The sequence below is a fragment of the Chiroxiphia lanceolata genome, chromosome 7, assembly GCF_009829145.1.
Source record: "Chiroxiphia lanceolata isolate bChiLan1 chromosome 7, bChiLan1.pri, whole genome shotgun sequence".
Classification (NCBI taxonomy): Eukaryota; Metazoa; Chordata; class Aves; order Passeriformes; family Pipridae; genus Chiroxiphia; species Chiroxiphia lanceolata.
In genome coordinates, this window is record NC_045643.1 from 11,225,784 (window position 1) to 11,514,141 (window position 288,358).

At 41.4% G+C, this 288,358-nt stretch overlaps 4 protein-coding genes across 8 annotated transcripts; 2 read left to right on the forward strand and 2 right to left on the reverse strand.

Moving 5' to 3' along the window:
* Positions 1 to 27,974: 27,974 nt before the first annotated feature.
* On the reverse strand, positions 27,975 to 218,415 carry SATB2 (SATB homeobox 2). 4 transcript variants are annotated; one of them, XM_032693580.1, is made up of 12 exons: positions 218,368 to 218,415; positions 160,980 to 161,058; positions 157,234 to 157,452; positions 137,417 to 137,593; positions 101,339 to 101,465; positions 99,110 to 99,233; positions 94,175 to 94,277; positions 81,378 to 81,850; positions 69,408 to 69,620; positions 64,696 to 64,851; positions 52,700 to 52,897; positions 27,975 to 31,102 (listed from the first exon to the last, which is right to left on the reverse strand). In XM_032693580.1, exons 3-12 carry the CDS (start codon positions 157,400 to 157,402, stop codon positions 30,647 to 30,649), a joined length of 2,196 nt encoding a protein of 731 aa, XP_032549471.1. In that variant the 5' UTR covers positions 157,403 to 157,452; positions 160,980 to 161,058; positions 218,368 to 218,415; the 3' UTR covers positions 27,975 to 30,646. The 4 variants fall into 4 exon arrangements, with proteins under 4 accessions (XP_032549471.1, XP_032549474.1, XP_032549472.1 ...); XM_032693583.1 differs by lacking the exons at positions 160,980 to 161,058; positions 218,368 to 218,415 and adding an exon at positions 159,580 to 159,633; XM_032693581.1 differs by lacking the exons at positions 157,234 to 157,452; positions 160,980 to 161,058; positions 218,368 to 218,415 and adding an exon at positions 156,642 to 156,873.
* A 39,086-nt stretch (positions 218,416 to 257,501) lies between these two features.
* On the forward strand, positions 257,502 to 260,357 carry C7H2orf69 (chromosome 7 C2orf69 homolog). The gene is given in 3 exon segments (XM_032693097.1): positions 257,502 to 257,805; positions 259,545 to 260,208; positions 260,211 to 260,357. Coding segments are annotated over 3 exon segments (930 nt in total). The 5' UTR covers positions 257,502 to 257,568; the 3' UTR covers positions 260,240 to 260,357.
* An 8,749-nt stretch (positions 260,358 to 269,106) lies between these two features.
* Positions 269,107 to 278,634, reverse strand: TYW5 (tRNA-yW synthesizing protein 5). 2 transcript variants are annotated; one of them, XM_032693095.1, is made up of 8 exons: positions 277,782 to 278,634; positions 276,787 to 276,941; positions 273,739 to 273,808; positions 272,849 to 272,893; positions 272,250 to 272,387; positions 271,225 to 271,312; positions 270,663 to 270,779; positions 269,107 to 269,490 (listed from the first exon to the last, which is right to left on the reverse strand). In XM_032693095.1, exons 1-8 carry the CDS (start codon positions 277,920 to 277,922, stop codon positions 269,234 to 269,236), a joined length of 1,011 nt encoding a protein of 336 aa, XP_032548986.1. In that variant the 5' UTR covers positions 277,923 to 278,634; the 3' UTR covers positions 269,107 to 269,233. The 2 variants fall into 2 exon arrangements, with proteins under 2 accessions (XP_032548986.1, XP_032548987.1); XM_032693096.1 differs by lacking the exon at positions 277,782 to 278,634 and adding an exon at positions 277,573 to 277,741.
* A 77-nt stretch (positions 278,635 to 278,711) lies between these two features.
* Positions 278,712 to 286,261, forward strand: MAIP1 (matrix AAA peptidase interacting protein 1). The gene is made up of 5 exons (XM_032693452.1): positions 278,712 to 279,031; positions 280,955 to 281,026; positions 282,782 to 282,908; positions 283,883 to 284,033; positions 285,832 to 286,261. Exons 1-5 carry the CDS (start codon positions 278,720 to 278,722, stop codon positions 285,908 to 285,910), a joined length of 741 nt encoding a protein of 246 aa, XP_032549343.1. The 5' UTR covers positions 278,712 to 278,719; the 3' UTR covers positions 285,911 to 286,261.
* Positions 286,262 to 288,358: the final 2,097 nt, after the last annotated feature.

The following is a 288,358-nucleotide window of genomic DNA, read 5'->3' on the forward strand; positions in this document are numbered from 1 at the left end:
ACACTGACCACAAAAAGATATTGCACCTTATTTTCCTTTCCATCTGCACTTCCTACTAATCATGGCAATCTACAAGGAAGCAAAGCTTAATGCTTATAATGTATCTTGCCTGACAGCTCTGTTGCTTGAATACAGTCTGTACTTATTACCTGGTTGCAGCCAGTCCACTCTCCCTGCTGGCACACAGCCTGTCGCTCTGCTCTGCTCCCTGCCAGCACCCATGACTGCAACCATGAGGTGCAATGGCAGGGATTTGAGGCAGTGAGTTACCACAGATGGCAGAAGGAGCACCTTAGGGTGCAACTCAGGTGCTGACATGACTTCACCCAGCACTCGCTGGGTGAATGGAGCTGCACTGCTTGGGCTTTTTCTTGTTCTTGTTCACCCCACAAAACAGCGCTTACTTTTGTTTTCCCCCAGGAAGGTGCATGCCACTGTTTGTGTAAGATGGGGCAAAGGCTTTTACACCCCTGTTCGGGGAGCCCACGCTGGCCCAACATGGTTATGAATTCCACACATCTGTTGTTACTGGTCCTCTATGGCTTTGACCTTATGGTTATACCTGTGCCATTGCAGTGAGCTGGCCTGAGCACAGGAGCAGAAAGAGTTCCTTAATATGGCAAATGAAAAAGGGAAGACTAAAAGGAGATGCTACTGATACTTCTACCAGCTCTCTGGACTGAAGATAGCAGAGAAAGCCATCAAGGGGCTTTGCACAGTTTGCAAGAACTTCTCTCTAGGAGCTCCAGTGCAGAGGGCTCAGCCTTCCAAAAGTAAAAAAAAAGGACAGGCAATGGCTCTATTCAGGTTAACCTGCTGCTGTCTGTGCTCCCACATGCTACCACTGTGTTAAGGGTCCTAAAAACTACTGATGATGAGGGTATGTACATCTATGCTCTTTCCTTCAGCTGCAGCATAGAAACACCCAGAGATGTCCTGCACCTCAGTTTATCTGTAAATATAACCTATTTGTAATAATTCTTCCCTACACTTTACTTACAACTGAAAGATGCTGAGATAGCAGAAAATGGAGGAGGGGGTGGATAGCAGTGCAGCGGTGACATGTTCTACACCTGACTCAGGAGCTCCAGAGTAAAGGTATGAACCACCACTGATTAACAGAATAGCTTATATGTTCAAACCTAATGAATTAGAGGGGAAAAAAAAAAGAGAGAGAATAGAACAATCTGACTTATAGAACAATCCTATTTTCTTGCACATTTTCCACTTCTACAGAAAGCTTTATCTAGCATTAATGTCAGCAATAGGGGAAACAGGTGTTCTTTCTAGGAAAGGCCCAGCAGCAAAGGCAAATTGTGCCTCTGACATTTAAATGACATGCTGTCTGTAGGAGAAGAGATGAGAGCTATCAGATGAACATTTATCTGCTGCATTTTTAAACTCTGGCACACTGCATCAGAAGACACCTCAGCCTACCTGGGCTGTCCTGTCAAGTATGCAGCCTCCTAGTTAATGAGTTACTTAATAGCTCATAAAGTATCCCCCAGGCTCCCCTCAAACTGCAACCATTCCCATGCAGCAAACCAAGCATTGATCACACACTTAGAGGCATTTTCCATATCAGATGTCAGAAAGCAGAAGAAAGGCAGTGCTAAAATCCAATAAATTCTTTATACTTTTTGTTGAGGGGTTAGAAAATGGGCATTTGTTCACATGCTAGGGGACAGGCCCTTCCAGACTGCTATTTCATTTGGTCACTAAAATGTGGAGAGACAATTAAACTGTGTGATCATCCCATAACACTTCAGCCGAAGCTTTATACCAGGATCCTAATACTGAGCTAGATCAAGACACAGTTTCTATTGTCCTGGACATTAAGCACAGCCATTGGTGACTCGCACAGACCACAGCAGGAGGCGAGTGTGGCAGAAGCAAAGCTTGGTTTCCTCCAGATCAAAGGGCACAATCCATTGGCACAATAACCCCAGCTAAAGTGTCTGGATGGACTTTGAAATATGCCAGAAAATGTGAAAGTTTGCAAATTAACTTTTATGTTCCATCCCATTCGGCTTGTGTAGAGTGCATTAAATGCTACCATGGAGTGTGTGCAAGAGGGTACTGGACAGAGGACATTTAATGTTAACAGTGGTACTTACAGGGTCACTGGCAATAACAAGTGGTTATCTAAGTGACTGACAACCCAAGCCTCTAGCTCAAAGGTTGCTATTTCCTTTGTATTTGCCCTACTACTAATACATGTGTTTCTTGCATCATACACAAATCCTTGTTAAGAAATCTATTAAGATCAGAGCATCTGATCAATAGTAGAATGTAGTGCAGTTATAAACTATAAAAAAAGTGAATAAGAATTTGAAACTATCTAGCATGTGCTCTTAGAGGACCCTAAAGGGTTTTATTTCAGGAGAGGTCTGGTCTAAATGAATATTCCACATGTAGTGACTTAGGGATACGCAATGCATGGTTAAGCTAGTATACCAAATAATGAATGAAATCTTAGCAGAAATCATAGTGCTTATTGGAAGAAGGTTTTTCCAGACAACTGTGATTTCAACAGTTACATTAGATTTATAAAATACTTCAAGAGTCAACTGTTCCTCACAGTGCATCCTTGCTACACTTCATAGGCTCAACGCTGCATGCAAAGCTTACACCACAAATGATATATGCTCACGAGCAAGGAGCTTATATGTAAACGTATGTTCTCTGAACACATGCACTATACCTGTGCTTGTGGGCACAGTTTGCAGTGTTCAATGTTCCTTAACTTTCTGAGAATCCGTGGGCTGTTTTAACAAGAGAATGAAATACCTTTTTCAGTAATAATCTCTCTTTCCCCACAGCCTTCTGGAGAATTTTGTTGATATTTTTTGATTAATTTTTCTACCAAGCCATAAAATGCACACAATTAAAGCAGTATTGAGGGAGCTTTGGTCTTCTTCCTTTACTTCCACAGAAACAAGCTTCATTGACCCAAAACCATTCAAAGCAGTACCACTTCACCCACATAAGTATGCATGGCTGTGCTGCTGGAGTTGCACAGAAGGCCTCCAGGGCTAGGCATTTCAGCATGATGCCAGCAATGACATCATCCCTCAGTGATCCCTTGGAAGAACTTCATAAGTTTGGATTGGGCTGAGCAGATCTGGACAAGTGCTGGTGTGTGGTCAGGCAGAGCTTTCCAAAAGCAAGCCAGAGTACTGTCCCACTATCGGCTTCACAGAGTACAGTGTCCCACGCCCCTGCAAATGTGGCCCTGGAGCCTGAGTGCACCCACTTGGAGAGGAACATGGCTCTGGTACAGCTCCTAGGAGCCACTTTTTGCTTCCTCTGCCTTCTGCATAGGATTGTTTTAACAGTCACATTTGTAAGTTCCTTTTACTCTTGTGTTGACAAGGATTGCCCCGAGGGAACTGGTTACTTACTGACCTCTGATCCCACACCTATAACCCCGGCCAAGCTGTGGCTGTGCAGGCCCGTGGGAGGCCCCATTCCCAGTCCTGCGTGGTTGCAGAGTGAAAGGGATAACTGAGCTGCAGGAGGTCTGCAGAACCTCACTGTGCAGGGGGGCATTTGCCAAGGAAAGAAACAGGTTGACTTTAAAAGCATTGTGATGTATTTGACCAAGCTGACAGAACAGGAAGAAAGAACAAGAAAACAAACTCAAGGCAGTTTACATTTTATCTGGAAATTATTAATATTTGAGACAATAAAGACTGAATACTATTTGCATAGAATCCCTCCTCAGAGTCAAACCACACTTTAAAGGACTTCATCTTGAAAGAGCACTGCCCAATTAAAACAGAAGTACTACCATGACTAGAGGGTTTTGGTGCCAAAAGATGTCAGATTGAACACGAAACAGAATTTTCATTCTTTTGTGTCCTCCATAAATATTAACAACTTGACACCCTATAATGAAAGCAAAAAGCACTTAAGCACGGGCAGAAAAACCAAACTAGCCAACCATTCTTCTTTTAGGATTACAATTGGAAATTAGTTGTAGAGGTCAGAGTTTTCCAGCACCACTGTACGTTGCAATTAACTCCCTGGATATCGAGTGCACAAGAGGAGAATTTGGCCTTGAGTGGGACAAGAGGCTTGCAAACTCCATGAAACAGCCATCTCATCCTTCCAGCCTTTTGCTGGATGGAAGCAGCTGCCAAATCCTTGTCCATCAAGTGGTCTCAGCCTACACTCATGCCCAGGAAGCAGAGAAGTGCAGCACAGGGCTACAGCACCTCGCCGGCTGCTGAGGAACCCTCCCGAACTGACCGAACACCCACTGTGGCCAACAGGCACAGCATCACTTCCTCACATCCATTGGATATACCAACAGGGAGTGAGCCCCACAACAAAAGAAACTTCAGTGGTTGGGCAAGAAGTGACAGGGAGAGCTTCTCTTAAAAATCAAACAAACATAAAATAAATTTCAGAAACCAAAGTGAGAATTAAAGGGGCAATGATGCATCAGACAATAAGAATACTCCCCAACCAATCACAGATATTTCAACTTTCCACTCTTTCAGGCTTTTCAAGTCTCCAGAGAGCCTTTTGAAAGCCTGCCCTGCTTACCACTTGCTGTGTTTGGGGCAGGAGCAAGCCAACCTCACTGAAGACTCTGGACACCAAAACTAATAACAGCGTTGCTCAAGGAAAGCTCCTTTCTGATAGTGAGGGTATGCATGAATGCTTTACCTTCAAAGTTGAGTTGCATGGACTGGGGCCTGCCTAAGCTCTGAGTTGTAATGTTTCCACATCCTCCAGTACAAGAGGAAGGCACTGCAGAGTCTGTAACTTAAACAGCTTCTTCATGATTTATTACTGTGTGGAACAGGGTAGCCTTAGGTACATTTCTGAACCTCAAGCTGTACGTTAGAAAGACAGTCCCAACCTTGAAGAAACACAGAAGACAAAGAATCCTGTTGTTTCAAGCATGAAATGGAGTCTGTTTAAAGTCTAGGGAACCCAACAAGTGGCTCTGCGGGGAGATATTTCTGCAGAGAGTTCCCTAAAAATTGTCTGGGATACCAGTTACTGCCATTGTCCTGGTTCTTTCTTTAGCATAACTTTGGAAACACTGACTTTGCCCATCAAACACAAATCTCAGACCCTTCTGAAGGGAATCCAGCCCTGCCTGGAAAGTCCTACCATCTCCTACTGAGACAAATTGTATTTTCATGCTGCAGTAAATACAAACTGTGGGTGTACTTCCCTCGAGGAAGGGTTACAGCTCTGCAATGTTCCTAATCTCTAAATTGTTTGGGAAATTTCATTTGACTTTGCTGATAGATCAGGAATGTATTTTGCAGAATCATTTACTGATTGCCCATTTCATTCCTTTTGAAGTATTTCCAGAAAGGTAAGGAAAGGACATGGACATTTTCTATATTGTCATTCCTACACATGCAACCATTACAATATTTGGCTTTAGGTCTTGTTCAAATATCCTCTCCAAGGAAAGATTACTCTCGCTCTCTGCCTCTTTCTGCCCACCACTGCCTTTCCTACTCCCCAGGCAGCTGCAGGACATGCAGGAGCAGCTGCTGTAGGAGCATACAGGGGAACCATCACCTCTGGCAGAGGTAACTCACACCAATGCTTCTAGAAAGGGCCACAAGCCAACTCTTACACCACCACCTTTTTAAAACTCTTGCCACAAAGATGCTCTGAGTTCCCTGTGTTGCCTGTACAACATAATTCCAGTGTTTGACCAATGCCAGAAAAGGCTTCACCAGGTCAACCTACACTTAAGAGCATTTTGACAAGGTTGTGCGGGTACTTTACTGCCCAGTCAACTACATGTTTAGGTTAGGAGCTTCTACCTTTAACCACAGCCACTGGACCCCAGCAGCCTGTCCTATGCAGCAGATGCTAGTACCCTTCCCAGGGCTCAGGATGATTTCATTCAGTTTTTATGCAAAAGTAAACAAGAGCAATATAAACACATTTATATAAGAGACAAATGTATGTTTTTAAATTAGTTCATTTCACAAACACAGGCTATTGAACAGCCCCATCTGCACACGGGGAAGGCAGCAACAGCCAGGTGCATGCGTAGGAGAAAGGAAGGATGAAGCAAGGAGGAAAAAACAGGAACAAGAGCTGAGTGCAATGTGAGTATGTACAAAGGAGGAAAGAAGACAGATTCTCAACATGGCTCAGCTACAGATGGGTCTGACCTGTGCCACTACTGCTAAATCTAGTGTGAAGTGGAAAGGCAATTCCAGTGCTGTGGGTTTGGATCCTCCAATCCCACCACCACCAAATTTCACTTCTCAAGGGCTTTCTGCAAGCTGCTGGGCCTGCAGCCTTGAATGCTGCAAGTCTGGCATTCACCTGAGTCTGTGTGGGATTGTTAAATCTGCTGTTTGCTTAGGTACAGACACTAAGGCACAGACTAGTCAAGCACTCCCTTGGAAAACCTATGGCATTACATACCCAAATATTTGAATTTAATGGGCATTGGTCACTTAAGTACCATCTCAAGAGTTTATGCTCAATTTCTATGCATCTCCACCCTTACTCATGTACTTAAAATGACCAAATAGCAGTGGGTTGCATTATGAGTGTCACTGAAAATGACATGTTAAATATGCTTCCTCTGAACTGGCCTTAGTCAGTCCCAGCTTTTTACCACAGAAAAAGTTGAGTAAATCAAATTTTTTAAAAATTACAAAACCTTTAAAACAGACATAGTCAGATTATTCTGTTAAAGTTTTTGACACGTATTAAAACCACCATATTAAAAAAAAAAAATCACAGTTTTGCTAATTTAATTTAAACCAGCCGTGAAAACAAAGGATTAAACTCGAGTGCAGTTAATGATTCCAATAAAAAAATCCCTAGCTGTTTACATGTTTTAAACAAAGACTTTTCCTGGCCCCTTTTAGCTGTCCATACAATATGTTGTTAAGTTAACACTTAATAACACCAGTTTAATATATAACAGAGGGAAGGTGTACTGCAGCCTCATTTGCTCTACTTAGCAAGTTCTATTAAATTCTGTTTTTCTCCCTTAGAAGATCGTAAATATACCAACGTTCACCTTTGAGAATGAAAGTCTAAAGTGCAACTTAATGTGGCCAAATTGCTTGACAAGTAATTTGTGACCCTCAATTTGAAACCACATTAAAAATACCTATTCTGCTAAATGGGAGATCTGAGGCCAACTGGAGCATGAAGGAGACGAGCATGTTAGTTGCACACTTCCCCTCTCTCCACAAATCTGTGAACCTAGCTGTGTGAACCCACACAATATCGCTGACCATGAAGAAACACTACCTGCAAGCTCTGGCTTTCAGGTGAATATTGCTGTGCTGGCTGGCACATTGGGGAATTTGTCTCTGGACAGCTAGTGAATGGTTATGTCTGGTGGTGTTAAAAAACTTCTGCACCAAGAAGCACTTCCTCTGACACTCTGAAACTGCTGTGAGTTCCTAAGGGCTACAGCACACAGATGCCAGACAATGGGCAATTCTAACATGGACAAACATATTAACAACTTCCTCCTTTTCCACGTGGGAAGTGCACAACAGAAAACTCCAAGATAGAGTTTGAAGCATGGATTTTGGAAAAGATCTGTAAAGGACATCACAGCTCAGGCTTCTGGGGACTACAAGAACCCTCAACACAGAAGGGAGGGACTTGCCTTGGTAACAGAACTGTCTTAGTTCAATAGCAGTCCAAAGGTCTGTGCAGGAAGCCAGGCACCCAGTGGGGGTTCTTACAGAGTGACTTGGGGGTATGTGCTGGAGAGTGCAGGACACATCCATCATCCACACACAGTGCTAGGCCACATCAGCAAGTCGGATATGGGGTTGTAGATTGGACCTCACCAAACTTTCCATTGTTTGTTACTGTCCTCTTAAACATCGTCTCAGGCTGTGTTGACTTCTCACATCCACTCCCCAAACCAGGAAGACCGAGGGGCTGAATACTGCCAGACCTGCACTGAGGGCTGCAGCACTGCAGGCAGTGGCTGCATCCTCCAGCCACTGTGCTTGCCCAGAAATATCACTGCAGTTCATTGGGACCCCCCTACAAGTGGAGCTGCATCCCTGGCTCAGTGCAAGATGTTTGCTAGAGAAACTTGAGAGCAGCTATGAATTCGGGTTCACAGCTTTGCAGGGGTCTGCAGGGGGAAGAGTAGTTTATGCTTTAGTACAGCCTAACCATTAGTTCTCCTGGCAACTCACTGATGTACTCAGTCCTTGAGATTTAAAGCCTGTGTTGCAGGAATAGAAAAGCCAAATCCCCAAAGAAACAAATGTAGGAGTAGAAAATACAGTCTGACTAGGACTTCAGCAGAGATATGGTTCTCTTGTCAATAGTTGGTAAAACACCCTCAAAAATATGAAAGAATTATAAGCAAAGTTACAAATATGTCTAGGTTTGAGTAGCAATAAGAAAGCAGAACTCCTGCTAGTGCATCACTGACAGCACTGACTGACACTCAGTCTTTGGTTTTGTGGGGGTCTTTTTGGAGGGTGGTGGTGATGCATATTAACTCCTTTGCTGGAGCCCAAACTCATTCAAAGGACTTTTTATTGCAAAGTACTTAGTGTCTCGAAGTCTTACCTGAACCACCATAGAACACAGGCACCCTCAGACACAAAGTTTCAGGTCCAGCTCTAACATGTATACATTTTTACCAGTTGTTCAAGGTATAATGTAATTAATTATAGCAATTCAGCAGCAATTGAGCATGCATTTTTATACAATATTATAATAAACACAAATGAAGAGATAATTTCTAGACACATCTTTTCTTTCTAAACCACACTTATTTGTGATACATTCTAAATGAGGTGAATTGATACAGTTGCAACATTACCAGAGCTCTCCTGCTTCTTACTGAGTTTTAGAGAGAAGAACCTGAAACTTCCCTGTGTTGGGAAGGCCATGGAAAGCCTCTGTGCCCTTTACTTCCAGGTAAATGCAAAGCAGAATCTACAGCTACCCCAAACAGAGAAATACAGAACATTTCTGGGTCTGATTATCTATCATCAAGTTGCACTTGGCAAAGATGGTGAATGTCTGAATTGTGCAATTCAGTTTAGGGCAGATACCCAAGATCACTGGGGACCTGAAGTGGTGCTGCCATACCAGCAGGGTGCTCTGCCCAGGCTAATTAGTTTGTGTAGAAAGCACTAAGCTCAGCTGCTGTCCCACTCACAGCTTGCTGCTCCATGCATCTGTTCAAATGCCAGGCCCCCAGCTTGCCTGCAGGTCATCTGGACTGTAACTAGCACACAAAGTAAAGCACAGAGAAGCCAAGCTTTTCATGACAACTGCAAGTTCTCCCTTCAGAGGGTTATACTGGTTTTGGCTGGGATAGGGTTAATTTTCATCGTAGCTTTATCATGCTATGTTTGAGATTCGTGATGAAAACACTGTTTCACTGCACCCATGACATCCCTGGTTACTCACTCCTCTAAAATACAGGTCTGCTGCAGATGAGCTGTCCCAGCTAGAACATCTCAAAGGATTTGTTTGCCTGAGAGATTCCCCTGTGTCCCCTGGTGAGGTTTAATCATTCCTCCCCTTTGTAGGTGCTACCAGTAGAAGTCACCTCCACTTCCCCCTACGTGCAGCACATACACTGTGATCCAGCTCTCTAGAAACTATTGCACACAGCATATAATTTAACAGGGATGCTGTGGATTTAATAAGACTGATTATACACAATTACAGAAGACATCCAACTGTAATATTGATATGGGGTGGATCACAGGGCTGAAAATTTGCAGAGACATTTCATAATCAATTGGCATCTAACATTACAACTTGCTGGCCTACAGAATCTCTGTCGAATGCATAATTGTGAGCTTTAATTAAAGGACTACCCACAGCTTTGTGAGAGCTAAATACCAAGAGCCTGCAACAACTGAAAAGAGATGATGTCTGTCACGTTCTTATTACCCTCAGATATGCTACCAGCAGTGGTCACGTGCTAATTACAGGTCTCTTGCAGCAACACACTGGGCAGTTTTCCAGACTGATATCTCCACTGCAATCAGAATCAAACTGCAGCTTATCAGACTCTGACTGTTAACTTTGTCCCTGCTGGAGATGTTTCAACACCTCACCCTTGGTTCTTGGGAATTATAATATTTTATATTTCAGGTACTTAACCTGATATAATATATCCATCTATAATGGATAAATTGATGAAGTTGTTGCTCCTTCTAGATGTTCGTGTTGAGGCACCACACCCAGAGCAAAACTTAGCTTGTATAGGTTAGATTAGAGAACCCACATGAGTAGTGCCAATAGACAACAGGTAAACACACTTTTCAGAGCACCTGCATTTGGGGCAGGGGGAGCTGAAACCCAGATGGGTCACCTCCCAGCTGCAGCAGCACTCATGCAACTTGTGGCTGCCAGCTTTGGGCATGGAAAGAGTTTGTGGAGAAGAGTCTGAAAGGCAGCAAAAGCTGGTACACCTGCAGAGTCTGGATACTGGATCATTTCCCACGTAGGTGGAAAATAAAGGAATCTCTTCTTTAGCCCTGAGCTCTGTCCCCTTCTTGGCTGACAATCCCATGAAAGAGCTCATTGCCAGCCACAGCATTAACTACTTGAAATACACACCTTGCTCATATGTTATTTGTCCCGATTAATTTTTTCTTCTGCAGCTATTCCCCATTCCATTGCCTAGGTACCCTCTAAGGTCATGTAAGAAAAGGAAGGTAGATATTTGTCCTATAAGAGTTTAGTGGATTTTTCCCTACCTCTCTGCTAATTCTTCTCTCCATATGTTCCCAAGGCTGGAAATGCTCTGTTATGCCTAGACTCTGTCCCTGATCTGTTCAGTCACCTCTTCTGTTCAACCCTGCCAATTAATTACCAGTTGCATTACGGGATGAATGACAAGGAGGGATTTCTTAGGCTTGTGCTGGGGAAAACATGGACTACAGTACACCACTCACTGGTAAGCCGCCCACAAAACACCCAATAGCAGCACAAGGGCATTGGACAAGGCACACAATTTGAGCTGAGCCCAGCTCAGGGGTAGCCAAAACACACTTCATGCCACAGCACCTTCAGGTTGGTGGCCAGCTGCAACAGCCCTGGATTGTGTTTCCCTTTCCTTAATTCTAAGGTGGCAGCACTGCTGGCACTGGGTACAAAAGGTCTTTCTGTGAGAGCAGAAAGCTTGCTGCACTTGGCAAGTTAGCTAGATGTCACACAAGGGAATGTGCAAAAGTCCCTGGTAATGGCTACTGAGCCTTCAGAACTTACACAAAGTAAAGGCTTTCAGGCTGCTTATTGCTCTCTGATACCCCAAAATATGTCTGGCTTTTGCTAACAGTGATAACTTACATTTAGAGAGGTGTTGGCACTTACTGTATTATTTCATATAAGCTTCAGGTGCTATTTACTGTGGACTCAGAAGGTGTCTCTGAAAACATTTTTGTTCAGCTGCCTTTCCAGATAGCAGAAATCCTAAATTTTCTGCATTTGGCACTGCACAATGTGTCAAAGAGACTGAATCCTAATGTACAAAGCAATGACTATACATTTATTTACCAGTGGAAATTACATATTAACAGCTGTTAATACACAAATATAGCTGAATAGCTAATCCTGAAGCTTCTCTATGTTTCCTTGATTTTCAGCTTGGTCCACAAACCCCTGCATCTTCACAAGCTGCTTCAGAAAGAATCCACAAGAGATTCTCTCAGAAAAACAAAACATGTCAAATTTCAGTCAGGATCCACAGCTCCCCATAAGAAAAAAGAGAAAAGCCATTGCTCCACATTAATAAAGAAGAGTGTCGAGTCTGTGTAATCAGAGCTCATATCATATATTACTATGCTAAACCTACTGTCTATAATATAGATTTATTGAGAGCCTGTAGTTCTGGCCACTGCATGTTTGCAGATATATAGGTTTAGAATTTAAGCATTTATAGAAAAAGATTAATCTCCCTTTGGAGCTAAAAAATTAATATAAGCAAAAGTCTTTCATATCAGAAATCCTTCACGTGTTTGTTATTATGTGAATGCTCCAGAATATTTTCTAGCAGAAATACTTGGCACGGCTAGAAAGTTCCAATGTATTTGTTAAGTTTAAAAAAAAAAAAAAAAATCAAGTTAAGATTGTAAGGCTAGTGATGCAGTCATATCCCTGAATATAACCTGAGACTCAGACAAACCAGTAGTGGGAGGACCATTTATACTTAGTGACTAGGTTGTCAGCATGAAAACCACAAGTGGGTTGTAAGTGTAGGGTTGACTGTCTTTGGCTGGTTTATATTTGCTGATTCAGCTCTGACAGTCAAGGGGTGGTGGTGTTCAATTCAACTAAGCAGACTAGTTCAACTGATTTCATTTTTATTTCAGTTTTGTTTGCCTTATCTCAATCCATTTGGCTGACACCTAGGCCTGGCAAGAAGCGCTGGCATTTTCTTTAGAGATTCTCTTCTCCAAATATGATCTTTCTTGTCTTCACCACCCTTGAAACCAGACATGCACAAAACCAGACACATGTGAAAAAAGATTCCAAGTACGTCCGTTAGAAGTTAAAAATGCTCTGTATGCCACACAAAGCCAGGACTAAAGACACTTGGTCTGCAGGAGGGACTTGTATGCCAGGGTAAATTACCAAATGCACTGTCAAATGGATCAATAATTTGAGGGTTTGTTTTGGAAGTTTTTTAAAGTGTTCATTAAATGCCAAAACACTTTACACCATGTTTTCCTTCAAGCCTGGTTATATACCACATGTTGACCTTGCCCACAGTTACTGGCCACTATCAATCAGAAACAGCTCCCCTCTTCCTATTCCTCTTCCTTAAGGAAGCCTTGCTCTTAAGCAGTTTTGGTGCCATTTTCAGAGAGCCAGTTCAAAAAACTAAGGACTAGAATTTTTTTTTTTCAAGTTCTAATGCTATGTTGAAAGTTTATAAGCAGTCAGAAGTGACATCACTTTTCTAACATATATTCTTATGCATAAGTGGTGGGAATTTCAAAGCACATTCAGCGTCAGTCTTTTTTATTTTCTCATTGAATCAATAGTCAAAGTTTTATTGACCTTAATGGGAACTGAATTTGGCAAGTACTGTGAAAGCCTCACTCAAAAGTAAAGCAATTAAGGAGTTCAATAAAACCAGCAGTCCTGGATTTCAGGATTAAAAGCAACACAGGACTCTTCATGTTGTCCTTCTTTCCCCATTCATGGCCAGCATCACCTGGTCTTCTCAGTGTGCACCTCCACACAGCAAACAGATACAGTCAGGGGCTACAGAAGTCAGATTGCCTGCCTGAGCCCTCCTGCTTTCCAAAGGCTCTCTCACCTTCCTACACAGTATGAAAAAATAATAATAATAAGGCACTGTTTTGATAGAGACAAAATGGTTGTTCAAATACTTCTGCTAATTTCACAAAGACACACGATAATGTTTCACATATGGCTCCATGCCTTTTAATAACAGAAATTGAACACACATTTCAAGATACAAATTTTGTTGATATGCTGCTGATAGTCCAGAGTAACTGTTTGCCTTGTGGTTTTAATTATTCTAAAGACAGCCCAGGGATCATTTACCCAGAGCTAATGGGTTTATGGACTCTTTAAGAAGCATGATAAGCCCACAGATGTGGCAGGGAATGGCATGGGGGCCTGTACTCTGGAGGACGAGAAGGTCATAGGGGAGGGTTTATCCAGCAGCCTCAGGCCTCTTAATTATCACATGGCCGTTAGGATAGCTGTGTTCTATGTAAACATCCCTGTTTTCTCTGGAGAGGACTCTGATCTTGAGAGCACAGTCCACAGCCTCGAGAGCCAGTTCCTGGCTTTGCAGCAGCATACCCAAGGATAGGGCTGGACCACTCATGCCAAAAAGCAGGCCCTGAGGTCAATTTCCCTGTTCCTTCCCAAAGGGTCTGGCATTTATCCACAGCAGTCACCCTCAGCTGTGCTTGCCGGTCTCCCATACAGCCAAAGTACATCAGGAGACCAGAGCTGTTCTGCTGTCTTCATGCAAGTGCCTACCTTGCCAGTACCTCATGCCAGTCCTGAGACAGTTTGAGCTGGAGTGGAAGCCGAGCAGCTCGAAAAGGACAGGCTGCAGCTAGTTACACTAGCTAAAATGACAAAATTTTAGCTGCATAAAGAGTTTTTGGTTGCCGTTAAGTTCCGCACCAACAAGTCACCAAGATGTTGTCACCATCTTGGTCATCAACTGCATTAGGGCATATGGGGAAAAGGATCTGTAGCTCACAGGGAACATGCCTAAGCCTCTCCACAGAAGGGAGGACCACCTCTCCCATGGCTGCAACTTGCTAGTTGCAGGGCTTTTACCTGGATAGCAAACTTAAAGGGTTTGAAAGTGCATCAGGGTATTTTAGGCACAACTCCCACTTAACACTGATCTAATACAAAGTCACTGGTGCTATTCCCGTATCACATCAACAAAAGGTGGGTAGGAATTTGGCCCCTTCTATGAAAGGTTGTGTTACATGATGTTAAGCATAATGTCTTTTAGAACACAACCTGTTAATCATTCTAGATAATGACTTGTATTTTAGGGATTAAACATAACAAACAAACTCATTGTATAAACTCTGGAAACACCTTGCAGGCAAAAGATTATATTATCCAGAATATGGAAAGTCCAGACACAGAATGCAGGAAGCCCTAGGAGGTAGAACCCAAGAGTATCTTAGGATTCGTTGTTAACAGCAGATGTAAAGTGCCTGAAAATGCAACAGATTGATTCCCCCTGAACTGAGAGAAAGTAGTAGGCCAGCAGCTTCACAGATACCAACACAATCACTCTTGCCAGGGGTAGAAGAACAGCCAGACGTGCCAGCTGCAAAGAAACCTTTGCAGTTCACGTGGATCTTAAGAAAGGGATCGGGCCTGCCACATTATAAGTTTCTCCTTCTTTGCAAGAGACCCTATCAATTTTGCAGAGGTTTTCAGCCCATTATCACATTACAGGTAGACAGTTGTCATAAAGCATTAGATCTAAGCAAGGCTGACAGCATAACTGCAGGCTAGCTCCAGGCTTGGCAGTCTGTGCAGCACCTGCAGGCACAGGACCAGAGTGTGCTCCATCAAGAGACAGGCTGGCATAATCTGCTGTGAATCACTTTGAATTGCTGCCCTTAATTGACAGTGCACTCAAGACCTGGCCCCTATGTAGACAAAACTCTGAGTACTAGTGCACACACACTCTTGCCAGAAACCTGTTTGCCATCAGGTGAGCAATGGCTAGAGACCCACCTTTTTCACTAGAGCAAGAGCTGTGTTTCACTCTGCTCCTTCATTCCTGCAGGCTCATTGTCATCACAAGAATAAGCAGGAACAGTGTTTCTCCTGAGAATCATTGGGGGTTTGTGGAGGAAGTGGGGAGTGGGGGTTGAGCCTTCAACATGCTGCTATCCTGGGGAAAGGGAGAGGACACACATACTTCAGATAGGACCAGACCTTGGAGAAATGCACAACCAGTATCAGAGTGCTATGTGACAAGGCTCTTGGGGTCAGATGGGAACTTCCCCTCCCTCTCTGGCATCCTGATGCATCATTCAGGTTTCTTGGCATCTTTTCTTATAGACCACGTAGGGGAAAACACACCCAGATGATACAGACAGCAGAGGACAGAATTTAGGATTGTCATCCTTGCACTCCACCATAAGCCTAATCCTGCTCCCTACAAGCCAGCAAGCATTTGCTAGAGATTTAAATAGGTAGGTGCTGAAATTTCCTTGGCCAGGTGAGAAGGATTCCTCTTTTATTACTGTTGTCTCAAGTCACCTCCTAAATAAACTCTCATCTCCTTATGTCCCAGCCTAGGCTGTAAGCTGGACACCTCCTTTGACTTCAAGGTTTGTTGGTCTTATTGATGTCAGAATTTTAATGGACTTTTAAACCCAAATTCTTATTTATGCTGTCCTGGAAGCATAAAAATATTGAAATTGAAAGTGCTTAAATGCTGAAGTCTCCATGCTGCCAATAGAGGATGTAAAGAGGCCAGAAAACAAAAGGGGATTCAGGCCTTAGAGGCCTCTTAGCAGTCCCATTTTTTTAATTAAAGTTCCAAAAACGTTTGCTGAAAAGATTAGGGGGCAACATTAAGAACATGCTCGGGGGGACATTCTGGTTGTTGAGCTGAGTCTCTTCTCTGCCACAGATGCAGTTGTTTGCTTCCTGGTGAAAAGCCAGCTGAAAGAAAAGCCATGAAGAGATCACACGGCTGAAGGAGCAGTTTCTATGACCAGACAAACCCTTTCCTTATTCTTTTAAAGTCTGCAGGGCCCAGACTACAGTACCCAACAAGACCAGCAGCAGCTTGCTCAGAGCTGCATGGTCTACCCAGGGCTGCATCCTGCACAGGCTCTGCCTCCCTCAGCATCCACAGGGACCAGTCCCATCTCCTTGGCGTTTGTTTAACCCCACGTGTTCATTTCAAGGGCTGATTTGTAAGAGGGACCACCAGCAACAAACATCAGATCTGGTTTAGGACTTGGTTTGAAGGCATTTAGATAGAAGAATAATTGCACAGGGATGTGGTTTACTCTGGAGAAATAAAGGCTGTGTTTAAATGTCTGAAATTCTTGGTGACTCTAATAATTGCAACCTCTGCCTCAATAAAATGCACAAATAATGTTATTGAAACATTTCCAATCAAAAGGTATTATTTTTGGTTTAAAACAGATGCAGTAGTCAGTATTTAAAAGGAAGACGTCTGGGCGGGCTCACCTCTATTTCAGGGGAAGAGAAAACTACTGGAACGTTGGTTTAGTCTCTCTTTCTCTGTTTTTATAGCCTTCTTATTACAACATTATAACTTCCATACAGTTCCTTTGTTGCTTTTTCTTACCAACCAGAGAGTAGCTCTACAGTCTTGCACTGAAGAAGTTTCTTTACGTGAAGGAACATTTCTTTACATTAAAGTTTCTTTACATTAAGGTACATTTCAGAGCTTGACCTGGTAAGCCACCACATCCTTGGAGCACCAGCTGAGCATTTTCAGTACAACACAGCCCAACAGGCACCAGCAGTGCTCCAAGCCTGGCTGTTGTGCCAGTCTAGCAGGCACCAACTGAATGTAGGTGCCTTAAGAACCTTAAGAGCCCCCTGCCAATTTTGACTTGGACAATCACAGGGCTACATAACAATGGCTTGTACAATCAAGATTTTATTTTCAGTGGCATCTTGACACTTCAAGATGTATCCAGGCACCTACAAATAAGTCGCTGAAGGTATAAGGCTGGTGAAGTGCCCACCTGCAACTTTAAGTTGTTAAGTTGTTAAATATCAAGCGCCTGTGTTTCTTCTGAAAAGAGACCTCAGGATCCCCAGCACTCTTGGAATTTTGCCTTGAGCTCTCTGCTGACCTGCATTGCTCACATGAACCACGTCAGATGCATCTCTCAGAAGCTGGCAGAAATTGGGCCAGTGTTTCATGATTCATGTGCCTATAGGATTAGCTATAATTAGCATCTTCAAGCAAGACAATAACCGTATCATGCTATTGCACTCCATGGATGCAGTATCAGCACATATGGAAGACATTTATTACTATAAATATTCGGGCACTTGATAGTTATCCAAAAATATAAAATCAGGTTAATCATTCTATCCTACAATCCCTGGCAAGAGATTTGAACTCAGGTTTTTCTGGCTCAGCTTAAGGTTTTACATATATGATCACTTCTGCCAGCTGGCAGCACTAAAATCTTAGGCTGAAGTCGTCCTCCAGCAGCCAAATCTATCTGCACAGTAACATTACAGAGCTTAGCTTTTTGCATGCCATACACTACCTAAACATATCTTGCTGTTGCATAGGGCTATGAAAGTTTATGTAGGACAGAAGAATTACTTTTCTTTTCGGAGTTAATCATTAACATCTCTCAGGGAAATAAACAACTGAGGCTATTGTCTTATTTCCAAAGGTTGCCCTGGGGCAAATGAAATACTAAACTAATTTGCCCCATAATACAAGGGTAGCTGTACTGTCCCCACATCCATACATGTAAAATTGTTTCCAAAAATAAGCTAGAGGAGGAAATCTCTGAAGAATGCATAGCTACCCATCAGAGCAAAGGCATGGGAGAATAAACAAACAAATTTGCCTTTTAAAAAAATCACTCAGCAACACCACCATCAGTGGTTATTTGACTTCCAGTAACACAGCATGCCATCCATGGATTCATCAAGTCTCCCACAAATGCAATAAAATTCAGTGGCCATTTTACAATCTATTAGGTGTCATAAAAGCTACAAGACCCATGTATTCCTCTCCAGTCCTGCTCTTCAAGAGAAACTGCTGGGGTTTCGGTGCACTCGGGTCCGTGATTTGCGAAGTTACAGAAAACGCAGGCCCACCCTCAGTACCCAGACCTGTCTGAGCCCACCTGCACCACCGCCCATGTGTATTAAATCAAGACAGTTCTCAGATACCAAATATCCAGAGGCCTGGCCATGGCTCATGAGCCCAGAGCACACAGGTCTGGGGCCAGGACAGCTACTTTCACAGGACACAGAGTCAGAGCCAAAATAAGGCACTGATGGATCAGTGCCAGCCCAGCACAGAGGCACCCCTGCAGTGAGCTTCTTGAACTGGGAGGCTGGCACAGAGCCAGGAGGACCCACACACAGCTAAAGCCGCCAGCAGGAGCCAAGCTGGCTCTTTGCAGAGGCTCTGTGACACATCTGTGCCCCATCCTTCAGTGCGTCCCAGAGTGGACGTACTACCTAGATTATTGCGTCACTCATCATCTTCTGGCCAACTGACAGGCACCAGAAAAGCTGTTGGGATTGTATTACAAAAGATTACAAAAAGAGAACGACAACTAGCAGCTGAACACAGAGATCCTGGTGTCTCTCTGGGATGGGGATTCCTCCCAATCACATATAGCTGCTCAAGTGTTTGCCTTTAAAACAATTTTTGTTTTTAATGAGTGGTGTCAACCTAATGTCCCTGAAGAACAAAACTTTCCTGTACCACCACAGTAACAAGATGCCAAGTAGATAAAACACCGCCTCTTTGAGCCATGTGCAAGAAGGTTGAAACAGGTAAAACACATACAAAGTTTTTGCAGTACATAACATAGGACCTCATGTTCTCTCCCTTCACTGGGAAACCTCAAGTAACTCAAATAACCTGTTCAAGAAGGTTCATGTTTCTCTTTCCCAGCCTTCATCTACTTTAGAGCTTAGGGACTTACCACCGGTATCTCGCATGCTTGCTCAGGAAGCACCCAGGCTCCTCCTCTTTACCCTGTCTGCTTCCAGGATTCTCCTCTTCTGTAGCCATTCCTGCTCCTCCATTAGAAGGCTGTAGATAGCCCACGCTCCCCTGCTTGCTGTGCCAGGTCAGCACATACCCACAGCCTGCAGAGTTCCTTGCCCACTTCTCTCTCTTGCCTGGCATAACTGTCCCCCACAGCCCTTCACCACCTGCTAACTAGAGGTGAACCGCCTCAAGCCCTGGCAGCAAGGCAGTGGCTGAGCCAGCCAAACTCCCTCACAAGCACACCTGAGGGCATTTAAATAAGTGGCCCCATCCCACACACCCACCTGGGTCGGGTCCTAGAGCTGAGTGAAGCCCAACCTGGACTGATGGCTGCTGCTCTAAAACACTTCTACCTCACAGTTCCAGTAATGTGCCTCTCCCTGCACGCTACTGTGCTTTGGGTAGTAGGGACAAAATAACCAGGGCAGCACATAGCAAGTTCCTTCACTCGGTTTGGAAGGCTGGATCACCAGATGGATATTGCAGTGATTGATATATTAATTTACACCATCATATGTGCAGTAGATACTACATTTTACCCCATATATACATTTGCCAGACAATGCATTCTATTTATCCATAGATCCTTAGCTCACATTGCATCATAAAAAAAAGGAAAAATTTGCAGAGGGTGAATGCCTGTTAATCATAAGCTGAAGGGGAAAGGAAAAATTTTAAGTGATATATAAAGGGAGGAAGTGACTCAGTGGGTGGGAGGGAGGGGACAAGCATTCCAGACAGATGGGACATGAATAACTTTTTCTCTCTTCTCTCCCAAGTCCTGCAGGAACTGCTGTGTTGAAATAGTCAGTCATTAACTATTTGATGAGGTTTTAAAATCTGAACTGAATTCTCTGGATGTAACCAACTATTATTACAGGGTCTGCATCGTAGCAATGCAAGTGTTGGAGCCCTTTGACAAGCCATAGCGGTGAGGGCAGGACTGAGCACTCTGTAGGAAAAGCCACTAAATGGCGTCAGCTGTTCAGCTCTGCACAGCCCCAGTAATGCTGAGGGAATCAGAGCAGTAGTGATTAGTGAGTTTGCAGACCAACTGTGACCAAGCAACAGGGCTTCCATCCGCACAGCCAGCAAAAAAGCTGATATCAGGCTCTGCTGGCATTGCTCATCCTGCAGGAGAGTCGGGCCCTTGTACACACTGGGTGAAGGTCACAGAAAATTACTGTGGCCCTCCCAAAATCCCCTGGCTTCTGCTGTCCTCTTGAATGCAGTCCCTGGGGCAAATTCTTCCACTTAACAGCATCCACCTTTTCAGAGGGCTGGGGTACAGGTAAAAATGCCCTTTTCGTGCCAGTTCAAGAGCAGGATTCATGAGTGCTCATAAGTTCCCCTGGTGCCCATGGGAAACCTCTCCTACTCAGTCCACCTTATGCTTCACAAACAGGCTCTGAGAAAACCTGAATGAAGCATTTCCCCTCCTGGATGCCAAAGGCTAATTGACCAGCACGAGACCTGCTGAACTTGGTGGAACCAGGGTGGATATAATCACTCAAGAGAGCCAATAACCAATTAACTGAATGGCTTCAGCAGTTTCAAGGTCTGCCTATTCATTCAAGAGAAAATCAAAGATCAATTTCCTAATAAGCTTTGTAATATCTGCTATTCCTTCTCATTATTATTATTAGTATTACAGCAGCGTTTTGTGCATATAATGAAAGAGTAAGACAAGAGCTGGGAGGGCCTGGGTGGTAGGAAGGGAGTGGGCAAAGTGTGAAGCCAAAAACTCATAGATACATACACACAAATATATAAACCAGGAATACTGTACAAGCCTTTCATAGCGCAGGCCAGGTCATGATTGGATTCTGACCACAAAGTAAGTGCCTACCCCTGCTGATCACTTTTACCATTTATCAGAGTTTTTGCATAAGGAAAAGCAAAAAACTTGATTACAGTCACCAAGTTCCAGTGTTGTGGCTTAGCCTGGCCTTCCCAGCACTGCCACGTTGGCCAGTTGCTGACAGTGGGCAGAAACCAGTGGGAGCCAGTTGGCAATTGCATGGCAGCCCAGAGTCCAGCTGCTCCTGGCCTTGCTGCGGTGACAGCACGTGGCAGGCAGGTCACAAGCACACACTTTCTTCTGCCACTGAGGACACAGACCTCTGACAGAGGGCTGGGGCAGGTAATACCTTCATCTGCCATCGTTTCATCCACCAGAGCCCCAAGAGATGTGCTCCTCAAAACCCATCATTGCTTTGCCCTGCAGTTCCCCTATGTGTTTTGCTTTTGAAATTGCAGGTTCCTGCTCTCTCTGCAGCTGTACCGTCCGCTGAAATGATGTGCTCTTTGTCAGTAAGCCTCCAGCACTCCTTGCAGTCTTCTCTCTTGCAGTAAGGGAAGAAACAGCAGTGCAATGTACAAATTCCTCCCTGCCTCCCAATCCCTCCTTTTCTCCTCCCCTGAAATCAGGGACCCTTAGAGATAATGATCTCACCCATGAAGATACAAACAGCATTGTCTACATCTTTCAACAAATATCACGTGTTACCAGGCAGCCTTCTGATGAGAGTGCAGGTTTCCCTTTCTGATGCTTGGCTCTGTGTGGCCCTGGCAAAGTCCCCTCCACATCAGCAGAGCAAGACTGCTTTCATTTCTCTCGTGCATTTTAGCTGAGAGTGTTTTACTAGACTGCACAACAAGCAAAACATTGCAAAAGAAGTCTCTAAAGGAGAAACTGAGAACTCAGAGGAAGGGGATGATGCTGAAGCCCTTTTTTAGAGGAGCTATAGCTGAATAATTGTCCAAGACAGACTGGCTTGTTGACTTTCTCACAGCAAAAGGCATGGGGCTGTTTAATTGATTTTAGCCTGTAACTAAACATATACTTCTTTCAATATAATGAACAACAGTGCTACAATACTGCTCTCCTAATGTAAATTGATCCATTACAGATGAGTGTTTAGATCAATGTGTGATGTCCTGATTGGAAATAAAACTGTTTGCTCAAGATCGCTATAAAGACAATGGGCACTGATAGATGATATTTATGTGACAAGGAATGGCTCTTAAAAAGGAGATTGCCAAGACCATGTCCATCAATTATGAAACCAGCATTCACCCAGCAGCAACACAAGCATTTTTAAAGACAATAAGAAAGAGGAAAAGATCCCAGTTACCTCTCTCAGCCCCACAGTCCTACACACTTTTCAGTATGGAAGCTCCTTAGCTCCAGGCTCGCTGGCGTGTGGGACAGAACTGCCTGGGCAGGGCACCCAGTGCCCGTGGTCATGGAGGGCTGAGTGATGCTGTTTATCTGCCCGCATTATACTGGAGCTCATTTCCTGCACAGAGCAGCTGGTTTTCACTGGGAAATTGTACCAAGGTCTGTGTTCTGAATGCTCATGTTTTGCCATCTCCCTGTATTTAGAAAGAAGCTAATGGCTCCAGCTACTTTCCCTGTCCATTGTGATCAATACGTGCGCCTCTTTTGCTGGTAGGTATTTGCTGTGGTCTTTCATTACCTCACTTACATGGGACATTTGTGTTTTCTCCCCTGTGTACCAAGGGGGTTGCTGGAGTATGGGCTTGCCTGGACTGTGTCCCAGCCATTCATTACTGGGGCAGCTGCAAGCACTTCCCTTTCTGGTGGGGCTGAGCGTCACCTTCAAAGGGCACTGCCAGTGCCCACCAGGGTGCTTGGTGGGATGGGACTGTGCCTGCACCAGGGCATGGAGCCTGGCAGCCTCCTGCCATGGTGATCCCCGGCTCCACAGGCAGGAAATCTGGGCAGGAGGGATCCAAGTTCCCCCTGGTACCCTGCACGGCAGGTGCTGGGCAGCCCAGCACCCAGCCCTCCCCGGGCACTGGCACCACTAAAATGGCCACTGAAGGGGGTAAAATGGCCACCCCAGGCGCCACCTCAGCATGAGCTCTCCCGAGCAGCTGCTGCTGCCCAGAGGGCAGCGCTGGGAGCACCAGGCGTGCCTGGCACTGTGGAACCAGGCAGCCACAGATGTCCATGCTGGGACAGGGCTGAGCTGGCTTGGCACAGGGACACCCAGCTCGCAGGGGGTGCAGTGGCTGTCTGTGAATAAATTGGGTGGTGGGTGGCCAGAGGTCAGGAAGGGACGCTGGGTGGGGGAAATTTAATGAAAGGACAATGTTGACACAGAACAAATGATGCTAAATGGCTTGTGAAAATAGATCCATTAAGGGAATGATATTCTGCAACAGCCTTTAAATACAAATAGAAGAGACAAATAGCCTTTAGATACAAACAGAGGGGACTTGGTTGGTTTGAGAAACCGATGGCTGGGCCCTGTGGTGAAGGACTGCATTTGCAGGTCATGTCCTGCTCCACTTTCCTTGCAAGAGTGCCCTTCATGTCCATGAGACCAATCTGCTGCATTTTGTTCTCCTGAGGGCTAACACATTCCAAACACTTCTCTGGTCATCTCTTGACGATAAATAGCTGAGACTGTGATGAGTCTCAGCATATACTTTCATCACATAGTAAAGATGCACTGAGGCTGTGCAGCAGGGAACATGTTGTTAAGGCAAGAAAGAGTGGTTCTCTCCTCTCAAAGCCAAAGGTGTGTGCTCCTACTGACCTGGTCTAACTTGGGACATGGAGAGGCCACCTCTCAAGTGTATTTGTAAGGAAGGTGTTAGGGGACATCATGGTGGTTGTTGCTACTCAGGTACCACTGCTCATGCTCATGTATTCAATCATTTCAACCCAGGAGCAGATGTCCCAAGGCCATGACAGAGGAACTCTGTTGCTCTCAGCATCATTCTGGCTCATGCAAGGTTCAGTGGTGTCCTTCCAGCAGCCTCTTTCTCCCTTTTTCATCCTTCTAAAGAAAAGCACGGTATCAAAGTAGGACAGAGGAGCTGCAGTCTCTCCACCACTATGGACAAAATGGCTCAGCTGACTTTTGGGTGTTTGAGGAGGGTGCAGCATAACCTCCAACACTGTTTCATGCTACCTTTATAGCCCTGCAGTGCACAGAGAACTGTGATATGAAACAGATGAGAACTGCAACAGAAAATAGCTTTTCTGTGAGTAGTTGTCCTTTGGGGTAGTGCCAGCATTTAACTTTGTACTTCACAGTCCTATCGTGTCATGAAGCACATCCATTTAAACATGAGATATAGAGACATGCAGCACATGGGTTAAGAAACAGGCAGGCACAGCCTGCTGACAACACCTCAATGAGGTTGAGACTAGTGTCTGTCTCTGGAGGGGTCCACACGGGTGTCATTATCTTTCTGTCCTAGAAGGGTTGTGGTCCATATATGTGCACTTTGTGTTTGGCTGGCACTTTCTACCATGAAAGAAGTCAGTCACTCAGAAAGCCCCAGGTTGAAAGTTGTGCCCAGAGTCACTCAGTGAGGAGACATTGGTTGGTGGCACATCTACTCTGGTGCTGCAACAAAAGCAGGTCTGGAAACTTCCACATGCCTACAGCATGGACCCTCCAAGCCACCTGCCGTGGTCTTCCACAGGTGCACTCTTTCCTCATGGTAGTTCAGATCAGGTTTATTCTCACTGGCTATTGCTCATTTCACCAAAGCTTTTGCCAGCAAATGACTTGAGACCAGCAAAGGTCTCAGCCAGGTAAATTCCTAGGAGGATGCACACCAGGCACTGGCAGCACCAGAAGGCATGAAGCACATTGCCTTCTTCTATTATAACAGTGACAGATACCAGCTGTGAACATTCCAGGTTCACAAGCAGCAAATAGCCTCTTTCTGTCATTATACTGATGGACTCTCAAAAGGAGTACAAGAGGGAACTCTGTCACTAGCCAAAGTAGATTTTTCCTTGAAACAGCCTCAGCTGAACACTAAGACCTCAATTCAAGAAAATTCATTTGATTATAACAGCTACTTCTAAGTAAAAAAATGTTCTTAATTACCTGGAACTTTCACTCAGATGAGAAAAGCCTAAGGAAAGACAAAATCAGGAAGGGAAAGCCAAATTCCCCTTAGAATATGGTACAGATTTAGTAGGGAAAGAAACCACCATTCAAACAAGCTACTGAGGGCAACAGTGATTTTCCAGCTCCTGAGGTCTTCAAATCAAGACCAGATCCCTCCCAAAGGGTAAACTACACCACTCCTCTTAGGAGGAACCAGCTGTAGCTCCTGAAACACTATCATGGGACAGAAGGGATGGTTTCCTTGAGCAAGTGCTGCCTTGCAGACAGAGGCAGCAGTTGCAGGGCTGGATGGAGCACGGTGTGCCAGGTATGTGTGGGACCCCTGGCAGGGTCGAGCTGCTCAGCAGCAGGACAGCCTTCCACACAGCCAGACCTTCTGGGGAACAGCAGCCACAAGTCACCAGCTCAGCAGGTGAGCCTCACTTTGCCTCCCACCACCTTTATTCCCTCTGGCTGTAGTGAACCACACCTGCCAGTCGAGCAAGACCAGCATTTGGCCATCAACAACCAAAAATTTTGGAAGGAGGGGAAAATCTGCAGAAATCTGCACTTGAACTGCTGCTGTCTCTCTCTCACCACTATCGTCTTTTCTCCTGAGGTAGGACTGACTCACCCTCAGCACGCTCCCCAGCTGGCAAAGCTCCCCACTGCCTGCACCACAGCCAAGGAGTGAGCCCACAGGTTTCCCGCCATCACAGAGAGATGGGGCTTTCACACTCCTGAGCTGTCTGTATGCGAGCAAAAATGAAAGGGGTCTTGGCAGGGATGCCAGAGCCACCTCTTTCCATCCTTGCTTCTGTGAACTTTTCCAAAGGTTTCCAGGGAGGCCTGCATTTGCTGTTCCCTGTTGGCTTTGTCACATTGCCTACTCCTCAAGTCTCAGGCTGCCAGTGTCTCTCCCCTGGATGACTTGGCTTGTGTTATTTTGTGTTAAAACCAGTATGTTTTTTTAATTGCTATAAATAAGTTAAAAGTGCATCTTTAATTAATCACTGCACTTTATATTGTAAGTAGAGATTTTTTGTAATTACTCGTTTATGATTTTAAGATGCCATTTGCTCACTGTCAAATGTATCCAGCCTTTATCCCTCCATGTTTAACGGGTTCAGGATAGAAATAAAATTTCATCAATGAGGATTCTAATCCCTTTAGTCTAAAACAAATAATTGGTTACTAAGTAAATGGGAAGAGATTGATGGATACTTTTATCAAAGCAATAATGAACTTGAGGCAATATTCAATACGTTCATAACCTTAAAACATTTTAAACTAATCTTAACATGTTTATTTTTCACTCACACAGGTTTGAAACTGGAAATACATATGTCTGGATGACTAAAACATGAACAACAAATAGGAGCAGCAGCATGTAAAGTATAGAGAAGTAGAAGCATTAATAGAAATATTTCTGCTTTAGCAGCTATTAAATGTTGGGGGTTTTTTACGGTTTGGAAGAAGAACCCATATGTTTATAGGATTTTTACCCCCCAATTAAAATATGTGTGTGTGTCTTTTTTTAAATCTTATTTAGCTTCACACACACAGAGTGCATGTATAAAATTCTCTACCAGCGAAGTTGAGAGCTGCTTCTCCTTTTGTTTCTTGTCCTACTGGCAGGCAGAAAGAACACCCAGTGCAACACCATCAGCACCTCCACAGCATCTGCCCGGGGTGCAGGTGTGGTTTTGAAGGCCAGTTCATGCCCTCTGTCACCTCCCACACCTGTGAAGACCAGTGGACCCCCAGGCTGGCCGGCCTGCCTCGTGCATCAGGACTGTGCCCAGCGGTCCGAGCAGAGGCAGCACCACAACCAGGCACCAGATGTGCCCGTGACAGTTGACTGTCCCCATGGAAGGGGCACAGGCAGCCCAGGATCCTCTCAGAGGTGAGTATAGGGAGAGCAGTTGTGCACCCCAGCAAACAGCACTCGACTAAACGCTGTTGTGCACAGCTTCCAGGTGCCCTGAGCAGACAGAAAGATGCTTGGTTTTATTTGGTCTCAAATCAAATACAAGTGGCAAGCAGGTGGCTGGGTACCCAAAGATGTGGTTATTCCCCCCTCTTCCTTATTTTTTTCTCAAGAGAGCACATAGATATTTTATATAGGATATAAATAAGCCACAAAAAAGGGAGGAACTATTGCGTTGGAACTACAGAAAAAATAATAAATGCTTTAAAAAATTGCTCTACCTCAATTCCTAGACAACTCAAGTCTGATGTGCAGTATGTGATTTGTCTGCTAGGATTGAATCCAGACACTTACCACTTTGTTAGCTTAAGAATTTTGAGCAATTTTTTCCATTTATCTGTATTCTCCCCAAAAACATTTCACACATTTCTCAGATACATCAATCCTTCCGGCATTCCTCTACACACTCAGTAGGATGCCCTGCTATAAATATAATAAAGCCTTTTATTATGTCCATTAACCATGGACATGTGTGCTCCAAAAGTTTCCTGACACGCAGTCATTTGTGGCTTTTTAATTATAAACAGAAAAAAACCTACGAGCAAAAGAAGACAGCAGACTGGAAGTGGATCTTTGTGTGTGTGTTTTGAGTATATTCTCCTAAGGGCTGATGGCACCCACACCCTCCTCCTGATCCCATCAGAGACTCTCTATGTGTGCACATACATGTACACAGAAAGCCAGTAACACAACAGATCAGTCCTGGGGGGTAGAGATTTGTCAGCTGTGCTGACCCCAGGGGCCTTATGCAGGTTTTCAAACCCCAATAACACTGATCAACTCTTATTTCAACAGGCAAATACGCCCCCTCCATTTTGCAGACCTTGCTCCACTTGAATTCGGCAGAAAAGAAAAAAGGCCCAGTAAATTACTTGACAAATTAAGTCATATTTATTGAATGCGTTTTATTTCAACAACCAAAAAATTCTAACAGCCTAACAATGCACATAAGTTAAAAATTAATTATCACTTAGTGATAACGAAGATAAAGTTGATTTACATGGAAAAAAGAACATTTACAATATGTTAATCCTTATTCACATTGTTGATACCGCAATAAAACACAATTTGTTTTTTTTATTTTTTATTTCACAAAAAAGGCGGAAAATTGTGCTTTGTTAAGAGGCACTACAAGAAAATTTTCTTTCTCCAAATAGATATTATATGATGGATATTGAATAAATAGACATATATGCATTGTAATTCGCAAAGTTCTGGCAAGACCACAGGCTAAAATGCCCACAGATTCACTTAGAACCACTGCAAAATTGGCAGTGAAATTAAAAATAAAAAGGCAAGACTCAGCATTGAAAAAATACCTAATAAAATTTTTGGTTGAAGTGTAAAAGATACCAAATGTTGATGCCATCATCAGATGAACAACCTTACTTAGCTTGGCAAAATTCAGTTTCCTTTCAAATGTATGGAGTGATTTCAGCTACAGGATAAGAAGACAGTTTTGAAAGCGTAGCTCTGAGAGAAACATAAAGCAGCAACCACTGAAATTCTGATTAAAGCTGCAGCATACTACAGAACTAAAGGATGAAGAGCGAAAGGGGCATTAAGTAAGCAACCCACCATAATTTGCAAAGGTATATGAAATTTATGCAGAGATACTCATGTTTCAAACATTAGCTCTGAAAAAATCTCATAAAAACTCCAGAGGTTACTGAGCAGCTAGAATTAGCTTGTATTGCAACGTCTTCTCCCTGTATATTGTCTGTTCTGAGTAAATATCTACACGTAGAGGTTTGTTTTTCGTTTTTAACTCCTACCTTTTATACCTTTCAAATATATAAATAGTATTAACAGTTATATTACATTGCCTGGTGTAGTAAACAGAAAGTAACTTTCAAAGGTATATTGCATGAGGTCTTTGTCAAGGTTACGTGAAAAGCCCATGTGAAAAAAAAAGGAAGAAAAAAGCCAGAAGCCTCGTTTGTAGTGTTACGGCTGCGGTTTGAACAGGCGTCTGAAATCAATCCAGCTGCAAGGTGAGGTCTCTGTCTCGGAAATCATTGCACGGAAGTGAAAAGTAAATGCTACTTGGTGTCTCTTTCGACACGATGCCTCAGAGCGGGTGGATGCTATAGTAGATTGCAGCTTTAGTGCTCACGCCACTGGAGAGTCAGTCAGTGTTAGCTCTGCTTTATGTAACGTGGCTGCTACCGGGTCACTGAGGGATCCTTCGCCCGGGAGGTGGGCGGGTGGGTGTGCAGGGCCTGGCGTGGCCGCGGCCCCGTGGCGGGAGGTTGGGAAGTGCCCGTGCCGTGGGGAGGTGGGACCTGCGGCTGAAAACACTTCATTTCACTGGCACAAAACACGTGACACAGAGGAAGCCCAGCTAAAACAGAAACACGGGGGAGGCTGGCGAGGAGGGCGAATGGGGTGTCAGCAATAGGGTGTCAGCACTGTAAACCCTCAGTCTGTCTGCAATTTACCTGGACAGGATTCTCGGGATTGTGGCATTTTGTGTCACAATGTAACTTAACGTGTGTGTGTGTTTTTCACTTCAGTATAAACAAAAAGCATCGACAAGAAGGAAGCTTATAAATTTCAAGATCTGAAACAAAGAACAGGTAAATAAAATCCGCTGTAAAATGTGGTTGATAGTATGAATTCCATACATCAAATCTCAACACATTTATCTCTTTTCTCTTTCTATAAAGACTTTGTTAATGGACAAGTCTTCTATGCACTGAATTTCAGTTTCAGCTATTCTGAATCCCATGAAAACTCATCTGTTCACTACAGAAAGGACTATCTGGAGAGTGGAACATGCTGTATCCTTTAAGTGTGCATTGTGTTCAAAGTACTTTTAACTTACTAGTTTTCTTTTTAAGGTGCCCTGATTTGTTTTTCCATTTTCTCTCTTTTTTTCCTCTTTTCTTTTTTTGGCAGTGTTGATTTACGTCTTTAAATACCTCAAAAATTACCCATCAAGTTGCCAGATAGGAAGCCATATAATAATGAAAAAAAAAAAATCAGGGATAAACATAGAAAATAAATAGGAATTCAAAAATAGTCACCACACCCTGAGAGCAGGCGGCAGTTTATCAAAAAGCCAAAGCAACTCATTGTGAAGTGGTTTTAATACATAAACAAGTCTCATCTTTAAAGAACTCATTTCACAGTCTATACTTTTAGGTTGTAAAGTTCCGTCCCATGCAATTTTAATATATATATATATTTTATGTAAATATATATATACACACACAAAGTTGTAAATTTTCCTTCATTAATTTCATAGGACTTTTTCTTCCCATTTACTTGCTAGATGTCCCTTTCATAAGTGCAAGATTGATGAAGGCATAATCCTATGTGACTACAACAATTGCTTCAGTCAAATGTAGGAAGTGTAACACTCGAGTGTCTGTGTCAAGGCAATGTCTGATCGGGCAATGCTGAATTCATTCGGTTTGCACATGGATCATGCGCAACAGAAACAAACAAACAAAAGGTAAAAAGAGAAAAAAAAATCAAAAATAAAACCAGAAAATCCTTGGATCAATGTATTGCTTTCTGCGCCCCTATCTCACATTATCTCTGGTCGATGTCCGCTGGAGCCGCCTTGCTTTTGTCGGGGTTCTCCTCCTCAGGCTCTACTTTGTACATTTCCTCAGAGCCTTCCTCACTGTCGTTCTCCTCTGACTCTGTCAGCAGCTCCTCATCCTTGTACTCTGCCACGTCAACCACTGTTCCCAAATGCTCTTTTAGCTTCCCGTGGTGCTTTACGTGGTAACGTTGGTTCTGGAAGAATTTGATGATGGTGTGTTTGGGGAGATCCAGCTGAGCAGAGAGGGTGTGGATGGCTTCCTGATCAGGGTAGAGACCCACGTCATGAATAAAGCTTTGAAGGATACCTAGAGCTTCCAAGGAGATCTTGGTGCGGGATCTTGGCTTTTTGGCACAACTGTCCTCGGCAGGTGGAGGAGGAGCCTCTTCTCTAGGTGGGGAATTCTCCTTCGCAGGCTGGGACTGCTGTCTGTGCAGCACCTATAAGATCAAACAGACACAGACTTCACGTACATGCTGACCCCCTTGGTGCTCGAGATAAGGACATTCTACAGGCCTTTACACAGGATCTATTTTGTTTTGGTGAGGAAAAGCACAATGAATATCCTTTCTCCACTACCTTTCTACCTTTGAAGACCGCTGCGCTGGTAACTATAGACTGAAAGGAGAAAGTGATGTAAAAGGCAAAAGATATCAAATAAATATAAAGCCACAAAATAAATAAGAAATACAAAATGAAAGTAATAAAAAGAAATATAAAATAGCCAAAATAAAAGTTAAGTCAAAAGGTGTTACAGTCTCATGGTCAGGACGACTGGCCAGTTGTCCCATCTCAGACAAGTCACTCTCCTGCTTTGTTCCTCTTCTCCCCCTCCTTGATTCCTCTTGTCTTTTTAGGCTAGAGACTCTGATCATTTCTTCAAAATGCCAAGTACCACAAAGGCCTAGACACACATGGGATTGTCAGGTGCTACTTTATCATGAATAATGATTTGGCATTAAAATCCATCACAGCTGCTTTATGGAAAAAAAAATAATAGAAGTGCAGGGATTTGTTAACATTTCCCATCTACGAAGAGTGACAGCATAGTAGCTTCATATAGGTGGCTTTAATGTGTCTCCTGAACAGATTTCTCTGTATTACATCTGTAGCAATTTCACCAGTTGAGGAGTTCTGAGTTCAAATAATTATAGCCCTCCATTCTGAGAAACCCTCTGGGCAAACACGCTTTGCAGTCTTGTAACAGATTTTCACCAGCAGTATCTCCTTTTCGGCAAGTTTAAAGAAAGCATATGTAGCTCTTAATCTTCCTAACAGCCACTTAAAATGACTAAAAAGGTCCTTGTGCAGCCCTTATTCCAAGGGAAAAAAATACCTGCTCTGAATTGTGCAAAACACAGAGGAGTTCCACATGCTTTCTTTAAAACCAAATCTATACAAGAGAGATTAACGGAAAAAATCCCCTACAGGATTGAGGGCTGGATTTGCCCAGGGGTTTCTTCAGACGCGGGGAAATAATTATTAGAACTCAACACTCAGAGCTAACAAAATCAATATGGATAACTATTTTCTTCCACAAATAAGAGGGAATTCTAGCTCTTCAACCAAGAAGAAAATGTCTTTGCTGCAAAGTGTAACATCCTGAAAATCAACCCTACATTAAAAAGCTCTCTAAAGGGAAAAAATAAGGATAAACAATGGAAACGTGCTGAGAACTTGCACTGAATTTTACACATGTACTGAGCCACCAGTAAAATGCTACACCAGTCAAGTTATTACTGCAAGAGGGAAGTCCGCTGTGGAATATCAGCCCGTTATGCAAATAAATAAATAGGCTCTATGGCAAAGAGCCCCTGATTAATTTCCTTCATCAAACGTTGGTGCCACAGTAATTTGTAACATCAGTGACCTCCAGGCATGGCTTCTGAAGAGCAGCTCGCAGTCCTCAGCCACTGTCCACCGCACACGTGGCCGGGGAGCTGACCCTGGAGGAGAGGCTGTGACAGCCTGGCCAGGGCACTGCCCTTCCCCTGCTGCACCTGGTGGCACTCGGCCAGCCCTCAGGGGCTGCAGCTCCACCGAGCACAGAGGCAGGACACAGCACCACGTCCCTCACTGGTGCCTCAATGAGCAGCTAAGAGCAGGTGTCCCACTGGTGACAGGCAGGGCTTGCCACACTGCGGGCAAGAGCCGCTCGTGGGCAGAAACACTGCAAACCTGTTTCAGTGCCAATACACACATTTTCCTCCCAAGCACGTAAATGCTCAGGGTGTCATAGAAATGGGGCTAACCAAGGAGCGGGGGAAAGGAGAAACTCAAATGGAAATGACAGATACTCTGGTTTATGTTTTATTACATCTCTTGTAATAAAAGAGCATAATGTTCCAATGCACGGAATCACTCAGCTGGCTCTTTGAGGATTTCTTTTTCGTCCATGGATTGTTTTCAAAGAGAAGGACTGACGTTCCCAAATAGACAAGGGTGGGATCCATACCTACGTCAGCAGGGAGCACTGAAAGCAGCACAGCCAGGATTGCTGACACTAGCCAAGGACCCAGCCTCATAAATTTGTCACACAGACCCTACCTACTTATCTCCCCTGTAGTGCCTTCTGGCCCTGGCCCCTGACACTGTAAGACCCAGAGCAGCCAAAATCAAAAGGATTTAGCACTACAAATAAACTGCCAGGGAACTTACAGACAGCGTCACATGAAAAGGCGCAAAGGAGCATTGCTAATCAGAAGCTGGATTCAAGTAGCAGTAACAGAGATAGAAACACATCCAGAAAGGGTGAGAATTACTCAGTTTGTTCTTGTTGGACTTGGAAGGGGGCTTTTTTCCCTTTTCAGTTGACAAATAGCATGAGAAACAATCCAGCTTGAAAAATGTTACAAGGCTTCCAATCAAATATAATGATGAAAAAATCCAACAATACAGGATCAGCAGCAGTAAAATGTTTAATTTGAAGGAGATGAAGAGATGCCTACAGCATCTATAAAGCAATCAACCAAAGAGAGGGCTGAGAGCGGGAGGAAAAGAATTATTTCAATTAACCCTTCCTTTTCTGGAGTGACCTCTCTACCCTCTCCAGAAGAGAAAACACATAACCCAGGGGTTATCAGTGCAAAATATTAGAAAACGGTTGGATTTTATTTCACTTACTGTTATCCTAAGTAATGAAAAAGCCTAAAGATGCTCGATGTTCTTGTAACAGATAAATCTCATTATTTTGCTAGCTTGTGGGGGCTTTGCTCTGGATTGCCAGTGGCATTAACAAAGGATTTCAGCCATGCTACATTTTTCAGTGACACAAGTTTACCCATACACAGAGAGGTGGATAAATGCACAGAATTTCCTTCAGGTTTAAGCTGTGATCAGTTTTGCAGTTCCTTCTGACAATATGGACTATTTAACACAAAAGAGAATGCTTTTCTATGCAAACCAGATCAGCTGCTGAGGCACACAGTACAATATGAAATCTAAATTACCTTTTTGTTAAATATTTGTTTTAAACTACATTTGTAAAGCATGCTGATCAATTTGGGTGATTTCCTTACTTCATGCCTGGTTCTGCACGTCACAGCCTTACTGAGGAAATGGACCATTTTTGGCAGTTCCAGATTTTCAGATCTTGGGTCATTATTGAGCTCTTAAACCCATAGGTAAAATTGCAACTGGCTTCATGCACTGCTGTGCACACCCTGCTGTAACACTTTGGTGTTTGGGTTGGTGCTGCTCTGAAGAAGGAACCATCACTGACCTTCTGTGACAAAGTACAGAGTGCAGCGCATTTTCCAGTGCAGGTAAACCCCCAACAGTGGTCTGACCTACCAACATGTATATGACGGGCTTCTGAGAGAAGGGACAAAAACAATGGCCATTCTCAGCTTTCCTTTTCCCAGGAAAGGAAATCCCCCATGCCCTTCCCTACCTCTCCCCAGCCACAAGTGGGGCAGCCTCCTCCTCCTCCACATCCACTACCATCTGGAGCCGACTTCCCTTCCCCATCTACTTTCAAATTTAATGTGAAGATACAGATTTCCTTCCATGCCCACAGGACTTATTTTTTCCATCCCTTCAACAGATTTGATTTTTAAATTCTACAGGTGCGGCTGCCAACTCAGCATTTCAGAACAGAGCAGCTTTGGAAGATGCTGCTTCATGAAGGTTCATTCAGGTAGACTTTCACCTCACACACAAACCCATTTTTTTCTAACAAATTAACCCGTCCTGGTAAAAAACTTGTAAGAAAATGACTGTGATGGAAGTTGACTTTAAATGATAAAGTGACTGGTCTTAGATCGCACTGCACTGAAATATGATTTGAAGGCCACAATGAAAACCAGCTGGAAGCCATGTGTAAAATATAATAGTACATGCCTACAGGGAAGGAAGTGAGATATTGAATGATTAAATTTAGGAGAGTATATAATGTAGTGTATCATTACGGGAGTGATCAGGATTATTTGTAATAAGCTAAGGGTTTGTGGTCTATCTAAAATCCAAAGCCAAGAATTATTTGGGGGAAGAGATCGCTGAACTGTTTTACACGAATCCATTCCCCATGTCTCAAGGATGCTTCTGCAGGAGAAACCTGACTTCAGCATTCCCACAGGAAAGAGAGGTGAGCAAACCCAAACTGAAAGATGAATGTCATGCAATTGCAGTCTGTGTCTGTACTGCATTTAATTTTGGCTGGATTCACTATGCCACTGATGTTTGTTTCCATTTCCACCCACTTTCTGGCTAGAACTAGACATGTAAAATTGGTGAGTTGCTAAGGGGAGCCAAGCAGGATATGCTTGAACGGGATACGCACACACACTCGGGCAACAACAGCAGCAAGGCACCAGCTGGCAACACTCACTCCATGACATGCCACCTTCCATTGCCTGAGCAGCCTTTGCAGCACATCGGAATCAGGAGCTGCATTTCTATGGGAAAAACCCTCGCTCTTCTGTTTCGTAGTGTGGTTCTGCCCCTCCCTTTGCAGATAGGATTACTCATGTGAGCTCCTTTCTGCTAGGATTTGCTGAGATGATGAGCTGCCCCTTACTAAGAGAACTACCAAAAACGTCACACTCTTGAAACACTGCATTTGCAACAGAGACTGCCCTTGTTGAACAGACACCACCTTCCTCTGTGCACAGAGCGAGCACCAACAGGTACCTCAAGGGGCATGTGTTGGCCAATATCAATTTTCATAACCCAAACCCACAAGGAGCAAAGTTGAATGGATTTGCCTTCTCTTTGCCAGAGAAAGTTTAAATAGGATGTTGGAAAAGATTTCTTCACCAAAAGGGTTGTCAAGCACTGGAACAGGCTACCAAGGGAAGTGGTGGAGTCACCATCCCTGGAGGTATTTAAAAGATGTACAGATGTGGCACTTAGGGACCTGGTTTAGTGGTGGGCTTGGCAGTGCTGGGTTAATGGTTGGACTCAATGATCTTAGAGGTCTTTTCCAAACGAAATGGTTCTATCAATCTATTCTGCATGGTGTAAAGGGGTCTTGCCTTTTACCTTTCCTTCACGTTTACTCTGCTCTCATAGCCAGCCATAACACTGTATCACACCAAGGATTTTTATGCCAAAGATGGCAAATTTTTAGCCTGCTTGAGGAGCCCAAAATAAAAGCCAGAGAGAACACGCACATGTTACAAACGTAGGTCCAGTACCTACACTTGGTACACCCAACACCAGTCCTCTGTTACATCCCTTAAAGCATTCATGGTTAGTCAGCAGGAGTCGCCACCAATTTGACTCCACACAAAAACGAGTCACTACATACCTCATGTAAAGGAGCCTGTTGGAAAAGTTCATTCCCAAAAGATAGCTGAAGTCAAAGGAGGGTGGAGGACAGGCCTAAACAAGGTGTTCAGCTGCACTTTACTGAGCAACATGTGACTTCTGGAAGCTGAGAGCCCACAGGCAGTGCCTAGCTATCATGTTAAAGAGTTTACTTAAGAGAGAAACTTTATCACCTTGCAACAAAATCTTATACCTAGAAGGAGGCACTGTCCTTCTTAGCAGATCTTATAAGAATAATCTGGAGAAGATAATCCATTCAAATAAACAGCCTTACACTACCTAGCCACGGTCTCACTTTCTTCACATACAGAAATGTGCAAGAAGAGAACAGAGCAAGCTGCTGCCATAAACAGGCTTGCACCCTGACAGCCTCCCAGGCCAGGGCTCGCAGGGGTAAGAACATTAATTAGACACAATCACTGTGCCAAGACTCTTTATAGGTTTTTAGGAATGTCTGTCCAAGAAACTGTAGCAGAAGTTACAATTTGCACCTGTGTTCGTTTCTTTCCTATTCAAAATGTGGCTCTTAGACTACTCTTTTTTTTTTTCCTCCTTGCAAAAATACATTCATTTGGGTAAACACTGCAGTACTAGTTGCAGTTCCAAAGGAAGTATTTTCTCTGGACTCATTCTCAGGGTGATTTCACACCTTGACACCATAAAGCTGTGTTAAAGACTGTGGTTTAGTTTCCTTGCTTTTCTTGGATTATACAGTATCCTAAGGTCAAAACTCAGGGAAATCCAAAACTGTTATTAAAAAAGAAAAAGTATCTATGAAGTGATGACAAATTGCAGACTACAGGTGTTAGATTACATTTTGACTCCAGGCAGGTTTAATATACTTTAGTTTCCTTTTACAATTGCCCTTAGCAGGTACTGTTATCGGTAAGGGATTTAAAAAAATATATGGTACTCAATAAAAGAAGACCGTGTCAAAAGAAATCAATATGAGCGTGCAAAATGGTAGGAAGTCTGACATGGATAAATATGTTCACTTTCATCTAACTTCAATCTGAGCTTCTTTTAATTTTGTAGCTCAAATGCTGGCGCACATCCTGTGCATTTTCCAATGCACCTTAGTAATTGCTTCACACGAGTAAACACCCTTATTAGAGAAATTATAATATATGTCTGTGATATGATGTGCCCCGTCTCATGCAAGCCAGACCAAACCAGCCAACCAGAACTGGTGGCTACAACAGCTTTTAAGGCAGCAGCCCTGGGTCCCATTCAGCTGCAAAGACAAAGCAGTCCCACAGTAAAAAAATCCCCCAAATACTCAGGCCTTTCCTATCAGCCTTCATCTGCTCCTGACCACCACTGGAGCCAGAATATTGGATCAGACAAGCCCTGTGTCCTAATCTCTCAGCTCTGAGGTACAAGTCACTCTCTGAGCCACACAAAAGGGGACTGAGAGAGAAATGTGTTCCATGAGGAACCTGAAGTCAAAGGCAAGTTTGGTTTTGAGGCCGGAATGCGAGCCAGTTGAAGTAATACATTTCAACATCTTTGGAGCACACTTGCCACATGCTTCCCTTTGCTTTACGGTGGTTGCCTTGCTTAAGGGCAGGAAACAGGCAGTGATCTGAAAGCATGGCAAGACACTGAACACTCAGCCTCTGAAATAGCAGCCCCATCCTGCAATTCTTCTCCAGAATGAAACTGTCAAAAATGGTCAAAAAGGTGACAAAAAACCCAACAAGAATTAAAAAAAAAACAACAAAACAATCAAACAAAAACCAACAACACCCCCCCCCCCCCAAAAATCAACAAAACTTTCAGTTGTACATTGCTTTTGCCATCCCATGCAAAATGATAAGTATAAGCAAAACACAATTAGTCTTGACTTGAAGGCAGGGGGAAGGTGTCTCCCCCCCTCCCTGGCACACACTGCTCCCATTAATGCTAACAGGAGCTTAGCATGCATCAAAGAGCAAATACACCACAAAACATTTTTAAGAGCTATCATCACTGGAGATAAAATATAAATTACAGCCTGATTACACTGCGCTGCAAAGAGGCCACATGTGCAGCATAGCTCTCAATGACAACTGCAGATGACCAGATAACTTTGGGACAGGTCTAAGGTTACTGTAAAACATCTGTGCAGTGGAATCTTTCCTTGTCTTTGCTTTCCTTTCAAGAAGCTGTGGCACTGCTGTCTGCACAGTTGTTTGAAGAATGTTTGCAAATCAGCTTGACAAAGAGAAAAAAAATTTCTGCCATCACTTGACCACAATCATGATCTTATTCTTCAGTAATGCGTGGTTTATTTCCCTTTCCTGATCTCTGTTAATAGACAGCACGTGCCTACACAATAGCCACTATTTTGTCTGTATAATGTTAAAAAAATAAATCACAAAACTCTGACAATGCAGAACAGTGCCCCGGTGTTTCCTGGGGTAACTGCTCCCCCTCGAATGCTAACTCAACTCTTCCCACAAAAGCACAGGCACAACTTTCATTGCTGTGCAAGTGCCTGAGAACTAGCTGATTTTATGGGGCAGCATAAATGAGCTCATGCTGACGAGCATTCATGTATTAGCTCTGAATTTCCCATCTTGGGCTGGTTTAAGCCAGATCCTTAGGTTTACTGCAGAGTAACTGTGGCCAGCAGCGGGTATCTCTCGAATACCTGGCTGCAGCCTGGGAGGGTTGTCAACAACTAGTCTTCAGCCCACAGGTGGAGCTGGCACATACCTACTGTGTAAATACACAACAGGCTGGATTCATTCCGGCTTCTGCTGGCACAAACCAGGGTGCTGGTGACAGAGCAGCCGATGCAGTCAGGAAGTGTTGCACAATGTCGCTGCAGACTCTCTCCTGAAGGCATCGGTGATGGATGGTTCCATTGTCTGGGGATGGGGCACAGCCAGCACAGCTGGCATGGGGGCCAGTTTGCTGCATCCCTGGCAGGCAGGCAGAACTCTGCCGCCCTTGAAGAAGCCAAGCGAGCCTCTCTTGCTTGTAACCTGCGGTGGCAAGGCAGCCTCCCCCACAGAGGAAAAAACGACAGCCCTATTAAGGTTCACGCTGCCCTTCTGCACGGTGATGCTAACTGGAGTCCCACTCAGGTGGGGCTTTCAACATCTGTGTAGGGACTGAGGGCCACAAACCTTCCAGTTAAAATTTACCTTCTTCAAAACAAGACCATGAGCTTTGTGGGCCTCTGACTTTTCTCTTCTGTGCTTTCTCTCACAGCCCTAGCAAGGCTCTCCAGGGTGCTATGGCATGCAGGCTCTGCTTAGCAGTTTCCAAATAGAGCCTGAACTTGGTTGTGGCTGGATGGAGGGTTTGTCAAAGATTTCAGGTCGATTCTGAGTTTCCCCATCCCAACTCTGTTATTCCTAATGAGGAGCTGGCAGAATGCCACAAGAACTAAGGAAGCAACAAAAGGCTTTTTTATTTGCTTTTCTGCAGACAAAATACTTCTGGTATCCTCTACACTTTTTTGTTTAATTAACACTACACATGTTTCTTTTGAAAATCAGAAGAGTATTTGTGGGCAGTGTGAGCAAGATCTTCCCTGACAAGCCCCAACCTAGAGGTCAAGCTCTAAACCCCTAACTATAGTGGCACAAATGGCGCCACTATAATCATGTTGTTTTCCCGTTACTCAGACCAGGAGTAGGCACTGCATTATTTCAGGAAGAATATGTTTGGATTAGACACTGGATTCTGGTGGGGGGTAATTATTTGTCCCATCAAACTGTTTTAGGTCCTTACAGTTGGCTATTTGGGGTTTCAGGAATACCCAACTGTACTGCTAATTTTTACAATGGGAGCAGTTAGAAGTCAGGAGAACCTGACTGTTATGGTTAGTGAAAATAGCAGATTTGTGCTGATAAAACACTACTCAGCATGTTTTATGGCTTTCAAGATGTAACCACCAATGCACTTAATAACAGGACTTGTGCAAACTATACTGTGTGAATCAAACACATAAAAGTATAAATATTCCCTTTTTTAGAAAGTAAGTCTTAAAAAGTGCATTATAATCAACTACCATGGTAAAAGCAAAATATCCAGCCTTACCACACATGCAACTGGCATAATGTGCTTTATTATACCCTTAGCTAGAAGCTGGGTAAATAAAAATCGAATGACCAAAGTACAGTCTCCTGCACAGATTAGGTCACTGAAGACAAGATGCCTTAGAGAATTAGATCTGAAATCCTTCGTCTTCCTAATTCAGCTCTAGGAAAGGTGGCCATGTCCAGAAGAGAAAGGACGAAGCTAGACTGGCATCTCACTCTCACGCTGTTGAGCTCCACGTCTCACTACTCTGACCTGTACCTATTTTACAGATTCTGGATGCTGGAAGAAAATGGCTTTACGGAAAGTAAACAGCATGTGCAGTTTATACTCAGAGGTTTTTGTTCATTTTTAATAAAATGGTTTATTATATGGCTAGTGAGGCAGCATTAGGACAAAGCAGAAGATGACACTGTTATGGCCCTGGGATCCATCCCTGGCTTTGCTGCTGGCTGCTGCGGGGAGCTCTGTGGACTGCTCAGCCCATGGCTGGCTACACACACATAATCGCAGGAGTAAAGCTCACTCTTAACACTAGCCTGCAACTACTGTAGGCCTGTGTGCAAGAAGCCCCAGGGTTTTGCTAGAAATGCAAAACACCATTCTTTGCTTCTGTAAGATTAGGATTGTGTGGCATTTTTCAGTCAAAAACGTCAACTGAGTGACATCAAAGTATTGCCTAAGTGAAGTCTATCTACTTTGCCAAGCTGTTTGTCTGGGGTGGCGGGGGTGGGGTGGTGGTGAATATTCTGACAAATTTCAAGCAGTTGTCTAGGCATTTTTCATGAAACAGCATATTCTGGTTGCTTTTATTCAGAGCAACTTTTGCTCTTCAAATTCTTCCTATTTTCCTTCAAAGCATTACGTTGCTTGTTGCTCTAAACTGCCGCAAACCTTTATTTTTTTTTATTTGAGCTGCAAATAATAATTTAGAAAGGACCAACATATTTTTTCTTTCAGTATTTCAGAAATGTCACCAACCCCTTAAACTCAGCTCCAGCATTTCTATAGCTCTAGGCTGTACCACCCAAGGAGCAGCAACTCATAGCCATCTCTCTACCCACCTACCTCCTTCACCGTTGTATTTACAAAGGATTGTACTGATGGAAGCTCTGAAAGCATGAAATGTAATGTGGTTTATAAAACAAGATAGATGTGAATCTTTTCTATCTCAAAATCCAATAAAGCTTATGATTTTTATTGCATGTGGGAGTCCTTTGGTCAATGTAATACTGATTAGCAGCTTGGCCAGTAAGTCTGATAAAACCAGAAAGTACTTTCGAATATATTCTGGCCAGAGACACCTGGGAGTGAAGCGTATGTGTTGCTGCTGATGGCCCCAGGCTTACATACATACCTTGGGATTTCTTCCTTGGTTCTGTTCTGTCTCACCGTGGTTTCGTTCTATTCCCTCCAGAAAGAACTACTCCAAGCCTCTCTTACCCTCAAATCTTCACAGAAAGGGGGCATCATCTTAAAGCTATTCCCTCTCATCTTTCCAACATGCATGAAGCCAAAAAATTTACAACCTGATTCAGCCAGGGCTCTGGGTTGGACTTTAATGGATCCCAAACAGAGTAATGCAGCATTCTTACTCCTGATCTCATTTGAACAAGGAAACATCAGAATAACATTACTCCAAGTCAGCAATGCTTCCCTGGTGCTAATCAGGCCATTAAAAAGGCATAAGCAGTTTGTGTGATGCAAAGGGACAAAGAGAACCACAGAAATGAATCAAAACCAGGGAAAAATTAGAGATTAAAAGTAATAATACTCCTTTCAGCAAACCACAGTCTGAACGCATGATAAGTGGCTAAAAGACATAATCACTGCAAGATCTAGAGACAAAAAAATGTCTCCTGACTGCATGAAATGTAAATTAAACTCGCCCTGGTACAGAAGCATTTCCCTCACAGAGCCGTTACTCACTGGATTTGCCATTGGGAAATCCAGAGCTGGTGCTGCAAAGGAGAGCTGCAACAGCTCACCCTCCCTGATCTCACCTATGGAAAACACACATGCTCAAAGTCAACAGCTGGAGGGAAAGGAAGAGAAACCCAAATACAGCACAGTTGTTAGAAGAGATTTCCATGGAGGTTCCCCCCCCAGATAAGCAGATGGCTTCCAGTTAGTCAGGGTTAGGGACTGCCCATGTGGTTTCCTGCCTGCTTGCCTTTTTAGCTTATCTAGACCTCATCAAGATATGCAGTCCAAAAAAATTAGAATGGCTAAGTACAGGAATTAGGGAAACTAAATACAAATGAGCCCTGGTCTGCCCTTGTGCAGAGGAGTAGGGGAATCTGTGCCTATGGGTGGGATGGAGGCAGCAGTGCCGACCCTTTTGCCAGGGCAGCCACGTTGGGCTGCGGCACATCACATCTGCAAAGGCTGGGTCAGGTCTCCTTAATGCCACGGTGCCTTCTCCAGGCACCAAAGCCATGCCTAACTCCATCCAAAACACCCTAGGCAACAGCCCATCTGCTTTGAAAATCTCCCCTGATGTCACAGTTTACAACCCTGCCTGCTTTATCCGTGGTGCCGGTGCCCGCCAGCAGCCCAGCTCTGTGGCACATTCCCAGCCCCACTGGCAGCCCAGCGTACGGCTACAAGATTTGCAAAGCTCTGGGCAGACACTGGCTTCTGCAATGCTGTGCATGGGAGCAAAGCAAAAATCCACCAGGAACGTATGCACGAGCTGCCATATGGAAAGGGCATTCTCAAATTAAACCCTGAAACCCAGATGAGATCTGAGCGAAGGACAGTTTCACTTAAAGGAAATGTCTGAGGTCAACCAGCAATTAACTGAAAGGTTCTGATTGAATACGCTATTGACTGCGCTCACATCAGACAGCTTCCTGTTTATTATACCTTATGGGCTGTCTAGGTGCCAAGACATTAAGCTGTCAATAATCTATTAATACTAAACAGCTCCTCCCTCCTTACTCCCCCCATGCAAATACTCTTAGGCTAAGAAACTGCACTAAAAAGATGGAAATTTTTGAAGTGAGATGGAAATGAGCTTTTTAGGGTATTTCTTTGCTTGCTTCCAGCTGCAAGTACAGCAACATTCTTAAACAATATAACACGCAGCCTATAACTACATGGAAAAAATTGTGTTAAAAAAAAATCAGCCATGATTGAGACCATATCCTGAAATCTGGCTTTCTTTTCCAAGCCATCTTTAAACAGTCTAAGTTAAATTTAATTAACAATTTACAACAAGGAGAGAGAAGTTATTTAAAGAGAGGCCTACAGGTCCTTAACATTCAGTGTCTGGGAAACAGTTGTATATAAAAAAAAGTTTTAATGAATTTAATAGAGAAAAGCACTTTAATTAAATGCTGTCAAAGAGGATTGTATTAATGACTGCACACAAAGGAATTTAAAGCAAGCCAAGTATATTTAGCAAATAGGAAGTAGGCTTTCAGAGGCTGCAACTATTTATGTTTCTGCCATTGCAATGCATCTAGGAGATCGCGTTGCCAATTGAAAGCAGTTATGTTATTAGATATGATTTTATTTATTATGGATTATTAAAATTTCAAATGCTGCAGGGAATACATTTATTTCACTTCTAAAATGAAAGAACAAAGATATTTCCTGCTTGTTCAGTAAGAGGAAAAATAGAAGAGGAAATAAATAATAAATAATAATAATAACTTAGCACTTAACTAGTGAAGCGCTGTCCAGACAGATCTTTTTATGGGGCTTGCTGAGTCCTGGAATTTTAGTTTGTCTCTTTCTTTCTGCTACAACTGGATGGATTCGCAGTTGCTACCCAGCTTCCCTCAACAGAGCATGGAAAGAGGAGGTAGCTCTTACTCCTTGAGGATACAAGGGACTTCTGTGATACTCTGCATGTTTCAACTCTAAAAACTAACAAAATCTGACAAAAAGAAACCTTGGTTGCCAAGCCTTTTGCAAGCAAGATTGAGAACACCCAGGTTTTCCAGATCTAACCATGAGACTTAGCCACAGAACTCTCTTAAAAGCCCAGAACAATTTTAGGTCTGCATTAAGCCTTTTTGTAGAATGTGCTCACCTTCTTCAATATCCATATGATAGGACTTGTACCAGGAAGGAAAGAGGCTCTTCACAACTCTCCCTGCTCACGTGCCTTGGATTCAAGTGTGGCACATTAAATGAGCATGGCCTAATAAGTGCATAATGTAGAGGTCCAAACCATAAATTTGAAAAAAAGCAACTAGAAAATTGAAGGGTGTCAACATTGTCTTGTACTATGATGGCACAAATAGCATAAAACTAAATTTAGCCCCAATGGGAAACCAAGGAATGTTTTTTGACACAAAGTTAATGAGATGGCTGGGTCTGTAATATCCAGGATGCGTTCTGTGATTTACCACATCCTTTTTGCCATATGCAACGCTAAGTGGTTAATAATGATTTTAGATGTTTCAAAGTTCTGAATGTTCCACCAGGGGCACCTTAGGCATGCTTGTATTCCTTGGTTTCTGAACACCAAGTCTTTTTTAAGTTAGGCACCACAATGGGAGTTAGTCCCAAATTATTTGGTTTAAAATGTTTTTGTTTGTACTGAAGATTTTCACCTTCTAATTTGAAACATGAAGAAATGAGTAGAAATGGGGAAAAAATCATTGGAAAAGAGGCACAAGGGGATACCTACTTCCTTTCACAATGTGAGTAGCATCGTAAATGGCGAAGTTCAATTTTCTAAATACATTATCTGATTTTTTTTTGTTTAAGACTTTAATAAAAGTCATGTGTGATGTGTGTTGAGAATGTAGCCTTTGTTGTTCCACAGCTAGGGATCTTGCAAACAGCTTCGCTTTGTCTGTGCCAAGATATTTTGGAATATTCTTTGAAACACTGTAAGCATAGATGACTGTGAGAAAAAATATGTGCTACTGTACTTCTGGATACTTGATGCGTGAGAATACTGCATACACAAAAAACACTTCCCCTTTCAATCTGCAATGCCTGTAGAAGTCCATACAAACATGGAACAACATACTAATCCTGAAAAAAACCCCCATATCCCCACACATGTTACAGTCTCTGAGTGTTTCCAGCTCTTGGAGGGAGGGGGGGAAAGAAAAAATAGAAAAATAAGGAAAAGAAAAGAAAAAAATAAAAAAGAGCAAAAAAGGAAACTGCACACCAAAGAATCTCAAAAAACAAAGACTGGCCCTGGGCAAGGAGACTGACCATCTACATCCTGCTTTGTCATAGCCTAACTCCCAGCACTGCCTAGAAGCTGCACCATTTCCTTGGGGGACACTGTGCAACATGGGAGGAAGAACAGCACCCTTGGTCTCATAGATCTTCAGGGAAAAAACAGTGCAATGTGCTCTAGTAGCACAATACACAATGGTTTTCCTCCCCCTGTAATTTTTACAATTGTCTATCTGCAGAGAAAGGCCAGCTGCAATGATCCAGGGCTCTGACTTTATCCTAAGATTTCTGTAAGGAGCCTGAGAATAAAATGCTGCATACAACCAATAGCCTATAAACATTTACACATCTCTAAAGCCTGATATTATAATTTATGAACAAGTGTGAGGGACACAGAGTATTTAGGGAGCATTAAAATGAAATTAAAAAGAGCAATATTTTTAACTGCAAAGATTCTCAAACATAAATGGAACTCATCTAGTGGTGTTTCGGTCTTCAAGGTTTGCCTACTGCTGGCAAGCTTCAAAGGTTGTGTGAATTTAAAGAGCTTTATTTAGTGATCTTGCTCTAGATGTTTGCTCATCCTCAACCTACTATGACTTCTTACAACACTGGCAGCTTAGCATTTACAACAGGGCCAGGGCTGTAAGAAATGTGGGCTAAATCTGGTCAAATTGTGTGTGAAAGGCAAAAGGGTGAGACAACAGGGGCCAGAGCTACAGTGATGTCATTTGCTAAAATGACAACTTGTCAGAGCAACACAAACCACCACCCTGCTGCTTATTGCCAAGTCTCCACAGCGCTAAATCTACACATTCAGATTTTAAGGGAAGTTTCTGCCTGGAGCATCCTACCATGAGAGCCACAGCAGCCCAAACAGAGCTGCTCTGGGGCAGCCTCACGCAAGATGTAGCCTCAGAGACATCTTTGTTGTAAGAAGCTGCAGAAGAAAAACATCAGCCATGCTCACAGGGCTCCCTCACTTCAGAGTCCCACCTCATCCCTGCCCTGTCCTCACTTGATCCTGGATCAAAGGAAATCTGTCCAGGAGCAGGTGGCACTGAGGTGGCCTCACAGTTTCAGGAGTCTGAACAAATACAGAAAGGGTATTCTACTCTGACAAGACTAAACTTGCCACCACAGAAAACCCCAAAACTATGCAGTTTACTTGATCTCCCATTTCTAGGGTTAAATGGAACAATACTAAACCTAAACTAATTTCAGAACAGAAGCAATTTGGTTTTAATTGCAAGTACACTCCCCACTATCATTCAAGGGGAATAGCAGGCCTACTGTTAAAAAAAATCAGCAGCACTTTTCAGCCACATTAGATATCCACACTAAACAGAAACAGCTGAGATAGCACAGTCACAGGTTTGGCTATAGCAGTCAGAGCTCAGTGACTTTCCACTGCAATTGTGGTAGCTATCAATCACCAGAAGATCTATTGGACACCTCAGAGTCAAATGTAAGGGGTTCATTGTCTGAGATGCGCTCCTATTACCTTTGTCAAACTTGTGCAAGGCTCCTGAGCTACTGTGATGCATCAGAAAAATGGTGTGCACCAAAAGGATGGAAAACCAGAGCACACAGACACAGCTTGTATTTCAAAATGCAGCTTCTCTGACTACAGGGCACAGGTAATGGAGCAGCATGAGAAAGCAGCTCAGAAGTAGAAGCTTTCTGAGGATTTTGCCTGTACTACTTGCTTTGAAGAGAATCCCTTACCCCCACCCAAAAGCAGTCACACACACAATAGAGATAAATGCAGAGTAAGTGGCATTTGTAATACATATTGCCTTAAGCTTTCACACTGCACAGAAACAGCAGTTTCATAGTTTGAGATTTTTTTCAGTGGTTTTTCAAGTTTAGACTGAAAGGAGATACCGAACTTGACTGTTATTATCTAATTTTGATGAGAATGAAACTCCAGATAACATAGCAACTAGGAAGACAGATATTCTCCACTTACAAAATTCATAGACCTCGTTCTGACATGCATTTCCCTCTGTAGTTCTAAATCAAAGAAAAAAAATACTCCAGCTGCAGCCCTCTCAAACCAAAGCACTGAGCTTTTTGAGTGGAATGAATAAATCTGCAATACAAATATCTCTTAAAGTCCATCTGGGTTTGCTGAGTACAAATTGTCTGACCAGTCTTGACCATTCCTGTTTGAGCGGACACCACACTCAGCCACGGATTAAGGAGCTCAGAAAGTCAAAAAGAAGTGGATATGCATCTACAATCTGTTTGTTGAGTGCAGACAAATGATCAAAAAAAAAGCAAAACCATCAGGGTGTAACCATTAAGAATGAATCACAGGGCACAAAAATCCCCACAAAAAATTGCCTTAATAAAACAGTAAGCACCACCGTCAGAGAGCTAGCATAGTTTGGGAAAGTAATTTTTGCCCAGTCTCAGGGACAACTCAGTCCTAGTTTCCAGTATGCAAAATCCTCAGCTGTAACTCACACAAACATGGCAAAACCTCACTGTGCACATCATCCTAGAGATCATTAAGCACATCGTGTTCCCCTATGGAATAACACAGTTTTGCTTCACTCATCATCTATGATTGCCTAAATATTATTAACTAATATTATTTTTTAAGAAAAGAAAATTTAAGTCTCACTGTTTGTTCCATCTGCATGCTATGCATTGTGTGACCCATGAACTCCAAGACATTGTTTAGAATCAGATATTTCATTAGAAAGCACTACTGTGGTGTTCATTCCCCTTTTATTACTTCTAGAAAGAGAATATGAAATTAGTTTCATTGGACTGCCATTGCCACTTGCCTTGACCCATTTTTATGAGGGCTCCATGTTCTGCTCTTTTGTATTTCACTGTCATTTCTAAAATACTTGTTTCCTTCCATCTCTCACAAAATGACAAAATTAGTATTTAATTTACTTCTGTGGTATGTTATTTTCTGCATAGTTAAAGAGAGACCACAATGTTTGCAGTGAACTCCAATACAAAAGAGCTTTCCTAGAGCTTTCTACTATGCCTTCTTTTATTTACTAATGTTCCCCCATGATTTATGATCTGAACTATTATAAATTGCCAGATTTGTCTAAACTAAAGCTTCTGACAAAAAAAAAGGGTGGGTGGAGGGATGTTATTTTTAAAAAGTGACAAAAGTAACAGTGTATGAGAAAGCAACATTTGATTGATCTTAAAACAGTATGTACCTACCAGCTTCAGCAGACCTATCTGTCAACTCATGCAGGAAATGAAAGGTGAGGTTTCCCTGTTCTCTGAAAAGTAGGTACTTTGCTGCAGTGGTGGCTCATTACTCCAAAGAACTGGCTTATACACCCCGACACTCCAGAGACAACTGTCTGATTCATACTCTTCCCAACGGAGTCAGGTTTCTCTGCCCCAGCAATTAACAATGAATTAGCACTACATTAAAGTGCCAGGCAAGATGGTTACTCTCTGGAGTGGTCACCTTGGACACAGCAGACGAATAGTGGGAGAAGGAGAGAAATTAGATTTACTGTGTCCCAGCATGTCTGTAACAAACACAGAATCCCTGGTTGGCAACGAGAAGCAGCTGTAGGCACTTGTCAGCATTAACACCCCAGAAAGGTCCAATGCCAGCAAACAGCCCAGGATCGGTGGGATTTAGCAAGGGATAGAAAGTAAGACAGGGTACCCTCACCTCTGCAGAGCAGGGAGCTAAACACAGAAGCATGAGGACTGCTTGCTGCAAAGAGAGTACTTTGCACACACTTATAAGCCAGGCCAAGCCAGATCAAAGGTCCAGCCAGGATCCCACACCTGGTGGTGAGGGAAGAGGATAAGAACAGGGCAAAAATACAGTAATGCTTTCCAGCGTGCCCTCCCACCCCCCAGGAAATTGTGGCTCAGGCACTCCATAAATGAGAGGTGGTGTCCTTGTGGTAGCCCAGCTAGCACAACCTCACAGGTCTTCTCCTTGGTCCTACAGCAGCACTTTGCAGTTACACCGCATTGAAACGGAGGGAGAGCCACTCAGCACACCTGAATTTCCTTAAAGACCAAGTGAGAGAGTGTGGTGAGCTCAGCCTGCATGCACAGCAACATGTAGGTGTAGCATGAATGCTCTGCAACCAGCATGTGAAGGAAAATCCACACTCTGGCACATCCATATGGTCCCACCCAGTGCTGCCAGAGAACACAGCCATGTCACAGAGCTCCACAGGGCTCACATTTTATGACTCCTCAGCACAATAACAAATAAATCAAGTGTGCAGGGAGGAATTTCTTGTGCACTAAGCTTCCACTGTAGACATTTTGCATTTTAGAAACAGGAAAATAATTGATTAAATGGATTAATATATGGCTGATGGGAAAAATCTAATGGAAGAGAGAAAAAATAAAAATATTTCTTTTTTAAAACCCTGAACTTAAAGCTAAACAGCGAGGTGCAGGCTAGTAATACCAAACAGAGGGCAAGAACCTCTCACAGAAAAAACAACTATCCCTTAAACATCAAGAGCCAACTTGTGTGCAGCTGATTTTCTAGAGCACTACAACAACTGCCCCACTGCGCACATCCCGCCTTTAGAGGACAGAAACCATACCAGGCCTTGGGGTGATTCCCTCACTGAACTGTCCTTAACCCTGTAATCAGCAAGTGAACTACACAAAACCCATCACAATGAATTCTTCACCATTTCCAAGAAGCCATACCAAGGAAAAGGCTGAAATCTATCCATTATCTTTTGCCTAGTCATGTCTCTTGTGATGATAGCCAGGATCTTCTTCCAAGTCTGACAGAGGGACATGCCCAGAATGTCTGAGCCCAGAGAGGGCTCAGTCATAGTGGCAGGGAGCTCTGGCAGCAGTGTGGGGCAGCTCATTCTCAGGCTTTCCCAGTCTCACAGCTGCAGGAGCAGGAGGCTCAAGCACCAGACAGAAGTTAGTGTATGCACGTCAAATCCATCAGAGCAAAGAGAAAGATGGGGTGGACAGAGAGAGAGCAGAGGTAAGAGCATCCTGCCTGCTTCAGTGCTACAGTACTGCACCTGCTGTTATTCACAGTGCTGCTGTTGTCTCTTCTTCAAAGGACTGTTGTTTTGACATCAAGGCTGCAGGTAAGGGCTCAACTTACAGCACACTTTTCACTAGCAAAGCCTGCAAAGCAAAGTAGGTCGGTGACTGCAGCTCTTGGATGTTTCCACCTGCTGCTAGAGTGTAGCCAGGCACTGAGGCAGACATTCTGCACTCGCCACTGCTTTGAGAAGGAAATGAGGGTTGCTTTCCCACTTGACTCTACAGGGGGAATTTCAGATAGGCAGAATGTAATTACTCGGCCTGGACTTTGGCCAGGAGCGGGGCCCAAGACCCCTACCCTTATGTAAAGTGTCACAAAATCTCCAGTGACTGCAAGTGCGAGGACCTCAGCTTTACATCTCTGGCTGCTGTCATTGATTCTTCATGGCTAATTACCTAATAGTGACCCTTGCAGTAAAGCCAAAAAAACAAACCTTGCTGCTTGAAACAATTCAAGTCTCAGAGACCGAAAACTACACAAAAAAATTGCTTGGTGCTGGGTATCTTTTGAGTAGGGAGCAGGTGGGCAGCAAGCCTCCTGTGCCTGGCACTGCTAGTGTGTCACTCAGAAACCTACTGGGGTTTTTGGATGGGCAAGCATAGCTTTAAAATGCAGCACCCCCAAAACACAAGCCTACTGTATCAACTGCCTACCAGGGTCTCCAGAGTTTTGTTGTATGTAGTTGCCAGCTGGTTCCATTTATTTTTCTTCATTTTTCATATTTTGACTGTAATAAAAAATTAATCCATGGCTTTGTAACTTGCTGACAAATACAAATGCACAGCATTCCAACACAGTGTAACATGTCACTCACTAGAGCTGACCTGCTCGATGCAGAAAAGTGATGTGCAGAAGGCTTTAGAAAGTAGGCTAATCAACAAGGTCACGCACGAGAGTCCAGGGAAACTTTTTCTTTTAACTTCCCTTAGAGGATATTCCCACTTGCTGTGAGCATCAGAACTGGGCTAATAAGTTCAAATCTATGCAGGTCTAGTTGTCTTCCCACCTTAGTTTGGCTCTTTACCCTTTGTAGCTCCTTACATCCAAGATCCCACAAACATTTTGCAACGTTAATTACTTAGAATGCTTCCCCTGCTTTATAGCTCTGAGAATCCAAACCCCAGGACACAGATTTTCTTCTTCCAGGCAAAGACCAAAATGAAAGCAAGGAGGAAGTTGTTAGCAGAAGAGACAAAGCACTAACTAGGCAATAATTAATCTGAGTGAGACCTACATGCTTCAGGTGGGGCAGGACAACAGGACAGAAAAACCTCTTGCCTTGAAAAAGAGGTGACTAGATGGCTGGCAGCAGTGGTAGCAGCAGCAGCACATGAGCAACAACAAAGAATAGAGGCTGAATGCCAAGGTTCACAGCAAGAGTAGTGAAGCAGTGCAATCCACCATCAAACAACATTGAGGAGAGTGAAGGTGGGAGGAGGAACTGAGATGATCAGAGAAGAGCAGTACGGATGATACTCAGAGTGGTCACACAATGGGATCAGATGAATGGGACCAAGCATCAGTGGCAATTCAAAGTGGAAGGTCTGATGTTGGAGGTGTCACCTCAGCTTTTTAGATTGAAAAAAAATCTTCTGAGCCTCCCTTGACCATCTGTAGATGTTTGGTTTTGTAGCATGTGCTACCAGTTATTAGGAATACACATAAGGCTGATTTTCTCTTCTGACTGAAGCTGGAACTGCAAAGATGAGAAGTCTTGCAGTATTTTCATTGTATTTTCTCTACGTATATTTGTACCTATTTATTTCTCATTCTATTAACACCTGAGACAAAGATAGGACAAGGGTGTACAAACCAAAAATTCATACTAGTCACAAATATTGTATAGAGGAGCACAACAGTCCTAACGAGGCTGTGAAATGAAGGCCCATTTCCCACAAAATGCTCACCATGGTCATTTTAGAAGTACTTTTAAGATTCAGTCAATACATAAAAAGTACTTCTCCATGTTACACTCTTCAAACCCCCTGTGTTACCTCCCACACAGACACCCTGAGGAGGCAGTTGTTGCTCTGACCTGCACAGGCTCAGGAGTGAGCTGGACAACATGCTGCATACGCTCGCTGTGGTGATGTCTGGATTCTTCCTCATAGATCACATCCCTCTCGTGTTGGGGAAGGTTCAGGAAGCGGCGAATGGTGCAGAGGTTCTCCCAAAGGGTGCGGTTTTCCGGACTTGGGTTTTCTTTCCAGCGAAGCAGCTCACACAGCCAGCCCTGCAACGGTAGGGTCAGCGCAGTCAGTTCACTGAACACCAAGGAACCAGGTGTGAGTGGAAGGGCACCTACATTCTACCAATCTGTGGTGCAAGTTTTACTGGTCTCATCTCACACATAAAATCCCCCCCCCCAGTCCTCAGCTGCCCTTTGGTCCTGACAAATCCTTGATATATTCTATTTCCTGTAGGTTGGAGAAACTGAAACAAGTAGCAGTGCTTAGCAGGAGCCAGGCAGCACAGCATCTTGCACCCATTGTATTCACACCATGTTTAAAATGCTTGGATATAAATATTTTTCCTATAGAAACCAGAGTTGAAACAAATATGCATCTTCACTTTGGTTTCAGAGCCCCTTTATTCCTTCATTTAAGCAAGAGAAAAGGAGATATATCTCCTGAGACTTGCTAACAGCCCTCAATGCAACCTGCAGCTGCAGAACCAGAAATTCAACCACTACAGAATATGTTTAGTAGAAGATACTATCAAGTAAAGACTTCTGATTTGCTGTCACTCTGTTGCATTGCCTACCCCAGCTCTGAACCCCATTGAAATTTGAAAGCTTTAAATAATCAAATCTTAGAGAAGACATAGTCTCACAGAAAGGGAATCCTCTGGTATTTAGCACAAAAGCAGCAAACAGAGTCCTGCAGAAGTTACTACAGAAATGAAGATACTAGGCGGAGGTAATTCTAAACCCAACTACAGATCATCATAATAGTAGATTTTAATCCTGCTGAATTGTTTTAAGGTTAGTTTGAAATGCCCTTAAAAGGTTTCTGCTGTATGTAAGGAGCTGTAGGACCTCTCCACAGGGACTGACTGCTCAGACCCCTGAGGGGAAAGCCCCAGTGCTCCAGGAAGAAGAAACCACCCTGAATGCCAAAGGCAATGAGACAGCCCAATGGCAAGAGCTGTTCAGGTGAGAGCAGCGGTGACCCGGTGTCTCCAGAAGCTTACCCAGGGATAGTGGCTGCTGCTGCACCTGCCCAGAGTGGGGGTACAGCCAGCCTGTCCTGCCTGCCAGCAGCCAGCCCACTTGGGGCTGGAGACAGTGACTCCCCTCCTGTGCCTGTGCAGGAGATGTGATGCAAACGACAGAAGATGAGAAGATAATGCCGAGGATGCTGTCAACGCGCCTTACTGACTCCTGTCAAAATATTTTACCTAGTAGCTTTATAACCCATCATTTTCGAGCTACAGCTCAGCATATTGACACCATTTTGACAGGCACCTTACAGTACCTACAAGATAGCTTGATCAATGTTAAAAATGTTTGGTACAGGAAGTAGCCAAAACTGTGTTTTTCTGAACAGCGACCGGAGCAAGCTGAACAGCCAGGTTCATTACCAACCCATGGGGGGGCTTTTTGGTATTGCTTTTTTGTGTAACAACTTGTAAGCCATTGAAAACTTCTACCGTGCACTCTAAACCCCATGTATAATATCATAAGCCCTTGTTTGTCTTACTCTCCACTGTGTCTTCTGCCTTCACCCCCCCAAAAAAGGCAAGATTTGATTATCTCCGCTGCATCAGCCAAGACAGCAACACCAGCTGTTCTCATTGTGCAGCCTCTTCCTCACGGCCTACATGTTAATAACCTGATCATTCCATTTTCTCCTTCAACTGCCGGCTGCAGCACAGCGAAGAGACAAAAACCCAGGCCCATCTGCAGCAGCTGTAGGCACTGAACTGTGAAGCCACCAGGGATTTATAAACTAATCTGTAACACAACACTGCCTTGTTTTTACAAGTGAGAGGCCACATTTGTGCAGACCTGATCTTTTCTTGCAATAAACTAGGAGGGCTGGGGGGGGGCAAGGATGAAAACAAGATATCTAGTCATTTACTTAGGGAAAGAAAACCTGTATATTTTCAAAGTGTTTTGATTGGTATTTGGGCAATCTTTTGGCCAGGTGAAGTCTGCATTTTAATGTGATATGACCATAACCCCTAGCCTCAGCTCTTCTCTGTCCCCTTCCACTGCTCAAAAATCCACCAAAAACTTTCTCTCTTTTAGAGAAAAGATGGGAACACAGACTCCCAACTCCACAGTGGTTTCTCAGGGGTTCCTCCATACAAAGGAAATAATTGTTGAAATGGAAAATAAACCATCTGTGGAAAAAAATAAGCTCCCATTTCTCCCTGTTTTCAGTGAGCTGAATAAGTCTCCAACTGAATTCTTTCAAATGTCTCAAGCAGGTATGTCTAACATCTCCTGGGGGATGCTGCAGCATGAAGACCCATTGTGTAACAGAAAATACACACAAAACCCTGCACCTGGTGGAGCAGGAGCCCATGCCAGGCAGGCCCTGGGGAAGGACAGCTCCTGGGGCTCCCCGAGGGCTGCAAGGCACTGCACAGTGCCTGGCTCTGGCAGAGCCCAGGGACGGCTCAGCAGGGCCACCTCCCCTTCCCGGGGCTGGACCGGGTAGCCCGATGGCAACTGCTGCACTTTGATTTATCTGTCCCGTTATAATCAGCACTCATTACAATCACTTAGAGCAACACTACAGGCATCATTATGGACTAGGCACTCTCTGCCATTAGTCTTCAAGAAGGATAGCGCTCAATTTGCCTGGCAACATTTGAGGTCCTGACCTTGGAGCTATTAGGGAAAAGATTAGACCGCAGTGTGACCATGTGTGCAGACATGAGCAAACCAAATTAATTTCTGGCAAAGGGAGGCACCAGGCAAAGACCCCGCCATCCTGAGGACACCTGAGAACTTCTCCATTCCCCAAAGGAGATAAGCTAATGGCACGTTTAAAGGAGCCTGGTTCTGAAGGTGAAGCACATCCGTGGTATTTAGAGAGATATTAATCCAGTTTCCCCACAAAGTATTTGCTTGGCTGATCAGATTAAGGGATCTAGCCTTCAACAGCACACCCCCACCACAGCAGGCCCCAAGAAATCTGTGATACTTCACAGCCTCAGACATATTGCACCATGTGTACCCAGCTGCTACAATAATTAGCTTATGAATGTATCAGCTGGTTCTGTGATTTTTATAAATAATAACTAACCTACAGAGCAGAAAGATTTCCATGAGCCTAATATTAGCAAGAAATTGCAAGGTGCACCTAACTGAATTGTCATTGTGCTAAATGCCCTGTCTTCTCTCACGTTGTGTGGGACTGGATCTCCCCCAACACCCATTTATAAATATTTATTTTTGCACCAGCGGCGGCGATGTATTTGTGGCAGCTTTCCTCACAACAGCCATTATTCGCTCACCCCCGCACATACACACGCGTACCCGCTGCGTGCATGCGTACACTTATCTGCATCAAATCTGGCCTTTCATTGCTCTTTTTCTACCCTTCCCTTTCTTTATTCGGGCACTCATTCAAGACCCTATCTATCCATCTATAGGGCTGTTTATTAGGCAATAGCTTTGACTAATACGTGAGAAAACACAGCGCCCGCAGCTTACTCACACGTTCCTTATGATTGCAAGTAACCGCCTTCCCCATGCACAGATGAAAAGTCTGTATGGGCTTTTTTTAATTATTTATTTAAATAATCTTAGCACGCCATCCAAGAAAGTTTTGCAGTACCAGGCAAAAAAAAAAAAAAAAAAAGTGTAAATGTCAAATAAAACAGTGACAGATGACAGTATTCTCTATTGAATAGCACCGTTTCTTCGTGCATGTTCAATGAGAACTCATGAATTATTAATACACAAAATCTCCTTTTACTGTTAAAAATCTCAACTTGGGGTTTTTTGGTTACAATTTTTTTATTTTCTTTTATTTATTTCTTTGGGGTCTGTGTATGTTACACAGAGCTTTCCAGGAGAATTATTTCATTTAAGAAATGCTAACATACAGAAGTTCTTGGCGCTACAGCCATTCACAGTGAATTTTCATCTATATCTACATTTATTGGCATGAAGAATGAAAAGTGAAGGAGACACTATCTCACCACCTTTTCTCCCACTCATCCACAGTATCTGACTCACTGCATTACAAGTAAATACAACTTCTGTGAACGTATTCTGAAAATCTAAGAAATAACACACCCTTCCTCAGACCCATAATATGCCGTGTTTTTGATCCTGCCTCCCCTGCACATGACAGGTCTTGCTCCACCGCACAAATAGCCCCCTTGGCTGTTACCAGGAGAGTTTGATACACACTGGTGTCAATATGGGTGGCAGAATCCAGCCCTTAATGTCAGCTTCTAAGGTTCTCAAATGGGAATGTCTTCCATTAAAAATAAGAGGAGGAAAAACAGCACAATTAAAGGATGCTTTTGGCTCTACATTCAGGCACACCCAGTGCTTGTGGTTACAAGGAATTCTGCTCAGAACTTCCTTCATTTCACCCCAAAACTTCTAGAGGCATCGAGAATGCAGCCCAATTTAGCTCATTAAAGAGAGCTGCAGAGAAGTGCTAGCCTCTATTTTTGTTGTTCTCATGAGACAAGATAAACATTTTCTAAGCATTTTATTTGATAAAACAAATAATATCATATTAATGTCCTATTTTTAACCTCTCTCTCTGTCTTCTAATCAAATACATTTCCACATAGCTAAGCAAACAACAACAAAAATCTGCAGGAAGCCAGTCATTCACATTGTGCTTTTATGCTGTTAAAGAAACAGCATGCTTACTACACCAAAGCGTGAGCCTTGGCGCACTCGAACCCCCCCGAGGACAGCTAGCTGGTGCAGCAATCCCAAACCATATTCTCTGTCACTTATCCCCGAGCCCTTTCTAGCAGCTTGACCCTTTCACTTTAGCTAGGCTTACTCTGGAGCAGGGGAGGCTGCTCCGGCAGCCGGAGGTACCAGGCTACAATAAGGTCAGTTTTTCCAGCGCTCAATGAAGGTATGCGCAAATATACCGGCCCCAAAAACTGCCTCCTGCAGATCTGCTGACCTGCAGTCTGCCAAGGACCAAATTTCTGATTAAGGACAAGAAGGCACATGGGAAGGGTTGAGGCTCACAGCTGTGCTGGGGTGCAGGCCAGTGCTTGAGCTTTGAGCAGCATCTCTGCCAAAAGCCACCGCAGGAGGCGGCAGTTGGGTGTCCACAGTGAGTTAGTCACAGGCAGCCGTTCTGCTTTGAGCATGGAGAACACTGCAGCTAAACTGACCTTGTGCTTCCCTGCATTTACATTAAAATTAATAGCACTATTAATAATAGCAATAATACAGTTAGTTTTCTGTGTTGACATTTTCTAGGGTCTCCAGTGAAAGCATGAGTAGGCAAATGAAGAGTTTTTAGTAAGAGTGATTCAGGAATAAATCTCAAAAATAAATGTAAAAGGCCATTTCCTCACCCACATCATCAGTGCAGAAAATGTCAACATATGTGACAAAAGGAAAAAAAACAGCAATGATTGACGCAAGTCTTGAAAGATTAGTAAAGTAATGCTGCATTCCCTAGAGAAGTCTCCCTTTCTACATGGGATCACAGGAGTCCTCTGGACAAACTTCCTCAGCCTCTCTTCCCTCTGCTCAGTTTGGGACTCTGCAGTGCAAAATGAGCCAGATAATATTCAGCTCTTGTTTCTCAGTCGCCAAACTCTCTTTCCATGAATCCAATAAGTGTCTATTAAAATAAATAAACCCCCTAATGATTCAAGATAACCTAATCAAGAGAGCTGGAATGGATAAAAGACTAACTGTAATGGAGAGTTCTGTCATGGCTTCAATGAATTCTTGATGAGGGCCGGGGGAGGGGGACTGAACCTGAGAAGCTTTACTTGGAGCATTTCGATACAGTTCAAGGTTAATCACTCAATAGCCTGGATTTTTGAAACACTTGGTACTTTTCCTCTCCCAAAAATTCAAGGCAAAATGCAAAGCATTTTCATGAGGGCCAGTTTCTCACTAGCTTTATAAAACATGAATATACCAAAGAAAAGAATGAGATACATGAGCCCTGGTGTACCTTAGATTCATGGGAACACCAAGTTTGCTTACAGCTCTTGGCCTCAGAGGGAAGGATGCTGTGCACTGAGGGTATTTCCAGCATGCCAAGTTCAAACTAGCTTCTCCCCATGCTAGAGAGGAAGTGTGGGTTTGTGGTTAGGGCAAGCATCCCACCATCAGCTCCCAGGTCTGCCAAGGACTTCCTGAGCAAAGCCCCAGATCCACAACTGTCCCTTATTCACTCAGCTGCAGAGGCAAATGCACTGCTGCAGATGCTGTCACAGAATCACAGAATGGTTTAGATTGGAAGATACCTTTAAAGGTCTCTCATCCAACCCCTCTTCAATAAGCAGGGACATCTCCAATAGATGAGACTGCTCAGAGCCCCGTCCAACCTGACCTTTAATGTTCCAAGGGATGGGGCATCTGCCCTCTCTGTGGGCTGCCTGTTCCAGTGTTTCACCAACAGTGTTTCTTCCTTATATCTTGTCTGAATCTACCCTATTTTAGTTTAAAACCATTACCTCTTGCCCTATCACAAGAGGCCCTGCTAAAAAGTTCGTTCCCATCTTTCTTATAAGCCCTATTTTAAAGTACTGAAAGACTGCAATGAGGTCTCCCTGGAGCCTGCTCTTCTCCAGGATGAATAGCCCTAATTCTCTCTTCCTGTCTTCGCAGGAAAGGTGCTCCAGCCCTCTGATCATTTTTGTGGGCCTCCTCTGGACCCACTCCATCAGGTCCATAAGTGTTGGGGACCCCAGAGCTGGATGCTGTACTCCAGGTGGGGTCTCACCACAGTGAAGTAGAGGGTCAGAATCACCTCCCTCGACCTGCTGCCCATGCTGCTGCTTTTGATGCAGCTCAGGATAGAGTTGGCCTTTTGGGCTGTGAGCACACTTTCATCACTCTTGTCCAGCTTTTCATCCACCAGCACCCCCAAGGCCTTCTTGGCATGGCTGCTCTCAATCCCTTCATCCCACAGCCTGAGTTGACAGTGGGGGTTGACCTGACTCAGATACTAGACCCTGCATTTGGCCTTGTTGAACCTCATGAGGTTCACAGGAGCCCAGTTCTCGAGCTTGTCATGGATGAGGGTCACACTGTGACTTCATATAGAAGTTTGTACAGGAGCAGCTCAAGTCTAAAGGTACTTCAAAGAAATTCCAAGTTCAGTCAAGGAGAGAAATGTCTTTCTGTATTTCCTCAGTATGTAACAAGAACATCAAAATATCAGCACAAAAGATATACCCCAGCTGTAGAGATTCACAGCATCATAAAGGCAGTGAGATGCTACAGCAGTAGGAAGTGCCCTATACACACACACTAGGATACACTACACATCTTCATCACCAGCTGCTTTTTCTAGCTGCTATTCATCATCACTAGAAGCTAATCAGTTTAAGGGCACAGAAAATACCTGTTATAACCTAGAAAGAGGAGAGAAGGCATCCCATCACATCAAATGAATACAAGGGAATCTAAGTTGGGAAGGAAGGAGGGGGAAGGATGAAATAAAGCGTTTCTAGAGTTAACACTTCTTCCAAGTGACGCTGCTCATTCCTCTCACAGTACCTGCACTTTCTTCTTGTAGGACTGGTGGAAGGTAAGGACATGGGAAGGTGGCTATGGTGCTGAGTCCCATCTAGCATGGGGCCCTACTGTGGGCTAACACCCTCCTGGGCCAGAGAAGAGGCTCCCAGATAATCCTGGCAATGAGACAGGGATCTCAACATGAAAAGGCGAGGAACTGTCACAGTGGTTTCCATCCATAGGCCTAGGTTTCTCTTTACCTGAAGGGTCTCAAATGAAGGGCTTTTCTACTCCCAGCTTCCAACCCTCAGTCGAGTTTATTCTGTGTTTGCCCACATTTAAACAGGGCAAAGATACAAACCAGAGACTGAGCTTTGCCAGCTTAATGTTTTTTCAAATGTTGCTCCATGGAGTCTCTCTTGCTTTACTGTGGTATAACTGGAACAAATTCCAGTCCCTTGCAAAAAATTTCAGTTCCAAGGCTATAGTTTTTGTTTCACCGGACTGGTGAAGGCTCCATTTGCCCTGCCCAGGGTAGATACTCAGCAGCATGCACCCCACTTCCCCATGCTGCCCCAGCCTGATTAAGAAGAGTCTCTTGCCGTGGTAGAACTGTGGGGAGTTTGGTCTCCACGTTCATACCAGCTCTTCCCTCACTCAGACTGTCAACAAGCACTCCAGCCAACTGTGCCCACTATTTATTTTGATAGTGACTGTTTATTATGAACAGAACTACATTCCTAAACTCATTTTGCACAGACTAAGAAACAAATGTCTGCTGAGCACAGCACAGCCTCTGATGTAGCCTCTCACTAGCAGAAGTCAAAGGGGTGGTGCTGCTGCACAGTACAGAAGGGCTGGTACATGGTCATGGGGGAAATGGTTTTCCTGAGGTTGTGCTATTGAGCAGTTGTAGAGCTGAATGCAGAAGCCAGCTTTGACAACCAACAGTCCAAATGTGCAGCAATCCAAGTCTCTGACTGTCCCACTGCACAGCTCTGCAGACACACAGGCCTCCCAAACCTCTCTGAAATGGCACACCAAAAACCCATCTTCTTGTGAATTAAATATAACCAGGAGAGCCCAAAGCGTAGACTGGAAACCAAATCCTGTTGTTCCGGCCACACTCAGAAACACTCCCAATGTGCTGATACAGGTTCCAGGTTTAGCCACTAAAAGGACAAAGGGCACAGGCAGGCAGCAACCCCAGAGAAGCATGCTATCCAGCGAGTACATCCTAATAGCTGGCAACTATAATAGCAGGACAGCTTTGGTTGCTGTCCTGTGGCACTGAGCTCTCAGCTCCTGCTGGCTTCAAAAATACAAAGGGACACACATCACTTCAAAAACAAGGCTAAAAATGTCTATATATAAGTTGTAAGGAATAAAATGCATATTAAGGTAAATATGTGATGATTGAATAAGTCAACGTCTAAAATGAATGGCTTGAAATCTTTATGAAGGTGGATTCCCTTAAAGAATTCTCCCTATACTTCCTTGGTACCTCCATGAGGCCCTGACATGTTGACTTGTGAGCTCTGTGATTTGCAGCCTCAGTTTGTAGAAGCTGCCCTTCTCTTTAGTTGCTAAACTGAGACTCCACCATGACTTAAGAATGAAGATGGTTGCTTGTTAAATTAGAGGTCAATTAACTCCACCAGTAGATGATGCCACTTGCAATAACTGCTCTCAGTGGGTACCACTCTTCCTGTACGGAGACAGAAGACGAAATGAGGCCTCCATTGCCTCTGGATGTTCTCTGGGGTACATGACATACAGCCCTGTGTATAAAATGTCAAAACAGCCCTGTTGGAGCCTCACTGCCTGCTAAAACTGTGAAGATCTCACAGCACCGTGGATTGTTGTTGACAGAACAGCAGCGCCCAACATAACACATGCCTTGTTAGCAAACTGGAAGCCTCTCAGTAGTCTGGGGTGAGGGAATAATAGAGGAAGCCAATGCAACACAAGCCAGGCCTGTGGAGAATAGCAAGTGAACGAACCTTGGCGGAGAGTCCAAGCAAAGCCTCAGACTCGCTCTTTTTTTCCCTCTCTTTCAAACTTTCTCTTCTGCAAACATGGGCAGTTTTCAATGAGTGCTTCCCACCACGTAACTCAGCTGCTGAAATCAGCAGCATCTTCACCAGCAGTAGTCATGACTGGCACAACTGGACTGTGCAAACACTGGGAACAACCAACTGCTATTTTTCAGACAAGCTAGACCTAAGGAGCCATGCTGACCATGACACCATGGCTCTGCCCTACACAAGCAGATGAGTCCTTGCTTTTGGCATTTCTGTGGGCCACAGAGCACCCCGTTCTGCAGCAGGGACACCAAGCCACCCAGAGAAGGCACACAGGTGGGCTTTGGGGCAGGGGGAGGCCCCACACCACTATGGTTCTTGGCTATGGCTTCCCTTCCCTGCCTTCCAGTGCCCCCATAAACCACTTTCATGCTCCAGCAGAGTGCTATGACATCTCAGCATGGCAAATGCTGGGTCATCCCAGGGAGCCTGTATTGCTTTGGCAGGGCTGTGAAACAAAAGAAACATCAGCCCCAAAAACACTTCTTTATTTGCTGCTGCTGAAGAAACAAAACCTTTATGTGCAGTAACTTTGCTTTAAACAATAACATTTGTGGATCCTGTTCTTAACCTTTTGCATCTGGTGTTCAAAATCTGCCCTGTTCTTTTTCCATGTGAAAGACTACAAATCTTATTTTTGTTTTGGCGCTGGTGTGCAATACTGCCAGAGCGCACTCAAGCTGGCACAGACCAAAGCTGGTGAGCCACCCAAATTATTGTTGGGTGGTTCAGTCCCTCTCTATTTCAAGAAGCCTCTGGGTATAATGACAGGAAGCTTGCAGGCAATTTTAAGCCAAACCTCAGAGAGGCTGGCATTCGGTCTATGTTAAACACTCCTTATTAAAAGCTGTCCAGTCCAGATTCTGGGTGGAACTTTGATATCTGCATGGAGTAAAGAATAAGGGGCACGTTTGCAAAATCAATTGTGCAGTTTTTATATTTACTGCACGTTTACCACATATGTCATTTATTACACAGTGGAAAACCGTTAAATGCACAGTAGTTGTGCCAAGTGGCATTATGCTTTTAACAGCTTTATTCGTTTAACAGCTCCAGTTCTCATTATATTTTGCCATGTGGTACATGAGATTTTTATGCATTTAACAGTTTAAGAGGGTTCCATGGTATTTTCCTTTTATATATTTCATACTGAGCCCAGGATTTTGTTGGGGGTAGAGGGATTGTAACCCCTGTACCCTGACAAGAGAAAGCAAAAGGCAAAGAAAATTAATGATTAAATGAGGAAGGAAAAATTAATCAGATCTCCATGTGTTAGGGCACAAATACCTGTAACAAGGACAAAGCTCCGCCATGTGCTTTGATAGCCTTTGACGCTTTGTTTATAAGCCTTTCAACCACTTATTTTATATCTACTTTAATTACTACAATGTTGTTTTCCTGCACAGAGGAAAAGAATGTATCTTTCAGAGTGCATGCACCTAGATACTTCTATCCCACTCTCTCATTGTCATATACACATTTGTGCATTTCTGTGTGCATATTGATGCCCTCTCCTAGCACAACTCAGTAATTTCATCCAGGATCAGAACCAGCTCTTTTCACTGAGTAAACAATTCCTTCCAACAATCCACTTGCTGCCCTTCAAAAAAATCTGCCTGCCCGCCTTTCCATAAAATCCCTTCTGGTGCATTATATTTTTTTAAAGAGTTGGATGAAATTTTTAAATTAATGGATTCTCTTAAAGAATTTCACCCAGACCTAGGTTTGCCCGCATGTATTTTTTACACCCAAGGTAGAAATTAATCCAGGAGAACTTACTGCAATGTCTCCTCATGCCTTTTCATAAAAATGATTGGATCTGATGTGAATTATTCACATGGCAATACTGTATGCAGCACATACAACATGCAAAAAAGGAAACACCTGCCTAATATGCCGTTTCCCATTGCCTTCCCTCAGTTAATAACTTGAGAAAACAATTTAATTACCCACCAAATGAGTAGGATACCAGCATTTTAAAAGTTCCTTGTCCTGCTAGCAGAAGTGTAAATTATATACCACACATGGGAAAAGACATACATGTTTGTACCAAAGGGGAGAAAAAGCTCGGTTGTGAGCTGACCCTTCCCTCAGCCTCTTTTAAAAGGGAAAAAGAAACCACTTAAGCAGGCAAAAGCCAAACACGACAGGTTCCCCAGAGATGAAGATTATTATTATTGTAGGAACAGATGTAATTTTATTGATGGGAGGAGGAGGTGGGCCTAGTCTCAACCCCAGAGTTTGCTTTAAAAACAAAACCCCAAAAAGCCCCGTGACAATGAAATCCTCTATATCACTCACCTGACTTTTATTGGCAGCCACTTTGGCAAACAGAGCTTGAGATACCTTGGCCCTTTTCATCTCCTGTTGGATCTCGTCATAAATGGCAGCTGTGATGTTGACGTTGGCACTGTCCGCCTTAATGGGGAGGTCTGTTGTTGGTGTCGAGGTTTTGGCCTACCAAGAGACCATGAAAATAATAATTAAAAAAGTGCTGCTTTCAGCCCAGCCATCTGTGCAGAAATTATCAAAGGATTTCAGTCAGCTGATGCCAAACTGCATTAGCTACAGAGGGACACTTCCTGTCCATTATTCTAATCAGGTTAATTGTGATTGGAAATAATTGCAGTGCATTCCTATAGGAAATGCAAGGCCCTGTCAACTCTCCCCCTCTCCCTCTCCCAGCGTGTTTATTGAGCAGCTCAACAACAGGATAGGTAGCCAGGGCGCTCGGCTGCAGGCAGTCGCTGAAGTTGGCTTTGCCAGTGAGCTACTGCAGCCCAGCCGCCAGGCTCTACCTTCTCCCCCCTCTCTAAAAGTGGCCTACACCTTGGAGGAAGAGCCAATTCTCCCAGAAAAAATGAGTAAATGGGTAGAGGTCTCTAAATAATAAATTATTACTCAATTTAATGCACTCCCTCAAGTCTCCCTCATCCTTTATTAAAACTATATGTATGTCACTTGAGTATGTATGGTTTCCCAGCCTTATCATCATTATGCTAGCCAGACAGTCACCTAATTTCACCTAGGAAATCAGTGAAAATGAAAAAAAAAATCATTTCATAAAGCTGGGCTTTGGCATGCCTTTGATGTGCTGCCCTCATTCTCCTAAACTCATATTGAGATTTTGCGTATTCCGCTGCACTCCTTTTAATTGAATGATTTCCCATCAGCTTCTGTGACAAATGAAGGACAATAACGGACACTGCCAGAACTTTCCCTGGGCTGGACTACCCCTACAAGGCTTCTATCAACACAGTTCAGCAGACTGCTACAAGACATTGATTTTAAAGCCCCTCGGTCGTGGGGGTCCCCAGAACACACCAGCAGGTGAGGCAGCGAGGGCAGTGCGATGCTCACTGAGAGCTCCTGGCACCAGCAGCCCCATGGAGACAGATTTCTTTTGCTTTCCTGAGCTCAAAGAGGAGAGATACCAGGGCTGATCACTGCACCCCTTACACATTTTAAAGGAAACGTGATTTACTGATATAAAATCTCTGCTTTCTCCTGAGATGTAAAGGTCTTAAGAAACAACACAACCTATGTGGCAAAGCTCACACTTCCCAATAGATCCAACCCACACGTACACCCTGGTGACACTCATATTTGGGCCCATTATGAACATTTTCAGCTGGTTCCTGTTTCTGTGTCACAGTTGAAGCCTACTAGGGTACATCCAATGTTCATTTTTAACTAAGCAGACATGCCCAAATACTGGGAAAGTTAACTAGGAAAAACCAAACCTTCTGAACTTCTCTTTCTATTTTATTGTCCTCCAAATCTTCCTCTCCCTAACATCTTTTTTGTACCAAAGGCCACATAAATAACAGAGCCAAAATTCAATCAAGGCAACAAGCTAGACTAATCATTCCCCCTTACTGCTTCCAGAAAAAGCTTTAACAAACCTGTATCTTCTCCCTGTCCTACTCCCCAGGCTCAGAAAGCACTGCTCTGGGCTGGTTCCCTGTCTGTCGTAGGCAGGACACACATAGAAAGGGCATAGGAATATCCTGCTCCCACTAGGTCCACCCCCCTGTGTTCGGGCAGGGGCAGCTGGGGCAGCTCACAGCCACCGGTGCCCCGGGAGCCCAGAGCTAAACTCGCTGCCATCCACAGGCCATAAGCACATGTCGGATACGGACCGATGGATGGACTGACAGGGACACCACACTCTGAAATTCAATGTTTACAGATACATGAGAGTTAGGGCAATTGTGGGAAACATAAGAAAACAACAAAGGGATCATGGGAAGGAAGAGGACTGTCCAAGTCTGTCAGGACTCATTTAATGGAGCTTTGTCGGGTATAAAAAAAACCTTCCCAGGCGCTGGAGCCTTTGGCTAGCGCAGCAGCCGAGGTCACCACGGCCTCAAAGGCCATTACAGAGGTCTGAGATCCTGAGAAGAACAAAATTAGCATGTAAAAGAAAGATTTAAAATATAGCTCCATCTTGCATGGGTCTCCTAAGCTTCTAGCTCCACTCTGAAAAACACAATCTCCCTGCACACCCTGAGAGCTGCACCATTTTTTATTTAACCACTGAAGTAGGCAGGGCAAGTACCAAACCAAAGTATCACAGTCACTAAAATAAAGTATTTTATGTTAGAGGTCTAGATTCAAAATTGGCCTTGATATTAAGGAGTTTGCCACTATCGAAACATCTTGTTGCAAACAGCTGGGGAAAAAGAAAGAGAAGTGTTTGCAGCCACAGCACCATAGCACTGAAATTCAGCCCTCAGTGCTTGGTGTTCCACATGGACACAACAACCCCTAACAGCTTGGAGCCTCTTCCCCATGGCACTCGTACCCATTTGCTGGATCAATCTGCTGTTCTCACCTTGAGGCAGGTCCTGAGCCAGAGACATCCCATGAGGGTGGCCTGGGGCTGGCTCAGAGTCAGGGAGAGCTGAGCCAGGTTACTCTGTGTACCCTTACACCTTCTGCATGACTTCCCCAGCACCACCACTTCCACAGGTATCTGCCATTGCTCTCCTCCTACCCAGCACACTCGATCCCAAAAGCACTGCTGCAGGAGATCAGTATCTATGGAAACCATGTTTCCAAATGCCATTCCATCACCTTCTCCAGCTCCCTAACACAGTTCCTGAAAGGATTGTACTGCTCCAGGGTAGCTTCCTGGGGAGGCGACGCTGCCGGGAATCGCTGTGCTGCCGGCGAGGATGGCATTTGTATCACAGAACTAATACCGGGCATATGGGGAAGCACCGTAGCCGTGCTGCCTGCCCGGGATCTGGGAAGCAGCCTCATTTGCAGAGGTGTCCAAATTGTCAAAACAGCACCTGTGCTGATGGGTGCTGGCCCTCTGAGGGCTGGGGAAATGTTATCCAGCGGGCACAAGGCGATCATTGGGTACGCAAACCTTTGTGTGTTGCTTCTGCTGATTAAAAACCTCACAATATTCTGTGGGATTCTTCAAGCTGAAATAAGGCAAGGATGGGCTGTTTTATACATTTAGAGTATGGTTTCTTGCAAAACTCAGCTCTTACAAATGCAGGCAAGATTTCCATTATTTTAAATTACATTCTAGCTGTGACTACAGCATGGGAAAATGGCATATTTCAACACAGGGATGAGATGGGGTAACAGAACCAATTTTTATTCTCACTGGATTGCATCTAAACGCTGAATTTTGTTTCGGTACTTGATTCTAGTTGCAAAACCTATTGCAATAAATATAACTAGAAGTAAGCTAATTCTTAATTGAATAAACACATGCAGAAAGTGGGTACATTATTTAAATAATAAAATAGTTCCCTGTATATTTTTATTTTCACTTAAAGGTAATTAAAAAAGATAAGGAGTATGCAATGAGTTTCCCATGTAATAAAAATTCAGCGTCAAATTTGGGTTGGCAGGATATGCTTGCTTTCAGTGAGAACAGTTCTTTACATCATGTACTGATGATGTACTACTGATGGTGGTGAAGTGCACCCAAATGCCTGGGTTAAAATGAACAAGTTCAACAGTTTCTACAGAATCAACACATCTTTCTTAGGGATGATCAGTTTGCATGTGAAACCTGGCTCTCTCCACATTGCTTACTTACTTCTGGCAGCTGTGGCTACAGAATTCAAGTCCTCAGTGATACTATTTATAAGGGTTATACAGGCCCATTTACTAAAGAACAGAGAAGTGCTAGAACTGAGCCGTCATGTCTGCACTGTTAGAAAGTTCAAACTCAAGTTAGGCAAAATGTCATGACAGGGATTAATCATCACCCTTGTGCAACCACTCTCACTTTCCAGAGTATATGTCTGGGACCACAAGCAGCCTGGTACAAGGGGGGATGACTATTACAGCGTAGTATGTGGATGCTCTTTCTTAGTGCAAAGGAATAACCTACCCAGGGAAGAGTGGGCAGGAACAGCACGTTAATAAACATGTGCAATGAGATGACAGCTGGAGCCCTAAAGCATCATCTTCCTTCCCAGCACCCTGCCCATCTCCACTTTCTGTACTTCAAATAATTACTCATGAAAACCTCTAACTCAAAGACTGTGACTTCCTATGCAGAATACGGAGCACTCTGATTTCTAACAATTTCTATCTAATCCACTATCGACCTCTGTTCCCTACACAGTTTTTATTGCAACATATATGAATCCCTCCACAAGCCCAGAAATTTTCCATGTATTCTGAAAAATGTAAAAGACACAGGTAAAAAGCTACATACACTGTTTTTCTATAATATATTCTATAATAGTCATTTAATGGACATATATCAAGAGTCTGTATGTAATGCTCATATGTACTCTTTCAGGCACTAATGTTACATACTCTTTTGCATTTATGGCATTGATTAAAGCTTGAATGATCATCACAGTCTCTTGCTGCAATCCACTAAATGTCTCTTAACAGGCATTCCAAAACCTTACAAAAATTTTCCACAACTCATCTGGGCGAGGGGAATGACAGACAGGGGAAGGGTGGAGAGAAACTCCTTCCCTGGAGTAGTCCACACAACAAACAGGTAACAAGGGATTGCATCTTACCTGGGGGGTTCTGGAGGAGCTTGGGCTGCTGGCAGCTGAAGACACCATGCTCACATTTGGGTTCATACTTCTCTCTCTCTCATCCTGATAGATACGATCCCGCTCCGAGTCAGGCAAGTTGAGGAAATTCTGCATTGCCCTCAAGTTTACCAGAAGGGACTGGGAAGCTGTCCTAGGGTCTTCTTCTTTACGCAGGATCTCTGACAACAAGCCCTGTTTTAAAAAAAAAAAAATTTAAAAAAAAAAAAAAGCCAGTCATGTGTTGGTGGGTTTCTTTGGTTTTTTTAAAATTTGTTTAGTGTAACCAGCTGGGTTGCAATACTGAGAACCTACATCAGAATCTCATGGGCTCTCCCTGAGGGGATATTTTGTAGGAAAATGTTTGTCTTCTGGGGGCTGAGGTTTATTTTGGGACTGTCCTATTCTGGCACTGTAATAAGCTTCTGAGTATGGAGATGCTGGATAGGAAGGTAGGTGCATTGGGTAGAAGAAATTGCAGTTATCACCAGGTGCTTGCTGCAAATATTTTAGGAGCTGTTAGATATCTCTCTCTCTTTTTACTTGAAGCTGGGAACACTTGGCAATCCTGTTCATCTTTGACAAATCTGCCAAGGTTGGTAAATTTAGTTTCGACATTTAAACAGTACAGGAGGTTTATAAAGAAAAATGTTCGGCTGGGTTTTGATGTTACAGTCCGTTCATTTCTGTTTGGACAGTCATTTCTGAAAGGAGAAAAATGGAGCAATAATAAAACCTTAGAATCTATCTTTAGGGATTTAACCCATTCTTTCATTCCTCATTTTAAAATACCACAGGCTTCACATTGCAATCATGAATGAACATACTAATCTAGTTTTTACAAAAGCCATTACACAACATTTCCAAAAAATAAGGAGAAAAAAAAAAGAGTTGGAGAGATGAAAATATCATTAAATGAGGCTTAAACATAATGATAGGATTAAATTTATGCATAACTGTATGCACTCAACAGTCACACAGATTACCTAGACATTAAAGGCACGGCACACAAGTCTGGATCAGGGCCTACAGAAAGTAGGGGGGGGACAGAGTGTGTGCCACCAGCTTCCCCCAGGCACCCCCTCATATCAGACACTTAAAAGGCTATTCTGTCAATATGTTTCCCTGAGCAATCCCACACCCTTCCTGCTTCCCTCCTGTCAAAACCCAGAGGCTGTCTGCACCACTGCTCCCAGGAATGCTGGCCACAGAAGCCCTGTGAAATCCCAGTGAGAGCTTGGAGGGCTCACCTTGCCCTGCTGCTGGGAGAGGAGCAGCGTTCAGCAGTCGTGTGCACAGGGACCCCACAGTACCCCGGACACGACTTCGCTGTCGCTGTTGACACGAGCATTTTGCACTTACTTTACAGCCTCAACCAAGGCAAGCTGCCTCGCAAGTGAAGTCAAGGCTTACTCCTCTCTTGTAAGAAAAATGTTACTAGAAAACAACTGCACACTCAGAGCCCTGTAACATTTGTTTATTTTCTTAGTTTATTTTCTTCCATGTCTGAGAGTCTTCTCCAAAAACCCTTACTAAAACACTTTCACTGCAGCTGGCCCGTTAAACAAATGCCAACATGTTTAGTATGTATTGATCTTATTTACCAGGCTTCCTGACAAAACCATCTGACCAGCAAACGATATATCTGTATCTGCATTTATCTGTTTTCTGCTATTAAACACTTACACTAAAATACATCCATGAAAGCTCTACCTCAGCAGTGTTTACACCAGCAGTGCTCAAAACAAGCTCCATGCACAACCTGAAGGTAGGCTGCACACAGCTCCATCTTTTCAGCTCCTTATCTACATAATCAAGCTAAGACACTCCCAATTACATTCTTCTGCAATTATCAGAGTGGGCACCAGAAGGACTGGAGCTGGGAATAGAACCATGGTGAGCTCCACTCAGAAATGGGATGGGAGAGAGAACCTGGCTGTTGAAAAAGGTCTGCACTGGAAAAAGTCTGAAGAAATTGCAGTGCTGGGCTGCTCTCTGGTATTCTGTGTGACCTCAACATAACTGCATGTTCATACTTGGCTTCTTCCTCAGGGTCTACCAGCCCTCAGAAAAGCTAAGGACATTTTGAAAACCTTTCTAGCATTTGACAGGCTTACAGGCTGGGGGAGATTAAGCAAAATAAGGACATACAGGAGATTGAAGCCACGACCTGCATGATTCCAAGATCGATACAGCAAGTCCCTATTAAAATTTTCCCTTAAAGGCATTGAAAAGTTCTCCAAATGGAATAAATAAATGAAACATCGGTCCAACCAATTCTCTAAATTCCTGATTCCCTGTGTCTTTTAAAGGATATAAAACTTTTTTTTTTAAGATAATATCAACTTAAAAAAATCATGAGTTTAGGTTGAAAGAAAGGGTACTGACAGTTACTGGAGCTGACTCTAAGACAGCTTTTTCTCCCTCCCATCTTAGCCTGGCTAAATTTATGGTCCAATTTCAAAAATGGAGAGCAGAAACATATGTGAAAGCATGCCAGCAATTACTTTTCTGTGCAGTCATTGACTCTGTATGTAAATCAGAGGCTCACAGGTACAAGAGGCTTGGTCATGGCACTAAGAGGTATCTCACTGCCTGAGATACCAACTCTTATGCTTGAAGGCTCTGATTCATCACTAGAAACATCCTATCATGGAGTTCACTCGGTGCCTGTGCCTCTTGCTTCTATGAGGGTCTCATCTTGACCTGCTACAAGGATGTAGCAACATTTTTCAGTGCTGCTGTTCAACCAGCAGGCTGAGGGAGCCTCATGTCCTAATGCAGGCACCTGCTCCAGGGACAGGGACTCGCTGCTCGCTCCAGTTTCCCATGCCCTGCTCCCTATGCCCTGCTCCAGGTAGGAAAACCTGCTTCCGAAGAGGGTTTTTCTGCAGCTCCTCTAAGTGCTTTGGCAGCTTAGGAACCATGTAAACAGCAGGAGAGCTAATAAGAAAACTGATTCACAGGGGAAAAATCTCATGTCCTCCTGCAACTGGAGATAAACAACGCCAGTAAACAGAAGCAGCTAGATAGCTAAGTGATAGGCTAGGACGATAAAATAAAGTATCTTGAGAGCCATAACATTTACAATAATATAATTCTGAGCTACTGAAGTATATGCAAACTAACCAGTGAGCAACATTATAAAAAATAAAGTGATATTAAATAATCTGTTCAGCCTTTTTGTCACCTGCAACAAATTAGGCTTTCAATATGCAAAACATCTTCCTTCCAGAAAAACAAATGATCATGATTTCATTTAATTGTAATTTAATGAGGCATAATGTATTTTTTAAAGTGATATACTCCAGGTGTGTGGTGAGGAAACTGGCCCAGCCAGACAAACTCTAGTGTTTCTATTTTTGAGAAAACCCTAAAGCCAGCCAGAGACTGTTTTCATTTCTGCAAATTATGTTTCTGCTGGAGGGGGTGAGGGAGGGAAACCCGCAGCATTCATACATTTGTTATAAAATTCCATTGGCTAAATTAGCTCATTCTGACTTACTTACATCTTGCATATTAAAAAATAAAAATAAAAAATTGGCAGTTTGCAGAGTAACCAACTCCGCAAACCTAAAAGAAGATCTTCAGGGACTAGAAAGTCTCAATATGATTTTAAATAGCCAAACAGATCTTCTACACTGAACACAGCTCCCAGGATACATTTTAGGACATGTAGCTTGATAATATCTTTGCTTTTCCACTCCTCTGAATCATTTTTAAACAGGCTGCTGAAGAGGCAACTGATGAAGCTTAATGTTCACACAGGCTGTGCTTGCAAACGAGGTGTGTGCTCACCCCGAGACAAGGGCTCTGCACAGTCTGGTTTACCCTTGGAACTTGCACAATTTTTAAAATTACACACTGGATCCATAATTGACTTTAAGAAAATAATACCTGTGGTGGAGAAAGAAGCACATGTCCAATCAAAATAAAAAAGTTACTGAATCTATTTAAGGTAGGAGTAATTTTGACAGTGTTTTTTCAAACTAGCTGAAATGTAGTCCCTTCAAGACAGCAAAGTCACAGTCATGGGGGTTTGCTTTGCATTAATTCTATGAAACCCCATTTGTGAACTTCTTTTATTTTTCTGAACTACGGGATTTCCAGGACAAACAACCCACACCTCATTGGTAAAAAAAAAAAAATTTTAAGCAAATTCTGAAAGATGATGCAGCACAACATAGAGAGAATGTTATTCAAACTAACTCCGACATCCAGTGGACCAACTGACAAGCCCTTGAGGCAAACAAAAGCTTGACCAAAGCCCATAGAAGGTGTGAATGAAGCCTTTCTGCCCTTCTACCAAAGCACTCCTGCTCAGGCTTGGAAAGGGTGTAAACGAGATCTCAGTGGGGCAGCAGACTGTGCTACCAGAGACTGAACACAGGACAATTTTGCAACCAGAACTTTTGAAAAGCAATCCGGATGCAGGCAAGGCAGCGATGCTGGAGTGCAGCCCAGACACCAGTGTCATGGGGACAGAGGAGGATGAGGGCCATCAGGTATCAGGAGACTCCCAAGCACTGGCCAAGACCTCACACGCATCAGGTCCGACGACTTGGATAGGAGCTGTGCTCCCTCTTCTGCAGACCTAACCCATTTGACTACAAAAACAGGCACTGGGGTTAAAGAGGTTCAGAACAGACTATGGACAACCAAAACACTGGCCAAGACAAAAACTTAAATAAACCCAACTAATGTGCTAAACCTCAGTTTTTATGTTCTGTATAAGGAGATTATATATATGAAGGACTAAAAAAGCATAAACACTTTTTTCAGACTTTTGGTTTGTTTGTGCCTCTCCATACTTCAGCTATGGCCAAAAGCAACAGAGAAAATGCTGAAATACTAGAAAAACGTTGTTTCTGTAGTACTTAAAGTTCCAAGTATTTCCAAGTACTGTACTTTAACTGACAGTTTCAATAGAAAAGCTATTCTGCTTTCTATCAGGGAGAGATGCTACTCTGAGCAGGATCAGAAAATGTAGGGATTTATTCAAATTCAGCATCTGAATCTTAAAGGTCAGTAATGTCAAACTGTCCCCCCTCAGCACACAAGGCCTATTCCCAGCATGGAAGGCAGCACTCAGGGAATCCTTTGGTGGCTACTCATTGCTACTGAACTACACTGAACCTTCAGCATACAACAACAAACTTGATTTTGCCCAGCTAAAAGGACCACTTATATTTACAGTTGTCTGCTACTTGCAACTGAAAGCTGGAGGCAGCAGGTCAGCCCAGGAAGCTCTGCAGCAGAAACACCAATTTCTCATAACCCTTCAAGGAATAAAGCACCTGCTGTGTTTTTCTCACATCAAGACAGGCTTTTACCATGACATCTCTGACTCTCTGCATTTACTCCAGGTCCCACCTTCAATATTGTCTTCTGGGCTGAACAAGATACATTTAACAACCCTGAAAATACTTCTCTTTGCCTTTAAGTATACAGCACTCAACAAGAAGCTCTATATGAAGTACTTCAGTAGGCTTTTTAGGACTCAAGCTCATTTTCAAATGCTCACTGCTTTGTTTCCATTCCCTTGCATCTCTTTCTAATTCCAACTAGGATATGAAGCAGAAGTGCTGGAAGTCTCTCAGAAATGCTTATCCTGGCAATGTGTCCAGTCCAATTTTGCTGAGCAAAATTGCTTTAGATAATCAGTGGAAATTTTCAAGTGGTTAGCCAAACCAAGCACCTTCATATCCATTCTGTCACAGTTTCCATCAGGCAAAACTATGTTTATACCCTGTTCCCTGACCAACTCTTCTGTCTCAATGGGCAAAATGTGTGGTGCCACATTTGTGTCAGTTCATATGAACTTCAGAACTTAAAGGACTCTGACTGACTCCACAAATGGGAGACCAGCAGTCTCCCAGTACCCTTCAGTGTAGCTGAACACATCATATCAGTCCTTCATTCCTTCATTTAGAAGAAATCTCCTGATCTCTAGATTCACTGCCTACAGCCTGAGTATGAGCCTTGTTCTTAAACTCATTTAACTAATGCTAAAATACATACATCTCAGGAGAGAGCTGCTTAGGCACAAAGCATTTAGAGCCTGATTTGAATAAAACTTATACAGGGTGCAACAATGACAATTTGATTTTTATTATTAAAAATGAAGTGTTTAAATCCTCAAAGAAAACGCCTTTATTGCATTAGTTTAATAAAGCCTCTTTTTTATTATTGTATCTCTTTTTATGAGGGAAGACAGGATGTGCATGTGGAGCTGAATAGGGATGCATGGGGAAAAGGAGGCAGAGAAAAACCGACCAACTGCAGCCACAAAGTGCCACCGTTTATATGACGCACATGTCAGACCTTTATACTGAAATATGCTGGAAAATGAGCAAAGACACACAGCTCGTGCACACTCTCTATATCTGTGCCTTTGCTTCCAAGGCTCAGGACTCCTGTGCATCCATCAGCTGAGCAGGCAGCAGCCGTCTCCTACAAGCACACATTCTGAAAGCCTGACTCACATGCTACTTAAGATTTTTCATTCAGCCTATTGAATACAATTAAGTTAATTGAAACTGAAATTTTGGGCAGTGCAAAACCCACTGTTGGAACAAATATCCCATGTACCAAAAATCTGCAATTTATTAAATTAAGCACTTCCCTTAGAGACTGCCTTCTTTCCTGTGAGTACAACAGAAACGCTGCTTGTGCCACATTACACCCAAGAATAAAACAAGCAGGCAGCATGAAAGGGTTTCATGCAATAAGAGAGAGTTCTCTACGAGGGTAAAAACCAACAAAAAATTCTCCCCCCAAACCAAACCAGAAGCCTTGCTAATTGAAAATCTGTGCACAATGGGGCAGACACCATAGCGATGAATGCAGCATGACTGTCTCACTAGATACCAGGCAGAGAATTAAAGCTGCTTGTGTTCCTCTCATGTGAGTTAAAGAGAAAATTACTTGCAAAAGGAATTCTGTCCAGGATTTGGCTCACAAGCAAATAGAGGTGGAAGAGTTAGCTATTTCAACAAACCATATTTCTGATCTTAATGCCTCTTAGAGAACTCTTTTCTGAACCCACTTCAGTTTGGGGAATTTTGCCAAAGAAAGCAGAATTAGACATAAATGAGGAGTCACCGCCCACCTCTCTCCTTGCCTGCCTCCATAGCCTTTATTTGGAGCTTCCTTACTAGCCACATTCCTGCTCTGAGAGCCCTCAGCCCTTCTTTAGGTGACTTGTGACACCTTTGCATGCCACAGAAGTGTTATTTCCCTCTTTCTTATTGCAGAATCCTGGACTTGTTTGCAGTTGCACCACAAGTTGGGGCCTCATCCAGCATCAATCTTATGTTTCCCTATGCTTCAACTCACTTCTGCAGCCAAGGTGCAACCAAATCCCTTGAAAAAGAAGGATCAGTTTAGTTCATTTCTTCATAAATTTCACTACATCTGAGGCTGGTGGAGTTTTCTCCTCCTTGGGCTGTTACTTCCTTTAATCCAAAAGGACACGGTTGGCACCAGCCGAGCTGGGTAAGCGCTGCTTTCCCATCTGTGGGCTGGGAAGCCAATGCCCTCACACAGAGCTACTCAGGGCAGGAGGAAGGGAGCAGTGCTCTTTGGGAGGAAAGTTACAAGCAGCCTGAACATGCCGGGTGTTTTTACCCAGCTCTCTCTTTTTATCTGGCACCACAATGGTTTCATTTACAACGCCTCAGGTTCAGGGATATTTCCAGTTTTGGAGGCTGTTCAGGGAAACAAGCACTGGCCACTCGCCCAAACATTTTACTAGTTTTGGCTATTATGTCAAAACATTGGCAAAAAAGGATACTTTAAAAAAAAGAGGAAGATATAAACAGAAATACTCCTTCAGTCTACAGGGTTTGCAGTCCACTGGGCACTCCCAAAGAGGGAAGTGCCCATTGATCCAGTGATTGAGACTGTCTGGACTCTTACAAAGAGCCTCATAAACTGTCCTGACTGCAACTCCATGAGCCTGCAGCAAAGAGGGATGCTGAACAAGTGGGGAGAGGAGGAAGAGTATGCTGATTTTCCTTATGCAGAACAGGATTCAAATGACCTATTTTTCAGCTTGGATTTTTGAAAAGCACAGATCACTTCAGCAACTCCAGATTTGCTAAAAAAACTTTTCAGAGGAGTACAAGGTAAATCCAAGAGAGCATTTTCATGCATTTCCTTTAAAATACTTCTCTTAGTCCTATTTTTTCTATAACCACCCCTACCTACCCATTTATCAAAACACTACAACCTGTAATAAGTAAGCTCTGGTTCTTAAAACTTTTTGGTTGCAATCTGAACACTGTATTAGTAGACATCATACTACAAGAGGGAGATAGTACAAGGACACTGCCCTGAGGATGGCCAAAATCCATGAATGTATTCTCCTCCAGGAAGAAGTCCATAGCCTTGGCAACAGCTTTGGCCTGCCTCCCATTTCACAGTATCTTGACTGGCCAACCCAAAGGGTGCTCATATTTTTAGAGGTCATTAGTCACCTAGATTTTATCCTGACATAAAGATGATGGATGCTTCAGACAGGTAGGCATTTTTTGAGAACTCCAGCCTGCATTGGAGCAGTACTGTACTGTACTGACAGTGTCATTGACTTCACTACACTTTGTTGGAGACCAGTGAGGGACATCAGCCCCCTCTGTGCATTGAAATCTTCTCACCCTCTGCAGCCTGTATATTGCAGGCATTTCCTTCACTCGAGAGCTTTGACTGCTTTTAAAAATGTGCACAGGGCAATTCCAAGTGCAAGGTGCATCTGCTCTGCCTCGGACAGTTGTACTTTGCCTGTGGATTTCAGTATTAATCAGACTTCATTACATAAGCAAGAAACTGAACCTCCTGCTCCAGTAATACTGCTACATGCCTTAGCCATGGCAAGCTCTCTCCATGCCACAGGGGCAAGGAAGGCTGCAGAGAGCCTAAGAGGGTGTTATTCCAACAGATACCATTCTTATCATTGCTGAGCAGGTTGTAGGTAACACCATCTCAGACAAACATGGTAGTGTGCACCACCATTTCAAATATTTTGAAGGTTGTGCAGGAATTTCTTACTCATTGGAAAGTGTCATTAAAACCACCTTCAATAACTATATTGTCTCTGTGGGTGTGCTTCTACCTGTCCCCTATGCTGAATAAATAGGCATTTAGATTCCACAGTAGCATGAGTCAAAATTATGACACTGAATCTCTAAAGACAAAATAAGAAGAGGCAGAGATTAGCCCTGGGCGCTTACTAAAAATAAGGTGTATACACTTTGAGAGTCCTTCATACCCAGTTTCAAATAAATAGGAAAATGTTCACTTTGGAACTTTCTGTTTGAAAGAAACCCTCTTCATGGCTAACATGGCCTGGGCCAGCTCCTAGCCAAGCACCCCATGCAGCTCTCCTGTGCACACAGCAGGTACTAAACTGCCTGATGTTCAGTCCCCATCTCAGAGTGGGACCTCAGTGGGACCTCACTGTGCCCCAGGAAATGCACAGAACTTGTCACAGGAGCCTGAAGTGCTTTGTTTCCTTGTGTGCAGAGCACCTGGCCACAGGTATAAGCCGATATGTGGTGTAGTCTTCAGTTATATACTTCCATCTTGAAGAGAAAGATTTGGATGTTCCACGAACCATACAATTGGCTCTCTCTTTCTTCTGATCCTCCTCACATTCTCCTTCCCACACACATGTGCATACATACAAGTGTCAGCCATTTGTTCCGATGGATTTAGCCTAGTTTGGATCAAAGCCTCCTCTACTTCATTTAACAGATTTGCTCAGATGGAAGGTCTCAGGGGAGAAATAATGTTAGTAAGAGGGGGCTTTTCAGCATTGAGTATGTAGGTCATTGGACTTTAAAATAAATTAGAGAATAGTTTATCTATTAAACAAGCCTTATAGTACATATTTCATGAAGCTATACTTAATTATAGGCTAATGTGCACCACAGAGCTACCACGAAGAGAGATTAAGCAGTGGCCCATAATGTGGTGATTAATACAATTATTAGCTGGCTGGCATACAGCATCTATTATTTGGTACCATCACGAGAAACAACAGACCTCCAGTTCCTAATGCTGGCACTTCTGTGAAATGCAACAAACCCAAACATTTCCAGGGAGAAACACACACCTCCCCGTACCTTGCAGGTAGCAAGAGGGATGCAGGAAGGTGAGAGCAGACTTGAACTTCCACTTCAATTGCATTTTACAGAGTTTGCTTCTCCACCATGGATGCGTGGGAATATCCCACACCTTCTATGCTGCAGTGCAACACTGATTGTCTGAGCACCTCTTCTTAATACCCTGAACAGCCCCTGATGTGAGGGGAGCTTGTTCTGAGTTAGAATTAAAAGCTGTGGACAAGGAAACATAAGCTAGTATCTATACTCTCTTGCTACAGTGGTGGCTGCTAAGGACATGATGCACTCACTGTATGTAAGATCATTGGTCTTCTATATTAAAGCCCTGTAGACTCACGAAACACAGTTGTGAGATGACCAAATCTTTTATGGATGCTGTAAGACTTGCCTGCTCTGGAATCAGTGTCATGAACCGTTCAGTACAACATATTACTTACGACTGAGGGCTAAGAAGCAGGTAATTTCTTTCTTGTTGGGGAATGAGCTTTTGGTTTAATAGCAGACTTGGGCATTACCAACCTGGCTCTCCCAGTCTGAGTGAAGGAGAGCTTCATGTTCAGTGACAGTGGCAAAACCCTCAATGGCAATGTTACTGTTGACCTCTCACTCAAGTTCAGAATATGTCATTCTGTCAATACCATCTACCTTGATTATACCAGGCTTTATATACAACGGGTTATGATCCCTGAGGGATGAAAAGCTTTTCCAAATTAAAAGCAGCATTTTAAAGAGGAAATACTCATGCATTCCTATGTAGTTTTCATTTGATATCCTCAAGGCTAACCCCAGAACTCAAAGTCACGTTGATTGGAAGTGAATGTTTTTTCTGACTGCAGCCATCTTATGAATTTAATGGAAGAAGGGAAGTCATAAAATGTGCTCCATACTTTAATTAGTTCCCTCATAACATGGCATTTCCAAAATGGCAGTGCCAAGGAAAATCATTAATCTAGCAGAACAGACAAAGGCACTGTATGGGGCAAGGGACAGACCTCCAAGAGACACACACACACTTTTTTTTTCTTGCTGGTAATTCTTACCTCAAAGAACAGCTCCAACTAAACAAAAGGAATTTGTACCAACATTAAATATTAAGCCACTTTCCATTTCTTAAGCCTTGCTATAGAGTATCACAACTGAGAGATCATGTGTTGTATGCCTTGAACAGCAGCAGGATAAATGTAAATGGCCTGTCTTTCTGAACACACACCCTGGGTACTCCAGATGCCAGGCTTAAGCTCGTGTTATCATGCAATCACTTCAACATCTGCATTTCACTAGGCAAGTGAGAAAACCTGTGTCAGATGCATGGAAGCAAACACAGTCTGCTACAAATGGCAGACACCTTTCCCAGCAGTCAGTCTTTAGGCCTGTGTACACTTGCCTTACACGCTTCTTATGGGAGCAGCCTCTGGCACTAGTTGTGGCACCAGTTGTACCACAGGAGGGAATTGAGGAAGTGACAGAAGCCCAAAGACACCCCTGACTCTCAGTCTCTTGTTACCTCTTCCTGACCATCAGGCAGGGGCAGATGTGGAAGTTTATAATCGCAGAGAGGAACTCAGGGAAGAACTCACATGAGCGGAATGACTGCTAGAGAACAAAGCTCAGGTAACAGCACAGGAGTGGCCAAACGCAAACAAACAGCTGTTCCAGGAAGAAACAGCCTTGTTCGATACCGACAAAGAGATTGGGGGAAAAAAAGGAGAGTGGTTTGACCTGTTTCTATGGCACAACCCCTGCCTTGATCTGCAACAACCATACAGCCCCACAAGAGCCACAATTTTGCCCCTTCAGCACTTCTTGGTTATAGAATAGAAATTGATACCTGTGTGCGGTTGAATGCTACTCTTGCAAAGACAGCTTGAGACACACTGGCTCTCTTCAGCTCATCTCTGACTTGCTGGTAAATATCTGGAGAGACTTCCACCGATGAATTTGATGGCTCTGGTTTGACAGCTCTAGGGATGGGCGGATGATTCAAGAACTGCTGGTTGATAGCCTGTGGGTGCTGGTGAGCCAACAGCCGGCTGACAGCAATCTGTTGGTTTATCAGATGGGCCATTGCTATCTGCTGCCTCACCAGTTGTGGACTGAGCTGAGGAGACAGGAGCCCAGGATTTATCATTGTTTGCATCGTTGGCACTTGGTTTCGTATTGGAGTACTGTGGTGAATTTGGCCATGAGGAGACTGTTCGTTAGTTTTTCCCAAAGTTGCCAGCTGGTTGATATTTGGTAAGTGCATGGGACGTTGACCAAGAACACAATAGTCTGAAAGGTTTTCTCTTTCCACTCTTTCCACTGTTAAAAGAGAAAAATTTGCTTGCTGTCATTTCAGTTTGCACTTAGGGCAAGGATTATTGCAGGTGACTACACAACAGCACCTGCTTTACTTTGTAAGTCTACACTTGCATAGAAGTTTCACAGAAACATAAGCAAAAGCAACACAAAGTAAAAGTCACAACATTAATTAACATTCTTTTGGACTTCTCAGGCTTCATCCACTCCTCAGGAAGCCTCCTTATAAATCAGTAGCAGGTATCCTCTCCAGCCTCATTTCCTAAACAAACAAGCTCGGACACTTCCACTGATACTGTCACTAACATTTGAATCTGTCACAGAAAATTGAGTAACTTTTAAAAGTGATCAATGTTTCAGAATCACTGGCATCTAGGTAAAGGAAAGAAACTCAAATTAGTATCCACTCACACAAACCCCACGGAAACTGGACCATCCCCTGTGCAGATCCTGGAACAGCTTCTCATTATAAACTCTGCAACTATTATCTTTTCCAACAAAAACTTGACCTTGCACTGTGTGTGCATAAAGCTACCTGGTAGCCTCAGTTCACCCAGGTGGACTACATCAGACTCATGTTGGTTAGGTGAAAGCATATTACAAAACCGTGCAATTCACACATGAGAAATATCTAAAGCAATGGTTCCTAGAGCCAAAGCTTCATCACTGTGAGTCTGTCCAGAAACCTTAAAGCACCTCTGCATGAATGCCCACTTAAGAGGAAGTGGCTTCACTCTCTTCAAAAAAACTTTGTTTAGCACAACAGAGACCTGCGATCCCTAAGTGGCACTATGATACAAAAAATGAAACAGTACCCACAAAATGCATATACTGTAATTTTATATACTGATACGTATTGTCTCTGTTAAATGTGTTATGTCCGCAATATCACAGTATCTTTTCATGTTACTGCAAAACTAAATGTACATATGACAAACACAAATTTCCTCTAGAAGCACTATTTAAAATAGGAAACGAAGATTATAAAGTACATAAATATAACTCCTACTTAGATAATTTTAAGTAATCAGAAGTCATTTTACAGTTGGTTGCAGATTCCATGAGCCTCACTACATGCAACTGGATAGGCACTTATACACTGATGTGATATAAAAGTGTTCAGGGATGTATATCATACAACTAGAAAACCACTACCTCATCCCTGTATTGCTCTCAGCAAATAATAAGATAAGATTTTCTTTCATAAATGCCATGATACTATTATGACTTGTGTAATTATTAACAACTGTACCAAGCTTTGAACCCTTTTAAAAAACTTAATCTGTATAAAGCTTCGAAGCTTTACACAGTTAACACTGAGAACAACAGTTTACTGATGACTTGCTCTGTTTCCTTCTAAATAGAAAGACAGCTCTTTTCACCATCCAGAGTTAATCTGAGACAGAGAGGGAGTAATGCCTTGAACACACACAAACACACAGTTACTATCTTTAGAACTGTCACTCCGGAACATCACAAGTACTGAATTTTACAACTAGGTGAATTATGCCCAGGATTTCCTTGTAAGAAATTTTAGCTCGCTCGTCTCATTCTGTTAAAGGAAAACCCCATAACATCTTTAATCTTTTATAAAATAATTGCTTTTAAAAAATTTCTAAAATAAAAATTAATTTGTAAGAAAACTATTAATTCAATTTTTTCACAAAAGCCAATGCTTCAAGCTGACTAAATTTTTAAGTAAGCGCTTACTTGTGCAGTGTATTTCAACTATGAAATGCGATGCAATACATGTGATACACAAACACTATAGTCAGCAAATGACTGTTTTGCTGTGTTACTCACAGGCTGTCAGATACATAATGCAGTATTTCAGACTGAAAATACTGAAAATCCCTATTCAGAAGCTGCTCCTCTTGATATTCTGTAGGCATCCCTGAAATCAGGTACAGAAAGCTCTATACCTCTAGTCTCTGGCATCAGGAACAGACATGAACTCAATGTGAAGTATGAAATACAAGCAGTGCTAATTCATTGACCTGGCGTCGATACAGAGATGTCACGTGTGGGCAGGGGAGTGGGGAAGAGGGCTGCTTTTTCACAGCCCCAGACCACGTTCTGTGACACAGACAACTCAGAACCCACATGGCCATACTATTGCCTCCTCAGCCTCTCTGTAGTAAGCCTGCACCTGAGTAATTACATGCATTACATACACACAGTTGCCAGCAAAACCAAATGTAACTATTCCAAAGGTGTACTTGGCAGGTGTAAGTACAATAAAGATGTTGCTCAGTGTACATGAAATATTTGGAGCATCATGCTATATCATTTACACCTCTAGAAATCTAGAGTCCTTCCGCTAGGAGTTTTAGAAGAGCTGAAATAAATTCTGAACTATTTGTAGTTTAAGAAGTACACAGAGGACAAGTTACCAAAACCAACAAATTACTACTTGTTAGAACACAAAAACAGTAACCAAATGTTTTTGAAAACTTGGTGAGAAATAAATATAAATAACATTCACTTTCTGGGCTGAACCATATTTGCCAAGTTTCCACCCACTCCTGACTTCAGTGCCAAGTTATAAACCCCTAAAAAATAAAGTTTAAGATGAAAAGGCTGCCAGGCTGTTAATCTCTGAAGTGCTACTTGGAATTACACAGAGACATCACCTGACTCGCTTCCATTTTTCCCTTATTATCAGTTTCCTTTTTCGATCACATTAGACTATGCAGCCATGCATGTACTCCCTATAAACAAACCAGATTCTAGTCACTCCAACCACTTCAATAATAAAAGGTTACCATTAGCAGTTACGCTGGACGGAAAAAATGTGCATTACTCAACTCCTCAAGACTCTTTCCTTCTCTAACGCATTGCCCATATCTGATTCCCTGTTGTTCTTTGGTAACTATGGATTGGTAGGGTTCTACAGAGCTGAACAGGAGCAAGACTGAGACAACCTCAAGATGGAGATTGGCACTGTCCTGTGAGACAGGCCAGCTTGACAGCAATGCTCTAAGAAAAAAGGGATGTAGGAGCAGCAAAGCTGCTGTGACACCAACATTCTGCCTCAGATCTTCCTGAGACAGGACTTTTCCATTTGCATCCTCCATTTTCCAATTCATACCTGATTAGAGCCTTTCCCTTTTCCTTCCCTTGTTTACTGTTGTTCCACTCAAACTAGGGATATATTTATAGCTCTTGTAGTCCTGCATGAACTGGCTGGTACTTGAATATATTGATTGGAATATAAAGCAGTGAGAACAGACCAGAAGAACCTTAAACTGGGAAGGAAGGGGTTCCATGGATGCCTACATTCAAGTAGCGCTGATAAACTACTTCTGCTAGTGATGCCTGTGCTAGTTAAACAAAAGCTGGTTCAGGAGGCTGTTACCTACCTCCATCTGTGGTGTGACCACAGCAAAAGACATTGCAGTGTTTTCTCATTGCATCGCATGCTTGGTATACAGTTCTGCAGTTCTTTGCTTGAAGAGCTCATGTACACCAAGTACAACAGTACTGTCATATTGCAGAGCCCCCCACCCTTCTGAAGCAAATCACTAGGTAGGCAGAGACCTGTGTCTGAATAACAGGTACTGTGCTAAGCTCAGCAATCAGCTCCCAGAGCACCCCAGGATAGCATCTGCCCTTCATTTTCCTATACCTCCCTACAACGTCACTACCTCTACAAGACAGTCAGAAACCAACATAATCCCCAGAATGGGAGCAGCAAATTGTTGTATTTCAATGTTCCGTTCTGGTCCTGTAATGATTACCATGTGCGTCAATGTATTTCAACTCCATACTGAGTTAAAACTTCCTGAATACAGCACAAAAGGAATTCAGTGCACCCTTCCCCTGTGTGATGCTCTTAACCTCTACCCCAATCTTCCTTGCACAGTCAAGCAGCTGACGCAGTCCACAGCACAATAGCTTGGGGTGGTCTGCATGCAACTTTCCATTTAAAATAAAACCAGCTCAAAAGATTTAAAATAAGATTTATTTCTCCACCTTCCCTTCCCCTCACACTTTATTTGCACTGAGTTGTTAATAGGAACATTCTGACAAACAGCCCGTGGGGCATTTAGGGCTTAAGAGTGGCACTGAATTGACTGACAGCACTGGAAACCAAATTCCTGTGCACAATAAGGGATGCAGCAGGGAAAGCAAGAGCGTAACGTGTCTCCCAGCACTGCACTGCAGCGGGGACACAGAGGACCCGCCAGTGTCCATGACCCAGCGCGGCCGGAACTTTTCAGTCCTGCAGGCATACGGGCACTTTGCCCCAGAGTAGGAAGAAGCTGGTAAAGAAACGTTTTGTAATAAGTTACTAGCCGGCAGAATTGCCATGCCTCAATTGTGACAGGATGTCACCACCCAGGGCTGTTCTCCAGTGCTTCAGAGTTTGCTTCTTTGTTTTATTTATTATTTAAAACCTGGTGATCATAAAAGCCATTTCTAGCAGTGGTCACGGCTGAGCTGGGAGAGCTCTGTGAACTCTGGTATACCCTACTAAGTCTGAGACAAAAAGGTTCTCACAATTTCTTCTGGTTTAGCATCATCCTGCTCACTGGAGCAAGACCTGGACTTTGGAGCCGTGCTTGGGGGCGAAGCGTTCTCCAGCACAGTACCACCCTCTGCCTTGGAGAGACAGGGCTGTGCACTATACCCAGAGGGTGCCCTCTTGCTTAAGCTACACAAAAATGAACTACCACTTTGTAAATAACAGAAACACTCCAGAGCACAGGAGGTGCTTTTAAAGTCGTAATTCTGTATCTTTTCATCTATAATTAGGATAATTACTTATTTCTTTTAATCACAGCTCACTTAACCACTTCAGTGCAGAGGGCTGGTCTGAGGAGTCTCATTTTCATTCAACATCTAATCTTCATATTTACCCGAAGTCATTCACTGACTACACTGCCTGATCCCTGCCTTGGCCATTTGTTCCTGCAGTCAAAACTGGAGAAAAAGCAGGTTGACAGGAGAGGCAGACTTGACAAGAAGTTGTAACTTTTAAAACCTTTCCCTTCCTCTACTCCTGAGGGATAGCACATAACCTTAAAATAGCTATAGAGTACATATAGAAATTGTTTGGCTGCTGGCTGTGGGTAGCAAAGGCCTTTATCCAAGCCTAATGGAAAACAGACAGGAAAGGCCATTGTCTGTTCTTTGTTCTGTTGCAAATTGTTCAGTTCCCACCAAAGCACAAATCACTATTTTTTTACTTAGAACTATCATTAAAAGTGGGCCTTTAACTAGCACCAGTCTCAGGTGAATGGAGCAGAGCATGCTAACATTGCTGACTCTCTCTTTGCAGCTGACCTTCTCATTCCTTTATCCTCAAGTCACCCTTTGGGACATAGAGATGCTAAGATGTCTTCCGTCATTTATGCTTAAACATAATAAGTCATACTCTTCCCATGGGCTGTCCCTGGACTGCACTGCTTCCAAAGATGCTTGTCAGAAGACAAGCATCATCATCTTATTTTTAGATTTATTTGGGGGTTACTGTGCAGGCTCAAGAGGGCACACAGAAGTATGAACTTCTTCATAATTCTTCATACTCATGTTAACATTGTTTGTCAATAGGACATGCCAGATCCATCTAGCAGAGAAAAGCATTACATTGAAGGTGCTTTAGTGACCACCGAGTCTAATGCAAGAATATTGGTCAGGTGAAATGGAAAATGAGAAGCAGGGAAAACATTACTTAGAGCTGTCTGACAGAAACACAGGGAGTACTGGTTTACATGGATTGAAGTTCTCATCTGATATAAAAATATCTCCTTTCCTGTTAAACTACTGCAACAGAAGTACTAACCTTTTGTGGGCACCTCAAAAGGGAGGTGCAAACCTCCTAGAATACCCAGTCATTTGTGCAATCCCTATGGGAAATACATATACATGTCTTCCTGACTCATAATATCAGAGATTGTGAAAGGAAGGAGACAGAAGGCAAACGTCATTAAGGCACAGATATAAACTCTTCAGATACTTCAAGTGAAGAGAATGCAATTCTGCTCTCAGTATTATATACGCTATGAAATCCATGGGAACATAGACAGCCACACTGCAGCTTTCCCACAAGGAAAGCTTATGCCTGTACCTAAACTTCAAGTTATCTTCCTGTTTCAAACTAATCTCCACTAAAGCTTACTTTGTAAAAATTTCTTTACCTTTGAGTTACCATGTCACTGTTTGGAAGCACACAAATAATTTTTTTTTAAATACAAAATAAAATGAATTTTGAGGTTCTGCAGATTAAAACCAAAACATGTTTGCTTTTCAGACCATTCTTTACTTAGCTGTGGGCAGGAGTCCCAGGCTCTGCACACAACTGGTCCTCACTGAGAAAATCACTGTACTGGCAACAGGAGACATTTTAAAAACATAAAGTTGAGTGACATTTTTTGAGCAGGTTTGGTCAGCATGGCATGGACAAGACACAGGACAAGTGGCTAGGCAGTTTCTCCACAGAAGGGTTTCCAACCTTTATTGCCTCACCTATGTTCCCTAAAGCAGCACTGGCTGAGGCTCCAGCCACATACAGGCAAAGGAGAAGGCATTCAGTTAACTGCACATATCCCTCTGCCACAGCACAGACACTGCTCCAAAACAGCCAGAAGCCATGAAAGACATTCTGCAAAGCTGAAATTCATGTATGCATTTACTTTAGATAAAAGTTATGCCTAAGTAAAAAAATAAACCCAAAGGGTGTGTTTTAATTCTCTTTACAGAGAGGAATAGCCAAGAGGGCCACAACTCACACACCCCTGGAATGCACCACAGCGGGTAAATTGTTTCTTAACAATGCACATGCACAAATCCCCTAGACTGGCACTTAACATCAGGGACACTGCTGAAGTCCAAAATGCTCATGTGGGTGGGGAAAACAGCAGTCAAGGGGTCTGTAATTCTTGCTGAATCTTGACACTGTTAACTTATATTTAAAGACAGATGCCACTTTTTCCTCATCATCAGTGCTAACTGATGAACTATTCTCCTTATAAAATAGCACAGCAGGCCACAGACTAAGAGGATGCCTCTGAGTCAGAAATGATCCTCAGGTCATGTGTGTTACCTAGATGCTGACAACCTTGCCTGTGATTGATGTTATTTTCCTCCTTTTTATTTAAGAAAGTGTGGAAAGTCCTATTTTTAGTGAAGTGAATACACAGACAGAAGTTTAAAAGTAAGCAAAGGAAAAATTACAGTAATGTCAAGAGCCTCACAGCTGACCTGAATGACTCTAACAGGTTTAGTGCCAGAGCCACAGCTAATATCCAAACAAGTAAAGAAATGTATTCTCTTAAAAAACTCAACATTTTTCCAAAAGGTCAAGATCTATATATGCATGCATATATATATATATATATATATATATATATATCTCATACATATAAACCACTCTGTATATACACAGAGAGAAAGAAATAAATGCACATGTATCAATAAAGAGGATCTTTTAAAAAGTCAAAACTACTGTTTGGGAAAGATCTGGTGTGTCTTTTCATGAAGCTTCCACAACATCTGCTTCAGAGGAACAATTAAAAACTATTCCTCAAAGCACATAATGACAGTTTTCCCCAGACTCACATTGGCATTATCACTGTGCCACAATCCTCAGTTCCTTCAGCCTGGAAATAAGAAAGCTGGGAGCCCTTCTGAATCCTGTTTCTAACCTCTCTCAACCCACAATGGCCTCTAGGAACACATTAAAAGAGAAACAGATTGCTCTGTCTATCCATTATGGGAAGAAAGCAAACATACTTTCAAGAATAAAACAGCACACAAACAACAAATCAGTATTGGAAAAATCAAAGAGCAGCCAAAGCAGATTCTCAATTTAAGGAAGCTATGAAAGCTTTTTCTTAAGTTCTTGGTCTGTTGGATAGAAATAATTGAGCCCTCCTCCTTCAAACTGAAAAGCCTCATCATTCCACAAAAATTTTGAGACATCCACAGTCTCAAAACTCACATCCACAGAAAGCTATATTTTGACAGACATTGATGGTAGGAGCAAAGATGAAATGATCTTCAAATGCAGACAAAAAAAATATGTCTTTTTAAGTTCACAATGTATTTATTTCTTCCTGCTGCCTTCCTAACTTCCTCCCACCAAGCTAAGTTGTGTCATCAGGCAAAAACAAAATATTCACACCAGTTAAGATTTTCAGTTGTGAAAAAAATCTGATACAGTGATAGTCCTTCTGATAAAAATAGAAAGCATGACACTTAAAAGTGAAATATCTATTGAGAAATACAGCTAAAAAATATTCTAAATGCTACAGACCCAAAACACCAGGCAACAAGTAGGGTAACTGGTACAAGTTTGATCCCTTGACAAGCATCTGAATTGCACAGCTAAGTTCTGCAAATCTTCTTTTCATACATACATATATATACATGTATATAGCTACTTACAAAGTGTTATTTTTATTTCTGTATCTATCTGTTAATCAAACTTAGAAGCAATGTAAGCCTTTTAAGCAGTTACTAAAATCATGCATTTCTAGGTTTAAACATACTTAAAACCTGTCATATATGTACAACTCTGTACTAAAAGGCCTTGTATTCCACAAAAAGAAGAATTAAATAAAAAGAGTTTTAAAAAGGCTTCACATAGTAATATTAAATTAATACACGGTGCATATTCTGAACAAAATTACAATACAAACTAGATAGCTTAATTACCACCTCAAGTGATTACAGACATCCATGAGGGAAAGAGAAAATCCACAGAAGCTTTTTGATTCCCACCTACTGTCCACATTCCATTAGAACCGCTCTTAATATAAGCTCTCCTTCAAATATATATGTGTATTCCAAGGAGATTAGAAAGAGTGGACATCCTGTTATAAACTCCAACATGTCCTCACACATATCCCAAGTGGTAGACTCAGAGCCAGGAGGAGACAAAAAGCCTCCATCCTCATACCAGCCAATTCCCAAGTGTGTCTGTGCACTAACTCTTGTGCCGCTGAGTAAACTGTGAATGTCTTAAAACCTTAAGGGGCTGGGGTAGGGTGGGACAAAAATATTCCAGCAGAATTTTGTTCTAGCATCATCCTGACACAAAACAAAATTGCCATGCTGAGCTGAACTAACTGAAAACCTTTTTAAAATTACAAGCATAAATAGTTTAGCTGTCTTTTTGGTGAGTTCAATGGAATGCACACTGAGAATGTTTACTTGAGATTTGATACAATTACATTTGTGTACAGTTTTTACATCTGTTGCTAATGATATCAAATTATTGATTATTCACTTTCTTATATTTATTTAAATGTTAACTATACACTCAGCAACTTGATGCTTTTCTTTTTTTTCTTTTTTTTTTTTTCTTTTTTTCCGTAGAACTTTTTATTTTTGCCTGGCTTCGATTGTAATTACTTTGATCTTCCAGAGAGTATAATTAATTTACTGTTTATTTATTTCTATGAGAAAGGAAAAAAGTTTGACCTAGGAGATCTATATGTGGCAATTTGTAACAGAATCACATAGCTTATGTTTAGGAAATCATGGTTTTGATTAAGAAGCAACCATTTAGTTCCCACTGTTTTATTAAAACAGACATTAGCAGATAATAGGAAACACATTTAACACTGTAGGCTGCATTTAGTTTGCAAAGTCAATAATGTTATTTTGAAGCCCCTTCCTATTTTGTATTTACCACAGCTCATGTGAATTGTTTTTTGTTTTTACTTTCTAATAACCAGCTCTAGAGTTACACAAGGATATGGTTGCTGGTTCCAAAGACACCAAATTATAGTTTTACCCAATCTATCCAGATACAACCCAAAAAACGGACTGCTGCATCATCCATTCACCTTCACGGAAGTCCTTTTTAAAAATTATTATTAAAGGAATATATGATGACTGAAGCATGTCAACTCAAGTCACTGATTTTGCACACTTACTGAGCTGTCCTGCAGGAATATCTGGCTACAGAAAAGAAACAAAACATCATGAAAACAGAGATCATGAGAAATTGAAACCACCCGAAGAAGTGCAGAAGTCTTCCTGTTTGCAAGGTGTTTAGATTACTGTTCTGAAGTTGCATGACTGTTTATTCTCCGTGCACCACTGTACCTGCCACAGACTCTTTGTTTTCTCTCCCACTCATATGGTTGATGAATCAACACTACTTGAACTGCTTTATAGCAGCTTGTGTTTACTTCACACATACCTTAACCTTCCTTTTTCTCCTCCTACTAACACACACATACACTTCCAAACAGCAACGCCTGGCTGTGTCTCTGAATAGCACAGATACAGAGTTATCTCGAAAACTCTTCAGGTTTGGATCCTTGACCTTTTGATTGAGGTTTCATTCTGCTTTTACTGCACTTAACAATTTAACTGTGCACTTACTAAGTAAAAAAAAAGTAAGAGCATAAAGAATTCAATGCTCTAAGAATGAAAGAAAGTGGAAGACAGCACCGTGCTAGAAACACTCAGAAGCTGTAGTAGCATCTCTGCAGTTAAGAACACTACAGTTAAGGGCTTCCAGTGCCTTTGCAACTGGTACCCTTGCCCAGTTTTGAAAAAAAAAAAAAAAAAAAAAGAAAAAAGGGGAAGAAAAGCCCATTTCTGTTCTTCCAGCACAGCAAGTAAAAGTGAATGGTGATGACCTCGAAGTTGTTTGATTCCTTTGACTGTTTTTTAACCAAGAGGATATGTTAAAACACTTTGAATAAATTATTTTATTAAGAGACACCATTTAGAGAAAAGAAACACTTCTGAGTCACACAATGGCAATTTAGAGAGAAAAGAAACTATCCAGTTTATTTGGCATGAGGGTAACCACATACTGAAATATCCAATCAACATTTTTACTTCTAGTCTAAACCTTTTAGGAGGTGAAAAACAACATCTCCATTTCCTTGCCTGTATTGTTACTCCACTTCTGCCTGAACAAACTTCCTTCTAGACACAAATAATTTTTCCATAGAACATTCCTTTTTTTTTTCCCTCTAGTGAAAATCTAATCACTGCACAGCCCAGGCATGAGCATCTTACAGGTATGCTCTGCACAAGCCAGATGTGCAGAGGAAAACCAGATGCCTCAGAACTTGTTCTGATGTTTTATGCAATTTTGTTTCATGTGTTCCTAACTCAAGCAGCAGACTCTTTATGGTATTATTATGCAGATTTCTAGTCTGTCCTAAGGAAACTAAACAAGTAACCCTTCATAGCTCATGTATGCCAGCCTTTTAAGAGAAAAGAGAGCAGATTCTTTTTGAAAGATGCTAATCTTCATGCAACTAAAAATACAATGGTTTCTCAAGAAGGACATGACATTACCCCGTTTCTGCATAATGTTTGTGAATTCTGTTATGATTTTCCTGGCTACTGAAAGCATCACAGACAGAAACAACAATAATAGTCTATGCCTTCTTTCAGACAATGAATCTTCCCTTCAGTGGTGTAACAGAGAGAAAAACTGTGAAAAAACCTATCACAAGATACAGCTAATTTCCAAGGCTGATGGACACTTAGGGAGAGAGGAGCCAGTTGGAATTATGGAAAAGCTTCTGATTATCCTCAAACTCCTGCTCAAAGCACATGAGTGTTTAGAAAAAATCCTACTAAAATAAATGGTCCAGTGCACATCTAAGTCCCTTCCCAAAGGAAAGAAAGAATAAAGGAATGAACTACACATGACAGAAACCTGTCACATCATTTCGTACACTATTAGAAGGTGATCAGACAGTTCAGTGGTGAGAATGGGATGAACTTAGAGTAATTTTGCTGCCCGGGCATTTTCTGCTAAACAATTAATACAATCTCACTGTAGAAAAAAAACAAACAATGGGCTATTTTTATCTTAACTTCAGTGGGTGCAGCACCTTGTTATTTAGAGGTGTCTCCTAACAATCAGGTATTAAATCCTCCACTGGTAATCCAGATTCCACATGACAAAACACAGCAGGAATACCAATATACTTTGTGGTATGGAAAACAGAGAACAAGGGCACACGTACCTTAGAAAGTCAGGTTTTTAACTTTCAGGAATAACACACAATTAAGGTAACTTACATCGCAATTTAACTTTTAAATCCTGAGATACTAGAACTTTTGTTTTTGCTAAAATGTTTTAGCTTAATTCAAAACACAGTTTGTCTTTCAGCACAGCTAAATAGGATATTTTAAGCGTGTTTTAAGTGGCCTGTGTTTTCACGCCAGGCTTGTTTGTAAACTATCAGATTTAATTTCAAATGTGCTGTGACTGTGCCCGCTTTGTAGACAAATTCACTAATATTATTATAGCTTATTATCACTTTCACTTAAAGCACATAATCTCAAACTGTCAGAAGAAGTTCAAGAACTTGGAAAGTATCAAAAAATTCAATTTACCTTTAATCTTCTTGTACTTTTTGTACCATCTTCCAAACTCCTGGCACTTGGTTGCTGACACATTGGCATAGTATGTACTATTTACAATGGATGAAATCATACTCTGGAAGTACAGAAAGAAAAACAAAAAGTGATTTAAAATATCTTCCACAATTAGAAATCTTTTCCAGGGAAAGTGAATGACATGAAAGTGCACAATGATCATCCATTTGTGACTTCAAAACCAAAATAACAGTTTGGTAAGTAAAAAAAAATTGGTTTTATTCTCTATTCTATATTCCAAGCCATAAATAAAATTACAAAATAATAGTTATTATTTTGCATTATGTAAAAATTAGTACGGACCTAGACTGAGACCTGCAGCTCAGGCTGGGGGAGGGAAGTTCTATTTTACTTTGTACTTGTGATATTAGAATATCTAAACTTTAGTTGCATAATAACAGGCAGTGCCATGCTGGGGAACACATGCTCACTGCACCCGGGTGAGAACAAGCGTGATTTAGGAACCAGATCCTAAAGGTAAGATTAGATGCTCCAGCATGCATAATCCAAATAATGCTTTTCAGATGTCTCTGTTCTGCTTCCAAATGCAGCAAGACCACATAGCCAAGAACTGGAGAACATCCGTGCTACTCGCTGCAGAACAACAGTTAGGCAAATAAGTTAAATTAATATAATTTATAGAAACGTGTGATTAGCCCTCATGTGAAAAATCACCCAGAAGAGAAATTAGCAGTGCCATTCAGAGTGAAGGGAATTACACATATTACAACACAGAGCAGTCAAAACCCACAAAAAAGTTCAACAAAATTTAAGTATCACTTGCCTAACCAGCACTCCTCCCTCCTCTGCAAATTCCCCCAAGCGACTCAGTACAAGCAATGGAAGCAGAGAGGTGCAGACTGGTTTTGCAGAAGCCAGTACCAATAAAAAGCATATTTTATATCTGGGATGCTTCTGCCCATCAGTGGCAAACAGCCTGATGACTAGTAATTCTTCCTTTCTCTTTTTTTCCTCCCTTCGTCCATGCTATAGAGGAGGTATCTTTTTGACAACATTTTGCTCTCCTTTTCCCCCCTCTGAACTCTTCCAGGGTTAAATCATTCCCAGAACAAGTATGCTGCCAGCAATCTAACACCACTAACACACAGCAGCCAATGCACCTTCCCCAGAAAACACATTTTCCTTATGCCCTCCTTCCTCACTTACATCAAAGCTCAGAAAAAGCCCTGGCACATTGCATGACCTTTCTGCTTGGAGATGAAAGAGCAAGGATGATCTCACAGCTCCAACAAGCTATTTACCATAGGTTCAACCTCTGGTCCATGGGCTGCTGGAGGCTCCTGTGCAAAATGGGATCTTGGCCATCTCTGGAAAGCTACAAGGCTTACACATTGGTTCACTCAATTTTAACAATGCTCTAAAAGCAAAAACATCCCTGCCCTCTTCCAGATTTATCCAGCCTTCTGCCCAATTCACTGCAATATCACAGGACTCTGGCTCTTCCTAACTCCTGAGTTTTAAGGACTTAAAAATGTAAACAAAATTAAGAGACTGTAGATAACTGGGTAATACAGATTACTTTCAGTCTTCAACAGGTAATTTCGCTTTCAGTAAAGAGGCTCTTTCGGCTTTTCACTTTTAACTTTTCCACTCAAAGAGTGCTATGGTGCACTGCAGTAAAGTCTGAAGGCTATGAAGTAAGAGCCTTGTTAAGTAGCAGCTTCAATTTCTAAAACTGAGGCTCAATTTTCTAATTAAAATCAATATTTTGAGACATAAACCTAGCATTGTGGCAGTCAGTAGCAATTCCGTGCCCATAAATCCTCCCTTGCTCTACAGCATTTTAACAAGCAGTAGAATTCTGAAAGCCTGACATGGTGATAGCCTCTGCTGAGGAAGGATTTTGAACAAAGTCGAGCTTGAGATAATGTGGGCATTTTTAACAACACTTTAGTTAAATTTCCAGTCACTAAGGAAGGGTGAGGAAATTGTTTAACTCTGTCTACATATCAGTTTGGGGTTTCCTGGTTTTTTTTCTCTCCCTCAAATCCTCTGGTTCTACAAGAAATCAACATTCCTGACATAGTGGGCCTATTAAATATCACAGATTATATTAACCCATTAACCTTTATTTGAGAAAGCAAAGCTTAAACTAAATAGTAAAATCAAACAGTAAATCAACCATTGGTGAAAAATCTCAGAACAGATTCTCTTCAACTACTTGAAAGCAGAGCAGGCAAAAGAACCATAACAACTTTCAAACCACATATCCTCAGTATTAAATGCAAAGCAACCCTAGGGGTATTTCTGCTAGGAATCTTGATAAGTCTGCATAAAGGAAATATCCATTTAGAAGAGAATGGCAAAAACCACCACTGACTAATTGCAAATTTCTAAATAATGCACATTATACCTGGGAAAATCCTTAAGGAAGAACCCGATTCTATTAAACAGCAGATACAGTAGGTATGTGTGTGGCCATGACAGCCATGTGGAATGAAAACTGCTTAGACCAGGAGCTAAGAAATATCCACACAAAGAAAATCCAGTGCAGTAAGTTCAAGGAGAAAAATACGGGATGTGCTCACATCCCAAGAAAGCTCGCTCCAGCAGAGACAAAATGCATGGTCAGTGCTGAAATGAGTTATATGATACACAGGAAAGACAGAAATCTCTATGAAAAGATGGAAATGCTGAAATAATTGGATTTCTTTCTGCCACACGCACTCCCCCCACCGAACCCTCCTTCCCCCCAGCTTGGTTAACTGGGATTTATTTGTTTGAACAGGAGCTGTATGCTACGGGTAGCTAAACTGCAGACATGTAATACACCTATCAGAAAAAACCAGAACAATTTTAAATCAAAGTGAATGATTACATTTCCCATTAGCAGCAATCAGAATCCCCATCTGGGCTTCATGGGGAGCTTGGGCACCGAGAACCAGAGACGGAGAACCATCGCTGGTGGGAGTGGGGGCTCCCCGTGCTGCCCCTCTCCACTTCTGTACCTGAGACACTGTGAACACATTAATAAACAGCAGCATTTACTCTGCAGTTTGACTCCTAAGAGACCACTCTGCAATTTGCTGCTGTCAATAATATATTAACCACAAGGGGGTTGTAATGACATTTCACATTTGGCATGATATTTTTTTAAAACTGATTTGGGAGAAGTAATTGTATTAGAGGCATATTCAGATGATGGTAATAGACAGATCCTATACAACCTTCCATTGTATATTCCACATTTTGTGAGCCAAACCAAAAGAGACTGAAACTTCTTATGGCAATAATAATAATAATAATAATAATAATAATAATAGTAATAATATTAGCTGCATTCTGCAGTCTCAGTTCAAGGGTTAGTCACTACCCAAGGTCACTTAGATCTGTGCTTAAAAGAAAGCAAGCTCAATTTTCTACAGAAGGATCTCCTTTTAGTTTTGTCAGCTAAATAAATAATTGGGCAAGGATTTTTGCTGCTACAGTTCTGCCATCAGTAATTCTGTAAATACCTTTCAGATTGAGGCTATAGAAGGAGTAAACCAACTGCAGCATTTCCACCTGGTAGGTTTTGAAACTGAAGTGGGAGGAAAAGGACCCAGACAACAAATGAATTCTGCATATGAAATGATGCATAGTTTAGTTATATGGGATACTCAGGAAGACTGGGCAGAGACAACCATATGCTGCAATCATCATTAGCTCACCAGATTCCACAGATAATTCTATTTCAAGAAATTAAACTTAAACTATGTGAAAAAAGACCCCTTTCATATTCAATGAGTATTCAATGGTCTGTGCATATCTGGAGTCAGTTACTCCTTTGGTAAATAAGGCAAGTTACATGGCTTTTCCTTATACAGCCTTTCCATCCCTGTCAGTTCTGCAGATCCCACAGGGCTAAGGAAGATACGGAACATAATTCCTGTCAATTGCAGAGATCTAAATTCTGCTCCGTATCTCACCTCTACACTTTCCCTGAAGTTGTAACCATAACATAGCAAGGCAAATTTGTGGTGAATAAAAGGAATTCTCTTGGTTCATGCAGACTTTGAATCATGAATCACAGGATGAACACAGAGTGCAATGAAAGACAGGCAACCACGGGAGAAAAAATGTTGGATGCAGTTTAGCAAAGCAACGGATTTTTAGCAAGCAGGGATTACTGATGTTTTGACTTTTGAAAGATACAATCAACAGATTAACCTATGATTCTAAGACCGTTTTTAGAAGGCAATGTATTTTTCACGCCTAGCAAAGTTACCTGGTCTGGGTGCTGAAGTGTTATTCTGTTTTTTCTGAGAGGCAAGGAGGACTCGGTCATGAAAATTTTATGAATCTCTCATTATGACAATCTGAAGTACAAATAGAGCTCACAACATCTGTAAGAACCTGTGTCTTAGTGTCTTAGACATGACATCACTGCCGATTATAAAGCAGTCATGGAGAATGAGACTGAGTTTTTGTTCTTTTTTTAACATAATTACATATACATCTTTTTGTTGCTGTTTCCTAGAAATTGGGGCACAACTGTTAAAACTGCATACTTTTTGTTGTGGTTGGAGGCTGATGAGAGCTACCTATGGGTTAGTGGGGAAGGCAAGCCTGTGCTAGTGGGAAGAAGCCACTCAAATCTTGCACTTGAGGATCATTAGCCCTATTACAAAAGGTTCAGATAAAAATCTAAATAAAGAATTTACATCTCTCTGAAAACCAACCAATTCATTCACAATTTTCACCTGGCAACCCACTGAGAAAACATGGTATAAAGATTCTCTTTATCATATTAATTAGAATTTCTCCTTTCTAAAAAACACAAGGAATTTATTTGGTATTTATGAAACTGTTTAGTCTAGGCTCTTTACTGAACAAATATGAGCTTCAGTTCTTGCAAATCTTTCTTTTCCTAAGCCTGTTAAAAGCACTGACCTGTGAGAGAGGGCATTCTTTGGCTAATGTGCTCTGATTCATCTCTTTGAGCAGTTCCTTTAAGGCATTGCGAACTGTGGCATGGTTCCACTGCTCTGCTGGCAAGTCTTCCAACTTTGAACAACTGTTAAAACAGAAAGCAAAAGTAGACAGAGACATCACCTTCACAGACGCTTACTTTTTGCATACAAGTGCTATAGAACTTTAAGCAACAAGCACAACCTTGGAATTTCCTGCTTGGTCAGCTCATCAAGGTGTTTCTCCCCTCTATCACCTTCCTATCAAGCATGGCTACCAGAAGATGTGCAGTTCAACATATAGCAGCTAATCCTCCTATGGTATTATATGTGTGTATAAGCATTCCCTCCGGGGCCTGACGGAGAGCAAAGCAAGCCCCAGAAATGGCTGGATAAAGCCATACTGTCCAGACAAAGGTACTCTTGCTGGGATAGAAAAATAAACATATACGCTGCGCTGCCACTAACAAAATCCCTAAACAGTAAGGGCCCTCATTGTATTGAAGAAAGACTTCGAAAAATTAGTTTAATTTCATACAGGTTCTTATACTGCCCTTATCACTGAAGTATCCAAGAGCCTTTCAGAAACACATAAACCATATGTCCAACATCTGTCACGTGTAGTTGATTCTCACTTTCATTCTACAAGAACTGCATATGTAGTGAAGCTTTTGTCTTCGTGCGACTTGTGCCTCTTTTAATTTAACAAGCTTATGGTTCGTGTCTACATGCACAGGGACAGACTCGAGAAGTACATCAAAAAGCTGGCAGAAGGTTGTCACTGCCATTTCTACCAAAGAGAATTAATGGATATTCTCCAATCACCCTCTGAGGGGGTTCTGCCTTCTGCCCTTACAGCCTGTTTGTCCCTCAGAGCTGGATGTTCAGTTGTACTTGAGGAGTTCAAGTAGTCAGTGATCATCTTTATCTCAAAGTCATGGGCTATCTTTTACTTACATTGCATCCAGGCATTCAGGCACTTTGAAGAAAAAGAATGAGACCCTAATCTTGGATTGATACCCTTTGCTAATACAGATGTGACAATAGGCTAGATGGACTCCTGGTAGCTCACACTTCTGATGAAATGCGTTACTGCACTCCAGTTTCATAGCAGCTAAAGAGTCTAGATGCTCTTTTACAACTATGTAGCAGAGATGCAGTCTAGCTGAAAAATGACAACAGTATATAAAACTGAGGAAAGACCTGTTCATGGGAATTGGAAACCTCAAGCACCATCAGAGATATAACAGGAAAGAAATGTTCTTGTCTGGAAGTTTAATGTCAGTGAGGCACCAACTGCTTGCAAATTCTAAATTGAATTGAACAGTTGGAGGGTATGTACCTGCCACCAAAAGGACACACACATGTCCCTGTGGACCCCTCTTCCGTTCAAGCCAGACCTTCAAAGAACTGTTGGCAATTTATTCCAGATTTATTTTTTACTCTTTCCTCTGGCATGTCCTGGCCATACAGCTACAGCAGGCTGTACAACGTAGGCTTACCAGCATGACCAGAGTACACCATGCACTGCAAGGGACCTGTCACACCTCCTTACATTAGTAACTATTTGAGAACTCTTCTGAAGGCCAACAGAAAGAAAGGGGAAGAAGAAAGGCGGGAGGGGGGAAAGCAGGAGGAAGGGAGGGCAAATAAGTGTAAAAGTGGAGTGAGCTTTTGCTTTGCTAATCAGCACTAGTATTCAGGGAAGGAAAATGTTTGCCAAATGCCAAATGCAGCTGCAGTGACATTTTCCTTCTTTGTGTTCTTTTTGCTGGGAAGACCACTGGAGAAAAAAAAGAAAAGTCAAAAAAGCTCCCTCCTCCCCATCTCAGCAACTGGCAGTAGGAGACTTGGATTCTCACAATGTAGCCCCTAGAAAAAGGCAAGGAGTTTATTATTTGATACAATTAGACCTTAAGAATCCATTAAATTAGGGACTGTCGAAAGGTCTGCCTTTAAAAGCCCCATAAACTTGATTGAGTTTCTGCCCTTCCCCTCTCTGCTACCATATTGCTACTTCAGAAAACATAAAATATCAGTTGGAACATGCACCAAAAAGCTGCCAGGTGACCCACCCTTCTCTTCATTTTCTTTTCATTTCATCAAAAGACCTGAAATTAATGAAGACAGGATGTGCTAATCTCTGTAGTAATGCTGTAACCGACAGAGCAGCTCAGAGAATAGAGAAGGACAGATGTTCAGAAACACCCACCTTTGTAATTGGATTTTCAATGTCACAACATGATAGACATCTTGTAGCATGTCGGCTACTGTCGCATCTGGTGCATCAGTCACATAACTGAGAGGCAGGGGATTCCACCTACCAAGCTTGATTATTCCTGAAAAGAAAACAAAAAATTCATACTTTAAATTTTACCAGCCATTTACTAAACCCTTTGATAACATTGCTTGCTCCCAAGATTCAAGATCTGCCTTGAGGTTTATTGCACTCTTGCCCAGAAAGATGTGTTCTGCTGAATCCTGAAACAAACAATGGAGAAGAGCAGGAATAGATTTTAAATTCTTAACAGACAGTGGCTAACATGGTCCTGGTTCTTAAATTACTTCAAAGAAGCACACGAGACTTCCTCCCTTCACATCTTCCATCATCCCACTAGAGCCTAGTTCTCTAATTTAGAATAAGCTTTAAATACTCTCTAGCCCTGATTTTTCAGTCTACAAAAACCTTTCAGTAAATACATGCATTACTTTTGACTTGGACAGGAAAATTCCTATGTGTGGGCTTTCAGCACACAGTTACAATCTAAGCAAGGCACAATTCCCAGTGGATGGATGCCACTGCAAACCCACCAAGTAGGAAGAGTTCACTCAAAGATACAAGTTGCACTATGCAGACAGTTGCTTTTCTTTGTGAAAAAAAAAACCACCCAAAACCAAATGACTGCGAGCTGCTGACCGCAGATCCAAAATAGAATTTTGGGGGCGAGGGAGAATGCTGTAAGTTCTATTTCTACTTCTGCTCATTCTTTAATAGGGATCATCACCTCTTTTGGATGAGCTTGTCACAAAGACTGTAAACTTGGATGGTAAACCATTTGGTGCAGAGGTATTATTTCTGTTTAGACAATTGCAGAGGGCCCACCCACACCAAAAACAATGACTAACACCCAGGAATTACTTCCAGGAAGACACCAAACAAAGAAAGCCACAGTGCCATTTTACATGACAGCAAAGCAGTTCAACCTTGTTCTGCACTATTGCCACTACTGTTTTTATTCCCTCCTTCATCGTGTTCCCATTGCCCTGCCGTTCTGCTCACTTAATTTTCCTCAGCTCAGCCCTACAAGACACCATTCTCCCACTTAGACTGATACCTCTTGAGGTTTCCTTATATACTGTTGGATTTTGGAAAAGACATCCATAAACTCAACTGCCCGAAAGACACTAACACACTAATACAGGAGAAAACTACTTCTTCTGCAACAACAGGTGCACCAAGAGCTCTTCTTGAGTATCTGGAAGGATGCTGTGATGCCAAGAAACTTCAGCTTTCTCTTCCTCACTTTCTACTCCCAGTTCTTCACCATCTCTGGAACTATCAAACCGAAATAAATGACAACAGCTTTTTTTTCCTGATCTCCCAAACACGATCATAAAATAAATACCACACTGAAACAATGAAACAAAGCTTCTTGCACAGAGACAATAACAGAACAAAATGAGCCCGTGAAGTACCTGCAGTGGAATATTTTTTCCCCATTCCTACGCAGATCGAAGATGGAATAATTTTAGTACAACTCCTTTTCCATAGCACTTAAATCTCTGCATTTACCACTGATGTACTGCTTTGCAAGGCATTCTGTCAGCACATACTGAAAGAAGCTGGAAGTGACCTAGTTCATCCTCAGTGGTACAAAGTTTCACTGTAACATATTGGTACAGACAGGCTAATATTTTGAGAGCAGATTAGAAAGCTTTTGTCAAGGAGAGATATTGTCCAAATGAAACAAAAAGTTACTAAATGTTGCTTGATATCCAATGCTTGAAAATGGGACATAAACAGAACAAAAACATTTAAATGATGCACTGTTTCAGTATTAAGATTTAACAATCTGGTGCTGAATATGCTGCAGTATAAATAGTGCCTGGACTCAGATCCAGTAGAGTAACACACAGCACTCATTCACAGCACCGTATGTCTCCAGTGCTGGTTCCTTGAGTCATATTCCACTTGCCAAGAAAAGCTGTTTTTCTTAAGGGGATAGTTTACTTAATGTTATCTCTGGTGACAACAAGAAATGCATATAGTACAGCATATATTAGTCATGAAATGAGCATCAAGGGTCCACTGAGTGAAATACATGCTGGGAAAACACAGTTTAGCTGCTGACTTCCTTCACCCCCTTCTGCTATATAATAATTTAAAGCAAAATCACCTAAAAATCCAGAAATCTATACTGGCTTCACAGAACACTTGGCTTCCTATGTTTAACCACGCCAAGTTTTCATGTAATTGAAAAAATAAGCATCATATGTGCCCCATAAGTCACATCTAAATTGTTAATATTTTACAAGAGGCTTTATTTTTCATTCAATTAAGGAAAGCACTCAGAGAGCACACCATCTGCAACTGCTCAGGCCTGGCAACGCTGGCAAGGGACAAAGAGATGGCTGGGGGGGCACTGAAGCAACTAAAGGTGTCCCCAGACTAAAAAAGTTCAAAGAGAAAAACCCCAGCGCATCCCGAGCGCATCACGGGAAATACTATGCAAATTGCTTTACAGGAATGTCTGCTACTACTGGAAGGTAGGTAGTTTTTGTTTCTTTTTTTTTTCTTAATCCTCCTCTACAACTGGAGAGGAAATTGTTTTGGCTGGATTTAAACAAACACAGGTGTTACCATAATGCTCGGTGCCTCTGCACGTTAACACCTGCTGCGAGTCCTTTACTCTGTGTTACAGCGCTGCTGATGTCCGCTGTTTTTTCAGCCGGTGTGATGTGACGTGTGAAATATTTTTTCCAGAGCACATTAAGCTGGTCCAAACCATAGCCAGAAGCCATGGTTTCCATTCAGCTCCTCAGCAGACTTCACAGGTGCATATTTCATGGCACCAACACTGTATTTAAGGAAACTCTTGGGCTGTGATTGGGAAGATGATGCCAGCTTGTTGAGTAAATGTCTTCTCTGCATGCTAGAACACATCTCTGAATGACTCCTCAGCAAAAACTGAGTGGACCAAAATTTGCTCCCTAAAAAGGTCCCTTTTCATCCAGGACTGAGTATTTTCAGTATAACAGCAACTCCAGAATGAAAACAGCCTGGTAGCAAGATGTTACTTTGACATACACATTTTTTATTGTTCCTCACATTGACTCCAAACGGTACAGCTCAGGACTTTAAAGAAACCACTTTAACTGGCCTGGTTGAGCTTTTGTCCTACCACAACTGAGACTCGGGAGTGGGGACAGGAATGAGCAAAGGTCACTGTGTTATTAATGAATATACTACTGCTCTGGGAGTATCACTCTCCTGTCAGCTCCAGACCTTCTCAAAATTATGTGTGGATAACACAGAGCAGATCAGACTGCTCAGGAAATCCAAAAACACATCTTCCCCGAGTTTCCAAAACTTGTCTGTTAATGAATTTCATTCTCTTTCCTGTATGAGTAGGGACTTTTTCCTGTGAGAGTTTTTTGAAGGGAAAGTTCAACAGATTTCAATGCTTGCACACACTCAAAAAATGGCCCTACACTAGAACAGCTCCCAAGAACTCATCTAGAAGTGGCTCAATGCAGCCCAGGCCAGTTAGGCAATTAGAGACAATAAAGAGACCAGTTTTTTCAATAGAATTTTTTCAAAACTATTTTAGAAGAAATTTTTTATTGACACTGGCTGTTGGTTCTTGAACAGTATGTACTTCTGTAGTTAGGTCTTTTATTAAGTTTAAGCCTCAGTTTCATTAAAATGGAGACAGGGAAAAAGGGCAGAGTAACTTAGTTTGAAATTTGCATAACTTCCTTTACCTGCAAGAAGAGCAGTGGGCAAACTTCTACAAGTTCGAGTTTGCATGTAACAACCACTGCAATTCACTGCTGTCATTACACTTAGGCCAGTTATGTGGCACCCTGACAGGGTGCTTTTAATTTAGTTTCATTTAAAATGCAGCTCCTTTGGAGAAGAAAGTGATAACTATGCAAGTGAGAGCAGAATAACACATTGAACAGAAGCCTTGACCTGCTACATCATGGTTGATCTCTCTACTGAGCAGCACTCAGAGCTTTTTTACAGTATCACCTGAAAGAGTGATGCATCTAAAGCATTGGGATTATTCCTGAAACTTCATCCTAGTGAGATGGGAACTGAATGGATGCAAGGCTGAGGCTAAAGAAGACTTCCAGAATAACTACTTTCAGCAGGAGCATAAACATCAAAAGACAAAAAGTTGCTTTCTAGAAAAATACAGCTAAGCTGGCAATCCCTTTTCATTATTATGTAGCTTATACTGTCCCACAAAAATTATTTATCTATCTGGGCTAGAAGCCTCATTTGTCTTTGCAAACAGAAAGATAGCCACACAGTACACTCATTCTAAGAATGCCACATTTGGAGTTTAGAACATATCATAGTCTAGCTATGACACTTGGTCATAAACACAATGAGGCCCGGGTCCTGCATCTCCCAGTCACCTGCACAGGTAATTTTTAATCTGATAGCCCCATGGTAATTACTGAGGCACCTCAGGTATCCTTCAGCACATCACTGCTGTGAAATCAAACTGTTAAAATGGGGCATTTTCCAAATTCCTTTTTGTGGCTACACAGAACAAACAGGACGAGAACGTGCCTCATCCTGTCACTGGCTCCCTTCAAACTATTCCCTGCTCCCACCATGACTATACTCCTGATTTTACCTTTCACAAGTTATGAGCCTACCTGAGTTACATCTTAAATGGATACTTGTAGTATTAATGCAAATGCATACACAGGATTAATGCAATTTATTTAAAATGCTAATCTGCCAGGGTTAAAATTAAGTCATGGGATCAAATGAAGGACATTTTGGAAGTTCCTATTAGCATCACCACGCCTTCCTCAACATTTTTTCTGGAGACAGAAAATGAATCATGAGTAATACATGCTCAAATACATATAGAGAGGGAAAAAGAAGGAATCTTGTGTTCTTTGGCTAAAGGGGAAAAAAGAAGGATAGCAGAGAATACTGATTCCTTACCAAATATTGTTAAGAAAAACACTTATTAACACTAAACAGGCAGACTATTTGAATCCCTGATGCACCACACCAAAACCTCCCATTTTCTACAGCCTAAGCGAATATAACCTGCTGAGACTCATATAGGGTGAGGTGTTCAAGCAGGTGATTGCTCTCCTTGTGGACTGACGGACACGGTCAGGCTGGAAACTGGGGAAGTGCAAATCCTGCTTCTTACATTACAGCTGCACATTCACTAACGTTGCAGGCTGTAACAGAACTGCTACATCCAGCTCAGACAAGAACATGTGCCTGTACGGTCAGACTCGGCACAGCACGGCGTCTGTGTGATCTTCGGAAAGGCAGAGGGAGTAGGCAGTGCCCAACCCGGCATGAGATCTCCTGGGCTATATTTACTACTCCAAAATATACTGAGCAAGTTTGAATCTCAAGTGTTATACCAGATCATAGCCATGGCTCACGTTGCTGTGGCGTTCCAGAGCTGTACTAGGTATCCTAGAATTCGCTTCCTTGCATTCCAGGGACTCCAGGATCACAGCCCAAGAGGGCTGGACTGCAAACACAGGGCTGGATGAAGAACACAAGCAACATTTGCTGCTTCCTTGTGAATTCAATCAAGTAGTTTTGATCACATCTTACTTTTTAACAGCTCTTATCAAATCAACACAAGAGACATTCAAAAGAAACTGCAGATTAACATTAGCACCCAAATACTTTTGGTTCCTTTTACAACTCCAAATGAAAGACCTCAATGAGACATACAATAAAAGCTCCACTTCTGGGACCATCAAGCCATTTCTCTATCAGCCACTACTGCAGGGTTTCCTACAAGATGGGAAAGCTCTTGTGACATTGATTGCATCTGGTTATCCTCTTCAGAGGCATCTTGTCCCTATGCTTTAGCATGTAATTTTCCTTTTTTCAGCTGTGCTTTGTTACAGAAATTAAAAGCTGGCTGTCCCATGTAACAAGTACATAGAATTATTTATCCATAAATCAGTTTGCAGGAAATCACTACCCTGCAGTACATAATAACTCAGCCTGTGTTTCTAACCTCTACCCTGGTTGTAGTATATCATCAAACTGTAACAACATAAAGCCATAATTTGTAGTTATTATTGTTAATCCAGCAAAGGGAATGACTTTTCAAGCAGAAAGGATAAAAAAGCAACAGGAAAAATGAAAAAAAAAAAAACCTGACCATATTAATTTTTGTATTATATTATTGAGCTGCCTTTTCCATCTCTTTGGGAAATTTTAAAAAATATTATGCTGCCTTTGCCCATCATTATAAGGGTGCCCATATTATCATACTGAATTTCAGTCAGTGATATATGGGGGCAATAGATGGGAAAAATAATCAGCATAACCCTCCCCTGTACTTCTAAAGCGCCTCACATCAAAGGGTCCCAACACACTTTAAAAACATTAATTAATTGAACTTTGCACATCCCTGTGAGGTAGACTGTATTATGTCAATTGACATATTGGTGATTTAGTGATTGAAAGCACACAATGCACATAATCCTATGTTTACATCAATACAAAAGAATCCCCCTCCTTCCTCGTTTCAGTCCATAATAAATAATTCAGTGAGAGAACAGGAATAAAGTATGTGATTACACTGTGATGTACACATCCACAAATCAACAGGAACACCCACACTCCCTGAATGACGAACACTCCACCCCAGCTCATGAGGCTTGTGCAACTTCAGGGCTCTGCACAAAAGGGTGACTTTCACCCAAGGGGAAAGCAGAGCCAAGCTACACAAAGCTCTGGTAGCACAAAGCCCCTTGTACTGTTGTTGCTAGAAGTCTTCACTTTTGCTGTTTTAAAATGCTGTCACAAACCCTGTGTACCATATTCTACAGAACGAAATTTTGTGCTGCAACAACATGTCCAAGAGCCGGGCAATTTAAACACTCATATCTAGCCTTTTTGGCTTGCACAGCTGTATCAATACACAGACTTGAACACAGACATTTTCATTATTATGTATGATATTTGTATGATTATATATCAAAATGTTTATAGAAACATGGGTGTGACTATCAAGAGAAAGAATGTTAGTGTTACAAGGTTTATGTACTTCAGAGTACATTCACAGATGAAAATCTCTTTGATACACGAAGCTTGGTTTGAGTTTTCAATTTTTTGAATGCTAGTATTGCCCTTTCCTTTCCTCCAGCATGACTGTACTCAAGTATTTCACTTAAACAACATACACTAAACAGTTTGATGCCTTGTAATTCTACATATCGAGTTTACATTTTACAGTGAAAAGATTGTGCCTCATGTAATAGATGCTGCTTCACATTTGGGAAATGTTATGTGAGGACCCTGACTTTTATTAGATTAATTTAATATAAGCACTAAGTTACTAGACTAAATTAATAAAGATCTTCTTAAAAAAAAAAAGAGGGGGAGAGAGCGAGAGCGAACAGAATGAACCCACAAATTAAATAAAATTTTCTGGAGCTTGTTATTTTGGAAGTCTTTATTTAATTTTCCAACCCCCTATTCTGTTTGAAAAAAAAGTAAATAATTAGTAAGGAAACAGGAAAAAAAAGGTTGATGTTATTTACTTCAGGAGATTATTTTTAAAATATGATAGAACAGGAATACCACAAATAAATAGAAGGGCGAGGAAGCAAAGGAAGTACTAACTATTAAAAAAAACCAAAACAACAGGCCATTCATTTCAGGGTAGGACTCGATGATCCTTGTGAGTCCCTTCCAACTAGGAAAATATCCTGTGATTCTGAAGGTTTTTTTACATTTTCTATGTTACTTTTAAAACTATCGCCTCCATTGAAGAAAACCACATTTAGTCCAGCATAACATCTCTCTTTTGTCATTTTTGGGATAAGTCTGCACTTACCTTGGACAGTAAGAATATGAATAAAGAGAGAAAAGTCCTCTTCTTCTTTCTTTTGTCTGAGAAAGAGAACCACTCCCCTGAACATCACTTCCACGGCACGGCACGAATACAAAGTCTTTTCAGTCATGACAACTCATGACAGAAAGGCTACTGGATCCAGGATATTAAGCAGCTCTTAGGAGGTGTCTTTCATAACTCTGTAAGCTTGGACCTCAGCCTCACCCTCCACCAGGGTGCCCTCTCCTGAGAGGCACTGTCACAATGGAGCTACTTTTCTCAGCAGTATTATTCAGTAGCCCCAGTGCCTGTAGGATTGCAGCACCCGCTCCATCACTAACATCAGCCCCACATAACACCCAAAGCATAGCACTCTCCCAGTTTTGCATGAAATTACTGTCTTTTGGACAACCTTTACTCTCATATTAAGATCATTCCAAGCTCAGTCCTGGGACGCCTGAGCTTGCTCAGCTGCACAGGAGCACAGGCTGTGTCTTCTCCCAGGGAGCAGTAGCTGCTGAATGCCTTTGAAATCCAGACCAGGAGCGTCACAACTCAGCTTATTCCCTGATCAAAGAGTTTCCTTAGCTGCTACCATGCCTGGAGGTTTGCTTTGTTATCTTAAAACCATGAATGTTCCTTTTCCTTTGGACAACAGCTGTCTCTCCTCCAGTCTCAGGCTCCCTGTCAAAACATGTGGCTTCTCTGCCATCCCAGCCTGGCACCAGGACTTGTCTACAATTTAGAGCCTCCCAGAGAGCCAACATAGGCAGATACTCCTAGTGGAGACCTGTAACGTGCTTCCACCTCAGCCTTACAGACCGAGAATTGGGGCTTCAGTGTATTTGCCTCAGTTGCTAAGGAACATGAATGCAAGTGTACTCAACAGGTGGTGCTTTTCTCCACTGCACATGCTCTTCAACAGCCACAAACAATGCCCAAATCACCTTGTCCCAAATTTTGGACCCAGTGACCATATTGCCACCTCACTACTTACAAGGGGCTGCACAGGAGTAAAAGGATCAGAACTTTACACCAACATTTGCTGTCCAACCTTTTTTGTCAGCTTTCTGCCAGCCCAATGTCACCAACACAACCTGCTCCACAACACCTCCAGCAGGAAAAGGGCATTTGGGCAGACAGCCTTTGGTCCCCACCCTCCAGAAGCCTTTATCAGATTTTATAAGATGTTTTTGAACGGATAAGAGGAGAGGTAGAAGATGTTTTCCTTCTCTGTTTTAACAAAGATGCCAGTGCCCCAAACTCCTTCAAATCACTCAGCTTCAGTGCTTGCCTATAAGCTTCACATGGAAAGACAGTCCACTGAGCAGGAAAAACAGCACAATAACATGGAATTGCAGATGAATACATAAAACACATTTTAAAGGTTATAAAAGAGCACTGCTAACAGGACATTGTGGAGGATAATAGGCTTAGAATTAAGCCTACAGACATTGTTTGGCCTTGTATGAATCTGAATATCCTGCCTACTCACAGCAACAGTTACAGTGAGCACAGAAAGTCTGGCTCAGGCTGCAGACATACAGTAGCCAACTATCTTTGTGTTGAGTCAACTACAAGTAGATTTGAAAATTCATGGGTCTCAAGTCCAAAGAAAAATAAGGGCACACAGCATGCTGTGCTGCACAAACAAACCCCTAAACTGAATGCAGATTCGGATTCTGGCCTATGTAGTTTAACAGCTTAATCTCTTTAGTTTAAGATTTGTGTCTTGGGGCTTTCCTTATGCTGTATAAAGACTAGCAGAATGTTTTTTTCACTAAATTACTACTTTTGGCTTGCCTTCTGTCTTTTCTTTCCTCCCACCAGACATTCAGTTCTTGACTTCCATGAGAAAAAAACAACATGAACAACTGAAAAGCTAGTAGGACAGCATCTAACTAGCAGGATAGAAAAGCATGTATTGCTGAAGAAACAGAGGGATTGAAGACTTTGCTGATAACCTCAAACAACTGCTTCCACTAATTCAACATGAATACAGCATGTGAAGATCCAGTTGCTGCTACCTTTGCAATTTGACTCAGTAGTCCTGTGTTCTCTGTAGCTGCATTTCTATAAGAATATGTCCAGATCCCTACAGTGTCCGTAGGCTTGATCACAGTATCTTTAATTACATTCAATTAAGAACTAGATCCACCATGAAGCAGTGAACAAGGGAAGCAACACTTGCATTCTAGTATTTTTATATTAAAAAATTTTATGGAAGCAAAATTATCCATGTAAATGTGTATGCACACATATATTTAAGAATCTGCAGTAGACCTAAGATTGAGGGTTTGTTGATACTTGGGCTCAGGTCTCACTCATAGCTCACAAACAGGTGAAAGGTAAGGGATTAAACCTTAACCTTCCCTTATAAATTGACAGACTCAAGAGAGACAGGGAATAGTATCTTTAAGGTTTCAGTATTTCTTTTCAAAATACATTTTAATAACCCTAGTTCCTAATTTTGACAGCATTGCAAATTCAGATACATTCGATTAAATTAAATGAGAAATTCTCCTTCACTGACACATTTTTCAGTTGATAATCTGATCTCAAATTCCCCATCTCCCTCTTTTCTTCCCAGGAAGAGCAAAAAAATTCTGCATTTCTGACAAGTCTAAATAAAGCTTTGCTGGTTACTGAACTATGCTACATTTCCTATCAAGAGAAAACAAAAGCGGGAAAAAAAAAAGGCTAGTTCACCACTAGAGGAGATGACTCAGAGCAAGCAGGAACTGTTACCAGATTCAGAAAAAATAGTTTTCCCTTGTACTGTTGAGCCCACACTAATGCTGAGATGAACCTAGATTTGCTTTCTTAGCCCACATCTTCCTAGAACTGCACCTATTTTCTTACAAAGCCACCAGATCCTTTTTGGATCCTGCCAGCATTTTCGACTTCACGTTAGTCACTTTGTGAACAAGGGATCGAAAGACAGAAAGAACTATTTTTTTAATTTAAATGATAAATTTCTGTGAACATGGCAAAGACTGGAAAGAGTTATTCGTGTTTTGGATCTGGAGGTTTGCAGCACACTCACATAATGCTTTGAAGCCTTTCCAGTTTACCGCTTCTTTAGTAGCAGCTGAAAGATTCCCACGTAATCACAGCATATAGAAATTGTGGAGCTGCTACAAAGGAAAAGAAATCTATCCCAGCCAAAACCAGCAAGAGAGTTTAAGGGACAGCCTCAGAGACTACAAGACTCAATAGCCTTAAGCACTGGTAGCACTGCAAACACCCTTGTGAGATGGGGGAGAGCTCTAGGACATCCTGAGATTCATCCTCCAGAAAGCAGCTCACACTGCTTCACCACCCACCAAGCTGGAAGACAGCACACCAGCACTCTCAGGCCTCTTTTCTTTTTTTGGGTTGTGGCACTGCAGATACCTTAAGAGATAGGTTATCGCTCAGTGCTCTCACCACTTCTTTCTCTTTCCTAAACTCTACCTCATGTTCAAATCAAAGAGATCAAAAATGCTGTATGGTGGTATTTCAAGAAAAAAAGGGAGGACAGACTGTCATTTCTAATCATCTCTCAAGCCCCGGGTGTCTTGGGCCCACTAGTGCATGGCTTCTACACATGTGTAAGCAGAAAAGGAAGCCAGAGGCCAATTCACAGTTCCGGGAAATATAATTAAATAAAGATACACTGGGATGATGCCTTACTCAGAACATGGCACCAATACTGGAAAATCTCTGGAATCTACCAGAGATGCCGTTTCACCGTAAGGTACAACCTATACTGCTGCCAGCATTCTCTTCAGTATCACAAATATATAATACCTGACTGCGGATTTCAACTAATGATACTGTGATAAAGGAGAAAATAAGATATAAATAACTACTTCACAAAGTGTTATGTTAGGAAGACAAAGACCCTGCATGCACGTGTATTCCTGAAAGAATAGGCCAAATGACCACCCAATAAATCCAGATGTATTTTCTTATCCTTACTTGCACAGTGAACCAGAGCAGACCTCAACACTGAGAGAGCATTACTAGCACAACACAGCAAGGCAGCTTTGGGAAGTTTATCGTTTTCACAATCTGATTGATTTCAAAGGTCACCCTGGAGGAAAAGCCTCAATCTGGTTTCTGCCGACACAGTCAGTTCCCACAGCCAATAACCATTCTCTGCTCTTGGCACTCACTCAGGTGGTGGGACGTGGGTTGCACTGTGGGTATCTGCATCTTAATGAAAGTCTATTTTACTCCCCCAAAGTCTATTGTTCATTTGGAAACATGGAGTATTATTGGTTGTTTCATACTGCAGGTCTTAAGACAGGTATAAACTGCAAAGAAATATAAAGGCTTTCTGAGTAAGTAGAAACTTTAAAGTATTATCCTAAAAGTCTGAGATGCTTAAAGTAATAAAATAATTCAGACTTTAAACCATTTGAAATTTCTTCTTTTTCTAATCAGCAAAAAAACCACAACACCCTCCTCTCTTCATTTGACATCTGAGTGTATGATGGATGAAAATCCAATCAGGGGAGCCTATCAGCACTAAAACAGCTCTTATCTTCCCCAGGTGATGGCCCTGGTTTACAATTTACTGCAGAACAACTCATTTGAAGAGCTCATGCAACAAAGGTCCCAGTCAGTGTGACCTGTCCTCACTATAGTGTAGATGAAAAAGGGCAAAGCCACAACATTAAAATTGTAGTCTAGGAGAATAAAAATAAATATTAAATAAAATGGATAAGTTATAGATTAATCTAAAAGTTTTTGTGAGAAATGGCTTCCTCTAGATACACTATTCTAGACTAAACATGTTGTTCTCATAAAATTTGAGAAGCTGTTCAATCAAGACATGCTTAAAATTAAGTTCTACCTAATCTTCACAATCAGGAATAATTTTATTGTTGGAGGCTCAAAATAGTGGCCTCTCTGTTACCTCCTTTACCTACTCTGAGGTGAAATGTTTTTCATTGCATATTCAAAGAAGAGAACTGAAGATTTGGAGGCCTCTCATCTGGAGATGTCTAAAGAACACTGTTAATTTAGAGAAACTAAGATAACAGTTTGAAATACAAATACTCTGTCTTTAGCCTAAGCTAACAAGCTCTTTACAAATTAAATGGAGGTATCAATTTCAAGACATTAAGGCCTTAAGCCAGCTTTTATCCTGGTATGTAGTGCACAAAAGGCTTCATATTCCATTAGCAGTGTTGTGTGCCTGCATGTGCCCTATATAAATAAAAGGAATGTCATACCTGAAGCATCTTCAGAGTAATTTTTACCTTGAAGGAAAATATTCGCAAATGTAACTAAATATCACAACCAAAACGTTAGAGCCATCTTGGCAGAACTATAGAATTTTGTCATTATCATGGCTGAGGAATTTTCTGCCAGTAGGGGAAAGGGAATTGGCAGTACAGTATCTCACGAGAGACAGGAAGACTTGACAGGTTGATGGGCAAGAATGATGCAGACTCTCCCTCGGCCTGAGTGAGACAGCAGAGTCCTCCAACAACAACTGCCCCCAGCCAGAAAATGGTCTCAACCTTGTTGCCAGCCCTTTAGGCTCTCCTTGTGTACAAAGAAAATAGTTTTGATTTTTACCTTGCAAATCAATGAATAGGTTTTATTTCCTGCTTAAAGAGAGCTCAGATTCATCACAGTCAGTAAAATGCTTCCAGCCCTGGCTGAGTATCTGTCATGGTAAGCAGCTCTGCTGGTCAGTGCCTGCTCACCCACCCACCCAGGGCCACATCACTGTCACCCTCCTCCTCCCGCTCACGCCTCACTGCTCCCATCTCTGAATGACGGCCAGCACCTTTCAGCTCTACAGGAATAAATCTCCAGACTGCAAACCTCTAATATCCCTTCCTCTTCCTACCCCTAAGGCAACGAATTACACTCTATTTAGCTTGAGTCATGACTTTTCTTCCCATTTTCTTCCCATTTATAAACCATAAGAAGGGAGCACTAGAGGTGTCGTGAATCTAGTCTGCTGCGATGAGCAAGGGATGCCTGCTCCACAAGAGCCATGCCCAAGGGTACCCACTACCAGGCACACTCGCTCAGCCCAGAAAACACAAAAGTGCAGGGTCCCAGGGCAGGCCAAAGCTACCATTGTAGATAAGAAAGGGACATGTTAGGTGGGCGTGGCAATCACTGCCAGTCACGTTCACACCTCAGCATCAGCTTTCCTCACTGTGCACATATGGGCTGCACATCGCGCCGGTCGGCTGCACAGACCCATCTCTCACCGCAGCCAAGGAGAGAAAAAGGTTTTGTTTCTCCACTAAAACGACCCACTGTACTCCCAGAACAAATCTTTTTTCATATACTGTCTTCTGGATCGGTTTTCATGTATGCATTATTAAATATTCAATGAAATAACTGCTTCTAAACAACATGTGTGACACCTTTTAAATGGCTGCAAATATTATGTGCATAGCCACATAAAGGGAGAGGGCAGAGCAGTCAGCTTAAATCCTGTTTACCTTACTGATATTCATGGTAAAAATAAAATGTATTTGTAAGGAACTGATACAATAAAGGCAAAGTCAATTTAAATTATAAGGAAAAAATAAAAAACCTACTTAAGGGACTAACGCTTTTCCTCCTTCCTGCATATAAAGATATGTGTATCTGTGCTAACTCTGGACACTACACATTTGATATGTATGTGTGTAAATTTAGACACAGGTACACAGCATGTTGTCATAACTCAGAAATAAAAACCAGAAGGAGTAAAAAAAAACTGAAAAAAAAAAATCAGCCAATTTTGTTCAGTTACTTTCTCCTAGTAATTGACAGAAAATTCTTTGTATTTCATCTTGGGGTATTAACACTAGTCATCATTCTCTGATGATATTTATATGAGAAAACTTCAAGTTATACAAAGTTGGTAAAGTCATTATTTCTATTGCAGAAAATTATCTTCCGTCCTTTTCTTCACTAAATAACTGCCAAAAGATGACATTATTTCAGAATATTCCCTGTGTAACAGTTCAGCAGACTGTGGAAGTAACAAATATTTTGCTTTGGTGGAATAAAAATCAGGGGAGAAAAAGAGAGAGAATCAGTTCATAAAACCACAACTTGCGTAACTGGTTTTGCTTAAATGAAAAACAAATCAACTGATCATTTCCTGGCAGATGAAGCATTACATTCAAACAGAATTTAAGAATTTTATTCTTTAATTATTTAGCCATACCCTTACTCCCTATCACTCTATTCTCTTTTTATTTAAAAACTTCTTTTTAAAGCAGATATATTTTGAGGGAGAAGCTTCGTCTCAAACTAGTTCAAGTTTAAAAGGGAAAACATCAAAACCAGGTACAACATATTTTTAAAACTTACGTCCATGCCTCCTCTGCTGCTTAACTTTCTCTTTCGGCAAAACTATTCAAAGAATTTGATAAAACTACTAATATATTTGCTTAATCCCACAGTCCCAGCCCTCCACAGATGGCTTTTATGTGGATTTGTTAATAAATTGTTAATAATTTGTTAATAGGCAGCGGCGCAGCCCTGGCAAGAGAGTTTCCTAGGTGAGAGCTGAGCCCTCGTGAATCCAAGTTCATCACTCGCCACATTGCTAATGAGACAAGTGCAGCCCAACACGAGGTTAATTGTCAGAAGCAATAATCTAAATTAAACTGGCCAACATTCAAGTAAAAAGGTACCATTTAAAATGTCCTTTTCCAATGAAAGCAATCTCAGGAGTTTATTTGCCTACTCAATATAGAATTCCAGGTTTTAAAAAAACCCTTCTTCTCCCCCTCTAAGGAACCAAAGTAATTATTTTTAATACAGTGACATATGTTAGACAAAAGTATTAAGGAGGGGGTTTCGTTCCACTCCAAGTCTCCACGGAATTTTCCCTTATGTGATCACACATCTGAGCTCAGATTTTAACCAACCAATGAAGATTTTTTGTTACACAATCACTATTAGCTGATGAGAAATCTTTTCACAAATAATCCCAAAACATGGAAGATCTGCTCTGATGTTCCCAGCACTGAGAAATATAATCAAAACAACATGGGGAATTAAAGAAAAAAGCGAGAGTTCACAAAAACATTTGAGAAATGGCTCAAGTCAACTCAAAGCTCACTTGGTTTTGGCTGGGAATCTGGGCTCACAACAGCTTCAGCCTGCCAAAACAAATACAGCCACCCGTTTCTTCCCAATGCTTTCACCCAGGGAGGAACCTGCTCCTTTGCTTTCCCCTGCTACGATAATGACATGCCTGCTAGGATTTGATTGGGGTTCCTATCCCTGCCTGCTTTTGAAACAATTATTATTTTGTTAATCATGAGAAGAAAAGGACTTAAGTGGCACCTCAGACTGACATAATAACCAATACCTTCCAGATAATTATTATGTGCTGTAATTAAAATAATGTACATCATTTAGGCGAAAAGTTTAAAAATACCTTGGGGGAAAGTAGTTTGGGATATACTTTCACACAGGGAATCTGTTTAATTTTGGTTGTAACCATAGAGGAAAAACGTAGAATTTAACATAGATACTATTCACTTACCATACAGAGTTAGTATAAAAAAGCATATTCACCTAATAAAAAAGAATGTTGTGGGTGTAGCTACAATGTTTTATACATATGTTTACCCATAAGAAATGACTGCAAGATGTATGGTAAAGTAGTTTTCAATTACCCTTTTTTGTATTTTTAAAATTATTTAATTCTTCATTTTTATTAAGAAAAGCTGATAAGTGGATACAAAACTCCTTTTCAAAGCACTCAGTCATTTATACTTAATCTCTGCCCTAGTGACAATCAGAATAACTCAGTTTTCAAAACTTCTTAATTTTAGCCTTGAACATGAGATCATTTTAAGGCGGGTAAAGCAGTGAAAAACCTCTCAACTGAATAATGATAAATGCAACAAGAAAGAATAATGCCACACAAAATACTAGGCAAAACAGTGGATTCAAGTAAGTAGTATTAAATAAACAAAAAAAAATTGGATCAGCTTTTAATGATATTGCACAAATGCCTTTCTTTTTCTAATACAGAGTTGAACTCTTGAATCACTACAAATGCCTTAGCCTAAGAGGTAGCTGGCAAACATGGCATGAAAAGCATCTTGCATTAGACTTGGCCAGTTCCAGATGAGGATGCTGACATGACCTATTTATAAACATTTTTACATTTCTCCTTTTTTAAATTCCCATTTGGGAAGCTGCTGGTCCCTCTTCCAAACATATAAAATTCAATCCGCAACACAGAAGCTTTGTTACATTCCATTCCTTGGATGCATTGAACAGTGTACTTGCCTACTCAGGAACCCAAAGGGGACGTACAAAACTACGCTCTCAGTGTACTAAAATGAACTCTGGAAGTTTGACAGAAACATGTATTTATCTTTGTTAACCAGCATGACCAACTGCAGCAAGCTGTACTAGTAGCACAGCTAAAGATGGCTTTTTGAAGGTAGTGGCAAAACTGAGAAGATTCAAGGGTTCCTGAACTTTGATGTAAGTACTAATCCCAGCCCACTGCCATGTTCTTCCTGCCTGATTCTTAAGTGCCCACGAAAGCAAACAGCAGATGGTCAATTCATAAGACCGGCAATATTGGCATAATCAAAGCAGACTCACTGACCTGTGCCCACATTCAGCCAACCAAAGGCTGATTGATCAACTGAGATCAACTGAGCAAAGACCAGAGATGCTTGAAGAGCACCTAAAGAAAGGACTTCACACACAAGGTCCCCTGAACTAAGGCGCTTCATGGTCCAAGGTAATATACTTATAAAAAAGATTTTCATTTCTCTTATGGAGGGGTTTGTTCTCTTTCTCCTTTTAACTCTGAATTTCCTCTTTCAGATGTGAGGAGTGAGCATTTTAGTCTTCATTTCTCCTCAAATATTATCAAATAACACAGTCCCACTTGAAAATGTCAGAAAATACTTTAATGAATAACTATCATAGATGTAAAGAGATAGAACTGTTTGTTTTCAGCATTTAAAGAAAAAAAAAAGTCCAAGCAGCTTTTCTAATTGCACTAAAAAGGTGCTAGGCAGCATCCAGTTTATCAGTTCTGTTTCTGAAGCTTACTCTTCATTCTTTCATTGGAGATTTGAAGAAAGACACAACTACAGTAAGGCCAGACTGTTAAGTAGTTAGGGGAGTTGAGTAAGACAAGCAACATAGAACAGCCTTGGCTTTTTCCTTTTTGTCTCAAATGGAGAAATGTACCATAAAAGTCTCCTACCTGCCTGACACTTTGCACCTCCAGCAGCCAAGAAGCAAAAGGCCCATTAGACAGCTGTAGAACTCCTATCTGGTAGAAGTGTCACATTTCCTGCCTAAATCCAAAGATACTGATCTCAACCCAGCAAGCTATCCAGCAGTTACGTGGGCCAGATTCGTGAGGTTATAATTATTTATTTCTGTCAATTTAAAGCTTAAACTGCAAATACTTATTCAGTCTTATTACAGCATTAAAAACTCAACCACACTGGATGATGACCACCTTTGCAAGGCTAGGCTGCTATTTATCACTAGTCAGAATTAAAGAAAAGCATAAAAACAGATTTTGAAAACCTAAAGCACATTCAAAAAACTACACTCTGCTTCAAGACCTAACACAGTAATAGACTCTCACAGGAATAGCTATTTCCCTGGCAAGATAGTGCAATAATGCAATTACTGCCATTTAATTAATTTATATTCTCAAAATCTGTCTCCTTACACTTTTTAAGTATTTTGCTTTAACATCAAGACAGGATTTTCTGCTCTGGTTTGCCATAGCAACCCCTGCAACAAATGGCAGTTGTCTATAAAAAGGGGGGACTCTTTGAGCATGCATGCATGGTTTAGTATGGTTTGTTTTAAAGCAGGTCAGAGTACAATGGACCTTTTCTACCATGTGGGATTGAACACCAACAAATCTCACTTCAAGGGCTGCCACGCTCCTCTGCAAAATGAAATGACACTGCTGCTAAGTCTGGATGTAATTACAGATATGAAAGGATGGCTGTGAAAGTTGCTTGTATCTTCCTCTCCCTCCTCTACTATAGATGCATTTGCCATACAGCTGTTAACATCCTGAACGAGTAACATGCAGCAGGCTTAATATTTCCTTTCATTTTGTTTTAAGTGTTGGTGTACGGCGGTGGCTGTTAAAGCACATTTACCACTAAAGAATGAGACCTTTGTCTGTCTATTGCAGGCAGAGCTCTCCCCTGCCTGCCTGTGCAGCCCAGGGCAAAAGCTATACCGGGAAGCCTTGACCTCCGGCCTAACAAGGACACTTAGTAGGGCTAAGGGTAATCCTGACTCCTCCTTGCTCATTCAGTTCCTTGAGCTGTTTGAAGCAATCATTACCAACGCAGTTACATTTTGCGGTTGTATTATAAAATGAATCATTGTTCAACAGTCCAAGACTGCTAAACTTATTTTATGTGTGGTTTAGAGTCGAGTCACTGGTCGCTCATATCCCTCCGAGCTGTACTCCCTCCAGTCCAGTCGCAGTGGGGAAAGCGCTCGTCTTTGGCGCTAGGCCAAACGTAGGATGGTGTAACAGAGCAGCACTTGGCCTCTAGTACTTGTTCTCACAAGCTCCCCATGGGCTAGCCAAGATTTTTTTTCAGCCACTTCCATCTGAAGAGCCTTTACCTCAGAGAATCTCTAGCTTTTGTGCAGTTTTAACACAACGACTTCTGGGAATTGAAATATCTACCACTCCTTTTGAGGTACTCCAATTACACCCTCACAAACATCACTTCTCACTCCATGTTCCTACAGGCACAATTTCTGTTTTAAGAGTGCCTGTGGAACATTTGATGTTGGAATTTGGTAGGAGTGAATGAATGCTCCGTTATTCACCCTGGTGGCACAGCAGTGGTTGCTCTGAAGTTTTACAATGCAGCATGTTGCTGTAATGACATCATATGACATCATAAATCTCCTACAATATCTAAAGCTTCTGATGAATGTTCCTACATAAGCACCTTGTTAATAAATGAAGAAAAAAGAGTTAATCAAATAAAAATCTTTTGCATTCGTACACTATTTAGAAGTTTACAGACAAGTACTAACCACTTTATGCTTTAAAATTAAAACTCTTTGCCTTTAGGTTCCACAGGAAAGAAGGCACCATCTTGATTAATGGATGCAGTTAGACAGGTTACCCTGCTTTTCACCCTATGTGAAAACCTCACAAAGGAAGCTTCTCTGCAAAATATATGAATCTTAACTTGAATTAATATTTCTAAAAAGTCCTCTGAAAACAAAAAGTTACTGTGTTTCTCTTATTACACCCAAGTGTTTATGATATTTCAACCACAAATAGTCTAAATTAACAAATATTTTCCCCTTCTTTTAAAGCCTTCCTACACACACACACACACACACACGTATTAGTCAAGTTAAACACCAGCTTCTCAGCCCTTGCCAAAAAGGTGGATATTTGCCATCTCTACCTTCAATTAAACACACGCACAACTAAAGCAACACCATAGCCTACTGTAAGGCTCTTAACCCCAGGTTTCATGTCTTCCTACTCTCTACAGCTTTCTCCTTCCTCCAGCCTTAAGAAAATTACTTGAAAACAGGTCAAATCTTTTATATATTAAAACAAACGTGACTCCCCACTTTCAGCCTTAGAGCTCCCATACTTCTGTCCTCTGAGGACATAGGTTGCCTTTCTCCATGATTCTGCAGAGGTAGGAGGATTCCTACAGGTAATTCCTCTTTTGTTGTCCCAGTCTAAGTCGCTGTGTCTCAGGTATTTGCATAAGCAAGCAAGAACCTAAACCCAAGCTTCTATGATATATTATAAATAACAATGAAATTACTCTGAAGATCATTAAACAAAAAATATCCTGCAAATGGATGCTTTCATATAAGGAAAAATATTCTATAGTGAAATGGCTTTGGCCTATCCCTCCTGTAGCTAAATAACTCACTCTAGAATACCTGTATTGAGTTTGGCCTTCTGTATAAGGACATAATTGAAAAATTATATGGATGAAACACCCCAAACAAGCTCTTTGCAAAGATTCAAGTATAGGATCAGGAACCACAGACATATATAAATTTACCTGAACCTGTGTTACCTGTGGTCCTAAACTTCCTCCCAACATACTACTACTTCATACAAATTTGAAATATAGCTTGAGATACATCTGGAAAAAAAAAATCACATTTCAAACTCTGCCCTCAATTGCATCAGTGGAAATCAAAAACTCCACTGACTTCAGAAGCATTTGACTTTATTTACAGTGCTGTAACTGAAAACATGACTTAATTTTCTTGCAAAGAATTCCTTATTGAAAGTACAGCACATGCAATTATGAACACTAACAGCATTGTGTGAGCTGATTTTGGACCCTACATCACAGCACTGGATGCCTCTTTAATTTTTCTATTTCATTTAGCCTTCGCACCAAGACAAACCTTTCTAGTTCCATTTTTGGTCTTACTACAGCAGTACCAGAAAATTGCATTTCAGTTTCCACCATTGCAAGGAATACTTGACTCTGAGAAACGCACCATGTTAAAGTTTTAAGATTCAGGACATTTCTCTACTACTACCAGCTTTTTCATTTCTGTTCATAACTCTTCCTTACCGGGGATGCAAAGTACCAAATGAAAACTGTCAGCCTGGACTTGTCCTGTTTGAAAAAAATCGTGTTCATGGTGACAATTTCTCACTTTGGGTCCTTTCCCATCTCTTTCTTTATAGGACATCTGATGGAAAGCACTGCTTTTCATAACCTTTGCTAAGCTCCGTTAGCTCCCTTAAGTCACTTCCAGCCCCAGTCTCTCTCAATCCCTACATTGTTCTACCAGAACATCAGTAAGATGCTGAATAGTACATGTAGTTTCAGGGAAATACCTAACCTCCTATTTTTGAAAGTTCAAATTGCTGTGCTGCCAACAGTAGGAATAGACTAACAAGATATTATTCAGTACTGAAATCCTCTTTTTTTCTGGGAAGAATTAGAAAACGTATCAACTGTCCTATAATATTCAGTGATTTGCTGAGTGTGACTACGGTCCAGCCACATGCCATAGCGTACATACAGCCTTACGAGCTTGTAACGTACTGAGGTTTCTGCTTAATTTAAATCTGCTACCGAATTCTAATATCTACTCTCATTTCCCCATCTCCACACATCCCCCACCGGCACTCAGTGCCAAAGGCTGAGAAATAACAAAAGGGCCAGGGGAGGCCCCAGGCGTGTTTGAAACCAACACAGACCCACGTACGGTCACAATGTCGCGTGGCTGCGCGCCCGCAAAGCAGTGTGCCTCAGAGAGCAGCACTGCATCCCAAAGTTACCAACCAGCTTCTTTTTGTTCCCAGCAAATTAAAATGCTTGGATTCTGTTCTATTCCATGTTCTCATGCCAAAGACCTGATCATGCTAACAAGCTCGTGATGGAATCCTCTAAGAATTTTTTTTATCTCTACGAATTAAATTTTTACAGAGAAGATGAAGCTCCCCTCATCAAGAGCCCCAGAAGTATGGGAAACAAAATGTCAAGAATTAATGTTAGATACTACACTCCCACATAGGGTTAATTTTTTTTCCAAACAGCACGCAGAAATCTGTCCCACCCATCAGATGAGCTACTATACTTCTATTAGTGTTCTGGCACCTCCTTCTGTACAAACATAGCCCTTTTCCTATAAAGCATGTTATATAAAAGACTTAATCCGGCAAGCACGGAAATAAGGGATTTTTTTTGCTTCCAGACTTGAACTGATTACTCCTTGCACCAGACAGCATCTTCTTTCTCCTAAATACTGTATCACACAACTAGCTGGATCTAAAAAGACATTCAGTAGGTGTATGAGATAGGGGAAACCAGGACCAGCCTTCCTTTATAAAGAAATTGCTACAACACAAGATCTGACTCAATGGGCCAGTGATCCACAACAAAATCAGAACATATTCCATCTTTCTTCCTGTTTATCTACAAACTGCACCTTGCAACTGCTCTGGGAAAATAACTGCACGTTTTGTAAAAGACAAATGCTATGCTGATATAAGAAGTTATTTTGTCATAAACTGATTAAGTTTTGTATCTAAAAATACCTGGACTAGGGGCTGCCCACCTACTACAGGACACACATACTATGGCTACATTAGTGCAAATGCAAATTTAGATACATGTCTTGCCATACTGCACATACGATGGTTTACATAGTTCTAAATACAGTTCAATTAACAGCAGCTTGCATCCATTCCCAGTTCCTGGATACGTGGCCAGATAAAATCTTGACAAAATGCTAAGCAAAGGAAAACAAAGTACACACTGTCTATTAATTGCACTGGAGTTAGCACTGCCATCATGTAATCCTTGCTGAAAACATGATTTTTTTTTAATTTATTTTTTTAATTTATTGCGATCTGTTAAAAGCCATTCCGTTTAAACAGCATTGCACAATTTCCAGACAACCGAATCTGTGAAAAAAGCCTTATGGCTTTGTCAGGACTTGCCATATTATTATGGAGCAAAGGCTACATAAATTTATCTCCTTCTAATTCTGTAATTTTTTACATATGAAGACACTGGGGTTTTTTTCCATCTGCAGATAAGATTTCTCCATCTCCCTTACATTTACGTGTAAAACAAGAGCCTATGCACAGGACACACATATAAGAAAAAGAAAAGGATTCAGGAGAATCCTTGAAGATGTTTGGTGGTTAATTTTGTTCTGTAACAGCCACTCCTTCTGCAAAATCCACATTGTGACCATGGGGCATCACAGCGCCACATCAGTACTACAGCTGTACCTGCGAATACATCCCAACCTTGTTCAACAAGTAGGAGGACAGGAGGTGACAAGGGATTTGCTGTACCTCAATGAGATAGTGTAGGTGCTTACTAGACCACCAAAAATCACACTGCTGTTCCTCACAAAGTCATGACATTGCTATTGCAAACAGCACAGAAATGCTTGGCTGACTCTCTTCTCTTTTGTTTTCCCTCTCCCTACTTTCCTGTACAGACACACACTCAAAATTGTGAAGCATAAGAAGTTCTTGCAAAAAAAAAATTTAATACAGAGCTACATAAAGCTAAGGGAAAACAAATCTCATGTTTTTATAGTAACAAAAGTATTCCTTAACCTTGTTATTGAAATGACTTTGGATTATTAGGCATATTATTTTTTAAAAGGGTAATCCACATATTACCATAAATGCTGAAATTTTTGTCTCATATCACTCAAACCAGACCATGGAAGCTCTGTAGCTAAAAATCATTACTTTTCTTTCCTACTTGCCTTTGTGAAGTACCATACTACCTTTTGGTCCCCTTCTAGAAAAATTCATAAATGCATACAATACATTGAGATTTTAACAATTTGGCATCGGTATTTCAGTATCTGGAAATAACAATCAGCTTACCAGAAGCAGCTTTGCATCAGTAAACTTCATAATAAAAATACTGCTGGATAAATAAATAAAAGAACATCTCTATTATACAATACCAAATTAATCCTTGTGATAAATTTATTAATTCAACCCTCCAAAGGTTAATAGAATATTAATTTGTTCCTTGCACTACATAATGTATTAGGGTTTAATCTAATCTGGTTAAATAGATGTTCAGCAACATTCAAACAGCCTTGGCACCAACACTGACACAGTTCAGTACAAAGTGGTAAATTTACTATAAAATATTTTAAACTTTCAATGCCAGCGTACAGTTCCTCAAGGAGTTAAAAAATACAAATTTTTAATAATTGCCAGTTTCTACTGAATTCTGCCATAAAGTCAATATTCAATTCTCAGATAACTACGTCACTTCGCAGTGACAAACACCCGGTTGTTTCTGAAGGAGAATGCCTACTGGTTGTGCTTTCAGGGCAGGAAGGCAGATTTGTCCAAGATTCCACCAGAAGTCCCCGGGAGGAAAGGAACCCCTAACTGCAGCAGCATGGCATCCCCTTGGGTTATGTGGCTCTAATCGGGCCACAGCAGGACCTACATTTCCCTTTACCTGAGGGAAATGCCCACATCCAGTACACTGCACTGTACATCATCCCGACAGAAACCAGCCCTGAAATCCCTCGCTGTGTGCTCCAGTGTGTACTGCAGCACCTCTTACCCAGCTAGAAACTACCATTTTACATGCAGCAAGTCACCTTTCTTCTGAGCTAAAGCACACTTTTGGAATCAACAGGTCTTTACGAATAAAAGTTGCATGTTTGATCCAAGAGGCAGTTCCTGCTGCTTCTATGAATGCACATAAAGCATATTTCCCGTGGAACAGATTTATCTCATTCTGCATAAGGTTTTATTTGATGGGTGGGGCTGGTTTTTGTTGATCTGGGTTTCTTCCTTTCATGGCAATTAGTTGCAAAACACCTTAAGATGCACTGCTAGAATGACTGCTCCACAAAGAGTACTTTGTATCTTATTGTAAAATATTCAGACACTCAACGCAAACAAATGGTGCCTGTAATAAAAATACTGCCATATATCTTCATTTGTACCAGAACAAATCAGTTTTATTTGTTCATTCTGTGTTTTAGTGTCACAGGTCTCTTAGAAAAGATAATTTATAATTCCTTATGCAATTAGATATGAAATTAAGTTGTCTTTACTCTGGAGAAGAATTTATAATAAAGAGACCAGGTTCAACCAGTTCCATGGAAAATATTTTGATAGCATCAAAAAAGACAGCATAAAGATCTTTAGGGTTTTAACAAATTAACACATGCCTTTTGGGTAAATTACTGTACATGCTGTTAATCCTTTAATTAGGTTCTCAATTTCACATACACATTTATGGTAGGGGAGATTTTTAGTGATCAGAAAATGCAAATGTATGGTGTTGCTATGCTCTTTGTTAAAAGAGATTTCAGAAAAGTTTAAAAAAACCAAACCCCTCCCCCCCCCAAAAAATTATGTGTGATCCTTTATTTAAAAGCTCCACAATAAAATATTAATAAATCTTTATAACTATTACTAACAAAATACCACTCTCCATTTTTTTAATCAAACAAATACAGCTTTCAAACTGAGAAGAATAAGACTTGTTCTCCACAGCTAAGCCACAGCAAAGGAAAGTTTTATGTTCATAATGCATGTAGTTTTTAGACCCATCATGTCAACATTTAAAAATATGTAATTGATGCTATCTATACAAATGGATACATAAATAGTGATGTTTGAAACACATTCTACGGTAGCATTTCACAAAATGACAATTTTCTCATGCTGACTGCCGCACAGTACTGCCTAAACATCTCCTTCCAGGATCTTGAAAAGATGCAGTATTATCTATAGCTCATTATTTGATACTTTTTTTTTTTCCCCTCAAGCATTTGGTGCATCCTTGGTTTCAACACAATATAAACACTTTTTCCCCCCACAGACTATTTCATAGATTCTATAGCTGGTGCCGAAGAAAAACCTACTCAGAAAGGCAGACAAATTGCCATCAGTTAACGATCCCTATGCCAAGGGACATTTTTAGCATGGAGTTGTCGCTGTGAAAGTAGGAACTATCTACTAGCTATCCCACATAATGATTTTTGTTAGAAAAAGGAAAAAGGCCAAAATGTGGCTAAGCAGCAAATATATTGTAAAAACAAAGTATGAAAGCAATTTAGCTAAGAATCCTGACTGGCACACACATCCTCCTCCCAGCCTGCTTGTATAAATTTAACTCTTTGTTGGTAATGTGGAAACAGCTAGGTGAAGACAAAGATGCTGCATATACAAAACTGGCGAATGAAAACAGAGTAAAATACAGACCCCCACATCTCAGGACTACTTTAGCTTTATTGTTTAATTGACAGTTACTTCATTCTAGAAGAATTATTTTTCAGTTGGAATAAAGTTGAAAGCAAAATCGCCTATAAATACACTTAAAATGCCCCGACCTCATGTCATTCAGTCTGATGAAATGTCTTTTTTTAATCACACCTGTATAAACATATATTATTTTAAGTTGTCTGGATAAATCAAAGGTATTCACTGGCTGAAAGGAAGACAGAGTATGAGCAATTCTCCACCGGTACAGAGAGGAAGAGAGAGACACCCAGCCAGAATAACCAAGTAGCTCAGTGGATGGGAGCAGGACACATAGACCCACTTCTCTCAGACACAGCTTGAATTTGAACCTTCACTGGTACTCTCTGAGTGGGTTTCCAGTGAGCAGGATAGTAGGCAAAAGGAGGTCACTAATAGCATTGTCTTTTGCTCATCCTTTTCCATTCCATTTCATTAAATGTAGCCATTTAATCTGCTGCAGACCCCCGATGACAAACAGTGCAGGAGGGCAGATTGCCCTTGTAAAATTCAACCAGTAGGAAAGGACGCAAACATCAAATGCAGTTGCTGATTGCCAGCTTCATTTTTACTCCAATAAGGACCAGGAGAATTAAAGCCAGGTCCCTTCTAAAATGCTCATGTGCAGCACTGAAAAACTCTCTGAACTGATCCTTTGCTGTCACTGCCGGAAGGATCTTTCCTGAAGAGATGATCAGACACAGAACAGGGGTCAGTGTGTTTGCCTCTCTCTTTTGTTTTTTAAAACCAGGGAACACTTTCTGTTTAACCCCTTTAGATTTTCTACCCTTACGTTATTAGGTTCTCAGTTTAAAAACGAACTGGTTTTCATGCTTAGCTTGTCTATGTGGTTAAAGGGGACTGAGAACTACTGCCTGACACCATGAACCTGCAAGAGTTCCTGCAGCCAGCACCTTTGCTCTCCACATGCTCAAACCAATTCCCCGTCACACGTGCAGCGAGATCCAGACCGGGCCCTGAAGATAAACAGATTTCAGGTAGATCGACCAGCAGAAAGAGCCCTGCTTTTTCCCCAGCAGCACATCCATTATAAATGCTGCATAGGGAACCTACACTCAAGGCAAAGCACAGATTCTAAAGGTTGTGCTTCCTAAGAAGCAGAAGCCAATCTGAGGGATGTGCCCTACCTCTGTTAGGTTAAAGAAAGAAGCAGCTGGGGGTGGGCTCAGCTTTGTGCCCCAGTGGGGAACGCAGACAGGGCAAGGCAACCTGCAGCTGGAACAAAAAGCCAAGCTCCTTATGCCACTGGGTTAAAACATTGCTTCCCTTATCTAGAGCAGGGAATGGGAAAAAAAAATTCAGCAGACAAGAATGTCTAAAAAATTTAAAAAAAAAAAAAGGAAAAAAACATCGGGAAAAAAAAAGCTATGCTAACATGTTTACCAGCACCAGGCTTCTCTCTGCTCATACTACTGAATGCTTAAATATTAGCTTGTTAGCTAACAGACTGCTACCTGCACCTCTTTTTCCTTCTCTGGACAAGGAAGACCTACTCTAATCTAATTTATTCCCATTTTAAAATACTGCACTGCTTCATTATCAGATTAATTAAGAAAAAAAAAAGACAACAAATTTTTATTTTTAATTAAACTAACAAATAATCATTTCTCAATTTTCCTTCAAGAATACCAGTAGTTCTTGGGACTGTGAGTTTACCTGAAAGGTTGGGAAGGGAGACAAGAAACATCTGAATTTATCATACGCTGATGCTGGTCTGCGTTTTTAATCGAGTACACACAGGCCTTTCAGAGTGAACTTGGTTTTTACTTTACCCCAAACTGCTGTAACGGTTGCAGTGACGTAAAAGAGCCTGTGGCTCCATTTCCCCAGTATTTCTTCATTGGTTTATACAACTGGTAGAATATATGAAAATCTTTCCCTGAAGAGTGAAAAGCTTCAAGAAACTTCTGTCCTGCGGTGTTACCTTTCTGCACACAGCCTGCGACATAAAGTGGATGGATGGCACTAAAGAATGTGGCCCTCATCAAACTAAAGCACAGATTCACTGTTACAGCCTGAGCAATACTGCTCAGCAACAAAGAGGGAGACGGGAACAAAAGATTCAATGATTTCTACCCATAGCACAGTTCGACTGTGATCCATTATGACCGCGGAACAAGCAAATGACACACACGCCACTGCAACAAGTTCATTGGAGCCCGCGGAGCTGTCACCAAAACATAACACACTTCAAAGCACTTGACCTCGAAGTCCCATTGCAGGTATGTGGGGTCTCACAGAGCAAAGGACAAGAAGTGTCTCACTGAGACAGCCAAAGCCTGCTCTCTCCACTCTGTTCCCCCCTTTCCCCTCTGCCTCCTCTCCTTCTTACAAGCCCTGTTCAGTCACACACCACAGATGAGACGGAAAGCGGCTGTCAGAAGTGCTGAGCTGTTCAGGATTACCTTTACTTACCCTCCTTTAAGCTGTTCAAACACTAATAAATTACCCATTTACTTATACTACCCAGATGTTTGCCATCTAGAAAAATAGATTATTATTTGTAGAAGGTTTTCTCCCATCACAAGAATCCTGTAAATAATATATTGGGATCAGAACGCCAATACCACATGCTAACTTTTACACACCAGCATGGGGAGGTGGCAGGGAAGATAAGGAAAGAGAGACACTTCCTGACCACTGGTCAGAAGTTAAGAACTTTCAGAGTGAGCTTATCAAAATATAAAGTATTTGCTAGAGTTCATGTTGTTGGGCTAACGAGGCTACTTAAAATAACAGCACAAATGGAGAACTGGGATGAAAAATAACCTGAAAGATTAATCTCTTAACTGAATTTTGAGATTTTGTTTCCATATATATATACTTTTATATAAATATATATTTGTATGCATGTATATGTATAATATGTGTTTCTATACTAAACTATAAATATATTTCATATATATAAACCAAAGTAAAACTTAAAATATATTCAATTTATATATATATAAATATGACTTTCTAATATTTCTTTACATGCCACATATGCCATAAAAAAAGCGACACTAATTTTAGCAAACCCTACAAATATAAGGAGCCTCATTCTCTGCTTCTTCTTTTATTTTTTATGTAAGATTTCTTAAGAGTTCCAAGAAACGTTTAAAGAGAACTCTAGGGCTTTAATTGAAATGGCATGAGATGCTGAACCTTTAACAACAGTGTCTTTCAAACCCTGTGTCCATTATGCACTGAAATGCCTATCAAAAACCACAAAGAACGAAGAGGTTTTCAATATTCTCATTAAATTCTGACTTTCTCTCATGGTTCCTGTTAATTGAATTTCATTTACAGTTGTCATGAAGTTTTGTAGGGTAGACAAAACAGTGATTTGCTGGTAAATGTCTGTAAACAGGGAGGGAAATAAATATTTGAGAAGTACTCAGCCCTCTTTCTTGAAACAGAGAGAGAAAGACAAAGAATACAACTCAAGCAACGAACAGTTCAAGAAGGAGCAGATTTTACAAGGAAAACTTTGATCTGGATGGCTGAGTATCGCTGCAAGAAATCCAGCCTGCTTAGCAATCCCAGACAAGTTGTCATGGAATTGCATGTCAGAGTTTACTGTAAGATGTCGGTTTTAGTCGTACCCCTCACACCTATTACTGTTAAATGATTTGATTTGGGCCATTTGCAATGACACCCGCAAAACTGGAGAGAAGAAAGTCTAGTTTACTCATTAAAAGTGTCCCCAGTAGAAGCAAGGGGGATAAAGGGGATTATTACTCAAGGTAAGGAGATGTTAATTAGAGATGAAGTAAGACCATACTGCTGAAAAGAGGTGTGAAGAGGGCTGGGTGAGTTTCTTTCATTTGTTTTGAGGTGTTTAGTTTTAAGAGGCATTGGTTTAGCAGGCTAAGAATACTCCTGGTAAAGGAGTTTGAGCACAGAGAAATACAGCAGCTTTACATGGACTGACAACTCTGTTAGGTGAGACCACTACACTGCCTCTGTAAAAATGAAAAAAGTAGCAGCAAAGAGTGACAGAGTCAGAAAGTGACCCAACATTTAGCTTGTTGATCGCTGCATTGCCTTGTTATTTAAATCGTTATATTACTAGTGCCTCTCCTATTCATTAAAGTCACTATAATACTTACTAGGAGGTCTTTGATCACATAAAAAGGGAGCCACGACTCAGGCATACAAATGACACTGGCACTTGGCTGAGGGGTCAGATAATCCCAGATTATAGCACCCTTGTAATTTATTGTACATTATTCACAGGAAAAACCTGAGCTCAGGTTTCCTCTCACTTTTTCCATACTGCTACCTTGCACTTGAGTTGAAAACAGCATACCTGATCTTCCCAGCTACAGAAACTTGACTGTATACATCAAGCACAGTTCAGCAGGGTTTCACCACACTTTTACTGTACCTTTCTTGTACACAAATATAAAACCAGCTTGTGCGTGTGTGTTCAATACAGCCCCCAGCTGGTATGTTCTGCCTTTACCTTCAGTTGGAAGCTATTGTGGTTCTGGAGACAGCACAGATGGGAATCTTTCCCTACTAATCATCTGCTCAGGTCCTTCCAGTTGTCCCAGAGCCCTACCCTCTTGTACCAGCTTAGGCAAATCCATTCCCTCATCGGTATTTACACCCTTCAAATATTTGTACACATGGTTATAATCCCCTAAGGGGCAAGATGGCCATGCTGCTCTCACAAAGGCTAGTCTGAGTGAAGGAGCCCAGCATTCCGGCTGCCGCATTCTTACACACAGCAGCCTGGAGTTCGGACTGATTTGCTAAACAGCATCATATCACACAGATCTGGCCCATGCTTTGAAATAATACTAAAACCCAGGCTACAAGTCCAAGGAGCCTCCAGTTAACAGCAGGGAGCTGGGTTGAGCTCACATATTTAAGCCCCTGAAGAAAATGAACACACTTGCAGTCTGGGTTGCTTCCTGCCCCAGCCATGTGCACTAGGGATCCAATGCTCTTATGTGTCTGTGCCTTGGTTTTCTTCCTATAGAGTCAGGAGAGCCACCTTTCTCTCTTGCTGCAGCTCACTGCAAGGACAGCTCCACCACTACTGCAGAACACAGTGCTCTGCAGAAGCACCAAAACCAAGCTGTCCCCTGACTGCAAGCAACATCAGAGCTTCACAGGCAAGGCAGCTGAAGTAGGACCACTAGTCCTGAGATAGACTTCTGGGTGTCATGAAGTTTGGGCAGAGGTACCCCCTCAGCTACTCTGGCCAGGCACCGACCAGCAGCAACAAAATTCTCCTCTTTCCCACTCCAGTGATGCAAGGCTGACAGGGCTGAGCTGTCTGATCTGAGCTTACTAAACCACAAGCCCCACAGAGTATGACTCTCGTCCCTGTGCACTATCGCAATTCCACATGGCAAGGCAAGATACATAAACTTTTGTCATTTCTTGTTCTTTTACACCTTCCCCACCGACCACTGCCAGCCTCTCCTTCCAGCCCTCCACTCTGACCCACAGTTGTTTGCAGCCACAAGTCTTCCCTCTCTTTAGTCTGTACACAGCACTAGAAGAAACTGGGCACATGAAGAGAGGCCTCCAAGATGCTGCCTTGGAGCAGTGACAATAAGAGACACTGCCTCTTGCAATGGCTCTGCTCAAGGCAATACATTGCTTAAGAACTCTGGCTTGGCAATCTCTACAGTGGCAGGGATGGGAAAGATCTAATGTTTCCCTTGCTCTGTGTTAACTTCCCTCCGCTGTTTTCTCCTTCCTTCTGCTCCACTTGGCATCTGAGCACCATTTCACTCTCCTCTAGGCCCCTTGTTGTGGCTACACACAGCAACTAACCCAAGCAACTATCTTGTCAGTGCCCCTCTAAAGCTGCCCCCAGGCAGCAATCAGGGCAGGCACCCCAGGCAGCAATCAGGGTAGGCACTCCACGCTGCCCTGCCAACACATCCAGCTGAAGGACCTGGGGGAAGGCAATCCGCATTTCAACAGTCCATTCACCTTCAATAACTTCTGCAGACAACACATACCAGTCTGTGTACACACTCACAACAGCTAACAGGGAACTGGTCAAAAGAAAAAAACATGTATCCACAAGAAAGCACACTATTTTCTTTGTTATGTGGGTTTTAAGTAGACACTAAAAGCACCAAACTAGCACTGCCCTTCTTCCACCCCACACTGAGGAGGGAATCAGCTTTCACAGCAGGTCCCAAAGCTGCAGGACTGTACACAGGGTACACTAGATTGTGGTTACTTTCATACTACTTTGATCCTAGCACTCAGCACTCTGTACCTCCTACGAGTTCCCTTCTCTTGCACAGACCAGTTAGAATAGCTCACTCATGGAAAAAAAAATTTTCATCCAGGCATGGAAATTTTAATAAACTACATATAGAACAGGTGCCCCTTTAAAGCATGACTCTTTTCCTCTCTGAAAGGCACATGTAGCAGGTTCCCTACTGTCAGGTGTAGACTCAAGTGATGAAAGAAAAATACATAAATGTTTATTAAACCTTTGTTGCCATTCACACCACCAACTTTCACACCCCAGTGCCAAGCTGTTAACGAATTCCCATGCTGTTCCACAAGATATTTCACAGCTCCTGTCAGAAAAGGGAAGTTTCACGAGGGCAGCACTCGCTGGAAAAGTCTCTGCTCCCACCACCATCAACAAAAAACATTCACAACCAGCTGTTTGTGGAATAAATGTGTCCTGGCCAAACTGTGTGGGAATAAAGAGCTTCTCACAGTGAGGCACGGGCCACCTTCATGTAAACCTCATGATACATATTTGTCTCAAGATTGTTTATGCTAAAGCTTATGTATTTACCTAATGACCAGAAATAAAAATTATCCATGATAAGCCAAGTGACCACAAGCCAGTACATGATGCTCAGGCCAGGTGGCAGCTGTGTGTGCGCAGATTACAGCTCATATGTTCAGACACAGCGTCACCTCCTCGGAGAACTCTGCAGCTCCAGGCTGCAGCCCTGGCCAGCAGCCCCATGGCAGCGTCCCTTTGGGCACACAGACCCCTCAGGGAGGCAACATGCCACCTACCACTCTGTGCCATGCCATGCTCCCTTTCTAGCAGCTTTTACAATACCAGCTTTGATAAACTCATTTACTTTGCCTCTGGAGGACATGGGAACACCTACTCACGTCACCATTTTGCACAGCATGTTGCTCAAAGCTTTGAAAAATGCACCTGAGGATCTTCAGTTTCTCATGCAGATCCTGTAATTCAGCTGATCATGAAGAAGAACTAAGTGACCATTTATTAATGTGTATTGATAATGGAAATCAATCCCAAGCACCAGAATAGAAGCAGACTTTTCTTCCTACAACCAGAATGAATAAAGCAAACAGCTTTATTTTTCTTCCATTTTTAATATCAGAAAATTGTGTTCCCTTAATAAATCCTTATAGCAGCAATTTAGCAGCATGCTTCTGTCAACTCTAGTTAACAGATTAGAACCCAATATTCTATTAATTTTCAAATTAAACAAAACAATCTCAGAAATCTATTGGCACTCTGTCTCTGTCTGTACCTCATCCCTCAGCTTACAGACAGCTAGCAAAGAGGCAAGATGCTACAGAACATGCTGCATACTTCAGCTTCATATCGTAAAATCAGCATGGCTCGCAGTATCTGCTCAGGATGTCTAAAAGACTTTGGTGGATTGGTCCTTCCGTGTGAAGGCAAATAACCTGACCAAGAGATTTGTTAGCTATGGATCTTTAAGACATTTATATATATATGTATACATATATGCCATCTGATATTGTCTAGTGGAAGGTAATTGCTGCCTCAAAGATGAAAATATTGAAGTCTTTTCTTTTAGACTAATTACAACAATTAGATATTTTATTTTCTAGTCAAGTTATTTGACCAATATGTCAAGCGAGAGATTAGTAGCTGAACCTGCTCATTGTCAAAGCCTGTACTTCAAAAACGCCGTGGCCATTTCCTCCCTGCACAGTGACTAATTTCCTTCGTGAGTCAATCTGTCTCTCCTCCTCACTATTCTCACAACAGAGAGATGCTGCAAAAGCAAGGTTCCCCCCAGTGAGATGCTGAGCCAGTGTGGATCACTGCACTGCATGGCATGCCTCCGTGGAGCAGGTTTTCTGCAATGCCCATTCCCCTCCGTAAGTGCCAAGAATCAAATTTTGGCCACCTAATGCAGCATGTTCCACATGTTAGCTCGCAACATGTTGAGCAACTGTGTTAACTGAGATGGATAGTGCTGTCAAACAGAAAGCTGGCTCACCAGGATGGAAACAGTGGGATACGCTGACCTTTTACATTCAGAAAAAAAAGAGTTCCTAAGATGACACGAAACATTTAATATTAAAAACCAAAACAACTACCTTCTTGCAGAGCTTTTATTACCATATTATGTAAATAAACACATGTTCATGAGCTTTGCCCGTATAAAGAACCTGAGCCTCTCTCACAGAGCAGAGTCTGACAGAGGAAATGAATCACTATCACCCCGCTTGGAAAGAAGTTTGTACAAGGAGCCCGTGGTATTAACCACTGCCTGGAACTCCTGGATTCAACACCACCAATGTTCCCTCTGTTCCCACGTTCAAATACCCAGCTATACAAAATAACTAAAACCAACGGACAAAATCCAAATCCCCAGGCAAAGTTGCTATTAAACTACTCTAAATGTGCACAGGTTTTATTGGTGATACGGAGATGAAACAAACTTAAAGGCTTCTCATCCAAAAGAATAAGCACTGAAATAACCTGTTTAGTATAAAAAAGCCTCTTGAAATGCAAGGTTCATTCTGGAAAGATTTCTCCCAGCCCACCACCTCCTGCCCATCTCCCTCAAGATTAGGATTTTCAGTTTGTTTTTTTTTCAAGTTGATATTTTGGGTAGGGAAGGAAAGCTTTGTTTATTTTAGGATTTTGCTGCTAACAGAGAATCATCTCTAACTGGAAGGAACTGTAGAGCTTTACACAGAGCTTTGTAGCAATATAGTAGGTAAGTGAAAAAAGAGAAATTAGCCTGCACATTTAGCCCTACAACTATTTGCCATAAAGAAAGCATGTATACGTATGTAACCATTCTCTACAACGTATAATTTAAAAAATGAAAGGCTACAATACTCTGTTCAAAATAGCCCTATGACAAAGAAGAACACTAGATACCATCTAGCTGTACACCTACAGGTTCTACCCAGTTCTTCTGTGCTGACTTCCTGGGAGCAGTGACCTGCCTTGTGGTACAGAACAAGTGTGTCATGAATATGCTGACTGATCATTATCACCATATTTCACACTTCAGCAAGATCTACCTAGTGCTTTCTAGGCAGGTTAACAAGGTAGGGCTTGTTGCACACCTAGTTTAAGATTAAACAATTAACACACTGATATAACCACTTCCAAGATTTGCCACTAATTTTCTTGCTTTCTCCTTACATTGAACAACCTCAGGTGCTGTGTTCTGCAGTGCAGAGAAGGGGGGAAAAGAACTTTATTGAATACCTTGTGCCTGAGCTGCAGAACTGTGGGAATACCCCAGAGCCAGGAGCGCTGTCTCCACCAGCTGGCTAAAGAGCACATCTTTGCGAACCAGAACGAACTCAGCATGCTCTTCTCGATTATCGTATTCAAGAGAGGCGTCCGACTGCTCCACCACACAAAAGACGGGAATCATCAAACCTGGATGGGGAAAAAAAAACCCAAAACAACAAAGCATCAATAAGAGAGGAACAAGAAGTGTGTCATACATCTCTGATTAAAGCTGTAAATTAAAACACCTCCTAGAAGGCTCATCATAAGTGGAAATTTGCCCTTCTTCCCTGTGGGACAGCTTTTGTTTTCTTTCCAAGGGAAATACTGAAGTCTCATCACTTGACTCATTTAAAAACCACACTAAAAGCTCAAGAGAATACAGTTCAGGAACAGAATCAGAGTCAGCATTAGGATGAACAAGATTTCCTAATAAGATTTTTTCAACATAGCAGAAGTTTTCTACAGTTCCATGGATGTCTCTATTCTTTCAGATCAGAGCTTCTCCACTTTCAGCCATACAAAAACCCGACACACAAACGCCGCTTCTGCTTCTCTCTACACAGTGAACACATGGAGGAATCAGCAGAGGCAGGTCCCCTTGGGGGACACTGAGGTCTGTGTGCATTTTTAGACCATGGCCAGTCTTCTCACTGTACACAGAAAATATTCTTGCATTTATTTTGCTGAAAATGATAACCTTGTGTTGGCAGCTGATGGTTACACAGACCTGGAGAGACCCGTGGCTGTCCTCTTGCTGCACGAAGAGAGTGAGAACAGCTCTCTTCGAAAGAGCATCAAGGATGAGGAGGAACCACAGAAGTGGAAAACTCAGGGGGTGGTCTGGATTCAATTTTGTTCTGTTTTATTGTAAATTTACTTTTGTGGTTACAGGATCATCTATGGCAATAAATTGTGGGGCACGAACTTAAAGGGATTCAATACAACAGGCAGTAGAGAAACATGCCAATTTGCAGGGAACAACCCTACAGTGCATGCACAGAGGGAAGAGGGAACAGACAGAAAACCTACAGAACTGCACAAGCATTTCCATCACCTGCTACAGGCCTGGCTGTAGTCAGGATGCCAAAGGAAAAACCATTACCTGCAGTCACAGAAATGTATTAATCGGTTACAACTTCTTAGTCCCTAGATAAACCAGGAAATACTGGGGCAGAGACCAACCTCAGCCTATAGCAGTTTTCCAAATGTGTTGCCCAAGGCTCATAATACCACCAGAAAGCTCTCCTCTAAATCTTATTTTTCAGAATGAAACATAACCATTTCCAGTAGAAAATAACTACAAAAAAATATCTCTATATGTTTATGAAAGACCGGACACAAATCACTGTATTCTTGGACCAGGCATTTTTTTAAGGGAAAAAGAAGAGAAAGCCACATTTCAGGTCTCCTGCATGAAGTCCATTAAATATCTTCGAGATATTCTACTATCTGTAGCGTCAGTATCTACAAACCAGTAGTTACATACCCCTTCAGAAGAGTCATCCTGCCCTGAAATAAATACAGTCACACCAACAACTGCTAAGGGACTTAAATACTCCTTGTCTTGAATTTCCAGAGACTAAATTACTTTAAAAGATATTTTAGATACACAATTCTCACTTTGTGAGAGGCCCACAACAGGAGTTACAGGCTATGATATCCAGTTGATGTGTTTTAGTTATTTGTTTTGAAACACATCCTGAAGTAATTTGCAAGAAGGTTACAGCATCACACAGATACTGTTCCCTCTTCACTGCTTGATTCTGGGTTAAACTGATGCATTTTGCAAGTTCAAGCAGCCAAATCCTAACACACTGTGCTAAAAAAAGTCTCAGTGAAAAAAACTCCAGGTGCTTTCCTGAAAAGACAGCACATGGCTGATCACGTTCCACTGAAATCAGTGACAAAATTTCTCTTCCTATCATAGGTTAAAACTTGAATTTCTATTTGTTCATAAACCATTTAACTAGCTAAAATGAAACTAAGTCTCTTTAAGTGACAAACTTCCAGTCCTGTCGAACATACAGGCTGTCACAGCACTTTTGATGGGGCTATTAATGTCTTGGCAAAAGATTAGGATAATTGGCCAAATGCTGAGGCTGTAATATCAGTTGTGTAAATTACAATTTGGCAAGACAGGAAAAGTGATGAAGCAAACTGATGAGAGGGAGGCCATAGTGTTTTTTATCCTCCTGCTGGATGCTTTCCTTGTCAAACAACAGTCTCTCCTTTTCAGCACAGAAGTTGCACCTGTTCTCCACTCTTGTCCCCTACTGTCTGAGTACAAACAGCATCTCAAAAGCTAGAACTGATGCCATTCACGATATCACTTTATGGATGGCACAAAGGACCCTCAGGACCCCTGCCCATGATGATTTTCCTGCCCTGTCCTGCTGTCCGTGCTTGCAGGGACCCTGCTACAGAAACAGCTTACGAAAAAAAATCTCTGAACTCAGGGACTCAGTGACCCAGTGTAACTGATGATAAACTGCTATTAGTATCTTAAAAGCAGAGAGCAAAGGGCAAGTTACCACATCTGTCATTGCTAACCCATTCTCATGCCTCTCACTATAGCATTTGGAATCTTAATACCAATTTTATTTTAGTAAAAAACAACAGTAATCCAACCTGTTTCCAAGTAAATATTACTCCAAGGAAGTTTCAACCGCTTTGCCCTCTATTTTGCATTGGAGAGTTAAACTGTCATATCTCCAATGGATTTTTTACCCCAAGCTTCTCAGTTACCTGACGTTATCTGAAAATAAATTAACATACTTTCAGTATGCTGGAATCAGAAGGAAAAATACCTGCAGTCAGAGGCCAACATGCTCTTTACACACTGATACACACCATACCTCACTCCTACATGCATATGTTACACCTCCAGCTCACTACAGGGCCCTTTGAGAAGAGCTATACAAGTTAGTCATTGCTCACTGTCATTCCAGCTGAAGAACTTAGAGCAATACTCAGAGAGCAGGAGACCAAGCATCCATAATGAAGTCTCACATGCAGTGCTACTGCAGTGCAAGCCAGCCTTACTCATAAATCCTGAAACTCCTCAGCTCTTTCCCTAACGACCGATCAGCCAGAGCTCCTGTCATGCTCTCTTGCCCATGCACACGCACGGAAAGGGCTGAGGTTCCCTCGGCACTGAAACTCTGTGCACTCGCTCTCCCAGCTCCAGAAAGATGCTGCAGTGAGTGATGCTGTACAGCTCATGGTGGATGACACACGGCATGGATTTTCACACATGGAGAAAAACGGGGGTAATCTGAGGGCTAAAAAAGGAAAGAGTTTGTTTCCTTAAAGGATGAACACAACGCTGGTATGCACACAAAATATTAACAGCAATCTCAAATCATAAAAAAGACTTTTTCTCCTTGATTTTGATTCACTTAACTGACTTAGAAGCAGCTCTTTCATGCTTCTCACAGAGCTTTGACCCCATATAGATGGCATCTGCATAAAATGTCAGGGGAGCGTAAACTAAGACCTATATAAAGGCTTTTATAAGGACATCCATGCACAGTAAGAATTACATATAACCCATGAAAGAGACCCCTGAAAAACTGTTCCCACTATTACCCAGAAGATCAGAATGATTAGTAGTGACCAGTACATTTATATAACATATATATTTAAAACAAATCAGAGATGAAATTTAAGCTCCACTGCTGCTTTCATGGAAAAGCTGCAATGTACAGAAAAGACTTTGTAAACATAGTTGCATTTTTTGCTGAGACTCTTCTAAGGGTCAGAGAAATCAAGAAGAAATTAAATATGTATCAGAGACCAGTGTCCAAATACACATTTTCTCCTCCTTGCCCATTTTAATCTATAGTTTTATTTCACTGGGGAGCAATCAATTCTTTAAAATGAAGGAAAGAGAAATAGGTATTTCATTTAAGAAGTGACAACCTGGGAGACTCTGCTGCATAAAGCATTCATTTTTCCAAAAACAACCTTAAAGCCAGTTAAAAGTATTATCAAACTGCAGTCATACAGCTCCCTGGAAAACATTTTCATTTTTAAGACTTCCAAGTAAAAGCTGCGAATTTCTAATGACCAACTAGAAGGATGAGAGAGAACAGATATTAAGAAGTCCTGCACTGTTTCTTTTGTTCATTTGCAAATCATACTTTGCCCAGTACATGCTTTAAACAAGTAATAAATGTGATATTATTGGCACTAAACTTCTATGTATTGTCCACTTCCACATAACCATCATAGACTTGGCAATCACATCAAAGAAGAAAAGGATACAGAAAGCTGAGGAGCAGGTTGCTCTTTCAGCCACCCACTTCTCCATCCATTAAACAGAGAGCAGTGCTTGCATGTCCTAATAAGTATAAAATTAAGATCAACCAACAAGAAGAGGCATCAATAAAATTTGTCTTTTTAGATTAAAATCTCTTTCCATCAGCACAGTTTTGAGTCCCATCTAGGTGTTATTTAATTTAATATAATTTGAACAATTTCCAAACATCAGCTTGATTAATTTCAACAGCATGGTGTTATGGTAAGATTTACTGTACAGGGGTTGTCTAGCAGGGAATTAATAAAGAAGCCAGTTCTTTGCCCTGAGTAACAGGAGGTTTTAAGACTTCCCAGCTTTCTAGTGGGAATACTTCACAGCACAAGCATGTTTTCTTCTGGGAGTGAAACCCACCAAAATTATTAAAAACTGAGATCAAATGGTGGTGTCAAACCCAAAGGAAATCATTCTACAGTGGAGAGATTTTTATCAAATGAAGAAAGTGGAAAATAAAGTTTTTGTTGTTGCTGTTGTGCTTTGGATTTTTAGATTTTGTTTGCCGGTTGGGTTTTTGTTGTTTTGGGTTTTATTTTTTTAAACAGAACACAGACACACACACACAGAGTAATCTCCCATGAAGACAAAGTAAATTTCTATGGTTTGTCATTCAGAAACCAAGACATCTTCTTTAAAATTCATAAACTATTGAAAACTCTTCATTAGAGTATGTAGAAAACATTTTCCCTAGCAGAGACTGTAACGTGGGCCATTCTCTAAGCTGGTCTTTCCAATACAGAGAAGAGAAGAGAAAAGAAAAAAGAAGAAATCTAGACAACAGCAAGAGCAGAATTCACAAATATTTATTCCCATGCACATCTCAAAACACTGAATTACAAGCAACTTCAGCTGGACTTCTAAGATGAGACCCTTACCCTGTGACAGAGACAAGGAAGCCCAAATAGCAAAGCATGGATTGTCTTCAGGAAATTATCTAGATAAAGATCCCATATATTTAACAATAAAGCATGCTTTCACAACTGGCAGTAACCACAGGAAGGAATCACACCACAAGCATTTCCTAAACCTAATCTGCTTCTGTTTTTTTCTTTAGGAGAGACCTTTATCCAGCAAAGGCAGTGAAGGGAAAGCAGCCCACTTATTTATTTCTCTTTGCATTGCAATAGAGCTGACCTTACATAAACCAGTCTGGTATTTAACTGTCTTTCCCTTTCTTTTAAACAAATTCGAAAAATGAACCTAAACTGAGAAAACTGCTTTAAAAGGCAGGAATCGGCATCCATGAGGCACAGGAGAGGTTTGCCAGTTCTCCTTTTCACATACTACAGTTCTAATTGAAAAGGTAGAAACCAATTAAGTTTGAGAGCTTTCAGTTACAGTAATACCTGAATTTTTGCAGCAAAGACGCTGTCCTGCATCCTAGTGCAACATAAATCCATAATTTCCTTTCTGAAAAACTTAACACTACCACTAAGTTAAAAAAAAAAAGAAAAAAAAAAGGAAAGAAAATTAAAAGGGAAGCTTTAAAGCTTCAGTGTGTCGCTTCAGAATGGTGTAAACTGCAAATACTGAAGTGATCAGAAGTTAAAACCTAGTGCTCATGCTAATAACCAGTAGTTTTCTATTCAAGACTCAACTAGCTGAACAAACACTGAATCACAGGATCATTGTAGTTGGAAAAGACCTTTGAGATCACATGTAACAAGAGAAGATAAATTCATAATTGGAAAAGATCAACTGCATTCCAAAATGAGCTTTTTTGTTCGGTTGGTTGGTTTTTTTTCTAAGAGGAAAAGCATCAAATAGTATTGGGAAAAAAAGGGGGTTGTTCTGGTCTCACTACCACTTTTATTTAAATCACAGCATAGCTGTAGCTGGTGGTGATGTGAGATCTTCCTCAGAAAATCCTGCAGAGTCCAGCTGAGGGCTGCAGATGTAGGAGACAGGCTGAACAGGTACAACCGTACTATTTCCACAGTGCCACACGCATTCACACTCAGGAAGGATCTGGCTTGAAGCAGATCCCGGGTTCAGCCCATGCCGGTGCAATTCAGTGATGAGGTGGAAGAGACAGAGCTCACACATTTCAGCAAGTGTTAGGAATGTCCATTAAGCCTCACTTTCAAGTTACCCCATAAATTATGAATATAATTAAATCGGACAGAATATAAGCTGTTGGCACTTAACTTATTTACAATAAATGCTTGGTTTGGGTAAATGGACTGTGTTTCAGCCTTTTATGCATCAAGCACCAGCTTACAACAGTCTCATTATGAGGCTGAGAATTCTCTCACTGTAAATCTTTTTTAATGGGGACTGAAGGAATGACTTTGCAGTTGTTTGTCACTAACCACTCGGAACCACGTGAAGAAAGCTGTGTGCACACACTGACAGGCGGCCAGCAGGAAATCTCTGTCACATACAGGAGATCGTATCGGGATCTTTGCAACTGTACAGTCCGATGCAAAACAAAAGCGCCAAATACCTCCTTACAGCAAAAGGTTTCGTTTAAAAACTTTCTGCTAATCCTCTGCTCTCCAGTGTGTTCCAGACAAAATGAGAGATATCTGATTTTGCATATAACCAGTAATGCGATGCTGTTAAACTCCTACTCTTCATGGGTTTATAAGCCCGCTGCAAATAATTTGTTCCAGGATGCAATTTGGTAAAGAAAAGCTCAGTCCACAGATGATTTTAATACAACGTTTGCCAAAGAAACAAAATCACGTTAAATAACATTACATTGTAGAATTTTTCTTCTTAGGAGGGCCAGAGGAAGTAAAACTAAGGACAATATCTTTCTCCTTGTCCTCAGTTATTTTTTCTGGTTTTACATATTCAGTAAATCTGCAGGCAGGAAATGCATTTCTACATAATATATTTTAGCCAATGGCGAATGCAAACCACAAGATATTATTTACATCCTTCTTCAGCTTCCAGACCTTTCTGTGGCTTCTGTCTCCCAGCCATCACAGTTATCCCAAATCTCAGGAAGTCTTATAAATAAGTCACTACCGTCTCTGCAGATGTCCCCTGTTTCTGACAGCTTAACTATCCAGACAACCCTTCTCCTCGCTGAAATAACAGCCTCACTTGTTTAACACAAAATATTTCAGGCCACTATCCCACCACAGAAACATATTATGAAACTCATAACTTGATTTGATAATACTTGAGTTTCTCAAAAGACGAAATAAAAGAAAAGCCGTATTCAGAGCATGAGAAAGAGAAGGATACGAAGCGTTTACCTCTAGCACAGCCTCTCCTGCTGTGTGCCTGGGACAGAAATGTTACTCATGGGAGATGAGGCCTTTTGTTAGTTCAAGTGGATCAGCTGCTTCTGGTAACTAACCCCCCTTACTAAACTAGTTGCACTAACTCAACCCAGCCTTCAAATCTGTGGCACTGGTTGGGTTCAAAGGGCAAGAACGGGAGCAGCCCCACTGGGATTAGCCCAGGGACAGCCACGGATGGGGCAGCCAGGAGGCTGGAGGAATTAAACAGCACAACAAAGCACTTCCACCTCTCCACCTAAGTGAGCGAAACATGAGAGCTATGATAAGCCAGACCTCAAAACATGGTTTTGAGGGAGGCTGAATCAGAAGGCAGTACAAATAGCTCAGCTCCCCGGAGCCAGCCAGCACCCCCCAGCATGCCTGAATGCCCATGGGGTACCACCAGTGCCACACACTCCACCAGAACCACACACAGGCCTTCCAACACACAGAACAGAATCATGGAATCAGTTAGATTGGAAAAAAACCTTAAAATCATCAAGTCCAACATCAAAAGGCAGAGGTGAAGACACTATAGCTATGTTTTTCCTAAATAAAACGGCTCAGTTTTTTAAACTTGTTTCCCAGTTAAAAAAGAAGAAAAAGTATCCCACAGCCGTACATCATAATATGAACTCATGGAAAATATACTCATTTCACACAAAACCAGTGGAGTAAACACTTCTAAATTAAACTCACTTTAAAAAAAAAAAATTAATCTTAAGCCATTAGTTTCCCATAAGTTTTAGGTTTTGGTTTCTGTAAGTTAAAAATGAGTTTAGGGTTTGTGAGGGGTTTTTAGTTTGGGGGACTACTTTCTGTTGTTTTTCTCTTGACAACATAGCAAAATTCGCCCTAAGGGGCTAAGACTCTCTATGCCAAGTTCCACCCAAAATTAATTTTAATGACCGACATTTTTAAACACTGAAAACTGGAACCATTAATAAGCCCTTAAATTTGGTGGTGCTAGCAGATGCCACCATATTATGTAATTTTTAAAGCAAAAAAACATCTTCTAGCAAAAGCATTTTAATGAAGGTTGATTAACTAGTCTGCTGGTACTGGGGTAAATCTCCTGGAATGCAACAGAAAAGTTTTCGTAGCTGGTTTGAGGTTTTATTTCTGAAAAAGTGCTGCATACCACATTCGGGCCTATTTTGGGGTCTCCACTGAGACCCACCAGCAAGTTCTTTTCTCCTTCACGTCCAACCCTCTGTGAATCATCCCCTGCCAAGAAGAAATTGTATCACCCCTCCTTCATGTTACCAGATAATTGTCTGACAGAGAATCTAATGTAACTACTGCACCTACACCTCTGCCTTCAAACCCAATTGCAGGTTCCAGCAGGGGGACGAGCTGAATCGATCTGCAGCTGCTGTAATCACAGCCTCCTCCCCTCGTGTCTAATAGATACTGGCAGCATTATAAAACCTAATTTCTAAGTGACAATTTCAACAGATATGGTAGAACTGGTTATGGGCAAAAGTCACAAGTACACATGCAAGAGGATGAGCCTCATTAAACTCTCTCTCTGAATAAATATCATCAAACTCATGGTTACTGATGGAGTTATTCATCCTGCTGCACTTTCAGCAAGGGTAAGGCTACTGGTGCAGCAATATCATTACTAGATGGTATTTTTCTGGTAGAAGGAGAGCACAGAAATCTTCATCAGATCTTCAACAGGAAATTCAACAGAGGTGATAATCACCACCAAGAAAGAGCAGAAGCCGCTCCACCATTCTGTTCTCTAGAAAGCAGCCAACTTCCCCCTGTGCCTCCCTTTTCACCAGTCAACAACACAGAGTCTTCAGACAGCCTGCACCTACTGCCCATTCCGGGTCAGGAACCGGAATCTGGGGCTTGGCCTTTACTTACAACTCCAATCTTCCACACCCCGACTTACAACCCACACTTACAACCACCTGCACTTACAACTCCAATCTTTGCCCTGCGGAGAGAGGGCAACTTCTGAGTGGCATTCTCTTGTTTTCTTTCTTTTTCAAGAACAGAAGACCAAGAGTTGCAGGGGGAACACTCTACATTTCACAAAGATGAGATCACACATTTGACAACTATGGGTTTGAATACTACTCTTTTAGGAATATTTACTTTTATCAGCCAGAAGGTCACATTAATCTAACAGTTTTTAATAACTACCAGATCTTTATCAAACAGGTCATGAGGTCAAGGAACAAGAGTTTACAGGTACATTCTCCTCCTCAGGTGTGCCCAGTACAATTCATCCAGTTAGTGATATTTTGAGGCAAGGGTGGAAAAGACCTACCTAGAGGCTGACATACCGTGTATGGATTCACAGTCAGCAACTCATGCTTTTGGGGCTCAACAAGCTGAATTGCTACATTATTACGCACACGGAGGTACAGCGGAGAATCAGATACTTCTGTTACTGCAAATGCATGTGCTCACCGAGAGGTGTTAGCCAAAGAAAGCAGATTACATCTGCACTCCAAAGGCTGAACTGGCTCCTAGTTCACTTTCGGATGCCATTCCAAATGTTGATTTATAAAGCTGTATGATACAAGGCTAGAGCCAAGGCTACTGTAGAGAGGATATCTCTTTCCATGTATGGTACAGTAGAAAGGACATGAATGCTCAACAGCTCTAGGACTCACCTTCAGAGAAAATGGAGAGTCAGGATCCCTCAGTCTCAGGCCTTCAGCCACAGTCAAACCCCTCTGCCAGAGGCACAAAGGTCACCCAGGAAGGGACCTTTCTGCTATTGGGTTTTAGTCTGAAGGCTGAGGTAGTCAGGTAACTAAAGGACCATAGAAGAGCCAGTCCCAGGTGGCAATGGCCTAAGAGACCAAGTACTCTCAGTGGCATTCATGTCCACAAAAACAATATGAAAAAAGAGAGAGGTAAAAACAATATGAAAAAACCCCATCAACTACCCCCTCAACCCACAAAACAAACAAAAAAGAGAAAATCATTATAAAGTAGTATAGCTTTTTATTTTCAAAGACAGAGAAGTAATTTTTACTGCTTTCTACCTGTCCATGACATTCTCCAAGCTCATCTAAATGGCAGGTCAGTATGACACTGTGATATTTATGTAATCAGGAAGGCTCAATACATTCATCACTATGCCAGATCCAGATACTCAGATAATGCCTAACTTGAGCATTACTGTCAAGCAATACACCTACTTATTACATACTTGCTCATAGGAGCCTGTATGAAATCTACTATCCAGACTTCTAGCTTGAGCAACAAACTCTACTTAAAAAAAAAAGAAAATAAAAAAGAAACCATACTTCTGTTACTCTGCATTTTCTCTAAGTCTAAAAATTGGTAGAGTGTATGACAGGTCCACCTCATTTTTCTTAATGATGTTTTTATTATTCTTTCACTCAATTAAAACAGAAATGGATATTGCATCTTCTGACTGTATAATTGTTATTGTAATCTGTTTTCGATCACTGCTTGGGAAATGGGTCCAAAACAACATAAACTATCCACAGCCTCAGAATACAAGCCATTTTCTTTTACTACGATACTTAAAGACACATCTATCATGTTGCTCTGCTAACATGTTTGTGTTATGGCAAAGAAGTTATTTGTAAGTTGGGAAAAGACATTATGAAAATCACCTTTTACTCCAAAGTATTGTATAACTCATATTTTATAACTACATTTCTTAATAACCATTCAAAATAATAAGGCTGGAAATTGTGCACATCTAATTTTAATATATAAATAATGGAAATGCATATAAACTAAAATATGCTCAAAATATGAATATATATTACTCTCAAAAAATAGTCCGGTTATAGTTTTGAAAATGACATGCTTCATTTCCAATATATGCCTGTCAGTTAAATTTATGACAAAATACTCTCTGTGAGTTTAGATTACCAGAATGGTAAATACTTCTATGTGAGTTTCCTCACTTATTTGAAGTTTCTGCCCAAACGCTGACAGTGTCAGCAACTTCTCAAGAATGAAGTGGTGTTGGTGATACACAAGTAAAGACAGACTAATCCAGCCGCTTCTCAACATTATACAAATAGAATGATACAGCTGAGAAAGAGAGAAAGTAACCTTGTGGCTATATGCAGCAATACAAATCATGCTTCTGATATAAGAAACTCCCCTTGCAACATTTCTTGCCAGATTTAGTATCTTTGAAAGGATTTGCTGTCAATAGTGTGCCTTTTCATCTCCGTGTGTCTTTGGGGAACAAATAAGGAGGGAGTATATTTAAGTGGGAGACATTTCTACTGCACTCTGAAAATGGTTATCTTGAGAGATGCTGCAGCTTCATATAAAATATAGTCTGATGGATTATTTTTATTAAGTTTTTTCTTAGCTTCTTTACCTAGCTGACATTGCTATTAACAAGGTACCGTCATGCTCAAATTTTTTAATATTGCATGTCTCTCTGATACAAGGACATCAGTTAGAGCAAAATGCCTGAACGTTTTTACTATTAGCCAGATAATTTTCTATTTAGAACACAAGTCATATGCTTAAACTCTTATCTAGAGCTACCTGTCTCTTTTCTTCAAATTCTTTCTGTTCCCTTCGTACAGCTTCTACAAATAGTGACAATCTTCTCTTTTTCCTAACATTGCTGCATGAAACACCAATAATCATTTGATAGGAAATTTAAAATGTATCTTGAGTTCAGACAGTATTTCTGCCCTAGCATCCAGTTTAGGATAACAGCAATGCAGGGCTCACACTTCATTTTTTAATCAATCTGTAAACTATTTGTGTAGCCTTATTGCAAGTAGAAGTGCCTCCTGGAAGGAGGTTTTATGTAAGCCCTCAGATACTAGCAACATCGGCGTTCACATCTTCAAAAACCAGATTAAGACTTACACTTTAAAAAAAACCAAAGCAAAACAAAAACTAACCAACCAAACAATGCCCCCCACCTTTGAAATATTTTTATAAGGGTTTCTCAATGTCAGCAATCTTAAATTGCTAGTAGACAAATGCCAACATTTTGTCTATTTGTAAATCTCCAGGGGATACCAGCAGAGCTACTACATATATTTAAAAAGAAAAAAAGTCAACTAAAAATACCATTTCAATTTCTTTTAAAAGTTCCCTAAAATAAAGGAAATAGCATTGGAAACATGAAATATTTTCCCCCTTACCAATATCTGGATCAGTGCAAATGAACACGGGGACAAAGTACACTCAACAGCTGCAGTACATGCTTTTCGTATAAAGCACATGAACTCTGGATTAAAAAAAAATTCCTAACTACAGAACTGTGGCAATATTGACAACACGACTTGATGGCTGCGAATGCACCACACATTAAAGGAGTCAAAACTTGTGAATGGCCACGAGAGCCTCAGCTAGACGGGCTACCAACTGCCCCCAAATTAAATGGCAGAGCGTATCTTCTGTCTTCCATACCACTAATCAATGTAAACTCATTTGTGTGTAGCCCCGCAGCAGAGAAGCTGCCGCCGAACATTCTGCAACAAGTACAAAGCTTGTTGGAGGGCAATTTTTTTTTAGTATGGCTAGAGGCTAGAAAACATTTCTCAAAAGCTATCACTCAGCTGCCTTTTGTCTGCCGTGACTATTTCTTACATCTGCATTAGTGACACATGCCACCGTGGGGACCGATGCATCTGACCCAGGACATTTCGTGCAGTAGGAACCAACTACAACAAGGCAATTTTTTTTCCAAAGCTAGAAAGGGCATCGGTTCCTTGTTCAACACAGTGGGCTTGTTTCAAAACCACTTTGAGCTTCAAAAGGAGAGTACACTTGTTCAGTAGTTACTGAGCCTGAATCAAGCACAGGTTATCTTGAACAAACCCCCATCGTATCAATTCAAAGGGACTTGGTAATACTTTATACCTTGAAAAACTGGGCCTTTAATCCTAAAAACACAGCAGTAGTTACTAATTTAACTAAATTATGAGGGGCAGTAATTAAAGGCCTAACTTAGCTATGCCTTCCAATTTGGGATTCAAAAGAAAGTCTTCTCAAGTTTTACACAGATTTTCAGTTATTTTGAAAAGTTTAAAAATAAGATTTAAAAGCAGGTTGGGGACTGCTCAACCACAAAAATAAGAATTTTCCTAAACAGGTCACACAGATGTTTGGTGAATATAAATACATGACTGCAATAACTCTCTTCATTTTACAACATCACAGATGCCACACTGTATTACCATGTTCTGTGTCAATGGGAGTGACAAAAATCTTACCGGTTCAAGTATTTTTCTTAAGCTCCAAATGACTGTTGTGACCCTTTTTCTCCCCATTCCAAACAGACAGCTTTAAAGAAAACAGCAATAATAGAAAGTAACTGCAAAAATAAATATTTAGGCTAGCATCTCCATCAAGAGTACTAAATTCAAATACTTTTAAAGAAATTTTAAAGTTAATTATATCATCTGAATGTCTATGCTACAAACTAGAAAGTTTCAATATAACATAGTTGTCTGTTGAAATGACGACCTGATAACAATTACATTATGCCAGATTTTTTCTACTTTTAAATCTAGATAAAATATTCAGCTCAGTAAAAGTATTTAAATAGAACATAAAGACTCCACAAAATTAATTATTTCGGAAAGGAATCTTCAAACTTCACCTTTACATGTTTATTCATAACAATGAAAGTCTAATACTGTTTATCTTCCTTCAATGTCCGAATTCTTCATTTAAATTCTGAGTGGGAAATATGTTGCTATTTAATTTCTTGAGAATATGTTTCCTGATTGGCATCTTTATAGTTTTTAATATGATTTTGTCATCTTCTTTAGGCATAAGAATAATTCTGGGGAGTAACTGACAAACTCACCTTAACAGGAGTTTTCAAAGGATTGCCCTATAAATAAATGACAATAAATATACTATGTTCTATACCAGTGAAACTAAGAAAAGGTAGGACTGAACTTATAAAGGGAGGGGGAAACAGAGAATTAACATGGACTATTTCAAAGATGTTGGTTTCTTTTCCTTTCCTTTGGTTCATGATAAGAATAACAGCATGCAGTTAACTAACATGGCCATGGGTGTGGGGCAGGGAGGAAGTGGGGAGATGACTTGAAACATTTAGGAACTGTTGCAGGGCAAAAAAAAAAGTTTTACTACCGCTAATCTTAAATCTTGAATTCAAAATTGTCAGTGGCTTTCTGCAGATGCAACTTAAGAGTTCCAAAATTACTCTAAACATCAAATTATGTCTAGGTCACTGAATGGGTGGATACCCTATATTCTGTTTAATGCATATGTTCAATTGCACATATTTTAACCAACTGTGTCTTTATTTTAATAACAGACCAAGTACTGAAAACACATAAAGAAAGACTATTTTTCTATCTCAGCAAAAATACAGCTGATACACTGCATGACCCTTCAGGAGTGACTGCTCTGTTTATTCTATTTACATGGCATGATCTGATTGGAAAAGGGAGAGAGGGGTGGAAATCAGCAAAAAGACCAGAAATTCATTTTTAACCATCAATCCTGAAAAAAAAAAATCACCATCTTGCTTTTCTTGCTATTCCTGTTAAATTAGAGGTCTCTTCATCATTATGTATCAGAAACATGTAAAATCCAAGATTTTGCATTTCTTTCTAATCTCTGCTGAACTATATCAAAATACAAAGCAACATTTTCCAACTATTCTGCCACGGATAAAACAAAATATATACACATACTGCTGGTTCCTGAGCTAACAAGGATTTGCAGCTTTCAAGCTTCCGTATCTCAATGCGCTTAATTCTTTCAAATAGCTGCATACTTCTTTGAGGCAACAGGAAGATATTCTTCATCTAGGACCTGGGCAGGAATCTAAAACTTAACCTTTCACTTCACTCAGTTCCTAAGGACAAGAGAAACATGCTTCCTTACTCTGTTCAGGGTGCCATTTAGAGCTCAACGTCAACTAACCATTTAGAACAGAGGAGCAAATTTGATCAAGCTGTACCCTTCTGTTGGCACAGAAGTGGATTTTCTCTCTAGTAAAGTACTTTAAATCCTTGTAAAAAATATAAAAGATAGCACAAACCCTGTGATATTTTTGCAGAAATATGCAGAATGGATTTTGACAAACAGCTCTTTAGCCGTTCTCAGTCGGTGTTTCTATCACTCCAGAGATATACTAAAACTGATTTCTGACTACACCTAAGCACACACGACCATGATAAATCACAACTTCAGGGGGCTTACAGCAATTAGCAGCAGCGCTCCGAAGAGTCACTGCATCCACATTTCTGGTACATCTGACTTTGTACAAGCACAGTAACCACAGCTACTGATTAACATCCCAATCATACACTTTGGATTAAACTGCCTGAAAGCTTTCCCCTTCATTAATATTCTGTAAATTGAATCACAGTTTTTAACAGTTAAATGAATAAGAACATATTACTATCAGACTGCGTCAAACTAATTTAACCAGAAAATGTTTTGCAATCATTTCCTGCTCCAAATTTGAACATGTTCCCTTGGCTGTATTTTGGTTCTACATTTCTATTTCAGCAAAACCAAACTTCAGAACAGCTCATTCTGCATACTGGCATTTTAAGTTGCATTCAGAGGCTTTTGATGCTTATTTTCTACACTCTTCAAAATCAGCACATACATATATACATGCACATCCACTCTTACACAAACAGGTTCATGAACTGCAATCAACAATTTTGTAAATATAAGTTTCCTCGTCATTAATCATCCCTTTTTTTTTTTTAATCCTTATGGAGTGAATTACTAACTGAGAGGAGACGCCAATTCTAGTAAGTGAATGTTACCCAACAGGGATATAAAGCTGTCAACACCATAGTGCTCTTGCTTGCTCTAAACTCTCTCCCAGACTTCATATGTTTTTTAAAGCGATATTAGCCTTTTTTCCCAGGGACCTTTCTAAAACCTGCCTCTCCTGAAAATTTGAGCACTTGTGCTTTATTACATACAGCTTTTAAAACAGACAGGTTAGGTAACTGTTGAAACATTTTAGAAAGCACTGGGTTAGTCAAGCAAACCAAAACCGGACTCTAACACATTGGACTGACGCTAACAACATTGTAAACAGCACCAAAACTTTTAAACCCTCAATTAAGCACAACCTTTAAGACCTCGTTTATCTTTTTAGTGACCTTCACTAGTTTATTATAGCTGCTGTAATGGCCCTTAGAATTAAGTACATTCACGTTAGGAATAAAAAAAAAAAGAACAGGAGATTCATAAGGCAAAATTTCTCATGAGAACAATTGATTTTCTGTCTGCACTACAAAAGCTTATTTGAAAACACTTTTTCACTCATAAAACCAGAGAGAAAGCTAAAAACACCTACAGCACTATAGTATTTCTCTATTTCTCAGGGAAGTCACTAGAAAAATAATTGCAGCAAATACTACGATTATAAAACTGGTTACCAAAGGTCATCAGGCTCATCTTAGCACCAGTTAGTTTAGAGCTTATTGCTCTGCTCTCAGGAATTAACTTCAGAAACAGATATTATTACACCAAAAAGCCACCTGACAAATGAGAAGGAATTTCAGCATTTACATTTCTAAGGCCCAAAATGAGATGAAAAACAGAATTGCTAGCATTTGTCTTTGCTTTCAAAACCTTTAGATACACCTTATAGAATTAAAAATAAAACAAAAACTAAAGTGGTCTCTAGTTTTCAGTAAAGTATTTCCATTTTTGTCCCAAGCGAAATTCACATTCAATAAATATTAGCACTTTTTAAAGCTTGAGAAATAAGAATAAGCTGAAAGTCTGACAATTGAAGCCTTAGATGTCATTTCACTATGACTTTCAATAGTTTCCTTTTTGTCAAATTCTACACACAATACTAGGAGAGCCTTCATTAATATTTATTTGAAAGTTTTATACTAATTTCCCATTATATTAAAAGTAAGCCTTTCCACAAACGTCTACAGCTGCATTTTACAACTCAAGTGAAAAAATTACTACCACCACAGCGAGCACTGCAAAGATATAGACTTCCAAAAATACCCGAAACAGGTGAGATCTGCATTCAGGAAAAGATCACTTGGTCACACCAGTTCTTAAACATCAAACTTGAAAAACAGCAGAAGACAAAATATCTGGAAATTAGCTATGTTGATTTATTGTGAGAGTATTTCCAGGAGAAAAAAAAAATTAAATCAATTTTAAACAGCACCATTATCTTATTAAAAAAGTCTGCCTTAACTAATTTAGTATTGAGTATTATAGAACCTAGATAGGTATTCAGACAAGAATAATTTTCTTCTTGCTTTCAGTATCAATAAAGACTAATGAATAACCTTTATTACGAACAGCCTAAATGCAAAGAGATTGAGACCGTTTAAAGAACACCAGCTAAGAAAATATATTACTCCTGCATTTCTTAATCTCCCAGACTGTTACACTCCAGTCTATAACATCTTTACAAATGAGCTGAAGACTAATGAATGCAAACTTAAGCTCTTAAAAGTTTGCTTTCAGAAATGAAAGTCTCTTTCTGGAGTGGAAGAAATCTTCCATACTTTAACAGGCCAGATTCATGTTGAGCCACCGATATAACTATAAAATTTCTCTTGGGTAACACAGCTGCAACTAGAAAGCAACATATACGTCCCAAAACATTTAAAAACATTCTTTAAAAGTATATTTCTATAAATGCCCCAAGGAAAATAATTTCATCTTTTGTTCTAACATTTTCTTTAAGATCAAGCAGCTATAACGCCTGAGTCTCAAGAAAGGCATCCAAAACTAGACATATTACTTTTTATATGATTATCTAGTTCATTTTTACAATTATTCAACAAATTATTTCTCCATCAATTTGTAAGTGGAATAGTACTACAAGTCTTTCACTGCAAAGCTGTTTCTTCATTTTCCATACATTGGAAGAACACAGAGAAGAGATTCAAAAAATAGATATATAGTCATCCAAGAAACAGAAAAAAATGGTGAGCTCTCTTACCCTTCATTAGGTATATAAATGAATCCTACGTTTTTAAAATAAAATATGCAGCTCCTTAGCAAACTTCAGCAATTAGGAAGCCTATTGAGCCAAAGAGGTCTAAAACAGGCATCAAATGGTAAAATCGCTAAATAAACCTCACGTAATAGAGAGTCATGTGACAACTGTATCAAAGTATCTCTTGAAACGCCATTTACACAAACTCTTTATGTATAAACAACTACAAATGTGTGTTACCACTCTGCTCATTTTAAAACACGAATACAGAGTTTTTCTGGGGAGTTGTGGGGTTTTTTTGAGGTAAAGGTAAAATTTGTGGCCTTTCCTGCAGTATTCTGCTCACAACATCTGACTAATTTCAAGATTTTTAAATCTATTTTTCCTAACACGAGGCTGCACTGTGTTAAACACGACAGCATCAGAATTAAGAGGAAAAAAGAGGGCATTTAGGAGAGGTGACTGTAAAGTTTATCCTGCTTGGAACAAAAGGGGGAAAAAAGCAACCATGAGTGTCGCTTAAAATATGCTTTAAACACAAAACTGAGCAGCAACTTCAAAGCAAATTATGAAAGATTAAGTATTCTAAAGAATTGCAGGAAAGCTGAAAAACTAATTTCAGTATATTTGCTGAATATATTCAGCACATGAATATATGTGCTGAAGCTCGCACATGCTTTGCCCTGTTCTCTTTTACAACAATTGCTACAAAATGCTACTTACCGAAAGAAAAATAAAATCCCTAAATGCAAACATAAACGCTGCCGTTTTTCCCACCCTGGAGATCCCATTCTCAGCGCTGTGACGGTGGGTGTAACACACCCAACTCGTGTCACCCGCACCCGTGAAGGCAGCCGGGCTGCCCGCACCTAACCCGGGGGCGATGCCCTCTCCCCGCCGTGCCCTCCGGGAACGCCGGCGGGGCAGGGGGATGCCCGCGGCTGCCCCGGGGCGATCCGCACGAAGGAAACGCCGAGCGCAGGACACGCTCCCAGCCCGTCACCCTCCGACAGGATCAGGCCTGGCCCTTTGTGAGCCGCCCGGCCCGGGGTGGCCTCTTTCGGCAGGCGGCCTCCTAACGCGGGAGAGGGTTGCGCGCCGCACACCCGGTCCGAGCCCTCCCGCGGACCCTCGCCACCGCAGCAGTGCCGAGCAGCCAAACGCTTTCCTGGGAAAGGGGGCGACGGCCCTCCAGCTGCCGCACGGACCTGCCGGTCCCTCCGGCCCTGCCGACCCGCCCGCCACACGGTGCCCCGGGCCCGCCGCCCCCGCGCCCCGGCCGGCGGGGCCGCCGTGAGCGCGGCCGCACGGTTACCTCCCACGGGCTTGGTGACGGCGCCGTTGGGCCTCCCGCGGGTGCCCATGGGGCTGCCGTTCTGCTCCAGCCTGGCCACCTTCCCGGGGGGGGGCCCTTTGACATCGGGGCTGCCGCTGCCTCTGTCGGGGCTGTCCCGCAGGCAGGGGCTCTCGCTCCTCCGCTCCATGCTCGGAGACGCGGCTCCCGCTGGCAGGTCGCAGTAGAAGGAGCACGGACCTAGGGGTGAGAGAAACAAGGGGCGCTTCAGTGGCCGCCGGCCCGTGCCGCCGCCCGGCACCGGGCCCCGCTCGCCTGGCCGGGCCCCCGCAGCGCGTCCCCCGGGCGGCCCAGCTCAGCCAAGCCGGGCGCAGTGCCGCCCCGCTCCCGCCGCCGGAGCCGGCCCCGCTGAAAGCGAGCGGTTCGCCTCAGCCGCCCGGCCCCAACCTGCCGCGGGCGAGGGCAGCGCTGCGCCACGGTGCCCATCGCGCCCGAAAGGCCGGCGAGCAGGAGCACCCCCGCCCGCCGCAGCCAGGTGCTGCGCCCCGGCTCCGGCCGCGGCCCTGGCCCGCCCCCGGGGGCCGCGGGGAAGAGGCTGCCAGTCCAGGCGGCCCCGCTGGCACGGCCCCCCCGCGCCAGCCAGCTGTGCAGCCACAGAGTAACCGGCTGCTGGCGAGGAAGCCTGTAGCGAGCGGCTCCCGCGAGCTGCCGCTGTACTTACTGCTTATAGCCTGTCTGTAAGTTGGCTGAGTTGGGCTCTGTCCATGGATCAGAAGTAGAGAATCCAGGGTGGAAAGTTTTCTTGTTTCCTCCTCTTATGCCGCGTTCTTTCCTTCTACTTTTTCCCCCCACCCCCAGCCCCCTCCTCGCCCTCCTCCGGGGGTGCCGGGGCGGCGGGGCCGGGGCGGCTGCCCGCGGGGCGGCAGGGGCAGAGCCCCTTCCCGGAGGGTCCCGGGTGGCGAGCGGAGCGGAGCGGGGAGGTCGGGACGAGGGGGCGGGGAGCCTCGGGGACGCTGGCTGCGGCGCGGAGGAGAGGGGAGAGGGAGACGACTTCTCACACCTTCAGCGGAGAAAATCAATACCGGGGGAGACGGGGGGAGGAGAAGAGGGAGCGCCGCTCTCCCGGGCTCCGCGGCGGCGGCGGGTGCCTGGCGGCGCGGGGAAGCGGCGGCGGCGGCCCCCGGTGTGTCACTTTCAATCGCTCCCTCCTCTGCCAGCCACAGCAGCGGCAGGAGGGACTCGCCACAGAGAGCGGAGAAACGATTATTAGTTGCGTTGAGTCATCAAGGCAAAGTGAGTCCTTTTTGGGGTTGTCCTTGGTTTCGGGTTTGGTGTGTGTGCACGCCTGTGTGTGTGTGTCTGCCTGTCTGTCTGCGCGGCGTTCCCGTCCCAGAGCTGTGCATCCCAAACATCGCCACCCCTCCTCGCCTTCGACACCCCTCCCCCTCCCCGCCCCCCCCGCAAAAATCAAGTCTCGGTGCTATCTCCGGATCGGGCGCAGACGGGCGCGCAGCAGCCCACCTCCTCCCGGCCCGGCCCGCCCCGCGGAGCCCCAGCCCCGGCCCCGCTGCGCGCAGGGGTGGGAGGCAGAGACCCACCTGGCAGGAAATTAAACACCAATAAATAAATAATACATCTCGCACGCGAAAAGGGAGCGCGGTGCCGCGCGAAGGGAGGGCGTAGGGCGGGCTGGGTGGGGAAGGGGAAGCGTGGCAGGACGAGGCATTGGTGACAGGAGAGATCCAGGGCAGAAAGGCGCAAGGGCAGGGGCAGTCGGGCTGGGGGAGGGCCGAGGGGAAAGGAGAGGAGGAGGAGCCGGGAGAAGAAGGGGAAGGGAGGGGGGGGATAGTGGGGAAGCCGGAGTTGGGGACACCGGACCGACCGAGGAGGAGCAAAGCTGCCACCGACATTCAGTCCCGGCGCCCGGGTCGGTCCGACGCAGCCGGTGCGGCCTCGCAACCTCCTGCCACCCTCCCTCGTCCCCCCGGGAGCCGAGCGGCGGAGGGGACCCTCCCGCAGCCGCTCCCCGCCGGGCCAAGGCGACAGTAACTTTTCGCGGTGCGGCGGGTCCTGCCGCCCCGCGGGCCGGCCGCGCTTCCTCCGGGCCGCCGGGCGGCCCCAGGTAGGGCCGCGCCGCCGCCCTGCTCTCCGCGCCCGGCTCCAGGCAGTTACCGGGGTGGTCCTGAATAATTGATGGCGGGGACCGGGAGGAAGTGACAAGCGGGCAGGGAAGCGCTGCTGCTGCCGCCGCTAAATGATTTAATAGCTGAGCTCCGGGTAGGGCATGACAGCGCTACCGAAGTGCAGCCAGCGGGGCGGGCAGAGCTCTGGCCGGGAAGTCGCATGGGGCGGGATCGAGCCCCTCACCGGTGCCGAGAGGCGAGCGGTCGCCCGGCAGGCAGGCAGGCAGGCAGGCAGGCAGTCCCCTCTGTCTCCGATGCAAGGTGCACCGCGCCGCTCCCCGGGGCCGGCGGCGGCGCGGGCGCGTCCCCGGGCGGGGGCCATGCCCGGCGGGCGCCCCGAGGGCCCGCAGCGCCCCCTGCCCGGCCCGGGGGGCGCGGGGGAATGAGCGGCGGCCCCGCGCCGCCGAGCCCTCCCCGCCCGCCCGGCGGCGGAGCGAGACCCGCGTTAAGGTGGACCGAGGGAATCCCTTCTGGTGCGGGGGGCGGGCGGCGGACGGGCGGCGGAGGAGGAGGGGGTGGCGGCGGGCACCCGGAGTGCCCCGACGCCCCCCTACCCCGCCTCCCCCGCCGCCCGTCCGCCGCTGGCTCCCGGCGGGGCGCCGCCCTCCCCGCCGTGCCCCCTTAAGAGCTCTGCTTTTTACGGTGGCGCCGGAGGGTCAAAAAAAAGGGGGCTTCGGGGGGGGTTGATGGGGACCGCAGCCCCCCCGCCCCGGGCACGGCGGGAGCGGGGACCAACGGGAGCATCACGGCCACTGGACAGCCCTGGAGACAGGGTTTCGTTCGCCCCACAAGCGCCTGGGGAGGGTCGGGTGGGCAGCAGCGGCTGTCCCGAGCCCGCACGCAGCCGTCCCGGTGCTGCCCCGGGACTGGGAGGAGGGTCAGGTCCCCGCGGGAGAGCGGCCGCCGCCGACCCCGCAGCGCCCCTCCTTCCCTGCGGGCGGCACTGACAGCCCGCCGAGCGCTCTGATGTCCCGGTGGGCTCCAGGCCGCCCCTGAAAGCGGTGCCGGGAGAAGCAGAGGATCCCAGGGCAGGGTAAGAGAAATCATCCCTTCGTCCCACACCCGACATCCGGCCCGGCCCCGAAAAGCAGTCCTGCGGCTTCCCTCGCCTCGGCCGAAGGACTCGTGTCTCTCCCCACCTCGGCAGGGGCAGGGGGACCCGCTGCCAAAGTGCCAGCCTTGCCCCGGGACAGCAAGCCTTGAACGCGGGTTGGAGCTGGGTCCCACCGCCGGCTGAAGTCTGGGGAGCAGGAGAAGATGCGGGGGCCAGCGAAGGCCGGGGCGGGGGGGCCGCCGCCAGGGCTAGGGCTCCGGGAGCGCTCGGAGGAGCGAGCGCCGGTGCCGGGAACACTCAGGCTGCGGAGCAGAGAGCCAGCGGCTGCCGCCAGCCGCGTCTCCCGCCGTTCCTCTCAGAAAGGAGCGTCAAAGTTTGGAGAACTCTCGGTTTTCTTTTTAAATAACTCCATCTAACTTTTCTCCTTTTTTTCCCCCCGTCTAAATCTGATAAAGCTCAGCAGCAGCTCTTACATGGAAGTTAGCGTTTTCCACCAGCTATCGAATAATTGAATAATGTTTTGTTCTTACCTTTGATGCTGAACTACGAATTCCCGCGGATCAATGGCCAGAAAGTTAGAAGAATTGGTGATTTAGGACTTCAGTACTTCTGGAAAAAAAAAATGCCAATGGTTTAGCCAGGATCTTCCCTGTCTGATTCGTTACTATTATTATATCTGATGATGTGGATGGATGGATGGATGGATGGAGAGATTCAATCCAAGCCCATTAATGAGCTATTTTATAAACACCACCGTCTGAAGATCTTCATTTACATTTTGTCAGTGATCCTTTCCTTAACAGCGGAGACGTGTGGCGACAGCGCGATTACAGGACTTTAGTAAAGCTCCTATAAGAGTACGACTGGCTTGTTAATCGATTAATATTTTATTAAGTGTAAATATTTTATAAAGTTTTTAGGAAAGCTATCGATTCTAAATTATTAAACTAGTCAGAAGGGCATTTGAATAATGCATACAATTAAATACATTTAAATATATATGTAGCGATTGCTTCATTTGCAATGAAACCCCTGCACCTTTCTCTTGCTTTCGTTTTTTTTCTCCACGGGCAGCTAGTTTCTCATTTGCGCGTTCACTGGAGTATCAGGATGGTCAAATATATGTTTATTCCGTATTTATAAACTGAATGTTTACATAAAATACTCTTTGAAAAATAACATTGAGATCGGGAGCGGTAATAATTTGAAAATTTTGACGCGGAAGCAAAGGGGGTTGTTGGTGAAACGAGGAAACTGAACCGAGTTTGTATAAATGTTGCTGGTTGGTAACTTCTGTTTTGTAAACATCACTTAATTTAGACAGATTTTATGAAGCACGATGCTTATTTTTCTTTTACATATTTTTCCCAATAAAAGCCTTTTCTTTCTGTTTTAAATTACAAACACTTTTTTTTCCCCTCGTTGCATGATTTTCACATGTTGTCCTTATTTCCACTGGAAAAAAAAGGGCGATTATTTCCCATCGCTTTCCTCATCCGTCTTCAATGTCGCAATTAAAAAAAAAAAAATTTTTAATATTATTAATAACCTATTTTTTTCCTAACACGAACTCCAGTACGAGAATTTTTTGCTCTCGCACTCTGTTGAGAGCAGGAGCGGATGCGTTCCGAGCACCCAGCTCTCCTTGTTGCTGAAGTTCATGGACGCCTTAAGTGGTTGATTGCCAAAAAAAATTTGAACAAAAACACCTCCTTGGAAAGGTTTGGTTTTCATTAACTACCGCTTTTAAAGCCAGAACGCATGGAAGCGATCGAAGCTCCGTGCCCACACAGGCTCCAGTGGCAGGCGGCTACAACCGGGGCTGCCGCGGGCCCCCGGACCGGGGCGGCCCTCGCCCCGCGCAGCCGGCCCGAGAGCTGCCCGCCGTGCCTGGCAGGATCCGCCGGGCCCCCGGGCGCTCTTTCTCGCCTTCTACTTTGTTCCCCTCCTGCCCAGTGACTTCCCGGGGCCACGGCGCCCACGGGACGGTAGCCTTCCCACGGGGCACTTGGCCCGGGCCGAACACTACAGTCTTGGGGGACGCCGGCCCGCCGCCCGCCGGCACCGCCTCGGAGCGCGGAGATCCCGGAATGCCGCGACGGCACAGTGGCCGGTGGGATCGGAGCGGGACGGCCCCGCCGCACCGGCGGGGCAGCGCGGGGTCCCCCCGCGGGGGCGGCGGCCGCAGCAGGCACCGCCAGGGCGCCGGGGCAGGCGGAAAGGGGCAGGCGGCTCCCGCAGGCGAGGGCTCCCGTCTCGCCCCTCGGGCCGGGCTTCATCGCGGCGGGACCCGAGCCCGCGGCCGCTCCTGGGGGCCGAGACCACCCGCCTGACCCGTCCCGGCGCCTTCGCCTTCGCACAGCGCCATCGCGCGGGCACCGGCGCCGGCGCAGCCCGAGGCGCCGCTGCTCTCGCCCGCCCGCGGCCCCGGCGGTGCGGGAAGGGCGCAGCACCTGCCGCGGGGCCGGGCGGGCCCTGCCGCCACCCTCCGCTGCCCCCTCAGCCCTGCTGCGGCGCTCCGCCCTGCCCGCCACGTGCCGTCGAGGCTCCGGCACCTGGACGGGGCAGAGCGCTGGCACGGGCAAACCTGCGGCGGGCAGCGCCTGAGGACCGACCTCCTACCCGGCCGCGTTTTTTTCGCGCTCTCCTCGCGGGCTGGGAAAGGCGCTGGGCAGCCGAGGAGCTGGGCTCCTCTGCGCCTCGGCGGGGCGGCTCTGGCATCAAGCTCTCCCTGTCAGGGACGAGCCGTCTAACCTTCCTGCCGTAGGAGGGATTCCCACCCCTCTATACTACCGCGATCCCTCGCTCAGCGCCAGGTTCAGGAGGTGAAGCCAAAATGAAACGAAAATGTCCCTGAGCCCAAGGGCGGGAGGAGCCCGGCCCTGCCCGCAGCACTTCGAGGGGGGAGCTCTGCCTCCAGGCGACAGTGCCGGCGGGACCACGGCGCCTGCCATCGTCCTTTCCCAGCCGCAAGCCGCTTCTTTCCCCCAGAAGCCCAAGACTAAGCGGACGGCTGTCCGGAGGGGAGCGCGGTGGCTGCCAGGGCGCCTGACGAGTCCCCCGGCTCGGCGGCACAGCGCCTCGGCCCCGCGGGAGCCCGCTCTACCTCCCCTGCGCACCGTCGCCTGCCTCCAGCCCCATCGGGGTCCACGCGTCTCGTTCGTGCTGTGCCAATGGAATAAGCAAAATTAAAAACAACAAACCAAAAGCGTCTTTACGGCGCCTGAGCTCCGACCAAAGCTTTTCGGGACAGCAGTATCCCTGCAGACCTACCCCTCCCCTCTATCCTTCCCCTCACTGGTTTTATTACTAAGTCTTTCGCCGCTAACGCTGGTCGTACGGAGAAAGAGCTGTGGACAATAGAGAGACAATCTCTACAGCCAGACGTATACAGGGAAGGGAACGAGTCGGCCGGAGCTGTTATTACAACGTATTTCGATGCCCAGAAGGCAGCGCAGCGCCGGCCGAGGCGGGCGCAGGGAGCGGGGCTCACCGGCAGGCCAGGCCGGCTGGGTGCCTGGTGAGGGGCTGAGCTGGCCGCTGCCGGGGTCCTGCTAGGCTCTTTCCTGCCCTCCGGCTCCCCACTGAGTTCTGCCGCTTCCCCGTGTTCCTCAAGCAAGTCTCCAGATCTTGGCTTTCCCCCCGGCCACGGGTTGCCTTTCCCCGCAATCACACGCTGCAGTGCTAAACGCAAGGGATTTCCTCCGTGAGATATCATGCTCATCGACCCGCCTCGCCTTAACAGACCTGCGAGACTCTTCGGTATTGTATGGCTTCTCTAAAATAGTTCCGTTTAGATTTGTAAATTGTCAGTAGCAGGGAGCACAGACCGAAGCGCCCATGCCCTGTGGCTCCTTTCCTTCGAATTAACAGCTTATAGCTGGAAATGAAGGAAGAGTTTTGTCACCTTCGTTGCAGCTAAGGAAAATTCCCTAAATCCGAGGAAGAAGTGACTAACAAGTCCCGAGGTGAAACCCACCACCCGAGAACCAGCTGCAGCTGCTCCTTCACCTCAGCCCACGGCCACTCCAGCGCCGTTTGCCCCGGTCCGGGCGGCGCCCCCCGCTTCCACCTCGAGGTGGCCGCGCCGAGTGGGAAACGAGCGTCCTGCCTGCCGCGCACTACCTGAGTTGCGGCGTGAACGAATGCGGGAGGGGGTTGCAGCAGCGAGTCGCCCCCCTCGGCCCGGGAGCCAGCCCAGTGCCTGCCTTTACATCCCAAACGTGTCTACGGGGCGCGGGATGCCGGGGCAGCCCGCTCTTCCTTTCCAACCGCGCTCTCGCCTAGGGTGAGAGCGAGTGACGGCAGAGCTCAGGACATGCCGAGCATGTAAGGCTGAGGACTCGTACCCCGAGGCATGGATCGTTTTAATTACAACGATTTATGTAAATTAGCAAGATATCAGCCCTTCTGCCCTGCCAGGCTCCGACCTGGAAGCACAGCATCACCCGCCCACGTTGGACACCATCGCCTCCCAAGCGCTCTCCAAGTTCCTGTGGCCGGCGGAGACCAGATGGGAGTAAAGACCCCAACAGAACGGGGAGGACAGAGCCTATTCCGAGCTCCCGCCCCGTGAGCTTCCCAACGAGCAGCTCTCAACCTCAGCTCCACTGCGCTCATTGCCCAGGACGGCAGTGCTCATTAGCGAGCACTGTGCCACGAGGGTGCCATTTTCGTCCTAAATCCAAACTTTGACTCTTAACACACACTCTCATCTTCGTACGTAAACCGCCCGTGTTAATTAAACCTCCAGTAAATGTGTAGGGAGAACCCTCCGCTCTGCCACACAAGGCAGCAGATGCCGCCGGCTCCTGCCACGCGAAATGGTGCTCAGGGAGCAGAGCCGTGGCAGGATCGCATGGGGGCCCGGTGCCGGCCCCCACCTCCCGCCCTCGCTGAAGGCAGAGGCAGGTCAGCCTGTGACAGAACTGAGCCCGGTCGGCAGCTGAGGGTGCCCGGCTGGGGATTTGTAGTTTTCGTTGCAAATAACCGAAGGCTGCTGATCCGCCCAGAGAAAAGGGGCAGATAGCGCAGGGGATTTCGAGTGAAGATAAACAAGAGGAGTTTTATTAAACTGTGAAGGCTGAAAACGCCGTTGAACAGAACGAGGACACGCACCCTAATACACGAGACACAAACATCCCACAGCCCGACTCCAGCAAGCAGAGGCAGCTCAGAGCCTCCCGGCCGCGCCACGAACAGGGCTTGTCCCTGGCGAAATCATCGCAGTTGGAAAGCTGCGAGAGAGGCTGACCGGGTAACGCTCAGGGTTTTTAGGCTTTCGCAAGCCCTGTACTGGTACCGAAGGGGCTCAGCAGGGAGCTTTTTGCAGAGGGGTCACACGTGGAGCCCCAGGGCAGGAAAAGGCCAAATCCTATCGCTTTTCCTCCTGCAAACAATCCTATCGTCTTTTCCCCGCGATTTCCAAACTTTGACAGCCGATACGCACAGAGTTTCGGAGCTTGAGTTTGTACTTGGCCCGTGAAAGGGCCCCTGCCGGGTCCGGGTCTGTCTGCCCACTCTCAGCACCTTCGAGAGTGGCCAAAAGGTGACCCGCTGCCCGAGGCAGCCCCGCTAGCCTTGCGGAGGCGGCGTCCTTCAACCTGGACGTGGCTTGACCGAACTAGGCAGATGCCTACCCGGGAGATGCCGGGGCAGTGGGGACCTGGGGACACTGCCCTGAGCCTGCTTGCCCTCTGCCCGCTGGGCTCCGCAGAGTTGGCCCCCCCCTCTGCTTCCACAGCCTCCGACGACGCTGTCTCCGTACCACCCCCGCCCCGCTCCCAAGCGGCAAGCAGGGCGCGGAGCGGGCCGGCAGCAAGTGCCCGGCCGCCGGCGGGGGCTGCCACCTCCCAGCCCCGCAGTGCGGGCGCAGCCGCTGCCGCCGTGGCCCCGGTGGCTGCGCGGCCCCCGTGCCCAGGCACAGCAGCGGTGCCCACGGCCCCACGCACCCCTGTCACGCAGCGAGCGCGACTCCTCCTAAAGCCTCGTCTTCCTCCAACCCTTGCGTCTCCCCTGATCGCCCTCGCTCCCCCCGGAGGGGCCGCCGGCCTGCGGGCAGCCAGCGCGCTGCCGTGACAAATTTCACGTTTGTAAAGGGACGGGTGAAAGGTATCCGCCGTTTGAAATCCCATTACAAAACCAGAGCAGACGCAGTGCTCGTCTGCTCCCCGTCACGGAATCGCTCCAACTAAATCATCATCTATCAAGCGAGTTTGTCCCCAGCGGGGACGGCAGCTCTCGCTTACTCTGCTCCGTGAACCGCTGCACTTCTGCCCCGGGAAGAGCCCTTCAGCCACACCGCCCCTGCGGCGTGACACGGTTAGTTCCTCCTGGCCAGCGTTTCGCTGGGAGCCAGAGGCACTCTCGTCTCTCAGCCGAACGGGCCCGGACCGCTACCCCACGCCCCCGCAGCCTCCCCACCCCACGAAAGACGAAACGCTCGAAGATCTCTGCTCTTCGTCAACGCAACGGAGTATCTGACAGTCACAATTACCTGTAAATATTCTGACTGTTTTTGTATACGGGACACTTTTAGCCTTAAGCCTGGCAAGCCTCACACGAGCAGTACTGCACCACTATCGCAACTTCACCGCGGCAGACGGCAAAAATCCGCGCTCCGCTTTCGGCACTACGTGCGATCCTCTCCGGCACCACAGAGCCCAGGAGTGGGAGAGATAGCTACCGCTTCCTTCTCTCGGCACTCTGAAGCGTAACAGCTAAAAACTCGATTTAAACATTTAGGCAAGAATTCAAATCAGTCAAAGAAAAAAAAGAAAGAGTTCTCTGTTAACAAGTCACCCTTTCGGTTCACACACGGGCAGATAAGGTGCCAGATTTTCTAACATATTTGCAGCAGCAGTTTAAGAAATAGTCACGAGATCTGAGATGGTCACTACTAGATAAAACTCCGAGATTTCATAATCGGTCTTCCCATTTTTTACATCAACCTCTCCCTTCCCTACCCGTCACATGACAAAAATTAGCGGCGTGGAATTACCTGTCTGCTTCTTTGTGCCTCCTTCAAGTAAAGAAGGTAAAAGTCACTTCACCTATTAGCTTGTATAAGTAATAAAGAGGTGGTAACTTGGAGCTACCACATTTTGAAGATTGTGTCACATGCTTTAGCATAAGTAAGGGTGTTAGAGCCCTAGCGAGCACAGGATCAGTTCATTTGTGCAACAACTTGTGGCGCGTTTGGTTCTTAGCAGGTATTTTTTCTGTCCCTGGGAACAGCTCTGTACATCCTGCCTCGCTAAGACGGACATAACAACAGCCTCTCAGTTTCTGCGGCGTTTCTGCGCGCGTTTACCGACAGGAAAGGCAGTTTGTCAGCGCCTTGACTCTGTATCAACCTATTACGAACCAGATACGACAGGATTTCTCGGGCTGCAGCATCTTCCTCGGCAGCGAGGATAAGTTGGAGGTGCAGCGGCTCCCGTGAGTGCACTCACTCAGGAGGGGGTCATGGCATGAGGCTTCAGTCTCCCCTACACAACAGGGAGGAATTTGCCCCACTTTCTCAAAGTTTCTCAGCCCTGGACTTTTTCTAAGTCTCTTGTAAGAGAGGGGTTGTTCAAGAGCCCGGCCACCCTGCCGGCCAGCTCACAGAGCTGCCTCGCTCCCACTGAGGGGCTGCGAGCGGAGCGCACGCCTCGGAGGGGCGAGCTGACGGCTTCCCGCACCCCGGCGGCTCCAGCCTCCAGCCCTGCTTGATCCGCTCCCAGGGCTCCAGGGAGCTCTGGCACTCGGTCAGGCGAGACCCAAGCCGAACGGCGACGAGACAGACAGCGGTACCTCTCCGGGTAGTCACTGATGCCCGTGCTGGTGGTAGCCCACAGCCCTGCGGGCTTGCCGCACTCAAAAGGGAGGGGACACCGAGCTTCCTCAGTCACTGACAGGGAAGCCCCCATGCAGGTGGAGCCGAGCTCCAACTTCTACGGGATGGGGAGAGGACGGACCTGCTCCTGCTATCCCGGGAGGGAACTGTCAGCAGCATCCAGGCTTTGAGACTTTTGGTCTCAGCGACTCTCGGCGCCACTGCCGTGACACGGCTGTCCGCGGGAGGCCGGCGAGGGCAGGGCGGCAGGTGCTGCGGGCCAGCACGACGGGGCACAGGACTGGAGGTGACTCCCGCCCCCTCGGTGCCGGCGCTGACCCTCCGCCTCGCTCGCTCTTCGGCAGGACTAGAGAGTCGGGTGTGGCCCAAGGATGCGAGCGGGGCAGCGGACAGCAGAAGACCCCTTCCCGGCCCGCTGAACGCCGCCTGTCCCCTCCGTCGTTTCCCTTGGATGCTAAGAAGGCCAGCCGGCCCTCCCGCCCCCTTCCCCTCGCAACACCGCCACAGGGCAGGGCGATAGCAGAGAGCTCGATCCCAGCCCCCGCAGATAGGCAACCCCCGCACCGCCTGTGCTTGGCCGGAGGGCTGAGCCCGGAGACCAAGGCAGCCTCTCCCTGGAACTCCTCAGATCACGACTACCGAGCTGCAACACCATCAGGCCGGCGGCACGACCCAGCAAGTGCCCAGGGCACGGGGCCTTCCCACTCTTACGGAGTGATCTCACTGGGGTGGACTCTTCCTGACCTCCCCAAACGCTGCCGCCGCTATCACAGCGTGTCGGCTCTCCCTGCAGAGGCCGGTCCTTTTAACTGGATGGGAGAGTGGGAGCAGCATCGCTAACTCCGTCAATTACCCTCGGCCTCCTCAAGGTGCCTCTGGCAGGTTATGGCAGCATCTACACGCCTACAGGTGGAAGTGGTTATCCAAGGTTTTCACCAATGGGTGTTTTCCTCCGATCTGCAGCACACGCAGCTGTACTAGCTGGAGAAAGGGATGCAAGGTCCAGGGGGACCGCACTGCCAGCCTACCTTTAGGATGTCTCTGCTACATAACCCGCCCTGGCCCACCATTTCTTGCTGACTTGTGCTCTCCCTGCCCACACCGGAGCTCGCCGGGCCCCAGCCCATGCCTGTGGCAGGCAGGTGTCAGCAGCCCGAGAGCTGGCACCGGGGCACGCCAGGCCTCCACTCTCACTGCCCCCGGTGAGAGCAGAGCTCCACGTCGAGGGACAGGAGCTCTGTGGCTCACAGGCTGCCCAGCACCCACCAGGGCTGTGAACTGAGAGCCCTGGCAGCATCTCCTGGCACATCTGCCTCTGAGGCGACCACAAACAATTATTTGCAGACTACTTCGAAACCTATGAACCAAATTAGACCTCCGGCTGTCCCCGAACGCCGGTAGAAGCCTGTCTTGCTGCCCACCAGTCCTGCAGCGACACAGAGGCTGCCACCCCAGCTACTGCCGGGAGAAGCCAAGAGCCAGACAGCAGGAGGACAAGAACCAAATAAACCACTTTCTCAATTTTCACCTTGCTTGTATGGTCCTGCTTTTATAGGCCTGTCCGGCAGCCTGTGCACACAAATTTACACCTCTTTCAAAAGCTCCGGCAGTAAAATCCCAACGAATTCTCAGCGCCTGTCCACTCCCACAAAGCAAACAGGGGAGTGCAGCGCTGGGCCAGGCCAGCCCTGACCCCCACAGGGCTGCACCCTGAACACCACCAGGTGTTCAGCCTGGAAAAAGAGAGGAGAAGAAGTCTGAGGTCTATTTATATTAATATATTTTCGATTAAGTCATTTAAGCGACCTGCACAATGCAGCAGATTGTGTGGCATTTTTAACATTTTCCTCCTTTCTGCCAAGGCAATTTGCTCACTGTGGCTAAAACAAGCTTCCTGATCCCTTCACAAAAATTAGAAGCAAAAGCTAATAAAGAAGCAAAATATGAGGTAAGCTTCATGGGAAACCAGGCACGTAAAGTAACTGTACAACTGCCAGGCTGGATTTCTCTTTCATATATTCATGACTGATGGACAATATGCAACTCACTTCCCCAAGTTCTTAAAGATTAGGCCTAGGTTGCAGCTGGCCATCTGAGTGAATAAATATAGCAGGATAAAGCAATCAAGTGGCAGTGGGGTCACTTTTCTGTTGGAAGTGGCAGTGAGAGCCACTGGTGGCTCACAGGTCAGTCCCTGCCTCCCTGTACAACCAAGGATTTCCCTGTACAGTCCCTGTACAACCAAGGATTTCCTAGGAAGACAATAAAGGATCTGAAGAGATCTGGGCTGTGTACCTTCTCAGGGGCCTCCTTGGAATAAGAGTCCTACAGTTTTTAATCTCCAAGCATAAAAATGGTAGAATATACAAAGAAACATATTTGTTTTGAAACTTTTGGTGATTCACATCGCAACTAAGAAAAACGATGTTAGCGCCCACGAATTAACACATTTCCTTTTGAGATAATCTCCACCAATGCCTGCAAACAGCGCCAGTGATTTTTTCCACCCCCTCAGTTTCCTGTAAATCAAATCATACACAGTCATGATACATTCACAACTTCCTCTAAAAACTTGTAGATGATGGTTGAAACAAGCCATTGTTTAAAAGTTACAAGGAGGACCTGAAGTATAGAGGTGAGAGAGATCAGTAAGTTCCTGCCAGCAATGAACAATTGGGAGAAGGGTAGAGGAGGGCAGTCCTGTCATTTCTCCCTGGTATGATCTGCCTTAAGAAAAGTTGGAAGACAAACTGCCTTATTAGACAAGAAAGAATCAACTGAGGAGGAAAGCAGATACAAATGGGCTACCTGTGGCAAAAAAACCTGTCATGACTCATAGTCAGACACCAGACACAAAGCCAGGAGAAACCTGGCTATTGCTGGTGTTCATGAACTTCAGTGTTCAAGATGCAAAAGGTGATTATCTGTGATTAAAAGTGATATCAGGGGATACTTGAACTACCCTAATTAACTGTATTCAGGATCCTATCTCAATACTACTAACTTATGTCCTCCACAATTCAATTCCTCACAAAAGATGGGTTTTTGGGTTTTTTGTTTGGTTTGTTGTGGGTTTTTTTTGAGTTTTGTTTTTTTTTTTTATTTTCCTGCCTTAAGCAACAGCTAATAAAGACAATATTAGGCAGTTTGCTCTCCTTTCTTTCAGTAGTTCCTGTTCAGCACAAGCTGAAGCGACCACAGTGAATAATTTGTCTTTGGGTGAAGGTCATGACCCTGTGTCAGCCTGAACACAGCACTGCCTGAACAATGCCTTTGAAGCCAACAGGAGTCTTACACAGGCACAGCTAAGGGATCATGCCACTAGTTTGTAATGCAATCTGGAATGTTTTAAAATGAGAAATCATTATAAGATCTGAAGTGATTGTCCTGATACAGCCTATTTGTAAGTGGCAAATGTGAGTGGTACCATGCATGCTGTTCTCTCTGTAGTCTCATGAGACCCCTGTTCTAGAAATAGTGCCAGGATTTCCTAAAAGTTCTGGGTAATGACTGCTTTTATGCAGTTTCTATTGTGCTCATTGTTGCCCCTAGAAAAGTAGAGTTGCTCAGATATGCATTTGGTTTTCCTTACCGCTTTGTAAAAGGTTTTTGTTTGGTTGTTGTTTTTTTTCATAAACAATTAAAAATAACTCGTTCTCTAAAAAGATGTCTTTTTAAAGCACTAGAATGAGCATAAGCGGGGGAAACAGCCTTTGAAAGAAAAATTACTTTGGACAAGTTTTGAATTTCAAACATAGTCTTTGTTTATATTTCACTGACAAAATGCCTCTCAAATATTCTTTGAAAGGTGATTGCATTAGGCAGGGGCTATTTTAGCAATTTCACATCTCATAGCACTGTTGTATACAGGGATCTGTCCACCCACTTCCCTCACTGCAGTCACAGCTCTTTGAGCCTTTACTCAGCTATCTTTCACCACTTCTAAAATCACACAGACTTTTTCTTTTCTTGCAAATTAAAGTCAACCTTTTCTGTACCACCAGGTCTCTTCTCTAGGAATTCTGGTGGGCTGCAGAATCACTTTTGACCTGTTAGTGAGGTTTGTTGCAAGACTTTGCTTAGAGTTGGGCAGAAAAGGTTTTCCTGGTTTAACAAAATTGTAGGACAACAAAACCCAATTCCCACTTCAAATCACAACAGAAAGTTGAGATTTTGAGTGTTTCATAATTTGAAGAGAAAAAAAGAAATAGGTGGCACTGTGAGTCCTTTCCAAATTACATATCCTTCTTTCTCCATTTTATTTTTCCTGTAATTTAGGTAAAGAGCACAAAGCCCCTCCTGCAAAGCACTGCACAGCCATGAAAAAGCAGCACATCTAGTTACTCCTATCACCAACTCAGCTGGTGAAAGCTTCAATTCCCATTCAAGTTCTTGGAGTGCCAGGAAAGTTCTCACTGTTTTTACTTTCTGCACGATCTCAATACCATCCTATTTAGATGTCCTTGTTACACTTATGCATCTCCACTGCAATAAAAACTACATTTGTTGACACATTTAAATTTTTTTTAATTTAAATTTTTTTAAATATTTTTGATAGACATTTATCAAGACAATCTCTGTACCAGCTTTGGATCCGTTAATACTAGGAAATACTTTGCACTTTTAGGAATGTTCCTGGGCCCCAGAGCATAATGGCCTGTGCCACCAGACTTTGAGACTGATTCTTACCATGGGTTTGGCCTAAGCCAACTAGCACTGTCTGAAGCAGCTCTTGGGCATATCTCAGGAATTAGCCCAGGCAGACTGCAACACCTAAAGACAATTCACATTAGGCTTCCTTGTTTTGGTGGGCAGGACAGTAGAACAGTGTCAGTGGAGGCTGTTGCAGGTAAGAGAGCCTCAGTGACAGAACTCTTCTGACACACCAGTACAGACAGTGCTTCTGTCAGTCCTGCATGAGAAAGGTGGAGTAGCATGAGGCAAACATCAGTGTAGGCTCTGGAACTCCAGGCTCCTGCATAGTGCCACAAAAATGCACAGGACAGTGCAATGCACATAAACTGGCTGAAGATGAACAAAAAATGCTCTCAGTGTTGCTGTGATGTGCCTCTGTAGAGTTGCACCAAAGCAAATGAAGTCTGAATTCTGTTGTGTTGTGCTATCAATATTTAATTCTTTATGTCATTACAACATCTGTCCTTTCTCAGGTACAGCAGAGTTATACATTTAGTGAAAACATACTACATTCCTATGTTAGTAGTTTTGTGAATACAGGTAAAACTCCGAAACTTTTTTCTATCAAACAGACAAGAACACCTCATTGTTCTTTACTCCTTAGTCAATGCTCTTCTCATTCAGCTAAGCACTGGCTACCACTTACATAATTAGACATTTTTAATAAACTGATTAATTCTAAAATTATCTCAGACTTATGATCTGTTATTTCTCCTGTCATATGAGAGGAGACAGATTAGTGTGCCTTTTTGGGGCCTGATTGCAAAGGCTGCAGAAACTTTGCTAAGGGTCCTCCCCACATTCAATTCATTCTCTATTCTATTTTATGGTTCACTAGAAAGATTTCAGAGTTTGATGGAAGAGGAGAGAGCTGGAAATAGAGGTGTTAGGTAACTCTCAGATACTTAAAAGGACATAAAGCAAGATTTGCTAAGAATTATGAACAGTATATATGACACATTTCAATGTTATAAAAGTGGATGAAATGCATTCTGCACATCCAAGTTTGGACCTATGTTTCCCCTCTACAGCACAAGTCACTGAGGATAGCAAGCTCCTACCAGCTGAAATCTGGCCTTAAGTTATCAAGAATGACCCAAACTCAGCAGTGATATGAAGGGTTATACATGCCCCACACAAGAAGAGGCAGAGTGGTCTGGGAACAGTTTTGCCAGATATGGATTAGGGCTTAGTAGGGATGAAGCTACAAAACAAGTAACAGAACTTATCCTCTGAGATGCAATAGCGTTATTTGACAGTTTTCACATGAGTACTTACTTATTACTATCTGGTGGAGCTCAAATCTCATTATCTCCCATATTAAGAGATGGTCTAAAGGTTAGTGCACTCAGAGGCGTGGGCTACAGATGTAGTTTTGCTCCAGTTCTCTTTCTACAGAGATTTCTTGGGTGGGGTTCTCCAAAGGAGAACTTTATTGACGCAGGAGAACAAGTCTGACAGTCTGCCAGCCTCATCCTGCTACATCATGAAAGCACAGCTGAGAACCTCTCAAGTCACCTCTTACTTCCTACATCTGTAAAAGGAAACAAATCCAACCCACTTGGCAATCAGAGAGATCTGTAAAGATCTGGTTGCGCAGTTGTAAAGTTTTAACACTAACTTGCCAAGGCAGCTCTTGCTCTTTCCGTGGCTCAGGAGAAGCCAAGTGCCTGCAAAGACTCCCATTTCTGTTCTGCATGAAGGCAGACTTGAGAAAGACAATAAGGATCCTGCCCTGCTGCTTCCCAGCTTCTTACCCTCCACATGCGCTGAGGGTCAATTAGTGCAAGAAGGAAAAGAGACAAGGAGCTGAATGATTGCCCAAGGCTACACAGCCAGTCATGCCAGGTTCCCCAGTCATTCCTGATTCCCTATTCTGTGCATTCTTCCAGACCGGTCTGCTTCCCAATTTGGGAAAACATTTCCAAAATGCAAGGCAGAATCCAGACTCTCAGGACATTTTGAAAGATCCGCAAACTTATTGTCTTTTCTTTCACACATTTAAAATATTTGAAAACCTCTTTTGGCCCATCACCTGGTCTGAATCAGTGATCAACTCAACATGGCAAAGAAGCTTCAGAAACAAAATCTTACACGTACCAATGGGAAAAGTCCCATTTCTACAGTGGCATCAGGAATAGCTTCTGCACTATTACACAAGTAACTAAGCTAAACATTGCCTACAGTAAATAGAGTCATGTTTCTTTTTCTATGCTGACAGTTGTTGCTGTAGAGAACATTCAAACATTGAATAAGCCTTCAGATGATTCCTTTTTCATCTATTCTGTTTCTGAAATATGAGGGCTTTTTTCAGCCTAATACAAATTAAAACAAACTTGTTGATAAAGTTAACTAGAATTTAGAGTAAGTAACACTATAAAGAAAGTTTTGCCCAGCCTTTCTGCCTTCTGTTGTTCTTCAGGCTACTCCATCAGGCCTCCTTTTCTCACACTAAGTCATTTCTGTCTCATAGAAACTACTTTTACTGTTACTAAATCAAAGCAGTTAATGAGCTGTAGGTATCACTGTATCAATAAAATAACGCAGCCCCTTCTGTACAGGAAAATCAGTAGCCAATATCAAAGAGAAAAGATTTTAAGCAAACTTTGCCCAGCAGGCACATTTATTGCTGCATTCCTTCCCTCCCTCAGGTCATAAACTCCAAAACCGCCAAACAAAGATTATCACTGATGAATAAAAAAGAAATCAGATAACCCTGACTAGATACAAAGTATCTTCAAAACATCAACAAAAGGCACTTTACATACAGTGAAGAAACTTCAACTTGTTTACCAGTATCTACGGCAGGATGAATAATGTTCAGCCATTAATAAATTCAGAAAGCCTGGAAGAACATAGGAGCCTAGCCTGGGATCCAAGATTCCAAAGGGTGGCTCTTTGACAGACATGCAGAGTTTTATTCCCCTGGAACATTCAGTAGGGTAATAAATGAAGCCGCTCAGCCATCATTCAGACAGCACTGCACCACTGAGGTACCTGCCTTGGAAACATCATCAGTTTTCATTTCTGTGCCACTGGCCAAAGTCTTGGATAAGCTCCTCAGCATTTGCTAGTTTCCAGCTAATGTTCACCTTGACTTTAGATGGATACTATTGTTTTTGGTGAATTATTCTCTTACAGATCCTGCTGCCTTAGGGTCTTGAGACATTCAGTTAAGCAGGTGGCTATAATTAATTATTCAAAATGATTTTTAGGAATTCGGATTTTTTTTACTGACAGTGCATTAGTTATAAGCATTTTACAAAAATAAGGCAATTGCATGCTGTTTGGGGTATTTGTGATTAAAAAAACATGTTCTAGCTCATTGTAATGTTTCTGTAGACTGGCATTCTTTGTGAGAAATTTATTTCTTGTAGCTGCTTTGGGTTTATGTTAGTTGTATATTTTAAGAACAACATCCGCTAAAATGGTTTCATGTGAGAAATGGAAATACACTTACTTCAAGAAAGTATTTCTACTCTCATCTTCCTTTCATTCTCAGTGGGTCTTTAGCAAACACTTGGTTGCTAATGAAAAAAGTTCAGAACCATCAGCCTAGGAAATTTTTAAAAAACAACCAGGGAGGCAGCAGATGAGGATGCTGCAAAGTACTATTATGAAAAGCAACAGTATGAAGAAATTGGAAGAATACCAGAAGCTAAAACACACACATAGACACCATTATTCAGAATGTACCATACACTGTATTCTTAAACTTGTAAAGAAGTAAAGTGAATCTAGCCTTCAGTTAAAAAAATACTTGAAAAGAGCTGACAGTGACCTGCAGAGTGCAGGTCAGGAGCCATCAAGTTTCCATAGAGAGCTCCTGCTGTAGGGAAGAACAATGGGGAAGGTAAAGAGATCTTGGCACTACTGGCCTCTTCCCCATATTCCCCCAGCAGATGAGGTATTTGGAGACAAATACCAATCTTGACACAATCGTTTCTTCACAGCATTTTCTAGACATCATGATTTTTTTCAGTTAAAACGTAAACAAATTAAAAACCAAATTATTTAAAGGTGAGGCCCATAGCTCCAAACAAATAAGCAAACCAACAAAAAAGAAAGGAAAAAAAAGCCGTAAAAAAACCAGCCAAAAAAAAAAGCCAGAAATATTTACTCTTTGATTTATATATATATATATATATGTATATTTGGAATATATTAGGTTAACCTTCTCCATAATTTAATTCTATTTCTTTAACCACAAGAACCTTTTAGTCTGACCTTAAGTGCTTCTTTTCCCACGTGGATTGTTTGTTTCCTGATTTACAAAATCCATTATTTTCAAGAAGCAGCCTGGGCTAGCCAGGGCTGAGCTTAAATAGAACTCCTGGGCCTATGCTATGCCTCTATGACTTTATGGGCAGGGCATGTAAGGGGAAGCCTCAGGTGAAGCTGATCGGGGCCATTAAGGCCTCAGCACTCAGAGGCCTTACAATTGTTAATCTAGCTCTAAACTGTGAAAAGAAATTGAAGAGGTTTTGGTGTTAAAAGAGAGGTTTTGATGTTCTGGAAGCAATGTGTACTTTCCCACTCATCCAATCCTTAGATCAGGTGAGATGTGGAGCACTTGTGCATATGCATGTTCTGCTTGAGTGGAAAGGCACCATATACTTGGTTTTTAGCCTCAATGTTAATAAACCAAATGGAAGGATTTTCTCTGGTAATGAGAGCACTGGAACTTCACCCCAATAGATAACAATTGTAAAGACTATGGAGGCTGAGACAGACTTTGGTCAGCGGTGCATGATGCCCACTGTAATACTGAAAATCTGAGATGAAATCCTGTGTCACTACACTCATGCAAGATTTGCCACTGCGTTCTTGCAGGAGCCAGGATCTTGCTTCAGGCAAAAGCAAAACTGCAGAGGTTACAATATATGCTCTTCCACTCCAGCTCCCAGGAACAAGACCTGAAATGGCAGATGTATTATTATTTATTGATATGCAAACTTGCACAAACCTTATAATCTCAAATGATAGCTGAGTGCTTTCCTGGTTGATAAACTATATTTGAAGAGCTTTTTCAAATAAAGCTTAAACTCTTTTTTTCCCCCCTGAGTAAGATGGGATGTCGAAGTATTAACTCTAAGTAGCAAGAAGTGCTCTTTTCAGACATACTGGAAACACACAAGTTTCAGTTGGTGAAATCTGGTCATTGTTACAAAGCAAACTTTACCTGGACTTGTACAATGAGTTTGGATTTTCCACCCAAATAGATGTGTTTATTGGTTTCTTTATATAGAAAAACAAGATATATGAAAGAATTATCCAAAAGAGAGTATTAAGGATCTGTTGTGGCACAGGAGACAGGGTTACATAACATAACTGTGGGATAATTAAAAGAAGAATCAAATACCTCAGTAGAAACAGATTTCATTCACTGCTGAAACTGCCAGTAAAACATAATTCTACCTTTTGTTCTTCCATTCTGAAAGATAGAATATCAATTTATACCTTGCCTTGGCTAGCACCTGACAACAGTTTTACCAAGGGGAAAATGAGGCTTTTGCCCCTGCTGAGAACTGGCCAGCCTGGGACATGCCTCTATGTTATGCAATGCAGTCAGGACAGCCTTGTCCTGCTCTCCCCACCCTCAATTGGACTGATTTGTATTCATCCTAGAGGTGCTGGTCAATTGTTAATCGTAATGCTGCTTCTTGCTATGTTTGAAAGACCATGATTAAACCTGACAGTAGTCTCTCATGCACTTACATTTTGCAGAAAACAAAAACTAGACCTTACCAATGCTCTGGGAAACCAACATTCCTGTCACAAACAGGAGCTGGGGGAACTGAGTCAACTAACAATTTCAAGGAGGAGATGAATGTCCTCATCTCATGGCGACACACCTACTTCAGTTCAGAGATGTAAATGCCACTGACAGCAATGTCCTCTGGAGAACCAGTACAGCAGAATTAGAAGGTCATTGAAACAGATGACTTTTCCCATCCTTTTTCACAGTTGGGTTTTTGGTTTTTTGTTGTTTTTTTTTTTTTTTTTAACCTGGCATCTGTTCTCCCATGTGTGCATGCATATAAAGGCCACTAACTCTAGCAGTCTCTCTAGGTCCATTTCTATGACGGGGATGAAGAAGACTCTTTCTTTAGAGAAAAGGAAATCAAGATCTGAAGCACCAAACCTTCTCTTGATTTCAAATGCCTTTAACTGGTGCAGTTATGTGACACAGCCAGACACTGGCTTAGCTGGTTCGTCACACTCCTTCACAAGTGAAAGGGTAATAGCTTAAAAGAGAGAATCAAGTTCACAACTTGCAAAGCACCTCTGGGCCCTTTCAATATATTGTGTACATCATTTGTACACATGTGTTGGTGAGATGAGGGAGACAGGCCTGGGAGAGGTATAGAACAAGTAGGAATATAATTAAACCTAAAAACTAATAAGAAAAAAGATCTATAGGAAGCTAATATCACCTTGTGGTTTTGCAGGTTATTTTTAAGTACTGTATAAAATCAGTGAGAATTTGATTGTGGCATTCACAGTTGTGAAACTAATCACTGGGCTCAGCAGCAACACATATCTGGCCTCAGGTTTATATTGATTGGACATTTTTCAATCAATAAAAAGCATAACCCATTCCTTTATTTCATCTAATCTCAGAGTGCTGTCCCATACATTACATCTGAATTGAAGCACTGCAGTACATGTTGTTCGCAGCAAGAACGGCTCAATGCACAAAGAATCATGTAGTGCTACTACCTTTTTCACACTGAGAGCTGAGCCACTGCTCCTGCTGTACTAACCAGCAGGGACAGATGCCAAATGAGAAATTCTTCTGATAGAGCTTCTGACAGCATTTTGCACCTGGTCAAAACTTGCAATGAAAGGGGGTGGGGGGAAACAAAGGATCAAGGAGGAGTATTTGCACAGTAGCAAGCACTCGCAGTCTGTGGCTTTTGGGCCTTGGGACCAGGAATTTACCACCTGGGCTGCTTTTGGACTGCATGATGAGGGGGTGAGTTTGGATCTAGTCCCAACAGGCTAATCAGACATGGATGATAATCCCAACAGATATGGAAAAGAGACTTCATCGAATTAGGCGAACAGAGTATTCATTCTTTTAACCTTCACTTCAACTCACATAAGTGACCAAAGAGCTTCTTCTCTTATAAAACTAACACAGAAAAAAGCAGAGAATGCTTTTACAAAAAAATTCTTGATCTGAACAAAATCTTCTTTCACAAAGTGAAAGAAGATACAAAGGACAGAAAAACAGAATTAAAGGCTGCTATTCCTCCTCTTTTGTGAATATAGCTCATAGTTTATTATCCACGTCAGTCTCATGCACCTCATGAAGTTAAAATAAAATTGGCAGAATATAGGGAATGAAGAACATAATAGCTTCACTTTCCTGGTGAGGCACATGCACACATATGCACATGTGTGCATTCCCACACGCAGGAACCCTCACAATGAAGGAGCAGAAGCAAGGGCTGGGAGCAGGACTGCTGCTGGGCAGGGTTCGCCCTTGTCCCTGTCTTACCAAAATTCAAGGATTTATTTACAGGCTGATTCTTTGAGACACCCTTCTTTAATCCCACAGCAGAATTCACAAGCTTGAAGTTTTTATACCCAAAGAAATGACACACAGAGAACAGGGGCAGGTTTCAATTGAAAGATCAGGTTCAATCAGAATGCAAAAATGTTCTTTTCCAACTGCCAGGAGTTTGGTCAGCTTAGCAAATATTTTAAGGGGCTATTACTAAAAGCAAGCGAAAAATACCTTCAGTTCTGGAAAATACAGTAGGGCAAACAACCCAGACAATCTGGATTTCCTTTCAGAACTAAGATATACAGGGTAACTCCCTACAGAAACAAACAAATAATGGATATGTATTTTTATGTGTGCACTGCCTATATAGCACTGATGAAGCCCTACATTTTACATCCCAATAACAAGGATACATTCTGGAGGAAGGTAGTTTAGAGACTGCTGTTGACTCTGCCCTGGAATGTCTGTGTGTAGCAAAGCAAATGATTGCCCTGAGGGCATTTTCCCACTGCTCATAAAAAATGTCACAGCCTAGCCTTGCCCCATCTGTACTGTGCTTTCTCAGGGCAACATCAATGCAACTCATTTGGAGAAGCCTATGATGTAAATAGCGATGTTTCAAATGTTACACAGAACAGTGGCAATTTTTTTTTTTTCATTTAAACACCGAGCATATTAAAAAACTCCATATTACCAATGCAGCTTTGTAATTTGTGGTGGTACGTACACAACAAACCAAACATGCCCACAGCTATCACAGGAACAACTCACTAGAGCCCAATCATTATTTTAATATTTACTGTTAAATACTTGCTATAACTGCATGGTGGCTGCCAGGAGGCTTTGAGAGGTGGCAAGAGCAAGGCAATAGTCGTAAGTCAAAATATCTGTAAGAGAGATAATGAGGGATTCTTTGTTTTATACCCTTGAACTTATATCCTTTCACTCCCTCCTTCCCATACAACATAACGCTGTCCATGAATCTCCCCATAGTCATCTTGTCAGAGATTTCCACTGCACTTCTACCAACATTTCTTTGTTGTGGTATGTCTATTTAGATACGAAATTGGTTAAGTGGAATGTGACATACAAAATGGGCTTGTGCTTTTGACAAACCAGAGGTAAGCCTGTACCTTTTGCCCAAATTCACTCTTTCAACAAGCTTCTTGTTAATAGGCAAATCAGTCTGGATTTGCCAGACTTGGTCATTGCAGATGTGAATCTTTTACCTTCAAGGTAAAAATTCTTAATTCAGCAATCTAAAACCTCAGGGAACAGAGAGACCATTACACACAATCTCTGATTCTTGGGGCCCTTTTTGCCTGGTCTGAAATCTGTGTTTGCCTCTTACTGTCTGCATAAGACGATGGAATTCCCAGGAGAAATAGAAAATGGGCGGGACTGGAAACAATGGATACCAACAAGCACACTATCATTATAGGTATTTATGTGCTGAGTATCAAATTGATAGTACCTTCATTTGTAACTTTTGCTCATCTGTTCACTATTATTAAATGAGCTCAGAAACCAGAGGAGATTTGAGAGTGACAGAGGGTAATTATATACTTTAGAATAAGATATTTTTCATTGTGGTTTTAGAACATAATAACCTATTAAAAAAAAAAAGCAGAAGAATGTGAGTATTTCAATTCAGCTATATTGCTCTTCTCAGAGAGCAGACTCATTAAAAAATCTGCTTTTTACTTTAGTTCTAACTAAATATATGAATGAAGGCTACAAAAAGCTTTTCCTTAAATACAAATTCTGCTTAATGTATAATTTTGAAAATCCTGTATTTAAATAGTGAATTTTTGTTGTTGATCAACAGTCTTAATATTTTTAATTTTGTTAAGTGATTTATCTGTTTACTTTCATAACATCCATCTGTACAAGAATTTGTCTAGTCTAGCTGTAAAGTAGCTGTGGTTTATTTTTTTATTTGATCTAGCATCAAAAAGCTAAATATTTTATAACGTTGAAGTCAGCACTGAAAAATGGGTATATTGAGGAGGAGGATAAGCAACAATGGATAAGAAAAGTTGTGGGGGAAAATTAGGGACTTGTCCTATCCATATTACTACATGAAATTATGAGCTCCAGCTTAAAGAGGAAGGTGTCAGAAACTACTTCTTTAGGAAAAATGTAGCATATTGTTATTCTTAGTTCTGTACTGTGAGGTCCTCCAGTGGCAGTTCACCTTTAGTTTGACGTTTCCATGTCATATGCTGAGCAAGGTTTTACTCTTTAAAGGGATCTTGCAGTTCCATTCTGGGTACTGCTTTTCCATACAGAGGTTCAAGTCATTGAGCTGTTCCTCCACACACCACGCTTGCAGTCTATCCAAAACTCACAAGAAAATATGTGTCATTCTGCCTGAAAAAAAGCCACCCAGAAAGCAGAAAAGTCCCTGGCCAAGGGGAATTTCACTTAATGTTTTTTACCACTCTTATCAAAAGCTTATTGCTTTCATCTCAGTGTAGGATGTGTCAGCAAAAGCAACATAGTACAGAACCACAGCCTGAAAAATACTAACATTTGCCTCACACCATAAGGAAAAAAAAGAAAGCAGCCCCAACAGCAACATGGACTTCCTAAACTGATTCAACCAGCATAAGTATCCCGAGGTGATGGTCATTTGTACACAAGTATGCTCCTGTTTCAAAGTGAGGCCAAAAGGACTATGTTTTCGGTCTTTTCTTGGTTATTGCTAATCCACTGCAAATGGAATAGTTCATCTTTTTCTATCTCCTCATCTTCTGAACTCTCTAACCCAACCTGATACTGGTGGCAAAATAACTTAATAAGATGGTGTATATGTGTTTCTGGATCAAGATAAAGTAAAATGTTAAAAGCATTTATTGTGTTGAAATTTTCTGTGCCAATTTTCTGCTAAGAAGGAGAGATTCAAAAGGTCAGGGCTCTTGCAGTACAGAGTTAGTGGTATATTAGTTACAGTAATTCAGCCTGAAAATTCCAGGAGAAACAAACACAATGGAATGCCATGAATTACAGGAGGAGACCACAGCTTTAATCAGCTCTTGGGAAAAGAGAAACATGCGTTTGGTTATTGACAGTTGATAAACTCAATTATGAGGTTTGAAGAAACTAGGAGTTCTAGGATTTTTTTTCTTTAAGTAAATAACCTTTTGTTTTCTTAGGGTTTTTTTTTCCTGATTACAGAGACTTTTTTTTTCCCCTGTTTATTGTACTCATACACTTTAAAAACTGGTACCACTGTTCCTGGCATTCAGGATTTTCAGACCCTAACTGGATTGTAAAGGCCTGGAAGAGCATGTCTCTTAGTGATGTCTTGAAATAAAATCCAGGAAGCAGAGGAGATTCTGAGGTGCTTGATTCTGTGAAGTGAAATTGTACTGATTACACAAAGGTCTTAAAATCCAAAGTCCAACTGAAGTCTTCAAAAGACAATTCAGTCAAGGCTGCCAAGTCAGCTTACCATATCTGTTTTCAGGAGACACCAGTTTCCACAGTTCTGTCACTGAGGAACTTGACATGGAATTTTACTCTTTGTAAAAAATTCTGCCTCAAAATTTAAGTCTTTATTGAGAACTGAAGATCAGCCATGACAGTGTGTGCCCATTCCTCCTCTTTCTCCACACCATCATTATTATCAACATATTAAGTAAATACAAAATAATCATCAAAAACACAAGCAATACCTTAATTAATGTAGTATTTGAGTTTGCATAGAGCCTGAAACATGAGCTTGGAGAGGCACAAAATGCCCCATTCATTTCCAAGGTTTGATTACTCTGCAACTTTAAAGCTAGCATGTTGACATTACATTAAATTGCTGCTAATTATATCAGGGAATTTCACAATGTTCAACAACTTCCTATGACGGTCCAGAGTAAAATATGAGAGGTCTAAACAGAGAGAGTAGGCAAAACCAACTTATTTATAGGTGGTTTTTTAAAAAGTCTCATTATTTTCAAGCCAATACAGTAATATTTTTTTCCATTTGCTATTGACTAGTATTTCCAGACATTTCATCAACATTTTCTGCCTTGGCCAGAAGCCTTAGAAACTCACACACAACACCAGAAAAATGTGCAAATGCCAGAAAGTTAAGCAAATAAAAATTCAAGAACATCACAAAGAGATGAAATGAGGAAAACAAGTCAGTTTGACCATCTTTCTTTTTCGGTATCGTCTTATGGCAATTAATTCCACAGGACAGGTATTTTTGTTTTGAATAATGGTTTTTTACATTGCCTTGCAAAATACCAGCTTCTGACAGCTGTCAGGTTTTCTCCTCTTTAAGCAATGCTGCCACAATTTCATATCAAGTAATTGCCCTCACAAGCAGGTAACATGGGACAAAGAGTTTTGCTGTGTTCCTTTGAAAGACATTTGAGTCAGAGGTTAAAGAAATCACTGCTCCAGAGGCTCTTAAACATGTCATTGTCATAATATAAAAACTGACTTACTAACTTAGATTATTTGGAGAGTTAAGTGCTTGTGTTATTGCAAATTAAACTAATTAGTATCATTTCCTGACAGCTGCAGTGAGCGATAGCAATTCCATGATTTTTTCTTCAGCTGCTCATGTGGGATGGGGAGAAGAGTGGAGACAGCTTTGTGATTTAATGGAATGGGATCAGTTTATCATTGTACGGGCACATTGTTCCATTCTTAGCACAACTCTGCTGCTTCCTCTGCTCCCTCCCTGTTCATCAGCCATTATTGCACTATTATCTTATTACATGGAAGCCAGGGTAGACAGATGGAAGTTGCTGGGAACTTCACAAATAACCAGATAAAGAACTGCGTTGGAATTTGCTTGCAGTACTTCCCCCTTTTGGAACTGTTGTAGATTATATACACCGTCCTTTTAACCAAAATTGTAGCTGCCAGTAGAAGACACAAGAACTCATTTCAATACCACAACTGGTTTAATTGTTATAAAGGCAGAATCTTCAACTAGCACTGATTGGAGTCTCCAGCGTATGAATAATTGTGCAAAAAGGGAAAGTTACAGTATGTAATTGGCAGGCATTTAGCAAATCACTTGCATTTATCATGTGTAGAAAATGTGTACCAATCGTGGTGGTAAAACCATTGTGCTTACTGCTACCCAGAATTTCCATAAGATTACGTGAGGAACAATAGCAGACAGTCCCAACAAACTCTTATAAAATGTTATACAGAAAACTAAGTGTAATCTGATCAGTAAGGAAAAGTCTAAGATTTCTTTAGATGAGCCAGAATGAAATAAAACTCTTGTCCATCTCCCACTTCACAGAAGCCCACACAAATGGATGAAATTACTCTGAATTCAATTATTCTGGAATTCTAACTTTCTAGAGACCATTGGGTTGTGCTTGAACTTTTTCATTAGATCGCTTTGGTCAGATTTATGCTCTACTTATATTACTAAACTGGCTCCAAAGGTTTGCTCTATCTTGGAGCCATTGGAATAGACTGTAGCTTTGTGGTTCACAGACTGGATTAATGTTTTCAGCTACTAATTAATTGCTAATCACCAGCATGGAAATTGAATTATCTATAATCATATTAAAATATGGGGTTTTCTTCCCCTCCTCCATGAATCATTTAGCATAGAAAGTCTTGATGGAAAGAAATGCATATTTTCGAGACAATACAATACTTTAGTAAAAAGCTAAAAGGGTTGGAGAAATAAATCCTCTTAGTCATTGTTGAGCAGAAATTAATGCATAATGCCACCTATCTAATGTCTTGGTATGGTCACTGTTAGCACAGGATCTGAGTACCTTCCATTTTTTATGAATTTATTTTCAGAACACTCCACAGATTGGGAATTTTTATGGTTCCTAATGACCATTTTTCAAGAGAAGAAGCAAAGAGCAAAGCACTGAGAAGTCCTCAAGGCAGCACTGGAAATATGTGAGGAAAGAGGGAGTTAAAACTGCTTCTTCCATGTGCCAGATTTGTATCTGTAACCACAGAGTTTTTCATATCTATAATCAAGATGTTAATAACAAAGACCATCAAGAGAGAATTAGCTGTGGATCCAGTTTCCATTCCCTGGAATTTCCCCCCATTCTAGTTTCAGGAACCTTACATATTCTGAACCAGCAAGTATCTTCCATGGGCACATAGGAAACCCTTCTTCCTCAGCATCTTAATGCTTCCAGTCATTATTTTTTCTTTAGGATTGATTCCTATCACCTATTTTTCCCTTGTGTTTTACCAGGGTAAAGGACTACATTAAAGCTGAGCCAATCTAGCTGCTCTCCATCACCGAGAAGAAAATATACTGCTTGTCCTACACCCACCTGACTCCTTTCTGCCACTGCTCTTGAACACACAGCCTTTTCTCCTTTTTAGCCAAGGACACCTTGTTGGGCTCCTTGGTGAGCTAATTCATCTTTCTGACTTGGTAGAAAACTATTTCCCTATTTTCTTTTTCATCACAGAATGCATTCCCAATCACTGTCACACAATCCAACCCTTCACTTGAGACATTATGTTCAATGCCATGAGATTTGATGGCTTGGATTCTTTGAAAAAGTTAAATGTTTGGTGAATACCTTTGAGCTTCTCTGGAAACTGTGCTTCGAGTCCTTCCTTGCTGACCTCTGAAATGGTGTCAGAGCAAATTGGAGACCAGATTTAGCAAAACTGACCAGCACACAGATGAACCACAAAGAAAGCAAAATCACAACTCTGTTCAGAAAAGAGCGTGAGGGGAGTCTGACAATCGTTTCTGGATTCAATTCTTTTCTCTCAGTGAAAATTCTCACCACAGCATGCAAAACACATCACATCTTTTAGAAACCTTGCATGGTTTTAAGTTCACTTTTGAATTGGCAGTCTATCTGCCAAACTCTAAATAAAGTTTATCAGAAGCTGTTTGGAAATAAGTCAGTTTGGGTCCAAAAAAATGTGAATGGGCCTGGGATAGTTATCAGTTGAACAAATGTTTGTGTGTAATAAAATATATAAAAAACACATTCAAAAGCCAAACTCCCACTACTGTTGTCTAATTGCCCAGATCTAAACAAGAACTTGAGGCAGCTGATGAGAAGGAAAGAACTAATCTTTTAACATTTACACTTTGCTCCCTGTCCTGGTACTAGACATCCCTTCCAGAATGGCGCAATCACTTTTTCCATACTGTCAGCATCAAACTAATCTGTTTTCTTTAATTTTAGTATTAGAAACCATTTAATTTCTTTTCCAAATATATTACACCTGCATTAACAATACAGCAATCTTATGAGCTACTTCACACTGTTCTTTCCCTTTCTTCTCATGTACACAATGCAAAGGTTTGTGGATTTTGTCTTCCATGCTCTGTCACTTCCCACTTTTCCAATTCCACCAGCAGCCAGATTTGTGCAGATGCACAACTGGAAAGAATGATGCAGGCAATAGCACCAGCCATCTCTGCACCTTTGGTGCTTCTCTCCAAGTCCAAATATAACTGAATTTCTAGAACTTGATACCAGTTATTACTAAGGGTCCCTCTCAGTTTGGGTTCCTCTGACTATTCAGGAGGCAAGTCCTCCTCAGTCTCTGTTACGCCTGAGTAATTCAAGTATCTGTCTGAATCCAAAATACACATGAACAACTTGTACCAGAATAAAATAGAAAATAAAAATCCTTCTTCTGAAGTCAGATTTCACAGTGTCATCAGCTAGGCCACCCTAGTGTGTGAGGGAAAACATCCCACTCTCATTAATTTTCTTAGTCATTCATTAAAGGTTATGATACAAAGCAAGAAACCAGATAGGTCTTCCAGGGAAATTCCCTTTAAAAGACTAGAAGCTTTTGCTGTGATATCAGATCTCAATATATACATGGTACCACTAAAACTTTTCTTGGGCAATAGGAACCTTTGTGGGGCCTTAGTGATAGGACTGATTAAAAACATCAATTATTTTCAAGGGAAGAGCTTAACTAGGATTAAAGAAAGCAATAAACAGTAATAGTAATTTTTTCTAAGGTAGTACAGTTCTTCTCTCTACATAGATTGCTACAGGGTTGCTTGAAAAACAGCTGTTTCTTTCCTTCGTGAGTTAAGTGATTGGTTCAACTAAAGCAAAAGCATTTTAGACAAAACAGCTACACCTACCATGAAGGCCTTCAGGATGAGTATCAAAAATGAGAGAACCTCCCCAAAATGTTTCTTAATACTTCTCTGGTGCTATTTCATAATCTCTGTTGCTTTATAAGAGGCATTTGGTCAGAGGCACATGGAAGGTAAATGTGAATACACAGGCTGTAGCTATTGCTACTAGTATGTACACTTTTCAGATACACCCAATGGGAGAGGTTACACACTTTCAAATCTGCATTCATTTAACTGAGTGCTCCAGCTATGAACAGGATAGAAATAATCAGCACATTCTAGACATATTTCAAATTAATTACTTTAAGTGAATACTCAAGGTCTTTAGCCAATTCTTTCTTAAGAAAAATAGTATGTCTCAAAAAGAGAGGATATAAAACATGCAGTGTTAGAATGGTTTGTGTATTGTCATCTAGTAAAGCTCTCTCTTTGTAAGCTCAATTTGTCAGCCAGGACACAAGCAACCAGAAACAATACTCAGCTTTGGACAAACCAGAGCTTTAATATTAGAGATAGGTGAACCTCTCAAGGTCTGTGATTTTAGGAAATTCTTATGACTCATTTTGCAGAGCTGACCCAACTATATGGCAGTGTGATTCTCTCTTTCTATATTTTAAAAGTCATGCACTGCAGGGAGTTTTTTCTCCTTAAAACCATACTTAAATACCTACATCAAAACTTTCCTCTATTAGACACACCACGAAAGCAGAAATGAGAGTACCTTATATCCAGTAGGACAATATCCATTAGGGACAACCTTTCATACTGGCTTCTTTTCTCACTCCAGTTTTCCTGTTCTGGCTCTTCTCTGCCCATTTATCTCCATAGTGTCAACTTCTCACTATGCTTTCCTTCTTCTATTCTCTACTTCACTGTTCTTAATGTACTATTTTTCCTTTTTCCCCAGTAAGTGTGTCTTAAGAAGTAAACCCAAAGGTTTCAGTTCACTAGAACAAAAAAGTTTGTTCTAGTTTTTTACAAGAACAAAAAAGTTTTGGCTGTTCTAGAACAAAAAAGTTCTAGAATCAGCCATGTGCAAGCAAGTCTGTATTTTAACTGGAGGCGTTTGCCCTCATTGTCTCCAGCAACGTGATTTTAACTTTCTATTTTTATTTCTATTTTAACTTTATTGTCATCAAACTTTACTTAAAGTGCAGAAATTACTAAGGCACTGTCAGTAATGGGGACTTTGCACCACACATTTTCTCCTGAATGAAACAGTGACAATGTCTGTGAAGTCTGAACAAGATCTTCCTGCTGTAGGCGAAGCTTACCCAACTCTGGCATTTTGCTTTTGTCTCCTCACAGGTCCTCAGAACTCTGCCTGTGTGCCCATTTGTTTTAGAAAGCTACTAGCTTCTTAGAAGTTTGCTACTGGAGCCAATCAAAGTGGTTTTTAATGGGAATATTAAACACACCTTAGCATTTCCAGACTGCAAATAGGAAGTTAACATAAAAATCAGCTGAGTCATTTACTCATACATTGGTATATTTGGTATAATACTTTTAAAATGTATCCAGAAGCAAGAGTAGTCTGATTTTAATTTAAATTTAACTTTTAAAAATACATTTTTATGAACTATAGCTCATATAATTCTAGATGTCTTAAATTACTATGAACTTCAGAAAACAAGTAAGATTTCAACATGATACAGCATGGAAAAGCACTCAGTGAGGTTCTCTACCTTTCAAAACTGACAGTGATTTTGAGTATCTGATATGATATATCAGAAAAGACACTGATTTTGGTAAGTTCTACAATCAATCATCAGAGAGGCAAATTTGCTTAAGATGTTTCAAGAGAGTCTTTTGCAATATAATTTCCAAAATTCTCAAAGATTAGTGAGTTGGTATCCTAGATGGAGACAGGCACTAAAACCATACAATAATAACTTTGAGATCACGTGAATATTTAGACAGAGCAACCCTTTATAGGATTTTTGAGGGGCACAGTCTCAAGACTGTAGTCTCAAAATTATTGCAGAAGCAAGATTTGGTGAGCACAATGTTTCTTTACGGACTGGAAAAAAATAAACAGAATTGGGTTTCTTTACCAGAAGCACATTGCCATTTCTGTATTATAAGATAAATTAAACTAAAAAAGTCAGCTATTGACTTCTTAGGTTACAAGGGTTACCACAATAACAAAACAAAGCTCACACTGCTGATCTATCCCAGGGGTTATGGCCAGTCCTGTCTGGAACAATAGCCACAACAGAACCCACACAGTGTAGCAGGGATGTGCTACTTAAAAAAAATATTACTTTGCAGAACTTGTCATGATTCAGTGGCAGACATCCCTGAGACATATACTTCCCTCATGACAAATATTGTCTATTACTCAATTAACACATCTTCAAACTGAGAAGACAGGCTTTTGGCAAGAGACACTTGCATTGTGCAGTTAAACAGATAAAATAGTTGCTTGCCTTGTTACAGAAAAATACTCGGTGGTGGAAGCTTGGACGCCTCCCAGCTGACAGCATCTCTACACCAGGGTGCTACTCCAGCACCTACAGCACCAAATGTTCCACACCAGTATGGAACGTGCCTTGCAGTGGCCTTACACAACTGGGTACAAGTTTGCCCTGTGGCACTAGTGCACTGCAAGAGCCATAAAGCTACATTCTTATCGGCTGTAGTAAAGGCCATCTACTTTCCCTCCACTGTCCTACCAGCAGCCAACACTGCACCTTCAGAGAGTTACACAGCACATTGCCACAGACCCTTCCTCTGCCCTGAGTAATGAGTGTGTCAAAAGCTCATCCAACACAGCTGGCTTGGCACCCCTGGCTTTTACTTTCAAGATCAGAGCTCCACAACATCACAACAGTGCTTTAAGCTGCACACACTGAAAGCGCACGTCAGCATTCAAGAAAGGAGGAAAGGAAAACCAAGGAAGTAACAGTAGCGAAGCTGCTGCCTGTTAGTCATCCCAGTCAGTAATTTAGAAACAATAAGAAAACACTTGACCAAAGAATTACAGTGTGGTTGTCTGATCCTTAGTGAGCATCCCAGTGCCAAAGGCTTCCTTACCATCAGAGAGAGTCTTCAGAATCCCTTCTAGGGAAGTGTACTTCTGTTAGGTCCCACACAAATCCTTCTGGAAGTCCTTCATTTAACATCCTTGGCTCAGTCAAGAATAAGTCTTCCTCATTTGCTTCTTATTCCTTACATCTTCCCTTATAAGTACTGGAGCAAACAGAATCTGCATGTTACTGCTTTGATGGTGAACACTGTGAAGCAGGCAAGCCTCAGCCCAAGCACAGTCTGTGGCCTCCATGAAACGCCATCTGTGGCTCCCAGGGAGGTTGTTCCCATCAAGTCAGTTTGGCAGTAACAGTCTGATTTTATTTTGACACTGCAGGTGTGTGGACTAATTGCCAAAATCCACAAGCTTAGATTCAGCATCTTATACCTGTTTTTTAGTCTTGGGCTAAGAAGCCAGTCCTGCAGACATCCTTTCAAACCCATGGTCACATGCTCTCTCTATTCTCCAACTCATTCTCTCCTCCTCTCTCAGGAAGGAGATATTGATGTACCAGAGCAAATCCCACAGTGCTCTGTTCCTGGTCACTCCCTTTTTAACCTCTTCCCATCAGCACCAGATGTTACCAGCCAACAGCTGACTAGGCTGGAATGGGGTCTTGAACACTTCTCTACTTGAACAGTCAAACAGGCCAAGGCAGTTGCCATAAACGTAGAACTACAACACAGAACTACCATATGAATATGCTCTTTGATGCATCACACTTTTTCTCATGCTCATTTGCAGATTTTCAATTGCTTCCTATTTTAACCTAATATCCTGGAGCTTCTAAATAATTTTACTGTTAGCTAACTTGCATATTTTTAAATATAAACAAAGTAGTAATACACTGCCCTCTAACACAGTGGACTGGAAGTGTGATCATGTATAAAGACTAAAGACTACAAATATAAAGCCTCCAGACTTGACAACAATGCCTCCTTCTCCTGAAACAGTAGACATGGGGGTTTTTGAAGGCAGGATATCAAGTGCTCGTTACCAGCATTATCAGTGAATACATGTGTATTTCTAAAAATGTTAGCCCTTTGTTTAGGCACACAGATCCAGAAAGGGCTACTACTCATAGGCAAACAGATCTTCTGTACTGTTTGCCACAGGAAACGTTTCCTATGTCATTAATTCAGGTGTCTCTTTGTCTTAACTAGCCACTAACCAGCCAAATGCAAAATTTTCTGTAGTTACTTCACAATGCAGTCTTCTGTTCAAAAATTAAAAAAATTACATCTGCTACTTTATTAAGAAAATTTAGGTTTGCATACATACTACTATACATGGCTATTTTTGAAATGAGAATTCTTCTGCACAGAAGCTATTTTTCTATGCTACGGTTGGTCAAAAATCCAGAGAATAAAAGTTCCTGATGTTTCAACAAATCAAGCAGAATAATTTTAAATTCTATTCCAATTCTGAAAAATTCTCTAAACAATCTTCAGTCTGGAGAAAAGACAAACTTCTACCAATATCTTTCTTCCAAGGATCTATAATCTTACATATAGGAGTTAAAAGAATCAGAAAAGAACAGATTTCTTCTAGATTTCTATGACTCATTTTCTATCTGTTAGCTACTGAATTTCCATATTTAAAGAGTTCAAGGTTTTCAAATCAGGTGGCCGGTCTGTTCTCTTCCTTTCAGTGCTCTATACTTATATATAATTCTACTGTTTTAAAAGAGAGTTAGAGAAAGTGATGAGAAGGTCAGGTATTTATGAATCCCTGGATTGTGATCTTCATCAGCCATTCAGTTGGCTTTCATATTAGTTACATTCTGCTTACAGGACCTCAGTTTGCTATTTTAACAATTTAAGTAAGAGTAAATGCTCTGAGAAGAGAAACGGACTAAAAAGGTACTGGTAGGGTTATTTTCTGATCCTATTCCTACTGCTGATCAGATAAGATTCATTAACCATTTGTTCCAGACAGCAGAAGTGGCAGCTAATATAGGAGAAATGCAATATATTCTCAAAGTGTACTCCAGTAATGTTCAAGTAGCCAACATGGGAAATGCCATGTTATTTTTAGAACAACAACAACAATAATAACAACTATACAGAATATGCAGTCATGCAACCTGAATAAAACAATGCTAGCCCTGAATTAGTGAGGCTTGACTCCTGTTAAGATTGCTCTTTGTTGTGGCAGAAAGCACTTCTTTTTGTATCTTATCCTTCAGCATGGTACGATGCCTTAGGCAGACACAGCCCAGGTCAGGGAGGAGGGTTTGCTGCTGCTGCAGGACTCTGCAGTTTGGTAGCATGGCAGCTCAATGCATCATAAAGCAGATTACTGTGATTTGCCACTGTGCAATTCACAGATATGATTGCATCTCATTTCAGAACTAAGTGGAACCGTCTGCCCCTTTGTATTCAATCAAAAGCCACACAGCCACTCTCAAATTACATCTGCATTTACCACCTAAAACATGAAAGGAAGCCAGCTTGTGTCCCAGCAGTAACTTCACTCTTTGTGCACCGAATTCAGCAACCCACCTGCTCTGGTGTGCACAGCAGTTCCCTTCTCCCACGGACAAGATGAGCACTGATGGGATTTGTTTCAATACAAGAGTCATTCTCCCCTTTTCCCTGTTGGGCAGTTCCACGTTCTCAGTCTTTGCCTCTGGCCAGTTCTGTAACAATACAGGTTTCTGACCTGTGTAAGAAATCCCCTGGCAATGTGAAAAGCCCTCCTTTAATCCTAAATAATAGGACATTTGTATTTCACAGGTACCATTATCAGCTGTGTAACAGCAAAAGAGGACTGTAATGCTCAACTGAAATGAGATTCCCTCCTACTGAATACCTTGTATCCCTGTAGGATGAGGCAATCCCTGCTGCCAAACCTTACAAGTGAAAACTTAAATAAAAAGAATCTTATCACTGTGCTTTTTTAGGTGGGAACAGAGCTTAAAGAATTTGTTCAGGTCACCTAGGAATTCTGCAGCAGAACACACTGAACAGATCCTCTGAGTTCTAACTCAGCAAATTAACTACAAAGCTTTTCTTCTGTTTAAGGGACCAGAAGCAGTTCAACCAGCACGACTTGTTACCCTCCTATGGACTAACCAAAGTGCTTATTTAAGGCAATGTATTTTCTGGTGGATAAAATACCATTTCTGGGGATCTCTCTGCCATGTTGTTTTGTAGAGTTTTAATTAGTTTGATGCCAGCAGTGATAGGACAGAACAGCACAGGGCTCAATCCCAAGAATCCATGGATCTGTGACTGATGTGTGAAAGATTGTAGTCAGGATTCTTTATTCCTAGCGCCATCAACCAGAGCCCTGCAGGAGTCTGTGGCTTCCCTGGATTGACAGCTAACTGCTGCCAAGGGGAACAAACGCTGTGTATAGATTTGCCTATTTCCTCATGCAAGTCTCTCACCAAGACAAGGCTCCTTAGGAGGTGGGAGGGAAGGGAGGGAGGGTGATACAGAAGATAAAAACAGCAGCACAATACCACTAATCACACGTCTGAAGGCAACATTGTTTGAAACAATGAAAACAGACAGGACAACAACCACCACTACTCATTTCCCTTTCCCTGGGAATACAAGAGTGACCTGGAATAAGTGTCAGGTCTGCATTGCTGTTACAGGTAGTGCTGGAACATATACAGTAGCAGAATCATAGAATCATAAAATGGCCTGGGCTGGAAAGGACCCTAAAGATCATCTAGTTCCAATGCCTCTGCCATGGGCAGGCACACTTTTTACTAGACCAGGTAGCTCCAAGCCCCATCCAACCTGGCCTTGAACACTTTCAGGGATGAGGCATTCACAACTTTGCAGGGCAACCTGTTCCAGTGCCTCACCACCCTCACAGTAAAGAATTTCACCCTAATATCTAATATAAACCTACCTAATATCTAACATAAACCTAATATCTAATATAAGACTACTTTCTTTCAGTTTGAAGCCATTCCCCCTTGTCCTGTCACTACATGATCTTGTAAATAGTCCCTTTCCATCTTTCTTGTAGGCTCCCTTCAGGTACTGGAAGGCTGCAATTTGGTCACCCCAAAGCCTTCTCTTTTCCAGGCTCTCAGCCTTTCCTCATAGCAGAGATTCTCCATCCCTCTAATCAATTTGGTGGTCTCCTCTGGACTTGCTCCAACAGGTCCATGTCCTTTTGGTGCTGGGGACCCCAGAGCTGGATGCAGTGCTCTAGGTGGGGTCTCACGAGTAGCTACTATGATAGATAATTCCTTAAGAGTTTACAATTAATAAAAAGCACTCATCTTAAAACTGAGCAAAGCGGGCCAAAATTTCCAAGACCAGAGTTTCTTGTGCCATTGCCCAATTAGTTTCAAACCTTCCTGGTGACATGTCAGTCACAAAGAATCCTCATAGCTTAGCATACTGAAAAAGACCTTGTGGCTGCTTATTAAAAACCTACAGTCTAGGCAATCTAATCAAGGAACTGGCATGTCCTTCAGTCAGCTTCCACCTTCCTGCCAGCCCTGCACACATGGCAGTGTGTGAGTCAGACACGGAGTGCACATACAACAAGAAGCAATGTTCAAAGCAGCACATGCCCATTTGTGAATGGTGCATGTCTGAGACCTCCATCCCAGCAGACTGATTGCTACAGTTTTCATTACTTTTTTTTCATCATCATGAAGCAACAACCTCCAGTGTTTCAGCCCGAGAAATAGTGCAGTCTCCTCTCCACATCAAAGAGCCTTCTAATATTAGTGCCTTGCAAAACAGGACATCAACTGCTATCCCAGAACTGCTTAAAAAACAAACCAAAAACAAAAGCCAAAGCCTTCTCATCCTTATACAACTGCAAATATTTTGGTCCCGCATGTCAAACAAACTTAGTTTTGACATAGACTTCTAAAGTTTCTGCTGACTTGGCAATCAACACCCCTGTCTCTCAAGCTTCTTAATATCCTAAAATTCCACAGCTGAGCAATAAGAAATGATTTGATGAGGAAGGATGGATTAATTCGTCTCACATATCTGTTTAAGGGAATGACAGGAATGGAATAATTTAAAGCTAGAAGTCTTTGCATGTCTTTCTTCTGAAAGACTCTTTGTATCAAATGCTATGAATTCATGCTACTCAGCCACCAATGAGGCTTTTGCAATGTAGCAGTGGCAGCAAATAACATATAATAACTTGTGGGGAAGTGTCATGAACATTTAGTTTGATACTAAACACATTTCCAAGGAACAGACAAAGATGTTTGCTAGGTGTTAAAGTACTTTTGTATCACTGAATTGATATCAGAAGTGTCTCATGGCTTCCAGCAGGAGGCTGTAGTATCTGCAACAAAGGGATCTTTTTTTTTTAATCATGGGTTTTGGCACTTCCTAGAGGCCTCATGTTCAGCTATGGCTCTAGCACAAGTTTACAAACCCAGAGGCAGGCTGGATGCTAGGAGAACCATGCCATTCCTCCCAGGGAGTGACTGGAGGTCTGTCAGACCAGCTAGGGGCAATGCAGACAACTTTCCAGGAATCCACAGAAGTTTGTCTTTTTCTGTAGGCTTTTAACTGTCTGGCAAGGATTGGAAACTCCAGCTTGCATCAGTCCTAAAGAGGGCTGGCCCATTCTACTGCCCTGTAAGAATGCTCTGAGGTCCCAAGAGCTTTGCATGCAGGCCGTGTGCCCTGGTGGCAGCAGCCTCCACTCCATGCACATGTTTTAATTTGCCACTCAAAGTATATGTGTCAGTACTAGCAAACTTGGAGGGGGACACACTTATCCCCCTGAGGGACCAACTGCAGAAGGAATTTAATGACCCAACTCATGCTTCTGCTATTATAACTGAGAGCATGGCAGAGATGCTTCCTTGCCTCTTCACAGGGGCTGTAATCATCACCGTTTTGGGCAGCCAGTACTTGCTTAGTAGAGTGATTAGAAGTGCAAAGATTTTGTCTACCACAGTCAGGAAGCCACACACATAGGTTCTACATCAAGACATTTGAGAACTATGTTCATTACAATTCATATAATAAGATAAATAATCCTTTTCTGAAATATTTGTTTCTATCTACAATAAACTGATGTAACACTTATCGAAAGAACAGTTCTTACAGCACAGGCAAGTGACGTGTATTTGCATTCACAGAACATGCTGAGATCCTTGGGTATTAAAAATACTATAACTTTTTTTTCCAAATATCATCTATTGCTTCCTTGAAATAGAGAGACTCCCGCAGAAATTTATATACTTATTTCTGTGCAGAAGTACAATTTTTCATGTAATTAAAAAGAATATTTACCATACTTTCAGATGTATAACTGTACCTAAAATAATCTATGAAAAGTCAGAGGATAGATGGAAATCTGATGGAACTTCCATAGACATGGAGGCCACGTGACCACTAAGAGAGAATACACTGCATTGTCCCGGGAAAGAGAGAAGATATAGAAATGCATTTTATTTCAACATCATGATCAGTTTGCATTGTTAAAGGTGTCATGATCCCTAAATACCATACATATGAAAAGCAGAAATTTTGATTTCAGATATCTAAACCCCAACTTCGTTAAAACAAGAAAATTATTTCAAATATTCAAAGCTTAAAAAGTAACATTCATACTGACATAACAAGCTGAAGAGTCAGTCACAGAAGTCAGCCTGTGACAACAGACCAACAACAGTAGGAAAACACCAGCCCCAACATGACTACAGCCAGACATCCTAAACACAGTTTTGGCTGGCAGTCTGGAAAATGCTAGGTTTAAATGCCAATATTTGCACTTGACAGTACACTAAATGCATAAATCCTTTAACGTGATACTTTGCTTGAGTCAGAATTCTATGTGTATAAAGCTATTAGCACTAAACCACAAATGTTTAAGAGATGGAAACTGAGTTACTGACATGGTTTTGGGGTTTTATGGAAGCAGGTACATTATAGAAAACTGTTCAAAGTTACATTTTTAAAATGTTGTTTTGTGAATATCATCCAGATATAAAAACTATTTATCATTTGCTTGTAACTTTGGTTATCATACATGCAGCTGTTGATGATTTTTATGATGAAACAAAGACTTGCTCTCAGCACAGAGTAACAGGAAAAGCTCAGATATGGAAAATAACTTTCATGGTACTTGAAGAATCAGTTTTCTCATGATTTTCACTAGACCAAAGTCCCCAATTTATTTCCCTTTTTTTCCCATGAATAGGTTTTGATATTCTGTACTCACTTGTTTTAGAAAAACATGTTTGTTTTTTTTTTCCTTAAAACCACATCTCTTTGGTAAAAAAAATAGATGTTTAACAGCCACTGAAAATTCTTGTTAAGAAAAAATAGACCATGCTAGGTTTAAAAATCTTTTGACAGGAAACTGTTGGTCAACTCTACTCTTAGAAGCTTGTTGATCCTTTATTGGTGAAGAATTTGCTGTCTGAGAGCTGTGAGTGGTTTGTAGTGTGCTCTGTTGTATAAAGAGTATCAGTAATTTCTGCCTCGAGTTTAACATTTCAGAAGTGAGAGACTGTTTTGGTGCTTCTGACGTTTTTCCTCATCACATCCCAAGAGCAATCCTCATGGACAAGAGGAGCTCTGGAAGAAACAGATAAGACCTGCAGAACTGAAGATAGCTCTTAACAAGAGCAGATTTCTAATTCCTCTTTAGAAAGAAGGAGAATTCTTTTCCAACACAAGACAGTGCCATGTCCTGTTGATCTGATTACTGCATCTGACACATTAGTTTATGTAACAAAGGAAAGGCCATAGTATTAGACAGTACTAGCAAATAAACTTTGAGTACAGAGTCTGATATTGGCTCCAACCTCAGACATTAGAGAGCTCTGCAGCCTCCCCTCCTGAGCCATGACTCCATGTGCAACGCACACAGGATAGTGGTTTCAGTGGTCTGCACTAACTGGGCTTGGCCCATGACTGTACACCTTAGAAAAGGCTGTGGCTCTGCACCGCACCCCTGAGGAAACAAAATCCTAACTACACAAAAATGTGAAGTGAGATTTAACTTGTTAATCTGCCTCTTGAAATGTGTGGCTTACTGTGTGTGCTGATGTACTTCCACGGAGGAGGTGCAGGGTAAATCAGATCCACTGCAGATGAATTACAGCAACTAATGGTATAGTCAGGTGGGCTCTTATTCTCCTCACCTACTGATAACAACTGCAGTGAACATGCAATAGGACAGGCTTCAGCAAATAATCTGTGGAAAAACATCCTTTTCCCCAGAGCATTTTGGTGTGTTATGCAAGTTCTACTCCCACATTCAGACAATTATTTTCTCTTTTCTACACCTAATTTTTGTATTCAAATAACTTACTTCCCTCCATTGCTGAATCTGTGTAGTTTTTGCTCCCTTTGCAAGCAACATGGAACTGAAAAAGCAAGATTCTGACTGTTGCAAACTGATTCTATCTTCCCTTAGAACAAGGAGACACCCCTGCAAGTGTCCATGCTTCTGCAAATGAAAACAAGCTTACCTCATAAGGGGTATAGGGTATAGGAAAAAAAACTCAATTAGTTTTGTATGAATATTTCCACTACCCCATGACTATGTGCCAAACTGAGTCTCTTTCTCCCTACAACCAAATTAAAGCCTTCTTGCTGGATGACATGACTTCTTGGTGGTTTTTATAGCTAGCCACAGAAAAATTAAGTTATATGAATTTCAGTCAGAAAGTCTTGTTTCAGGTTCAGCAAAACTGGGAAGTGATTAATCCTCTTCTAAAATACTCCAGATGAGATGTGACACTTAAAAAAACACCAAACCTCAGATGGTTACCCTCCAGAAAGGCAGCTCCTTGTCTAATGGCTGAAACTGCACACGGGTCAGTAAATAAAGCTGCTAGATTTTTCAGTTCCAATAGAACAGTCTGTTAATAAAAGATAAAGAGATTTAAACATGCATGTTTCCTAAAGATAAGACAGAAGCAGATGCTGTTTGAAACACATCATATTTTACAAAACTTTGCAGTTAGCTTAAAAGGTAATGAAATAAAAAATAAATTAAATAGGCAGGCCAATTCCTAGAGGTCAGAGCTACACATAGTAACCTTGAGGAGCAAAGGCCATGAATCCAGAGAATCCTCTTCTTCAGCACTATATCATATAACCCTTCTGAAGAACTCCTTCCAGTGCATGTCCAGCATTAGTGTTCCCATTTAGTGTGGAAAGAACATATGTGTGTATCTTCCATTTTCTCTGACTGTAAACATTGCAGTATGCCTGCCTGCAGCTTCCTTGCCACCAGCCTGCATTCCTGGGCTTCCCCTGCTGCACAGCATCAGGGGCACATTTGCAGCTCACAAGACCACACTTCTGGCCCTCAGACCCTGCATTGTGTCATGTAGACATAACTCACACGTCTTGTAATGCGACCTCAGCCCTAGATGGAGGAGTTGTGATGATTACATTTCATCAACCGTGCTGCTCACAACAATCTAATTATGAAGAAGAAACCTAACAAGGCTCCAAAAATCACAAAGACTGAAACACACCTCAGATGTACAGCTGTAATACTTGTTCTCAGTCAGCCACCATTGCTTCAGCACTGTGAATTAGCTGCTTTCATGCGTGATCCAGTCACTACTAATCAGTAAGAAAGTTCAGCCAGGGCAGTCAGGCAAAGTGGAATTGGAAAGCAGATTGCCATCTGTATGCTGAAAATATTCTTCACCTCTCAAAAGGTCTCATATACACATTCCACAGGAAAGAAGAGATCTTTTGGAAAGATCTTATTGAAAGAAATCCTTGGCATCTTCATTTTTATATGTGTGTAGAGTATATTGTTTTGTAATCTGAATCTGTTAAAAATGTGTAATTGAAAGAAACCTCTCAATTTTTTTCCAAAGGAAGGAAGCAGGAAAGGAAACATTAATAGTTTGCATTCAAAGATTTGACATTCACTTGGCATTCTGCTGTACTTAATGATAGCTCTACAAAGAAAGACAGTTACTGCCTTTTGTGGGAAAGCATATTTGTGGCTGAGAAAGTGCTGCAAAAATTGCAGAGAGCTTTGATAATTTTATACCATATTTTCACCCCTGTTTTTACAGCCAATTCATTTAGTCAAAAGTCATGTTTTCTGCTTCTTATTTTTTCATTTTGTATCTCCTGATTTAATGTTTTAGTTCTGGGCTGAATATCATTTTGTGTGATGAAAGGTACCAAGACACAACTAAGGCTGTAATGCTTTGTGAAGTTTAATTCCTTCAGCTCGTCCCATGCAAGGGTTCTTGAATCAAAACAGGGGTTCCATTGCATTGTTTTTATATTCTCAGCTCTCTCCTAACCCAGTTGGGCCTCCTTCACTATGCAGATGCCTTTATCATTGTCACACTATCTAACAAATCGGTTTTCTGCCAGCACATCAAAGTTCCCTTGGGATCCAAAAGGGGGTGTGTTGTCTGGCTGAAGTTCAGACACAGCTTGTTCTATTGTGCTTCATTCCACTTCACTGCAGACTTTTTCCTTGCAGGAGCTAACAAAAAGGTAAGATTCCAGCTCCTAAGTTTTGGGAAGAAAGACCCTAAGTGATTTTGCATCTGATTCAAGACACTGCAGATTCTGGATTTTTTTTGTCTTGATTTCAGAAGGTTTTCCACTGAGTTCTAAATCTATTTCTAGAAAAAGCCAATGGATTATGAATTATAATATCCTCCGTTGTTTCAGCATTTGAGATTTCCTCATAGAAAACAGATAGTAAAGGCCAAACCCTTACATAATAACAAACCTTTTAATAGGGACAGTTAAAAGTTGGTCATAAGCTTTTTCATTTTTGTTGTGTTTCAAATGTCACTGCTTTTTTGCTATGGCTGTCATGTTTTCTATGAGAATGATTTTTAATGTTAAACATGTTATGGTTTAATGCATATTTCCTAGGATTCCCTATTTCCTTGGATTTCCTCAGAACGTGTAGAATGAGAGCTTTTACAACTCAGCTCAACAGATATGGCTCTCCACTCTCTACCAAGGGCTTCTGTCTTCCACTGTGCTATTTACTGAATTTAAATAAATATTTAAAACCCAAACAAAACATTTGAAGGGTTCATTTTTTTTTTCTCTTAGATTATGGGTAATTATTTCATTCATCTATTCATTTCACAATTATAGCCTTGCCTTTCAGGCTAGGTAAATTTTTATTTTATTTTTTTTTTAAATATAATGAACAAACTAAGTCCTTCTGCTTTCTTTATTTTCACATCTAGCCATTCTACAGGCCAAAATATCTATATGGGAGAATACTGCCTGGACTATGGGTATGGGGAAACTGGACCTTGCTCTCTCTTCTGTTATGTGTAAGGACCTGCTAAAGATAACTGTTTATATTTTTTGGCTTAAACCCTAACCACATTTTTTACCTCAGTTCAGTAGAGACTGACAAGAGAAATCCAGTTGGAAGAATCCACCATAACCCTTCAGTTGTGTACCCCTTTTCCTATGCTAGTGTGAAGGCTATGACTCCCTGTCCAGCAAGTGGAACTACAAGATTAGTGGTGAGAACTGCTGATGTTTAGGTTACTTTGTCTTCTTTGGATAACAGCAATTGGCTCCCTCATCCCCTTTCTTTATCAAGAGCTGCTATTGAGTTCCAGACTTTAAACATAAAGAGCTGATGCAGGGATTCCCTCTCCCTCATGATTTAAACCCTGCATCAGCTCTGTGCAGCCTCCAAACTAAGGAGCCCACAAACTGCTGGTGCATCTTCAGCCAATCTGTCAGGCCGGAAGGAGTCCCACATATATGCTTTCATAAGGAGTCCCACATATATGCTTTCATAAGGAGTCCCACATATATGCTTTCATAAGGAGTCCCACATATAATGCTTTCATAAGGAGTCCCACATATATGCTTTCATAAGGAGTCTCACATATATGCTTTCATAAGGAGTCCCACATATATGCTTTCATGAGCAAAGCCCATATCATCTTGTCTTAACTCTTCATGTCTGCTGGAGTGTACGTCCAGGAGCTGGGATTGCAGTAAGACATATGTTAATACAGAATTACTTCAGTATGATCCTCAATGTCATTAGCACAGCTCAGCCTTAGTTGGGATATTATGGCTTGGATTATTCCCATTAGTTTCCAACTGATTTTGGAAAGCAAGTATTACATCTGATTTTAATGAAACTTAAGACTTCGTTGTTTTCAGCCAGCTAATGAAACAGTTGAACCTTCTCATGACTTGCTGTAATAATACCAAAGGCTGTGCATTATCATGAACAATGCAAACCTCTTTACAAGATGTAAGGTTAATCCTCCAGTACTTGTGTACTGATATGTTTGGAAATGTAAACTGAGGAGTGAAAAGAAACCAATGCTACTCCAGTGAAATGTGAACCTACCTGGCACCGAAGCTTTCACACAGTACACTCTGGCACAGCCTCTTGGTCACATGTAACTTTATGTTAACAGGAAAAGTCACTTTAAAATCTGTTTTGTTCATGAAAGCCTCAAGCACATATACAAGTTAATCACATTTTAGAAGATCATGTTTAAGTAATTGTAAAAAAACAGAAGTTCATTACAAGGAAAAAAAATTCAAGGTGGAGACATTACCAAGGCCTTGAAAGGAATTTCTTGCTTTCAACAGCTTTTCCAAAGACTCTGGCAGAAGGCTGTACTTTCAAGACTGAAAATCCTTTCCATTGGGTGGCTTGTTTGCTGGCTTCTGTAAAACAGCTTGGTGGTCCCGGGACAGCTCTTACTGGACTAATGTTCTTCACACAAAAGCCACGACTCTAATTGGCATTAACTGTTCCCTGCTTTGGCAGCCTCATCTGAGAAACCAAAAATCAAATCCACAATACGGACTGAATTGCCCTTAATGGCCCCTCCACACCAGGGCTAAGGGCATAGCAAGAGTAAAGAAATGCTTTAGTTTGTGGAGGCAGGTAGAGAACTGCATTTTTGTCTTCTGTTCAATCTGCAGAGATTAAAGGGCTACTGAGTGATCAATCAAGAGACAGACCATTATCAGATCCTCTTTGGAGAAATGAGGCATTTTATTGACAAGCACTAGGAAACTTCTCTCTGCCATTTGGTCATATCGATCTCTGTGCTTTCTGGCATACATACACCTGTTTTAAAATATCATCTCTCTGGCAAAGCACCCACAGTTGGCAAACTAGCTAATTCTAGTACAGGGTTTCTCAAAATTTAGAAATACCTTATAACTCCTGGGACAAGGGTGTGGGATTAACAAGCATCATCCTGTGCAAAGTTACCCTTTTTCTATTTACAAAGCAATACAAATTTGAAGGGGTTTACTCCTTTGCCTCTCTTTTCCCCTGTACTTTTTTTTTTTTGCTTATGGGCAAATCTAGGTCTTTCTCCTAGATTTAAAGACTCCCAAAGGTCCAGTGAGAACAAAGAGGTTGTACTCTCAGTCCTCTTCCCACCCAGATAAACAGTTATATACCAGTATTTAGTAGGATTTTTAACCACAGCCTCATAACTATTTGGTTTCCTTAAAAGAAAACCCTACATTTTTTAACAACAGGACAGCTAAGAATACTCTTTCAAATGAATTAAGAACATTTGCAGGTGGAAAATCAAATACTATTACATACAAAAAGTATAGGCAAGTTTCATGTATTGTTGCACCAGAAGTTTGAATATATGGCTTTGCTCAGTCCACTTATGCCTTCATAGCCAAGATCATTCAAATACTATTTGCAAAAGCAGTATGAACACCTTTCTGTGTTCTGTATTTTTGCACAAACATACGTACTAACTCCCCAGGCACCCAGTCTGAACTAGTCATTTCAAATGCAAGCAAATCAGCCCTTGTCAGCTGTTCATTGGCACGACCACGTCCCCGAGGATCCCAAAGTGTGGGATCACTGTTGTGCCAGGCTTTGCACAGGTACAGAAGAAAATAATAACCTGCTTCAATGAATTTGAAGGACGTAGCTACAAACTTCCAAAACTTGACAAGCTCTAAGGTTCACAAGAAACAGAAACAATTACTGATAAGCCAACAGTGTTTAACACAGAGTCCTTAAGCTTCCACAGATGTAACCTTGTGGCTATTTTTTCAGGTCAGTTAACCAACTCCTATTTAAATCAAAACCACCACCACAACTCTATATGCCAAGCTGCATACCCTTTCACTACCTGCCATCTATATGTTTCCTGCTGTGTCATTCCATTTGGAACAAGAAGGGGAGTTAGATCACGTCCCTCTAGTATTAGAGTGTTTGGGTGTAAAACAGATAATTACGAAGGAATTCAGAACAGTGAGCACAGGACTATAGACAGAAGGAAACTTGTAAATATTATTGATCTATCAGCACTTAGGATTGCACTCCTCACTATCAAGTTCATATTTCCCCTTCCCTGGAAATGAGGATATCACGTTCCTGTAAATTAGTTAAAGGATTCCAGTCATTTCTGTCTTATGCAATATATTCATTTTCTCTCTTCACAAATGTGGTGGAAGTATTTTTATTCCATAAATTTTCCATAGTCACATTTGTGCTGAGGTCTGCTATGGAAGAACACGAAATCTTCAAGGTAAAATGGTCTCAAAATCTGAAGTCCCTAAAAAATATCCCTAAACAAATAAGTAGCTTCTGACTTAGCCTTTCAAAAACCATAATTACTTTCCTTTTGGGATCAAGATCTTTGCTTCTTTTTCCTCCCCTGACCTATTTTATTGTACTTTTTTTTTTTTTTTCTGATTAATACACTGTAGAAATAAAAAACAGAATAAAAGGATGTCCATTTAGTTTGTAAAACTAGTAAAAAAAATTTTTAAAAATCCTCTCATGATACCATGCAGACTCTGGTCTACATAATTACAGCTGTTTAGTGGGAGCTTTCTGTGGCAGCAAGTGCCACGCACAAAAGGTGCTGGCTCACTGTTCTACATAGCTTCTACTGTACAAGGCACAAATAATAATGGTTGTCAGTGATGGTAGACAAGAGTTTCTGCTTTTGACTTCTAGTGCTCATGTGGCCATGAAGTTCAAGTTTTGCAAGCGTTATCTTCCCATACAGAAAACAAAGCAACCTAAGATTGCTGTTCCTTTGGGGCTCACCTTTCTCTAGCTAACTTGATATAGGCCACTTAAAATTCAATTTAAATTTATCATCTTAAATGAGCTTCTGGCACTTCGTAGTATAAACTGAATTAAAACACCTTGCTCCAGAAAACTGGTAACAAAGAGTGGAACAACAGTAGCATTTCTGTGTGAAGAAAGGTTTCCAGTTGCATTAACTGGCAATGCTGAAGGCTGCAGGTAGTAAACTGGTGTATTTGACCGTATTTCTCAAGAGCCTGACAAGTGCTTGCTCGAAGAAGTTCTTGTTCTTGACTGATCATTCCTGCTCCCTGGTAGGGAATGACAGAATGGGTGGGGTTGGAAGGCATCTCAGGATGTCACCTAGTCCAACAGTGCTTCTCAAAGCAGGGCCAACAGTGCAGGTTGCATAGGAGGACCTTCTCCTGAGACAGAAATACCACCTCTTCTTCTGTCACTAGTGTAAGAATCACCAGGATTTCAAAAGAAAGGAAGAAAGTCTTTGTGAGTCTTAACTTTAACCTAAGGTCTCTTTATGAGTCTGTAAGGTGGAGGAGTGACTATCCTTTTCCACTCAATCTGCTGCAGACAAATACTTTGGTGTCCACTCCAAACACAGCAAGCACTACTGATAACACAAACTGTGTCAAAGCTGTTAGCAAGAAATCAATAAGCCTCCTTATGCTTAAGACCATGAGAGATACAGAAGTCAAGTGGATGAAGCAGAGCACTCAGAAGCCTGTTGATTAGTGTTTTCTTCCCAGTTCATATCAGGTTACTTCAAAAAATGTACTGCACTGTAGAGTGTTTCGAGATCCTGTGGATACAACAGTCCTCAGTCCCATTCAGACACACAGGAATTCACAGTAGGTCAAGAAGTGCTGTTAAAACTGCCTTGCACCCCTGAAAACATGATGCATGTGCCAATTTTTTTAACTGTGCTTATTATCAGATTATACAAAATTACATGCAGAGAAAATTACACTTCGTTAGCTAATTCAGCGTAAATGATGCCAAAATGCTCAGGAAGATAATTCCTAAAGAATGCTACAGTTGTTATAGTCTGGAAAACTAATCCAGCCCATCTCAAGCAGATATTAGAATAAACTTAGAAAAGTCCTCTTTTCATGAATGTTGATACTTTTTACATCCAATTTATTTTCTTGTGTCTTATATATTAGGCTGTTTCACCAAAGACTCATTATAGCGCCAAATACCAAAATTTAATGATCCCTAAGAGAACTGTAACTGACTGGTGACACCCTCCTGCAGCAGCTGCTGATAGAACTGATTTCTACATGAATAGATGGTCTACTTTAAAAGAAACACTATAGCCAAAAATCTAGTACCAACAGCTATAAACACTGAAGTTACCAGGAATAAGACAAGAAGTTTAGGAAATTAACATAACAATGAGTGGAGACATTTATAATGATTACGCTAATTTTTCATCAAATGATACTGGCTTTCTAAAACAACTTGTAAGGAACCTCCATTCCTCACATTTTCATTAAATGCCAGATGGATGACTCTATACAGCTAAGCTGTGTCCTGAGCAAGATCTGGCTAGGTCACTTAAAGTAGGGTAGCTAGGATTTTTTCTCTCTAGTTTTTAGGCATTTCCTTGAGTACTAAGAAAACACAGCAGCTGCTCCTGAAAGAAAGACTGAGAGGCCCTATGCCTGTCAGTGGATTTTGAAGAAACAGAGATGTTTGACTTTTTTTTAAGGATAAAAAAAAATGAAGAGGCTGATTTTAGAATTCAAGTCAGCAACCTACAAAAATATGTTGTGATAGGCACTGAACAGTAAACTTATCACATTTCATAAGGTACAGATTACTTCCACGTGAATTCTTCCTGCTTGCTTGGGAAATGGGGAGAGATGGAAAGTTACTTCCAACTTCCATCTAACCCATCAGCTGTTCTAAACACGCTTATGCACAGCCTCAAACTAGAGTTTACAAAAGTTTTGAAAATTGTTGAACTTTGCTGCCTGAGAAATGTAGCTGAGTGACAAGCAGACAGTTTTCCAGAGACCCTACTTTAATTAAGAATGGTCAGATTAAAAAATAGAATTATAAAAGTTCCCTCAGTGTCTTTTCTTCTGACAGGCACATCCACACGGTGATACAGCATCATCTTCATGCTGAGAAAGAACGGGAGGCCATAATATTGCATGTTTGACAACAAAGCAGAGGATTAAATCTTTGCCTGTATTATGTGTAATATTGCAATATAAATAAATATGCTAGTTGTGAAACAAGAGTGCATGAGACAAGTTTGCAGGGTTCTCTGACTGGTTGGGAACTCATCTAAATTGAAATTAAAGCAGATGATCCTTTTTTCATTAGTTTGTACAGATTCATTTACACAGCACTGGTCTTCATTATACCATCCACTACATATATTAGCAATGATACAGCACATCTTCTCAAGATCACATATTTGGAAAATAGAAGTAAAATTACTTATTTGTGAAATGAATCAGTCATAAAGGTATGAAAAAGCATCTGATGGCCTCCTTGGTCCTTTGCTTCATAAGATTTTATTTTTTTTCTGATTTAGGATAATTTTCCATGCCAAGTGATGCATAGCCTTGTTGGACAATCACAAAATTGTCTTAATTGCAGTTATTTGTATTATCATACACTTAGAGATGCTCAAGCTAGTCATCAGTTTCAGCCAAGAAATGTTAGTGTTTCGTTGTACTCTTAAAATAGGTAACTTCATAAGGTTAAGAATCTGTTGTGAAGTGCATTATACCACCTCCAGGGTCATCATACAAGTTCCACATGCTAGAAAGTGTTTTAATACTCACATATGACAAATGTTCATTGTGGCTGGCAAACAAGGGCACATGGATCATAAAGTTCACTTGGGAGGTGGATACGAGAGGTCAGGATATGCTGTCTTAAGGACCTTACTCAACTAATTGTTTAAAGCATTGAGCCCAGAAATGGCTCAGGTTCATTTATTTAAAAGTTTGAATAAGAAATTTCAGGTGACTGAGGTCTGATCCTAAAATGAAGTTTGTATTGGCACAGTGCATACCCTTTCCTCAAGACTGTGGTTTTGCAGCATATTTTCCAAGGATTGCAACACAGAAAAAAACACAGCAGAAATGCTATGGCTGGATTAGAAAGAAGCAGAGGGAGCTAACTACCAGTCAAGACTTAGCAGATGAAACATTTTCTCTTTTCTTATGGGAGAGACTATAAAATCTGGGTGGCTTGAATCTACTGCGACAATTTTAAAATTGAGGCATTCTCTAAGGAAGAATGTAACTCTTTCAAAAGAGCAGAGGAAGCTGTTAACAAAGGGAAAATGACAGGAAAGAGACTGGTTTATTTGGTCTCTGGGGATTTAACGTATCTTTCATAAAAAGCTGATCTGCCATTACTATCCTCTGAGCAAGAAAACTTATTGTACTTTAATAATGACACAAATAGCGTGTTTGAATATTGTGTGTTTCCACAATTGATTGCTGACAACGTGTTATTGAATTCTGTAGCTACAAAGGGTTGCTCTGGATTACTGCTCGTAAAAACAGCACAGTGTGTGAAGCAAAAGATGGAATGACAACACTGCAACCACAAGGACATCACATGTTGAAGGCCAAATCCTACAGATGCTCACTACTGTGAGAGTGTCCCTCACCACAATAAATACTGCCCGATGCCAAGCAGTCACAGAATTAGGTTATGCAGAGTCAATGGAAGGACCAGCGATGAAGGGCAATAAAAATGAGTGCTGAAAAATGGCATGTCACTCATAAAATCCCAGTATTGAAAAAGCTTCTCTTAGCCTAGGCCATTTCTCTGCTCTTCAAAGGTAGAGAATAAAACCACTTGTGGCAACCATAAGATCATCCAGAAACACCAAATGTTTACAAGTAAGTGAGTTAGGTAGACAAATGTTATCCCAGCAGTATATGGGAAGGTGAATAAGTTATATAATATCTTGTCAGGTCTTCCTGAAGCAAGGTAAGGTAGACAAACCAAATTACTATCACTAGAAGATCTTAGAACTTTTGATCCAGCATCATTGTAGAAACATAACAGTTTAGGACTAACAGAACAGCAGGTATGACACTAAAAGCAGAGGTGGTTTTCGCTCAAGCAGTATACATTTGAGGGGTGTCTAAAAGAGAGAGAAATGGGGTTTGCACTTTGCACAGCCTTAAAAGTGCCAGACCACTACTGGTCTAAGCTGAGGCGGTAAATTCTGCACCAGGAAATACCTTGAGTAGCCTACCTAGTAGAAACTTCCTGTTAACTACTCCTTTTTGTTTACAGCAAGTAGGCAGCAGTCACATGTTTTGGAAGATTTCAATTACAACACACCGAAAGCCTCAAAAGCGGGTTGCAGGTTCTTCCATTAACATCCTCCTGTGCTGTTTTTTTATTACGTACTATCAGGAGGGTGCTCCCAAAAGAACAAATCAAGGAGTAATTTTTAAAATTTAATCCCATAACTTAAACTACACTGCTTTCTGATATTATGTTTTCTGTCTCCTTTTTCATAGCATCTTTAAAAGATTTGTAGACTTGTCTCCCCAACACACTTAATTGTTGCCTAGAAAGTTTATTATATAGTTGTTAACTTCCAATGTTTCTAGTAGTCAGTTGGAATTTAATTATAGTAACTATCCAAATAAATCTGACTCTGTAGATTAAATAACAGCTACTCTTAAGTAAATAACATTTGAATATCCTCCCCCTTTCTCTGTCAAACACAAGCATTACTTGGAATACTAACAGCCTTGCAGAACATGCCATTTTCTAGCTGTTTGATCTCATTAGATATTGCTCTAGCAGTAATTTGTTTTATTAGAACCCTGGGATCATTTGGGAGGGAAAGGACCTCAGGAGGTTCCTGGTCCAACTGCCTGCTCAAAGCAGGCCTAGATATGATGAAATCAGATCTAGCTGGAATAGATACACAATCACCCCCTTTTTAAATCATGATGCCTGGAGCCTTGATACAGGGCAGAAATAGGGTGATTAATGGCTGGTGGCAGTGAGCATTGTGCCTTTAAGCAGAGTGGGTGTTCTAACTCTGACCACCGTGGACTAAGGAAACTGGTGTTATAGAACGATCATTTGGGGTTAACGCATGATATTTGGAACATCTGAAACCTGTTATTTTCCCTAGCTGAGGTTTATCCTGAAGCTTCATAAACTTTCCATTTTAAATTACAGAGCTTCCTTTTTTAACTATAATAAACTTTTATCTTAAAATGGTGTATGCCTTTTAATCATTCCAAAGTATTTACTTTAATTAGGTTTTAAAAACCCTGCAGAAGACAGCACTGTTCTTAATTTTGGCTGTGAGACTTTGCTCTGCATTCAGCTAGCAGCAGTTCCTAATACCCCTGCTGAACTTCAGCCAAATAGAGCATTTGAGGCAAAGCAAGATGGCGTGAATTCAAAAAAGACAACTTGTTTTCATGAAAACATTGGTCCAGTTTCATGGCATTATCTATAATCCACTGGTTTAGCAGAATAAAAGAGTTTTCATCTTTCTTTCTCTACAGACATGCAGCATGTGGCATTCTTGGAGTGTCAGTGTTTTCCTTGGTTTTTCCATGCATCATTAAAGATTTGAAGTTCAGAAATCCTGAGCATCCCCAACCCAGCAAAAACCCCTGAGAGCTGCAAACACTTACCCCTTAGCAAATCTGGTTCAAATGAATGTCTGACCAGAGGCTGGGGGAGTGGGTGGAAGGGGTTCTTATCTGGGGTTGCTGAAACTTCCTGCCTGAGGCTACAATAGCTTCCCACCTGAGACTATAACAGCAGCAAAACCAAGACCACTAAAATTTTAATGAGGTTATCAGTTAAAGTAACAGGTAATTGAGGATCTCATAGCAAGTGCTATCACCAGGTGAAGTCCAAGATGCCTTTTTTCTCTAGCATTTTAAAATCGAGGTAGTTAACTTGGCTTAGCCAGTCTGAGCTAACAGAGGCTACAGCAAATTTTACCAGAGAGTAAGTCTTTGCTACCTGAGCACCACAATTCTGATGTGGGGTTTTGCAAACAAGACCTGAGAGGGGAGAAAGACTATGGGTTGAGCTAATTTCTGTATCACTTCCTTACTTATGGTAACTCAAGTTTTCTCATACCAGACTAACTGCTGGCCACAGAGTGAGGTGCTGAGATTGGCATGAAGAGGTGTGGGATTAATGTTCTTCTGTCTATTCTGAAGTGACATTCCAGCAAATTAAAACTCCTACTGCTTTTTCTTTAGGACACCTTTCAGTGGGCCAGAATAACTGGAAATCATTAACTCCTGCAGAGCCATTTTGTAAGAACTTTCTGTTACTCCAGTTGTACAAAAGTCTCTCCAGTTACAGACACCCTCTGATATGAACAAAAGAGAAAGTTGTTTCCTCCAGTTCTTCCTGGGAACATTGTAAAAAAAAGATACCAGCACGGTGAGGCCTATTGGCACTTGCCCTTCTCCCACTCAATACATCTGAAACTTCACAGGCTTTTGAAACAGATTTCTTGTAAAGTGGACTGAGGAACAGGGTTATGGGTGCTCATGCACATGGAGAAGTGAATGGTTGCTTTGGCTGGGTTATAGACCTTGGCCCTTAAAAGGAGAAAATGGGAATCAAAATACCTTAATTTAAGGATCAATTTAGTATAAGGGTCATGGAGTAATTTACATTTCCCTGGAGTGCTAGTGCTTGAAAAATAAAGATGCTTGTAATATGGGTTCCTGGGTTTTAGATTGCCCTATATTCAATGGAACATAGGCTTTCTGCATTAGCATTAGTCTCTTTTTCAGCTACTCTTTGTTCCTGTTTGTGCTCTTAGATGTCAGTTCTGCACAGGAATAATGAGGCTAATAAGCCTCACAGATGTATGCTTGCCTAGTGACATTTAAGAATTCTGGAAAGTGAATCATATTATTTATTAATCTGGCCCCTAGTCCTAATTTAGTCTCAGAACAATAGACGCTGGTTTCCCACCTAAAAAGAGATAATGCAGCCCTTAGATAATATGGCTTAAAGAAGACTTGTAACTGAAGGGTAAGAAACATCCCAGTAAATCACACATTCTGAAAATGCCAACTTGGTTTTTCCTTTTTTAAATTTTGCTGAGTTGGTGACATTGGGGCTAAACATGCTCTCACTTCCACTAGTGCAAAGCCTCAGTTTGCACTAGCCTAAGCAATATAAGAACACCCTGAATTTTAAATACACCACTTTATCCAGTATGTCTGCGTGGAACCACTGAAATACATAACACTTGTTATGTACTTAAGGATCTTGCTAGCGAAAGACCCAAAACAAAGCTGCATGGTACTAAGGTCATTGCAGACTTTTAAATATATTAAATCCGATAAGTTGCAAAGTCAATTCATGGGTTCTGATTGCTTTTTATACTATGTGAATATGGGTTTCTCCGGCCATGTGCCAACACCTGAAACTAAATGTCTTACCAATAAAATGTCTTATTTATAACAATTCCTTTTCAAACTGGTACAGCACATGGAGAGCACAGATGAGGAAGACTTTTTTTGCCAATGACCACTACCTTCTAAGTAAGTTAATTCATGTCAACCATGCAAAGCTTGAGACAACCAATGAAAGAATATCATCATCATGTTTTCTTCTGTGGTCTTTCTTTTTTTTTAAACTCAAAATTTGGAGCAGCCCTGAGTTACTCAACAGAAGGAAAACAAAGAGGAGATGCTGACAACAGAGTGGAAAGAGGCTGAGAGGACAGTACTGGAGGGTCCTTTGGTTTTGTTCTATGCCTCTGACTGTTTTCAGTAGAAGATTCTCAGCTGCAGAAATTAATTCCTTTTTCCTCTTTATTATCTAAACAATCTTGGATTGACCTTCAAACTACTCTTTCAGTTATTTTTTCTTTTTTTTTCTACTGATCTTTCCTGTAGGAAGCAACTGAAATCAGAATTGGGTCCTCACTACAAAAAGAATGCACAGATTTTTGCCTGACAAAAGTGATGGTTTATTGGCATTACAGCACCTTTCACTTTTATCTTGCAAACATTTATAAGAATAAAACTGTGTTCATGAGAACACTGATAGAAAGGAGCAGGACTGGGAATGCTGTCATGGAAGTGTCAGGGTTCAGCAGGAAGACTGTCAGGAAGAGGGAACCTTGCCACATGACTTAAGTTGTGAGGTACAGCATGAAAATCAACTACTTTTAGCAGTAGCCATCACAGGAAAATCACAAGTGATTCACAGGCTGAAACAATTGAAAAACATCAGAGAAGTTCAAGCAATTAAAATAGAAAAATCTGCTCTTGGAAACTTCATGGCTGAAATTTCAGTGACTGATGTTTCATTTGTTCCAATGGAAAATTCAAAGGGTGAAATGTCATCTGAAGAGTCCTTTTGGAGGATTCTTAACAACTAGAAATTTTCTTAGCCCCAGTGGCTTCACGGAACTCACAGACTTGTCTTGGCTTCCACAGAACCACACTGACTCAGTCCAGCTAATCACCTGGTCTTATGCAGTGGTTGATTCACTGCCAGTTTTTGTTGTGCTTTTATGAATTATGTATAAGCACCTTGAGTTGCAAGTAGGCACTATTTTTTACACGGAAATAAATAGAAATAATAAGAGCAATTTGGCACTTGTTCTTTTACTACCAAGTACTATATAATTGTAAGTCATTGAGAAATTCCAAGAGAAGCAATTTGGAACAAATGTTGCTTATACTAATGTTTAATATTTAGACTGCTGGGTCAACAGAAAGAGTTACAAGAGTCATTTATGGTGGCTAATTGAAGCCTATGAAAAATATATTTTTACTCAGTGGGCTCCCCTTTTTCATCTAATGGGCTTACTGATCTATAGATTCACTATTTGATCAGTGCATCTGGCCCCACAGGCTTCATGGTTTGCAAACCACAACCTACTAATAAGCACCCTGCTGCCTGTTTGCTAAACAGATCAGCGCTGGCAGGCACCCAAAACTCTAGCCTTTGAAACTTGGAGCTTTTTTAACTTGCCCAGCCTATTGTTTGGCAAGAAAGACAATAAACTAGGAACCTCATAAATGCTGAGCAATTAAACATAAGTTAGCAATACAGTTGTGGTAATAGAGACTGCTTACCTCAATCCAATATATGTCTCATTTGTTCTTTGTGTCATCCCTGCTAAAAGCCGGCCATAAGCAGTTTGCACAAATCTTAATGGTCGAGGTTTCCTTGTAAATGAGATGGTGTCTGCCTGCTAAGGGAAATCCCTCATCCAAGTACCAATATGATTTTCTTTCATGTTCAGCAACAAAAGCATCCACCCAAGCTCCTATGATTTAGCACACTGAGAGAACTTCCACTGTAGATGGAAGTTTGACTGTGATCTGAACACCTCCCTTTGCTTCTCTAGAGAAAAAGTGATTTACTTTTGGAAATGTGTTTTCAGAAGCAGCAGCTTTCCTTTAAGACTGAAGAACATCGAATCAGCTTGGTTAATGACCCATTCCAAGTTTGTTTTTTGAAAGAACCTCTGTTTTGCTTATGCCTCTATTATGTTCCTAGATATTCTAAACTAGGCAATTCTGGTAGCACATCAGGACTTCAGTGGTTAGGTCCTACAGCCTGGGAAGAACTTGAAGAAGGTTAGTTATCCATGAGAACAAGCAGTCGGGAACAGCCATAAGAGTTTGGGAAAAAAATACCATTTCTCTGAGTGCATCTAAAAATGCAAATGATCAGAAGTTCGTTTCCTTCCAGTAGAGGAAGAAAAACTTATACAGAAAGGAAAGGACATAAGGGGCACAATACTTGCCCTTTATCTGCAGAATCCATGCATTACATAGGGCCCTTTCAGTCATATGCTCAGCACCTGGATATACTGATACCTGTTTGAGAACTGATCATATGTGAATCAGATTCTGGTTTCATGACTAGGCACTGCCCTAGCACGGAAAAGTGAAATATTTATTTCTACATGAGTCAATTCTGCCTTGGTCTGGCCATTGTACAGCCTAGTTAAAAAGTAATGCAAAAAATTATCCACAGGTACTCCAGGGAGTGCAAAGCTGCTTAGGGAAAAGCACTCATGGAAAAATTTAACTCATCCTTCATACTTTCCAGGATTTCCAACTGAACAATAATTGTGACCCATAAAGGAAATTCAGCATACACATTTCGGAGGAACTGCTAGAAGACAGAAAAAGGTAGGAAAAATTTCCTGAACTGTTATCTTTCTAAATGCACTTTGTGCTTGATAAAAACAAAAACTGAAGAATGGAATATACAGGACAGAGGGAAGTCTTCCATACCTAACAGCTCCATTTCTAAGTGTTGAAGTGATTAGTTTTCAGCTGGATACTGAGTCACATGGTTTTCATATACTTATGAATGATATTTGGTGCCCAGGGAACACCTTTGGAGGGAGGAGTGAGATGTAATTTGTGCTAGTCTTACTTTTTAAATGAAACCAGTTGAAAATTCTGCTTTCTTCAAACAGTGCCAATACAACACGATCTTTGCAAAAAAGCAATTATTCTTCATCCAGTCCAAAGTCTCCTTTTGAAGCTAAATGATTACCTTTGTAAAGTACAAAGGCAATCTAAATTCTTATTTATAACCATTTGAATCATTAGGTTGATTTTTCTAAATGAATTACTAAAATATTTTCGGCATCTGTTTATTAGAGTTAAGGCTAAAGGAGAGACCTCTATCACAAGAGACCTTTATTTAACATGTTCTCTGCCCTGGGTTTGTAGGTCCTTGTATACAACATACATGTCTGTTACTGTACACAGCAAACCTGTCACTCCAGGTCAAGTGACTGTTTTGTTTCAGAATGGCCCTTTACGGGAAAGTAAGGGGCACAGGTACTTTCTGATGGCTTAGACTGAAAATCCTGCTAGCTGAAAAGTAACAAGGAGTCGATGATTTGTGTACATCCCCAAAGCACACATTATCTGGGGAGCTCCTGGACTGGAATAGAAAGGATGATCATGTCTGTGTGCGTGGGCAGAACAACAGCTTATCACTTAAGCTTACAGCTCCGTAGAGATCATTCCTTCCACCACTTTATTTCAAATGCTAACCCAGAGAGGCCCCTGCAGGGATGGGGAGGCTGGTGCACATCCCAAATCACTATCTCAGTGCCTGTATTAGAAAGGTCAACAGTGCCATTTGTAAGGAGATTTTAGGAGTATACACATGACTGCTAAAAACCGGACAGAAGCTATCCAAGAACAAGTAGCTAACAACCAGTTCTAGCTAGTACTAAGCGTGGTTGGAACCAAACCTGTAAACTTACAGGGGAAAGTCATACTATGCAATATCAACCTCCAGAGTCTTCAGACCTTCCCTGAAATATCTCAGTTTGGATATTGCTGAATTAAGTTTTCTCCACAGTACTAGTATCCTTGTTTTGATAGAAACCAAAATTATCTGTACTGCTTTCATATTTCACGTGAAGCAATCTATCCATAATGTTAATTGCTTGGATTTTACTCTGCCAGCAGTCCAGTCACCAGAGAAAAACAAGTAATCAATTTCCTTATTTGAAAGCTAGAAGCACATAATGTTTATTAATAGAGAGCATGGTTTACATAGATTTTACTGTTATTGACCATAAAATGGTGTATACTATAAGCAAGGGTAAACTTTCTAACTAATTAGCCTGTGAAGATCATATTTAATGGAGGATACAAACTTAGGCTCTTCACAAATCTTTAGAGTCTAATTCATTAAGCACATGCACATGTAGTCTTTATGCTGAAACAGGATTTTGACACATAATTCAAGGTTAAATAACCCACCTTGAGATTCACAAAATAGAATAGCTCAGATGTTCCAGTTCTTTTAGCCTTTAAGAAAGGAATTGAGGGAGTTACGATACACCTTCTTCAGCCAAAGAAGTCTAAATACACCCAGGAAAAAAAGCTGTAATCACCCAGATACTTAAAAAATATCATCAGCAGGAGAACAATAGTGTTTACAACGTACACTTTTATCTGCTGGTGCCCTGATTCAGAATACAGTTTGTTAACTCTCACAAGAAGAGCTCCTACACTTGTTTTGCCTCAATCACCTATAGTCATTGTGCAGGCTGATAGTCTTGCTGTACTGAGGACCTAAGGATTTGGACCTCCTTTCACAGTTCTCCTCTCAGCAAAGCCCTTCAGCACACACATAATCATCACTGACATCAGTGGGACTTGTGCACAAATTTGCAGATATTTTGTTAAAGTTAAATCATGTGGTAAAATGTCTAAAAACTCACATGGGCCCATTCAATTGGAACAGAATTCAACTCAACACATGGAGCATTACTAGTCATGGGCAGCTAGGTGAGGAGTGGCCAACCTGATAACTCTGTGCTCAGTGCAATCCTTGTTCAGTCAAAACTTCAGGCAAATTCCCTTAAGCCTGTCACCATAATGTAATTACATAAGTATTTGCCTGTTTTAGTCCAAATCTCACAGCTGACTCAATCCCAAATTCAAAGCCCAACTGATGTCCTTGAGAGTTTTCCTATCAACTGAGATCCTCAGGACCAGTGTTACCACCTGTATTGATACCTACTTTGCATTAGCTGTGCCTGTGACTTCAGTAGCATTTCAGTCACAGAATGCTCAGAATTTTTGCCCTTTTTTTCATTTTGTTCCACTTCTGTTTCAAAACACCTTTACGTAAAAGGCTGTAGGTGTCATAACTAAGGTGCAGTAACCACTATTCTGAGGAATGTGCTACTATTGGAAGACAACAAATATGTCATTGCAGAGACACTATAATGCTCCTGTAATTCTGGATAATATTTGCTTTGTCATAATATCACAATATAAACTAAATTCTGATTTTAAGACTTAACAATTGTATTTGTGTCACTTTTTGGAGCCTCTCCCGTTTAGATTGAAATCCTTAAATTAAACGTGTCCCCACTTGTTTAGGTTGATGCTGCCCTCTTCTGAATATACTGGATTATGACATTCACTACCCAGAAACTTCAGGACACTCAGAAAGCAGGAAATTAGTTATACAGCAATCACCAAATAAGAAAACAAATAATATTTTCTTTTTAATCTCATATAACTTTGATCAGCTTGTATGAGAAAGGACTTGGGTAAGAAACTATTTTTGTTTCAAGGCCTTCAAGAACAAGTCTTACTCTAGTTTTATCCTTTCTTATTCTGTCATAACAGCTTTCTGTCCCCCATTTTGCAATGCAAACATTCATACCCACTTGCTATGCTTCCAGAAAAGCTCCCCATGCTTGATCCCACATGGCTTTGTGTGTATGACAGGAGGTAATTGTAACACTTTCATCCATCACTTCCACGTCACTCCATACCCTCTGCTGTAACACAAGATATCTGTGTTCAGTACTGACTGGATTGTGCTTTCCTGCTCATGCACTGCAGTTTCTACACTGACTATAATTCTTTTGGGGCAGGGACTATCCTTTTTTCCTGATTGTGGTCAGCACTTACTACAGTATAATCTTTGCTGGAGTTCTTCTCTGTTGCCACTATGCAATTATCAAACCTTAATCAGAAAGAAATTAAACTAGTCATTGATTAATAATATTTTTCACAATTAAATCACTGTGGACATATCAGTGAATCTTGTGCTGGGGATGATGAATCAGTATGACTGAGTTTATTGATTCTTCATGAAACTAGTTTACATCCATCTCCACTGGAGTCTGCAATCTGGTCCTAAATATGTGTGAATATTGGATAAATACAAATTACTAATGAATTAGGGAAATGAGTGAAGAAGAGAAGGGAAAAGGGACTGTAATATTCCCTTCTTAAAAAAAAATTGAGGGTATTCGGTGGAAATGGACTCCTATTTCGTTAATTGAGGGACCTACAGCAGAAAAGTAAATCCTTATTGTCATTGGAATGTCAACCTTTGAAACATCCAGAACTTGTGTTTCTCATTCACCCACTGCAAGAAATCAAACTGAAGCAGACTAGTATGAATGTGAATCATAATTCGAGTGGTAGGAGTCCCAAGCTTGATGCTATTTCTTCCTTAGTGGTCCTATTGACCACTCAAAGCAGATAATTACGTTTTTAGAAGTAATTGTTAATGTCTACCATTCTTCACTAAGATGCTGCTATGAAGGTTTTATTTCTGTGTTCACAGCCACCAAAGTTTGCTTTGAGTTTCACATGCAAACAAACTGATAATACAACAAAATGACCAAGGATCTTATACCCTGGGCCACATTAGCATGGGAGCTATTCGTAAAGCACACAAAGGTTTTCATTTTGTGTGCTCCCACACAATCCCAATGCTTACTGATCTCTTTGGAATAGTTTCTTCACAGTAAGCACTTGGAGGAGCAGACCTCTGGATTGCCAGCATTGGAATACTGTATTTTTAGGGCAGGAAAACAGCGAAGCGCAGTTCACATGACCAAACACCTGCCCAGATCAGTAAGAAGTTGTACCTGTGGCAACAGCAGTTACTTCAATGTTCCCTCCTGGTAATCAAAGAAAAATGACAGTTTCAAGCCATGAAACATGTTCAAATAACCTAAAAATTATGATCACTTGGAAATATGCTATTGTGCTAACATTATACGAATGCCTTTTAATAGACAGCCTAGATTATCTTCCAAGTTGTGTATCATCTGTAGCACTGAACTTTGAGGTTATTTGTAACAAGGAGTATTTAAACCTGCATAGATGTGCAAACCTTACCACAGTCCTCCAAAGAGCACTTCTGTGTGTGCATCTGAAGTGGAACCTGAAGAGTTAGGGCAAATAAATGCTCCAAATACAATATCTCTGAAAAGGGAATGTAACAGCAGAGTGAGTAGGACAGTTTAGGGACACATTTGGTGCTGAGTTCCCTGGCACCTGCTGGCACTGACGTGCAAAACTGGAGTGGATGCATAGAGTCATTTGAAGAAATAGACAATTAGAGAAGAAACTTAAATTAAGCCAGAACTTACCGTGTTCATTGAAAAGGAAACTGCTGCACTGGCTAGCCCCTAACACTACAGGAAACATAAAAACATTCCTCAGGATGTTAATTTCTTTTTCCTCCCCCCCCCAGTTCAGAAAACTAAAGTCATTATTTTGAAGTCTGGAATTTGGTAGCTTGGTAACTAGGCACCTTCCACGTGCATTTTTGAGATTAATTTAGTTTACTGGAGAACTAGACTCTCTTCTTAAGGAAAAATTAAATTCTCATGCAACTCTATGGGTAAAGATGAGGGGAAAATAGTCTTGCTAAAAAATGCTCTTCCTTTGCAAGTACTAAACTTTTATAATGTTAAATGTTTTAATATCCCCTGTTTACCCCACATCACAAAACTGGTTCTTGAGCAATGCAGTCAAAAATGTCAGTAGTTTCTGCTGTTCTGCATTAATTTAAAAACTAAACTTTACCTCTGATTTTGTTTTCTGTTTTTCCTAATAAAATATTATTTTAAGAGAAGACATTGTCTGCTTCATTCAGGATATAAATTCATCATTATAAATGTAGTGATAACTGATGTAATTCTTGTAATCCTCTCCAGTGCTAACAGGCACTAAAACCACACAGTACAAAGTTGCTTGTGGGGATTCAAAAAAAAAAAAAGGAAAATAAAGACAGAATGATCCCAATTGCTTTGATGCTAACAATAGGATTGTCTGTATGCAAATAGTTAACCATTTCTGGCCAGAAATCTCTTTCTTATTTGTTGAAATAAAGTAGAAGGGAACTGCTTAGCAAAAGCAATGGAGCGCAGATCTGGAAGACGTTTGTTCAGCTATCTGATAGGAGAAATAAATGAAGGTGACAGGAGTTTCTCTACTTCTATACCCACAGAGTCGAATATGGGACCACACAGACTGCCATAATAAAAGCCAGCTGATACCTGGCCTAAGGCACTGATTATTAATATATTAAAGCTCCTTGCCCAAGCAGTAACTTTGTAATAAAGACAGTACATCACTGGAAGACAAACAGGCTGACCCATTAGGCAGAGTACATGGATGTGCCTGTAATTCTGCACATGTGTTTTGGCATAGCTTGTCTTAACGAAGATGCCAGACTTGGGTCAGAGCCCCTGTTTATTTCCTTTATACTTCATATTATAAGTCTCAGTAGGACTGAAAGATCACTGCTAAAATTCAAGACTGATTTGCAAGCCACCTGCAGTGTTCAATGCCCAGCTTCTGTTCAACTCAGTGGGATTTGAATTCGCAAATACTTCAAGTAGCATTGGAAATCTCAGCCCAGATCTCAGGCCTCATTTTGGGATCATTTGAAACTTGCCTTGTCTCCAAAGAGAGCTTGATTGGAACTTATAATTAATCCTACTATACATGTCAAATTACACTGGCAATGTCTCAGCCAATTCCCTATAGTTCCTCAAGTTCATCAAATCAGCTCTTTAATCTGACGGTGAATTATTTAACCACCACACCAGAGTCAGAATATCACAGGGACTTCAATAACTTCTATTTATGTTCTGAATATGTCCATAGCATCTATTAAAGTGTGAATAATGATTTCCATTGGGACCTTCTTTGTACTAAGCAAAACTGGAAGAATTCAAACACACTGGGTGTTCTATGATTTGCAAATCTCAAGCTGAAGAGTGATGAGAGTCATCAACAGAACAATTGCTTCACCAGGGAAAACCATGACCTTAAAATTCCCTGTGAGGAACTACACCACCCACCTGAAAAGGTGTCAAACTAACCACCTTGGCACACTACAGTGAATAGGATTTTCCATTAAAAGAGCAGTGTTGGTCAGCATTTTCAAGATAATTTTTAGCCCAACATATTTTAGTTCATAAAAATTGCTTGATGTAGAATTGTTATTTTTCCATATATTACATGGAAACTGAATAAATTTGGTACAAAAATATTCATTCACTGCTAACAGAATCCAAGAACTGAAAAGCAGTTTTAGATAAATTTGAAATATATTCTAAATGCCTACTGTAGTTAAGGAATAACATATAAAAATAACAAACTTCAAAGTAATAAAAACATAAAATTAAAATAGTGCAAAATTTTAGCAAATGTATTTTAGAAGGTGTGAAGTCAACTTTGAAATACTTTAAAAACTTTGATTCATTTTTGCAACATACTGTGATGAACAGAGAGACTGAGGAAAAGAGTAGCTAATCTTGAGGTAATATAAAAATTCACTGATTTGATTAACGGTCCTTTTGAAGTTTGAGGAAAATTCCCCAGTGCAAACAATGTGACATCTTCAACCTACTGATTGCTGAGAATGTTGCAGCACAACTATTTCCTGAGAACTACATACATGCTGTTCCATTTTGCATGTGATGCAGGTAGAAATTAAGCAAATTGACAAATGGTACAAACACTGCACGAACTAAAGATGAAGCCTTGGCTCTACAGAGATGAAGAGCCAGTTTCAACAATGATTGTACTAAAGCCAAAGTTTCCTCAAACTGATATATAATTCTCATGATCATCTCTGCTCCTATTGCCACACAGGCCTAGATCCAAAAATTAGCAGTGAAAAATACACGCTTTCTTCTCCTCTGCTCATTGAGAATAACTTTGTAAAAGTCATTTCACTAACTCATAAAAAGGAAGCCTCCTGCAGCCCCCAAAGCTATTCCCCACTTTGCCAGTGTCTGCCAATTCTTCTACCTTCTTGTTTTATGAAAGTGGACCGGCAGTGAGAGTCAATGGGAATTTACCACTTCCTTTCATGGAAGCAAAGTTCTGTATCCAATCCTCTCATTGCCTGTCAGCTTTTGAAAGAAGTGTGGCTAGAGGCAGGAACACTTTGAAAAAGCCCAGCAGATTTCTCAAGTCAGTTTTAAAAGTGCCCTTTAAGAGCTTCCCTGAGGTGTTTATGGCTTATATTGCTCAATTAGCTACTTTATATTGCAGTATTTCCTTCAAAAGCAATCTTTGACTAATTGTAAATTCTTAGAAATATGCTTCATATTTTAAAAGTCCTCTTTTTACAGCTGCAATAAAGTCCTCTAGGGCACATATTAGAGGCAACAATGGCACATTTTGGCCATCAAATACCTTGACTGGACTTCAACACTCACTCTGTCATCATAGCGGGTGTCTCTGACTCATTAGCTGTACCTAGTAACAAGCTGATATTAGCACCTGTTCTCACAAAATGGATTTTAATAGAAACAGGGCCAAGCTGAAGGAGTCTGGGGAAGTTCAGTTCTGAAGGCCGACTGAGTCCATCGTAAACATGGAAAGGTTTTATAAAATCTCAGTGTGCACAAATCCCAGGGTTTAGTGGTTTTGTCACTGGACTTCAACTCCTTGAATGACCAGCCCAAAGCACATTTCATTCTCCATATACACTGGACAGCTAAATGTGAAAGCCATAAAACTGAGGGCAGATGAAGTTCTGAATCTTTAAAGGCAGTTAGCTCCAGCACCTAGGTCTTGGGATAAATATTTCCAGCTTGAGTTCAGTTTTGAAAGAACTCTGTTGATTTTCTATATGGTGTTTCTACTTGACTCAAAGTAATTGTAATAGAAGAACTAAAATTTTATACAGTCTTAATTATAAAGTAACATTCTCCCCAGAGTCCAATGTTACTGTGATAGGTAAATATAATACATATTGCAGGAGACTTATGTTCATCTAAAAGAGTCTAATTTATTCTGCACAAAGAAAACTTTTCTACCTTCCTTTTTTCTACTCACATAAATAAGCATTACAGCAATGCTCACTGTGAGTCAATGAAAGATGTGCCTTCACTGAAACTACTTAAATGCTTGGGACATTGCTATCAATCTTGTTATGGATTTTAGTAGCTTGAGCTGATTCACTAACCAAAAGAATTCTCTTGTCTCCAAGAATATCTGTAAAAAAGCAACTTGCAATCACTATTCATAATTCTTTCCTTTAGAAAAAGATAAATGGCAATAGATAACTTGATATTTCACAGTATGTGTGGGCCCTCTTCCCGAAGGAATAACAGTCCAGTTCCAAAGACACTTGGAAAGAAGCTCCCAAAGGAAACACACATATGAAGAACATAAGCAGAGGTTGACAATCTCTATAAGGAAGATAATCTTTAATAACTCTTTGTTTCAGACTGAACATGGAATCTGTCATCACAGCATTTTTTTGAGTGAATCTGACACCAGCCAGGAAACAGATCATCCTTACATAGGCAGCCCCAAAAAGCAACCTCGAGTGAATTTGGACATCAGAAAAGGCCAGAGCAGGACTAGCAAGGCTGTGTCAGACATGCACATGTTCCAATATCTGGTAAGCCTTTGCACTGGCTTTCAGCTCTGACTGCCTCATAGCTCTTCAAATAGAGCTAATCCTTCCAGCATGTGTCTCTTCAGAATAGGACATAGTAAGAATGAGCCCAGAAATGCTCATTTAGTGGCTGGGGAAGGCAGGTTTCACTGCTGTGCTGACCGGGCTCACATAAATGCTTAGGGGGCTAAACTCCCCTGGGTTTTTTTATCCTTCTCTTCATTAGGAATGGTCATAACTTTGGAGTAACATTAGTATTTATCTGTTCAGTTTCAAGATTAACTTGGAGTACTGTAATGAGTTTGTGAATATGAGGCAATGATCTGTAATTCATGAAGTCTAGGATTCAGGGTAGCCCCAATAACCAGTGTATGAAAACCCAGACCACTGAACACAGAACCTGAAATGTCCAGAGCTTTATGCTAGATTAGTCTACTTCCCCTCATAAAATCCCTCTTTTCATGAAATATAATGTGACTGACATTAAGAAAAATTGTGAATCACTCACCAAAAAATATACTAACCTCCCAGAATCAGGACGTTTAGAAAAGTTTAGTGCTGAAGAGTGTAATTAGCATTTCAAAGTTAAGTATACACATTTATGCAAGCCTCCTCACTAAGGTACTATGACACCGTTTTCTGTAGCAGAGAAGACTGATTCCCACCACACCATGCACTGTGGTCTGGAAGAAGACAGAATAAATAATCAAGATGCTTGCTCCTCCAGCTCTTGAAAACTCCCAAGTGTAGTGCTAGTGTTTCTGAACAACATGAACAGAGCAACACGTAATCACCCAGACACACACACCCCAAGACAACAAAGTAATGCCTGGCTTCTCAGCTCATGTTAACCTGCATAGATCCAATACAGTAAAAAAAGCTGACATTGATTTTTGCCAGCTGAAAACCTGCCCTGAAACTTAAAGCAGCTGGAGAATATGGCTAAATATCAGATGCCTTCAATTTAAGGACATACCTTTGCTAAACTCTTTATTAGAAAGTTATATTCCTTTTGTAACTGAACACTGCTTTATAAAGCTAATATATAAAGTGAGAGTCCAGAGCATAGGCTTTGTGTTTGGAGAAATCTAAATATACTAGCCAATTTAATATCAATGGTCAAAAGGCATGGACTCTCCCTGAAGGTAAAGAACATCCTCTTAATGAAAAAAACTTGCAATAATATGAGATCCATCTTCAATTTAGACCTTGCATTTTCCCCTGTCATCAGAGTTTCAATCGCCTTTGCTATGATCTCTGGATTTCAATTTACAGAGCATTAGCCCTAGGCTGCTCATCAGCATCTTCAGGTCCACTGGGACATGCATTCCAAAATACTGAGCAGCTGGAAGAATGTCAACAAAATCCTGAGTTACAAACAAAACAGACCAGTTGCTCAAGGAAATGGAGGGTATCCCCAATATTTAAGAGTGCCAAGTAGACCCAAAATCATAGGGGCCAAAACAGCCTGAAGATGTTGACAGGAAACTGTTCCTAAGGAAGGATGTCTACCATTTCATTCAGATAAGCAACTTACAAGCCAAGGAAGATTAAACAAACTGAAAAACAAAAGCATCCAAATGGAGACATCAAAATCATAGGTACATAGAGATTCTATGCATTTTTGTAGTTCTTATTACTACAACATAGCACATAAAGTGCACATAATATGCATTATAATAGGAAACAGGAATCACGAAGGCCACTGCAAACAAAGGTGACCAGATCTCAGCTGGCTTCTCTCTGCAAGCAGCTGTCTTAAAAGAAAGGTGTGTGCCCATATATAAGCCCTTACTTTCCCTGTTTGATGTCTCAGTCCTTGTTAATCTGTTTTCCAGTACAGCACACCAGTGCAAGCACCCTGCTCCTCCTTGGCGCTGACTGCACGTAGCAGCTGCAAAGCTTGTAGCCAGTGAATTTTGCAGCTGGTCTGGTAGCAGTTGGCAAACACCTAGTGTCCAGATGGACATTAAATTTGCATTATTTATAATACATCAAAAGTGAATAGACCTCTATGAAAGTGACTTATAAGGACATTTATTTAGGGACTTACTTCTGACAGTTCTGAAGCCACTTTCATCCAAGCTCTGCTTAGATGCTGGATGTTTTACTCACCCACAGGAAAACGTTCCTCAGCTCCTGATCACTGTTGACCCTTACATAACTCACACATGTGGAAGAACAGGTAAATCTTGTACTTTCTATAGATTATGACCTACAGCTTAGTAGACCTATTTACAACTATAGCACTTGTGTCCAAGAGCATAGACTATGCAAGGATGTGACCTGCTGAAGTTTTTCTACTTGCAACGTGAAAGAATGGCAAAGAAGCAGGTCACAAACTGAAGTTTTCAAATTAAAAAGGAAACAGACACCAGAAAGGCAAGCCATTAGGAAAGGTGGTCTGGTTTTGTCTGGGAGAGAGTTAATTTTCTTCTTAGTAGCTGGCACAGCATTGTGTTTTGGATTCAATACGAGAATAACGTTGATAACACACTGATGTTTTGGTTGTTGCTAGGTAGTGCTCACTCAAATCAAGGACACTTCCATTCCCCGTGCTCTGCCTGTGAGGAGCTGCACAAGAAGCTGGGAGGAAGCATGGCTGACTGGAATGGGCCAAAGGGATATTCCACACTGTAGAACATTGGGCCCAGTATATAAATTGCAGGGAGTTGGCAGGAAGGGTCTGATCACTTCTCGGGGATGGGGTGAGCATCAGTCAGCAGGTGGTGAGCAATTGTGTTGGGCATCACTTGTTTCTCTTTGGTTTTCTTCTTCTTCTCTCCCTTTCGTTATGGTTATTATTATCATTAGTATTATGATATTTTGTTTTGTTTCAGTTATTAAACTATCCTTATCTCAACCCACAAGTTGTACTATTTTCCTGATTCGCCTTCCCATGGTGGGTGGGGTGGCAGGGGGTGGGATGGGCAAGCAACTGTGTGGTACTTAGTTGCCAGCTGGGGTTAAAACACAATAAGAGGCCACTGCCTGATGAACTGTGTCACAGGGAGCGCTGTATCACACCAAAGCAAATAGCTTTCCTATAGTGTTTCCATCTCTCAGCGAACTTTGAAAATTCCCCTTTATCACACAGATGGTAAGACACCCAATGTCCATCACTCTTCAGAATTCATACAAAACAGTGATTCTTCATATTGAAAGTCCTTTAGCTTTGCAAAACTCACACAAAATATCATAATAGAGAGCGATCAGGTGTCTTTTTTTTTTAATAACCTGAACTAAGAAATAATATCTCTTGCTTTGAAAGTGACAGCCTTTAAAAAGAAGGTCATCTTCATTTATATCTTCAGGTCTTAGCACTTTAGGACTGCCATTATAAAACCCATTTTGCTTATATGTGCTTTCAAAAGCTTAACTAAAACTTTCTGAAAACAGGTCACTGGAAGATTACTTCTGTTCCTATAGAATGACAGAAATTGCAATTTCTTTAGGTCCAAGCAGTAGAACAACAGAGCACTTCATCACTTCCTGAAGCTACTGTCAGATCAGCCCACAATGCTTCAGCCCCTTCTCAATACCAGCTGTGAGTACACCGTGATTTGTATCATTTTTATTCTCTCCTCACTCTGCTCTGGAGTTTAAGCATACTAATAAGACTTTCAAGCATGTGAACCAATCACCAGTACACCACCACCACAAAACTCCCTAGTATTTCAACAGCATAAGTGGACTGCACAGCCCATGGTGTTTCAGCAACCCAAGGTCACCTGCCTTACAAATTATTCATTTCTTAATTCCACATCATTAAACACCTGATTCTGTTCACTGAAAACAGCACAAGCTTCACTGGGAGAAAAATTATTAAATCAGCCATGACAGCTTTGCTATGGATTTGCTAATCCAGTATAAACAGTCTGACACAAGTCCAATAGGATATAGTTGAACAACATATCTCAAGCAGTGGCTGTTAATCACAGTTAAATAGCTATAAAATGGAGATGACAGTTTCTGTCTAACAATCAGGCACTTCAGAGGCACGTGGTGCTGAAAGCTTGCTGTCTGTACCCCACCCTGCGAGGCAGCACAGCATCCAGGAGTAGCACAAAAGGAGCAAACTGGCAACCAGGTATCAAGTTTTCATTTCCTTATTTAGATATGCCAGGTAATGAGAGAAAATAGTTATGAAGAATGAAACTGAAGTCACCGAGGAGCAGGGAAACTAATAGATTCCACTACTAAATCACCACAGTGTCAGATCTGCCATGTCACTGCTGCACTTGGGAACATTCAGAGCCAAAATGTTGTTAGATTCAAGTCAACTCCTTTGCTGATGTCCTCACCATTTTCTTTTACAAATGTTTAAAATTTGAGGTGAGTCTGTTGCCAAAGTACTTTTAATCAATAAGAGTAAACATGTGTGAATGAAGGAATTTTCCTAAGTGATTTAACATCAGCTGGCCTTATTCTGCTGTATTTAGTGTGTATACAGGCCTGTGCCAAGTGAAGGAGTTCACAATGCTTTGCTCCTCTATTCCTTCTTAACTCTCTTATTTCCCTCTCCACTATATCAGCAGAACTGCTATCAAAGTGCCCCTGTTACAAAGTTAGATGGCTTAACTTTGTTTCAAGTATAGATCTCTCTGAATAGGACTTTTTTTGTGGTGATGTATTTGAATATGATGCCTTCAGCAGCTTCGATGGCAAGGGTGGCCTGAAACACTGGGCTGGGAAGGCTGGTGGCAACAACCTCTAGCCAGCAAAGCAAGATATGGAAAGGGACATCAAACTAAAGTAATGCTAAGAGTCGTCACGCTGAAGTTTGCAAAAACTAAATTAATCTGAAATGACACTCACTGTAGAATCAGTAAAACATCTGTGCTTAAATGGCTTGTCTAGTTTAACACAGATGGAACACAATCATGAACTAGGGAATCAGATGTCCAAAAGAATAGGCTCTAGTCTGCAAACAGAAATGATCTATTTAATTTTCTACTTCTGAGTAGTCCCATGGAAGACTTAAGTGCATAATGGTCACACCACTCAATTTTGAGCTCCAGCTATATGCAGCACTACAGTGTTATGGGCTGAGGTTTTCCACATCCTCCCCCTCCAAAAAAGGTTAAAAAAAAACCCTCAAAGACAAAGCTTCTCTTCCAGTAAACAGTCAGATTTCTTTCCCTGTAATTAATATGGTATCGTTGATATAGATTTTAAAGAACAGAAGTTTTTGTTTCTCAGTAATTTAATTCTACTTAATTATTCTAATACCAAATACAAATCCCAGAAAATATTTAGCTTGCAACAAGTGTTTCTATCTTCATGTTACTGAATTGTTCAGTAACATCAAAAGAGCCTTAAAATGCTTAATAATTATGGCTATTGTGCACGGAAGAATGCAACACTGGCTTGATGTTAAGCTTCCATTTGGAAAAATTATGCTATAAACATAAAATGGGCACTAAAAAGCACAACTTAGTTACAGTAGCACAAAAGAAGGACCAAAGGAGACTTTAAGATGGCATTAAAACCAAATGTCCCAAACTGAGAATTTGCATCAGGTTTCTAACCCTTCCAAGATATTAAAGTGTGTGAGCCAAAGCATCTTGCAGCAAAGTGTTACTTCTTCAACCTTTGGATCAGGCCTGAGATCACAAAACAACTCAAGAAGGCTTTCTCCTAAAGCACATCTTCACCTTCATACACAGAAGGGCATTGGAGTCTAATACAAGTAAAGGCAAATCCCCCCAAAATACCAAATCTCCCATTGTGTTGTCACACCATTACTGAGAAATTCCTGCAGAGATACACTGCCATTGTGGGTGATGTGCAACAGGTTAAGACTGCTGCCCTCATGTTATGAAGTAATAATATTTCTTTGCAAAATAAAAATTGTTTTCAAACTTTTGTGTACGTAGCAATAGGCTTTTTTTGTTGGGTGTTAGGGTTTTTTTGGGGGTTTTTTTGGGGTTTTTTTTCATTTTTCAAATTATTTTTTGTCTCTGTCCTATCCATGAGATAGTTATTTGGAAGCAGTTCAGTGTTCATGGTCACTTCCAAGACACTGAATATTGGTGTTCTCTGTATAGCACAGAGAATAGGGAAAGAGTAGCATATTATATCCAATTCCCACTATGAACTATATAATTTGAAAACAAATAAAATAATGTAAGGTTAGCTCTGGATGCTTCTTAGTAATTCAAAAGAAAGTACATAAGATTATTACTGAACAGAAGATCATTACATTTGGAACATTTCTTGGAGCAAACAACCCAATCATTTGGCATGACATTGAACTGTTCGTTCTGAGACCATGAGACAAGGTCTTCAATCACTATAAAATGCTCCATCAGCTTTGTATTACAGTATCAGCTGCATTTTGACAGTTTGTATAAATAGACGGGTACATCTCATTTGGATGAAGAAAATGATACTGGACGACTACAGATACATTGTCTTTTGCTTCAAAATTAAGCAATAAGCAGAGTTTATGCATAAGAACACCCTTACTGTAAATGTATAGATTGTCACTTGCTTAACACATGTTTTACATTTGGCACAGCAACAATACAAACGTTTACAAAATGGGTTGGAGCCAAGAGATGGCTCCTCCAAGCCATCAGTCCCAGAATCCTACCCAGTTCCCATTCCTTCCCAGAAAAACCTGGGAAAACAGATTGGGAAGATGCAGAAGTACACACAGATGTTTTATATCTGGTTTTGTATGTATGTGCATATATAGACACATGTTAAGTGTATGTATAAACATATACACATGCAGTATGTTCTACAGGTGCAATAGACAGTGCTCAGGTATCTGGGCTCTTCAGTTCTCTAAGATCCTCCTGAACCCAAACTTTATGCAAAGCAATTTTTCTCTGTTCGGTAGAGATATGTCATTAAAAGACAAAGTTATTTTGGAGGCCATCTTGTAACTAAATGTTCTGACTTCTGCTAACAGGGTATTCCACATTTACAGACCAGTTTCTCCATTCCACATCCTGGCTGAAGACCAGTCACAGCAGGGACTGCAACACCAGCTATGCCTAGATCAAGCTAGGGGTAGCTCTTAATCCCTGCTCTGAAAGAGTCAGGAGCAGGAATTTCAGAGGTGCATGGCAAAAGCAGAGGCCCCATGATGCAATCACTGTTTTGGCACTAGTGACTGCCACTTTTCACATTTCAGAAAGGAATTTCTCTCTGGCAATGCCATGGGTAAATTGCCTTATTTTGACAGAAAAGAGTAGCTTCTATTCTTCAAAAATTTCAGTAGCTGAATTGCCTCTTTTTTGTGCTGATCACCATCACTCTTAATGCTAAAAGGGAAGTGTGTACCTGTAAGGCAAATATTGTAAGATGTGACTTGTTGAGATGAGTAGTCACATGCTTCCAGCTGGAGCTCATTTCTCTCCTAAATGTCATCCATAAGAACAATTCTATACGTGTGACTCCTGCTGAAGAAACGTACATATGGTTCTCTTGAAATTGTTCCTTGCCTACTTATTTTTATATCACTTTGATATTTACAACACTCGATATCTGTACTGCAATCCACTAGAAAACAGAGTATGCACCACAGGTAACTCTTACAGGCAAAATTCATATTAACGCCAAAAAATCCCCAACAATATCTAAGTTTAGAAATAGGAGAATATGAAGGATTTCCATTCAAGATCAGTAATTTTTAACCTTACAAAAGTCCACCACATCTCACCAGCAGACTTTTACTTCTATAGTTTGGTCTCCAAGAATCCCAGCTGGAGCTGAAGGCCTTTCAAGAAGGCCCTCCAAAGGCAATAACTTTGTGCCTTTCCCCACCTGTTCTCCCAGGCAGGGCAAGGGCATGATACTCTCTCTTTCTTAGGATTTGAGGTTTTGACAAGTCACCCTTCCTCCTAAGGGCATCATCCAGGAAACAAACACTGGTCAGGACAACAGCTTCCTAGTCCATTGCCCTGTTGACACGACTGATCAGCAAAGGCCCACACCCAGAAGTATTTGTGCCAGAAACTACACAGCCACTCAGGTCAAGCTCCTGAGATTCATAACAGAAAAAAAATTGAAAAAATATTATCTCTGACTGGTCTGGGAACACAGCAAAGTGCAGCTGGTTTTCCACAGCCAAAAAAGTGCCCACGGACACATCAGAATAACTAGGCTGATATCAGCCAGCAAGGAAATCAGAGGAAGTGCCATCTGATCCATTCCAAATACAGATGCAGATCTGACATATGACAAGGAAGCTGCTTCATCAGACAGGCTCTCGTTTCAATGGGAAGAAATGTTTCTGAATCAAAATTCAAAACATGAAGTACTTTCTATTTTCCAGAAGAAAAACATCAACCTATGACTAACACATAGTAGCTTATTAGAAAAAAAGATTAGAGCTCTGCTATCTATAGGGAAACAATCTTTCAACCAAAAACCTACAGAATAAAAAAATAAGAAGCTTTTGAGGAGCTATCATAGGTGACTGGTGAAAGGAACCTAATATAAAGTAAATTACGGAAAAAAACTAATATTGTTTTTCTACCACTTTCCTACCTTGTAAGATTGAGAAGGTTTTCTATTAAACATGGGTTTTCTAGCAAAGTTCATCACCAACTGCCTTACTAATACAAAAGGAAGCAGCTATTTACTCATCTCCTGCAGTTTGGGATCAGTCTTGTCAATAAGGCAAGGACCCCAAAAAGGCTTTCTTTCAGTTCTTAACCATGACAGAGACTTCTGAGATGGTCTTTAGGAAAAGTTCTAATTACAACTGGGAATTAATTACAGCTGGAAATTTTCTCATTGAATGGATTTGCATTGGAGAATACTGATTCATAAAAACAATTTCCCTCAAACATTACTGCACGTTCAACAAAGTTCTGCTGTAAAACTGGCAACTCTCCTGCCAGCTCCTCTGGCAAGAATGGGGTCTTCATATTCATTTTTGCTATGAGGAGCTGCTTATGTAAGGAGGTTTCACAGGATGTCTCTCAGCAGTTGAGGGCAACTGTCTGCTCCAGTTCAGCAATAAGAGTAAAACAAATTACATTTTCAGGACTTTCAAGAAAGTTAATTTTCTAGAATTTACTTTCTGTGGGAAGCTTTAGAATTGCTATGTTTTTCTTCCAATCAGCATAACTTCCTGCAGCTTTCTGAAGTTCTTGTGGATTTCTCCATGGAACAAAATTCTGAATTCCCAGTAACTCTGCCTTCAGTCTCCCCAGGCCATGCTTAGTTGTAGTTTGTGTTCCCTTCACACCACAATAACTCTCTCCTCATGAACACAGGGCTCCATATCTCCATGAACAAGGGTGCAATGGCATAGGATAGAAGGCAGCTTGAACTGTCTAAGAAAGCCTTTCTCCACCTTGGTCACTACAGCAGAAACACCTAATACAGGCTGGGGGGTTTCAGCAAACCCTCTATCATGTGGCACTTATCACTTTCTCTTCTCCCTGCCTCAGTCTGTCTTGGATGATTTGAAGACACTCCAGGAGAGAAGTTATCTTTTATTGTGTGCTCATTTGTGGCCTCTGGGAGAAGCTATAGTAAGTGAAGATCTAAGCAGAGCCTTGTTAGTAAATTCTTCCTGAGTTTATAATTGCTAGGATCAACAGCAAGGCAGGGGAAAGAAAGACCTGCCAATTATTATTTTTAATTAGAAATACAGCTTAGAAATGTTGCCAAATGGAGCCACACTGAGGGACAATATTTAAAGCACAAGAACATCCCAAGGTCTCAGAGATCTTTTGAAATCATTGGCCCTGTCCTGTGCTGTTCACAATGTACATAAACAATATAAGCAGACAGAAAGAATCCAAAGTATGGGTAAATTAAAACAGTTGATATATTTAAGCACATTTAGGGCAAGGAACATAAGAATTCAAAAATATCTGGATCTAATCTCTAACAAGCCAGAAAAATATGAATAAAATGTGAAATATCGGCTTGTTGTTTTAAGAATCATAAACAGAATTAAGACACAAGAAAGGAACACCATGGAACTCTGATTTAATTGCTATGGCAACTTGCACAGCAGTTTTTCAGAGTGGTTCTAGCAGTTCTCTCATACCAGCAAAACAAATGTGTTGAACAATAAAATTCAAAGAAAAATATTCATTTAAATGTGTTGTATCAACACATATAAGAGTGATACCATATATAATGTGAATTTAATATTACATCCACATCATATTGAAGCATTTTGGGATATGGGACTGGGGGGAGGGCCTTCTAGGTTACAGGTCCAATCTACAGCTGATTCAATCTTATCTACTCAAATTTATCAAGTTCTGAATCAAAACTAGTAGGGTTTTCTTACTCCTGCTACTCTAACAACATCATTCTACAGTCTAACTCTAATGAGAGCTTGTTACCTTCTAGAAACTTCCTGACAGAACTTACTTGTCTCTCTATTATGTCTTTTTACTCTTTACCAACAGTTTTTTCTCAGTTTAATTAACTTTTCCTCTTTGGTATTTATTCCATCCCTAGTTTCTTCATATAGAAAGCTACCACATTCTCTCTTCATTTTTCCTTTGCTATGCTAAACAAGCCAGAAATAAGCATATAAATATACATATATACATAAAAATATATAGGCACTACAAACACACACAAATATATTAACAAATATAAGTGTATATTTATGCACATATGTACATAATTATGAAGGAATGGGATTGTGTCAGATCAGATTATATAACCAAAGAAAAATGTGAACTTTCAAATAAGAAAAATATGTTTATATATAATGTACATATTTGTATCCCTCCCCATTGCAATGGAGCAATAATTCTTATGGCCACAAAACAGCCTCAAATTATTCAGACTCAAGTTGTTCAGTACCTTGTAACAGAATTCCATGAGTTAATTTGGAATTTGCTCTTATACATTTTAAAAGCATCACTTAACACTAACTTGATTCTTCTACTCTACCTTCTCGAACTATGCTAGTTATTATTTCTTTTCAGGCTGCCAAGGACTTTCTTATGCATCCACATTTGAAACTAAACACAAAATTTTCAGTCTACTCTCCTGTGAAAAACTACGTGGTTTCTAACTATTTTGTCTCCAAACCCACCAGTTTTCTCTTGCAAAACAGTAACCGGATCACAGCAATTCAATTAAATACAAGTCTTGGTTTTCTACAATGGCATTTTAAACTTCCCATGCCATTCTCCTTCTCTGTACAATCTAACATCTTTATTCTTTGGGATACAGCTCAACAATGAGAAGCTCTCAGCTCCCTTTTCAAATTTATTCTAGGATACAACTAGACTGACTTGCAAGAATGTTTCAGACATATTCAAAGCTGGAGGTTTGCTGCATTGTAAGCCATAAAAAGCACAATTAGCAGTTCAGACCAGCATGAAAAAGTCAACACTCTTCAGCCAATCACAGTGAAAATCAACAACAGAGATATTCCAGTAAGTAACAGGTATTCAATTCCATTGAACTACACAGTTTTGTCACTTGATTGGTATTAGATCAGAGTTTTCATTACTCAAAAGGATATTGGAAAAATACAGCCAATGAAAGTACAATGTACAGTGCTTGCAGTGTACCATGTATGTTTGTTTTCACCCCACCCCAGCAAATAAGAGAAAACCAGAACTCCTATTTGCTTTTGTGCATTACAGAGGTCAAGAAAAATTTAATTTTGCTAGGAAGGAGTAATTACATGATTAAGGTAACAGAGCTTAACACGTGCCTTCAAGGGGCTCTGATCTATCCTAGCAAAATTAAGAAGTTACAGTGTTAAACTGAATTGTCAGCTATTGTATGCATTTTGTCTAATACGTGTCTCCTTAAGAGCAGCATGGGTACAGTTTTATCATCATACCATGTTCTTAGGAGGTTGTTGATTACACAAAGGACTCAATTTGGCCATAACACTGTCTTCACATGATGATGAAATCAACTCATTCAGTTCTAATGCCTCCAGTTTCATTTATACTGGGATCAGCCAGTTCACTCTTTCTAAAGACAGTTTTCTCTGAACTGATTTACTATGTGCATAAACACCTGAGTAGGAATAGAGGAAGGGAGAGTGAAATGATTGGAATGACCAACTGGTTGGAATTATCTCTGAGCAGCAGCATTGCTTCCTTTCAGCTTAAGCAGTTTGTGGAGTCACAAAGTTAGTTTGCAAGCTGAAGGTATTTCTAGTACTTTAAGAAGCCACTGTAGCCTTGTCCAAATAAATGTAACAGATTAACAGCCTGACTATATGCTTTGGAAGAATGAATGTCCTTCTGGTAGTAATTGCTGGTAATTAGAAAAACCTATCTGATAGTTGTTATCCAGTTATCTGATCTTGGACATAATAACTCTACAAAGCCAATGTCCAGGTTTCACCACACAGCTGGGGATTCCAGCTCAAATACTCAGACTGATTAACTGGCATGAATCCCACCAGCCCCAAGCCAAGGTTACCTCAGTGAAACCTACATCTTGAGTGGTTCACTGTGTTCCATTCAATAACTCAAATTATATCAGCATCTTCTTATTCAGAAACCAAACATTAAAAATTGAAAAGTTCTCAGGTCTACAGTTTAAATGGCCACCTTATTTAAACTGTCATGGGCTTTGAACCCTCAATGACTGCAAAATGTGCATGATCTGAAAAATAACACTAATGCAAACCTAATGTTGCCCGTGCACGTTTCCTTGAGGAATTCAATGTGAAATGGTCCAAGAATAAAGAAAGCTACATTTTAATTTCATTAAAAATTAAGCATCATAACAGAACCAACAGCAAAACAGCATTAACTGAAGGCAGCATTTCTGAGCATATGATGAAGTAATAGTTTTCACTGAAGGAGGTATGTTTGAATGTTTGTGTGCATACCTATATGCTTTACATTTACACATATGCATAAAAACAAAAGTTCAACTTCTATTACACTACACATTTCATTATATTAAAAATCTCAAAGAATACAACCTTGCTTATGGGAAAATATCGAAAAGCTGTATCATGCTTTGCTTTTAATTTGAATCAGATAAGTATATATTTACTACTGGTAGTCATTAACACATGTACTATAACTGCCTCAATAATGGCATCCTTAGGGAAGTGACAAGGCCTGTGTTAGTCAAATAGTATAGCAAAGAGATTATTAAAATAAAATACTTTATTTCCCTGTACAAACAGGAGCTAAAAGTTACATCAGAGTAGGATCCCATAATAAGAAAAATCAGGAAAAAAACCCAAAGTAGCAAAATATTGCGAACATTAAGCTTTTAAATGTCACAAAATCACTGGAGCAGTTGTCCGACATTTACAGAATTCCTGTCTCAGTTGTATAGTACCTTTTATTCATTAACTTTGAAGGCACTGATTCACTAGTACACTCTAAAGAACTGAAGGCTGCATTTAAAAGTAGTTTAGAAATGGTTATAAGAATTTAAAAATTACAGTGGCTGCCATTAAAGAGGAACTCTGCAAACTCACCAAGTGCTATCCTACACACAAGCGCTGTTTTCTGTTTCAATTCGGAGAAACTGTTTCAATGTGTTTCAGATGCTGAGGTGTGGTAACTGTTTAAAAAAATTAACAGAAAATATTTAACGTGACCATTTTACAACACAACATTGAAATTGTTAGAAGTAAACTTTGTATTTACTTCTAATACACACAAATTTAACGAAGCCGTAAATCAACATAAGTTTTACTGTTTATTTTAGCAAAAACAGACTCACCCCTCAAAAATGAAGCACAAAATCATTTTAAGGTGGATATTGAGAAAAGAGCTAGGAAAGCCCTTTTTTTTTTTCTTTCAAGCTGAATGCTTAGCACACTTGGACCCCTCTGAAAATTCTTGTCATATTTTAAGCAAAATGCTCCACTTCGAGACATAAAGAGTCCAGATTTTTTGGGAAACAGGTGGGACTCGGTCCACTGTGCACACTGAAAGCAGGAGAGAGTCTTTCCCTAAAAGCAGGAAGTCTGATTTCCACATACTGCAGCCTTGCACCTCTTGCCAGCAGGTGGCAAGATGACAGACAGCGAAAGGGATGATGCTAAGCCCGTATGAGTCACTCGAGGAGCCAGCTGCAGCCCCGTAATGTAACCATTTAAAAAAGAGACAGCTCCGTAAATGCTGAGACCCCCGAATAACGACACCTGCATTTTCTGCATTTACTAAATGTCGAGAAGCTGAAAGTAAATACCCTTCCACGTAGCTCTACAAACTAATTTATAAAATGACCAACAAAGCAAGCAAGGGTTTTGTACTGCAGCCTGCATTGCAACTGAAGTTACATGCTACTCATCTTCCCACACACCTGCTAAGTACTCAGTGCCACCCAGTTCCAGAGAAAACACAACGGGTGAGCAGAATGAGAAGGAGTAGACCTTGAATTTTAGGATTTTAATTAAGTCTAGCATACATAAAAATAACCCAAAGTCTGACCCAACATTCATTTGCACAGACAAATGAGGAGGCATTGAAGTAAATTCAATTGCCCAGATGAAACAAGGACAGGTAAATGGAAACACAGGTGACAAAACAGAAGCCAAAATTCGAGGTAAAGGAGAAAGTTATCAATGAGTCTTTGCTGATCTTTTCTAAATGCTTACTCCTAGAATGAGGAATTTGATATGAAACTCACGTTCATGGGGTGGGATGGGCTCCTATTTTAAGTCAAATACAAGAAAGGATTCATTGCAATTGTAAAGAAAAGTGTCTTTTCTAAAACAAAACAAACAAAAAAGAATAAAATAAAAAAAATAAAAAAAATAGAAAAATAATAATAATAATAATAAAAAACCAAAAAAAAAACAAAAACAAACCCTGAAAAAACCTCATGTTACTGAAAACTTGAAGATATTTCTCCTTGAGAATAATTTAGGGGAATTAAAAATTCTATAATACAAACTTTCTGCTCTGGAGGGCCACCTCCCCACCTATTCTTCCACTTCCCAGAACCACACAGTGTATTGTACCAAAAGACTAACTCAAAGATCCCTGCTACCAGCATTGGTCTGTAAGATACAACTAATCAAGGTTACAAACCAAAAATGCCTTTACAACAAGTAAATTCTATTGTTTCTCAGATGCTTTCATCTAATCTTACCTGCAAGCAGAATGGAAGAACAAGGAGAGGGTGAATTGATGCACCTCCCTTCAAACAGATGCTAGAGGGCTGCTGGCAGTATCTTGTTTACCAAGTGACACAGCATAGTGAGAAACCACACTTTGAGTAGCGACCCAGGTTTGATCTCACTTTTCACACCCATAAGCAGAAGTCAGTTGAGTTGTACTACTGTAACACTGGAATCAGGTCTAAAATGACGTTTTCTGTTGCAGTGCAAAATGCATGGATAACGTTTAAACACCTAGAAAAGAAAAGAAAGAGGATTCAGCAGAGAAAATACGAAAAACCATTAAGCTGAGTAACAATAAAAGGAGTATCTAAACACAAGATTTATTAGAACCAAGTCTTCTCATTACAATTCAGAGTCAAAATAAGATGTTTAAGCTGGGTGTATATTTTTCTTCTTCCACTGCTTCCTCTTTAGAAAAACTTTTCATTTTTGCATCTCAGACTAGATGCACTACCCTCACAGGCTATAGCGTTCACAGTAACCAGCATATAGAATATGAACATGACTGGGAACTCCTAACTGTTGAGTACAAATTTAATAGAGTCCTTTTTAGTGAAAGATGATGTCATAAAACTTTATAGGTTTGAGCCATACCATGCTGCAACAGACAGAAAGTAGTTTCTCCCATGATTATAACCTTGGTGCGTTCTTAGGGAGAGGCCCCATAGCAGTTCAATCTCATCTGAACTGTAGCTGCTGCTGCCCCACACATTTCTCCATCCCAAGCTATTTATTATGTTCTAATAGAGAAGCACCTCAAAGAAAACTAACCACCAAAAGAGTGACTAATCTCAAGCAGAATCAGGCCCTAATCACAGAACGGACAGGACCATCGTCAGGAAAGGGTGAAACAATGGAAATGGGATCACAGTTATATATTGCTAGGGAACCACACCCTGCAGCAGAAACTGCAAAAGTAGAAGCAATTTTTGGGGACTTGAACTCTGACAATGCAGCTTTAGAAAAAAAACACACAGGCCAGGGTACAGGGAAAAGTCTTGGAGCAGTTAGCAGCATACACTTAGGGTGAGTGAAACAGCTTCTTGGTCTTCCTTTGTATATTTGATTAAGCTAGGGAATAAGAGCCAGGCTCTGCTTCTCTTACCAAAGAGGTAGGAAAGCTCAGGTGTTCAGGAGATGACAGTAACAAATCATGCTTCTGGTCAGGTTAGTTTTAGAAGGGGTTAATAACAAATAGAGATATCCATGCTGCAAGCATTAAACTGAAAGATGACAAACTAATATGACCTGCAAACAGGACAATTTTTATTCATGAAATAAAGCTTCAGAACATGCAGCACTATCAGAAGGTGCCAGTACTTTAACAAAGTGTGTCACTAGAAATTTCGGTCATATATCACAAATTTAATAAACAGAAATACTCCTCTGCTCTTCCACCACTCACACTTTAATTTCATTTCTTCTGAGAAAAAATGCAACTATGCTGTATGTTACCTCTAGAATAAGACTGTCTGACACAAAATACATCCAGCCCTTGAAGTCAGGGTGATGTAACTCTTGAGATCAGCTGAGTGGTAACAGCTATGATAACATGCAAAGCCTCCCTGTAAGCTGTTCATATGAATTATGCTGCTTTTCACTCACTGCATCCCAAGTTGTCCAAAAGCACATATCAGCCTTTGTTCATCTGTGTTAGCTTGTTAACTATTAAACACACGGAGATGAAAACCACAAAGTACATGAAGCTGCATAATATTGTTCAAGGCAACGCTTTTCTGAAAAGCATGATTTCACTAAGAGGTTTATTTGTCCTGAGAAGATTATGTTTGCCTCAATGAATTTTGAATTCTGAAGTAAAACTTAGATTCCATAACTCTGATCAATTTTAACAACCACATCTTTCCAATTTTTCTAATCCTTTCTCACAGATTAATTTTGGAGTGAACATATCATGTTATATGAAAAGTGCCTGAGTTACCAGACAATATAGTAATATTTGGAAATCAGGTTCCTCAATTAATGCTAGTTAAGTACTCAAGATCACTCCTGAAGTTTAAAATTGTTGGTCTAAGATTTTGCCATTAAACCCACATTTTTTGTGGCTTGTTCCAAAGTGACTATCCAAGTTTCCAGTGGAAAATATCTGAGTAATGACAACACTTCAACAGAATGGACTTCAGGAAAAATACTTGTATCAGATCTGGTACAAACTGCAAGAAAAAATGATGTTAGAAAACATGCCTCTTATTTTGGCCTTTATATGGCTCTTATTTCAAACAACCAGACAAGAAAAAAAAACATAAGAGTTAGTACCTGTGGCACAGAAACAATACTAAAGCAGGTAAAATCAGCTGTTGTGAAACAGTAAGGAATTGGAGTGAACTACATGAGGTGCCTCATCCCAGAGATCAGCATAATTTGGATCAATGAATTCTGTATGTTGGGAGGTTTATTGTATGGCTGTTAAAAGGATTAGTTTCCCTTGGTGTTTATTTGCTCTGCTGAATGTTTTCTAAAAAGCAGTTGAAAAGGAAGGTGCTTAACAGCAAAAAACCATAACAAGTAAACAAAAATAAGTTAAACATGCACAAACAAAAGAGACTAAAGTAATCTATAGTAATAATACTAAAAAGTGTAAGAGTCAGGTATTCAAAGGGAAAAGTCAGCAGAATTCCCAGCCATGCTGCATATTGTATTTTTGTCCTACTGGAATCAGTGGCAAAATTACCTATAAATGCAATGAGTTCAAAGTTTACTGTACAGATAAAAACAGAGTAATCTGTAACATTATATTTTCAACAGAAAATATAATTTGGGTCATTGTATCCTTGCTAATACAGCATCCAGCTCATCTGATACTGACTGATACTGATCTGACTACTGATACACTTTTTAAACATATGTTGAGCAGGTCAGTTAACTTCACTGTGCATGTTTCTAAACAGATATATTAATTTTACCCATCTTTGAATAAGATTTTCACCTCATGCCTTCAAAGCCATTCTGAAAAGGACTGTGCTCTTATTTGTTACTAAAGCCAAAAGTCATCAGATAGGGGCAGGTAAATTGTGATATTCTATGGGAATATGTGACACCATTCCCCAATTAAACCATTGGAATAAAACACAGTAATTAACAGGAAATTATTCTAGATTCACAGTGTTCATTTGTGCTTCCATGAACGCAGCACTTTAGGATTATTTATGTTCATATAAATATGAATTCACCAATTCAATTAAGGAAAGTTTTTCAATGCCAAGACTTAAAATCTTTGTTTGAGACATATGATTATACATATATGCATCTTATCAAATAATATGGAAATTGCTTCCTCTCTTGCAAAATTATCCAGTGTCTTTCATTAATGCACACAATGCTTACAGTCCTCCAGAGTGATTCCAGCTAGTGCCATCCAAGCAGTCTTCTTTCCATGAATGCTTTGAAGCATTCCTCTGCTGGCTGAGGACAGACACCCAGGAAGTATTCTCTAGAACACAGTATTAAATATATTCAGTATATATATTCATGCAAAGTCAGAGTATTGTCATTTTATCTTTAAAGTTTTTTTCACATCGTGGGGAAAAGGGATCATTCACATGCCCTTCCAACCACCTGTGCTGCTGCCTTGGATAGCACTTGCTCTTTCTCTTTGTGTAGCCAGTTCTTGAGTGTCCATAGCCATATTGCACCTCATTATATATGAGTTGGCTCCAATACCTATAATCATTAGAAAAACAGATTTGTCAGAACAAAATTTCTCACCGCTTCTACATTCTCTTACATATCTATAAAATAAATTTAGATCAGGTTCTAGCTTTTCTAAAGCTATGCTGTTGGCAACACATCTGACTCATTTAAAAGTTTCTGGACTGATAATGCCTCCACTTGCCCCATTAGTATTTAAGTTCAGTTTATATTTCTTTCTCAAAGTTCCTAGTCTCCAGGTGACTTCTTAATCAAAATATATAATACGTACCCACGTAATTTCCTTTAACATTGCTATTTTTTGCTGTTCCTTTATTCCAGGGTGCTAAAAATAAAGGTCTTTGCATACACAAAGGTATTTACTGAAAACAGACTAGATGTGTTTCATTACTTGTGTTTCATCCCCTTTTATCCACCCACATCAGCTTCATTGTCCATACTATAAAGTAACACCTAAATAATAATTCATGTCCCAAAGATGGGCCTCTTGGCCTTCTTGCTGAGCGTTCTGCATGAAAGAGCAAGGCAAAAAATGAGCTGATTTCATAAAGACTAAACTTCCTTCCACTACTCAAAAATGGAGCATATGATATATATACACAATTTCTTTTCAGAGGTAATAATTGGTATATACTTTTCTTCAAACAAGCTGAACAATAAATTGATGTATCATTGTGTTTTAGAAAGAATCTTGAATGTGGATTCTGTTTAGATCAATCTCCAAAACTTGGAAATACAATTATTGAGCACTTGTCTCCCCAAGTCACCAGAGCTTGTTGCTCAAGAAAGATCTTAAAGTTCAGTCTGCTGGACTCAACTTCACACTGCAGAAAAAAGCAACTATTCCTACGGGCCTGGGACAACAGCACATTTAACAAAACTTTCTTAGCTGCACACAAACTGAAAACATCTTGTTTGTGACACTTCTTTTAGCCAACACTATAACAAGAATCTCTAGATTATAATCAAACTTCTAACTGAAAGAATAAATGCTAATTCCCATTTGTATGAAAAGGAGGATAAGTCAACCAAATCTAAATCTTCTGCTGTTCACTGCCAGCTACATCAGTCATATTCTTGGGTAAATATATTAAAAAATAATTAAAAATAATTTCAGCTGTTTACAATACCAATCTAAATAAAATGCTAGTACATTAGACGACCAGATTTTAAAATGAGAAACAAATGTAAGTGGATTTATACAGACCCAAAAAAAAGTACACTGAAGTTTCACTTTGTTCAGTGGTACAATTTACCAGTATTTGGAACATCAGGTAACAGCATTCCTGGTTTACTTGTCACAATTCTATCAATAAAGGCCTGGGGTTCTGCATGGCACACAGTCCTTCTTAGGTTTAGCTGATATTTCTTTTATTCAGAGCAGTGATTTGATCAGAGGTCCTTACTGGATGTTCTCTGAGCATTCCCTGGCACTTAACTTATTATAGGCCCAATCCTATTCTTTTTTCTACAAATGAGATCTGGCCAAGATTCACAACAGAGAATTTTCTGTGTGGCCTTTCCTATCTTCTTCAGGATACAAAGCATTCTTTTTTATAGTATTATTTGCAATTCTTTGCAAAGAATAATTGTCTTTATATGAATTTATTCGTGCTGAAGTTCAGCACCTCCCACACCTCACAAAATGGAAGGAGGAATAATTATTTTGCGAATCTAGCGATCCATCAGAGACTGATGGATCACAATAATAGCTTTAGACTGACCAGCAATCCAAAGCACATTTTTCAAGTTTTGAAACTTATCACTAGAAATGTGTCTAAAAATGCCAGGAAGACAGTCCTATAGTGATAAACAAAAAAATCAATCCATGCTCCAAAGAGCTGACCAGCCACTCATCATCTTTCTGTTCAGAAACAGAAGCACAAGCAGAGGTTGTAGTGCAGGTCCCAGCAGTGAAGACAGGACTGCCCAATTCTGGTCTCTGCTCTAACGCTCAGCCTGCTCAATCATACTAAATCCAATAAAGAAACCCAAATCTGTTTGAAAACAGTCTACAAATAAATTGAGTTATTTTAGTTAAGCATTCAATAAAAAAGTCTCTCCTAGGAATTTTTTTATGGATAAAGGAATCATAAAGCTTCAAGTTTCCCTGGCAATTCTGCCATTTAAAAACAACAAGCAAAAAATGGGACAAAAACTCCACCAAGGCAAATCATACAGCTGGTGATCCTGATAGATACAGACTACAGTTAACCAACAGTGATGTAAACTCCTTATGCCAGATTGTTTAAGCACAGAAGAAAGCACAAATGCACATAATTAAGATCTGATGTTTGCTTTTTCCTCCGCACACAAATGCAGTATTTGTGTTTGAGCACTGGCAGTAACAACTGTGAACTATGCTATTAATGTCTGATTTAAAAATGCTTGTGGCAGGATCCTGTCTGGAGGAACAAAAATAAAAATGTATTGAGACAAAACAACAGTGAAAATTGCACTAAGAAAATTAAAAGCAGTGATTACAGACAAAAAACATGTATTCTCCTCTCAGAAAGTTATTCATGTGTAACTTTTCTTAAAATGGATCCAAACATTGCCATTCTCAATAAAAACTAAGTTTCTGAGTGGATATATTTTTAAAGCACGTGCAAATCCTTGGTTTATTTAAGGGAGAAATATAGCTCGGTACCATTTTTGCTTATTTTCCTCAAACATTTTTCAGGTTAAATAAATTGGTACTAAATTGGCCAGGAGTCCAGCTGCAATAATGGTTTATTAACTTGAGTTTTTAAGAACTTATATCTTCAAAAGTATGTAACAAAACTGAGGCTTCTGGGTTTCAGTAAGGGATACAATGAAAATTGCCTGCAGTTTCAAGAAGCATTTCACACCAAATTAAGGCATTCATTTGCTAGACAGTCTCCTAAAATGATCTCTGCCTCTAAATCAGTATCTGAAGGTACATCCATTCACTGATTATCCATGAAATTTAGCTGTCCATCATAAGTGGCTAAAGTAGACACTAAATTATAAACATTAAATTGCTTCTTTGCCTGTTCCTGTCTAAACATTCTGTAGTGTCTGCTAATGCTAAATGAAATCAGTCCTACCACTTAGTCCTCTTCTGTGAGACATGCACTTTGAAATATCCTTGTGATTATTTTCTGAATTTTTAAGGACACACAAGACTGAGCACAGCCAAAACAGAGGTTTTGGAAAACCATGATCCAGGTAAGCAGAAAACATCCATCCTGTCATCTTCTTGCTGTGTGTGGGTTTCTGGCAGCCACTTCAGCCAAAGCATCCTGCCAAAATTTGTCAATTCACGTTGCTATCAGTCACATTGCTTCCACTGTCAGGTTTAACAAAAACAAAACTTCACAAGATGGCACCAAATTAAATCTTGAAAAGCAACAGCTCTGTTGAACGTGTAATCAATTACAGATTTTTTTTTAGTGTTTTGGGGTTTTTTTGTAGGTTTGTTTGATTTGGGGCATTTGTTTTTTGGTTTTGGTTGGTTTTTATTCCAGAAAAACATAAAGGGGCAAACCTATACCAGCTAGAAACACTGAATGTCACCAGGTATTCTGAAGATGGACTTTCATTATAAAAGTAGCTGAGTGAAGCCTGGTAACAAACCTCCCCACAGAACAAAACATCATTCTACATGGCTTCTGGAGATGAATTAGGGAATCACAGACTGGCTAAAGTTGGAAAGGGTGTCCAGAGACATCTAGACCAACCCGCCTGCTGAAAGCAGGATCAGCTTGGGCAGGTTACTCAGAACATCTGAATATCTCCAAGTATGAAGACCCCACAATCTCTCTAGGGAACCTGTCCCAATGTTTCATCACCCTTATAGAAAAGAAGTTTTCCCTTATATTTAAATGTAGCTTCCTGTACTTCAGCATATCTCCACTACTTCTTGTTGTGTCACTGGGCACCTCCAAGAGGAGTTGGGTTTCACTGTCTTTGTTCACTTCAGCAGGTGTTTATACACCTTGTTAACACCCCCCTGAGCTTGCTTTCTTCTAGGCTAAACAGTCCCAGTTCTCTCAGCCTCAATTTGTATGAAAGATGCTCCTGCCCCTAAATCATACTGCCAGCTTTTAACCAGACTTGCTCTGGTGTGTTCATGCCCTGTGTAGTGGAAAGTGCTGAACTGGACAAGGTTCTGCAGACGTGGCCTCACCAGTGCCAATTAGAGGGGAAAGGACCACCTCCCTCAACCTGCTGTCAACACTTGCCCTTGCACAGCCAAAAGTATCAGTGCCCCCTGCCATAATGGTGCACTGCTGGAACATGGTCAGCTCAGTGCCCACAGAGCCTTTTTGGCAAAGCTGCTTTCTGGCTGCCAGACTCCTCCTCCACAGGTGCAGACTTTGCTTACCCTTTTCCTGAAGTAAAATAAAACACAATAGCTTCAAGTGAGTTGCATCTGGAGAATTGTCTTTCCTCCCAGCCCCTTTCCTCCAAACTCTTTCCTCACTCCTCCCTAAAATTTTTTTGTTTGGAAAAACCTTTAAATTCAAAGCAAATCTTGGAAGACAAACCAAAAGCTACTTAGGTTTGACAGGACTTTAGCTTTAAGTCCTAGAGCAGAGCAGAATGACTGTCAACAGGCGTTTTCAACCCTCTGCAGGTGCACAAACCTGAACCAGAACTATCCTTTGAAATCCAGTGTGGTATCAAACATTACTGATAGAATTTCACTCACAATGAAGCTGTAACTCAAGTTTACAACAGAGCCTTATGAAGGGACTACTATATCATCTTTGCTCATTGTTTATTTTCATGTATAACATTGCCCAGAGAAACTGTGGATGCTCTATCCCTGGAAGCGTTCAAGGCCAGGTTGAATGGGGCTTTGAGCACCTGATCTAGTTAAAGGTGTCCCTGCTTATGGTGCAGGGGTGGAAGGAAAGTCCCTTCCAATCCAAGCCATTCTAAGATTCTACGACTTTTGGTATCATAGACATGAAACCTATCTTCTGAATTTCCATCTTCAAATACAGTGATACAGCTCAACTTCTTATTGTCCTGCAGTGAATACTGCCTGTAAGAATTAGGTTGTCATTTCCTTAATTACTCAGATTCATGAAAAGCTCACTTGTGTTTGTTATTGAATGAAAGAAACTTACCTTCCTTCAAGTTCCTTTGCAAACATTAGACCTGCAGTATTAAAACATCAGTTTATCAGACCTTCATTAAATACTTCAGATCTGAAAATAAGGAGCACTGTTGATTTTACTTGTTTGTCCTAAGGCTCTAGTGATAGTGAATTAAACCTTTTCCAGATAAAAGTTTCCTTATTGTTGCATTTCAATATAAAAAAAGAACCTTCTGCAGAATTTCTAAGTGGTATGCCTTTCAGAACAGATTTTTGGTGTATTTGGGAGAAAGCATATCTGCATTTTACTAAAAGTATTCAGGATGAAATTAAGAATGAGAAGTTTTGCATTGAAAATGAAAATAAAACCAAAGCCAACAGCAATGCTTCAGCCAGAATTCTTTGCATATTTATACATGACCATTGGGAAAATAAATGCCTAGAGAGTCTTTTCTCTCAGTGCTTTCTTCTCAGGAGCTGCTGGCTGAGAAAATAATGATAAATGCCAATCTGGAACAAGAATTTTCAATTCTAAGCAGCCTTACTTGCAAAGCAGGGAATGATGCCTGCCTGCTCCCCTACAAAACACATGGAAGATTCAGTTCCTTTTCCATAATGGCCCAACTGCTACTAAACAAGTTATTTCTCATAACTCAGACCAGGTACCACCTTCCTCTCAGAAACATTTTTGTTTTACTTAAAAAAAAAACAAAAAAAAAACACGAACCAAAAAACCAACCTGAAAAAACCAACAACAAAATACCCACCCAAACAACTTTAAGTCTTTCTCCTTGGTAGAGAGACTAAAGTGTTGGTATGCTGCTCTTTTTTGTATTTAACAAAACTCAGTAACAGTTTATTTTATTTGGGTACTGAGTGTTACAATGTTAATATTTAAAGGTTTGACATTCAAATACTGCTTTATTATCAATATCCCCACCTTTGTGCATACCAAATAACAAAACAATGCCCTTTAATGAAAAAAAATGCAAGTCTTATTTTTCTATCAAATAGAAGAATTTAAAAAGCAACTTTGAGCTGGTATGACAAAAAAACCCACTTACAAGAGCTGCAAATCTCAAGTACTTCAACAAAAAGAAATTAATAGTAAATACAAAACCTTTATAGTGCTTCCATAATAAAAACCTTCTCCACAAGGAGAAATCTCAGTTCTACTGATTGGCTTTGTGTCATTTTAATATTTGACCTAATTCAAAACTCACATGCATCTGAGAACAGTTATGTCACTGTCCTGCACATGTTTATTTTAATATAAGGGAAAATGTTCTGGCTCTTTTTGCATAGAAGAACTGTTCTGATGCTGGCACTGTAAAAACTCATATCAGTCTACTGGCTTTTTAAATAAATAATGCCTATCCAATTGAAACTTCTTTTTGTAATGTCTAGCTCTATGAAAGTACCACTCACAGACAATCCTGCTAGGATGTGAGCATTCTTAGACGTACTTCCACTATCTAAAGACACAGCTGTGTCTTTTTGGCAGAAAACTGTCTTTCACCTCACTGGCAATATTCAAACCCTACGTATGAATCAGTTGGCTACTTTCTGCTGGTAGATGTAGGAATGTCCCCATTCACATAAACACTTTCCTCCAAGTTTAATGTTATCATTAACTAGTATCCATTTAAACTAAAACCCAAACAATCATAGGAAGGACTCCTAACTCCCAATTTGTTCGGTAAATTTCTAGCTGGGATAATGTGAAATGTGTCCAAGGAAGATAAGAAAAAAGTAAACCTATTATTGGTAGGTTTGAATTCAGTCTAGAACAGCTGGTATTTGCAATAGCAAAGCTCTGCAAACAGAAGAAGGAAAAAGCAATGGCAGATACATCAGGCAAGTGGGAAATAAGCCTCATTTTCTTCTGATCAGACAGAAGTTTCTTTTGGGAGAAGAGTTAAAAATGCTTTAGGAACATGAAAAACAAGATGCCTTTTTAAGTAACATATCAACAGGAGTTGCTTTAATTAAACGAGATTGTTATAGGCATAAGTATTTAGCATTGCTAGTTGACTATATTCATGCCCTAGGGGAAGATAAAAATTTGAGATTTCAAGTATGCAGTAAATAGCAAAAACCTCAATTCTCCATATCACACATATATATATAATTTTCTGCCTACACTTGAAGACAAGTCCTTTGATAAAGCTGAAGTACATGCTTAAATACTTTGAATGGTAATAATTTAAGTTATTAGATATAGTTTTATTTACAGCATCATATATATCACTATTGCTGAAATCTTCCAAATCTATCTACAAACAAAAGGGATATTCCCCATCCACATTATGCACCAACTGCAACAGGATTATTTGCATAGAGAATGAAGAATCACCTGATACTGTAAAGTGTCCGTCATTACCTATTGGAAAATATAACTGGAAGCTGAAGAATTCCTGTGTCCACTAGAAGTTCTACAGTTAAATCTGTCCCTCATTTGACTCTGCCATACTCGATTTGAATAATACTTTTTTAAAATCAGCATCACATAAACAAATGAACTCTGACAGTCCTGAGCTTTTGCAGTGCTCTACCCAAGAAAATACTGTTCTCTGACAAACAGCTTATTTCAAGTTGAGGACCTATTTGCCTTCTGTTTGTGTAATGTACCATGTAAGCAATGTCTCAAACCACTTTTGGAAAAAAAACTAGACCGGTCAATGTGGTATCAGTTCCAGAAACCCACGGTGCAAAGATACCATCTGAGGCCAAATTCTGACCTCGCTTTTGTGGAGGCAGTGATCAAAGTTAAAAGATGGGATGGCAGAAGTTAATTGCATGCTCAGTACAGTGTGGTACCCATCCACAAAGTCAGAATATTCTAAGGAAGAGAATAAGAGAGAAGGGAAATTGAGATACAAGCACACAAGCCAGAATTTCATAATTTCACTGCCAAACCTCAGACTGCAGAAATAGTTAGGGGGCTGAGTTTTGTCCATTTCTTCAAGCAAGAAAACCCCCTTCTATTGTACTTCTTGGGCCACTGTATGTTCTCTTAAATCCAAGATATATTTCCTAATTTATATTGACTTATACCAGACAGCATAAATCTTCCTTAAGCCACAAGATTTTCTTGTATGCTTAAACAAACTGCAAAGCACAGAAACTTTGTTTGTCATTTAACCATGTGCTCCATGAACAGCAGAGCTTCCAAAGCTTTTTTATGGACTTGTGTCTTTTGCTCTTAAATTTTCTATCAAAGTAATTCCAGCTCCTTCCTACCCACCATGTTTTCTGTGCACTGGACCAGGACAAAGACAGCACACGCTGGTTCCAATGTGCATACCCAACACATAGTGAATTTTCAGTGCATTGCTTTCAAACAGGCTGTACAGAGGCTGAATTCCTCCCAGCTTTCCTCCAGCAGGGGCATTCATTTGAGTCATCCTAATCTATTAATTCAGCAGTTTTCCCAATATTCCCAGGTTATCTGCAACTCCTGCTCTCCACTTACAGCAGCCAATAGAGGCAATGGAAAGGACTGAGAGAAAGGTAGTAGAAAGATAGACAGATGTGTGATTAAACAAAACCAATTTCCACAGGAAAACAGAACAAGAGAAAGAGGTGTTTTAAACAGTAGCAGTGGTTCCAACTACTTTGTACATTCTTAATTTTTTCAGCATTGAAAAAAAACCAGAAATGAGATCCTATATCCTGTTATTTTAGCAGCATCTCCACACAGCTGACATAAAAGGAACATGGATTTATTTTTCATGCTGAAAAGCTTTTATTCTCACTTTCATACAACTCAGTAAATTGCCCAGAGAGTGATTTATTCTCCCCTATGATCTCCTGAATATCCATACACACACAAAAGATGGATGCTGGCAGGCAGAGCTGTCAGTAGGAATTTCAGCAGAAGTAAATTGTTTAGTACTTATAATGGAGCATAATAGCTGTAATTTCATTTGAACTGTTGCCACTAATAAAATTACAAGCCAAGACCCTGCCATTCATCACTGTGCAGCCACTGGGAATTTTTCTGTGCACACCAACACAGAGACAGGTAACTGGGTCCTTAAAGTGTTACTATACCCAAAAGAATGATGAGCCAGGCCCAGCACTTTCTCTCAATAGAGCTGCATATCAACTGCAAAGGAGTTTCCTACCAGTTTTTACCAGGTGTTTTCACAGTTATTCCAATCCTCTGCCAAAATGCAAACTAGCAATTTCAATGCACATGCAGTTAAAAAAATGTTTAAAAGGAAACTAGAATACAAAATATAATACACAGATATGCAAATATGTATATATGCACACTGCACATGAGTTGGGCAGGAAACATGTTCTTCTGAAGATCACTGAAATACCATGAAATATTACAGTTGCTACATATGAACAGATAAAAATTCAAATATATGGAATACTTGGCTAAAGTTATTATTGTCACATCAGGAGACAGTTGTTCTTCACCTAGAATTTCAGTGAAGCACCAATTAAAATGCTTTAGTTTAATTGCTATGATTAAAACAAACCACAACATATTTTCTTGATCTACGAAAATGATACAACCAGAATGCTATTCTGGGCTGTTTATGTGGGCTCTGAATGAAAGCACGGGATTAGCATACATGCAATGAAACACAGACAATTCCAGAAAAAGTTCTTTGAGTGTCATAAAGATGACTTTTACTGTGGTACTCTTTCTAGTTAGAAACTGCAGATGTAGTTGCCTCTGCCAGGTTAGACTAATTAACCCCTCTGCAGGAGCCACAAAGGCCTGTATGGGAACTCAGAGAGACTGAAGAGGCGAGTAAGCCCTTCGTTCTCTCTCTCCAGAGCAATTAACGTTCACATGCACGTCTCTCATCACTGCTAATCAACCATAATATACATAATTTCTGCCAAACTCCCTGAGATGTATTGGCAGATTTCTGCAAAGTCATGAAAAAACATTATGCACTTTACTTCCCTGTCCCACCTGCAGAAGGAAGGAAAAATGAGCAGTGAGCTGCACATGCAGGACAAGCTGTTCTGCTGCGACTCAGTGGTCAGCTCATGACTGATCTCTTGTATAAAAACTGTGAGGGCTGCTGTGGGGAAAGAAGAGCAGATGTAGTAAGAGCAGCAACATGTAAAAAGAAAACATCTTTCTTTTTACGATAATAGAGAACAGAGCAAGAAAAAATTGTAAATTTGTAAAGAAGAAGAAAGCAGAAGAAGAATGAGGCATCACAGAAAAAAAGAGCAAACATGAAGGCAGACAAAGGCCCCTCAAAATACAGTATATCATGGGTGATATTTTTAAGGATTGATACACACAATTATTGAATCTGCTTACTTATTTCAATAGCCACATGACAAAGTTTGGAAGCAAACTCAGAGTGATCAGTCTCCATTAAAACTTATAGTATGCCATGGAAGATTTTTTGGATCTTCTTGAGAGTAGGAATAGGTTGGTGCTTTCTATTTTAAGGGGGGGAAAACATGTCATGTACACCATTATTTCCTATAACCAAAAGAGAGCCATTTTCATTATTTGGTAATTGTGTGTATCTGCATTCTGATGAAGATACAGACTAATGTTCTCCCATAAGGCTCATGTAGCATTTGGGATGAAGCTGAAAGCCTGTATGCCACCCTGTATATTAGCTTTAATTACCTGGTAACAGTTGCACAATGAACACACTGTAAAAGGATTTCTGGGCAGAAGTACCAGCATCAACTTTGGTTACCAGAATTGTCACCACAACACTAGTAATATCTGTAAACCATTCTGGGCAAGTTAATCTTTCATCTGGAAAAACCACAGGAGGAAATATAGGCCACAGGAGGATAAGAGCACAGATTTATTTTTTCCATGCTACTGATAGTAATTATTCACATTTCTCAACAGTAATTACTACATTGGAAACTTTCACTCTCCTTACCACTTCCCTTTGATGGATCCTTACTACTTTCTCAGGTATCATAACAGAGCTCTGCCTTTGCAAGCAAACCTTACCAACCTAGGTCCAAGTAATAGATTTTCAGAGCACAGGCATTATTTTTCCTCAGTTTCTCTGGGCTTTTTTTTTTTTTTTAAATTATCATCTTCTTATGAGAAAAGCAGACCACTTGTTTTTTTCTTACATGTATACATTTAGTAGGTCTCACCTAGTATTGCTTTAGCACAGGACCTAATGGGGAACAGAAGTGATAAGGCTTCACTGGCCCTTCTAATTAAAGGTTTTAGCATCAGCATGAACCAGAACTGCTCAAAATTGGATTAAGAAAATCTGCCTCTACAAACTGAAAAAGACAGTTCTATAGGTGTATGAAGGAGTTACAGCTCTTTTCCTAAATAATTTTGCTTCATTAGCAGAGGCATTAAGAAAGTTTCCAGTCAGATTATACCCTTTGGGCATGGTCACAGGGAAAACTCCTAGGAGCACGGGCAGGAATTCCCAGAAGAACTCCAGTTTCAAAGACTGAATTAGGAACTGACTGCTAGCTTTATAGTAAAGGCATTAGAAATATTGTCTATATTAATTATCTGCTAACCAAAAAAAAAAAAAAAAAAGCATTGTTGAAATGCACCTCTGATATCAGTCTTCTAAGACATGAAGGGTTATTATAACCAGATAAATGTTCTGATACGGATTTTTCAAACTGAACCACACAGCACCATCTTCTGGTGACCAGAAGCTGGATTTTCTTTTTCAGGCTTTGAGAAACAAGCTTTAAACATATCAAAGACAATTTTCATTAAAAAAAAAAAATAGTAGTGTTAAGTTTAAAAATAGGTAGTTTAAGACAAACATCTATAAAACACAAGTCAACAAAAATTTTAATTAATCGCTCTTATTCCTAGAAAGACAAAGAGAAAAAAACTATCCTTTAAAATGTGTTACTCCGTCAAGAGGGCCAGGCATTAACTTTGTTCTGGTTTCTACAAATAAAGAAAAATATGTATTGCTCACATACTAAACAATGGAATCTCAAGTATATACCACAACATGATGTCCTTCTGAGCATCTGTGTGGACCCTCAGTGACAAAGGTTTAGGTCTGCTTTCTAGAAGAGCCTTTGGATGAGCTCCAGAATACGGAAACTAAGAACTGTTTAGCTGGTTCTGTAATGAGCCCAAAGACATACTCACAAAAAGTAGAAGTGTGCCAAGGAGATCATGACCACATCATTGCTCAAACTGAATCTCTGTGAGCAGGCTGCACAAAAACATGCAGGCTAAAATTTATACTTAGAAAACAAGCCAATCTAAAGCATTCTGCTTGTTTCTAGTCTGCTACATGAACAAATAATCTTAATATCACCATATTTCCTTTCATTTGTTGAGTTTTCCAACAAGAAGAAACCAGTCAACAGTTTGATTCTTTGATTACACAATTACTGGTTAGTTAACGCTGCTTTCTTCACAACTGACTCAACTAGTGAGAGTCAGACTTGGCATCTGGTGGCTTCCCAGGTTTGCATACAAGTGCTTTTAAGCAGACTAGGAAAACACAGCAAAGGAACGAATACGTGAAATACCAAAATTCCAGAGAAAGCAACCGGGTACGGTCAGGAGTAAAGGACAGACTCTGTTTCCTTGCTTTGTTTGCCGTGTAGAACGCAGAGCTTCGCACAACAGCGCGCACGAAACCCCCTCTCCCAGGGTCCATCCCGCAGCACAGAGACGCCCCCTCACGACCCCCGCCGCTGCCTTTTCAACGGATCCGTGACGTCAGGGGTGGGCGGGGCACGGCCCCGGCGCGCTGCGCGCACGTGCGGCGCCCCCTGCCTGCTCCCTGCCGAGGGCTCGGCGGGCGGGGCCGGCGGGGCGGGGCCGGGGGCGTTGCGCAGGCGCGGAGCGCGGCAGGCGCGCGGCGCGCGGGCGTTCCCATGAGCCGGCGGTGCCCCGCGCCCGCTGCCGCTGCCGCTGCCGCCGTCGCCGTCGCCGCCGCCGCCGCCGCCGCCGCGCTGCTGCGGGGGCTCGGCGGCCCCGCCGCGCTCCACCTGGGCAACGCCATGAGCCTCTGCGGGGCGCCGGCCGCCTGCGCCGCGGGGCCTGCGGGCGGCGGCGGCGGCGGCAGCAGCGCGGGGCTCTCGGCGGCGCGGCTGAGCCCGCCGTGGCTGCGGCTGCCCGAGGTGCCGGGCGCGGAGCCGCACCGCGCCAACGAGCTGCTGCTGCTGCCGCCGCCCGCCCCGCGCGGCCCGGCCCCGCTGCCGCAGCACCACGTCGTGTACTTCCCGGGGGACGTGCAGGTACGGCGGCAGGGCTGCGGGAGGGAGCGGGGCAGCGGCGCTGCAGGGGCTGTGCGGGTGGGCTTTGACGGGCTGCCGGGGCCGTCAGAGCTCTGGCCCTGGGGAGCATCTCGCTGCCCGTCACCGGCGGGCACAGCGAGCGGGAACGGGCCCTCCGGAAACCTGAGCTGGAGCAGCAGTGCAGGGGAGTTGAGTCGTCTTTACGGAATGAACCAGGTTGGAAAAGACCTCTGAAGATCATCGAGTCCAATCCAACACGACCGTGTCAACCAGACCTTGGCACTGAGTGCCACGTCCAGTCTTTCCTTAAACACCTTCAGGGGCAGTGACTCCACCACCTCCCTGGGCAGCCCATTCCAATGTCTAATCACCCTGTCTATGAAGAAATTTTTCCTAATGTCCAACCTGAACCTCCCCTGGTGCAGCTTAAGACTCTGTCCTCTTGTCCTACCACTAGTTGCCTGAGAGAAGAGACCAACCCCTACCTGGCTACAACCTCCTTTCAGGTAGTTGCAGAGAGCGATATGGTCTCCCCTGTGCTTCCTTCGTTCCAGGCTAAACAACCCCAGCTCCTTCAGCTGCTTCTCACAGGACTTGTGCTCCAGACCCTTCACGAGCTTTGTTGCCCATCTCTGGATACGCTCCAGCACTGGAGCACTGCCCAGTGCTATAGTGGGGATGGCAGTGTCTGAAAGCGTGTCAGGGAGTGTCAGCGGAGATAAGATGATGAAACCCTAAGATGGCGAGTTGTCCTCACCAGGCAGAACACCACATCGCTGTGCAGGTGTACGGATGGGCCAGACACCGTCCTGCGGGAATTTGACAGGCACAGGAATTTGATGCTTTCTCAGCCTGCCCTGAGAAGGCAGTTGTGGTCTCTGAGCTGGCAAGAAATTGCAGAGACCCTGAAGTGCTGTCCCTGTGCACATGGTCGAGCTCTGTAACATTGCATGCTCTGGCACTTTGCGTAGCCAGCTAATCTGAAATGTCATTACTACTTCTCAAAAGAAGGGATGGTGGCTTTTTCTTCTAAGGAAAAGGCTTTCCTTTTCTGTAAGGTAAAGATGCAGAACTTTTTATTTTAAGGATTGGGATGGCCTTAGAACCCCTACCTGATTGCCATTTCTGGATATGGCTTCATTATTGCTTAACAAAATAAATGAAGTAGTATTCTTTGCCATTTTGACTTCAGATATAAAGATCATTCATGACTTGGGGGTAGGTTTTTTTCCATCTATACCCTTTATGGATGTGAACAAGGGCAATAAAGACTTCCTACAGCTGAATGAGAGGGATTTTTTTTTCTGTATATAAGATAGAAAACTTATTACAAAGTTTTAAGTCTGTTGTCGATTTGAAATAAGATAATTGGTATTTCTGTAGATGGAGATAATACAGTAAAATTATGTATTCTGTGTCATACTAAGTTGAATAATACTTTAATCTTCTTTTGGCATGAAGTCAACAAGAATTATTAATATTTTCATGTGCCTATTTTTATTGTATTAGTTTTGGGGGTATTAAAAAGTGTGGTAAAAATATTAAAGTAGAATAAGTAAATCTAAATGCATCCGTTTTTTAATGTGTTTCTTGTCCTGCAAGCCTAGCAAGTGAGCACCTCTAATGCATGTTTGTCTCTTACAGTCCTTTCTTAAAAATATGAGTGCATTGGAGCTGAAGTCTTTTCAGAATGAAGTAATGCATCTTTTCTGTTTTATTTTTTTTTTTTAATTTTTCAGAACTATCATGACATCATGTCTTGCCATCCAGAAAACTTTCAGTGGGAGCACTGGAGTTTTGAAAATGTTGCTACCATACTTGCTCGCCGGTTCCCCAATAGCTTTATTTGGGTCATAAAGTGTTCTCGAATGCACCTGCACAAATTCAGTTGTTATGACAACTTTGTGGCCAGTAACATGTTTGGAGCACCAGAGCACAGCACTGACTTTGGAGCTTTCAAGCATCTCCATGCTTTGCTAGTTAATGCATTCAGACTCTCTCAGAATATTCTGCTGTCCCAGAAAAGTGTGCATGGTGTCAGCAAGGATGCAAAAATAGCTGCTTGTAAATCACAGCCGCAGTCTGTTCCTACAACAAATGGCTGCTCATCCACGGAAAGGGAGAGAGATTGTGAATGCTCCAATAATTCTGCTGTGAACTTCATGATACCGTCTGCTGTAGGTGCAGTGTCGTTTACTTTGATTGGCTTCAGTAAAGGTTGTGTGGTTTTGAACCAGCTGCTTTATGAGCTGAAGGAAGCTAAAAAAGACAAGAACACGGATGCCTTCTTAAAAAACATAAAAGCAATGTACTGGTTGGATGGTGGTCACTCGGGAGGAAGCAATACTTGGGTTACTTACCCTGAAATGCTGAAAGAACTTGCAGAGACAGGAATTGAAGTTCATGCTCATGTTACACCGTACCAAGTGTTTGACACAATGAGGTCATGGATTGGAAGAGAGCATGAGAAATTTGTACAGATACTTGAAGAATTTGGTGTGGAAATAAATGATCAACTGCATTTTGCTGATGACGTTCCCTCCTTAGATAACCATTTCAGAGTTCACGAAGTATTCTGAGACTGTGTATCTGAACAGTATATTCATTGTAGAAGCACTTTTAACACTGTAAATGTTGTCATCTAGATTTTCAACTTTGAGCAGATGCTTCCTGAAGAGAATACTAAATCAGTTCTGTGTTGCTAATAGATACTATATATAAATTTCAGTAGCTTACAAAGGAGTATTTGGGACACCATAACTATAACAGATGTAATTTTATTCCTGGAAAAAAGTGTTATGAAGAACTATCCTATACGTGTTCTTTTGTTAAATGTGAATGTTTATTTTAAACTGTTGGTAGACTTTTTAGTCCTGGATATCTAATGTGATATACTGCATTTAATGGGAGTTTAAAGTACTTGATAATTTCAGATGTCTGGATATTTCAGTTTAGTGGCTTCCAGAGCTAAAAGCATTGGTCTTTGTCAATAACAGATTTATGGTTAGTTTTTTGTTTTGAGGAAATTGATTGTTAGAATTGTATTTTGGTGAAAAGTGTTCTATTTAGTTAATTAAATCTTCCAGTTTTGTAACATTTCTCCTAATTGAAACCAAGTTACAAATATTCACCTTTGGAATAATAGTGCCAATGCATTTTTCTTCCTTATGTGCGCCTTGCCATTTCTGTCACTATAAAGTTTCATTAACTGATTGTGTAGTATCTGCCAGTGAATAGCCATTTCAGCCGGGGGCTTGAAAATTTTGGCATAGCTATGTTAAGTAACCAAGAATGTTGATGAGCACGTAGCTTATTCCTGTTTCAACACACCTTGCTATTGCTTTGACTGACTTCTATAAGGACCAGCAGTAATATCTGTATTAACATGTGAAGAGGTGTCTTTGTCCCTGCCTTGGAGTGCTAAGGTTTTTCTTGGTAATTGCTGCATTGATGTTGATCTAAATCGAGCCGTAAGTACATAATGTGTTACAAATCGCGTAAAAATTTTAGACTGTGTTGACTGCTTCCAAAATGCCTCAGTTTTAAAATCTGTTATGTATTACAGTAGTTGCTTCTAGAGCTATCAAAAAATCTATTTTCAGAGCCTAATCTGGTTCAGGCCCCAAACCTTAAGGTTCTTGAGAAAGAAATACCGAAAGATGGACAGTTATCGTATTAGTGGAACTTTTCTACTGTCGTAAGTAACTTTCCATTTATCTACAAAACTTAGAATCATTCTTAAAGACAACTGCAGTTATTAGCAATGAACCAGTAGCTGCAAATGGTTTTGGATTTCCTGGAAGTATAGGAATACAAAAGCATGTTAGCAAAACACTATGAAGATTACACAAACAATTGTGGCTAAGTTCTGAAAAAAGGCATTTTATTCAGTTTTGGTCCTATGTTTGGTGGCTTAGTGACATCTTTGCCCTGCTGCTTTTTTCCCATGACTCTTACACTGGGAGGAAGGTCCTGAGTCATCTTTCTTATGGTGGCATCATTAGAAGTTACAGGGTTCACTGCAAACAACTCTTGGCAGAGGTTATGCATATCAGTGATTACTGAACAATGAGAAAAGTGTGTTGAACTCCTAAGAAAATTTTCTTAATACTCAAAATATTGAGGGTGGTAGTAAGGATTATATGTGCACCTTACAATTTGAAAGTGAACTCTATTGCTAAAAATAATGTACCTAGTTGATCAAAAGGAGAAATTATTTATTTTAATTGATGGAGAAAAGTGCAACATGCAAACCAACTCTTAACACTGTATAAAGGAATCTGAAATCTAGTTCCCTCAGCTTTTTTTAATTTTAGACTCTTTCTTGGAGATATTGTTCAACCCTATTTGTTGATTACCATCTTAGTAGGCTTATAACAACTTGTTTACGTGTTTCAAGGAACATTATTTCCCCTTTTTGGTCCTTTTGATAACGCAGCATATGCAAGGACTTTTTTCTGTAAAAAAAAATATGGGTCACCTAAAGAAGTGGCTTTAATAGAAAGCCTACAAATGTCCTGAAATATATTTAACTATCCACTTATAAAACGAAACTTTAAAAAATAAACCAACAAAAACCCCAAAACACTCTACTCATTTTGCTCCCTCTCAGTTTCAGACTGACCAGGCTAACACTAACACTTGCCCTATCCAGTAACTGCAGATCAGAGACCAATTTTTAAACAATTCGGTGCCTGCCAAAACAACGGGACTTTCAAGCTTTTGGAAACAGCTACTAAAATATTGACATTGTCTTCAAAAGTTTCTGGATGGCTGTCCTATCAAAATACTACTAACTTGTTTGATGGAGGCTGCCTACAATAACTCTTAAATAGGCTCAAGTGTTGCTGCATTACTTTGAAGAATAAGCACTTTGTTGTAAAACTAATCTTGTTATGAGACCTCATGTTGTGGAGGGAAAACTGACTGGTTGTTTTTCATTCTTTAAACAGCTGTAGTACTCTGTTGGAATGTGCCTCTGTCATTCATTACAATGCATGCTAAAAATAAATTTTGCAAACAATGTAGAAAATAAACTATTTCTAATGGGTGAAACCACTTTGATGTGAATGTAAAACCATTAAACAGGGAATGTGCAGTTAAGTTTTGTGGATTAAACTTTATCAGGTGTTTGTGGAGACCTAGTTTAAAAAATCAGATTTGATAACTTTTCTTCAAGGAAGCTTTATATTTGTGCAGTAAGCATGTGTAATTCTAAAACAGCTTACTGGCATCTCACATGCATGGGAAAGCTGGCACGAAGTGTGCAAGGGTGTGAACATTTCTGTGTTAGAATGAAATGGGTTTGTATGTGCCTGGTTTTCAATGTTAACTATAAAGGCAGATTCAAATAAGCTCAGATATAAATGCCTAAAGTTAAGTGGTTCTTATAGTGGTTTAGTTCAAGACACTTCTGGTTTTGAATGGAGTGAACAATGTTACACAGTCCTTAGTTCAACCTAGTAATGACTGGTGTTCTTTATACACCATGCTTGTTTCTTGTACAATAGACAAGATATTCTTCATATTTTGAGAAACACTAACATGTTTTAAACTGTGCCTGTTAAATTCCTTTAAAGCAAGGCTTGATTCTGTGAAACTGTATGACTTAAATGATTTTGTGTGCATCTAAAATGCTAGAAACTTTGGTAACTGTCTTCCTGATTTAATCATGTCTCTGTAAATGCTGATGCATTAATCAGTATTGGCCCATAATTCTGAAAGGTTTTTAAGGGTCCAATCTTTAACGTGGGGCTGAAAGGAGCAATTTTCTCTGTCCTCCCATTGATAACATCCTGCTGCCTCCCTTATGTTAGCACAAGCACTTTATGGTAAGCTGTTCTATCTTTCTAAATTAACATAACTGCTGATAGTGATAACTAACAGGAATCCTATGTATTTAAAAAGTCACCAAAATTATTTTAAATAAGACTGCTATGTCAGTTCAGGAGTTAGGCTGTTACAGCTGTGAATATGCACAGATAAAAATGATTGTGCGTGAACATGTAGTCAGATTTTCCCCACAAGTTCTTTTTGAGCTATTTGCAGAAAGAAAATATCACCTGTGTTTTCTTCCCTCTTACAGTGCTTCTTACCATGCAGTTTTTCCAAAGCTAACACTTACTTCATCCCAGCAGATAATCAGTATTTGTTGTCTTGTACAGACTGGAACTTGAAGCACTGAGGTTAAAGTCTACCCATTCATTTACCTTGAATGCTTATTTTAAATTACACGTGTATTAGATCAGTTAATACAAGAATTTAAAGAACAGTAAACGTTCTGGGATGTGTGTGCTCAGTTGTGAGCCACATTTTAGGTACATCAGAGCCTGGTAGAATCCACAAATATGAATGTGTCCTTGTGCAATACAAAAGCAAAGATGGATGTCTCAGACTACAACCTATAAGAGACAGCCTCTTTAAATCACCTTCAAACTTACTTCTTCACAATCTTTTTAATCTTATATTGAAATCTCGTTTCATTTTTGTAAGGGTGGTAGATTAAATTTAAAAAAATTACTTCTGATGGTCATAACCTCATGAAAATTTAGACACATTTGAATATTGCAGATGGAGATTCTAAGACCAAAGCTGATTTTCTGTTGGTGTTGTTGATCTCTTAACCCTGTTCAGATGCAGGGTGACTGTTTTTAACTTGAATAAAGTAACATGAAGTAATTAAGCCAGTAATGCAAGATCATATAACACCTATGTGGCAGATAGGCACTGCTTCTTCCAGTGCCAGACATACCGTTCCTGACTAAAATCATCCTATTGGTATTAACAGCATAATTCTCTCCTCCTGCTGACAAAAAACACTTGCACAGGATTAGCTGTTCCACATCACTGTGGAAACCATGGAGGACTGATTCAGGCAGTCATTTTGCAGTTAGTGTAATGTGGGTTATAAAGTAGTGATGGCTTTGTCGTCCCTTCCTGTCATTAGGGCTTCATTACATGTTTCCAAGTGACCCAAGAAGTGTAAAATTCTACTTAAGCAAATGACCAGAAAAGCATCTGGTAGAAAAAAAGGAAAAAATAAATTATTATCTGTTTTTAATTGATGTGTATAAACATCTTATACACTTCAAAAGGAACAGAGTGCTGTTACTTCAAAGTTCAAAATAAATTTTCTTTCTTTTAGTAAGCTCTCAAGAGAGCACTTTCAGTCATGACTGTTAGTTTCCTTTGTCAAACCTGGCACTTCAGAGCTGAATTGTTTCCAAAGAAAGCACTGCTGCAAGACACAGAAAGCAGTCAAGAGACATACTGGTGCTGAAGGGCAGAACAAGGCTCTTTGCATCTCCCACACCAAGTTTACCCTCTGAGCAATACTCCGAAGCCTGGGTGTCAGACAAAGCCATTGCATCCCTTACAGACTGTGTGCCTAGCTCCTTCCCATTCCCTGTCACGAGAAATACATTGATTTTGTGTGATGGAAGTTTAAAGCAATTGATGTACTGCTTGACAGCTGAAGTATAAATGTTTTCACAGCAAAAATTGTCCATTGCTATGATCTGTGTTATTATTGCAAGCAGTAGCTTCAGAGCATTTTTGTATGAACGTGGCATCGCACGTGGAGCTGCGTGTTTTGCATGGTTGAGCAGTTCTTTTAACGTTTTCAATCTGCTCTTAAAAGTGTTGACTAGGAACAGATCTGAACAATTGGAAAGAAAGTAATCTGCTCTTGTTGATCTCAGAAATGGCCACTTAAAAGAGATCCTTGCTCCCAGGAATTGCCACATACAGAACTCGGAATCTATCCCCACTCCTAGAGTCTGACCCAAAGTAAAATAGGAAATATTAACATGCAACTTTACTGCAGACTTAGGTAACTGTTTAAAAAATGTAACATTTCATCTGTCCTTCTAGTAACACCAGAATCTTTGGTTATTGAGAGATACCAATCTACAGAGCATCTCTTGTAAAAGTTACTGTCTCAGAACGTGCATCTTCAACACCTGTATCATCTACATGAAAACATCAGGTTTGGGAAGATAAACTTTGGTCAGAGGAAAAAAAGAATCAAGTTTGTACAGGAATTTCCCTGAAGCTGGGACATAATGCATATTGGGATCACATCATATGTAATATAACCTCTAGTATGATAAAATCATCTTCATCTTAGTCAAGTTAGTCCTGCTGTGGGACCAACAGCATGAATGAGGCGAATAATTTTATATTTAAAAAGAATTGCAAATATATTTCTGATCCTTCATGATGAAGTCAAACCCTTTCACATGAGGCATTTAACTTGACACTCGTATTAAGAACCTAGACCCTGTGTAGCTCCTGGAGAGAAAGAAGTTGTTAAGTTTGGTACATCAAATTGTCAGCACATACATAACAGGCAGATTTTTAATGATCTGTTTAATAGTTTGACCAAAAAAATGTTTTGACATAAATTTTTTTCACTTGGTTCTTTCCACAGAAAGCACATTAAGAAAAATGAAATCTGAAACATTTGTCGTCCTTTATATTTCAAATAGCCAAGAATGAATAATTCTTTCCAGGTCTTGACTTCCATTTTAAAGGTCTCAGTCACCAAATTTTTAGAGTAATTCAAAGTTTGGGGTATATAGGCCAAGTTTAAACTGCTATTTCAGACATTGTCTTTATGTAAGTATCTTATCTTTCAGTGCTGGGCAGTCTGCATTGCCCAGCTCCTCTGCTGAAGACAGAAGACAGCTGAAGTGTCTGCTTTGAATGCTTAAGATGGTCAGTGTTTATTTTCTAATACCTGTTACCACAACTTCATCGGTTTTATTGTGGCATGATCCCATTTTGGTTTAGGTCTCTAAAGGGCAAACTTCCACAAAATGTCAGTGGCTCTAATTCTTTGTTATTTCAGTAGTGGATTTTCAAGTGTGGCTACTTATATTCTCTCACTATGTTAGCTGGAAGTTATTCCTTTAATGCTTTCACCATTCATTCATCACTTTATTGCCTGTTTCACACCATGTAGCACAGTGGTGAGAAAGCACCAAATAATTTCATTTTTTTTAACACAGTAACTTCCAGATCTTTATCACTAGTCACATTATGTTCAAATTAAGAAAATGCATTTTTAAGCTGCTTGTTTTCTCCTTTTATAGCATTTCAGAACAACTGTTTTATAGATGTTAATAAATAAGAAATTTAAGAAACTCTTTCAAAGTGAAATAAAGGCTTCATTTAAAACTTGGTAGCATGAAGCTGAATAGCTGCATTTGCTATAGCACTGGCTCACATTTAATTCAACATGACCCTCTCTTCTCAGCCAGATATACACTTTCCAATCCAGACTTCATGCTAGCCTAAACAAGTGTACTGTTGCAGCTTTCCTGCAGGGTTACTTCAGCACTAACTGCAGCTGAGGGATGCAAGGGTTTCAGTTGGCCTAAGGTGTTTAGACTAATAATTTAATAGCTTCCCTTACAAAATTAAAAGGGGATTGAAAAATATTCAAAATAGCATTCTGAATACTTGTGGCTTGACAGGTCTTATTTATGCTTTTTACATACATACTATGAAACCAGTATTATTGAAAATCTTAATATCACCATTAGGAGGCACAGGAGTGAATGTATTTGACCCACAGGATTTTCCTCCTTTACTTTCCCTCTGTCCAAGAGCCTCAAGCCCTCCCACCCTCTCTGAAGCATAGCAGGCACTTCCCACAAGTGAGGCAGCAGCAGGTCACTCATACACCACTTGCTGCTCCACAAAGCTTCCCTTATTTACTACTGGATGTTGAGGGGGCCTGAGAACACCGGGCTATCATGTCCCTTTTGTGACTGGAGAATCAAGCAATGGCAGGATGCAGGAGCAGCACGGGACTTCTCTGTACCAGTATATTGAGGCAGTTATAGTTAAAAGAGATGGCTGTGCAGGCACAATGCTGGAACACAGTTTTGTCTAGCCCTGCAGGCTCTCTGAGCCTCTCCATTTAGTCCCGACACACAAAGAATATGCTCTGTTCACCTCTGCAATTCAGATGGGGCCCTCGACATCACCGGTCTAACAAAGCCAAGAGGTTACCCCAGCCTAACAGTCTGTCTCAGCAGTATGCACAAGCAATCCTTGTTCCTTTTTGAACAAAAATTTTGGGAGACCTATTTGTGATCCCAAATTTAAATTCTACCCTCAGAACGTACAATGATGCCCATCAGAATCGCTTGGCTGGTTCCATTCATGCTTATTCATTGAGGTGGCCGGGTGCCCATTCACATGGTACCAGACTATTTTCACTGTGTTGAATTGCCAAGAAGAACAGGTTTAGAAGAATAATCTGCACAGTGTTCAAGCTCCTGCTCTTCTGGAGAAAGCTTTTTTTTTTTCCCAGCACTTTATTAACACTACATATCTATTTAGTCTAAGAGCTTTTGACAAGTTACAGTTCTCAAAAAACATTGCTAGAAATTACAGACTGACCTTAGTTACAGAAATGTTGCATTGCCCAAATAGCACAAGTAATAACATCAGAGGCATTTCAGAGAGACAATGACAAGCCTATCCTTTTTGTGAAATCCCCACCTTTATTTCACAAGACTTTTGTAAGCACTGCAATCTGAAAAAGTAACCTACAATGCCTAAACAACAGGCTCCATCCCAAAAAGTGCAGTGCAAACCCCCTCTCATGGTAACAAAGAGCACCTCAAGTACAGCTCCCAATAGATTCTATGTCTACTCCAGAACTATGAACTTCACTGCAGATTCTAGGACGGTAGCTGAATGGATTTATGGGCACATTAGTTGCAAGTGTTTCACAGCTACAGAAACAGCAATGCTGCCTGACTGCACTGGGGCAGTGACAAAGAAGGTTTTCTCCACAATACATTATGCAGGTAGGAAGAGGGTAAATCATTTACCTTGCAGTCAAGCTGTTGCACAATTCTAAGCTTAACTGGCATGATTAGCTTTTGCGCTTTTTTCCTCATACTCACTCTCAGTCTCACTACAAAGGGAAGAAGAAACTCCCCACACTTATTCTCAGGTTATTACTCAAAAAGAAACCTTGACCATTACAGCCACCAACAATGGCTTTCCTGGACTTCCTCAGAAACCACTATGGCTTTCCTAAACTTTCATGAGGTCAGACTCAAGAAGATGTGCAGTTAGTTGCAAGCACACGCGCTGTCAGCCCGGACACCAGGACTTCTGTTCAGAAAAATTTAAGTAGAGCATTCCAAACCAGTACAGTTATAAATGCAGGCACTGCAAATGTGTATATCACTATAGAAAAGAGACCATTGCCAGATCAAGCAAACTGTGTACTCACCACACATGATAAAAACAAGAAAAAAAAGCTACAAGATCAACTTCGTTATAGATGAATATTTACCAACAGTTTTTATTGGTCTCAAAATGTATGTACACATGGACAGTTTCCATATTGACATACAATTTTCTACTTGCACAGAAGCTTGCTGAATTACAATGTGTTATTTTATCCATAATCATTCCTATAGGCTTTTTCTTGGATGCGTAACACCATTCTCCGAGCATAAAAATCCCTGTATTCTTCAGGTAGTTCTTCAAGTGTTTTCAAGGCCCTGTCCAAGATCTGTATAGCTCTAGAGGCTGCCATGGGATCTTTATTTCCATAAGTGTCTGTCTTATCATAGGATTCAGCAGGAAGGTGTTTCCAAAAGACATTCAGTGCCACTCCAAATTCCTCAGAAATTACATTGTGGAACCACAAAGCTGCAGAAAGAAGAATGTCTAAAATAAAAATTACTATCCAAAACATCCATGTGACTCATAACAAGTGTCAGAATCGCCCAAACTAAACCTAGTTGAGGAAGAACCTCAACTACCATATTTTTTGTTTATTTATTAATATTCATCCCTGAATATATTGCATTGTGCCAAAGTTAAGAAGTTCCTCAAGATGTTTATGTCAATCCATAACTTTGCATGAAAGCAACGCTTGCTGAAGTATAGAGATACTCAAAGGTAAGCAAATGATGAGCATGTGTGGGATGAAGGTAAGACTTTGTCAGCAACCTGGAATGTGTATCACTGAAAAAAGATGCTTTTTGAGAAATGTGTGTGGTTATTATGGAGAAGACAGGAGCAGCCCCTCTTCCGAACCTGCTAACACAGAAACAGTGTGACACACCATTATCTAAGTGTAACCAAAAGTTTCTTTAGGAAGAGAAACAAATGGTAAGTTCAAAACTAAGTAACAAGTCCGAGGCTAAGAAACTATTTTAAAATAACTTCCTAAAAACCTACTGCCTTTTTGTTTACTGACCTGTTTATATTGCCCAGATGATATAAAAGCGGCAGAGTATCTGCTGCAAGCTCATGAAGAGTTAAAATAAAATCAGAAAAGTAGGAGCAGTTCAATAGGAGTAATTCAAATGCCTTTCCCTGATTACCAGAATTTGTCATCTCAGCCCAGGAAGGAGCTTTCTGTTTTCTGCTTGTTCAGAAAAGTGATAAGGACTTGTCTTTCCATTCCCCAGACAGGATTAGAAATTTCTAGAAGGTCCAGTAACTCTACCATCCAAAATTCTCATCAGATCACACACCTCACAGTGCCAGAGCTACAGAAGAACAGAAAAGGTACTTTACTCAAATCTTGTCATTGGGAAACTCAAGTCACTGAAGTAATTTCAGATTTCACAAGGTGAGTTTATTAATCTACTAAGACACAAATTCATAAGCACCAAGTTTAAACTTGAGGAACAGTAAGATTTGTAGGTACATATAATAATAGCTTTTATCAGAGTAATTGTACAGTGGGAAATAGAAAAGTTTTGCCAACACTTTTCACAGGAACACTTAAACATAGACACACTTTAGTAACCTCTTACCATCTTTAGCAATGAAAATGAAAATGCCATGTTCAGGAAGCATTTGTTACTTACCTGGAATAAATAACACATCTCCAGCTTCCAGAAGACATTGATAGCGCTTGGCTTTCACAAAAAGGGGATATTTCTCCATGTCTGGGTTATCCACATCCAGCACCTCTGATTTAGTACCTAGGAAAATTTTCAGTGAATAAATATTCCTACTCTTCCAACAGTAACAAAGCATCATCACATTGCTGGAAATGGCAGTTCTTGAATCAAATTTAATACTGGTTTATTGTTCTGTAAGTCTTCTAAAAAACCTGATGGCAGTGTTGTCTACATTTGTCCTGTGACTGCAACCTTATTAACATTAAAAAACACTTCTCCTGACATTTAAAACACCATTTTGAGCCCAGACAGAACACTGTACTCCTCCAGTTAGCTGCTGAAAACAATCACGCAAAGCTGCTGTTCTCAGCTTTGACTAAAGCCAACAGGATTAGAGTTAAGGGAACAAATTACTTTTTTTATATCAAGTCCTATGTTAGTGACTATTTTCTACAATGCAACACCTGTGAGCCACAAGGCAGCTAAGATCACCAAACTCTGACCTAGATACCTATGACATGCATACCTGATAAATATAAATATGGTGCATCTCGAGGACTGTACAAAACAACTCGTTTTTTCCCTGTGACTTGGATTAAGAAGTTATCCATTACCTGGAATAAGCATAATAAGAGAGATGTCAACCAAAAGTTAAGAGTGATTATATAGGATTAAGCTAACTAATTATTAGCTTAAAAGAGGGAATTACTAAAACCTTCCCATGTTAAGAGTTAGCTACAAGAGCTTCCACATACAGTTAATTTAAAAAACTTAAAATTTGGAGTAACTTTATCCCCTTGACTGCACATTCTTGACAAATAGTGTGTCTGGAGACACAGTATTGCTTTCCAACTATTTTGTGTTTTTCCTGAAACCAAGAATCAAGTTCTTCCATCTTAAAACACAAAGACATACCATACTTTAGACACATAAACCACCAAGACATAATACAAAATATATTATGGATTTCTTTTCTCTTTCAATGTTACCCTTACTTCATTTTTTTGACTGACTTTCTATTGATAAGGATTCTTTTTCCTAATTATAAGGCAAAAACTATTTTTCTTATAAATAAATTTATTCAGAATTCACTGCACAATGTTATAAGAAAATCTTATTTGGAATCTATCGCATTGCAGCCACAAATTACCACAATCATTGTACAATTGGCAATGTGTTATACAATTGGATTTTATTCTAATATGGCCATTAGAATAAAAAAAAAAAACAATGTAATGTTGAAGACAAAAATGTTGAAAGTTACTGTGTTTCAGATTTTTACCTGAAACTCAAAACAGTAAAAAAAAGAACAAAATAAAACATCATTTAATCTCACAAATATGGAATTAGACATAAGCCCAGTTAAGATATTATGCCCACGCAATACATCTATTTAAAATTCACTGTACCACTGAATGTGATTCATTTCACTATTTCAAAATATGTGAAGTCTGTTATGATTCTCTGATCTTTGTCAGAGATTTGCACCTTATTATCTCAACTCTGTAATGCCATCTGCAACATTTTATGCTAAACCTGTGTATTACCTACATCATAATGTGTCCATAACTGTAATCCAGCTGAGCTGATGCGGAAGACACTAGAGAAGAACTGTTCCTTCTCAAAATACTCTGGAATTTGAACGTCTTTTGCCAAAACAGGAAACTGCTTCCTGATATCTGCAATATCCTGAAACAGAAAGACAATAACTCGTAGAGAACCACATATGCACATTTAAATGAGGGAGCACTTCACTATCTTTTCCCATCATGTGAAACATGGGGCTGGAACTTCAGCATTGGTGAATACCTGAACACAGCAACGCTCTTCAGCAATGACTCGCTCAATGACACTAACAAGAACAGCCAGAGAGCTGCTTTGAACTGCTAGAAATCACACTGAAGAAGCAAGAGATCAGCAGAAATCCTTTTATATTAGTTTACAACAAAAGCTAAAGAGAGGGAGGTTAGCCATGTATTCTTCAGTGATCAGCTAAGCTCTCATATAACAGCAACTAGTTGAGACACTTAGATTTAAATATTCTGACCTAAATCCAGTCAGATTCACAAACCAAGTGACCCTAAGTAAGTTGTGTGTCTGTGTTACACTGCAACTTTACAATATAGGAACTGTAATCTCAAATAACTCACCTTCCTAGCATCTTCACCCACTGATCGCAAATAGTACTTTTCATCCTGAAGAGAACACAGAAAGAGAATTGGTTTTGTTTTTTCAGTATGAAATGCAAACACTTAAACAAAGAGCCTGTATTTTCTCATTAATCTAATGCAGAGCTTCATTAAAATATGGTACAAATAAATGGCATCTACAAATTCAGCTGCTTTGTTATACTGCCTTTACTCTACTGATCCCTACTGTTCATCTCAAGAAATGGGAAAATACATTAACTGAGAGCAGAAGAGTAAAAGGGGGGAGACTTGTCAACTGCTTCAGCATTGCTGTTACTGAACAGCCTCAAAGCAAATGCAGATTATATTTTAAGTTCCTCAGAACACTGATGCAGGCAGTTATTTTAATTGGCTTCAAAACTTACAGCATTCTATGTAGCACAGCATGTCTACATTCAAAACTGTTTGCTTCCTAATCACAGCTACCTGAAAAATCCCTAGCTTGAACACTGATATGTAAAGATGGTCACACATGTGCTACTTACAAATCATGTCACAAAAAATCTGGATTTGTATTTTGATAGCAGATGTAATCAAACTCTAAAATATCTTCATGACATTTTCTTGCCAAACATGCAAATGATACAGTTGTTATTTTAAAACAAGGTTTGATTTCTAAATTTTACACTGGAATTTTCACTCGTGTATGCAGTTTTTGTTAACAGAAACTGGCTGGTTGAAGTTAACCACACCATGCACATACAAAACAACTCACATTTTTTCCCTTGACTCCAAGCCGCAAAAAAGTTACATCTAAGATCAAGTAAACATTTAAATCACAATTCATCATTTTCCTTTCCATATACCTGCAAAATAACTGACAGAAGAAACTGTGACACCAAAGAAATTACCTCAGAAAGAAAGTACTCCTGGTGGTTGACTTCAGCTGCTCTTCGTACAAATACATCAAAAGGCAGAGTTCTGAAATATAAATATTTAAATTTATACAATGAATCAATGTAACAACTCATGGTGTAAATGTTTGGTTTATAATAAGCTCCATATAAAAGTAAGACCATATAAAGTAAGACAAAAGATGGAATGTGCTGCTCTTTTACTTTTTTAACTTAACATGGTGACTAATCAGTGTTTGCAGCAGATATTTGAGGAGTTCTATTGAGATAGAAATCCTACACTTAAAAGCTTCTCCACTTCAGTAAATTGTAAATATCCAAACAGAATCCTGTAATTGCTGAGGCTGGAAGGCACCTCTGGAGATCCTCCATTCCAACCCCCTTACCAAAAGCAGGATCAACTACAGCAGCTTGCCCAGGACAGCATCCAGAGTGGTTTTGCACATTTCCAAGGACGGACCCTCCATAAGCTCTCTAGGCAACCTGTTTCATTTGTTCCATTGTTTGACCACCCTTGCAGTAAAAGATGGGGGAAGTGGTTCAATAGATTAACAGAATTTGCTGTATTTCATCTTGTGCCCATTGCCCCTTGTCCTGTCACCACGAATCAGGAGAAGAATAGAGCTCCATCTTTACTCCCTCCATCAACTATTTATACACTTTGGAAAGATCCCCTCTTGAGCTTAGCAGCTTCTGAATGGTTTGAGTCACAGCTGAAATTTCTTTCCAGTCAAATTAAGACTCAAACTATGACCAAAGCCTGGCAATACTTGCTTAGACTGTTTCTATAAGTGTGGCATTTTTAGGCTTGTTTACTGTACATTTTCATAAATTTGCAGAAAAGTTCAGCATCAAGAAAACTACTGCAGGGAACATACCCATGTTTATATCTATGCATTTTCTGCTAAGCATTTTTGCATGAACACAGATAACTATGTTCATTTGTAGATCTATAAAATTTATTTCAGTTATCTGAGGTTTTTTTAAATATGTGCTTCTCCAGCTAAGCAAAACACAACATTTTTTATATTTTCAAGTGTTTCTTTAAACTTTTACTAAACTCAACTTCAGAAGATTCAAAAGGAATCACTGGGCATCAGAGCTGGTCCCTCTGAGGTCAATACAAGTGTTACATATTTATTTAGATAATGGACGCTTTTCATACAGATTACAGATTTTGGTATCAGTTGGCACGTGAATGGCAAACCAAGCACAAGCAGTAACGGGACATGTATTCACTGTTACAAATATTATGAGTTCAATGTTACATTTACTCAGCTCAGCATCTCACAGTAGGTATTACTGGATAATAAATTATTGAATATAAATACCACATTTCAGGACAACCTCCAAGTACCCAAGGCTAAGAAAAAACTACCCTCAAGCAAAATTTTTCTTGATCCTGTTATCCCTTCTACCAGAATGTGAACATTCATCAGACAGTACTTAGACCAATTCTCTAAACTTCAGGCTTCTTTGTAACAGGCAAATACAACCACTGAAGTCAACGGAAAACCAAACAAGAACCAATGCTCTGACTGTTGTATCATGCCCATTTACATTTGCTGCTGAAGAAAGTGAGAGCACAGCTCCACGACAGCTTAAACTGATGCATGCTGGTGCTGCCACAGCTCTGTCCTTGCTGTCTTATCACCCCACCTCCTCCCCTACAGCAGCACTGGCACTCATCTGACCTCACAGTGAACCTGCTTGCAAAGCTAAAACAGCAGAAAAACATTCAGACTTCTGCAGCACATCACAACCTGGCTGAATGAGTTCCAGAACCAACACAAAGACAGGGGTAGGAGCGTGCAGCTTACAACAGGACTGCAGTACTACTCACATGCATCAGTTTAAACTCATGGAACTGCATGTTAAGTCCTTAGTGTTTCTGTTGGTTTGGTACTACTTATTCTCCCTTCAGATTAGAATGAGGGGCTTGCTATGGAAAGGGTCAAAGCTTCCTGAATTTCAAGTGAAGTATGTGGAAGTCCTGACACCTGCTATACTGAAGCACCATCAGAGACTCCATATGGCTGTCTACAAACCTGCTAAAACTCGCACACCAGGTCAACTAGATGTGAACTCACAGTAAGAGAGATTAATTTAAAATAAAAAAAAAAAACAACAAACTAAAATAGAGCATGGAAAATAAAATACAGAGATAAGGCAAAGTCATTCAAGTACAACCTAACCTTAAAGATTCAAAAGTTCATTATGCAGCGAACAGAATGTACCATAATTGTTATGTGCTTTTTCCCCTAGAACAACAGGCTCCACTCAAAGACTCGTAACTTGTTTACACGTATAGTGTATGCTTCCACCTGCTTAAAAGTTTAACAGACTGAACACATCCTGTTCCCACCTGGGGTAAACAAACAAGAGCTAAAATAAAGGCATTTGCCCTTGAAAACCAAGAGGAACTTCAGAGGAGAGCAAGGTGTTTGGTGACCTGCATCGAGATTAAAGAGCTGGTGAAACATGCAGTATCCAGTAGTTCTAACACTCTGAGAACTGCACATCCTAACTTTGAAAGGAGCTTGGCTTTAATTAGCTACACCCCTCCTAGAGTGGAATACCCTCCCTGCCACACACCAGCATTCAAAGAGGTCCAGGCACATGTTGAGGCAGAAACTACCACTGTTCAGTAACACTGAAAACAGATCATGTAAGTAGAATAAAATAGCATATTATCCAGCATCAAGGGTGTCTTGGTTTGCTTTTTTCATTAATGGCAGCAACCGCCAGGCTCAAATTTCTTAGAGGAATGCTCTGTCAAAATACCTTTATAGCACCACTCCATGACATCTCTTTTAAGGTGCTGTTTGGCCCCTCATTTTACCCTCATATTGTTAAATTCAGGGCATAAAGATATTTGTAGAATGAATAGAAGAGGGAGAAATCAAGGACAGCACTTTGATACATAATTTAATGTTTTCACTAACTATCTTCATATTCTCACCCTCAGCTTCAGGCAGATGCACTGTATGTCTGCAAGTTACAAGCACATGCCTTTAAAACACAAGAGGCCTTGGAGTGTAGTACCTATACACAAAGTTCTTACTGAGGAAATCCATCTGTGGCACTGTGGAAACGTGAATCTTTACTTCTTTAGATCCTTCAGCTTGGCTCAAGTAATCTACTGTCCATTTGGTTGTGCAAGGGCCCAGTTCCATTCCTTTCAGAACTACTGGCTTTCTCTAAGGAACAAAACAAAAAAAATTTCAATGGTGAAACGATCATAGCATCCAGTGGAAAAAATTCAGAATTAATTTTTCAAGTTACATCCATGCAAACAAGTCAGTTGAATGCCAGGACCCGCTACTCAAAGTCACAACTTATCTGTTCACAAGCAATGTGAGTCAGAACGATGCATGTTGAAACAAAATGCAGTAAATTGTAGGACTGTGTCTCTATTAACTAAATCCTTTTTCCTAGTGGGGTACGGAAGGATACGGAGAGGCAAAAACAATTTTAACCTGCACTTTGTGCTGGGGCCAACGAGGAATCTAGCCAGACTAAGAAACAGATTTAATCATTCTAGCCAGAGCTTAGCAGAAAAGTTGCAAAAGACCACAGAGTTAAGGTGCAGACTGTGAGCTGTGGTGGTGCTCTGTGTTCTCATGAGAGAAGCTCTTGCCACCACTACACGGGTTCCTTGCTGCTGACAACCACGAACAGGTTTGATCCAGGGCACATAAAAAAACCAGCAGAAAGACACTTCTGCTTTGAATTGGGACCTCGGGAGGGGAAAAAATGGAACAGAGACGACAAAGCAACAAAACCAGCGATCACACTTTTTTTAACCACTGCCAAAGGAACTGGACTCACAGAGATCGGCCGTCGGAGCTTGCCAGCAGCTCAGATAGGATTTGCCTGTAGAAGCTCCTTGCTCCTAAACTCCCACTCAACTCGCTGGATCTCCAGGAGCACAGAAACCCAAACCCTACGGTTTGCCTGCACCAGCTGTGCCCGTAGGGAGTCACTGGACACCTCCTCCCTTGCCCGGTGTCCCCGGGCAACCCCAGCCCGCTCCGTACCCGCGGGTAGATGTCCCGCAGGAACCGCTCCCGCGTCACCCCGTCCAGCCGCTCCACTGCCACCGCCGGCTGCTCCCGCCGCTCCATGGCCGGCTGCTCCCACCGCTCCAGCTCCAGCGCCTCCTGCTCCCGCCGCTCCATGACCGCCGGTGACCCGGGTCCGTCCCGCCGCTTCCCCCCGGAAAGCAGAGCCCGCGCAGGAGCGTTCCCGGCTTCTCCCTCTGAGCAAGGGATGGGAGCCCGCGGGTCACAGAATCACGGAATTTTCGGGGTTGGAAGGGACCTGTGGAGATCATTTAGTCCAACCCCCTTGCCAAGGCAGGGTCACCCGGAGCAGGTGGCACAGGAACTCGTCCAGGTGGGTTTTGAACGTCTCCAGACAGGGGGACTCTACAACCTCTCTTGGGCAGCCCGTTCCAGTTCTCTGCCACCCCCAGCGTAAATAAGTTCTTCCTCACGTTGAGGCGAAACTTCTTGTGCGTTAGTTTGTGTTTAAGTTTATGGCCATTGCTCCTTGTCCTGTCACTGGGCACCACCGGAAAGTCTGGCACTACGCTCTCGGGACCCACCTTTGAGATATTTATATGCATTAATGAATCCCCTCTCAGTCTTCTGTAGACTAAACAAGCCCAGCTCACGCATTCTCTCCTCATATGAGAGATGATCCAGACCCCTCATCGTCTTTGGCACCTCCGCTGGACCCTCTCCAGTAGGTCCTTGTCCCTCTAGTACCGAGGACTGGACCCCGCACTCCAGCCGTGGTCTCGCTAGGGCCGAGCGGAGGGGAGGGCCCCCCTTCTCCGGAGGTGTCCCGCGGTGACGGGGTGACCGCAGCCCCCGCCCCAGCGCGGCCGGAGCCGCCGTTCGCCTCGGGAGGTCCCCGCGCGGCGCCGGAACCGGCGGCGGGCTCTGTTTCCGCGGGGCGGGGCAGGCCCAGGATGGCGCTGCGCTGCGCGGCCCCGGGCCGTGTCCGCTGGCTGGCGCGGGCACTGGCGGGCCCCGCTCGGCTCCTGCCGCCGCCCGCCGCCGCCACGGCCCCGCTGGGGCCCACCCGGCTCCCCCCGCCCCGGCCCAGCGCCCGGTTCGCCAGCACCGCCGGGCCCGGCCCCGAGGGCCCGCAGCGGCGCGTCGTGGTGGTGAGGATCACCAGCCCCATCGCCTGGCTCCGCACCCGCTTCTACTACCTGCTCATCCGCCTCTACTTCGATCAGGAGTTCAGCGTCGAGGAGTTCACGCGGGGGGCCAAGCAGGTGAGCGGGGCCCCGGGAGGGCAGAGCGGCCGGCCTGGGGGGAAAGGACCCGCTGAGCCTCCCCGGGGCCTGGCGGTGCCCGCGTTTTGTTTCATGGAATCACAGAATCCATTAGGTTGGAGAAGAGCTCTGAGATCATCACAGAATGGGTCAGGGTGGAAGGGACCACAGTGGATCATCTCGTCCAACCTCCCTCCTCTTACAGGGTCATCCCAGAGCACCTTGCTCAGAATTGCGTCCAGACGGTCCTTGAATATCCCCAGTGAGGGAGACTCCACAACCTCTCCTGGCAGCCTGTTCCAGTGCTCAGTCACCTGCACAGTAAAGAAGTTCTTCCTCATGTTCTGGTGGAACTTCAGGGCATCAATTTCTGCCTGTTGCCTCTTGTCCTATTTCTTGGCACCACCAAGACGAGCCTGGAACCCTTGGCACCCCCCTTTAGATATTTATACACATTAATGAGGTCCCCTCTCGGTCATCTCTTCATGAGGCTGAACAGGCCCAATTCCATCAGCCTTTCCTTGTAAGAGATCCTTGAGTCCATCCTCAGTGGGTCCATCCTCACTGTTGGACCCACTCCAGGAGCTCCATGTCTCTCTTGTACACTGAATCCAACCTGTGACCAATCACAACCTTGTCAACTAGGCCATGGCACCAACTGCCCACATCCAGTCTTTCCCTGAATGCCCCCAGGGATGGTGACTCCACCACCTCCCTGGGCAGCCCATTCCAATGTTTAACAACCCTTTCTGTGAAAAAATTTCTCCTGGTGTCCAACCTGATGTCATGTGTGGATATTTTAGTACCTGTGTGCTCCAAAATGTAAAATAGATGGAGTTCCCCACTGCTGGCTCCAAGCACCACATTTGAGGGGGGAGTGATGTAAGCTAAGATGTACTTTTCTTTAGGAATTTCTTGTTTTCTTTTCCCAGATTCCACAATTAAAATGAGCTGATTTAGCAATTCCCCAAAATAGCATGAAGGAAGATGCTTCCAAACATTACAGAGACTTTAAGGGGAAATGTATATCAGCAGGTTTTCCTAAAATGATAAAGTTTAGGGAGACACAAAGCTGGTGTATATGCTTGTTTCTCCAAATTTTGAACCAAGTAAGCTTTGTCAACAGAATGTGTCAAAGAGGTAATGATCTCAAAGCTCATCATATAAAAATGACAGTTGTCTGCTGTGAAACTTCCAGGTTTTATATTTACTTTGAACAAAAAAAACGAGCTCAAAACAGCACATAATGTTAAAGTGATTAATATCAATTCAAGAGAGAAAAAACCATCACAGCCTGTACCAAATTATTTCCCATGTGTGCAGAACCCCCTGTTTTATCTTGTCCTAGTTTGGTTTGTTTTTACTTGCTGTAGAGTCCTACACAACGTCCTTTACAAGACCACTAATTGAATATGTAGAGACATTATTGTCTGTAAATATACCTGCAAAATTGAGGAGGTTTGCTTCCTGAAGTTTAGACATTAAACCAGATTTCTAATGAAAATTTCTAAATTGAAGCTTCAGTTTTGACTGAAACCAGGAGATGAGTTGAAAAAGAGGGCAGGGGAACAAAATATTTACAGGGAAAGACACAGACTGTTTGAATTATCAAAAAGAGTGAAAACAACATACCGATACAGTGTACTGCAATGCTTTGTTTTAGTAAGCTATGCATTCCGTTACCTAATATGAAAAGATTTGATGCTTTAAATGAGAGATTGAAAAGAAACCTTATGATTTTATCTGTTCATGAAATCACTTTTTTAATGCTGGAGGGCTTGCAATTCAATGGTGATACCCTCTGCAGATACTGAAATCTTAAATCATGGAATATTTGGGTACCTCGTCATGTAATGATGGATTAGTCTGAAAAATAAGCCAACCTAGTGTTGCTTGTTCATGTATATACTTTTTTTTTGGTAGGCCTTTTCTGTTGTTTCAAAGCTGCTGTCTCAGCGTAAACTTGACCTGCTGGATGAACTTGTGTCCCCAGAGGTAAGTGCTTTCCATCTCCTGTTCTAGCAACTGATTTTCCATAGTGAAGTAACATGCATTTGACCTGTCATTACCTATAAGTACTGCCAGTGGTTTAATTTGGGAAAACCAGTGTATCACAGAACAGGCCAGTTGTTTGTCCCACAGCTTTTTTTATGTTTAATGTCAAGGCAAACTTAATTTAAATTTACTGTATTTAAAGTACATTTTGGCCATTGAGCATCAGGACCAAATGCCAAAAAGATTGCTGGTGTACCAGGAAGGATTGAAAGGCAGTGGGTTCTGGATGGCAGGTGGAATTGTGAGTCTCCAGGTGTAGGCAGGCAGCTGAAGCTTCTGTGCACCAGAATTCAGATGAAGAAAGGAAGGGGTTTGTGCTCATCCCTGCTGCACTGATGTGTTCCCACCCCCACACAGATCATACAGGCAATTACTGGTTTTGGCTGAAAGGCCTCAGTCTTGTGTCGTGGTGTCAGGGGTATGACTGACCTCGTTAAATATCAGTGCTGTGTTTTCTGTGTTTTTATGAATTTTTAATTGCTGAAGTTGTCTTGGCCTTCCCAGGGCATGGAGGTGGCAGATGCATCAGAGTGAAGTGGAGGAGATACTCCAGGTCTCTGTCTGCCGTGTTACAGGATGTCAGCGTGGCCTGCCCTATTGCCACCCATGCCTTTGCAGCAAAAACTCTGGTGCTGTTCTAGTGCATCCCCTCTGAACAATCTTGCCTCCTCTCTCTGAACAGAGATAGCAATAAAATGTGAGTTTGTTTCTTGCTGTTGTTTTCAAAGAGCATCTCCTCTGCTTCCTCTTGAAAGAACTCCCTCTGGTCATCTTAAATTTTTCAGGTTTTACCTGGATCCAGAGACCTTATGTAACCTGATGATGTAGCAGATGAGGCTGTGATACCACACTACTTCATTGTTTCTTTGACCAATGAATTTTGTATCTGAAAAATGTACTAGAAACCAATACCTTCTAGTGAAGATTGCCTCTTGCTTCTGTGTAACCTCTATGTTGTTCAGAAATGGCAAATCAAGTTAGGGTAAAAACTGAATATTTTTGAAAAATACATGCTGCACAGCTTCATCTTTTCTTGTGACTTGACTTTCTCATGTGGTGTTTGAGGTGATGCCTCTGTGCAGTTTGTGCACCACACCATTTTTCTGCTTAGCACAGCAATGTAGGTTGTAGGACACTCAGGTACTGTGAATGTGAATGTGGGATGGAACTTAATTCCCAGAGCAATGATTTTGCAGTCTTTTCTGTTTTGCTAGTGTTTAAACTTTTTTTGAAGGCAATGTGGATCACAAAATGGCAAAGATAAACTTAGTGGTAATGAAACTGATTTTCAAAGAAATTTGTGAAAGATAACTAAGAAATAATTGAACCAAAAGCTTAGGAACCTACACATAGTGAGAAATCATCAGTGAGAAGGCAGAGCGTGTGACTGTGGAAGCTTAACTGGTGTTTTCTGTGGTTATGTGCCTTGCAACACAGCTACTCTTTTGACAGTACCTTTTCTAAGCATTTTTTAAGATACTTGTTTTCCATTGGTTTTGAGCAGTAAATGGATCTTCTTCAGTGCTGCTGAATGAGGGTTAGGAGTGCCCAGACCTCCCAGTGCTTTTCACTTCTGCTGTGGTGTATGTTGCACAAATATTTTAACAATACAGCTCATTTTATTAACTGCAGTAGAAAAAGATTGTTACTTCAATTTCCTAATGAAAAACTAAGTGACAGTTTTTCTGAATTTAGGTACTTCAGGTGCTGAAGGAAAAGATTTCTTTGCTCCCTGACAGCCACAGGGACGCTTTAGCAGCTGACATTGATTCAATCATGTACACAACAGAAGGAGATGTTCGCATTTACTATGATGATGATGGTATGTTTAGAATCCTAAAACATTTCAGCAATGAGCAGTTTTATTTCCTGGTGTTCCACTAAGCAGGTGTTTTCCTTGCAGATGTGTTTTTGAGTACTGTTTCCCTTTCTTTGTTTTTTTGTTTGTAGCTCATCTGTATGTAATTTCTTGATTTCCTTTTAAACCAGAAACAAGAGTTTATTGTTAATATGTCATGGTACTGTTTTGACTTCTGTTTAGGTTTTGCTTATTCCTCTTCTTTTGTACAGAATTTTATGTTGTTAGTCCTCAGCAATCTGAAACCACTCAAAAACAATTTTTCTACTATATACTGAAAGCTGTTTGCTTCAACAACGAAAATACATCCTCCAAGAAGAATAATGAAGGCTGGATAATGAAATCAATTTTGCTGTTCTAGTCTTTTTTTCATATAATGTATTTTGTTCTACGGCTCCCTGACTGTTTTTATTAAGCTAGTGATGAGCTCAAACAAGTTTTTCTTTTGGTTGGATACCAACATTAAGTGTTCTGTTCCTTATCAGACACAGTTGAGATTATTTGTATTCCATGGGTCTTCCATTGTGCACTTCAAGTTGAAATCAAAAGTCAGACCCAGTGAGCTTTTTTACTGATTTGGGAGATAGGCATTATTATTTTCCTCTTAGATTGTTCCTGGGTTTGTACTACTCTATGTACTTTTGTCATATCAGTGGTTAGTTCTGGACCTTATGGGAACCAGCTTTTTGTCATACAATTTCATAATATACAATGTCACACCACACTCATGCTAAAATACATACTTTTCTACTGAGTATGTATTAGAATGAATATGACACTAAATAGCTTTATCACTTATTATTCTATCCTGTATTCTTTATGGCTGAAGTCAGCTGCCCTTCTAGAGTCTTACTAGAATATATGCTAGGTAGCAAATAGGAGTATTTGGCCAATGAGAAACATGAGATCTAACTCGTGCTTTGATTTATTTCCAACAGGAAGAAAGTTTGTTAGCATCCTGATGTGTTTCTGGTATCTGAATGGTGCTAATCTACCTGATGAAGTACCAGGCGGAGCCAAAGTTTTTCAGATTGTGTTTGGAGATGAAAGCACAAAAGAAAAAAAACATCTTTTAACAGCAAACTATGAGTAAGTTCACTTGTCCTTTTTTTTTCCCCATGTACGTGTGCTGGCTGTGTGGTAAGCAGTTGGGGAACTGTAGGCATTCACACTGTGCCAGTGCAGAACCTGGTGTGTTTTAATTTACCTTGATTCTAAAGTAAGTTCATTCTCATCCAGCTTTCCAGTTTTGATTTTAGGGCCAAATTTTTTAAATACCCCTCAAAGTCATTATGTTATTACCTTGTTTCTGAGTTGACATTAATGGGAACTCTTTCTCTATCAGGAAGAGAAGTATTTGGAGCATTGAGTGAGGTTTCTGATCCTTTCCTATACCGCTCCTGCAGCTTTCAGGAAATAGGCCAGTTCTTGTTTTGCATTTCTTGTAGCTCAGCTAACAGCAGTGCAGTCAAGCCAAGCAGTAAAGTGTAGTGCTGTCGACTTGTCACTTCCCCACAGAAGTCAGAACTGCAATTAGCTGAAAAAGTAGCTCATGAAAGAGGAAATTATTTAGCCAAATGCTTTCTGCAGAAAGGCAGAACAAAGGAAGCATCACCTGATATTCAAACAATTCATGCCACTGATCCAAGCCTTCAAAGCACACATTAGGTAGATGGATTTTTCACAGGAATGCTTGTAAGTAATGTCTGTGTTGGTGTACTGATGTCAGAGCAGCACAGAAAATATATGCACAGTTGGCAAAATGTACTGAAAATAAGATTCTCAGAAGTTGGGAGAAGCGACGATTTTTGTGTGAGAAATGCAATATGGTCAATGATTTACTCCCACATTTGAAATTGAAAGTATGGCGTCTACTTGATGAGGAGCTCTGAAGCAAAGGTAACACTCATGAGGCCACCAATGCTTTTTGCCTGAATGGATTTTTGTGGATCCATCCCTTAGCTGAATTCAGCATCTTCCTTAGAGTTAGAGGCTTCTGAGGTTCTATTAACCTTAAGAGCCTTCCCTTAAAGCCTAAATATCTTCCCAATCCCCAGCAGAGAGATCTTTGCAAGTGTGTGTTCCTTAACCTAAAGACAAATGGGCAAAGACACTGCAGGCCTTGGAAGCCCAGTGTTAAGTATTTGGATGTCTGAAGAAAACAGTTTGCAGGCGTGGATTTGCATGTAATTGCAAAGCAATGAGGTTATACTGCTCTTGTCTGTGATATGCAGGTTATTTAGGAGCATGAATATTCAGCTTGAAGCTTAGGCTTATCTTTAGATGACAAGCAGTCAAAGCTGACATGCTCAGAGAGGAAGTCATTAATGACTACAAAAGGCAGAAAGAAGACGACTTTAAAAATAGGAGTGGATATTTTCATTTTCTTGTTGACAACTCTGGAGTTTTCTTTCAGGGAGATTCAGTGCTACTGTTAACTTGATCTTTGATGTAGTTCTCAAAATACATTACTATTTAGAGTATAGTTCAGTAAAAATGAAAATTTTCAAGTAGAATGTGTAGCATGTGATTTCCCTTCTCAATGCAATTACCATCCCATTAAATGAACCCCTTTATTGACAGATGAAGATCTGCCACAAAGCTTTATTCATAGTTACTGCTGTGAAAACCCTTGATATCTGGGCCCCTGCTGTGGCTGATCCTGTATGTGGGATCTGAACCAAAACACTCTGAAGTCAGTGATTTTGTTTCTTGTCATAGAAATAATTTTAATCTTCCATTTTGAGGCGTAAGCACTAGAGCCTAAGTAGCTGTTACAGGAATAACTCTGAAGTAAAATCTTTTGTCATGATTTCTTGTTGTATTAGTAGCTCTATAAGATTAGTAAGTTTTAACAGCCCTTCATTTACTATCTTTCCTTTTCCAGGTTCCAAAGAGAATTTACAGAAGGAGCAAAACCAGACTGGACAATTACACGGATTGAACATCCAAGGCTATTAGAATAAATGCTTTCTACAGCCTTTTTATGTACTATTGTAAATGTTCTGATGTAACAACTATCAGGGGGTTTGGGGTCTCTTTTTTTCCTTTCTTGCCCTTTCCTCCAAAAGATAGATGAATTTTGTATGTTTGATTCTCAAAAATTTTTTCTGAAACATTCATTGTGCTGCAGTATTCCAATAAAGCCTTTTCCCTGGAACAGGCTAGTACAAATTTAATTGGCTCCAATGCTCATCCAAGACATTTAGGCAGAGCAGTTTCACCCTGGCAGGTGCTATGGGTATGTTGACTTACATTCTGAGAAGAGATGGTACTGTTTGAAGATAAACAACGCTTTAATGGCTGATGGCCCTTCTGAGTTACTTTCCTATGTTTCTTTTTTCCCTTAGGGACTGTACAATATATAACTGAATAATATGCAAGATGAAATAGAGGTAGATGGACTTCTTAGATTGTCTAGCCTCAGCAGTTCATTTTGAGGTAATCTTGCTTTTGAATATGTTTTGAGATTAAGAAAGTTAGAGCCATTATCAGTATTTGCTACAGGATTGGAGTAAAAAAAAAGCTTCTAGCGTTGCACTGGGAAAATACAACCAAGAGATATGTGTGTTTTGAAAAATTAAAAAAAAAAAACATTCCTTTCAATTCAATAAGGTATAAGCAATTCCAAGTTTAGAGGTTTATGAAAGAAAAATCAGTTAAACCCATGAATTTAAAAGAGGACCTGACAGTTAAGGTAAATTAAGTCCTCTATTTGAAATGCATGTTAAAGAAATGAACAAATCCTTAAAATTAGATGTTGCAACTGAACAACTCAGTTTATCTTTGGTTTCTGGAACACGAGAATCCTGGTGTAAGTAGCTTGAGGCTTTTTTATGTGAATCAACAGGAGAACATCCTAACAGGTTTCTTCATCCCTTATATCAACTTCAAATATAAAGCTAACTTTCTACACAAACATGCTGTAGACATTAGTGTAGTGTTTTGAAAGTATAAAGTATAATTACTGTGATTCACAGTAGTTGTGATTGAAAGGTATAAATTAAATTTTCCGTAGTTCAGCTCTTTTGATCCAGTGATTTAATGAGGGGAACATTTAAATCTTATCAAAAAGTTTTTAATGTCAAATCTTGGAAAAATAATTATGCTACTGTGATAAATGAAAACCCAGTCGGGCAATTTCCAATCAGAATTTATTATATGATAAAAGCAAAATCAGCGCTGGGTGATCAGGGAAGGGGTTCAACAACTCCCAACGCCTGTCACACCCAAAGAAGACAGTTGTTCTACATTTATTTCCAGTTACTACATGAATATTCATTATACATAAGTATAAACATTACACATTGTTAGGTACATAAGTATAAACATTACACATTGTTAGGTACATGAGTATAAACATTACACATTGTTAGTTCATACATTCAACAGATATTTCTTTAACAAGAATGTTATCTATAAGCACCCATACTATATTGTTGAATCAGACATTTCAGCAGATGTTTGCTTGTTATCTATACAAAGTTATAAATTTTAAGAAAGATGCTATTATCTAGCTAACTAAACAAAATTCTCTCATTATAAATCCTACACAAGGTAAAAGGGAGGTAACTTGTTTTATCTCTTTATAGGAGCCCAATTAAGTTTTACGATTTGTTTTTCTTTCCTCTCTCCAGGTCATATTGACCTTACACTGTTTTCTCCTAATTAGCTCGAATCATTTTCTCAGTTTCTCACAATCCCTCCTCTCTTTCTATAAAATTATTGATTCGAGTTTTTTGCTCTAATCTGGACAATATTAATTTGACATTTTCTTCATCTTGGGAAGGTGGAGTTCTGGTGACTAACAGTACTTTGGCACTTTGAGCCGTCTTTGGATCTGTCGGCATTGTTGATATTTGCATTCCTTGTACTACAGAAACTATCAATCTAATGAAACAAGGGATTAAACATGGTAAAAATATTACACTGGCCAACGCGCATAATAGAAAGAATCCTACTTTCTTCCACCAAGCTGTTCCTAACAAGTTATCCCACCACTGGCTGTCGAGCATAGAGTTCCATTTTTGTACAGGTACATGAGTCAGTTTTCTGATATCCTTTGCAATATCCATAACTGCCTGTCTATTATCATCAATTTGTAAACAACAATCTGAAGTGTTGAATTTACCACACACCCCCCCTTCCTCGGCTAGCAGATAATCTAAGGCAAGCCTGTTCTGATACACAGCTGCTCGAGTTTTTGATTGCTGACTTGTGATTAGATCCAGAGTTTGAATTGTCTTATTAGCTACTATTTCCATGACTGCCTGAAGGCGGATAATTCTATTTAGCATGTATATGGGGGTTCGATAACCCCAGGTCCCATCTTGGGCCCAAGTAGCTGGTCCGTAAGTAGCAATGATTCGTTCAGGAGGCCATTCATCATCATACCATTTTTGGGTTCCTCCAAT

What these genes read in the sequence shown, in the direction of transcription:
- SATB2 (XM_032693580.1), bottom strand. Translation starts at nt 157,402, where the DNA reads ATGGAGCGGAGGAGCGAGAGCCCCTGCCTGCGGGACAGCCCCGACAGA. An exon ending in AAAGTACAAGAAGATTAAAG is followed by an intron (nt 81,851 to 94,174) that starts GTAAATTGAATT and finishes CTCTTTTAACAG; the next exon opens with TGGAAAGAGTGGAAAGAGAA. An exon ending in GCTCCTCCAGAACCCCCCAG is followed by an intron (nt 64,852 to 69,407) that starts GTAAGATGCAAT and finishes GTCTCTTGGTAG; the next exon opens with GCCAAAACCTCGACACCAAC.
- TYW5 (XM_032693095.1), bottom strand. Translation starts at nt 277,922, where the DNA reads ATGGAGCGGCGGGAGCAGGAGGCGCTGGAGCTGGAGCGGTGGGAGCAG. An exon ending in AGTTATGGACACATTATGAT is followed by an intron (nt 271,313 to 272,249) that starts GTAGGTAATACA and finishes TGCTTATTCCAG; the next exon opens with GTAATGGATAACTTCTTAAT. An exon ending in AGATGTGTTATTTATTCCAG is followed by an intron (nt 269,491 to 270,662) that starts GTAAGTAACAAA and finishes TTCTTTCTGCAG; the next exon opens with CTTTGTGGTTCCACAATGTA.
- MAIP1 (XM_032693452.1), top strand. Translation starts at nt 278,720, where the DNA reads ATGGCGCTGCGCTGCGCGGCCCCGGGCCGTGTCCGCTGGCTGGCGCGG. An exon ending in CATTTACTATGATGATGATG is followed by an intron (nt 282,909 to 283,882) that starts GTATGTTTAGAA and finishes TATTTCCAACAG; the next exon opens with GAAGAAAGTTTGTTAGCATC. An exon ending in CTTTTAACAGCAAACTATGA is followed by an intron (nt 284,034 to 285,831) that starts GTAAGTTCACTT and finishes TTCCTTTTCCAG; the next exon opens with GTTCCAAAGAGAATTTACAG.